Source organism: Lissotriton helveticus, chromosome 3_1 (assembly GCF_964261635.1).
Source record: "Lissotriton helveticus chromosome 3_1, aLisHel1.1, whole genome shotgun sequence".
Lineage (NCBI taxonomy): Eukaryota > Metazoa > Chordata > Amphibia > Caudata > Salamandridae > Lissotriton > Lissotriton helveticus.
Window position 1 is genome coordinate 1,606,779,121 of NC_136061.1, and position 288,358 is coordinate 1,607,067,478.

The window sequence follows — 288,358 nt, forward strand, 5'->3', positions numbered from 1 at the left end:
ATGCCTATGGCAAAAGCACACTGGCTGTTCACCAAATGGCTACCAGTCACATGTTAGGCCACCACAACAAGAATCAATAAGCCAAGAGGAACAATGGGAATACATAAAGGCATATGGCAAAAAAGCACACTGACTGCTGCCATAAAATGGCCAGTTGACCGCCGGCCACATGGTCAGTCACAACAACAAACAGGAGGTCTGGAAAACAATGAACACAAGCAGGTCTATAGACACACACTTTACAAAATGGCCCCTTGCCACACAGGGAGTCAAGGAAAATTCTGGGGCCTATTATTACAATTACAAACACACTCACACACTGGCCACACAAAAGAGGCATGCTAATCAACACATCTCATGAAATTTGCCATCAATCCAATGCCATCTATGCCCTAAACAGACACGACAGAAACAGTTGTTGTTTCATGCATACTTTACATGAAAAGTACGCTGTTCCCCAGGGCAGACAACATATTAAGGAGGTTGGGAGAGGGAAATCCTCCTTGTCGAAACTAGAGTCCTCACATACCCAGCAAGCTAGGTGTCATGCTTCATCATATGGACTTTCTCCTCGTCGGGTAGGCGCTGCAATACCCGACGGGCACACATAAAGGGGCTATTTAGCGGAGATCTTTTGTTCCTTCTGTATGATGCTTGGGTGTGAGGGCCCTAAAAAATAGTGTAGATGTGGTGTGAGTGAGTGACATTAAAAAAGGTTGTATAATCCAAATAAGCTTTTTATTAGGGTGGTTGTTAATCTTCAGACAGAGTGGCCGCTCTCTGGCTCTATGGTCCAGTGGGGATTAGCTCATCTCTTACAGTGTGGTTGACATGTTTCATGCATTGTGGTCAATACTGATCCATTGCATTTCATCAAGTCCTAGTGTTTATACTATCTATCTTGTTTCATGCACCCATGAGTAGTTCTGGGCCTACTGGCTGAGAAAGGCCTATTGGCAGACTACTGGGCTACATACATAGTGAATTAAATAAATATTGCAAATTGATTTCAAAACATGGAGAAACTGTGCAACATGTTTCCTTTATGAAAGAAGAAAAATTACTTACAAAGAAACAACTATGCCCCTACTGAAGCTACAGGCCACCCACCACAATAAATTAAATAAAATCAGTGAAAAGTACAATAAATCTAGGTGCATGGCCCAAATCAAACAGATAACATCAATTTGCCACCTTACTTGTGAAAATCACAAATCCAAAGTCCTCAAATCCAATGATATATCATACAGCAAACACAAAGAGTGATCCTTCCAGCTCCAAATCAAAATGAAAAGTGAGCAGTTGATGGAAAAATCACTGAGAGGAGCCTTCCTGACAGGAAGAGGAAGTTGAAAGAGGAAGTTGGAGACTCTGGGGCACTTCCCTCCTCTTGAAAAAAAAGTTAAAAAAAGAAAAAGGACTGCTTGCACAAAAAAGTATAGCCAAATGTCAATTTGCGGATTTGTTTTACTCCAAATCATCATTTCGAGAAGGTTTTGATGCTGTTCATAGAGAAAACTTTCTCCAGATTGCAGTCACAGTAGATCGTGCTCGTTCTTCACAAAACTCCCACCGCAAGTCTGCTATCGATCTCGAATGATGTGTTGGTGACCATGCGGCTGCCTAGCAAATCTCGTGGCACTCGCAAACGGCTCAGGTAATCTCATCAGCAATCGCAGGCACCTGGTAAGTTGCTCCCGCATGTGCAAAAAATGCATTTCGGGTGAGCGAGCACAAAAAAAACTCCACTCCGTTACGGAGTACAGAGTTTTTAGACAACTCCACGTTCAATACGGAACGCGGTGCTGAAAAAACTCAATAAACTTCTCGAGAGGAGCTGAGTTTTACGCCCAGGGTTAATAATTTCTTTCAAGATTATTTACCTCACAAAAAGAAAATCTTAACTCCTGATTGAAGAAAGACGTAAGGATGAGATCATTCTCCTCAACTGTCTGATTTAAAAAATATCAACAGCTGAAATTCTATTGACTCCAATGTCAATTTGCCCAAAGCAAAATGGCTGCCGTAATCTTGCGAGATCATGGCAGCCAATGCAGCTCTTTACATCACTTCTAGAGTACGCATGAATTACAACTACACGCGACTGCTCCTAGTACCACCTGCAAAGAGTACTTTCTTGTCCCCTTTAAAAGGAAACAATGGTACGCTCCAACTTTCGCGCTGGGTTCATGAACCGCGTGTGCTGCTCAGTTGCCTGCTTTAAAAGGGAAACACCAACATGTGCTGACTCTCATACTGGGCTTTTGAAGCACACAAGCTCTCACAGACACACAGAACTGAGAGAACTGAGCAAAGCCCAAAATAGTGGCATCATTAGTTAATATATCATTCTTAACTACGCTTAAACTAAGCATATAACATCTTAACCCTCACATATTTAAAAAACTCTTTCTTTTAAAATATCTATTACAAATAAAATAATGTGAACGCTTCTGTAAATTAGAAGCTTTTCTACTTAACAAAAACATTATTAAAACCAACAAACCTTAAAATTCTTATATAGTAATGGTAAAGAATACTTATCTCCACAGGAGCAGCACTTAAAAGAGGAGGAATGATATGTGAAGAGGGACTATTTATGGAGTGTCGTATTCTGGTTCTAGATTGTGTTGAATTTTTACATGTTCTTTAAAGGTGCTGCAGGAATGGCAATTAAAAAGTTGTTGCATAATGGTAGACTCTGGTCTTGAAATGAAATCACGTTTACATACTTTCATGGTTTCAGACGTTTTGGATCATAGCCGTAAGTTTCTGCAGCACACGTTTTTTACAAGATTGTTTTCAGTTTTTACAATAACAATGTTAATAATAAATTAACCTTATTTTTTATATATCATACCATACTACTGCAATTTCTAAGTTCTGTAAATTACAGGTGTTACCTTTACCTTTGGTAATGGCATGTACCAACCTCACCAGAATAGAAGGATGAGTCTGGCTTGACAAGATTCAGACTCTGGCTATCTAGGCTTTTATAAGGGAGAGTTGTTCCCAACCCGTCCAACGGTAAATCCCCTGGCCCGGACGTGTTACCGGTCGAATTTTATAAGGCTGGCTCGGACATCCTCATTCCTGAGCTACTGAAGATGTATGCTGCGGCCGCGGATGACTCCTCCCTTCCTCCTACACTCAACGAGGCCAATCTTATCTCAATACTCAAACCAGGCAGAGACGGCACACACATGGGCTCTTATCGCCCCCTGGCCCCCTTGAACACGGATTATAAAATACTCGCCTCTGCCCTGGCCCAGCGACTAGCCCCCTTGGTCCCCATCTTAGTGCACCGAGACCAGAATGGCTTTGTTCCAATGCGCCACACCTCTCATAATATTCGCCGCCTGTTTCGCATACAGGAATACGCCACCCGCCACTGGCCAGGAGCAGGGTGCCTGGTATTGGACCTTGAAAAGACGTTTGATTCTATAGAATAGCCGTATCTGAGGGCAGTAATGGAGAAATACGACCTGGGGGGTGGTTATGGTGACATGGTTGACATGCTGTACCAAGGGCCAACGGTCCGTGTACAGACAGGCAAACAGCTCTCTGACGCTATCCGAGTGCGGAGAGGCACCAGACAGGGCTGCCCCCTCTCACCCCTGCTGTTTTCCTTAGCCATGGAACCACTAGCCACGATTCTCCGGACTCAGGGAGACGAGTGGGGAATCCCGATGGCGGACGGTGTCCATGTGATATCGCTTTACGCGGACAACCTCCTCCTGTATGTCAAGGATTTGACCAATGTCCCGAGATCTCTTACTGACATATTTCGGACATTCGAAGATGTATCGGGATAACGTGTCAACTGGTCCAAGTCAGGAGCCTACTCCTTTAGCCCGGATACGCCTGAAAGCGATATCCATCTTGGCGGCGAGAGGCTGCAGTGGTACTCCACAACGTTCCGATATTTGGGAATTCACATATATCGGAACCCCTTAGATGTACTGGAGGGAAATTTGATGCGGGTGATTGCCTCTATTCGCGTACAGATAGGCTTTTGGAAGACCTTGCCCCTAAACGTGCCCAGCCGAGTAGCGCTGACAAAAATGATAGCCCTACCGCTACTATTATATTACTTTGCCAACATCCCATCCTATGTCCCCACCAGGATGTTCCGCAACCTAGAAACCTTGCTCTGTGGTCTTATCTGGAATACAGGCCGGCCCCGTGTTGCGCTAACAAAGTCATATATGCCCACTGAATCGGGACGCCTAGCGGTCCCCAATATGGAGCTGTACTACTTAGCAGCGCAGCTGCAATGGGTGTCGGGATGGCTAAGTGGCAACAACTTTAGAGACACTGCCACAGACACCACCATCTGGACCCAGACACAGATATGCACCTTGTTTCATCCGCTGACTCTGGCCCCCTACCCCTCCCAACTGCACTTAGCAGTGGCGCGCAGATGCTTCCTACGATGCCTGCGACTCACCCGAACGACGACGCCGTATGGCCCGATACTCCCCCTGCTGGGCACACCTAGAGTGGCCGGGGTGCTGACAGAGACTGTGCTGGAGAGCTGGTCGCGGGCGGGCGTGGAAACCCTGGAAGACCTTTATACGGATGGAGCTCTACTTCCTTTTGCTGACCTTACGACTAACACAGATCTCCCAGCTGGGCAATTCCTATTTCATGCGCCCCTCATACACACACTGACCGCCGCCTGGGGCGACATATCTGAAGAGCCACCAATGCACCACTTCCTACAATACTTACATACTATGGGCAATGGGTCCCACATTGTACACTGGTTGACGCAGGCCCTACTGACCCACACGCAAACCTCCACACTACAGCTGAGGGAGAAATGGGCGGCAGATAGAGAGAGAGACTGGACTGATAAGGAGTGGGCGATGGTGCTAGTTGGACCGGTCAATGTCCCACGCAGTCCCCGATTCAAGATCATACAATTTTATATAGTACACCGAGCTTATCTGACTCCCGATAAAATTAACAAGTATTTCTCAATCGCCGACACCGCCTGTCAGCGCTGCTCCCTAGTTGGAGCGGGCCTCTTGCATATGCTCTGGATATGCCCCGCCATCCAGACATACTGGGATGAGATCACAACACTGCTCACACAATGTACCAACGAAAACGTGCCGCGAACGTGGAAAGCCTGCATCCTAGGACTCTATAAACGCACCAAGCTGAACAAGGTGCCGACCAGATTCTGGGACCTGGGATTGATCACGGCCAAACGTCTCCTGACCAAACGATGGAAGGTCAATACGCCGCCGCATACCCGACATTGGTACACGTCCTTTACCGATTGGGCGTGGGCGGAAAGCACAGTATTGCACCGGGAGGAGATGGCGGGACTCAGATAATTCCCCATTGCGCAGCTCTGGGATGACGTCCTTAAGTCATTTCAGCAGGCAAGTTTGGAACAGGGTATCACCTGAACAGGCCTGCACCTGGACTAACCCATTAACACAGGACGTAGCGGAGCGCCCGAGCGCCAACTGCTCCCTCCCCCCCTTGCCCCCCTTATTTATCTGTGACCAAGCCCATGCCGAACAATTGTACCCTTGAGAGGAAGCTGCGATTCATGCATATGAGGGGAACAACACACGCAGCCCCTGTACGCTACAGATTACTGGCAATTCTTAGCCCGCTTGGCACGGCCAAGTAGTCTCTACCCTTCCCCCTTCTCCCACTCGACAAAAACTGACCCCACGCCTGGAGTGTGGTTGTTGTGACTGCCACGCTCGGGGGACATCACCTGTGCGCTCCTGCGCTGACCCTCCCGCGACCCCATTGCTCTGATGACTTATCTCGATTCCACGTCATCGAACCTAATCTACAGCTGCGACCCTCCTTCCTTTTTTACACGCAGACACCCTCACCCTTCCGTTGCCCTTCTCTTCCAACCTTCCCCTGATACAGTTCACGTTTTTGTTTATACGCTGGTCATGTTTCACGACCAAGGCCTTTTCTCTCTTTATTGGCAAGACACTGTACATGTCGCGCATGTGCTATCGGTGATCATGTTCCTATTACCACTTAAGACTCAATTAGCAACCATATGCCACAAACTTCCATACACCTGCCCTGGAGGATACGACCGGGAAATGCGACGCCCGGAGGCGGACGGACAATTTTATGTAATGGCCATTGCTCCTGACTTCCGCACTAACATCGCCGATATTGGAGGACAACACATATATAGGGACAACAGGTGCACCGACCAGGGCCATGGCGGTCTCTTCCTGACACCGCTGCCCGCCAAGACTGCTCCTTTGACTTGGTGTGCTATACCGCCACCTACCTATTCCCACTTGAGCGCCATCACATGCGACTAACATCTAGCTTTTCTTACCCCTGTTCTCACTGTCAGTTACTGTTATGGTTATTCTCTATCATTACCCAAGAACATGAACTACTGATAGCATGTTTCCGATGCCAGAGAACTGTTGACACACTATGAACACTAACAGCAAAACAAAAAACAGACCTATCACTACATCGTGATATACAATGAATAATGTGTGCAACTTATTTCGCTTTCCTTCTTGTTGTACCACGCCGCCGGACCCCAGGGTTGTTGGCCACATGGCTGTGTTATCACGCCAATATCTCATGTGATTTGCGCTTTACGCTGCCGGCCCCCCGGGGGTTGTAGGCTAAGTGCTGTGTAAACTACATTCTATGCAATAAAGGTCTTTAAACATAAAAAAAATAAATAATAATAAGGGAGAGTTGTTCCATCTCTGTACTATAAAATATCAGGGAAAAAAATGATAAATCCGAATCAATCTCTAGCTGCTCTTAATGGGCCCTCTTTTATTAAGACTTCAAATACAGTCAAGACAGTCTCACATGACTTTCCCTGAGCCAAAACAAGAACGCATATGTCAGTGTGTTATGTTTCTCTTTGCTATTTACTTACTTAATTAAATTCTTGTGGAGATGTATCACATTGGAGAAAGTAAGCATTTCATCAGGGCAGCTAAAGGTTAATATTATTATTATTATAAGGACAGTTGAACTAAACATTTGACAGTATTTTGTTTAAATATAGAACTATCATTTTTACTTAGTCTTTACAGTGCCTCATATTTTCAAGCTGGCTCATCCACCACTTAAGATTCACTTTCAGGTTCATTCAAATGTATATTGATAATAATGTATTGTACTGTAAATATCTGGTTCCAGACTCTTCTACAGACAATGTTGCTAGATATGCCTGTTCAGGTGATCCATATATTTTATTTGGAGTTCTCTTTTACTCTGCTTTTTTACTAACTACTGATTGACATTTACTGTATTCTGAATCTAATTGAATTACTTAATTGTTTGACTTTGTTAATGCCAAGGTACATCATGCTATATGCTTGCATAACTACATCAATACCAGTAAATGCAATGTCAATGTATCCCATAATCTATACCCTGCATAACAATGTCAAAACCAGTCAAAACGATGTTGATGATAAATGTATGCATAATAATGAGAATGTATGTACAGATGAGATCAATAACCACCATGTTATATGTTCATGTAAAAACAAACTCTTATCATTGCTGTCAAATTCAACAAAGATAACCTCCCCATCAACCCCGAGTCAGAGATATTTGGTCAGACAGACCTTACGACCCAATTCCAAGCATACAGATTGATAGGTCACAAATGTGGTTACACTTAGCATGAAGACAAACATGCAAACCAGGAAAACCCTGAGGAGATTAGCCCCAATAAAACACGTTTGGGCAAAGGTGTGTGTTCCCAAAAAAAACACAAATCCAGATGTCACATATAGTTAGGAGCACTCAGCCAATCAGAACACAGCATGCACACCACATGCAGTGATCATATGCTCCCTATGCAGGACATCTGGACACATACTTACTGGCTCACATTAGCTCTCCATGAGGTTGGGAGAAAACTGTGTCGCCCTTATCAAATGGTTGTTTTTATGGTTCATGACTAGGCCCGGATCTACATGCTTTACAAGAATGTGTAATTGTTTTATTGTGCATGAAGAACTGTATATATTCCAAGTCAAAACACTGTACATTGAAACTGTCTTCAGACATGACTCTCTTGATGTTATCCCGGCTACTGCTTTAATGAAACCAACTTGTTCCTGTTTTGCCAAACGCATCTTGTTGTTATGCATGCCCGCGCGCGTCCCACGCTGCGGGAGTGCTGGAGATCCTTAAATGTGGCGCTGGGAGGGTGACGTCACCTCCCGCGCCGAGTGTACTCCAGGCCTGCTGGGAGACCGAGTCCCACCCCAGCGTCACGAGAGAGGCACCCCGGTCCTTCCTCCTGCCGCTGCTGCTGAGTGCTGAGCGCTGAGCCCCAGTGGGGCAAAAACAGGTAAATGTTCTTGAAGGGCAGACCAGCCCTAGAGTTGCGTCCCTCCTTTAACTAAAAAAGAATATCAAGGTGGTGACCCTATATCACACACAGTGCCTATGCTTACCATTCGTGTAATTCTCAGCGGTCAAAGTGAAATAAATAAGACCATCTTTGTAATGCTCCGTGGCCCAAGCAGGAAAGAATAAATAAGTGACCTTACATAACACCCAGGGGCTATGAGTACCATCTGTGTAACACTCAACGGTCCAAGAGAACTAAATGACAAACTACCTTCCCTTTCTCTAGTGGGCTGACTAGAGAAAAAGTGATTTAGGGGCTTGTCCTTGTTTGCCATACACCAGACACTGGAACTAAGGATCAGATGTAGTCTTTTACCCTGTGACGGCGGCTTGCTGATGGAAACCGCCTCACGGATTCAGCAGAACTTTTGATCATTTATGGAATATGCTCATCGGTCTTGTACCAATCTCTCCTGGCTGGCTTGCCAAAATGTTGATCAGATATGAATTTACCTTGGAAAAAAACGGCGGGCCCGTCTGCGCCCGTCAGAGCCCGGAGGAGGGCGGGCTGGGCCAGGTCCTATATACTTGGAATACTTGTCTTTGTAATGGACTTGACCGGATTAGTTGTGGAACCAAGAACAGCGGTCTGAATATTAGAACTGTGGATTAAAACGAGGTAAAAACTCCAGAAACAAGGTACTGTTGGCGGCTCAAATAACTGAGTTCATTTTAGTGACTGGAGAGCCATAGTCATAATTTCATTGTAATTCCTTGTTCATTAAATGAGGTGACCATACGTGTTCCTTCCTTACCCACTCCCTTTTATTTACCTCTTGTATAGAGGGCTATACATGAAGCAGATTAGATTATCAATTGTTATGGGCAGACGCAAGGGTGTGCCTGCCCCGGCTAGTATAGCAAAGGGGAAGCAGGGCATGTCTCTTTCAGTGTCCACGATGGATTAATTTTTGGTAAAGTCTGCCAATGCATTAGATAAAGAAATTGAGCAGATGCATAGGCGCCTTTCGCGGTCCCCTCTGAGACCTGGCTCCGAGTCACCTGTTGTTTCTGTTGACCTCGTCAACCAGGAGCCTCGCTCCCAGCACAATACTATTATACTGGAGGATATTGGTGATGCTTGGATTTCTAATTCATGCCCTACCACTGCTATCCTAGCCCACCCCGTGGTCCCTCTATCTCCCGCAATTATAGTTAGAAAAAATCTGGAGGTGGGAAGGAAACCTCTGGAATACAAAAAATATTACCTCTCGCCCAACCGAAGTGCTACCCACTGTATCTCAGATCAACAGTGAGCTACTGTAACAAAGGGGCGGGACTAAAAGGAAAAACTTAACCCCGGGTGGATTTCCCAAAAAAAAATCCAAAACTGTTTTGCGAGATAACTCCCTAGGTTTAATGGCAGCTCCCCCTGCATTGGACCCCAATTTGTCTCTTAATGAGGCACTAGCTACACTAGAGGCTTCCTTAGCTAACATATTAGATATGAAATTGGCCCCTATCTTCATGAGACTGACCCGTATTGAGGAGGTTTTATTTGCATCTACTTGCAAGCCACCAACCCCGGCTGTACCAGATATAGGGGCCGATTAGGATGGAGGATTTTCCGCCTCCTCCGGGCCGGCGGAAGCCACCGCCGGCCCGGAGGAGGCGGAAAATCCTCTGCGGAGTCACCAAAGACCCACCGCCGCATTACGATGGCTTGTGGGTCTTGGTTTCTGTCCGCTGCTTTTCCGCCGCGGTCGGATTACAACCGCGGCGGAAAAGCTCTCATTTGGCTGGCAGTGTCTATCAGATACCGCCAGCCAAATTAGGATGCATTAGTAAACATGCTTTTCCGCGGCGGTTTTTCCGCCGTGGAAAAGCATGTGTACTTTTGATTTTGGGGGCCCGTTGCGGGCCCCCAGGGTGTAGGCGGGTGGGGGGTGCACATGGGTACCCCCCAGTATTTACATGCACAAAGCGGCAGGCACCGCGCGGTGCCTGCCGCTTTGTGCATGTAAATGTAAAACATGCACTTTTAACATTGCGGCGGGTGCTGCTTGAAGCAGCACCCGCCGCAATGTTAAATATCCAGGATGTGACCGCCAGGGTGGCGGTCACATCCTAATTGCCATGGAGGGACCGCCGCTGCCCATGCGGACGGTCCCTCCTACTGTCCGTCCGCCATCCTAATCGGCCCCTTTGTTAGGGATCCGGGTCAATCTATCAGTGGGGCAACAGTACACCGACTAACCAAAGAAATAAACTAGGTACCTCCCAAAGTACTTCACTCACATCACACCTCCTTACACTCTGGAGCCTCAGCGAGGTTGGAGGGTGGATCTGCTACAGAAGACGCTAGATGTCCTCCCCTTGACTGTAACAGTGTGAGAGGGTTTGATAATGCCACCGTTAATTGTCCCCAATCTAAGTCTAGAAGCCATGAATTTAAACCAACATGGGAAGAAGCACTACCAGTAATAGATCTCTCCACCGAATCTACTCCCTACGTGGTGGTGTTGGGGAATGTTCCATCTCTCCCGCAGGGGGGCAGGGAAGATTATCAGCAACTTAAAAATAAAACCCTTCATTGGCTTTCACTAAATACAGTATTGGGGACTAGAGTGGCTAGAAATATCATTATGGTCCGCAGGGTTAGCTGGATAGGTAAAGGTATCAAAAGAGGAACAGGTGATTTCATAATCATCAATTTCGATGATCCACACTTAGCAGGCAGGATCCTGTTTGGAGATACCCATAGGGATCTGAGCATGCTAGCCTCAAAGATTAGGGCTCTACCTTTAGGTCACTTTTACAGACCCGACCATGTAGGAGCCCGTTCAGGTTCTGATTTAAAATCCACTGACCCACGTGGTACTTGTCATGATCAATCCTTTAGGCACATACATCAGCCGTCACGTGAGGCCCCTCCCCTAGTCCTACCCACTGGCCGCTATGGCCTTAGGTTAAACTTACATAATAGATTTGGCCCGTTATCAGGAATTGAGGGGTGCGATTGACTGGGGGCATCTATGAGCACTGAAGTAATAGAGGGTTCTGTTGCTGTTTCCACCATATTGCAGCCACATAAGTCGGTGATTGAATCTACGGAAAATTTAGGTGCAGACGCGTGTAATGATGTAGGTGAGGACAGCTTAGTTGGTCTACAGCCCCCACAATCCCAAACCCTGGCGATTGACACTAAGGAAGTCTATAGCACTCCTAATAAGAACTTAATATCATGGAATATAGCAGGTTTGGTGAACAAATTTAAAGTCCCGGTGTGGATTAAATTTGTGAGACAATTCCTTGTTATCAATCTCCAGGAAACTTGGTTGATAGACTGTGATCTTTTCTTGGAGGGCTGTCAGGCCTTTTTTGTACCAGCCACACCATCAACTCGGGGCAGACCCATGGGGGGACTAGTAACTTATATCTCTCTGACAGTGGACTGCCAGAGTTAGGTTATTCCATCATTTAGCCCTTGCATACTGCCTATGATACTGCAGCAGGGAGACAAAAGATGGGGTTTAACTAATTTTGATAATGCAGTGCCATCCCCTTCAGATTCTAACAACATTGCTATCTTGGGCAGTTTTATTCATCACTCATATAGTTCCATCCTTCACAATCTTGTGATTGCCGGTGATTTTAATAGTCATCTATGTGGTAACCCCACGTCTATTAGAGTCTCGGAGATGGGGTGTCCCTGTCATAATGGGTTTCATTTTGAACATTCAAGGACGGGAGAGGCTCTAAACAGCTTATCAAATGACTTGGACTTGATGTGCACTATGTCCATCTCTGATCCTAGTTGCAACTTTTCTGTACCTACCTTCAAAGGGAGAGGGAAGGGATCATTTATTGATTTCATCTTGATTTCCTCTTCCCTGCAGTCATCTGTTGGTAACTTCCATATTGCAGATAGTGCGTACAGTGATCATAATCCCATACATGTGCAACTGCAAGGCCCCCTGGCAGTACGGGTTGGAGGCGAGAAGCATTTAGGATTGTTAAGGGCTAGCGATAATAGACGCCGGCTTAAAAGGTCCCAGATTTCTCCAAATACCTTCCATCAGAAGGTTAGAGAAATGTGTAACATTGAGGTGGGACTATGTCTAGATGCTAGCTCCCTACCTAGTGAGGTAATCAAGGCATATGCTTCCAACGTAAACAAAGTGGGAAAACGTTTAAGCACCGCCTGGGGCAGATCAGTGTCATATGGACCAAGATGGTTTGATGCTGCCTGTTCTAAGGCCGTTAAAAAGCTTAGGGAGTCTTTATCTGTAATTCCCGAAACATCTCCCATGTTCGATCATGTAGAAAGGACTATAGGGATTGCCTGACAGAGAGGAAAGGAGAACTCAAGGATGAAGATTGGAAGGCACGGATAGATTCTGTACGTTAAAGAGTAGCTCAAAGTACTGGAGCATCGTTAATGGTCCGCTCGTTGATGAAATTACGACAAGGTCTCTCGACTCCCACATTTCACCTCCATGTTTGGATGCCCTATGGAGCCCCCTCTTAATGCTAGACATATCAGCAATTTTCCTACGGTAATATTTGAAACGGGTAAGGTAATGGAAGGTATTCTTGGCCTAACAAGTAATAAAGCTCCAGGCTCGAACGGCGTTCCCTGGATCTTTTTAAATCAGACCCCTCTTTTTGGGCACCCATCTTGGTTGCTGTGTTTAACGAAGCCGCTAAGCGCGGTGGTCCTGAGTCCTGGTCGACCTCGACCATTGTTCCTGTCTTCAAGAAGGGGGATCGGAGTAGCACCAAGTGCTACAGGCCGATCTCCCTTCTTGATTCAGTGGTTAAGGTTGTGGGACACGTAATTCTGGACAGACTGACAAGCTGGGCGGAGGAGTTTAAAATCTTCTCCGACGTCCAGTATGGTTTTCATCCCGGTAGGTCAACTGTGTCACAGTGCCTCAATCTCTTCTTAATATTAAGTAAATATACTGTTGCCCATTCGGGCACTGTTTACCTTGCCTTAATGGACCTGTCTTCAGCTTTTGACTGTGTCAATAGAGCCAAGCTGTGGCAGTGCAAGGCCTTGTGACCTTCCTAATAGACCTACACAGGTCATCTAGGGCTAATATACGATTCTCCCAGGATCTTAGGGTTACTAGGGATTTAGATATTAAGAGGGGGGTAAGACAAGGGTGCATGATGGCCCCCTTCCTATTCAACTTTTACATCAACGATCCGGATAAGGCTCTGAGTAGCACGGAGGAAGATTTTCCCTATGTAGGGCTTCATGGTCTTCCCGTGCTACGCCACAAGGATGATGCCGTTTTATTGGCAAGAACGGCACTCGGTCTACAGACCCTACTGGATGCTTTCTCCAGTTTTATGTCGGATAGGGATATGGCCATTAACCATACTAAATCCTATGTCATGCAGGTGGGCCAGAGACCAAAAAATGTTTGCCAATTTAAGGTTGGATCTGTCCTTATTCCTCGCACTAGTGCTTTCTCATATTTAGAAGTCATATTGGATGATAAGTTAAATTGGGGACCTCAAATTAGTAAAAATAGGGGAGCCATGGAGGGGGCCAATGCGGCAATTTTTAATTTTTTCTCCAAGATAGGGAGAAGACCAATAGGCGCTATGCTGAAGCTGTATCATGCTAAAAGTGTGGCAACTGCAAGTTATGGGAGCGAAGTCTGGGGCCACAAGGTTAATGCTCTACAGATAGCAGAGAATAAATTTGTAAAGCGTCTGCTTCTGGCCCCTCAAAGCCTCTTGGGTGTTCAGTATCTGTGCGACACCTTAGCAATGCACCCCATACTATTCTGGTTAAAATGCTGGCTGGTCCCGGAGCTATCTCTTACACATAATATAATACGTGAATGTATGTCCCTGGATTAGGCTGCTAGTATTTTGTGGCTCAGTTATATTAGACATAGCCTTGAAGGGACAGGGCTTGCAGAATTATTCCATAAGCCTGAAAAAATTACTAGGATGGATGTGGAGCTTGTCAAGGCCTCTTATCTGGCATTAAAAAAAATTGGATAGGGATGAGCAGGAATTAAAAAAAGGAAGTGTTCGTAGACACATAATGCTCAAAACAACCCCACTAGCAGAGCCATATCTCTTAGGGTCAATGTCCACCCATGAAAAGTTTATTTTAACCCGGTTTAGGACTCACACTTTACATTTTTTGCTAGCAAGACCAAAGGACAGCTATACTAGTCATGGGTTTGTACCCTGCGGCTGCGACGGCCTGTCTCCGCAGGATCTATCTCATTCTATGTTCTTTTGTAATTTGTACTCAGTTCCACAAAAACACTTTCTGGTCCCTATTCTAAAAAAGATGAACTTTAGGCAAGTGCAACCAGCACTTTTATATCTGCAATTACTAAAGGATGATTGTATACCATTTGTGGTGAGGTACCTAAAGTCAATGTTGAAAGCAAGACTATGCATGGTCATTTGATACGGGACCCAATGACATTTTTGGAAATCTTGTAATGTTTATGATGGGATGAGCTATGAATTCTTAGTGCACTGTGCAAGCTGGTCTTGTTCTTTTTAAATTATACTGATAATGGCCTTCAGCTTTTTTTATTGCATTTTATGCATTTATATTCATGCCCGATTTTTCTTGTGTATTGTTACATGCATCTTTTATGGTTATCTTTGTATAGCCGAATAAAGTATATTTTGATTTGATTTGATTTAGTTAAAGGAGTTTTCTCAGAGACTGTCAGTTTCTGTGTCTGAAAGAAGTGAAGAGGTGGGTTTCTTGCAAGGACTGCTGAGCGTTACACAGATAGTACGCATGACCCCTTGGAGTGATATAGGGTGTAACTTGTACATTAGGAAAACATTTGGACCTTGGTGAATAAGGTGTAGCTTCTGTTTGGCCAGGTAGTGCCGATAATTGTCAAGTTGTTCCTTTTTCTCCGCTCATTGCTATTTATCTCCCCAAGCCGATACTGACAGACTATCAGGCTCACTTAGCCCCAGGTACCACACATAGAATCCCCTCTCCTCAGACAGTAGGTGATAGGATAGCGCTAAGATTTTTAGACAAAGGAATAACTTTTTCTGTCAATTTTTCTCTTCTAGTTTCTTTCAAGTTTTTTTTCATTTATGCATTGTTGATGTTGGGTGCTGTTGTATTTTGCAATTGAATTTCAAATGTGAATCTTATGTCCTGTTAGTAAGTTTATGAATTAATGGAACAATAAACGTTTTTTCCTATAAATCTGTATTCCGTATTTGCTGTTTCGCTGTTAAAACTCAACTCGTACTGTTCTGAACTTGCCATTGCACTTTCTTACAAGTTATGAGGATTTCATTGCATTGTCTTTTTCAATTGTTAATTTTTTTTGTTATGCTTTCTGTTTCTCAAAATAGAGGTTATAACTAGCTGAGTGTTGCTGGTATGACCCCTTATACATCGTTTCCCCAGTGTCAGAGTAGAATTTGAAATTATTAAAAACTCAAGAAAGTCAAAAGCATAAACCCCTTAACAAGTCTCCTAATCCATCATGGAGAAACCACTTAACCACATGCAAGCTAGGTTTCCCATACAGGCTCGGAAGCCAGAGAAACACTGACGTGAGTAGCACGCTCATACCAAGGCATACGCATTTCCATGGCCTGGGGTGAGAACATTCAATACCAAAGTAACAGAGCACAAAAGAATTCACACACACACAGACCAGATATGTAGGTCAAAAGAGAGCCAAACGAGAGGCCCTACTAGAATTTTGGGCTATCCTTGAGGTGGCCCCGTCCTGTAAGGCTAGCCTCAAGCCTGCAATTAAGAAGTCTGCACCTCCCCCATCATACACCAGCAGGGAAGTGCTCTCTCTGAAGCCTGCCATCCCAGCCACCCCTGCGCTGGATTACACCAATGCACCTTTCGAGAGGACTGGTGGGCCCCTCATTGGGCAGCAAGTCATCAGACCTTGGGTAAGGACACCACCAGATCAAGCCGCCCCCCAGGAGAAGCCAGCCCCCTCCCAGTCTGATGCCAGGCCCCCTAGAAGTTCGACCCCCCCATCCGTCGGTCACAGTCCATCAAGCCCCAGCAGAATGAGGAGCACATGCTCCTAACCACCCCTTCGAATGCCCAGAGTCAGAGGGTGGTTCATAACAGTTCTGGAGGAGGATACCACTAGTGGAAGGGAAGATAGTTGTCCCAGCTCCCTGAGATCCGACGCTGAGGCAGGAGCCGTAGGATATGCTCCACTAGGGGATGCTTAGGATTTGGAGGAAGAATCTGGGAGTGAGCTTGAGGTCAAAATGCTACCAAGAAGAACAGCGTGCAGACCTTAGCTAAGAAGGTAGCCCAGGTGTGAGTTTGAGGAGAGGTACGAGTTGAGAATAGAGAGTGAAAGAGCTTTTACCTTGGAAGCCCCACAGGTAGGGAGAACAATGCACATTCCCCCAGAGAAAGCCAGAGCTTTGTCCCAGGCTGCACCCTGGAGAAAACTTGGAAGAGAGAACCTAACTGAAATTCACACTCCATATGGTCATCGGCATAGGAGAGGGGCTGACCAAAAATTAAGAAATCAGAATAGCCTAACTGAAACACAACTAAGACAAGGGAGGACTAGAATGGCACCTTTACGCACGCATAAGGACAGCAAGGATGTCTGCTGCTCCCCCCAAACACACCAGCCAGGCAAATTGATCCCCTCAGAAAGTATGCCCAGAGAAGAAGACAAGGCCTTTGCGCCACCAATTTTGCCATCTGCTGTCCTACTGGACCAAAAGAAAGGCCAGTATGATAGACCTTGGCTGAAGGAGGGATCCTTTGAACCAGAGGACATATCCATGACAGAAGACTGCATCCGACATGGAGAGGGAGATGTGTGATGGAACTTCCTCTACATGCAGGAGTGTTTGAGAAGCTAGGACCGCTATGTCAGGGAGAAACAGACAGAACCACTCCATGCCAAAATATGTCCGCTACTACAGAAGGGTGTGTCAGGGACCATCTATGTGCCAGGGGCACAGATGGACAAAGGCGGGCTCAAGAACAATCTGTCCCTATTGACAGCAAGGCAGGAAAGTGGATCTCATGTATTGAGAAAAACACCGCATGAATCAACTTAGCTAAATGTGACATCAAACGTCTGACCTGCAGCCTCACTGGGGAGCAGACCAAACCAGTGTTTTTCCGAGCCTACATCCCTTCAGTCACGCTGATCAACACGGAGCAACGGTGGGCCTCTTTCAATGTGTACAGATGCCAGATATGGATAGCCCTAAGAGATATATTCCCTGACTGCCCAGACATAGGAAGATTGATGGAAGAGAGCATGAAGCCTGGTGAGACCTTGGCTGATTTCCTAAATAGAATGAGGGAACGATAGGGCTAAGAGTCAGGACAGCCCTGGACCAACATGGTCCCTAGGTTAACCATGGGCGGAGAACTCCGCTTCGCCCACGGAGTGTGCGGAGATTTGCCTACTCCGCGTTCTGCGGAGAATGCGGAGTAGGCAAATCTCCACACACTTCGCAGCGCAGTGGAAGGGGTTGGCTCGCCGCCTGCCTCCAGCCCCCTATTAAGATATAAGTTAAAAGTAATTTAAAAAAAGCAAAAACCACTTACCTGTTTACCGCGGTGTCCTCGGGCAGTCCTCCTCTTCCTCGCCATACGATTAGGGGAAGCTGGCTGCCGTTGGGCCTCATAGAGGCCTTCTATTGTCACTAAATGGGTCACATGGCTGGCCTAAGCCACCTATAAATGAGCAGAAAGGAATAGTCCCAGGGCAGCCCCCACAGAACACTCATCCCCTAAACCAAGCCCAAAGCAATGCAAATACATTAAATAATCAGCCCCAAGGAAATCAGGCAACAGCCAACTCACCGCAACAGGGGCTGGGTGGTTGGCTGAGCACATGGCAACCACTGCAGCAGATATGGAGCACAGCCTAGCAAGGACCGGGCCACAGCAGTGGCAGGGATGGGTGACTGGGGTGGCAATGCCCTAGCACAGTCACAGAATATAAACATGTAGTTGGTTCAAAACTACCCCCAACATGATGTATCAGCTTCCAGATACATTTCCTTACCTACATTTTCAGCCACCTTTTAGGGCAGCAGTACTATATTGATGGGAATTCATGCTAGAGTTCGCCATCTAAGGGCCTGAGGGGCTAGGCCTCCCTCCATTGTTGATCGCCATGGTGGGGTTGACTGGCCATGCCCCCGGGTGCATAAAGACTGGCACCCAGGACTAGTAATCCAAAGTCTAGCCTGGAACGAGCTATGTAAGTCTCACCAGCCCAAGGGTTTCCACCAAATGAATGCCCCGTTGCAGTTCCAAAATGAGCCAAATGCTTCAGTTTAGGGAACCAGGTTTCCCACACACCCAGGACAATATTGTCCTTAAAACTCTGAAGCAAGCAACCACATGACACCCAGTCCGAAGGGAAAATTCATAGAATCCATTACCCACATCGGGCTGACCATGGCAAAGCCCAATCGCACAATTGATTCTAGTCGAAAACACAGCGAGCAAGCACAATCCCAGTCACTTCTCTGCTGAGCCATACAGGGGGGAAAGAGTTGGAACACCTCCGCCTTAGCCATGGAACTATGCAAGCGCTACCACAGTTGCCTTAACCAAGCATATGCCTTAACCACTCATATGCGTGGTTAAGGCAGTGCGCAGTCGAGCGGCTGTCTGCAGCTCGGAGGAAGCAGGTAGGCGCCAGGAAGAGAGGACATAGTGAGGTAAGTGGAGCTCGGGCCGGGTTTTTTAGCTTGTATGGGTTGGGGGTCATTTTCAGGGTTGGGGGTCAGGATCGTTTTCAGGGCTGGGGGGTCGGGGTGTTTTCAACGCTGGGGGTCGGGGAAGTTTTCATGACTGGGGGTTCAGGGGTGCTTTCCGGGCCTGGAGGGTCAGGGGTCATTTCCAGGGCTGGAGGGTAAGGGTCATTTTCAGGGCTGGGGGTGTCGGGGTCATTTTTAGGGATGGGGAGGGGTCGGCCGTTTTCAGGGCTAGGGGGTCGAAGGTAGTTTTCAGGGCTGGGGAAGGGTCCGGGTAGTTTTCAGGGCTAGTGGGGGGTTGGGGTCGTTTTTTAGAATTAGGATTAGGGTATGAGGCCTAAGGACAGTGAAAGGGGTTGGGGTACTTTTAGTGACAGTGCAAGGGAGTGAGAGGGGGTCGGGTAGAGAGAGGGAGAGACTTTTAGGCCGCAGGGCAGGAGGAGGAGAATGGGTAGCCAGGGCAGTTTTTGGGCTTAGGGGAGAGCAGGGTAGTTGTCTTAGGGCTGAGGAGGGTTGGGGGTCGGGTGTTTTTTCAAATAGGGATTAGGGTTTTAGGCCAAAGGACAGTGGAAAGGGTTGGGGTAGTTTTAAGGACAGCTCAGGGGGTGGGAGGGGGTAGGGTAATGTATATTAAGGGCTAGGGACAGCATGGGGTGTGCGAGGGGGTCGGGTATTTGGACCTCACAGTGGGGGGGCAGGTTGAAGGTTTGCAGGTTAGGGCAAGGGGAGGGCGTTCACAATAGCCTTGCATACCCCTTTAGCATTCATGCCTTTACCACGAAATTGCGTGGTAAAGGAACACATGGTTAAGATGCATTTGTGGTTCAGGCTGCATGATAGAGGCATGCGTTGTTCAGCCATGCGTGCCTCTATTACACAACCATGCAGAGGCAAAGAACAACTCCCACACTACCTCCGGTATGCTATGTTAGAAGCAGCATCACCCAAAAACCTAGGTAAATGCCAAATGGAACCCACCTAAAGAATACCAAAAGTAACCCAACACACCAACCTTCCAGTATGAAGGCATAACCCAATAACCAAACTCCATTAGGGAGAACCTCATTACACACCATGCGCAGTGACCTGAGGGACATGCATGTGACAATGGAAACATCACCAATACCCATAAAAGCCCAAAAACCTATTTAAGCATCCACTTCCCCTCCTTTGAACACAGCACATGCAGGTCAAAAAGACACCCCAGCACTGATAAATTGACACACACACACACACACACACACACACACACATACACCCATACATTTAACGTAAGCAGCCCACAGAGAAAAGTACTCTCTCTGCAATAGAGAAGATAGGGGGGATCAAAGTACTGACAAAATAATGCTAAAACAACTTAAACTCACCATTCCCTAAAAGATGCAACCATTCCCTTCCAGTACCCCACAAGAGAGTTTCATCCACAGTGAAGCTATAGAATGTATCCCTAAAAAGAAGGTACAGGAATTTTCTGAAAACTGTCTAACAATGTGTTTTTTCCAAGCTAACCTACAACCCACAGCTCTTATTAAACAGGTATGCAATCAAGCTGTAAATGCACCATCGCTATATCGGCCCACCGCCCCTTCAATCGACGCTCCCAAAAGAATTTCAACAAGGCCAATCACTCAAGAACACAGACTGCAAGTTGACTTTATGGGCATTTTTCGATAAAGGACCCTTTTCTGCATTGCACCAACACACACCTGGGCACCCATAAGACAGACATCTCCCCAGAAGACCACCCCAAGACCTACAAATGTTTCCCAAGTTAGCTATTGATGCATTCGTGTACACTCTCTGTTTAGCATGGTGCTCCTATACCCCTCCGGAGCCAGAAATCAACCTAGTTTCATGGAACCTACCTTGACATTCTTGTAACGCTTATATAGGGACCTCTTCCACCTCACTTACACTTATGCTGAACCAAACACTAACATTCCTCTTGCACTACACAGTGCACTTCTACACAACACATGAGATCAGCACATGACCATCATGGGCACTCAAACCATGAAGCGGTCTTGGTACATATGTTCGCTAATACCCCACACTGTATGCACATACAGGCTTTACTTATCCAAAGAGATAGCCCTGAGATAGCACAATGTCTTTTTTCACCCGTACCTATGTAGTATTAGGTACAAGATACAACTCAATAGAGTAGAACCCAATAGAGCAGTAGCAAGCATCATATGGTAGGAGACCAACCCCACAGCAATGTACATTTTTGAACATAGTGACATTAGAACTGAGCTAGACATATAGTGCAGAAGAGGCACTATAGGGGAGGACAGTGTTTTGGCCCTGAGACTTCATAGAAAAGAAGTTCTTGGAGGTAGCTAGACCACCACACCAGTGCAGAAATACATTTGCTCCCGCCTCTATAGGTGATCCGAGGGTGGCCCTTAACATATTTTGGGCCACCTTTTTCAATGACAAATGGACTCCTGATATGGAATTCCAATGCAGGGCCATTCACCTCGACAACACTAGGGGAAATGAGTCCCATGGGAGGGGGGTCAAATGCCAGCACAGACACACCATGCCAGAAAATCTGGAATACTGAGATTAATAGGTACACATGGTTGGAAGAGAAGGGGCAACCCCTAATTGTTCAGAAACGTACACTGTATTCTTTGTGTTTAAGAGGCAAAGGAGTCCTTCTGCTTGGTTCAAATGAGAACTGTGAAGCAATACTGTATATACTGGACCTGCAATGGGGTACCTCCACGTTGATGGATATATACTGACAGTGTAGTGAGCTTGCCTACACCCAGCTCGTCCCCGGATGGAGTGGCAGCTGCACCCTCATGACCATACACACCCCAATCTTGGTCATCCCTGTAGAAGATCTGTCTGAGTTTCTACAGAAGAAAACAGTTTCTACAGAAGAAAACAACTCTGTTGCATCAGGCTTGAAGAAGAAGACCTGCTGAATATTGTGGCTGGGCTCAGTACAAGGACACTCCAAAAGAATTTAGACTGATCTATGAAACTCAAGCATATGAATACTGTTAGACTTGGCATCTTTTGGCATGTTTCGCCTGAGTTTTTGCTTCCTGACCTCCTGGATTTGACTCTGTTTTTGCTGGAGTAGTGTTTTGCGCACATTTCTCACTGCTGATCAGTGGTAAAGTGCAAGTGCTCCGGTAGTAAAATGTGTTATGGATTGGTGTTTCCAAGATTGGCCTATTTGATTTATGTGTCAGTCCCTAGTAAAGGGCACTACGTGTGCCAGGGCCCATAAATCAAATGTTGTTTGGTGGGCTGCAGCACTGGATTGTGCCACCCACGCAAACAGCTCATAAAATGTAACTCTGGCCTGCCATTGCAGAGCCTGTGTACAGTCTGGGACTGCCATGTCGACTTGGCAAGTGCACCCACTTGCCAGTCCCGAAACCTTCCCTTTTCTACATGTTAGCCACCCCTAAGGTCGGCCAAAGGTACCCCTGTGGGCAGGGTGCATTGTTTGTGAAAAGAAATCCCCTGGTGTGTGTGGCATGTCCTGATAGTGAATTACAGCCAATTTCGTTTTTCACTATTGCAAAGCTATCTGTTCCCATAGGCTAGAATGGGCAGTTTGATTATAACATCTTATAATCCTAACTGATCCAGGGAACCTGGTAGAAAAACAAATTTAGTATGCCTGAACTCAGAATCTTAAATACACCTTTTAGTGAAGCTGGTTTTAAAATTCAGTGTTTGAAAATACCACTTTTAGAAAGTAGGTATTTTCTTTCCTAACCATCCAGCCTGCCTCTGCAAGGTTGTGTATTGCATGTCTAGTTTGTGAGTGACAGGGGCTGGGGTGGCTCCAGGAGGCAGGGTGAGTCAGCACTAGGCCAAATAGACCTATTTGCATTGGGAGTGGTGAGAGGAGTAGCACCTGGACCTGAATAGGGCTGTACCTGCCTTCCAAAATGCTGGCTCCACCTCCTGTGGTGCGTCTGTTGACCCTGGCCTACACTGACAAAGGAAGAAGTTGTGCACTGGCAGAATGTACCCTGAACTGGTCTGGACTAGGTACAAACACTCTCTGCCTTCAGAGATCAAAGTATTTGGGGGTATAAATATTGGGGCCCAAACCCCAGAACTTTAGAACTCTTTTGGATTAAGAAGACTTCCAAGAAGAAGAGCTGGAGAAGCTGTAAGGAGGAACTACCACTTTGTTGTGTGCTTTGCTGTGTTGGCCTGCAGTGGCTGCTTCTGTTTTGGGCAGTGAAAGTACTGGACTGGACTTTTTGCAATCTACATTTGTGAGTTTCTCCAAGGGCCTGAGGTAGAGCTTGCCCCCTGTTCAAGAAGTCTCAGGAACAGCAAAGACTTCCAGCTCTTCTGCCCTCAGCACTGGGGACTGTGTGTTTTGTGCTGCAGCAGAAGAAAAAGCAACCCAACACCGTCTACAATGCCGCTGCCGACTTTGTGTCCTGAAGGCACAGCTGCAACGAGGCACCGCGACCCTGGTCTCACCGAAGACACCTACTGACGCTGCCACCGAGCAGCTGCTCGCACCGCGACCTGTGGGCACCGGACTTCGCACTGCCTTGCTTCACGATGACACTGCTATCCCCTGCGAAGACGCTCAAAACCAGAATTGACGCCACTGCTTGCACAGTGGTTTAAGGGCACCGTTCGTAAAGTTACACAATGCAACGCCATCATCCCGCACTGCAGCCTTGGCCTACGTACGCCAGTGCCATCGACTCCAGTTCGTCAGCCGATGACAGCGTTTCAGCAATGATGACAACGCTGTTTGCACTGTGTGTGACCTGTCAGCACCACGATGAGTACCGCATTCACTTTGCACCGTGACCCTGGTCTCCCTGATGACACCATCTGACACACCACAGAGCGCTGCTCGCACCACGACTTGAGGGCACCGCATGCCGCACGGCTGCACTTCGCACCGCAGCACCCGATGCCTACCGATGCCAGTGCTCCTGACTTCAACAAAGAGGAGTTTGACCTGCAACGCGTGTGACTTTGAGGGCCCGACGACACCAAACCGACCTCCGAAACTGATGCCTGCGGATGCCGTGCTTTCGGAAGCTCAACGAGAGGTTACCGACGCCCTGCATTTCTAAAAGGTACTGTTTGCGGGTCTTCCCGACACCGTATCTGGTCCGTGACGCCGCGGTCAGCCAGAACTGTTTGAATACGTTTGCTCATGACGCCATGATAACCCCGGACTGAGCTATTGACATCAAGGAACTGTTTTTCAATGTTATTTTGATAACTGAAGATTTTAAGTACTGTATTTTTATTTTTCGGTCTTGTCTTAAGTATATCAAAATATTGGATATTTTTCCAAACTGGTGTGGTGTCCTTTTGTAGTGATTACACTGTATTACTGCTGGTTATGTGCAAATAATTTACACACTGCCTCTAAGATAAGCCTGACTGCTCATGCCAAGCTACCAAGGGGATGAGCAGGGGTGATTTCAGGAGTGTAACTCCCTTATCCCAACTAGAAATAGAGACCCCCATTTCTAACAAACACCCTTCTTCACCTTGCAAAATAAGGTGAATACCCTCTGGTTACAAATAACCAGGTGGGACATGCTGAAGATGATTGAAAACACTGAGCTTGTCCTAAGCGCTATTAAGGAAAAACTAAGAGCCATCCGCCTCATGGTGATGCACCATCCGTATGTGATGGGCTTGTTAACTGTGATGGAAGGTGGGGTGTGTGCCAATATTGATGCTTTCTGTTGTACATTTATTCCTTGAAATTATCTCACAAACTGAACTCTCGTTGTTGCCATCCAAGCACCGCATTGTCTACAAGCTGACATAAAGAAGGTGAGAGGTGTCCCTAAACAGAACTGGCGTCATAGTATTTTTTGCCTGGCTCCCCCTATGAGTGTCCTAACTGTTCACATCATTGATTCTAGTTATCCTTTTTGTACTACTGATGTGTGGTTTCCTACAAATGGGGATTTCCTGCTGTATGCTGTAAAAACACAGTTCTCAAATTAGTTAGTATGCAAATAGCTAGATAAAGGATAGCAGACACTAAAGAGACACATATAGCCTAAAAAATGTGACTGTCATGAAATATGAGAAAAAGGATGTAGTTGTAAATTCAGCTAGAATGGGGAATGTTAATATCAGTGAATGCTATGTCAAGGCATGCCCTGATCTATGCACGCATAACAACATCAATACCAGTAAATGCAATGTAAAGTTACGCCATAATCTATGCACACATAGCAATGTCAATACCAGTAAAAACAATGTTGATGTAAACTATGACAAAAGTATGCATATTGATGAGAATGTTGATAAATATGACATCAGTGGCCACCATGTTATATGTACACAAAATAAGGAACTCTAATAATTTCTGTTGAATTCACCCGAGATGACATTACCATCAACGCTGAGTCAGAGATACGTGGTCAGACAATTGATAGGTCACAGGTGGGGTTATACTTAGACCGAAAACAAATGTGCAAACAGGGAAAACCCTGATCGATCCCCCTGATAAGCAGTTACACCACAAACAGGTCCAACGAGATCAGCCCCAATAAACCATGTTTGGCCAAAGGGGCACATTCCTAAAACACCACAAAGTCAGATGCACATGTAGTTAGGAATACTTAGACAATCAGAACACAGCATGCACACTACACGCAGTGATCATGCACTCCCCATGCCAGACATCTGGACACATACACATGGCCCACACTCGCTCTCCACGAGCTCAAGAACCACCTATCTACCCCATATCAGATGGTTGCATTTATGGTTCATGACTGGGCCCAGATCTCCATGCTTTACATGAATGTGTGATCGTTTTATTGTAGCTGAAGAACTTCATAGATTACTGGCCAGAACATCTGTACATTGAAACTGTCTTCAGAAACAGCTCTGTTGATGCTCTCCTGGCCTCTGTGTTTAATTAAACCAACCTGCTCCTGTTTTGTCAAAAGCCTCTTGACTTTTCAATTTTTTACTGTAAATTTGTATCGAAGCAACAACTTTAATCTTTCTTGTTGACAGTGCTTTCTTTTTCACCTGAAATGACTAAAAAAGCTTTTCCATTCACAGACGAATTTGAAGTCAGATCAAATTCAGCTGCACCATTCACTTGAACTGCTTTCTTCTTCTGGGGTTCATTATGACTCATATTTTCAACTATAGTCTCCGATTGGATCAGAGATTAATTCTTCGTCCTGCCACTCTTATCTTTGACTTTGACATTGCAATAGGTCTTCAATCTGATCCGCACTTTGAAACTGGAAATCACTACTTGTACCTTCATCAGGATTTTCACTTTCATCAGCATGGACTTCTATGACTTAGTTGTTGTTCCCACCAGTTTCATCAGCTTTACTTTCAAAATGTTCACCAACAGCCTCTGTATACATGCTGCATATTTGAGCTTGACTCTGTGATCAGTGGTTGTTTTTACCACTTCTTCATTCACTCACCTAACTCTCTTTGTGTGAGTGATGTTGCTCCACTATAGGAATCAGCACACTTTACAGCAGTGTTCATCATCAAAAACACTTGGTATGGACCCTTCCAGCGCTCCTCAAGACAACATTTCCACACATATCTTGTGACAGCTATCCAGTCACCAGGGCTCAAATCATAGTACTGTATTTACTGTATTTTTTTCATTGCTTTGGTTGCCAAGTACACCTGGGAAGAAATAGATTTCACAATATCAGCCTGGCCTTTGCAGTAATCTTGAATGATTTAATCACTAATTGAAATAACTGCACCCAAACGAGTATTGCCAATCACATAACTGTGTCCATGGTCACCTCATAGGGTGGTATGTCAGGGTTCCATCTGTTGTTCCAAAGCAAGAGGAAGAGCATCTGGTCACTTCAAACCAGTAGAAGCACATACTTTGGCCAGTTTATTCTTGAAGGTCCCATTCATCCTCTCAACCACTCCAGAATGAAATAATAGCTACAATGGAAGCTCCGATCAATTTGGAGCGCAGTTCACACTAGTTGCAAAATCTCATTCTAAAATTGTACAGCACAATCCGTTTTAGTTGACATTGGAAGATGAAATCACATTATCAATTCTCTCAACTAAAGTTTGGCAACTGCCAGGCTGTCTAATCTCCAGGTGGGATAAACCTTGACCCATTTAAAAAACAAGCAGACAATCACAGGAATGTGTTTCAAGCCATTGTAAACTGGCAGTTCCACAAGATCTGCTTGCAGTCTTGTAAATGGGCACTTTGATTTGTCAATATGATTAATTGCTGTAACTGTCTTCTTTCCCTGATTATTTTTCAGACAGACTAAACACCTTGAACATAAATCATCAGCAACATTTCTAAAATGTGTATTTTCCGGATGTTGTATGAAAGTTCCCCCTCCCCATCCCCCGAATGAGATTGTCCATGTGGAAAGCATACCATGGATTAAAACATAGAATTCAACAAAATATGCTTATATTCAGGGGTAACATATACATCTTGATAATTTTTCTTCTAACCCAACTTTTCCCATTTCTTTTTCTCATCTTCTGTAGCTTCCACGTGAAGGTCTTTAAATTCGCTCAAAGTTTGAATTGAACTTAACAAAAATTAATTTACATTTTCTATAATTTGTATAGAATTTATTCTTGTTTCATCTTAGTTAATTTCTTGAATCACTGTTTTATTTTCGAGTGCACGGTTTCTAGCCACCTCATCATACTTTTTTCCATGGGTTACCTTTTATTTTTCCGTTTTAAGGGCAGCACACTTGACTACTGCAATTTCCTTTGGCAATTGTATTGCTTTTAACAATGGCAAAATGTTGATGTGAGGTATGGGGATATGCACCTGTTGACCAGATCCAGATGACGGAAGACACATTTTTGAGGGGCCTTTTGACCTTGGCATCCCACCTGAAATCATTCACAAAGGATTGGCCATGAATGTCATCACAGATTTGGTCTTCGTCCATTTTTACTATGGTGCTCAGTATGGTAAAAAGAGGAGTTACATTTAAATGGGTTAATTTTACGGGACTGCTTGCTTCAGATACCATGCCTCCATCCAAGCTTATTTTCAGGTCTCGTTGGCATTCTGAAAAATAATCTTGACTGGGTGAAGCAGACCTTCTCACTCAGGGTGGCCACTGTTTTGTTCAGACAGTCGATGTGTAAAATAAACTATGTTCAAGTCGTCACCTTTTGACCTATTTTAGACTGGACATATTTTATCAACTAATGTTTCCAAGGGGGACTGGTACAAACTGTCTAATTTGCTCCTTTGTGTATATATGACAGTGCATCATTCTGTAAAACTACGCAACTAGGGGCTTATTTATAAGGCCCTTGTGATACATTTGCCCCACTGTTGCACCACTTTTTGGGACGCAGCTGCAACATAAAGAATGCGCCAGGTTGTGCCCATCTTGGCAGATGCGTCACCTTGTAAACCCCTGCGCCATATTATACCTGCGTCAGGTATAATGTATGCAGGGTGGGCATTCCAACACCAGAAAGCCTCATAGAAGTGACGCAGTGTAATCTACATGATTTCACTGCGCCACTTCTAGTATGCCTCCTCATCAAAACCTTATGGCAGCTTGGATCAGGCATGATGAGTGACGCAGTACAATAAGAATAGGCCACCCCAATGCATTGCTGGAGTTACATCAGTCTTATGACACAACTCCAGCAATGCGTGGGTTTTGCTCCAACAGATACATCAGGATTTCTGACACATCTGTCAATCCTTGCGGCATGGTGCGCCGTATTGTAAATACAGAACATCCATGGTGGCACAAGGGTTTCTCTCGCAGGTGCAAGGAAACTAGCGCATCGCTTCTTTAACCCAGTGATGCATCAGTTTCTTGTAAATAAGCCTACTAGTACTTATCTGTTCCAGATTCACTACCCTTTGTCATAAATACCTAAGGTTCCTCATGTTCTCCACGGGTTTTAATTAGATTCGATCTGCTTTTTTATATCTGCAACTTTTATCCACATCTCAATTGTGTTTTTATATATTATGTATTCTGCTTGTTGTTTTTTGTGCAAATGTGTAGTCTTCTTGCACACTTATGTTGGCTTAATGGTTGTCTTGACTGATATTCTTCTCTGTTATACAACTTCTGAATATATGCAACTGAGCTATTGACTTTTATTGATATTTTCTGATAATACAGTCTTTTATCAATGAAAAAGTTTTGTACATTTTTGTATCGATATTTGTGTAATATAATTTTAATGTATACTTGCATGATTTTTTGGTCACAAAAATCGAATAATGTTTGATGATGATGTATTGCTTTCAATGAATCATGTATATAGAGACACATCTTGGTGGGAGCTCCAGAAGATGTCATTAACACTCTCTGTGATCACAGTTGACCAAAATCATGGACCACTCCAAAAACATACTGGCTGTCTGTAGAAATCATCATATTTAAATGTTCTGACTGGCAACAAACTCATGTCAATGCAAATAACTCTGCCACTTGTGCTAAAGTTACATTTGGCAGATATGCATAGGCAGCCTTCAGTGCTACTAATTGGTTTCTTAAATCAGAACCATCAACAAACAAAGTCCAATCTGCCATTTCAAGAGGAATCTCTTTAATACCTCGTCTTGGTTTAGTATATAATTCTGCAAGTAGGAATTGGGGGAGACTTTTGGGAGACCATGTGGTTCCTTTACTGATGATGCTTAACACCTACAAGATAGTAATATGGAATATATGAGATATTACAATACAAACTCTACTCCTTATCACAACATCGCAAAGTACATATATGATTTTTTTAATTCTTATTTTTTTTTGTCCTCATTCTCGTTGGATTTAAGCTTTGGGGTTTCTCTTAGTGATTGCCTTACCAGAGAAGGTCTTTTATACCAAAGTATAAAAACCCCATAATCTTCTCCTTCTGTTTCTTCCCTCGCCGACCATGCTGAATTGCAGAACACACGAGAAGAAAAAGACCAAGAAAAGGCATATTCAGTCGACTTTCCGCTTCCATCAATCGTTTCCACTCACTTTCACTCCAACAATTTTAATGCTGGAGTCCAGAATTCATTTCTTCTTCTCAGTACTGCTCTATCTAAATTGATGAAATATTTAACAGATTTTCCCACTCAAAGTACATATACGATTGCTCCAGGAGTCCCATACCACACATGATGAGGGTCTGAAAATTCAGAGGTACTGGTGGGGACAGGTATTATGACTAGCTTGTCCTCCCTGACTAGGGACACCGTGATATGGATATCTGCGGAGTCCCTTTCACGACTGCCCGGACCATCCTAGACCCAAAACGTCAGTTTGTCCTTCTAGAGGGCAGACTGGATGTTCTCACTTTGATCGTCTGTAACATTTACACCGCCTACACATATCAACATTCTTTCCTTGCATCCGTATCCACACTCTTGGCACAATCAGCGACTCTACCGTGGTTGATTGGAGGCGATTACAACTCAGTATTGGATGCAAACCTGGACAGGTCCTACACTTTCCCCCTAGAATTCAGACAACCTCAAATGCTACACCATTGGTCACTTACAGACATGTGAAGGCTACAGAACCCCATCTTACATCAGTATTTTTTTTATTCGTCAGTCTACAACCTGTACATATGTCTTGATAGGGTAGTGTGTTCCCCTGGCCCCTCCCCATCCCTCACACAGATGGAAAACCCAGGGAGGGATATATTAGACCCCAGTCCCTGATCCTAGACATGAAGTGGGGCCTACTTTGCCCATCCAGTCTGACCTGGAAACGCCCCCATCCCTCCTTGAGGACGCACCTATCTGATATGGTCACTAGACTACTTGAATACCTTGAATTAAACAAAAACAATGCCACTATGAGATCCCTGGAATGGGAGTCAATGAAGCAGTGGTTAACGGCCATTGCATCCAAGTCAGGGATGCAATCACAAGTCTCTGGAATAAGAGATCCACCATGTGGAAAATGCCTATATCGACAATTACCTTAAAAAAGTGACCAAACCCAGGAGGCGGAACAACTCCCTGCTCTGCACAAAGAGGAAGTGGTATTACTGGAAAAGCTACACTGCCTCAACTGGGCAGCCTACATAGCTAAGGTCCACTCTGAAGTGGATAAATTGGGCTGCCTCATGGCCTGAATCCTCTCAAAGGACCAATGCAGACATTCCATTCCCATCCTTAGGGACAGTCAGGTTTCACCAGCATACACCCATCATTTGCCTCTCCCACTCACTTTTTCAATACTGTGCTGAACTCTACAGATTCCCGAAGAAATTGACCTGCCAGAACTTCCACCTGATTTCTGTGCAATTATGGCAGAACCCATCACTCTGCAAGAAATAAAAGGGACAATTAAAACCTGTCCAACCCGGTAAGCGACGCCCTCCTGATTGAATATTATACAAAATACTAAGCAACATAATCCCCAAATTTGTCGCAGCACTTCGAAGGAACCCTGGATACTGAAACATTCCCCATTAATGTATGAGGCGGCCCTTGTCCCGGACCTCAAACTGCACATGAACCCTCTCGATCCCACATCATATAGTCCAATAGCGCTATTAAATACAGACTATAAAATACCTTCCAAACAAGACTGACTGTATAGGTTTGTCTCTCACCTAGTCCTTCCAGACAGGAGTGGATTCATAATAACCAAGTCGACCTCCAAAACATACAGAGATTATACAGATGCATGAACGCTGCCCCGGCTGATGTCCATTCTCAGCTGCGTACATTTTTTATCTGAAAAAAGCCTTCGATACACTAACTGGATCATATAAATTTGCAGTTCTCTCTAGGTTCAGATTGGACCCAATTTCATAGAAATGGTCTCTCTTCTCTATCAGAATCTACAAGAAAGGATTAAGCTCAGGGGCTACATTTCACCTCCTCTTCAAGATGCATTGGGGTGGGTCGGACATGGGGAATTTTCCTCCCGGATGGCCTACAGGCCATATCCATATATGCCAATTATGTCCTTCTATACGTCCATGACATCAGGGACAGACTTGATTAAATTGCTCAAACCCTAGAGACATTTGGTAGGGCCTAGGGACTCTTCATCAATAAAGGCAAATCCTGCCTGTTCCACTTATGCCGATACAAACCCCCACTCACCATTTCCTTAGAAGCCGGCCAGGTGAGATGGGAGGATCGTACCTTCTGATACCTCAGTATTAATATTTTCCATGCCATAAACAACCTATGAGACTGCGATCTCACCAAGGCGGTGACCTCATTGTGATCCCAGACGACCTTTGAAGAACACTGCAACTTTCAGTTAAAGGCCAGGTTGCCATCTATAAGATGGTGGTGATCCAGAGACTCCTCTACTATTTTGTTAACCTACCCCTACACCCCACGCACCGCTGCCTTCAAGAACTGGACACTTTGTCGGTGGAACTCATAAGAGCGATTGGCCGCCACTGCACAGCCTTATCACTCTACGACTCTGCTTCACACAGGGTGACCTGGTAGCACCTCATTTTGAAACTTACTATGTAGTGGCCCAACTGCAATGGCTCTCCAGGTGGCTTGCGGGAAAGGGACTAGAGGTGAATGTGACTCATCAATTAACACAGGCCCAGGCTGCGATAAACAGCCTGACCCTCCCAGTACGCGTCCCTAGAGGTTTAGCTTGACTGGTAGATGTGGCTCTTCACTCCCTGACACAACTTCCTATCCTTACAAAATCAAAAAACACATATGCCCCTATTATCTCACTTCTGGGCCTCTCATTTCCACAACCACACCTAGACTCCTGGCTCCTAGCCCCCTGGAAATAAAAGGGGGATAACCAACATCAGAGACTTTTTTGAACACATTTATTTTCAAACCTTCCAGGACCTCCCCCAAAATCATCCAATTCTTAATATACGCTCTCCTCCGACCCATGCTACAGAGTATATGGGCGATAGAAGATGAGGTACAAACTATGCGTGTACTCCATAGTAACTGTGATGGAGTATGCCCACCACCAACATGAAGGTCCACCCACTTGATTTTGATGCAGATGGGCCTTTGGTTTAGCTACAGACGTGATGGCCTGACAGAGTAAGGGCAATCAGAGAAATTGCTACATGTACACCTTCCCAAATTAGGGGCCGATTCTGATGCAGTTAGGAAGGCCTCCTAACGGCATTTGCTCCGTCCGAATCAGATCGGGAACGTGTCTTTCTAACCGAATCAGAAGGTTTCCGACCAACAGAGTATTATGCAAGTTAGGCGTTAGGAATATCCCAATCCGAACCTGACGGCATTCAGAAACCTGTTTGGTCATGCTGATACAACTCTCCACCAAGCAGCGATATGTATTGACGAGAATCGCCGTGATGGCAGTTCCTGCCAATGCTTTATAAATGACTACCAGCTGGACTGTCATTTATACATTTGGTTGGCAGTCCCTTTTCCAGGGGGATGGTGTAATCTACCCTCTCTCCCTGGTGAAACAATGGGTTGTCCGCCATTATATAAATCGACCCCTGAGTCTCACACCAAAATTGTAAGTTTACCTTTGTAAATAAGGCCAGAAGTTCTGAATGCAAACTCATAACAAAAACCGAAATGAAACCACTAACACCATAATTCTCAAGATTTTCATCTCTGCTGTACTTCTATTATTATGTACATTTGGGTAAATGTTCCTTGGCATGATTTAAATGTACTGACCATCCTCTATGTATTGTAATGTGCTGGGATTGGTATGTTATTGTTAGTAACATAGGCAATGATTATCTTTCATTATTTTCATTTTCATGTAGTAAGAACTCCTGGTTGGACTGCATTATTTTGACTTTTTAGGTGTTATCTCTTAGACGTCATGGCCTGGCGCACCCTCATAGTCAGTCACTGGTGTAAGACTGAGGGCAACTATATACCAGGGGTGAGTACTCCCTCCACAGATGGTGCCATGCATTTGCTTACCTTGGCTGCCATGGTCAGGCAGATTGATTGAGTGAGAATTGAGAAAATAGCCACATTTTAAATTAAGGGAAACGTGTGCCTGAGTTTTGTTGCTTTCAATACTTTGATGAATACCCTTTTCCGTCTTCTTTTGTTTACAGCATCTTTATTCATTTGCGGATTTATGACTCATTTTATATAATTAGGTTGCTAACTGTAATAAAATGAGGATTATGTGTTCATTAAATCTACAGTAGATGATTTCAAAACAGCATCTGCAACAAATTGGAACCCTGTTCTTGACGTAAAATTTTAAAGGGCATCAAATAGGGACTACTAATGCCTAACGTAGGCTAGGACAAATGTGCTTTATTCGTTTTTTATGTGTTTTCTATAAAAGGTGTCATTTGGATTATCTTTGTTACTTCAGATAACCTTCCTTTAATATAATGTTATCAGCTTATGTATCGTTTAAATGTCAGACCAAGATAATTAATCTATTCCTGTAAAATGCCTCACACTCTGGGATTTGCGACTGGTTTCTCATGAGAAAAGCAAAAATGCAAGCATTAAAACATAAAAAAATAAAACAGGGTCTGGTTAAGTTACTCGCGCCTAAGGAGGTATAACTATGAGAGATACGCTTTACTCTGAGGCCAGAAATTCACATAGTCTTTGTTTCCTGTATTTCACCCACCACTGACTTTATGAAATCTGTAAGCTACATACATTACATGATGTGCATTTATACTTTGAAGAGTGAACGCTCCACTAATACATCGACAGCCTGCCCATTTGCAGTGTTCGTTAAACATACAAATGAAGGTACTTTATGGCACTGGAAATACCAGGTAAGAAGCTACCTTTAATGCCGCAGAATTTTACTATCACTTCTTAGTTCAACTTGGAATGCAAGGCAGGTCAGTGCAGTCAGGGAATTACTTATAGCCATTAATAACATAGCAATTATGAAGTGGTGATTAGAGTATTCTACACTGTAATGAGGCAGTTAACACTTTATTGATTAGTTATGCATCTTATTACAAGGAGTACAATAGTGGCTCTAGTCATCTGCCAAACCTTAGAAAGATGATGTGCACAGCAGAGTTTACCAATACTTTTTAAATGGCCTGCCTCATTTTGGTGCAGACTATGGTGCCCATAGTCAAGGTTTCCTTTCATTTGTTTAAACAGAGGTAAACATGTCACAATCATTGTAAACATTTCCATTTACAATAAGAGAAGCAACTATATCTGCCCGTCCTATCTACAGCTGCCCTTTTTTATTAATAATTCGAAATTAACAGGGCACGGATGGGTGATCAGTCCTTTTCCTATATCTCAGCCACCACTAAAGCTTGGAATGCCTTGCAGTCAGTGGGGTAATGCAAAATGATGGCGCCCCTCTGCAGAATGTAATGAAGGGGTCCCTGATCCTCCCTTATCTGAAAGACATTCATTGCGCCTGAGCCAAATGGGGCCCCCATTAAAGCCTAGAGGCCCCCTGGTGGGTTGAACCCTGCAAGGCACCACAGGTGCTTTACCCTGCTTGGCTCTCATCCTTAGACTCGACCCCTCCTTGCTGTCATTCCAAAATCTCTTGAAGACTCATTCGTCTTCCCTCAATTAACGTTGTTTCACCTTTGAATTTATTAGCGCCAGGACACCTGGTTACCGGATAACAGTCACTCTTTACAAAACTCATATCAATGGACCAATCAATCATGCATCATCTGCCCACGGTGCACATCAACAAATGTTGCTTTTGACCCATTTTTAATCTTTGTTAGGTTCTGAGGCCTGCCAAACAGCGTTCATCCCAATAATCTTCTTTGTAAAATGGCATTAATTTCTCCTTCACTGCAGTTCACAGAAGCCTGGTCTGATAACTTGGATGACATCATGACTTTCCTTGTCAGGTTCGAAAGGTTTACACATGTCTTTTGATGCTGCGTAGTTTGCCAATTTTCTTCTAACTACATTTTATGGATTTATATTTTGGAGCATCATTAACAATATGCGAAATGCATTTACACGCCTTTTTCCACATATTTAATACAACTGCTTTTAAAACAGATTTCCAATGATGTGTAGAAGTGTATATTTTGATGTGTTTTAGTTAGGCCCCATTACTGCGCAAAACACCATTATCATTAAGAAGGAAGCTGTCTCTGTCACTCCTTCAGTGTTTTCCCCCTTTGTGCACATCCTCTGTCTACAAGTTCTGCAGAGTACAGTTAAGGTGCATTGTATTAGAATATTCTTCACTGTTTTTATTGTTCTGCTCATAGTAAACTTTCCTATCTGGATGTAATTAGCAACATACTATTATGTTTTCCGTTGCTTCAGTGAAGTCTATTCATTCAAATAGTGTGATACCGTAAATGTAACTTGTTTGTTCAAACATCTCTGGATAGTGTTAGCATAGATGGTGCTAAATAATTATTCAAGAAATTGGGATAGAGCTTACATGTTAAGGTACATAGATGTTAACCCCTTCAGTGCTTCGGACGGCCCCTGGCCGTCCCACCTGATGGTGAGCGTTTGCGGAGGACAGCCGGGGGCCATCTGAATCCCACCCACTCGCTAATTCGCCCACACTGCTGGAGAATTGGCGCAGCGCACAAGGGGTTAAGATAATGACGTTTCTTTTTCAATGTGCTCTGATGTGCTGAGTGTTAGACCAGGCGTTTCTTGGCGTGATTACCCCTGACTTCTTGCCTCTACCTTCTCTATTTTTTATGCCGTGATGGATTTTGTTTTGCTGGCTTAGATGCATTGTGCACCTTGCCACTGCTGATCAGTGTCAAAGTGCAAGTGCTCCCTGTATAAAATGTTGTGGTAATTGGTTTTCCATGATTGGCATGTTTGTCGTACTAGTAAAGACCCTAGTAAAGTGCACTATGTGTGCCAGGGCTGGTAATGCAAATGCTACTAGTGGGGCTGCAGCACTAATTATGCCACCCACACAAGTAGCCTAAAAAGAGATCTCAGGCCTGCCACTGCAGTGCCTCTGTGCAGTTTGTTAACTGCCTTGTTGTCTTGACAAATGCACTCACTTGCCAGGCCTTACCCTTCCCTTTTTATACGCATCAGACACCCCTATAGTCGGCCCATGGTACCCCCCTGAGCAGGGTGCAGTGTATGTGAAAGGCAGGACATGTACTGAGGTGTGTACCATGTCCTGACAGTGAAATACTGCCAAATTGGTTTTTCACTGTTGCACGACCATCTTGCCCATAGGACAGAATGGGGGAGGCTGTGTCCCATGTTTTCAGCATATCTTCCCATAGGCATGAGATGGAAAGATGGAGTTTAGTGTGCCTGAACTCAGAATTTTTTAGCACATCTTTTTGGGAAGATGGTTTTTAGGTCTCGTAGAGAGACCTTTTCCGATCCATCCACTTTTTTATGATGAGGATTCTCAATAGTTCACGTGAAATCACGTGACCACAAGCTCCTCCGTGCACGAGCTTGCATTTCCCCACAGGCTTCCCCCTGCCAGCAGCATTTGCCACATCAAAGGCTTCAGCTGCCCCGCCCCCCGCCGTCACTTATTCACGGCCGCAGGCCATCCTAATTGCATTTTTTTCAGCCTGGCTACTTCAAAGGGTTCGGGTTCGGCTGCCCCGCCCACTGCAATGCCGAGAGCTTCTTTTGATGCTCTGTTCAACAGCCGCAGGGATGGGCCTCCTTGTTTTAGCAGCGAGGAGTATTTAAAATTAGATAGCCCATCTGCTTTAATAAACTTTCAGTCACGACTAGCATTCTGTTCTATTAATCATTCCCATACATTTGCTGCCATCTACTGGCCATAGATTCACTGCCGAGCTCTGTGAGACTGTGTGTGAGTGTCATTTAAACAGAATCCTGTCTGCGCAGACTCCGAGTCCTGACCCTAGATGCAGTCTTGCTTTTCAGAAGGGAATTTTGTACATAATTATCTTCCATGCTAGCTGTCATCTAACCCCTAAACCATTCCTCTTTTCTGTTCCGCCTTTCCTCCTTCTCTCTCCTTCTTCCCACTCGCACCGCTTTCTATTCCTGCTCTCCCTTTTCTCACCTTTCTTTGCTTTCCTCTCAGCCTCTCCTCCCAGCCTCCTCCCCGCCCCCCTCCATCTGCTGTTGCCCTGTAATTCCCCCTTCATGTAGGCACGAGGCAGGCTCAATGAGCCCATTTGTGGATGGGGCCGGACTGTGGAGATACAGCGTGGATTACAAATAATTTACATTTTCACATAAACTCGGCTTGTTTGGTAGGTCACCCCTAGGGTGGCAGTCGTAATCCCCTTTATTGCTATATACAAATTACAGCGCACAACCACTTATATGTATAGTAACTGACCCACCAGTCTGCTGCTCCCGGCTGGCCCCAGCATGAACACTCCTCCCCCTCCTGCCTAAACCTGCTCTCCAGGTTGTGCTCTCGCAGTGTGTATTTACACCTCCCCGCCTCCCGCCCATTAACATTTTTCTCAGATTATCTCGTGCTCCTGCTGTTGTTTTTCTTCTTTTCATTCCGCGGGGAATCTGACAGCCATTCATCCTTGACCTGGGCAGACGCAATGCAATTGGATTCAAATGGAATGCGCAATCCTAGATAAAACACACAGGCAGCAGCATTCAGACAAGCAGCCCACTCACTGCTACGCCGGGAGGTGACAACTTGCAGGCAAAGTGGCGCAGTTTGCTCTAGCTGTTGTAAACAAATACATTTTTTCCTCACTAGTTCTAAACTCTCGCCACCCCGGGCCCTAATTCTGCCAAGGTGCTCTCCTCTCCGCCCTCCTTTTTATGGCCCGCACACACAGATGGGGAAAGATTACTATCACTCGGGGTGGAGTCCTAGGCTCGGGGCACGTTCCTCGTTATGCTTTGCCCGCCCTCTTCCTTCCATCATAATGTCCCTACATTTTCTCAAGATGGTACTCATACTAAGGAATCCTGGGCTGTAAGCCGAGAGCCGTGGCACCGTCTACACAGGCACTCGGGGTGCTTTTTTAAATTTTACTTCTATTCCTCCCTTGACAACAAAATGCCTCCATTGACTTTAATCAAATACCCTGCTTTTCAGAACTTTGTCTCTCCTCCCTCCCTGGCTCTGCCCACCTTGGGTTTCCCCTTCAGCCATCAAATGCCGCGAAGCCCAGTAGGCAGGAGCTGGGGAGCAGCGAGGTGCTGTAGATACCTCGGAACAGGAGCTGGTGAGCCTCAAGGCACGGTTCATACCCCTGGGCAGGAGCTGGTAAGCAGTGAGGGGCTGTAGATACCGTGGGGCAGGAGCGGATGAGCAATGAGGGGCTCTCTGCCTCAATTATTGTGCCCCCTACTGTTGTCACCTCTGCCCCACTTGTCTCTGTCCATCCTGTGCTCCGATACTGCTCCCGCTCTGTTTACCCATAGTCTTCTGTCCTTTGTGCTCTCCCTCTCCAGCCACGTTCAGTTCTACCTCTCACTTTTCTGTGCTCTCTGCCCTATCCTAACTTCTGACAGTACTCTCATGCTAACTGCCCTTGTGCTACCTGACCTTTATCCTTTGTGCGCCCTCTGCTACTTGTTTCTAGTGCTATATAAAAAACACACAATACCTGAGGTTTGGACAAAAAGGGCACACACACACACCCTAAGCGGGTCCTAAAAGATTGTCTCTAGACGTCCTGTGGTTAACGATGCTCAGCTGATTACCACAACTGTACTTAGCCTCCAATACTTTCCACAAATCAGTAGAAATCTTTAACGTGTAATATACATTTATGCAATCTTCAATTTAAAGAAATAAACTCCAAAGCGTTTGATATACAGACGAGTGTTCCGATTTCAAAGCTGGCAGTACATCTGCTTTTATCTTTTTAAAAAAAAATGTAAAATATCAGTTAAAAGTCTGTGGGATTCATAAATCAGAAAAAAAATCGCTACAGCCCAGTCATCCAACCCACTACAAACCTTGTGGACTTCTTCTGTTGCAGTTTTTTTAATTGATGTTTCCTGCACATGGTGCACATATTAGTTGATTCACTTTTCCGCCACTCATTGTCGAGTGTTAATCAGGAGGTCAGCACATCAGGGTTTGGGAGAATATCACCCTCACACCCCCTCACCCTCCCAACCCTCTCACCCTCACACACCATCACACCCTCGCCCTCACCCTCACACCCCCTCACACAACCTCACAACCCTCTCACCCTCACCCTCGCTCTAACACACTCACCCTCACTCACCCTCACTCACCCACCCACCCTCACCCACCCACCCTCACTCACCCACCCTCACTCACCCACTCTCACTCACCCTCACTTACCCTCACCAGCATAGCATAACAAAACATAGCATAGCATAACAAAACAAAGCATAGGATAGGAAAACATAGCATAGCATAACAAAGCATAGCATAACAAAACACAACAAAACATACCATAGCATAACAAAACATAGCAAAACATAGCATAACAAAACAAAGCATAGCAAAACAAAACATAGAATAGTATAACAAAGCATAGCATAGCAAAACAAAACATAGCAAAACACAACAAAGCATAGCATAACAAAACATAGCATAACAAAACATAGCATAACAAAACATAGCATAACAAAACATAGCAAAACACAACAAACCATAACATACATATCAAAACATAGCATAGCATAACAAAACACAACAAAGCATAACAAAACAACAAAGCATAGCATAGCATAACAAAACACAACATAGCATAACAAAACAAAGCATAGCATAGCATAACAAAACATAGCATAGCATAACAAAACAAAGCATAGGATAGGAAAACATAGCATAGCATAACAAAGCATAGCATAACAAAACACAACAAAACATACCATAGCATAACAAAACATAGCATAACAAAACAAAGCATAGCAAAACAAAACATAGAATAGTATAACAAAGCATAGCATAGCAAAACAAAACATAGCAAAACACAACAAAGCATAGCATAACAAAACATAGCATAACAAAACATAGCATAACAAAACATAGCATAACAAAACATAGCATAACAAAACATAGCAAAACACAACAAACCATAGCATACATAACAAAACATAGCATAGCATAACAAAACACAACAAAGCATAACAAAACAACAAAGCATAGCATAGCATAACAAAACACAACATAGCATAACAAAACAAAGCTTAGCATAGCATAACAAAACATAGCATAACAAAGCATAGCATAACAAAGCATAGCATAACAAAGCATAGCATAACAAAACATAGCATAACAAAACATAGCATAACAAAACATAGCAAAACACAACAAACCATAGCATACATAACAAAACATAGCATAGCATAACAAAACACAACAAAGCATAACAAAACAAAGCTTAGCATAGCATAACAAAACATAGCATAACAAAGCATAGCATAACAAAGCATAGCATAACAAAGCATAGCATAACAAAACATAGCATAACAAAACAAATCATAGCATAACATAGCAAAACACAACAAACCATAGCATAACAAAACATAGCATAACAAAACATAGCAAAACACAACAAACCATAGCATAACAAAACATAGCATACATAACAAAATATAGCATAGCAAAACATAGCATAGCATAACAAAACACAACATAGCATAGCATAACAAAACACAACACAACATAGCATAACAAAACACAACACAACATAGCATAACAAAACAAAGCTTAGCATAGCATAACAAAACATAGCATAACAAAACATAGCATAGCATAATAAAACACAAAAAAACATAGCAGAGCATAACAAAGCATAGCAGAGCAAAACAGCATAGCATAAAAAAACATAGCATAGCAAAACACAACAAAACATAATATAGCATAACAAAACAAAGCATAACAAAACAAAGCATAGCATAGCATAACAAAACATAGCATAGCATAACAAAACATAGCATAACAAAACATAGCATAACATAACAAAACATAGCATAACAAAATACAACAACACATAGCAAAACAAAACACAACAAAACAGCATAGCTTAACAAAACACAACAAAACATATAATAGCATAGCAAAACACAGCATAGCATACCAAACACAGCAAAACATAGCATAGCATAACAAAACAAAGCATAGCATAATAAAACACAACAAAGCACAGCATAGCATAAAGTAGCATAAAAAATAGCATAACAAAGCATAGCAGAGCAAAACATAGCATAGCATAACAAAACATAGCATAGCATAAAGCATAGCCTAGCAAAACAAAACAAAACATAGCATAGCATACCAAAACACAACAAAACATAGCATAAAAAAACAAAGCATAGGATAGCAAAACTAAACCTAGCATAGCATAACAAAACAAAGCATAGGATAGCAAAACAAAACATAGCATAGCATAACAAAACATAGCATAACATAACAAAACATAGCATAACATAACAAAACATAGCATAACTAAACACAACAAACCAGCATAGCTTAACAAAACAAAACATAGCATGGCTGAACAAAACATAACAAAACATAATAGCATAGCAAAACACAGCATAGCATACCAACACAACAAAACATAGCATAGCATAGCAAAACAAAGCATAGCATAATAAAACACAACAAAACATAGCATAGCATAACAAAGCAGAGCAAAACATAGCATAGCATAACATAGCATAGCATAGCAAAACATAGCATAGCAAAACATAGCATAGCATAACAAAACAGCATAGCATAGCATAACTAAACAAAACATAGGATAGCAAAACAAAACATAGAATAGCATACAGCATCACTCAGCACCACCACAGCATCACTCAGTGGCACCACAACATCACTGAGCTCCACCACAGCATCAATCTGTGCAACCATTCAACAACAACTGGTTCAAATATGTTATCTCAATGTTTCAAGCTTTATTACAAATGTAACAAAAAGATGGTAATATTTGACATATGTTCTTAGATTTTGTCACAATAAAATACACTGAACATAATCTTCCCAAATGTTATTTACAAAAGTTTAAGCTATTGCCATTATAAATTACAATAACTTTTATTTAAGTATTAATTATTAAAAATTAAAAAAAAACATTGTTATTTGTAATATCAATACATGTAAGTCACGGAAATACAACACATATTGCATTACAAATGCTATAGGTTTCACATTTGCGAGAGTTATAACTATTGGCATTGTAAATGACAAAGCTATTAATTTCGCTATTTTCAAAAACAAAACCTAAATAAAAAATGGGTCATTTACAATACAAATAGCTCTAACGTTCCTAATACGAGACCTATTGCATTGCAAATGCTTGTTAAATTCTGTTTTTATAAACCACGCTTTTAGAAGCGGCTGGTTTCTTGTCTTAAGCCATCCTGTGTGCCTCTGCCTGGTTGTGCATTGCCTGTCTGGGTTTGGATGTGACAGGGTCTGGGAAGTGTCCTGACACCAGGGAGGAGTAGGTGAGACAGCAACAGGCTGGCCTGCATTTGATGTGGAAGGACAAGTAGCCCCCGGATGTGAAGAGGGCTGTGTTGCTGCCACCAAAGGATGGCTTCACCTCCTGTGGAGCGCCTGGGAGCCAGATCCTGACTATCAAAGGAAGAGGGTGTGCAGAAAGACACCCAGGTCTGGTTTGGACCGGGATCAGAGCCCCCTGAACACAAAGACTTCAAAGGCATTTAGGGTTATAAATGTAAGAGCTGAAACCCCTGAATGCAAGACTGAAATCCAGACTGCAAAAGGATTGAAATTACTTCGTAATTAAGCAGAACCTCTGCCAAAGAAGAACAGCTGAAGAGACTGAACAGAAGGACTTCCCTTGCTGTGTGTTCTGGGGCTGGCCTGCAGTTTGCTGATTTGACTAAGGAGAGGACAAGGGACGTTGCTGTGTGCTGGGTCCCCTGCTTGAGAGGACTTTGCTGTGTATTGTGTCCTGAAGTAACTTGTCTCCAAGTGACTGAGGAGAGATGGTCCCCTGTTGTGGAAACTCAGGAACATCAAAATTTCAGACTGTGTCTCAGCGACGCTTGGTGCGTGTGCTTTTTGCACGCCTGAGACTGCCGTGTGGTCCGTGGTGCTGTTTACGAGGTGCCCCGGGACCACATTGCCCCCGCAGCATGAAACATCGTCCATGCTGCTTCATTTCTGTTAGTGGCCCGAGCCGTCATCATAACTGAGGCTGTGAGTAAGGATTGCCGCTGGCCCGAGCCGCAACGTGCTAAAGGATTTCTAGAAGCTAAGGAAGCTGCAAGGTGAAAGGGATCGTGATTGTTTTTTCGCCAAGAGGAATCTGCCCAAGATCGTCAACGAAGGAGAAGGCAGCGCCATAACCCGTCCAGTTACAGCGTCGCCTAACAACAGAACTGCAACGTCATCGGGGCCGGCCAGCAGGACATCAGACGAACAGAGAGAGAGAGAGAGTGAGGCAGTGCACCCCCCTGGTAAGGCTTGGACTCTGGTCGGGAGCCACAAGCCTATGTGGCCTGGGGAGGCGCTGAGCCCCTGAGTGATCCATATCTGCCTAGCAGTGCTGGGGCCTCCCTTTTAAGCTTACAACTATTTTCTCTGCTGTTTGTGCCTAGTGGAGCCCGAGCTGAGAGCGCAGATTGGCTTATTGCAATATTCCTTGTATTAAGAACTGCCTGATTCTTGCATTACGAACTGCCTTATTCTTGCATTACGAGCCACATTATTCTTGCATTAAGAACTGCCTGATTCTTGCATTATGAACCGCATTATTCTTGCATTAAGAACTGCCTGGTTCTTGCATTACGAAACGCATTATTCTTGCGTTACGAACTTGATTAGTACATGCATTAAGGACTGTCCTAATACTACATTATGAACTGCATTATGAACGGCATAGCATTGCATAAGGACTGCATTTGATCATCGTGAACAGCTCATTAATACCGCAAGAACCTACAAGTGATTGCTGGCCTAATAACCAGCAAAGTGAAATATTACAAATACACATATGTCGGATTTCTATCGTTTGGTCTCATCGTATTCCTTTTGACAAAGATACTGCTATTTTCATAAAACCAGTGTGGTGTTCATTTGTGGTGTTATCACTGTGGTACTGGGAGTGTGGTTGCAAATACTTTACACATTGCCTTGGAGATAAGCCTGGCTGCTCGTGCCAAGCTACTAGGGGGTGACCAGGGGTTATCTGAGAGTTTGTCCCTCCTTTCCCTGACTAGAAGCAAGGGTCCCCATTTGGATTAAGGTACCTACCTCAGCCAACTAGAGACCCCCACTTCTAACACTGAGGGAATTATACTTTTGCTCACACCATGATGATTCTGCAAAATCTCTTATTTCCTATGTAAAAATTGTGTGTAAAAACAACGGCGGCTGCTCTATCCCACTGTTTGGCTCAGAGCCATCAAATTACCTCGGTCCAAGCAGCACTCTCCCCGGCAGCTCCGCCAGTTGGGTATTTGCCGTCAGCAGCCCTCAGAAGCAGAGTTTGAGCCCCGCTCCCGACTCTGCCACAGGTTTTGTGCACTTGGAGTCTCGTCATTCCTTAGCTCTGTGTGTCACTCAATTTGGTTTTGTGCGTGTTCTCTTTATTTTATTTCACCGGTTCAGCTTCTGCACGCTCTTCTTCAATGCCTTCGCGCTTCTTGCCTCCCGCTCTACTGACGCTCCTGCTCCTCCTCTTAGGCCCTCCCCCTGACCAGCCACTCTCCCGCCTCCTCCTCGAATCCCGCCACCCTCCCCTACATAACGACGACCGCTGCGGGGAGCGCCTGCATTCACCTTGACCTCGGTCCAGGCAACACTCTCCCCGGAAGCTCTGCCAGTTGGGTATTTGCCGCCAGCAGCCCTCAGAAGCAGAGTTCGAGCCCCGCACCCGACTCTGCCACAGGTTTTGTGCACTTGGAGTCTCGTCATTCCTTAGCTCTGTGTGTCACTCAATTTGGTTTTGTGCGAGTTTTCTTGACTTTTATTTCACAGGTTCAGCTTTTGCCCGCTCCTCTTCAGCACCTTAGCGCTTCCCGCCTCCTGCTCTACCGACGCTCCTGCTCTTAGCCCCACCCCCTAACCAGCCACTCTCCTGCCTCCTCCCCGAATCCTGACACCCTCCCCTACATAAGGGCGACCGAAGGCGTACCTAAGGCAAGCCCGTCTGCGCCCGTCCACGACCAGACCGCGACCAGCGCAAGGAACATGATCCACATAAACATGGTAGGTCTCATAAAGGTAAATATTGGGGTGTCTTGACTTTGGGGTACAGTGTTTTACTCTTACAAATCTTGGTAGCAGAGGATGGTTGCACGTTGAAGAGCACGTCCCTTTTTTGATAGAGGATCCTTCTTTCTCTCTTTTGCACAGTCCATAGAGATAGTGGATTTTCTATTGTAGAGTTTCTAGGATCAAGATTTAACCATGAAACCTGTCTTGCAGTGCTGCTCCTGAGTAATCTGGAGTGTATGTATGAACAGGGCGGAATGATTTTGATGACTCAGAGTAATGTGTTTTTAGAGTGTTGGTGAATTTTGAATGTGAGATGGATTGGTATATTCCATGTGAGGCATTTTTTTTTTCAATGTTCATTTTGGGTTCAATTCGTGGTTTGATCACTCTTAGTTGAAGTGTTATTCCTATTTATGATTTTGGGTTATAAAGATTTTAGTTTTATTAAGATTTTGTTTTTTTATTTATTAATTATGATTGGTTATTAGACTTCATCAAAATCCAAGATATCAAGATATTGTAGTTTACGTTTCTGTAGAAGATAGTGCATTTTGCGGTGCGCCTCATACTCACTGACAGGGATTTCTGAATAAGCAAGTTTTCCTTTTTCGAAGAAGAGATTGATTGTCTCATTTAGCTTGGTGTCTTTTACTTCTAAGTTCACTGGAATAACTGAATTAGCTAGGGTAGATTACCACTTGATGGGTGTCTGCCTTGTGTGAACTGACTTGAACCAATAAAGAAACATTGCCACTCCTGTTTCTTTTGTTTGTGAGATCTTTTTTTCTTTGACTTACTAATTTCTTCCTATTTAGGTTGAGCAGACAAGGCTTATTTTGTTATATATAGTGTGAGTCCATTGAGATAAGGGCTTAGAAATTGTTTTCCTCATTCATGGAGAAGCCACAATGCAATTGGCCAGTCAGTCTGGCATCTGCACGGATATTCAGGAGAGGTTACCACAAAGTCACACTGTGATAGGTTGGTTGCTGACAGAGCCATGGTGACAGGGTGACATTAGACAGAGCAGCAGTGTGATTGGTAGTTGTTCACTGGCTTATTTTGAATTATTTTGAATGCTTGTTACATTGTTTTGACTGAAAATATTTGATAATGTGTTGAAAAGCCATTAGGATTCTGTTCTATTTTCTACTGAGGGTTAGACATAACTTGTGGAGGGAACGAATGCATACAAAATAAACTGAATTTGGAGAAATGTTAAGTGGGATGATTGATTTAGACATATATTGACATAGAATGTTGATGAAATTAGGTATTTGATCAAAGAAGCATCAGATCTGTGAATTAAGCACATGATAGGTTGGAACAATTGGCTGATGAATAATAGGCTGACACCAGCAAAATGAAAAATGTGAGAAAGAATTATAAAATGGATTTCACTCATGATGAAACATGGAATTGGGATTCATGATTTTAAGAGATCACATTAAAGATTTATTTGAAGGAACAAGGGAATGGTGTGACTTGAAAAAGTATAGAGAAAGATGGAACAAGGGAACAATAAGTAAAACGAAGGTAAAAGAGATGGGAAGGAATGCGAAGTGATCCGTCAGTCACTCAGAAGTAGGGAAAAGTTTGGAGTTTCCATTGAAAGAAGTACATGGAGGGAATTTAGAGCATGTGCCTTGAAAACGGTCTGATCTTTATCTCTTTACTACAGATTTTTCAAAATTGAGAGAAGAGCCTGAAAAGTGGTACAACAAAGTTCATAGGTTCACTACAATTTTGAAAATTGCTTGATATTGTGTTTCCAAGTGATTTGCGTTCTGAATGTAATGTTACTGTTGCTTGGCTAATTGAATAAACAGCTAGCAGCACCACATAATGCTCCTTTTGATGAGTTAGCTAATGAAAATTGAAAATTTATTGAACATTTCAAAAAGAAGGTATTTGAAAAGGATAATATTTCGGCAAAGATTTTTAGATATTCCCAAGAGCTGAAAGAGTCAGTGCATACTTTTTATGAGAGACATAGAAAATGAAAGTAATGAAAAATAATAATTGCCTATGCTACTAACAATAACGTATAAATCCCAGCACATTACAATACATAGAGGATGGTCAGGACATTTAAATCATGCCAAGCAACATTTACTCAAACGTACATAATAAATAGGCAATATTGTAACACAAATGTGCTTTTAATATATGCACTAGAGCCAAACAAGGAAAGTGCAAACTATGACAAACTCCTTAAATTAATCAAACAAAATAAATGATATTTTGCAGTCCCAAAAAAAGTAATTATTGATTTTGAACAAGCCATGAATTTCAACAATTCTAAAAGTGTACCCACACACCTCAATACAGGGTGTATTACCATTTTAAACTAGTATGCAAGTTGGAACACCTACTTGCTGGTGGGAGCAACATGTCCATTAACACTCCAGTTTTATAAACAAATAATAATTTGCTCCTTCAAAAAATAATAAACCACCTATTTCCAAAAGGAATCAAAGAGTTGGAAGATTCGTTTTAGTCTTTAATGCATTCCCCAAAATGCATCTTCATTATTGACAATCCAAATAATGTTCCCTCATGTGTTTATATTCCAATAAATATAAGGAAAACAGTTTTATAAGAAAATACAAAACCCCACACTCGATACAAAAATACCTCACATAATCTGCAACACACAAGTCACAATTCCTAAAAATTGTTAGAAATACAACATATTTCCTTACAGTGAAAATACTTATGAAATAAAACATAAATAGGCCTACTGCGTGGATATCAAATAACCAATAAATTGGAATATAAATACATGAAGGAACATCCCTCAGGTTGATCATACCGGGGCTCCCATCTCTCATGGGAGCCCCGCGCCGACGCCACACAGCTTCCGGTCCTGCCGCAGCCCCACCCCCATCACAGGCTGACTTGCCTGACTTCTGGTGCAGCCGGGCTGCGGCGGCAATCTGGGGCACAATGAGGGGTAGGCTCCCTCTTTACAAAAAAATAGAAAGCGGGGTGGGTGCCCGCTCCATCCATAAAATCAAAACTCAGGCAAAGTTGCGGGGTGGGCACCAGCGCAGGAAAATATACAAATATGGCCCAAGTTGCGGGGTGGGCACCTGCGCACCACTAAGGCCATCTCGGTGGAATCCCTCGCAAAGGGGGCTGCAGCATCGCTCTGCGCAGTCCTGCTCCTCCTCCGCTGGGCCATCAAGAGGCAGCGCTTCCAGCAGCGCTAAGGGAAGCCAAAGTCCTGGGGCGGGGAACATAGCACACAGTCCCCAAGGTCCCCAATCAAGGACATACAGCAAAAAGGTTCCAGGGCATAGCTGGGCCCAGGGAGGCAGCCCTCCTGACAAGTCCTCCTGGGCCCCAGCAGCACGCCCTGCAGCAATCAGGATCCTAAAAGTGGACCAGAGACATGGGGTCACAGCCCATCCTTTTATAAACCTTTTCTTTTGTCTAAAGGGTGCAGGCAATGGGAGAACCAGCTACAACGGGTTCAGGGGAGCTCCTGAGCACTTTGTTTTACTCAGCTCCTCTCACCCTTTCACTGGACAGGCTGGGGACATCAGACGCACCACAGGGCGTGGAGCCAGCATTGTGGAGGGAAGGCCCAGCCCTATTCAGGTCCCAGGTGCAACTCCTCCCTCCCATCTACATGCAGATCTCTCCATTCACCACCGGGCAGACCCATCCTGGAGCCAAGCACACCAGCCAGCCCCTGTCACTCACAAGCCAGACGGTCAATTCAAATTCACTGCACACAGAAATGCCAACTTCTAAAAGTGGTCCTTCTACACTAGACACATTAAATCTGTGCACACCGTCACGCAGCATTTAATCTCACGAGTTCGCACATACAAAACTCGCCCCTGCACTCCCCACACATCAGGAACTACCATGGACACACATATCCCCATGCATTCCTATGGGAGGGCAAGCCACTGTCAGCACACATACACAGAGAGCGCACACACTTAACACTGGACCACAGTGAAAAAGTGCACAGAGGCCTAAAATCACTAACACCAGGTTACAGAAACAGGCTATGAAAAATGCAAAAAGTTTCGGGGTGAATCTGCCAAAAGGGACAAGTCCAACACAATGTATGCAAAATTGGAAGAAAACCTGAACAAAATTATACATGCATACAAATATATACTTGGTATTTTAGGTACACTTTGAACAGGGATGTGAAAAACATTTATTATTGTCAATGTTTCTGCAAGGCTTGGCAGAAGGGAAGGCTCAGACCGCTGCTGCAGACACAGCAGGAAACCCCACTGCAGGTTTGGCCCATGCACTGTATGTGATATCACAGTGACATAATCTATTACATCACAAGTGAGATCAATGATGTTATCCATTATTATATCATCACTGCATCATTGATTGCAAAAATTGTCTTTTTTATTGTACAAAACCCTATACTTTCATAATCACAGTTAAGCGGTCGGGCATAAGTAGGCTTTCTTTTGGCTGAGGATGGGAATGTGGGGGGGTTGGTGAAATCTGAAGGGATTTGGTGGCTTATGTTGTTGACCATGGATGGTTTCTTCCACCTGTCTGTCTATCCTATGGTTGGTCAATTGACTTTGAGCTTATAGTTGCAGAGTGGGAGGTAGTCTTTTTTTGGGAGGTGCTCGTAGGTTTTAGTTAAGGCTTGAAGGATGTGTGGTCCTTACATGTTTGCGCTGTGTTCCAGCTGTCTGAAGTTTTCACCTTTCCATGTATATTGTTGACTGTTTCTCTCTTTTCGTCTGTTATATTTGTGTGTGTCTCTCTCTCTCTTCTCCCTCTCTTTTTTGTTTGCTTTCTTATTTTCTTTCTAACTCTCTCTATCTCATTCGTTATCTTTCACTCTTTCATCATGCCTCATTCTTCTTTCTGGCTCTCTCTGCCTTCCATGTTTAATCTATCTCTCTGTCTCTCTTCCCCCTTACATTAATGTCCCCTCACTCTCTCTCTCTGTCTCTTTCTCTTTAGCTCTCGATTGCTCCCTTTCTCTGTGTCGTTTTCCCTCCATCATCTTCCCTCCCTCTGTACGCAGTATTAATATTCCATTTTCTTTTTATTTCATTTTTAAAGGTGTGACAATATGTTTGTTTATTTTAAATCAGAACACCATTAACAATATCTGTGTTCATGTTATAAGTGATGTCATCAATTGTGTCATATCTGATGTCACACATAGCACAAGAGCGTGTTGTGAGCCAATAAAAAACTGGCAAACCTAAATAGTAAGTGTGTATATAACAGAGTTAATAATAGTTATGGTTCCGCTGTATCTTTCATTGTAAATATATTTTTGGGGATTGATTATACCTTCTTCACTGTTTGGCAAATCTTCAGAAACATTTTCACACTTGTAATGCTAGCTAAGGCTCCAGAACCGACGTTTTGAGCAGATCTGTGCAGAGGAAACACTGTTAATTGGAGGTTCAAACAAAGCATTTCCAATTTTAGTTACCATAGGACGTTTTGCTTTTTAGCCACCTTAGAGCGGCTCCCATCCTGAAAACCAGTCTGTTCTGTTAAACACATTTACAGTTTTTCAAGAAATGTGATTGGATGATTAATGGCTTGAATTATCTAGTTCTACCATCTTGAAATTGGCACATTCGTAGCCATGGAAAACTATTAACGAAATAAAGGGGAATGATGACTGGGCCTGCGCACTAAAGAGGGCCAGATACATTCACAGAACTGTGGAGAAAGTGAACGAAAAATAGTAAAAAGTGAATTTAGCACACAGTCAATTTGCACACATTCTGAAATTCAACGGCATGCAGCTGCCAATTCGTAATGAAAATGTGTTCCACACTTCCACCAGCCAACCAGGAACCTCCGCTCTGCATCGCTTGTGCTTGCCCACACCCCTGGTATCCATAGAAGTAAGACAGGAGTGAGGCCCGTCTCTTACATGATAGCCAAGTTCTGAAACGGCCTTCTCCAGCACATCAGGTCAGCCATGTCACTTACGGATATCCACAAGAAACTGAAAACCGGGCTCTTCAACTGATCCTTTTTGCAGACCCCTCACCTACTCCCAGGCAACAAGTTTTGCACTCTACAAATCCATGTTACTTTACATTTTCCCAAATACACAAAATTGAAAGAACTCTCAAATTTTGGAATTTGAGTGTTATCATTTTGTTTACAAAAAAAACACAGAGTCATCAGCCCTGTTGGTAGGCACAGGGGCAGCAAGGATGCCCCAGCAAATGACTACCAGGTTTGGGCACAGGTCAAGCCCTGTGTTCAACTCTTTCTGTGGAGTACAGTAATGTTCAGGTAGAGCAAACACTGAAACATTCACATGGGAAAAAAGTAAGAAATTCCCAGAAAAACACTACAAAGTGATGCTATGATTTACTATCAAAACCTAAAAAAACTAAAATTCGCCATCTAAGGTCTTTTAACAAACTATAAGTCGCTCTCCTGCAATGCAAACTACAATTCCCCTAAAAATGGAATGCTCATGACCTGGCCTATGATGTGACAGATGCCATTACTGATAACAGTGATGACATTACTGGTTACATTATATATCACCTTTTAATTTCCATTATTGATTACTTTACTAAGGATACAGTATAATGTATTTGCTAGGATATGTGTACTTTAGAGGAAGGGCATGCTGGAGCGAGAATAGGTTCATCACATTAAGGACACTGCAGCCTCTCCCAACCATCTATGTAAAATGTATACAAAGTTAAATTTGGCAAAATGAAAAGTATAATACACCATCTCCAGCCCCCAGAAACACTTAGGGGCCGATGATGATGAGTTTGACGGTGCAGCGGCGGGACAACCCTGCTGCCGCACCGTCAAACTGGCATGAAAACCACCTGCTGTATAATTACTTTTTAGTTGTTTCGGGCTATTCCTATGGCGTTCCCACGGCGGTGTCTATAAAATAGGCACGGCAATGAGAACGTCAAAAATAGTTCCAGCATGGCATGGACTGAAAAGTCTACGCCATGCTGGAACTTCTGTGAATGCACACAGGGAGGCACATGTGTGACCCCCTGTGTGCATCCACAGGGCGTTAGGCAAAAGGGGGGCTTGTAGGGTTCCCTTTGTTTCCTCTTCACCAGTGTTTTCATGGTGCAGGAACACCTTGAAAACCCTGGCGGAGAGCAAAATCCTAATATGCTTGGCGGGACCATCGCAGTCCCGCCAAATATATGGATGCCTCTGGACAGCTGGGCCACCACCAGTGAATGGTGGTTTTCCGGTGATGTCTGGGGTCCTAAGGCGACACAACCACTTGTGTCATAATGTGGCAGTCGCAAGATCACCACCAACCCCCACTAAGAGTCTGGTGATCTGAGGACCGCCAGACTCATCAACTAAGGGGATCTTACAAAATGGCAGAGGTGTGCTAGTAAATGTGTATAACATAACATATTGGAATGAAAATTATACCTCTTTCATAATATGAAGTCTAGCTAGCTAGTGTTATCAAACTGGCCCCTGGAGATGAGTGTTGCATATATTCTGTTTTCACACTGTGGGGCTGTTGTTAAATGATTTCTGAAAAGAAAAAGCGGTAGCAATAATTGTTGTGTGATTATTTTGTTAGTTTGAATAGCCAACATAAAAAGGAATTAGACATTAAAAGGTCCAAAATATGAAGGGTTTTTAAAAACCCTCTTTCCACTGTTAACAAAACTGTTGATTTGGGGACACTTTGATATAGAAAGGACCTGACTGCAATAAAATAAATGTTTAAAAATGAGAACTATGACATGAGCCTAATACTCTTTGCCTTCACATAGGGCCCGATATAGTGTTTGTCAACAGGGGGAACCTGGATCAAATACGAAGGAGGCAAACCCTTGATCCATCTGCTCAATTCTGATCTCTAGACTTCCATTGATGGTGCCCCATTTCGGTTTGCCAAAGGAAAACGTATTCTGACAAAGTCATGAGACCACCCGTCATATTTAGGGCTGGCAGTGTGATCGAAAAACCTGGCAGAACAAAAATTACCCTCACAACCCTTATATCTTGGGAAAAATGTCCACATTATGGAGGTCATTATTTATTTGTCTTTCAAAAACAAACTCCCATGAGTTTGTTCTTGAAAAGCAAAATGTTTACTGACCGATCATCTAAATTGACTCTTCTCTTGACCTACGTTGTGCCTTCCGATACTGAGATGCTGAGGGTTTGAATGTTCATGAGCCACCTCCATTTTTGCTTGTGGACTTGCCTTGTAATCAGAAAACAGAACACAATTATCTCAGGAATAGTTAAAGGTGATCGATTTCTTATCAAACCACTGTATAAGTTCTACTTGAAAAGGTGTACCAAGAAAAACATTCAAGTTCACAAATGGGTTACATGAAGATTTCTTGGCTTGATTCCGGGAGCTGTTTAGGTCATAACTCTAGACTATTATGGCAACTCAGACTTAGCTACCAATAAAAATGGTCAGTTCTCAAAGAGTCCTTTTAAGGAGATTGACATTTCTGTATTTGTAAAGCATCCATTATTCAGTGCTTCTCAATGAGTCAAGCAAGTCTCTTTCTTGCAAGCGCGCCTCAGTAATCACACAAGTCTCAATGTTGTAACGTGCTTCTCAATAACAAATGTCCTGTTTATGCCAGTCCCTTTGTTAGTGCAGTAACCTGGCTTCGCTAACACTCTTTTTAAACAGGCACCATGGTTATGAGGGTCGTCACGATGTGGTGGAATCAGAGCTAGAGTGTGAGATTCTGAAGTTCAGCAGGGAAGCAGCAGAGATGGGAAAGAAGATCCTTTTCCCACTGTCACATGAACACAAACAACAATGTCCATTCTTATTTTGTTATGGTGAGGCACTAGCACCTAGACACAACACATAAGTGCCGCTGTTGTTTGTGAGCATGTGAGCCTGGTCATATGGGTATGCATAGTAATGTAACATAGATAGAGAGAGAGGAGATCACGGCTGTGTCTGAGCTGTAGAACATCCACCCGTGTATCCTAAGGTACAGGGTGCGCTATTAATCCCAGAGATCTTTGTTGTATAATCATTCCACTTCTGTAGAAAGGGAGGGGGATAGGCTTATCTGTCTTCTAATATGACATGGCTTTTCATACTATATGGTTTACTGACTATGCTGACTGCATTTTCGTTAGGCATTTGTTTTCAAATTCTGGCATAAATACAGCATTCTAGGGCAGGATGATTTAAATAAACATTTCACACTTCCTTTGTGTCTCTGTTATATCTTCTTGTGGATGAATACGAATCTGAGAGTGAAAGGAGTTATCCTGTTACCGAGATCCCTGAGAGGGTTTAGATCATTGTGTCAATTCACTTGACTCTCTGGATGTGGGTAGGAGGGCATGTGTGATGCTATAGCTAAGCGGACTTGGGCTCATGGTTACTGAGGTGTTAGGGTGGGATCACTGACATAATATCGACGTCACAAATATCGAGATACACAAATATCGAGTGAAAAATATCGAGTGACAAAATATCGACTCCCTATCTACAAACAGGTAAGTACCAAAATATCGACTCCAAAATATCGACTTACAAAAATATAGACTGTCAAAATATCGATTTTTTTAAATGTCTTAAAATTAAGTTAAAACTAATATAGTAATAAATATATTTAATATAAACTTAGAAATAATTATTTTAAAAATTTAATTTTAATAAATAATTTCTATAATTATAAAAATTATATCACCAAAAATAATACATATATATATATATATATATATATATTACCTACTGGCGGTCGCCAGTAGGTATATATAGTTAGGATTTTTTCTCTATGGGATTTTTGAAAATTCTATGTCTAATAACTTTGGCGTTTGTGGACGAAATCGGCTGAAATTTTCAGGAAAATGGCACATTGTGTTTCTGAGCAGCCCTTGAAAATTTGGGGGGGGTTCGTCAAGGGGGGGCCGAGAAAAAAGGGGGGTCCCAAAACGTGTTTTTAACATTGAGTTTTCCATAGGGCGGTTGGCCTCACTTTTAGCCCGAACGGCTGAATGGATTTGCACGAAACTTGGCAAAATTGTAGGGACTGGTAGCCCGATGTGCCTTTTGTAGGTCTCAATATATGTGCTCCAGTGGATTTTGAGAAATTAACGTTTAAAAAAAGATATATATCTGTAACAGCGGACCTGGCAGCGTCCCAGGACGCGTACTTTACGCGCAACGGAGGTTTGTGAAGCGAAGCTGATTGGTTCTCCGGCGTCTGTCAACATTCCAAAAAGTCCGTAGCGGCCGCCATCTTGTCTCTCGGTAGGATCGAGAGACAAGAGGAGGTCAAAACAAAGGGGGAAATAACTATAAGGGGGCATAGTAGATCCTCGCTGACCCCCTAGGTTTGATGTGGAGGTTTTAAAAGGGCCCCGCGGGGCAAAAAAAAAAAATAATAATAATAATCGAACGGCTGAATGGATTTGCACGAAACTTGGCAAAATATTAGGGACTGGTAGCCCGATGTGCCTTTGCTAGGTCTCAATATATGTGCTCCAGTGGATTTTGAGAAATTAACGTTCAAAAAAAGATATATATCTGTAACAGCGCTCCGCTTCGCGTAACGGAGGTTTGCGAAGCTGATTGGTCATTCTGTCACTGGGCTATAGTTGGGCTACATCTGGCTGATATTTGGGCTACATTTGTTTTTTTGTGTGTCTGGCGGCCATCTTTGGGCTACATTGGGCTACATTGGGCTTCATTGGGCTACATTGGGCTACATTTGGGCTCCAACATATATATAGGCCAATGTAGCCCAATATATATTTTTCAAAGTTAATTTTCGTAAAAACCACTGGAGCATATATCTTGAGACATAGCAAAGGCACATCGGGCTACCAGTCCCTACAATTTTGCCAAGTTTCGTGGAAATCCATTCAGCCGTTCGAGCTAAAAGTGAGTCCAACCGCCCTATGGAAATGAAGGAAATGAATGGGTAATTTGTAATTAGCAAATAGCTAATCGCAAACTAGGAATGGTAAAGAATCGCTATTTATTCCTTAAAGTTCGCTATTTAGGAAATGCAAAAAACTTTGATGATACATATGGCGGTTCATCTCTAACAAGATAAGAAGCATAGGGATACATTTATGATGACTGGCGCATCACCAGGGATGTGTTAGTCATTCTGTGCCGCTGTTCCGTCACCTATGGTGTGCTGCATTTACAATGCGGCGCATCATGGGGCAAAAACAGCACAGATGTGTGATGTATCTGTGCCGTAAAGGTGGCGCATTGCTGGAGTTGTATCGCAAGTGTGATGAAGCTCCAGCAAGGGTCGGGGGTGCCCCTGTCGCAGGGTTTCTGTTCTCACACAGAACTGTGGACAGAGGATTGGAACCTCGGCGAATTAGGGTGTCCCAAAACTCACGTTAGTAATCAAAAACTCCTTAGCAAGCTAGGTACAGTGTCACATTGGATATAACAAACTCTCAATGTTTAGACAATCCAGAATATGAACTTATAGTACCTCAGGATACGTGGAACTCATGAACAGTCGGTCGTTATATATTTCTTAGAAACCAGAACATGGAGTTAAGAAGAACACATGTGTATTTGAAATGTTTATTTACTAATGCCGTCTTCTCAGGCGTAGTATCTTAGATAATACAAGTACACATATTATCAGTAGCAAAATTACCAGCATAGTTACTAGTACATAAAAAGCGAATGGTGATAGTATGTTAACATGCTGTAAATGAATAAGAGTTAGCAACACTTATAAGCAGCCGCGGGCCGTGGAGGGAGTTACGGTGAGGCAGGGAGGCGGGGAGGGGGAGAAGCAGGGTGGAGAATACAAGTACACATATTATCAGTAGCAAAATTACCAGCATAGTTACTAGTACATAAAAAGCGAATGGTGACAGTATGTTAACATGCTGTAAATGAATAAGAGTTAGCAACACTTATAAGCAGCCGCGGGCCGTGGAGGGAGTTCCGGTGGGGCAGGGAGGGCGGGGAGGGGGAGGGGCAAGGTAGAGAGGGCTCCACCCTGCTTCTCCCCCTCCCCGCCTCCCTGCCTCACCGTAACTCCCTCCACGGCCCGCGGCTGCTTATATCTCACCCTCCCTAATACACATATTATATTATTTGCTAAGAAGGTCTCTTTGTGTTGGTTTAGGGCGTGCCCATACTTTAGTGTCTTAGATTTGAAGGAATCACATCAGCATACACCAGCTCTCTCTTCATGTGAACCGCATCAACTGTTGTGTATGTGTGTTCGGCAAAGCAATATAAAACCCGCCTCATGCCCAGAATTGGCAGAAGTTGCACTTATGTTATGAGTATGAAGTCGTGGAGATCAGACCTCATAACAATTCTGTATCGTGTTGTTCTTGAAACTTTAGCACTCGCTGTACAGATATAGTTTAACAAGCAAAGCAGATAGTAGAGCAATAACATATTATTCTCATGTAAACCACGATGAACTACTAGGTGGAAAGCTAAAGCAACAACTAAGTGTCGTGTGCAGAAGTTGCAAAAAAGGAAAAATGGCGTTTAAACCGGTAATGAGCCCATGCTAACTTAACACGGTGTAAAGATATCCAGGACCTAGATGACACCTCCCCATGATCCGGAAACGAACTGAATAAGATAATAGAAGTGCCATCTCATGAGAGCAGATTGCAAGTTTATATGTGGACGGTCCGCAAGGTAAAGCATTAAAAACTAGGATAATTTAATGCTAAAGAAAAATAAAACAGCCAAGTACTTTATCGAGTCTTAAGCCAATAGGCAAGGTAAATAATAAAAACTTGACAAATAAGTCAATGAATTGTCAATGAAATGCTAGTACTCAGCATATCAAACATGAAAAAGGTCTATGACATAACTGTGTATGCAAAATAAGCTGCAACAGCCTCCAATAGGAAGTCACCGTCTTCATCCGAAAACAGTTCAGCCATCCAATTTAAAAGCGGAAAAGAACATACGTGCTCTCCCAGCACCGGATCCTCTATCACCATCAGAGGACAGCTCGGTGGGTTTTCAAGAAAGCTCTGTTCCAAGAAAGACTGTGCTGCCGCCAGTAAATTCCAGGGACCAAGTAGTCCATGCATCAATGCCACAGCCATAATCCTTTCGCCAGGACAAACCAACTCGTGAGTAATGATAGGAGTCATCAGCTGATTAAAGTCGACGTCAGGAGAAACCGGTCCGCAGAGACACAAATCAATGGCCCAATCGAAATCACAGGTCAGGCAGTGAAATACAGGCTGGACACAGGTGAAGTACGAGAATCGAAAAGATAATCCATATGCCGTGCTTAATATCGCCAACGGCATTGTGCCATAATATTCTAGCATGCGATTGCGGAACAGTGTCAGCAGCTGCAGGGTGGGAGGTTGCATAGGAGGGACATCCATATTTAAAAATGTAAAAAGCACAAGAGCGTCCGCTGGTAATGCAAGTAAAAATGCCAATCCACGAACCAGAGTGGAGAAAATAGAATGAAAGGAAGCAGGGATGACTCCAAAGATTTTCTCAAATGAAGTCACGAGACCACTGGTAACAACTTTAAAAAAGTGCGCCAGGGTCTTTGTGGAGGATGCGTTAAAGATAGTCGGAACCATCTTGCTGAAATTGAAAGGCAAATCTGAATTGAAAAGGGTCTGCACCTCTGTACGGGTGTTCGCTATGTGAAGCACGAAAGTTTCACGGGCCGAACTCAAGGCCACCTCTCTCTGAGACAAAAGAGCTCTTATTCTTGCCATGCCGTTGAAATCTGTCCCAAGGTTGGTATTTGTGGCCAGATTGAAAACTCCCTATGTTCATGTGTGGGAGGAAATAGAACATTTCTGCAGCAAATAACCCGTTCACTTACTGTTACGATAAAAGGAATACTTTTAATTAACTCAGAACAATCTTCATTATTGAGCATCAAATAACTACCATTTTCCAACAACTTGAACGTGGGGATGATAGCAGGAACTGGCGTGCCTTGCAACACGCAAGCCATATTTGGTCGGTGTTTGTTGCATGAACCGTGTAACTGTATGTGCCTACACATTAGTGAATGATCTGGCGTCTCAGTGCATTCCTCTCCATTCAGATAAACTTCTTGATCATCTTTGAAACATCTGTATGTGTATGGAAGCGACCAGACCTCATGAAGAAAAGCACTACCTAAAGGTTCATAACGACCTATTGGTATATATTTCATACAATTTGAAAACTTATATAAAGCAAAAGGCAGCGTTATTAAACCGTGGATAAGGCACGTTGGCAAAAAACCCGCAATCCTCTGCTGATGATGTCACTGAGCATGTCATGAATGATGTAATATGTGACATCATCAGCAGTGGATTACGGGTAATAGTATCTCTAGTTTACTCCCCTATAGCTGTCTTTCTTTTAACATAAGTGTCTGTTTCCTTCCCTTATACTTACTGTTTTTGGTTCGCTTCTGGTTCGCGTACCGGCGAGCGAACTGGGAAGCGAACTAAGAGAAATAGAGGTTGGCACAGTTCCAAATATTGTACCAATTTTTTAATAACGGGGAGGTAGTTCTGAAAAGAACTTTTTTTTTATTGTTTTTGTTGTTTTATATTTTTTTAATTATTTTTCGGAACATTTTTTTACTTTTTTTGAATTTTTCTGAACAGTTTTATATTTTTTTGGGTTTTTCTTGGAGGGGGCAATGAAAACGATTCATTGTAAAGGGCTCAACAGGAGCAACAAAACAAAAAAAGAAGTATTTATTATTTTGGGCGTTTCGTACAAACTTGCATATGATAGTCAATAGCTCTGTTGATCAGAGTGATGCTTTTTTCTCCGTAGGAAATGAATCCATCGCAAAATACGCAGATGTGTTTTACTTCACCAAATTTCATTTGTATATTTGGCACCATCTCCCTGCCCTCTGGTCCCGTTACTTCCGGTACAACAGATCTTCTGGCCATAATAGGGAGATTATCTAGGTCGTTCCGAAACTGTGCAGCACTGTAGTTGTTAGGATGCCACCTAGTCATATGGCGATGCATTGTGTAGTTTCCGAAACTGTATTTTTTCTCGGTTCCTCTGGACAGTCTATCTTGACATATAAGGCAAGTTACGTATCTTGCATTTACTTTTTTCTGACCTTTGGGAATTTTAAAAAATTGCCAAATGAAGTTTTCTTTCCGGTGAGACGTCCTGGGCTGCTCAGGCAAAAACTGCCTCTCTTCGTGCTCGTCGTCCTGTTCCTCTTCTTCTTCTTCTTGTTGAATTATAACTTGAGCAGGTGGTCCACTCTTCCTTGGATGTGGTGGAGGTGGTGGGGAAGCACCAGCTGAAGCTACTAAAGAAGCCATTGCTCAGTGATCACAAAGGGTCTTTCTCTCACAATGATGAAAGTCAGAGTGAGGAAAGAAGGAGGGATTTTCATCATTTGGGAAAAACAAGAGTTCTCAACCAATCAAAAGTGTTCATTTTAGATTATATGACCTAGTCTTACATCATTAGGAAACCAAAAGTGAAATGAACCAATGAAAAGTATTATTACCAAGTCACATGACTTGCTGTGTTTATGTTAAGCGCTTTGCAGGGCCTCCCGGTTTGCTTCCAGAAACCTGCGCTTTGCGACTCGCTTCGCGTACCAGTTCGCTAACGTAGCACGTCATATGACGTATCACGCGACAACGTGAAATGTCATGCGGACGGGAGGCGTCACGATGTTGTTTTCTAACGCGGCACTTGCGGTAAAGAAACGTTTACCGGCTCGCGGTCTATTTCGCGGCATCAAGGTCAGCTAACGGGAAGCTTCCCGATTCGCGAAGCGGGAACGAAGAAAAAAAAATATTTTAAAAAAAAATTATTCATAAACATATAAAATATATTTTTGGATTTAAAGAAGAATACATTTTACAGCTACAGATATTAGCTGTTAAAAAACCAATGAAATTCACAGAAAAAACCATAGGTTATAGACCATATATAGTTAGGAATTAGCATTTACAAAACCTTGAAAATTCACTGAAAAAACCATAGGTTATAGACCATATATAGTTAGGAATTAGCATTTAGAAAACCTTATTTTACTCACACAAAACCATTGAAATTCCATATATAGTTAGTTGCACTAACTATATATCGCGCACCCGCAATCCACTGCTGATGATGTCACATATTACATCATTCATGACATGGTCAGTGACATCACTGATGACATCACTGATGACATCTCAAATGACATCACTGATGACATCACTGATGACATCTCATTTGACATCAATGACCACATCACTGATGATATCATTCATGTGACAATACAATGCATCTCCTCACATTTTAATATAACCTCTGTTTCACCCAGTGTTAAAAAGAGAGTATAATTTTTGAAACCATTGACACACCAATACTAGTTACTACATACGCACTCACTGATTGCTACGTCTACACACACCTTCACTCATTCACCCATACAATCATTCATACATACAATCACTCATCTTTACAACACTATCATATGCACTCATACACCTATACAGACACTCACAGTCTGCCACTCATCCATGGAGTTACTCACACACCTAGTCAGTCCTGTAAAGAATCAATGACACTTCCATTTTCTTGTCTATACAGTTGAACATAGAGCACCTTACATTTTCAAACATATACTAACACATACTTACCTTCTTATACAATCATTGATACAAGTACAGATTGATCTGCACAGAGTCACACACCTCCCAGCTAGCCACACACACACTCAGTCTCCCATACAAATACTTGGGCAATCAATCAATAACCCATATAGTTACTCATATAGCTACTGATCAACACATGCAGCAGTTTACAGAACAACAGACATAATGATGCACAAATTAAGACAGTTTAGTCACTAACCCATGCAGTCAGTGAGACACATTTAATCACTCACTCATACAGTCAGTCATGCACCTACTAAATCCTTCGTCCAGACACTTACACATCCACTCATTCTTCAATATGTAAGACATATTTAAACTTTATAGAAACAAAAAATCACTGGATGTTGTTATCAGTGATGTCATCAGTGATGTCATTTGAGATGTCATCAGTGATGTCACTGACCATGTCATGAATGATGTAATATGTGACATCATCAGCAGTGGATTGCGGGTGCGCGATATATAGTTAGTGCAACTAACTATATATGGAATTTCAATGGTTTTGTGTGAGTAAAATAAGGTTTTCTAAATGCTAATTCCTAACTATATATGGTCTATAACCTATGGTTTTTTCAGTGAATATATATATATATATATATATAAAAACATATTATTAAATAAACATATATAACATTTTTAGCGTAGCATAGAAAATTGTTAAAATTTATTGTAACAACTATAGTGAGTTCAACATTAGCAAAAGTGTTGGATAGCGTAGAGGTAAAATTTACTATTCCCACTCCAGTGGGTGCAACAGTAGGGAAAGCGCTGGATAGCGTAGGGGTTAAAATTACTATTCCCACTCCAGGGATGTATGACGTTACAACGCATATTTTTACAACACCTACCATTACATCAAAACTTTTACAACACAAAAACTTTTACAACTCATACGTTTACAACGCAAGATTTTACAACGCATATACCTTTACAATGCATACCATTACAACGTAAGTATTGGTAAGTATATCATATTTTTTTAAATATAAATTAATTAAAAATATTATAATATAATTTAATTTTATTTAATTGTATTTAATTAATGTAATTTAAATGTAATTTTACTTTATTTTTACAAAGTACCCCTGTACCCCAAAAACCCTAAACTGACCCTGAACCCTAAAAATACCCCTTTACCCAAAAACTGAAAACTGACCCTGAACCCTAAAAATACCCCTTTACCCAAAAACTGAAAACTGACCCTGAACCCTAAAAATACCCCTTTACCCCAGACACTGAAAACTGACCCTGAACCCTAAAAATACCCCTTTACCCAAAAACTGAAAACTGACCATGAACCCTAAATATACCCCTTTACCCCAAAAACTGAAAACTGACCCTGAACCCTAAAAATACCCCTTTACCCAAAAACTGAAAACTGACCCTGAACCCTACAAATACCCCTTTACCCAAAAACTGAAAACTGACCCTGCACCCTAAAAATACCCCTTTACCCCAGAAACTGAAAACTGATCCTGAACCCTAAAAATACCCCTTTACCCAAAAACTGAAAACTGACCCTGAACCCTAAATATACCCCTTTACCCCAAAAACTGAAAACTGACCCTGAACCCTAAAAATACCCCTTTACCCAAAAACTGAAAACTGACCCTGAACCCTAAAAATACCCCTTTACCCAAAAACTGAAAACTGACCCTGAACCCTAAAAATACCCCTTTACCCCAGAAACTGAAAACTGACCCTGAACCCTAAAAATACCCCTTTACCCAAAAACCCAAACATATAACATTTTAAAAATAATTATATACTTAGCAATACTTACGTTGTAATGGTATGCGTTGTAAAGGTATCTGCGTTGTAAAAACATGCTTTGTAAATGTATGCGTTGTAAAAGTTTTTGCGTTGTAAAAGTTTCGTTGTAATGGTAGTGCATAGTAAAAGTTGCGTTGTAAACGTTGCATACCCACTCCAGTGGGTGCAACAGTAGGGAAAGTGTTGTATAGCGTAGGGGTTAAAATTACTATTCCAACTTCAGAGAGTGCAATAATAGGGAAAGTAAATACTTCACAAATAGATATAAATAACATAAATAGTAATACCAATTACAAATAAATAAAATATTTTACTTGTGTATAAAAAATATTAAATATTTATTTATAAATACAAAATAAAATTATTTAATTATAAAAATTGCCTACTCATACTAATTAATTACCTATTAAAAATAAATTAATTTACAATTTCAAAATTAATAAATTTATTTTAATTACCAATTATATTTTAATTAATTACCTATTAAAAATTAATTAACAATTAATTCAAAATAAATACCAATAATTTAAATGACATATTTAATTAATTATAATTAAATTACTTCCCACCCTATTCCCCTATAAACCCACAACCCGCTACAGAAAATAAATTAGTAAAATTAAAATATTTATCAATTAATCAATTATAATTAATTACCAATTATATTTTAATTAATTACCAATTAATAATTAATTAACAATTAATTCTAAATAAATATCAATAAATAAATTAACATATTTAATTAATTATAATTAAATTACTTCCCACCCTATTCCCCTATAAACCCACAACCCGCTACAGAAAATAAATTAGTAAAATTAAAATATTTATCAATTAATCAATTATAATTAATTACCAATTATATTTTTATTAATTACCAATTAATAATTAATTAACAATTAATTCTAAATAAATATCAATAAATAAATTAACATATTTAATTAATTATAATTAAATTACTTCCCACCCTATTCCCCTATAAACCCAGAACCCGCTACAGAAAATAAATTACTAAAATTAAAATATTTATCAATTAATCAATTATAATTAATTACCAATTATATTTTAATTAATTACCAATTAATAAGTAATTAACAATTAATTCTAAATAAATATCAATAAATAAATTAACTTTTTAATTAATTAGAATTAAATTACTTCCCACCCTATTCCCCTATAAACCCACAACCCGCTACAGACTTATATTACACAAAAAAATAAAATGTATTATTAACTTACCTTAAATTCGATATTTGTGTTGGCTATATTATGTCTAGTCGATATTATGTCCATTCTATATTTTTGATTCGATATTATGTCCATTCTATTCGATATTAATTTTCTCTAGTCGATATTTTTGTTGTCTATATTATGTCTAGTCGATATTATGTCCATTCTATATTTTCTACTCGATATTCTGTCCAGTCGAAATAAAAGACTCGATATTATGACTGCACACCGGTAGGGTGACTCAGTCCCTGCCTATTAATGTTCTGTTGTCCCAAGCATAGTTCTGGTTCTGAGCAGAATCACTGCAACAAAGGGGGGACCAGGGCAACTCCTTGGAGAACCAGGCATGTAGAGATTGATTTATCCGGGCTGATGAGCAGAGTGCACCAATGGCACAGGTGCTGTTACTGCCGTCAGTGGTACCATGTAGGAGTTGTATTCATATTGGTTCAGCTAGGAACTGTATATCAGTATTTCATATATGTTGTAAAAGTAATCACAAAGGGCACTTTGCTAGGGTTTGCCACAGTTCACCTAAATCCGTAGTGTCAAAAGTGGATGAATGTGGTGAGAATGATGGAAAGGATTTTGTTCTCATTGTTACAGATGGAAAAGTAACATTTGATCAGCGTTATGTGGATAAGTGCACAGAGCGTGTGGCTCTTCTTGACTCATCAAAGAAGAAACTGCTGTATTGTAAAGAAATGGTGAATGGGGTTGATATTTAGGTCATGGCTGACTCAGGCTCACCTTTTACATTAATAGGACTGGAAACTTTCAAACGATTTCTACCATTAGAACTGAAAGGTTCTCCTGTTAAGATGTTTGCATATGATGAAACAAAAATTCACATATGGGATGTGTTTGATGCTATGCTGGAGCTTGAAGGGAAGTTGGCAACTAGTGCAGTTGATGTTGTGAAGACTCTAATCTCCTGAGGTGGGATGACCAAGGTGATCTAAATATCAACCTTGATCCCAACTTTTGGAGATTAAGTTACAGGTTGAGGGGGATTAAAACCCTACTCAAGCAGCAACCACAATTCCTTTCGGGTGACGTAGCAAGGAAACCCCAAATTAACCTGTGCTTAACTCTGGTAGCTTGGCGCAAAGCTGTCAGGCTTAATTAGAGGCAATGTGTCAATTATTTATGCAGCACAGGAATAAAGTGAAAATACAAACAGGAAATATTCCACACCAATTTAGAAAAATAGAGCAAAATGTAAGAAACTATTTGAGTTCAATACGATAAATATCTAATCAGTAGAACTGGAGATATGCAATTTTAAAGATTTAAGTGAAAATAGTGCCCAGAAACATAAAGCGGCAACTGTGGTTGCCTGGACACACTGGACCGGGACAAAGTCACAAGTGCAGGCCGACCACAATGGAGCACGGATTGGATAAAGGAACCAAGTTAGATCCGCTGAACAAAGTACCCTAAATCCTGGTTTGTGAAGCATTGTAAGATCTCACATCGAGGAAGTGTCATGGAACGCCCGATCCGAGGAAGCTGAGGGGCTATTAGGTGGAGTCCTATGTGTAGTCCCAGTCCTCATGTGGAGTCCCAGGTGCTCGGCCAGAGATACAATTTGAAAACTGCATTGGCTACCTATCGAGTCCCGAATCCAGTTTAAAGCTCTCGTTGTGATCTTTAAAATCCTCAAGACTGGATGCCCAGAACTTCTCCGACCGCTCCTTACCCCTTACGTGCCACAACGCAATCTGCGCTCACTAGGCCAACAACTTCTGACGGTCCCTCTTACAAAGTTGGCTCGCACTGGAGGACGCTCCTTTAGAGTGCTAGGAGCCAAACTTTGGAACAACCTGCCTGTGAGCATTCGCTCCCTGGAAAATCTGTCTGCCTTTCGGAGAGCCGTCAAAACCCACCTATTTCCTCCCCTTTAGGTCCCATTATCCTCCTGTCTCTGTCCCTTGTGGAATTTCTGTGGTTCTTTAGCGCCGGGACGCCCCTTTGCTGAGGCAGCTGTTTGCGCTCTACCAAATTTTAACATAAACATGTTATCTTCAAGGATGACGTCGATGATGGGCTTGCGATATGAAGTTCTGAGTTGAAGATGCACACTCACTGGCAGTTCCGAAGGGACTGGGGTCTATGAAGCGAGGTCAAGTTTCAGGGATGTGTTGCGCTGTGGAGATTCCAAAGTGGAGCTGCGCAGGGATGCATTGTGCTGCATCAGTTCTGCCCACAGGACTGCAGCTGGGCTCGCAGAGCACCTTCACGCCCACTTTCAGGGGTCCGCACTGGGTTGGCAACACTCCCAGCAAGCAGAGTTCAGGTGCTGGGTTCAAGATTCTTTTCTGTCCCTGAGGCTTGATCACGCGGCCAACCAACTAGTCCTTGGAGTCACTCTGGTGGTCCCAAGATCAAAATGGAGGTCTAGTCCTTTTAGTTAGGCTGCAGGGCAAGAGAGAGGCAGTCATTCTTGCAGAGCAGCACAACAGCCCTTCATAAGACTTCCTCAGATCCAGATGTGGACTGGAAAGTTGGATCTGAGTGTCCATTATTTATACCTGGTGGCCATTTTGAAGTACCAGAAGGATCTGGAGGTTTTCTCCCTCAGAGGTGTTTGAAATTTCCTGCATTCCTCACCTGGTCCCAGCATTTCTAGGGTCACAAAAGACTTTTGTCAAAACCCTTTGTGAGCCTTCTGGGCAGAGCTTGTATGATGTGCAAGTATGGTAGGTGACTAGGTGACAGCTCTCCCCTCATCAAGCCAGAGGTGGCCTATTCTGCCAGCTACTATTGCCCTTTGTGTCACTGTTAGGGCACTATACACAAAGACGAACTGCCAGCTATACCTAGTCATGTGGCCCATGATACAGGCTGCAGGCAACACATGATTTGAACAAGATAATGCCAATTTTCTGAATTGTGACTTACAATCCAACATTACCAATAAAGAAGAAATAATAAGACCATAGATATCAAACTCAATGTTCTACCTGCTCCTAATTGAAAGTTATAACTTATTAAATGTAATAAGTTAACCCAATGATATTCTATGGGAGGGGTAGGACTTGCAGTAGTTAAAAAGAAATGTAAAAGTTTTTGACTACCAGGACATGGGAAAGTTAAAAGTACATGTCCAACTTTTTAAATACATAGCACCCTGCCCTAAGTATTTTTTAGGGTCTACGCTTACGGGTGACTCATATGTATTAAAAAAGAAGGTTTGGCTCTGAAAAAAGGTTTCTTTTGCAAGGTCAAAAATGGCACTTTAAAAAGCACACACAGGTTGCAAAGGCAGGCCTGAAGCATGCTCACAGGACTACTTAAGAAGGTGGCAAAATCAGTGCTGCATGCCCACTATTAGCATTTAATTTATTGGCCCTGGTTACATGTAGCACCATTTTACTAGGGATTTATAAGTCAATGTAATGTGTCAATTGGGTGTAAGCCAATTTCACCATGTTGAAAGGAGAGAGCACACTCACTTTAGTACTGGGTAGTAGTGGTAAAGTGCACAGAGTCTTAAATCCAACAAAGACAAGATCAGCAGAAATGAAGGAGTAAGACAAAACATTTGGATGAAGACCACCCTAAGGCTGATCATCTAACACCAATCAACCATCCAGCTGAGGTCATCTCTAGAACAATATTTTGTAACATTGTGAGTGAGTGTTGATTAAAAACCATTGGGTAGACAATGTTTTTCAGAATAATTAGGTGAATTAAAAGGACTGCAACACAGAATCATTCAAAAGAACAAGGTTATTCACCACACGCCATCTTGACCCATCAAGAAACCATTTTATTCAGAATACAGCAGATCAAAAAGACAAAGAGAGAGACCCCAACAACAGTAAAGTACAAAAAGTAGCTCAAAAGCGAGCAAAGTCGGAGCCTCCAATTCCTGATTCACAGAGGAAGAACAGATCTGATTCGGGGACAACTATGGAACTGATATTAGAGAAATTGAACTCACGCCAAGACCTATCAAACTTGACAAAGACAAGCACTGATCTCTTGCAAGTAGAAACACAAGGCCCCCGGAAAGAAATCCAAACTATGTCATCCAGCATGGACACAGCAGAATCTCGAATTAGTAGAGTTGAGGACAGCTTCATACCAAAAGAAGTCTGCTATTACAGCAAAAACATTGTGGTCCTAGAAAAAGAGATTACTGATCTTGAGGATGGAGAGGAAACCTTATTGGAAAATGCAGAGAAATAATCTAAATCGTGTGTGCCCTTTTTGGAAACTGGGTATCACAAGTCTTAAAAATAGACTTACAGAAAGACTTTGAAATCAAGATGGCTCATAGAGTGCTAACCAGAATGCTAGACCAATCAAAATCACCCCGGCCAAAGATCTGCAGACCAGCGATGATTTCTGAGGGTGGGCGGAGTGGCCATATCTTTCCAATTATTTGAAAAATGAATGGCAATTGCAAAAATGAATTACCATCCTATTTACATTATGCTAAAAGCATTCACTGCCTTGACCTGCTCATTCCATTATCCAAAACATACCTCAACCAGTCAGGCATTTTTAAATAGGCACATGCTCTAGTGCGCATTTGCCACTTGGCATTAGTGAATATTAAAGCAGGGTACAAGCTACATGCTGCCAGCACAGTTCCACAATACTTGAGGGTCTACTAGGACGAACCAAAAATGATGCGATAAAGCGTCACATTCTGAAGCAAACCCGGGTATGCACAGTATCATCCTTGTACCCTGGGGCTACTTGTCAATTATCAGCTACCTCCCACCACCCCTCCCTTTCCAAGTCATCACAGGATGACGAGTTGGGAAAGGCAGGGGTTGCAGCATTTGCAAGAGGGCCTGATGACACAGAGTCAAGAGAATCAACAGATGCTTCTGCACCTGGTGTATCTGTGTAGAGCATTCCATTGAGAGGATTTCAGGAGTTGTCAGATTAGCCTCATGGAGAGGAAGCACCGTGGACTGTTGGTGTGCAGTATTTCCAGTGCAATTCAACACCAACATCAAAACTGCTGGTGTAAGTGGTCTTGACTTCTCTTGTTTAAACTTGGCAATCGAGTTTACTTTGCTGTCCTTCCCCTCTCCTTTCTTATTTCTCTTTCCTGTGCCCTATTGTCCTTGCTTTTCCAGTCGCAGAGAATACTTATTAAATTAATTAATCCCAGCATGCGTTCTGTGTCTACAAAGCAAGTTACCCAATTCAATTAAATTAGCCAACTTGCTTTCTAGACATAGAGCTTACCTATTTTCTGAGATGTCATTAATCACGCGCATATTTCTTTTATTTAGAAAGCAAGTTTTCAATTTAATTAGGCAACTTGCTTTCTTGACACAGAGTAAATGTGCTGGATAAGAAGCACCAGCCTAGGATGGTTTACAGTTTGGCAGAATTTAGAATTCTGTCAGCTAACTGTGATCACTGTTCTGTGCATTGTACTGAGAGGCCAAGGACTTGATGACAACTTTTTGATCTACGAATGAGCACTGTGAAAAACGAGCACTGCCTGCATGCAGCCTGAACTCGAGAACTCTCAACAGTGACACATAGTCTAATAAATCAAAGCCAACAGGTTTTTGTACAACTGGTATTCTGAACTCACATATTTGAAAGCGCTTTTAAAAAATGGAGTTTTGGCAAAAGAAAATATTGCTTAAGATCACACAATTTAAGTGGGAAAGCTGTGATATAGCGAGATTTTTTGGGTTTAACTTTGTACAAAGCTATCACTAAATGGATATATATTTGTCTTGCATTACGTTAAAGCTTTCTTTTTAACTTCTTTGTGCACTTTTTATGCAGCGCAAACTAGACCCAAAGTTATTGAGTGCTTTACATTAGCACCAATTACATTACACAAGGTCACATTCCTTTTTCATAGGCACAAGAGAGATAATGTAATTTGTCCAGAATCGCAGGATGGTCAGCAAATGGGGAAAATTAAACCTTGCTCACGAGTTCAAAAGTTGGCAGCTCTGGCCGTAACACCACATCCGGGGTAGAAGGAGGGTGGCAGGCTAAAGCCAGTTTAATAAATGAGGGCTTAATTTACAAGTAGCTTGCGTCAAAGCTTTTGAAGCATTGGTGGCACAGTCAGTACTCCATATTTTCAAAGTGACGTATCTTGGAGGATGAGTCACTTATAGGAGTCCTACGTCAAAAGGAGCCTGCATCGGAACTGCCTGCCTAAGTATTAAAATATGCAAGGCTGGCATTCCATCATAATTTCCACAATAAAACAGACGCATTGTTATTTGCGAGATTTGACCAACGTGATGCATCGCCAGCTTGAGTTTTGCAGAGGTCCGCTAGCTTCAAAAATCCTGTGCCTCTGAAATCCATGCGAAAGAAATGATCCGGCCTGGAAGTCTCGGTTCCCTCTAACTACTGCTAGCAAGAGGTACTGTATTTATACAGAAAAGTATATAGAGTCCCTTTGTCCCTTGTTCTTGTGTTAGCCATTGTTGGGTATGAGGATGAAGTATGTGATGAACCTTGTGCGTAGATATTAGGAAGGTGGTGTATAGCCCCTGCCTGGTTTCCAAGTAGACTTATGAATATACATTCATGCTGTGTCAATCTAAAGATGAAGTCATAAAACACTATTGTTCAGGGAAACCCTCCTTCCGCACCCAGGCCTAGAACTAGGTAAAAAGTTCAGTCCATAAAAGGCATTCAATCCTTAAAAGGCTTGTTACTGTTTAATGTAGGGGAGGTGATTTACGTGGAAGGGTATGATGTTACCTGTGCCTATATTAGGGTAACTATATGAAACATTACAATGTCATGTAGCCCACCACCAACATCTGTGGTTTACCATGGAAATATGCATGTGTAAGTGTAAGGCAAGTCTGCTATGTCACTACCTACCTAGGGAGGACCAACTAGCAAAATATCTGATCCCCAATCAGGTACTTCACATATGTAGTGTGTACACAAAACATATCATTTATGGCAGGGGCATCTCCAAATAGCCAGAATAGAAAGCTACAGGATCAAGATGACAGCCAGGATGTAGAAGTGATAGATGTTTCAGCCCATGTTCAGCATTTGCAATTACATTGAGTAATGGAAGAGACGTAATGGAAGAGACATATATAAACCTTTGTCCACTTGTATGAGTAACCCATATTATGAAAATCAGTACGAAATATGCCTGACAATATTACTACACATACACATGGACTTGAATGTATCTGTAACAGTGAGAAAAAGCATTTACAGTTGTTCTTTCTTTTCACTTTCAGCTAACCAAGGATATCGGGTTCAGCCCTGAGTAATGACCCAATATGGACATTCCAGACTGAGCCAGAGAAGGCCTAAAACCAGGCACTCATCAAGACATGCAACATTGTGGAACATTGTGACATCTCAGGGGAAAAACTACTCTACTTGACCCAAACGGTGTGTAAACGAATCCTGGACTGTGCCTTACTGGATAACAAATGTGTGCTGACCAATGTCCCCTGGTACGGGGACCAAAAACAACAGGACCCGATGGAGAATGAGGATGAGGAGGACGAGGCAGATGGTGGAGACATCCACAATACCGTGGCTGGAAATCATCAATGCGCAGACATAGTACACCATTTCTTTGCTTGAATATCATGTTCTGAGATGAACCATGAATGTAAATGTAAATGTAGGCGTATTTGTAAAGCGCACTGATACTCTGGAGTGTCCTGGTGCTGTACTCATACCGCTAGGGAACCCTTCCTGGTTTTCCCCCGTGAAATGTCCACTCCTGGGCATCCCCAGCACTGTAGGGGGCTGTTGTGGAGACTAAGCAAGCAATTGCCCAGAGTTGCAGCGTGGGACCCATGCTTAGAGTAGGCACCGAGGCGAAAAATCAGGTCCGAGGAATTATGAGCCCAAGATCCACCAAGACCAGCCGAGGCAGGAATTGAACCCTGGTCTCAGGCCAGACCTCTGCATCAGGGTCTACCGCCCTAACCATTGAGCCACCCTTCTCCACAACCAATATGTACTGAAGATCCAACATGACAGTAAATGTTTGAATCCATTACTTTTCTTTGTGTTCATGTCACAAGCCCATGAAACAAAAACTTTTCAACAACACAGATACCGACATCATGGCAACCTTCATACAAACTGTATTTCAATTGGATCCTGTCAATATTTACACAAGTGGCAATATGTTGGACCTGTCAGCCTTAGGGTGGTCTCCCCCCTAAATTTTTTCATTTTTGCCTCCCACTTTGACCGGACATTTTTGTTGGACTTAGGACTCTGGGTGCCATACCGTTGCTAAACAGTGCTAAGCGGTGGATGCTCTCCCCTAAAAACATGGTGACCCTGGCATATCTGCCGCAGGCCCCTGCTACCGCAGTGAGGCCTACACCTCCATAGGTTAACATTGGGAACCACCCCTTATGGGACAACTTCTGACTGGGACCTAATAGGTATGTCATGTTTGGTATAGTTGGAATCGTAACGGGGAACCCTCCCTAGTGATATATGGGGTTTGGCACCACTGCTTTAGAAAGCCCCCTTTTCGAAAGAGAACATTTTCATGCCTGCACTTAGTTTGTGCACTGCAGACTCCCCCCTCCCATCTGCATGCTGATAGCCTTCCTGGGCTGCGATGAGGGAGAGGTGATTCACACATTTACGCATGGATAGACTGGGCCCGGCTGTCCCATAATAGGCTTAACGACCCTGTCTTTCTCACTGTAGACCACCAGGAGTAAGGTCAGGGAAGGCAAGGAGCACCCCAGAACCCCCTAGACCTTTCCAGAAGCTTCTGCCCCCTTCTAGTGACTAGGCACCAGGGTATAAAGGGAGGGTCCTAGCCAAACATTTTTGTTACACTGCTGGACCAAGAGGAAACTCTGCTGGTGTATAGACTTCTGCGCCAGGAGGATTGCCACTTTCTTGAAGTTGACTGCTCCCAGGAACTGCTGCCCCAACTTGCTGAGCTGCCCTACTGCATGCTGATTTTGCCTTGCCAGAGGGGAACTGGAATAACATCTCCAGAGTGTCTCCAGAAGAAGCTTGACTGATCCCCTGGTCCCTGGGATCATAAGGACAATAAAAGACTCCAAGGACTGTTCCTGCAACGCTGTGAACATGGAACTGCCTTGCTTTACAAAGGACCACAACTTACCAAAAGGGCTGGCTCTGAGATCCTGGAAGTGGATGAGAGACCAATTATAATCACCCCCAAAGCCACACCCGCCTGCCCGAGTTAAGGCGTTTCAAAATCGCCCCCGAACTCACCGCTGCTGGCCCAAGCTGAGGGTGTTTAAAAGTCAGCAGTAGCATTTTTGAAGGATGTACAGACTAAGTAGCAGAAGGACCATCTGAGCCAATGCCACACAACCCATTATAGAGAGGGGAAAGCAATTCTCGAAGCTCTTAGAGGACTGTAAACCTGTAAGGATTTCTCATATAGTTAATACGTATTGCACATCGGTTGAATGTGCCACTTGGATTCCAAGGTACCGGAAATGATCACATTCCCATCGTAATTCCTTTGGGGGTAAGTCCTCTACCTCATTACCGACCAATGCAGCAAGCGGAAACATAACTGATTTCTGATTGTTAACCTTCAGTCCCAACACAGCACCAAATCCTGTTAGGATACCCAGAAGAACAGGTAATGCCCTCTATGGGTGGGTTATGTAGAGCAGGGCATAATCTGCTTATAGGGACACAATGTGAACCCGGATGCTCACAACAATGCCCCAGCGTGCCATGTCCATCGCCAGGGTAAATAAAGGTGTATACAGCGGGCAACCCTGCCTCGTGTCACCCTGAATGGGAAAAATTTAAGAAATCACATTGCTGTTTCTGGCCCTTTCAGTCGGCATATTGTATAGGGGACATACCAAGGAGATAAATTCCTGGCCAAGGCCAATTCGAGCCAGCACCTGCCATAGATAGTCCCATCTTAGAGTATTGAAAAGCCTTTTTGATGTCTCGGGCTAAGGAGATAGATCTGATGTATATATCCTCCATGGCATGCAGGACATGAGACAACCTACGTAGGCTTGTGTGTGTACCGCAACATGGCATAAAATAACAATGGTCTGTGTGGACCAGATACATTACTACTTTGCTAAGACAGAGTGCTAATACCTTAGCCAGTATTTTGGTGTTGACGCCCAACATTGACCAAGGCCAATAGGAGCCTGGCATACACGGGGCCTTACTTGGTTTAAGCAGCATCACTATTTGGCCTCCCTCATCGAATGTGGTAGAGAACCCACCTGCCTGGCCTCTCACAGGGTCTCCAGTAGGCGAGGGAGTAGGAGGTCTGCATAGTACTGAAAATGCTCTACTGGCAGATCGTAATCGCTGGTAGATTTGCAGTGAACCATACTGTTCACTGCTTCTTTCCAATCTTCCAAACAGAATGCTCAACAAGACCCTCACATAGGCCTTCAGTGAGAATGGGGAGAGTCAGGTCATCCATGAAACCCTCCAATATGTCTGGGGTTACGTTCACCTCTTCACTGTATACCGACAATAGGGAGGCTAGCATGAGGGTATTACTACCATGTTGTGTAGATACATGGCAACCATCTGCCTGATGGAGCATAAGAATAATTGGAGGGGAGCATTTATTCTTAAAAATCCATGCTAACAAACAACATGATTTGTCCCCCTCCCAGTGGAGCTTTTGGCAGTATTCATGCAGAATCCGGCAGTCCAGCCCATCCCATATTTCTCCCATTCTTCATTGGTCATGAACAGCGTTTCCCTCTGGGCTCCCACATCGGGCTTTACTCCCGGCAAAGTAGTCAGGTTATCATCCACCATTGATAAGTCTCTCTCCAATTGTCTTCTTAGTCCACCCACCCTGGAGCAGCATTACTCCTGAGTCACCACCTTCAGTGCTTCCAATTCTGTCCCTCTGCCTGTAGTAGATCCCCAAGTGTCATCAGATTAAGCCCTTAATATCTTTTAGGGCCTACAGATGCCACAGAGGGACCAACAGGAGATCACCCTGTGGTCCCCACTCCAGAAGCACGGGTGCGTGATCTGAAAGGTATCGTCCCAACAACTGTGTGTGTAGTGTCTCCATGGCCACCGCCCCTGAAAGCGGAAATGGTCCACCTTACTGTACATTGTGTGTGCTGGGGTATAGCAGGTATATTCTCCTTTCTCCGGGTGCATCATGCGCCACGTGTCCGTATAGCCCAGCATGTCCATGACTCCCCGAATTGTCATGTCATGTTATGTTTAGAGGGGATCCATGGGGGATGTCTGTCCAGGGACCTGTCCAAGAAGCAATTAAAGTCGCCAGCCCACACCACCAGGATCCCCACATCGGGCAGCAGATGAGCCTTTGTGTGCAGTGTGTGCAGGTAGAAGGAGCCTGACTTTCAAAAAGTTTCTAAGTCCAAATGTAGAGTTCTTTGCCAAGACCAATTCAGAGCAGCACCCCACTGATGTGAGACCTTCCTCAGCCAGGAATTCACCTGCTTGGAGTTTTCTTGCCTTCAACAGCCTCAAAATTCCTGCCAGAGCCGAGGCTGCCACTGAAGTTCTGCATTTCACCTAGCCACCATTGATGAGTTCCTCTTCTGACCCACCTGGCCCCACGACCCGCTGACAACCAGAAAAATGTCAACGTTAGAAGCTAAGCTTTCCACCGGGACAAAGCAGGTCCCTTTATCCAACCCACTCTCCATCACATTCAGCCTTAAATTTTATCTTTGACCAAGTCTAGCAAGAGTAAATAACCAAGGTTTGGCACTTTGTGTTTTTTGTGCTAGAAATACCTAAAACTTTTAAATATCATAACTCTGGTTCCTTAGATCAGATTTATGTCATTTTGGTGTCTATTTGTTTAATAAAGTTGGATTCTTATTGTGTTGTGTTTTCTGCTTTTTAACTGTTGTGGGACTGTGTAGTAATTCCCTGCAAGGCGGTTTCTTTGAAGGGTGAATTTATTGAAGGAGAGACTACACAGCTGAAGGTCATCACCTGACAAGAGCAACCTGGCAGCACAGTAACAGTTACAGACCAAGACCTTTGAATGATAACATTCTCAGCATGCACCAGACACTGTGACATCATGGCATCAGCAGAGCTGCATCATAGAATACAACATACCTCCCCTTCTCCAACAGAACAAAGAGAATTAATAAACAACTAAAAACAAAATAAAGATATGCACAAAACACAAAACTGATCGTGAGGTGCAAAGATCATTCACAAAAACGTCTGGAAGTAATAATGATTCTGGAACTCCTCCTACGTTCGAGGGGAACAGGAGGAAAACTGTCTTCTTGGCAACTCAACATGAGATTAGATCTTGTTTTGACAACTGTAGACAAGGTCCACCAATTACCTCCTTCCACTTGAACAGCATTGTTACCAATCTTTATAACCTTGATAGGTTCACCATATTAACACTTCCCTTTCTTGGTATGCACAGGAATCTTAATGCGAGCAAAAACACCCGCACTAAGGGAAACAATCTTGGCACCTTTTTTTTTGTCAAACCATACCTTTTGTTTACTTTGAACAGCTTCAGAATTAACTTTGACAGTGTCCATCAGGGAATCTACATTGGACTCAGATTTTAACCATCTGCTCATCCATGCAGGCCTGAAGCATGTATTGGCCCTCCTTCCCCTCAAAAGCTCAAAAGGGAAAACTTCAGAAGATGAATGGGGAGTGGTCCCATAATACCAAAGCATGCTCTCTAATGACTTTACAACAGCATGGTGACCACACACAGCCCACCTAACACACTCACCCACCACCTGATTCGTCCTTTCTACAAGGCTGTTGATCTGTGGGTGGTAGAGGGAGCTCTTCAGATATTTCACACCACTCAGAAATTGAGTTCCATTATCCGAACCCAGAAAATGGGGAAACCCTTCTCTTAGAAAGACTTCATTCAAACATTTGAAGACACTGGTGGAACTGGCTTCTCTGACCAACTTAATCTCAGGCCATTTTGATGCATAATCCATCAAAACTAAAATGTACCTCCTCCCCTGGAATAATACCTCATGTGGCTCCATAATGTGAACACCTACTTTGACCCAGGGACCAGAAGGATACTCGGGTGAAAGAGGGGGAGTTTTAACCTTAAAGTTTTTCTCAGCCGAGCAACAAACATGGCAATTTTCGACCAGGACACTCATTTTAGAATCCATACTTGGCCACCAGACATCTTGATGGACACGCCGTTTGGTGAGCGTGGCACCTAAATGTCCCTCATGAGATTTCTTGATAATGACAGGTCTAACAGAATGGGGCAGGATGAGTGTCACACCTCATGAGAACACCACCCTCTAATGAGGTTTCAGATTCAAACTTCCAATAGGGTTGTAAGAGGGAAGATAACACCCTTTCTCTAGGCCACCCCTCTCTGACAAATCCACACACTTGTTGGAGGAGATCATCTTCCAATAAAGCCGTTCTCCAATCCCCTTCAGACCCAAGAGCAAGACGAGAAATATCCATGGCAGCCACAAAACAATCTTCAGCATCTTCCTCATCCAATTCTTGGAAACTGGACCTTCACAACCATCACTGCTCAGAGGGAAACAAGAAAGAAAACCTGCCGTACCATTCCTCCCGCCAGAAATATGTGAAACATCAAATTGATATTGAAGAAGCTTGCTTGGTAAAATACTTACTGGGACTGGAACCCAATAGGGAAACCAAAGGTTTGTGGTCTGTAACAAAATTTGAAACGCCTTCCCCACACATAAGGGTGATATTTTTCAATGGCCCACAAACAAGCAAGCAATTCCTTCTTGATGACGGAATATTGGACCTCAACACATCTTGATGGACACGCCGTTTGGTGAGCGTGGCACCTAAATGTCCCTCATGAGCTTTCTTGATAATGACAATCTAACAGAATGGGGCAGGATGAGTGTCACACCTCATGAGAACACCACCCTCTAATGAGGTTTCAGATTCAAACTTCCAATAGGGTTGTAAGAGGGAAGATAACACCCTTTCTCTAGGCCACCCCTCTCTGACAAATCCACACACTTGTTGGAGGAGATCATCTTCCAATAAAGCCGTTCTCCAATCCCCTTCAGACCCAAGAGCAAGACGAGAAATATCCATGGCAGCCACAAAACAATCTTCAGCATCTTCCTCATCCAATTCTTGGAAACTGGACCTTCACAACCATCACTGCTCAGAGGGAAACAAGAAAGAAAACCTGCCCTACCATTCCTCCCGCCAGAAATATGTGAAACATCAAATTGATATTGAAGAAGCTTGCTTGGTAAAATACTTACTGGGACTGGAACCCAATAGGGAAACCAAAGGTTTGTGGTCTGTAACAAAATTTGAAACGCATTCCCCACATATAAGGGTGATATTTTTGCAATGGCCCACAAACAAGCAAGCAATTCCTTCTTGATGACGGAATATTGGACCTCAACACATCTCAACATTCTAGATGCAAATGCAACAGTGTTTTCCTTGTCCCCATAACTTTGTGTGACAATAGCACCTAATCCAACCTGGCTAGCATCCACAGCTGTACAACAGGGCAAATCAGGGTCAAATGGAGTGAGGACATCACTGTTCTTAAGAGAGGACCTAACTGCATTGAACACAAGATCACATTCTTCAGACCAATCAAACTTGACCCCCATTTTAAGCATGTTACTAATGGGACGAACAATTGAAGTGCAATTAGGAATAAATCTTGAGTAATATTCGAATAAACCTAGCAGAGATTTGACACCAGTCTTGTCTTTGGGTACAGAAACGTTAGAAATGGCATCAATGAGACCCTGCCTAGGCCTAATCCCTTCATTTGTTAGCAGATGACTGAGATATTCAATCTCTCTACAGAGGAATTTGCATTTTTCAGTATTGAGAGCATCACCATTTAAAAAAAATATTGAATACCTTTCAGAGGATGACGTCGTGCGAGTCGTTGTCTTTGACATGAATCAGCACATCATCTTGGAAGACAAGCACACCTTCAGCCCCTCTCAACAAGTTCTGCATAACTCTCTGGAACACGTACGCAGCGGAAGCAAGCAAAAAAGGCATCCTACGATATCGAAATGTTCCAAGATGGGATAACAAAGGCAGCGAGAGAGCGGGAGTCGGGATGCAGTTCGATCTGATGGTATGCGCTAGCCAGGTCTAGCTTAGAAAACACTTGGGCACCTTTAACACTGGTAAATAGATCAGTGATTCTAGGCAAAGGGTGAGAGTCTACCCAGATCTCTTTGTTGAGAGACATGAGGCCGACACACACCTGCAATTGCCCATCACGTTTGCAGGCCACAAACAGTGGTGACAACCATAGACATGACTCCGTTGGTTTGATGATCTTCTTGTCACACAAACCCTTTAGCTCTTTATTGAGGTCCTCTCTAATGCTAAATGGGACACCTCTGAGTTTGTGCTTGACTGGGGTGGCACCGTCCCTCACAATAATTTTATGGTTGAATCCTGAAATTTTTCCAAGCGTGTTACTAAAAACAGAGGGAAACACGATTTTCCATTTGATACTTTCATCTTCACAGGTAACAAGCATAACTTGTTCCTTGGTGCCTGGCTTGAGTATCATACAAACAAGCCCTGGTGGAACCACCCAAGAATGTTAAGCCCCTTGACAGAAACATACATTTTCCCTCTGATCTTCCTACCTTTAAACATCAAAACATCTTCAATTAAACCTATAAGTTCAATTTTACGTCTCTCATAGGAGACAGGAGAGTGATCTGGAGGTAATAATTATCTGTCACCCCATGTTTCAGTGAACAACTTCTGAGTTATCATAGTAATCCTGGCACCGGAGTCCACCATCATTTGAAGTTTCTTATCACCAACAAGTATTTCAACAATGGGGTCAACACTTAGAGAGGGATTGCCAGTTAGAGGTTCACTCATAACATTGCTAGAAGAACAATCATCAAGAACAACAGAAATTACTTCAGTATCAAAGTCATCATCTGATTTTACAATACAAGCAACACTTTTCTTTTGAAATCTCTTCTTGAGGCAGACTTTAGCATAGTGACCCATCTTTTTGCAAAAGTTGCACATAACGTTGTTGGCGGGACATTTATTACCCTTGGAGTGAGGAGGGCTACCATATCGCAGACAAATGCTGTTGGGAATGGTAACATCACATTTAGATGTGGTTGCATTGTTGGCACTATTCTTAACAAACTTATTTTTAATTTTGCTAAACACTCCGGGCCCGATTCACAGAATTAACTTAAGACAAAATCCTAAACTTACTACTTTTGGTATTCACAGAATGCACTTACTACTTTTGGTATTCACATAATGCACTTACTACTTTTGGTATTCACAGAATGGATTTAAGACTACTAACTTTACGTCCACACTCGGGCCGGAAAGGTCGGCCCGGAGGCGGAGCTTCCGGCCCGGAGGTGGAGCTTCCTGCTCAGAGGTGGGGGATTTAGCCATGGCTAAAATCTCCACCTCTGGGCGGGAAGCTCCGCCTCCGGGCCGGAAGCTCTGCCTCCGGGCCACAAGCTCCGCCTCTGGGCCGCAAGCTCCACCTCAGGGCCGGAATTTCCGGCCCGAGTGCAGACGTAAAGTAAGTAGTCGTAAATCCATTCAGTGAATACCAAAAGTAGTAAGTGCATTCTGTGAATACCAAAAGTAGTAAGTGCATTCTGTGAATACTAAAAGTAGTACGTTTAGGATTTTGTCTTAAGTTAGTTCTGTGAATCGGGCCCTCCAACAGCATTAATATTTTCAATAGGCTTCTCATCAAGTTTCTAAAGAGAAACTTGCGAAATGTCAATGCTTTTTGCAACCTTAATTGTCTCATTAAGAGATGGGTTTCCCATAGCAAGCAGTTTTTTGCCTAATATGTTTATCTCTGCATTGACAGACAAACTGGTCTTTGATGAGTTGTTCTGTAAAGTTTTCAAAAATACATACTGAAGCTAATCTTCTAAGAACAGAGATATAGGCATCAACGTCTTCTTCATCGGTTTGCTTCCTTTTAAAGAATTTATGCCTCAAGACCATTAAACTAGGCTGTTTGTAGAAGCAAATTTTGAGTTTGCACATAGCTGTTTGATATTCATTTAAATCTTCTTTGCCATCGGAAACAAACTGTGGTAGGTGCTTAAAAATTGACCTCCCCTCGAAACCTAAAGAATTTTTTCCTCTCAGCAGAAAATCTTAAAGCTCCAATGGCGCTCAAATAAGTTTAAATCGCATCAAACCAAACATCAGGGAAAAATGAAGGTGAAGAAATGACTTGCATGGCACACCTGTTAGATGAATAGAAATAAATATTGAATAATGTAGACTCAATGTTGATTTGAAAAGGAAGAAGAAAAAAAAACAAGAAAAATTGTGAAAACACTGGGATCCAAGCAGAAAGTGGTTGCACAACAAACAATGAAAACAAGTAGTGTTCGAATCACTTGAATCCACGTGGAGCAGAGTAGAGCAGACAATGTCAAGTGTGTGAACCACTGTGATGCACACGTTGGAAAACTTAGGTGTCAAAACTTTGCAGATCTGCTAAAAGTGTGTGAATCACTGAAACCCGCAACAGGCAGAATAAGTAGGGAGTGGAGATGGGGTGCGAATTACAGAGGTTCGCATAGCTCAAGTAACAATGAAGAGCGAGTGCGGCTGGGATAATAGGGAAAAGGCAGTCATCAAAAAGAATCCATGTAGCAGACACAGCGTTGCCGTGGAAACAAGGTGTACGAGAAACCACATTAAACAATGAGAATGGTGGTCATGACATCACTGGTTGAGCCGGAAGAAGTGACGTGAACGCAGTGAACCACGTCGACGATCACCATGGTAACGTATTGCAGGACATGACGTCAAAGCAAGCAAGTACAGGAGAAAGTTGAGGGACTCAAATGCGCATGCACAAGCTTGTGCGCGTCCTCATGGAGAGCACCCATGTAGAAACAGATGTAGATAGCCGGGAAAGAGATAAAATATTGACATTTGACCCACCGGCAAGTTGATAGTAGTGATACCAGGAACGCGACTCACCCACTTGAGGGCGGCAAACTTTCGATGAAAAAGCGGGACTCAACCACTCGACAGTGGCGACTGCGTGAAACAACAGCATCCAACTTGACTGCCCCGATGTTAGAGACAGAAGCAGAAAAGTCGAAGGAGAGCCGCTGAAAACGAAGTGTAAAGGAGATTCAGGAGGTACGGTTGATAGGAGTCCATAGGAAAAAAGTGTCTTTGCGCAAGTATGGAAGCACGATGACTGGTGGAAATTGTAGTTCTTCAAGGGGTGAGATAGATGACTTGATAAGACGTAGGCAGGTGACGAGTTGAGAGTAGATACCGAGTTGAGCCGGGATGATTGAAATCAGGCTGGAAACTGTGAGGAACTCACACTGAGTTCTGCTGTGTACTCAAATTGTCGCCAGAAATTTGTAGTAAGTCACTCCAAGGCGGTTTCTTTGAAGGGTGAATTTATTGAAGGAAAGACTACACAGCTGAAGGTCGTCACCTGCCAAGAGCACCCTGGCAGCACAGTAAAAGTTACAGAGTAAGACCTTTGAATGGCAACATTCTCAGCATGCACCAGACACTGTGAGATAACGGCATCAGCAGAGCAGCATCATAGAATACAACAGACTGATAAATGCTTCACACACTTTTCCTACTTCAAGCCTTCCTGCGCCGTGCTACAGCTGTAAAGGGTTGAGCTCAGACTTAAATTGGTTGAGACCTTACTGGCCCTAGTAAGGAATAGTGACATTATTACTTGAGGATGAATACTATGAACTTCAAGTAACAAGCCACTTTCTCCAACTGGTCATTTAAGCAAGGTGTTGGATGAGAAAAAATATGTTCTAGATGGGTGTAAGTGTAGGCAAGAGACCCTGAGCAAAGTGAGGTTGGAAGTTAGGTAAAAAAAAAGAAACCTGGACATGTGTAAAAAGGAGAGTCCAACTTTTCAATCCAGTTAGGGTGGTGCAGGTCTCGCCCAAAGCAGTGCGTACAAGTGATGGCAGGCTGTGGAATAAACAAAGAGTGGTTGTGGTTGGGCATGAGAAGGTTAATTTTGTGCACTGTCACTTAAGCATCCTGAGTGTCCCAGCAGGGTGAAACGTGTTCTGGGCCACTTCAAAATCTTCCTGTTACATTACATGTTGAGGTGCCTGTGGTCACCTGACCTTGTACTTTACAAATTCACCTAATTTGCAAGGTAAATTTCCTGTTCCTTTCACCTTGCTTGTCTGGGGGTTCGAAGCTTTTCTCCTACCTGCCAAGTTCAAGGCTTTTCTGTGCCACGGCTGCCTGCCACTTGAAATGTCTCACCTACAAACAGTCAGTCAGTCAGTCAAAATACTTTATTTCGATAATTCAATATCATAAAAAGACGGTGATGCATACTATACAATCAAATACACTTTAAAAACAATTACAATTCATATGTTAAAAATATACCACAAATTTCATAAGAGTTAAAAGAGAAAAACCATTTTACAGTAAAATTTAGCTGCCATATTACATTACAATTAAGAGAACATATATACAATGCAAAGAATTAATCTAAATAAAAATACAATCAGTTACAATTTATCGTTCTCTGGTTCCTAACCCTGACAGCACCCACCAGGTAACTAGCAACATGAAAAATACCATAGGGGTGTTTAGTAGTTGTAGATATAGGAGAGCGGGCTTAACTTGAAAAAACCCTGCCTCCTTAAGGATAGGAACGAGGAACTTCGTCCGTACAGCCGTGTAATGATCACAAAACATCAAAAAATGCATTGTGTCCTGCATCGAAAAGTTATCGCAGGAACACGGTGGGGCCTGTTCAGGACTGCTCCATTCAGAAAAATGACCTAAGGTCAAATGAATCATATTTAAACGAAAACGTGTTAAAAGAAACCTGTGGTAAGAGCGATTAACTAAAACAAGATAAAATTCAGGTCCAGGAGGATTGGCAACAATGAGGTTAGCCCTTACAGTGGGTTTTCTGAGCTCGGCTTTCTCTCTGTTTAAGGACAGTATCTGTAACATAGCCCCCTTTGTTAATGCTATGTCCTTACGAGTTATTTTACCAGGTGAGAAAAAGAGCTCCGGTCTCCCTAGTTTGTAAAACCACTGTTTAACATAAGATAACCACTTAATTTTATTTACATTGTCCAATGAGAGGCAATCTTTAAGAATAGCATGATTCAGGGAGAGTTCATCGTTCAGCCAGGTCTTCAGCCAGGATATTAAGGGGGGCACTCTTATCATATCTGTAATAAAACCTGCCCCTAGCTCAGAGTGAATCGTGTATGATGGGGTAGACTGTGGCACTGATAAGATCGATCTCATAAATTTATTTTCAGTGACTTGTAGACAGTCTATGGTGCTATAGCCCTATAGAGAGCTACCATACGTGGCTACCGTCAGACATTTGGCTTTATAAATGTTCAACAGAGCCACGATGGGCCTGGCCCCCAATTTTTTGCTAAAGCCCATGATTGCTGAGGAGGTTCTAGCAAAGGCAGTGTTTCTGTTTTTAATCTGTGGTCCCCAGTTTCCCTTCTCCTCGAAGGTAATCCCCAAGTACGGGAATGTATGGACTCTACTAAGTTCCTCCTCACAACAGGAAAACGTTTTCAAGTTTTTCTTTCTCAGACCCCTTCCCATAATCATGATATGAGATTTCTTTACATTGATTTTCAGGTCCAGGGAAGTCATGAAAAGGCCAAAAGCATCCAGCAAACGTTGGAGCCCAACCCCGGTCCGTGCCAGGAGGACCGCATCGTCCGCATACAGGAGAACTGGTATGCCCAGTTCCCCTACATGCGGGATGTCAAGCGTGGCCTCCCTAAGCACAGGTTCGAGGGCATTTATGTAAACTGTAAAGAGAAGAGGGGCCATGATACACCCCTGCCTGACCCCCCTTTCTGATTTGAAGTGGCTAGAACAACGCCCCTCTGAGTTCACCCTAACAGAAGCCAGGAGACCCGAATGTAGGTCCCCTAAAAAGTTTACCAAGGCGTGATCAAGACCTAAATCAATTAAAATCTGCCAAAGTTTTGTACGGTTAACAAGGTCGAAGGCCGGGGACAGGTCCATAAACCCCAAGTATAGTGACCCATCCTTGGCCTTGGTATATTTATCGACCAGCAATTGGAGGTTAAGGCACTGATCCAAGGTACCTCTTCTGGATCTGAATCCGTATTGCACATTTGACAATATCCCTTTATCGTCAAGCCACTCCTGAAATTTGTGTAAAATGACACGTCCCAAGATTTTAACGGATGAGTCTATTAAGGAGATCGGCCGGTAAGCGGCTGGGTCTGCTCTTTTGCCCTTCTTAAAGACTGGGACAATAATGGATTCTTTCGACGATGCTGGGATATTATTTTGATTTATTGAGTTAAAAACCTCACATAAAATCTTCGACCACAGTTTTGGGGCATGTTTAAAAATATCGGCAGGGACCCCATCGGGGCCAGGTGCCTTATTAATCAAGGTCTGGTCTATCGCCCTTTCCACTTCTAGGATCTCAAAAGTAACACGGGAACCCTTCTTGCTATGGGTGGTGTCATTATAAGGGTCTTGCTTGGCAGAGTTAGAATATATATTCCCAAAATGTTTAATCCATGCATCATCAGGAATATTGGACTCAAGGACACGATTTTCCTCATTTGAGAAAGTGACTGGTTTACTACTTCCCAGAATTTACTACTATTTTTTAATGTCTCTGGTTCAAGTAGCTTTAACCAGGCCTTTTCCTTTAACTCGTTCTTCCTATTTTTCATGGTGTTTTTATAACGTACTCTTAACATGGCTATCTGAGCACGATCTTTTGGGCTGGTTTTCAGGGCCTTAAGTAATCAGCATGTGCCCTTGAGCATAGGTGATCAAACCATCTCTTTACATGATGTTTGGGGGGCCCCTTTGCACCAGTTAAACTTTGGTTGATCTGTTTACAGATGTTATCAAACGCCACAACTACTTGGGTACCTAATGCCCCTGTGTCTAAGCATATAGCTACTACATCCTCCGCCCTAGCCAAAACATCCTGTACAACAGTTTCAGGATTAATATTCGACCATTTTAACCTACGACCTTGGTCTCTAGGAATCACATTTTGGCCACCAGTATGTAGCACTGATTTCATGGTTAAAAAGTCCCTGGACAGTACCTCTACAAGGACTGGGTTGTGGTCACTAAAAACACTTTCCCTAAAACATAACAAGACAAAAAAATAAAATTAATAATTGTGCCATCACCAAGTCCTTTAAAAGTAGGGACCTTATTTTCACCCTCCCCGCATCCAGATTCATACAGATTCCACTCCGCCAAGAAGTCCTCAAGTGCCGCCCCTCTTTTTGAATGTTCAAAATGCGTAACTGTAGAACAGGGAGGTCCCTCTTCTACTGAGTTGGCACAGGGCTGATTACAGGGATGAATGTTAAAATCACCTAGGAGAATTATCTCAAAGCAATTTACCTTAGTTCTGTAAACTGACAAAAATTATCGAGGTAGTCCAGATTATGTCTGGTACTTTTGTTCTCATTTGCGTTGTAAAAATTAATAAACAGAATATTAGAAGAATCGGGGGAGTTCAATTCAACAATTAGACAATTTTGACAACCTGACTCAAGCTGGGTTAAGACACCTTTTAGATCAAGTTTAAACAAACTTAGTAGTCCACCTTTGTATCTACCTGCCACACTTCTTGTGGCGGGAATAAAAAAAATGTCTATAGCCATCCAAAGAAAAGCTGTTCAGTGTATCCCAGGTCTCCTGAAATGCCTAAATGTCAAAAGCTTTCAGAAAATCAATCCATAATTCATTTTCACCTTTACCCCTAATCCCGGAAATGTTCCAGGTCATGATTCTGCAAGATTGGGGGTCAAATCTTGAATTATTTACCAGTCAATCATTTTCCTCCAGAGATGCCAAAGGCGCAAACGGATTACACAGTGGAAGAATTTGTTCAGATTGAAGATTTGGCCTACACAAACTATAACAATAAGAATCCGATGGTAGGGAATTTTGATAACCAGGATGGGTGCAAAACGCAGTACTCTGCATGGATGGAGATGATAATGGTTTTTGTTGAGCTGCGTGGAATTTAGAAATGTTACTAAGGTGATTGTAGAAAAACCCAAGGGGGCGTGCACATACAAAATCATCTGTGATTGGTAAAGAAGCAGCCCTCAGCAGGACAGTAGCTACATGCTGTGGGTGCTTGAAGTTTACAATGATGCAATCCCCCCTCATCGTTTTTCTTGAATTACCTATCCAGCTCACTCTGCGTGTCGATATGATGTCATTACAAAATGTAAGAGGGAAACCACAATATTTACTCGGCCATGCAACTACTTTGTGATTCAAAGAATCAATCGTTTCTCCCCTTGCATCATTTGACCCCGAATCTACCCCGGGAACATTGGTTAACACTACTATATACGGGGCGCAATCTGGCGGGAGATTGACCAGGGGTCTTTGCTTGCCTACCCTCAGACCCGAATTGTTCCCAGCAACAGTAGGTTGCGAGTTAGCCCTCAAAATAGGTGGTGAAACAGTTTGATGGCTAGGGGGCTGAGCAGTTGTTACAGGTGTTACAACTGGCATGATGTGTGTTGACTTGTGTCCCCCACTACCGAAACTTGTAGCCCCCTCATATACCGCAGTGCCCGTATTAGTGTTTCTAGGTGTTTTAGATGAGGACAAATGTGCAGATAGGAGAACTCCCAACCTAGAAACCTACTTCGAGACCTGGTCCATTTTGTCCACAACCCCCTTACTGGGAACAGCAGGACCCTTAGTTTCTTTAGTGTTAACATTTAGTTTTTGAGGGTTTTGTGAGGCGGCCAGATGGGACGCTAGAAGAGTACCCAGTCTGGATACTTCTTTTGTGACCTGTTCGACTCTGTCTACCAATGGTTTAAACATAGACTCCATTTTCAGCACAAACATATCCATCAGGGAGTCAATTTGATCTCTATTAATTTTAGTCGTATCCCCCTCGTTTGGAATGTCATGAAGGGCTCCTACTTCGTCATCCAGTATGATGGCTGTCTTCTTACCTCTCTTGTGCCCTCCCCGATTATTTTGTGACCCTCTACAGGCTCTCACTCTCCCTTTTCTTCGTACCTGCGAGTGTACTGGAGATGGATCCGGGGACGATGTTGGTAAAGGTTGGGTTGTAGAAGGCAATGAATGATCTAATATCGCCACGGTTGGTACTGAGATGGCAGATGTGTCTATGTCCGCTGCTATTTGTGTACATTGAGTACCCCCTGGAACAAGATCACAAAACTCTGGTAGTAATGATCCATTCGTTGGTGACGCAGGCGGGCTAATTCGGCTTAGAGACATACGGCGTGCTGTATTGATTTTACTCACAACTTTTACCATATAATTATCTATCGGCCCTGGTAGTGTTGGCGTTTTGGAAGAACGCAATTTAGCCATATCAGACCGGCTCATTTAGCAGCCTGTCGAGGTCACCCAACAAAGACACTCACGGTTCTCAGAAGTCCTAAGGAAAAGACCCAAGGCCGCAAGGCTCCCTGGGAGCTGTAGTCTGCAGCCGCGAGGTGGTACGATGCGGTAGCGGCGAGACCACAGCGTTTGGGCCCCAGGAGCGAGCGTCTGTCCAGCAGGTAGGGTGTCCTGTCACTGGTGTTGCCCAATAGCCCCCGCTCCACCGAGGGAGCGTCCTGTTTAAGTAGCGCTTACGGGCGCGCTGTGGCAGGAAGCAGGAAGTGGCCGCAAGGCTCCCTGGGAGCTGTAGTCTCCAGCCGTGAGGTGGTACGATGCGGCAGCGGCGAGACCACAGCGTTTGGGCCCCAGGAGCGAGCGTCTGTCTAGCAGGTAGGGTGTCCTGTCACTCGTGTTGCCCAATAGCCCCCCTACAAACAGCTTTTACTGTTTGGTGACATCTTATGTTGTCACACAAATCACAGTGGTATTATGAATCTATGAAGAACAACATACTGTATCATAATGTGGAGTAACACCAGTGGCACGTTTATGGTCCATTGAAATTGTGTGTTTTAATCAGTGCACCTTATGGCCATGACAAACATGTCCTCCAATGTGCTGCCATGTTAACTGGAACTTATTGATCACTTTATAAAGATGTACAGAGAAGCATGTTTCCTGGGAGGCATGGCTAACTGATTTATTGTCAAACTCTACAATTGTTCACAGACTGCAACTTGTTTTATAGGAAAAAACGGCAGCTGAAATGACGGAGACATTTGCCTTGCACATCACGGATTAAATTGGATTTAGTTTTGTCCTCGACTAAGTATATGATATTGAATGGCTTCTGAGAATCCAGAGGAATCCAGAGGAACAGTAAGGCTTAAACATTGTGCCTTTTGTAAATTGAAACGTATGAAATAATTGGAAGTGAAAAGGTGAAGTACTGCCCTCCATAGAATGTTTTTGTCCTTTACGAAGCACTACGTTTGCGACAGAGATGGACATCTCTCAGTGATGCCCAGCAAAGACAGTTAAATAGCATTAGTCATAGGCATCTCTACAAGAGCTGCTTGACAATGTCACCCTTGCAGTGTATTTTCAGCTTGTCCTACAATTGGGGTCCTACAATTGGGGTAGATAAAGGTTTAAGTTGTGACAGTAGAGGAAATTTGGATAAAGAAGTGCAAAGTTTCCCAGCATCACCAGAAGCATGTGTTCTTTCACTTCGCCCACCGTGACATTCACTTCAGTCAGACCTCTCTAGCCCAACATGGATGTGACATCCTGCTGTATGCAACTGCATTTACTCAAAGTCTCCTGACTGGAAAGTAATCGTCATCTCTCATAATCTATTTTTTTTTTTTTTTTAGTTCAAGAAAGTTTATTAATCATAATAAAAGGTAATAATACAAAATACAATAAGATAAGTATGAAGAAAGAGACATGAGAGGGGAGGGATGAAGGGGGGAAGGCATAAAGGAAGATCAGTATGCAATAGGAGGATGGAGAATAAACAATGAACTCATTCTATGTATTAAGAAAAGTAATATGAAGGGTACAATCATTAAAAATAAACAGCAAATGCAAATAAGGTTATGCAGGTAAATATGTTAACATAAGAAGTGGAATGAAAAGGGGGAATCAAGGGGGTTTGGAAACCTCTTGCTGGGCAGGTCGAGGACGAAATGAATGGGTTGTACAATTATCTAAATACATCGTAACAGGAAGCCACAAATCTGCACGTTTAGCTGTCATCTGGGCAGGAAATACAAAAGCAGTATCAAGCCTGTGATTGTGACACACATTATACCACCATGCTTGGAAAGTAATAGGTGAGGAAGACTTCCAATTAATAGTAATTTGTTGAAACGCAACTGCTAATAATAAATCAACAATACGAACAGTAGAATCAATAGCATCCCAGCAAAGTGAAAGACTTCCCAAGAAGACATGGGTGGGGGAAAAAGGAATACAGGTGTGAAAAATAACATTAATTTGTGCCCAAACCTGTAACCAAAAAGTATGTACATTTTTGCAAAGAAATAACATATGGAATAAGTTAGCATTGGGTAAAGAGCAAGACCAACAGAAGTCTGGAGTGAAAGGAAATTGTTTATGAAGAGTAGTAGGTGTGTGAAGTAGTCTGATGTAAATGAAAAATATAGATTGCGTCAAGGACGCCGCTCTAGAAGTTTTACGGATTTTTATCCAAATCTTGCCCCATAGAGATATCGGCCATGATGTAGAAAAATCATTCTCCCATTGTTCCTCCACCTTGGATTTGGGTCTGGGGAGTGAGTGCGTATGGAGGTGCTTGTAAATAGCAGAAGCTTTAGGAGTAGCTTGTAGAATAGAGTGAAGATGAAAGGTAGGGTTAGGTGGAGTAGGGGAAGAGGACGCCTGCAAGAGCTTCGTATAAACCTCCATAACCGTTGCTTTGAGAAGAGGATATTTGGGAGCAAACAAGGAAGGTAAATCAAAAGTGGAAATTAGGGCAGAAAAAGGCAAAAATACGGAATGAGAGAAAAGCTGCGATATCCAGAGTAAACCCTTGGACCTCCACGATTTCCAGTAAAAGGGTTTACCTCGAATTAGAAGAGATTTATTGTGCCAAATAGGGGATGAGAGAAAATCAGCAACAGTCGCAGGGGGAGGAGGATTAGAAGATAGGAGTAGTTTAACAGTGTGTCTATGAATGAGAGTAGGAATCAGGGAGGGCTTACGAGAAAAAGAGAGATATTCAGCAAAAGAGAAAGGGGAAAGAAAGAGACGCTCAATCTTGGTCCATAAAGGGCAAGGGGAATCAGGGACCTGTAGCCAAAAGGAAGCTTGACGTAACAGAAAGGCTTTATGATATGCTGAAAAATCTGTGCTGAGGAAATTTAGCGGGGCAGGCTGGGCAGGGCAGGGGGGAGGAGTGATGCCACTCTGACTGTTTGCCAGGCCCTCTTGGGCTGGTCAAACAGTCATGCGCCCTTTGCATAGGAAAATACCCAGGCTCGCATTCCCTGTCTGAGCGCTGAACCTCAGCACTCAGACCAATGCTCGCACAGAAGGCAGGAAGATGATGGAGAGGACGGAGGAGAGCAGGCGGTCAGCCAGCTGGCTGGCCAGCAGGTAAGTAAGTGATAATTTTTTGCGGTCTTTTAAACTCCCTCTCCCCCTTCTCCCCACCTCCCCGCCCCACTGCTGCTTCACGGGAGAGGCCACCACTGGCATTGTGCCCACACAAAAATCTCAGACATACTTTGAAACTTTCCCTACTTTGCATGTGTGCTGTACAGTGCAGCACATATCTGAAGTTTGAAACGTTTGGAGAGACAACAAAAATTCTCCATCTTTGCAATTGCTTCAAATAGGTGTATTTTTTGGGTGGAAAACATTGTCTAAAAATGTCTGTATTGTATCAAAAAACATGGGTGGTAGTGTGGAGAACCACCATGTACCACCCATGGGTGCTCCCTGAACCCATGTAAAATAAAGCAGTGCATACCGCTACTTGGTGAATTGTTAAATAACTCTGCGGTGCAAATAAAGTTTTGCACTGGAAAGTAAATAATGAATCAAAACTTTGCACCAGGTAGATCCTCTTTTGGTGACTTTGCATAGACGGAAGGACTGATACATTTGGCCCCTAGGGTCTGATTAGAAGACAGAGTGTTAATAGCAATCACTGTGAAAACATTATTTTACACATGGATCACATTTATGAATTGTTCAGTAACTATTACACTTTTACAGTTCGTATTGGAAAAGCCACCCACAATATTTCAGGATTGAAATGCTCAGAAAATGGGGCAAAAATTATACAGGTTTTCCTGCAACAAATATTACACCATTACCTCCTCGTCCGTCTTCCTCGCCACAGTAATTACCCATGAGCCTCCAGCTCCCACAGAAACTCCAAGCTAACTTCAACATTCTAGTCTCCCTCTCCCGCCTCCAAGATGGCCCCCCGTGGCCATAAAGGGATACAGAACTATCCAATCGACCTGTTTTTTAGTTTCTGCAGTACTCCGAGTGCTGTTTGTTTTTCAGGTGAGTGGAGCCGGGGTGTTGCTAGAGCTGCCCCGTTTCTCCTCTTTTGATATGATATTAGGGGGGGAAGTTCGTTTGTTTTGTTTACTTGTGTCTTTTCTCCCTTCCTCTATCATGACGCTCCGTGTCCTGCTCGTAGCGGGTTTGGAGTGTTTTTTGGGTGTGGGGTCGTTGCGTGACTCCCTCTGTGGATATGCACTACGGGGTCCTGCTGAGCGGGATCTTATCGGTGTTTGCCTTTTTCACCGGCCACGCGTCCTGCTTGAGCGGATGTTGCGCGGCCGGGTGCTTTGCCGGTTCTTGCGTTTGGCAGTGAGGGACTCTCCCTCTGTGGGGGGGTGTCTTTTTCGCTCACGCACTAACCTCATGGCGCTTCTTCTGTTCTGGTTGACACAGCTAGCCAGGGCGCTCTGGTTCCTGGCGTGCATTTCTCTGTGTGCGCGCGGGACTTCCTCCGGGTATTGTGTGCTTGGGAGGCGGGCCGGTGGCTGTCGATTGGTTTTCTTAGGCGGCTTGCCGCCACATTTAATGGTGTTTTTTGCCGGGATTTCGTGTCAGTGATTTCAGTGTGGCCTGGCTATCATGGAGACTGGTGTTGTGGATGAGACTGTTCCTGATGCAGGGGAAGGCTCTTCCTGTACTGGGGTGACCATTCCTTCATTGGCCATGTTGCAGACGATGATTAATTCTGCTGTGGCGGCCGCTTTGCAGGATAAGGGGGCTGTTCCTCCTGTAAAAAGGGCTAAGGCTGATCATGTTCCTGTTGATTCCGATACCGAGGAAGATGTTGATCAGATGGGGCGTTTTGTGCAAGGGGCCGACCTTAAGGATGTTCTGCATCACATTCGCACCAACCTTTTGTTTCCTGAGGATGTTGAGGATTTGGATGTGGATTTTTTTGCGCAATATCAGCGCCAGGAGCCTGAGTCTTTGCCCCTTCATTCCTCTGTTTTAAAGGTTTTGGAGTCAGAGTGGAAGGATGTGGACAAGGGTGCTTTTCCACGTTTTTTGAATAAACGTTACCCTTTGAAGGACTTTGCTGATAAGTTTCCTTCGTCTGTCAAGGTGGATTCTTTGATGGCCAGTATGTCCTCTCATGGTGCTGTGGTGTCTGAGGATTCCTCTCCTGCAGACCCAGTGGATAGGAAGGTTGATGGTGCTGTTAAACGCACTTTAGCGGCTGCTAATTTTTCCATCCTTCTTATACCATTCAATATTTACTTAGGGATTTTCAATCCTTGTCTGACTTATTGGACCAGGGTGAGGATGTTTCTTCCACACTGGCTTTGATAGAGCAACAGGTTTGTCTGCTGTCTGATGTTTCTTTTGACTCCTTGGGTGCTGCAGCTTCGGCGGCGGGGTCTTCTGTCGCTGCTAGGAGACAGTTGTGGCTCTGGTCTTGGAAGGCTGATGCGGCCCAAAAGAATCTTTTGATGAAGATCCCGTTTTCTGGTGTGCGGTTGTTTGGTGCTCCATTGGATGACATGGTGAGGAAGACGGCTGAGGACCGTAAACTGCTGGCACCTGATCGGGCTGGTCGTTTCCGTAATTTTGGGTCGCAGAGGGCTTTTGGTCCTTCTCGAAGAGGCCGTGCACATCAGCCCTTTCTTGGGAGGGGGCATGGCCGGGGTGCTCCTTCCTTTGACAAGTCACGGTTCTCCGGTTCTTCTTCCTCCTCCACCCCTGCTCCGAAGTCATGACTGTATCGCTCCTGGTGTGGGTCCGGTTGGGGGTCGCCTCCATTGCTTCTTGGACTCTTGGCGCAGGACTGTATCGGATCAGTGGGTGCTTCAGGTGGTTTCGGAAGGTTTGCGTCTTGGGTTTACCCAGACTCCCCCAGACTGTTTCAGGTCCACTCCTTGTCCCAGAGACCCTCCGAAAAGGGTGGCGCTTTTGGAAGGCATCGAATCCCTTGTTGTCAAGAAGGCTGTGATTCCAGTGCCCGATGATCAGTTGGGGTTGGGCGTTTACTCCGTTCTCTTCCTAGTGTCCAAACGCACAGGGGATCTCAGACCTGTGATGGATTTGAAGCGGGTGAATACTTTGGTTCCTCACCAGCCGTTCAAGATGGTTTCCCTCCAGGTGATACTTTCTCTGATCTCTCAAGGGGATTTTCTGGCCTCCATAGACTTGAAGGATGCTTATCTGCATGTGCCTGTTCACCCGGATTCTCAGAAGTTTCTACGTTTCTGCATACTGGGTCGTCAATATCAGTTCCAGGTATTGCCTTTTGGCCTCTGCTCTTCGCCCAGAATTTTTACTAAGGTTCTGGCTCCTCTTATTGGACATTTGCATGGGGAGGGCATTAGTGTTTTTCCTTATCTGGACGATATTTTAATTTCTGCTTCTTCTCTTTCGAAGGCGGAGTTGCATGTCCGGAGGGTGTGCCATGTCCTGGAGCATCACGGGTTCCTGGTGAATGTGCCGAAGTCCTCCCTGGATCCGGCGCAGGACTAGACTTTCATTGGGGCCCTGTTCAGGACTCAGTTGGGGATGGTCTTCCTGCCCCCTGCTCGGATTCTGTCCCTGATGTCTGCTGTGCGGTCCCTGTTATTGGGGCCTTCTCATCCTGTGAGCCTGTGGTTGCGGGTTCAGGGGCTGATGTCTGCGTCCTTGTTGACCGTTCCATGGGTTCGCCTTCACATGTATCCCTTGGTGTCCCACATTTTGTTGCATTGGGACCCCTGTTCCCTAGATATGGGTGTTTTGATCCCTGTGTCCCCGGAGGCTTGGGTGGTCCTGGAGTGGTGGTTGGACGAGGGTCATCTGTCCAAGGGCCGCCCGTTTCTGGTTTTTCCCTCCCGGGTTCTCACTACCGATGCCAGCCTGCTGGGGTGGGGTGCTACTCTGGGGGATTCGACGACTCAGGGGGTTTGGCCTCAGTAGGTGTTGTCTTTTTCTTCCAACTACAAGGAGCTGAAGGCCGTCCTGTTGGGTCTGTTGGCTTTTTCGGATCTTCTTCGGGGTCACCATGTGCAGGTCCGGACGGACAATCAGGTGGTGATGTCCTACGTCAACAATCAAGGGGGTGCAGGGTTCGTTTCCTCAGTTGCCTCGGCCGACGGATTTGTTGTTGGGCAGAGGTGAACCTGGCGTCCCTGTCTGCAATTTACCTGCCTGGTTGGGAGAACACTGTGGCGGATTGTCTGAGCCGTGTGTTTCCATCCATGGGGTCTTTGTCCCTGATGCCCTTGATGTTCCAGAAGTTGCGGAGGATGTTTGGGTCTCCGATGGTAGACCTCTTTGCTTCCAGGGCCAATGCCAAGATCCGCTGCTTTTGCACGATTATGCCTTGCCAGGATGCTTGGAGGGTGGACGCTCTGTCGTTCCTTTGGCCGAGGGGCCTGTTGTATGCTTTTCCTCCTGTTCCCCTGATTCCAGCGGTCTTGCAGAAGATCAAGAGGGAGGGGTCCTTTGTCCTTCTGATCGTTCCGGGGTGGTGCCATCGCCCTTGGTATCCCCTCTTGTTGGAATTGGCTGTGACCCCGGGGTTGGCCTTGCCTTTCGTACCTTTTCCTTTGATGGGTCCTCTACTTCCTCTGCCTGTGTTTCGGTCCCTGGGTCTTGAGAGGGTTTCGCTGATGCGTGAGGGTTGTTCTTTGGCTGTTGCTGGGGTCATTCAGCAGTCCCGGCGGCCTTCTACACTTAAGTCCTACGCTAAGCATTGGGATAATTTTGCTGCTTGATGTGTGGGTCGCGGGCTGTCGATGGCTTCTTTGGATCTGGCTTGCATTCTGGATTTTTTGAATGATGGGTTTGAGTTGGGCTTAGCCATTTCCACTCTCCGGGCTCAGTGGGCTTTTCATGTCCTCCCTTTGGTTTCGGTTTCCCCTTCGGTGGCACGGCTTTTTAAGTCTCTGTCTTTCCACCGTCCACGTCCTATCCTGTGTCCTCCTCCTTGGGGTCTTCCTTTGGTGTCGCGTTCCTTGCAGGTGGCTCCTTTCGAGCCTTTGGAATCGGTGGACTTGAAGTTTTTGACGCTCAAGGTCGTGTTTCTTGTGGCTATTGTTTCTGCCCGGCGCATTGGGGAGTTGGGTGCTTTCCTGAGGTCTGCTCCGTTTTTGGTTATTTTGCCAGATCGGGTGGTCTTGCGCCCTCATCCTACGTTTGTACCTAAGGTGGAGTCTTATTTTCACCAGTCTGCGGAGGTGGTTCTTCCGGTTCTTTGCCCGGATCCTTCCTTGATTGTCTTTTGCACCTCTTGGATGTTCGTCGTGCCTTATTGATTTATTTGTCACGCACTTCTTCCTTTTGTAAGGTGGACAATTTATTTGTCAATTTTGGTTTGTCCCATCAGGGCCTGAAGCCCTCCCTCTCCACGGTCAGTCGTTGGATCAAGGAGGCCATTCTGTTGGTGTATGGTTCTGTTTCCGAGGTTCCCTCTCTTCCTGTTCAGGGTCGGTCCGCCAGGTCTGTTGCTGTGTCGTGGGCTGCTTTCAAGGGGGTCTCCATGGAGGATGTTTGAAGGGCTGCCACCTGGTCATCCCCTCATACCTTCATGTCCCATTACTGCCTTCAGGTTGGGGGTGGAGGTTCTGTTTCCTTTGCCTCTTCTGTCCTTACTGCTGGTTTGCCTTGAGGTTTTTCCTTTGTTTGTTATACCTCTTGTGATTAAACTGTTTTTCACTGCATTTCGTGTGGTGGTCTGTTTCCTTGCATGAAGCTGATTTGCTTTGGTATCGGCTCATGGGTAATTACTGTGGCGAGGAAGACGGACGAGGAGGTAATGCCCCGGTTACTTACCGGTAATCTTAATTACTCCGAGTCCTTGTCTTCCTCGCCACGGTATAGTTTCCCTTCCCTCCCGGCCCTGGTGGTGGCTTCATGTCTGCGGCTTGGTGTTTCAGGTCGATTGGATAGTTCTGTATCCCTTTATGGGATTGGCTGTAGCCACTGGGGGCCATCTTGGAGGAGGGAGAGGGAGACTAGAATGTTGAAGTTAGCTTGGAGTTTCTGTGGGAGCTGGAGGCTCATGGGTAATTACTGTGGCGAGGAAGACAAGGACTCGGAGTAATGAAGATTACCGGTAAGTAACCGGGGCATTACCTACATGTGAAGTCACTTTCCCATGGCAAAAACTCGTAATAGCATATAATTATCACAACAGTTAAAAAGATCGCACCTAAGGGGACCAGACAGTTGCATAATTATACATATAGTCATAACTTGTTGTTTTTATTATTCCTGTTATCGACTATACTGGAATTGCAAGGTCAAGGGAACAGTGTGAATCTTGTGTATTCCACTCAGTAGCGGCTGGTCTCACGGCAGATTGGCGGACGTGGGGGACAGACGGGCGACAAAATAAAGAAAAAGAACATAACTTACCTGCTCCTCGCCGATCGCCGTTCTGCCACTCTACTCCGTCCTGCTGTGTGCATGCTGAGACTCCCATACTCTCCATTGCCAATCCCAGTGCTACTCTCATGCTGGCAAGCATGAGAGAAGCACTGTGATTGGTCTGCGTAGGCTTGTTTTCCACTCCAAAGGGGACCGGTAGCCAGCTCCCTGTGTTCTCCCCACCTGGCAATGAAGCTCCGGTTGGGGAGAAGCCAATGCCTAAGATGGCCGGCCAAACCATTATGCGCAATGACAGCAGTGTTGCCCACCAATCCCCTTCCGTGCCTGGTATGGCATGGCCTCACCCTCAAAGATCCATATACGTCCAGAGGAAAAATAAAATGATAATAATACTGCTTTATTATCATTTTATTTCTCCTTTCCCTCAGCTGGCCAGCAGAGGGCGATGGGGGTCAACGCTCCTATGCCATAGCGGCCACTCAGAGATTTACTCTACTCTCCCAGTAATTTCCCATTTCTAAAGTGGCCTTCAGGGTCCCACTAATAATGCCTGACAATTTCCCCTATCCCACGAAGTTACAAAGGCCAAGGTATTCGTTGCTCTGGAGAGGTGAATCATTAAGCCAAATTCAATGCAGCCAGTAATCAAACCCTTTAATTTAGGCACCTAATAGCTCTAATAAGAAAAGAATACGAAGAACAAAATGGCTTTAAAGTCTACAGAGTCAACGTTATCACCTTTAATCCTGCAGGCACGTAATCTCACCTTTAATAAGAAAATCAGTATCTGCATAGTTATTTTTTAAACTGCATTATACACTTTCAGCACTGTAGCCAGCTCCACCGTTTCATTATTATCTTATTTTAATAAAAAAATATCTAACTGTCAGGTGAAGTCAAGTAATACTATTTTGGGAAAAATCCAGTAAATCAACCAGAGGAAAGAGAAATGAATTTATTGCACAAAGGTTCCGTAGTTAATATGTTATGCAGTCAAGCCACCCCATTAAGATAAAAAAAGATGACCATTACTTATACATTGTTCAAACTGGGTTCATAAAAGACAACGAAAAGAAGCACATCTCAGTTCCTCATTTAGATTCACAGACATACAGATGTGGGTGTTGTTATGCACTATTAGGCACAGTGATCAGTTGGCCTTGACCTGGAGTTCTCCATTAACTGGCATTACCAACTTTAATGATGCCGGTGCCAGGGAAGGTGAAGTACAGATTGAGAATATAAGTATCTCTCATCTGCACTTGCTCATGTGGTATTGCTTTTAAGACTAAATAGAGATAAGTGCACTTTACGCGGGGAAACGAGATTCATGATTCATTTCTAACTTTAGTGACATATTGGAGACCCACGTCCTCTCTGAAGGACGCACACCTCCTCTTTCTCTTTTGACCTTTTTCAAGTACTCTATTTCGTGCACCTCCATTCTTGAATTTTATTTATTCATTTAGCATTTTGGTCAATGAAAAAATACACTTTGTCTGTTCAAACATTAGAAGAAAACATATAAGACAATATAATACAATATATTTTGGCTGTTTGAACATGTTATTCTTTTCTTACCCTGTTATTACTGGATTCTGTAATTAATAACACCTAGGAGCCTCAGAAACAATAACGTTTATCAAACTAGGTTGAGCATAATTCACAAGGATAAATATCAGAGTGGAGAAGTAGGCACGTGTAATAAAATGGCTCCTAAGTGATAACTTTGCTTGGTTTTAATTTACAAATGACAAACCTAAAAATATGCCTATTAGTAAGCACAAGTGTTTCAACCCATTAAGTTCAAATCCTAGCTGTAATTTTGTTTACCACTCAATTGTGGAGAAATCCAGACTCTGAATGTCATAGAGTAAGGATGAAGCCAACACCTGAATACAACCACACACACAGACAAGAATTATAATTTTAAAGACATATATCCAGGCCAGTCCCTGGGTGCTACAGTGTATCTCTTGTGCTGGGAGACGTGGAGCTTGAGGCCTTTAACAGTACTATGATGCATGCCACCCCTTACTGAGAAGGAGACAGACACTGTGGTAAACTTTACATTGGACCAATTTAGGGAATTACACGGTCTGAGCCCTCATACTCTTTGTGAAGCAGAAAAGCAGACCATATGACAGGATGTCAACAGCAGGTTCAATGAATTGGAGTGGATATACACATGGTCAGGAGCCTCAGAAATGTGGAAGGATGAAAGGAAGCAGTGAAGGATAGGTTTGTGAAGATAAAGTTTTCAGTATCTGGTGGCAGGCTTGGATCTCAGCTCACCTCTGTGCATTGGCCCGGTGCATACTCACCAATTACATTCATGATGATTTAAATGTCCGGCATGCTCCGGGAAACTCCATTAGCAGACCATGTAGGAACAGTCTGCTCCCTTCTACCAAATACCCCATGGTAATGCCATAATGGAAGATATACTGCCAATTAAATAGATGCCAGTGCAAGTTTCTTAAGATGCAAATCGAGAATCACAATTGTTGAAATGTCTATGTCTGTGCATGCATATGTGCAATTAGCATCAGCAAATTGCAAATGTGCAGCGGAGCCACAAACAAGACTAGTTCACGATGACATTTCTATCTTTCAGCCAGGTATGGGAACTACAATGTATGTTCCAAATGCAAAGCAGGGAATATTGAAATTGTCCATTGCAACCACTGTCAATACTTCAGTGTGGCATGTCTGTCCACTATCAACATACACATCATTGTTACAACCCAGTGACGTACTTATTAATTATGAGGGAGTTGGTTCTGATTCATTCAAGCTTATTGGATTTTTGGATTTTGGACAACTTTACTTTTGGTCCTCTCCTGTGAGTCAGTTTTACCATCTGAGTCTAACTTGCAAGCTCTGGTAAAATGGCTTTGAGTGCTGACCGTCAATGTGTTATTTTAAAATAAGTTCTGCTTCTGAGCAATGGTGGTAAGAGTCTCCATGATGGTTAAAGGAGAGCTTGTGTGTGCAAGCGTGTGTGGGCTGAGCAAACTAGCCATCATCATCATCATCAAATCACTTTATTCGATTAATTAAAAACATAAAAGTACACATGTAAATAACATTCAATAAATACAATATAAAACTGTAGAATAGTCACAGAGAGTCCATATGATGGTTGCTAACATATTTCATGTATATACAGAGGCAGAGGGCTACAATAAAATTCATGGTTCACTTATACTCCGACCTCTTAGTTTCTTACATCTTATGGCTGCAACAAGATAACTAGCAATGTTAAAAATGTTCCATGTATTGTTTAGCAATTGCAAATACATTAAGTTTAACTTGATGGAGCCCAAACCTCTTAAAAGTGGGATAATAAACCTTTTCCTGATCGTAGAATAATGTTTGCAAAAGAACATAAAATGCATAGAATCTTGGATTGAACGATTATCACAGTTACAAAATGCTGCTGATGGAGCGAGTTTCAGAAATATATTTTGTTTCGACTCGCAAAGTTAAACTTCCATGATAAAACAATCATATTAATCAGCATGAAGTGAAATGTATTAACCAACCTAGTCTAAAATGCATACACGACACAAGAGATTAATATATGTGCTCAATGTTGCAACTGCAAGTACGTGAAAAATAATGAACTAACCTTGTCTATTGTCTTTGTCAGTATTAAATGCGGCTGTTTAAATAATGGCATGTGCTTATTTTGTGTGCTTATGTTATGTCTTTTTGTCTTTATGTGGTATAAGTTCGTGGAGAAATCTGTAATCTGTATGTGAAAAGCTGCTTCATGTGCTTACAGCTAGTTAACATAAATTAATGGGATATTAATTAGCAGAGGGGGTGGGTAACAGAAGGGTTTCCATTGCTCTAATTAATTGATGTCTTGTGTTTCTTTGAATACTAGTTCTCCATGAAAGAGGCCTGAGGCCTAATGTTTTAAAAGATGGTCTTGTCGAGTCTTGTCCAGAGAAAGCAAGAGAGCTCTGCGTGGAAAGTTTTATCACGTTGAGAACATTTGCAAGCACAATTGAAAATTGTATTATACGTGTTCATGGAAGGACTAAATCCAAGGACAGGACCCGGCCAAGTCTGCCAAGTTAAGGAAGTCACAGCCTGCGAATGCAAAAATATTTCGATCTGAGGAAGCTGCGTGACTTGAGAATAAGGGACAATGGACTCTAAGAAAAAGTTTGATTTAGGCTTCAGGAAAGAGGATGACACCATATGGGCTGACGTTTGTCAACCAATCCGAACTCTGGACGGTCAAGAAAAAGAATACTTTTAGTGAGATTAGCTAGTTTGAAAGGTATAAAAACATAGTCCCAAAACGGGAGGGGGCTGCTTGCTGCTTGTTTCCCGAATCCTGAAGGGCGAGACGTGCTGATGGACATTTGGCGCACGTAAGGATAGTAGGCCTTAATGACTTTAACGTTTAGATGAAGTGAGTTTCAGATAGGGAAACATAACTTAGGGGTTAGGAAACTTGTTTATTTTACTTTAATTCATGCTAAATGATGATGCTTTGAAATGACAAACTAATGTTCCTTTCCTCAATAAAATGCTGTTTTACTGCTAATAAAATAAAGATTCATACATTAAAATGCTATTTCCTTGAATAATAAAGCTAATAAATTAGATTTTTTAATTTCAAGCTGGTCTTGTTTATTCATGATTTAGTTACCATTAGTTGATCCATTTACCTTAGTGACTTAATTAAAATGCATTATGTTAGAAATCCATGGTAAAAATGATAAACTGCAGTTGTATATAAAAGTGTAAATAGTTTTATGAATAGTTCTGATTAATTAGGTCACATGATTCAGCTGCCCAAAATTTGTCTCGGTAGTTGATGGGCCTTGTGAGAGATTTATGATTAATGGTGAGTATCATGGTGTTGGGTAGTGTTGTTGAGACAGATTTTCTATAGGGGCGCTGCATCAATTCCTTGGTAGCAGAGTTACGGTTACTATGGTAACGGACATGCTACATGGTAATTACATAGGATCGATGTTTAACATATGTTGAGTTTGTTCAGTTGTTATATGTAGTCGCAAGGTTTTTTCCAGCAGTGTGAAAATTCCTGGTTTTGTACCGGTACAAGAGTAGTGTAACAGGTGAAGTTGCACAGTGCATTTGTTCTGTTTCAAAATAGTGGTATTGACATATATCACTAGTGTTGTGGACGTACAGAACAGGTTTAGGGACCATAGGTGTGCTAGGTTAAATGTATAGTGAGGATAGTTTATGAAATTGTAACTTTTAAGTATAGGGACTAGGAACCTGTTTTAAAACTCACTGTGAAAAGAGTAGTAGAATGTATCCAAGCTTGAGTGAAGGGTAAGGAAGCGTTGTCTATCTTACTGGCAAGTGTAGGTTTTCTATGTTTGGTTAAAGACCTACCAAGATTCATGTATGCATGGTTAGGTTTTCTTCCGTTTGAATGTGCGTGAATGATTTTGTAATTACGTTCGAGTTAAAACTTTGAATTGACACTATATGTGAATTTAGAGGGAAACGCGTTCGTCATTACCTGCTAGAAGGGTAGAGTAGTATTACTTTATCAACAAATCTAAATATTCTGTGAGAATAGCGTCGTCTATTCCACGCAAAGAATACTTGAATGATTGTAAAAACTGTCACTTTATTTTAGCCAAACAGACAAATGGTTTGTTTTTCTGTAGTTATTAACTGAATTTCATTGAAAAGTTTGTTTAAAATGGCGCTGTGAAAATATTTTGTGAAGGAGGAGTGCGCTCTAGGAGCGAGAGACAGCGAAGCTGCAGCGGCTGTGTACGTCACTGGGTCCACGCTGTGATTGGCTAACATACGTCACAGCTAGCGTACTGATTGGTTCACGTTACCAAGTCGAGCTGACAGCTGATTGGCTCATTCCGAAAACAGCAATTCTATTGGTTGAGCAAGGTGGTGACGTAACTTAACCTGATTGGCTTGTTGGTGAGTTACGCGCACGGATTGGCTGGTTTAGCGGAACCACAAGAAAACATTTACGATCATTTAGAATTAAGCGGATTTGATTAAAAACATGGGTTATTTCTACAAGAAAGAGGAAAAGAAGCTTAGATGGCTTCAGAGATTGAAAGATTTAATTAAACCTGACAGGAAAATAGAAACGCGAGTTGGAAAGTTACTTCATAAAGTACAAAACACCTGCAGCCTATATGGAAGGTGAATATGGTTATCATACCTGCCTTTGGTTTGATAATTGGATGGATTATACCAAAGATGATGGTGTTTTAGCATGGCCGGAAGATGGATCATTTAATATGAAGGTTTTGAAAAACTTGAGAGAAAAAATGATGGCTCTTGTGCCAAAGCCTAGACTTACTCAATTTGAAGCTTTAGTTGAATGGGAGGATGAGATGTTTGAACTTGCACGAGAAAATATTGGCATAACCAGAGGTCCAAAATTAGACATTAAGAGGGAAACTCATGAAGATAGAATGCGTCGTTGGAGACAGGCAGACATGTGTAATGGTATGTACCCAGTGAGAGAGATGGTTACTGAAATTCCAGGTCAAAAGAATACCAAAAAGATAAATAATATTGTTGAAGAAAGTGATTTAGAAGATCCAGTTTTAGAAGAGATTTATAATACAAAACTGAAAAAGCCTCCTCCTTATCAACTAGCTTGTACATGGTCTTCCCCGATAATTCCTCCAAGAACAAGAATTTCCCCAACTGCACCTCCTAGAGAAATTATTAATGAAGCATCACCTAGATTATATACAAATAATGCAAAAACACCTGAAAGAGTAGAAACTAGGACAAACTATAGTATTTCTGGTGAAAACAGAAATTATGATGAAACCCCAGCTCACAGAATCCCAAGAAATGTAAGGGGTATAGAAGGTTGTGGGGAAATGCCAAATACCTCAGAATATCTTCGAGCAAAAGAAGAATTAATACAGCAGTTAACTAAAGGCATGGAAGCAGTAACGGTACCAGTAACAATTGGTTCTGTTCAACCAGTATTTGATCAAAGAGAAATTAGACACTCAGCTTTGACTATTCCATTAAATGCAGAAATTCAGAAGGTAGCTGAAAATTTGTATTCAGAATTATCAGAGATACACCGAGAAAAAACAATGGCCGAATAACTTTTAATGAAGGATCATCATGTAAAACTCCATTTGGTGCAGAATCTGATACTGAGACTCCAGAAAGAAGCATAAATAAAATAGATTTAACGCATACCCCAAAGACTCGGGAAAATAAATTACTTGATGTTGCAAAACTAAAAGCAGATTTAGAGGAATTAATTATTGGCACAATTGGACCTGACAATTTAAAGCATTATCAGGATGAAGAATTATTGTTGTTTTGTAAAAGTATACAATGGAAAACTAAAAATAGGTATAATCAGTTAGAAGAATTGGCTCTTGAATTGGAAATTGATTTGAGCAGGCAGAAGAATTTGGGAAAGCATTACAGAATAGATTTTACCGAAAAGGATATTGAAAACATGAATTCTAATGGAAGAATAGTGCAGATTAAGGATTTGATTGTGTACTTAAAGAGATTAGGGGACTTAAGTAAATGGAGAGTTAAATAGACAAAGAAAAGAGAGGAAGTGAGGAGAGAAAGAGGTGAAATGGCAAATCAGTTCCCGATGAGAGAAATAGCAGGAGGTGAGTATGTACATGTCCCTTGGACAAGACAGGACATTTTGTTGTTCACAAATGATTTTCCTCGGCTGAGAGAAAAGCCTGTGGAATGGTATCGACAGGTGGATAGATTTATCAAAGTCTCAAAAGTTCTGTGGATTGATCTTGATGGATTCTTTGACATTGTTGTCCCATCGGATCTTTGGACAGAATGTAAGGTTTCTGTGGGTTGGCCCAAGGAAGAACCTGAACGAAATAGAGTAACAGGTGCTCCATCATCAGATGTTATGGAACTGTATGATAAAGTAATTTATTGGTTGAAAAACAAGATTCCCCCGAAAGAAGTTGATTGGGTTAAAATAGACAGAACAAACCAAGAGCCAAAAGAATCAGTACATTCATTTTATGAAAGGTCACTGTTGGTTTTTAAACAGTACAGTGGCTATGAAAAAATAAGTGAAGCCACTTTATTTACAGGTTTGTTTATGGTTTAAGACCTGAAATTGGTGATATGATTAGAAATGGAATTGTTGTTTGGCAATCACTTTCAGTTGATGACATTCTGAGAAGAGAAAAATATTGTAGTGACGAGATAGATGCCAGGCAGAAAAAGCTAAAGGAGAAAGCTATGTGGGCACAGGTAAAGGTAGCTGAACAGCAAATAGCAACCCTCGATAATAAAAATGTTAATCAGAATCAAGGTAAATTTAAGGGTAATTATAACAAACCGAAATTTAATGTAAATATTGAAGAGCTTAAACAAAAACTCCCATGCTTTAATTGCGGCGAAATTGGACACTGGAAGCGCGAATGTAAAAATCCGCCCAGAAATTTTAAAAATGCATCATTGAATCCACAGATGCAGAATGAGATAAATCTGCAGCAACAGCTACAGCGACAGCTACAGCAACAGCGACAGGTAGTAAATCAGCAGAGTCAGATTCCACAACCGCCACTTCCAAATTGTGTGAATGTGCAGAGATACAATACAGAGACAGGATTTTGTGGTGGTGATCAGGTAAACAGACCGCAAAGAGTGAATGTGCCAAATATTTCTCAACAATATTGGTTGAATGAAAATGGAGGTAGTGATTCTGAAGATTACTTATGACGGTGCCTGAGAGAGGAGGAAGAGTGTGTGCTTGGAGCCACTCTTGAGGTAGATCAGTCTGGTCCATTTGTAAGTGGGAAAGTGAATGATGTAGAAATCACTTTTCTAGTGGACACAGGTGCTACCCGTTCTACTGTTAGATCAGTGGAAATAGAAAACCTGCCTCTCTTTGGGGACACCATCCAAGTAGTTGGCGTAGCTAATCAACAAATTAAAACAGATTTAACAGAACCAGTTAAGGTTGAAATTGGGAAATTTAAAGACAAACATAGATTTGTAGTTTGTAACAGCAGTCCTGTAAACCTGTTAGGGAGGGATATTTTGTGTAAAATGAACTGCAAACTATATTGCTCACCGGATGGTATAGAGCTTCAAACACTTGAAGAAGATGGGTTGTACAAATTAACTATGTTAATGGTTGAAGCAGAGAAAAATAAATTATTTCCTGCATTTGAAAAAGATAATCTGCCTGAAGAATTAAAAGAAACAGTCAATGCTAAAATTTGGGATTTGACAGGAAGTGAAATGGGCTTAATGAAAAATGTTGATCCAGTAAAAATCACAGTAAAACAAGGAGTGGATTTTCCAAACATTCCTCAATATAAAATGAAAGCAGAAACTATTGAAGGTGTCATACCTGTAATTGACAAATTCATAAAACAGGGTGGTCTAAAAGAAATTGAGAGTAGTCCATGTAATTCACCGATTATGGGAATTAAAAAGCCGAACAGAACTTTCAGGATTGTTCAAGATCTGAGAAAGGTTAATCAAATTGTTGTTCCATGTTGCCCAGTTGTTCCAAACCCTGCGGTGATTTTATATCAGATTCCACATGATGCAGAATGGTATACAGTCATAGATCTTTGCAATGCGTTCTTTACTGTTCCATTGCATCCAGATAGCCAGCAAATTTTTGCGTTCAGGTTCCAGGATCGCATTCTAGCATGGTGTCGTATCCCTCAAGGGTATACAGAAAGTCCATCTATTTTTAATCAGTTGCTAAAGAAATCCTTGGAGAATCTAGATTTACCTCGTAAGTCAACATTGGTGCAGTACATAGATGACTTGCTAGTGGCTGAAAAAACACGAGATAACTGAGTAACAGATACAATTACTTTGTTGAATCATTTGGCAGATGAGGGACATAAAGTGTCCCCTGCAAAATTACAGTTTTGCAAACAAGAAGTAAAATACCTTGGTCACAGAATTGCAAAAGGAATCAGGCAGGTAACAATTGAGAGAATTAAAATGATTCAGGGAATGCAACCTCCAAAACCACAAATACAGGTCAGAATGTTTCTAGGAATGGTTGGTTATTGTCGCCAATGGATTAGTGGATTTTCAGTAATTGCGAAACCACTACAGAGACTGACAAAAGCAGACATAAAAGACCCGATTATTCTAACAGAAACTGAGTTAGAAGCTATTGAGCAGTTAGAAAAGAGTTTGTGTGAAGCACCTGCATTAGAAATGCCAGATTATGAGAAAGAATTTGAACTGTATTGCAGTGAAAGAGAAGGTTGTGCATTGTCAGTTCTAATTCAAAGACATGGCAAACTGAGAAAGCCAATTGCTTATTTCTCAGCAGTTCTTGATCCTGTTGCAAAAGCATTACCTGTCTGCTTAAAAGCAGTAGCTGCAACCAGTGTAAGCCTTGAGCAGAGCGAAGGAATCATAATGGGATTTCCTGTAAAAGTCTATGTACCCCATTCCGTTGAAATTCTTCTTACCAGAAGCAAAACACAGCATTTGACAAGTAACAGGTTAACAAAATATGAGAAAACTATTCTGGGATCAGATAATGTCTCGACAGCAAGGTGTGTAAATTTAAATCCTTCCACATTGTTGCCTGATGGTACTGTAACAGAAATCAGGAATGAGAATGACATTGATCATGAATGCTTGGATGTTTTAGAATACTGTACCAAACCTAGGCAGGACATTAAAGATGTTCCATTGCCAGAGTCAGATTTTATTTACTTTGTTGATGGATCATGCTTGAGAACGAATGAAGGTGTTCTGAGAGCAGCATAATCTGTCTGCACAGTTGCAGATGTAGTTGAAGCTTCTTGTCTCAAAGGAATTCGTTCAGCTCAAGTAGCAGAATTGATTGCTTTGATTCGTGCTTGTGAAAGAGCAAAAGGAATAAGAATTATCATAGTGACTGATAGTCAGTATGGATATGGCGTAGTTCATGACTATGGCCAACTCTGGTCTCAAAGAGGTTATTTAACTTCTGCGGGATCACCAATAAGAAATGCAAAATTGATCAAAAGATTGATCGATGGCATCCAGCTACCAGAGAAAATTGCTGTCGTGAAGTGTACAGCACATAAAAAGGGTAATGATTACATTACCAAAGGAAATGCTTGTGCAGATGAGATTGCTAAGCATTGTGCAATAAATAATTATTCAATCAATCGGGAAAAAGACAATGAACATGTTTTGAATTCACTCATGCTAACATCTGTAGTTGAGACATGGCAAGGAGTTAAGGATTTACAAGATGAGGCAGATGATGAGGAGAAAAACTCATGGTTAAGAGCAGGTAGTAGACAGCGAGAGGAAGATGAGATCTGGGTTTATAAAGACGACAGACCAGTTATGCCAAATAGCATGATTGCTGACATGACTAGAATGTATCATGGTCCAGGACACATAGGGAGAGATTCTATGATCAGGTTATTTAGGCAGACATGGTTTTACCCAAAATTCAGAATAATTGCAGAATCTTTTTGTCAGAGATGCTTAGTCTGTCAACAAATGAACCCAAACAGAAAAACAGTTGTGAGTATGGGAACCATAGGACAGGAGGGTGGTCCTTTCACCAGGTTGCAAATGGATTTCATTGACATGCCACCCCATAACAAGTTGAGGTATGTGCTTGTGATAGTCTGTTTATTTTCAAGATGGGTGGAAGCGTTCCCAACATGTCACAATGATTCAGTTACTGTTACAAAATTGCTTTTAAGGGAGATCATACCGAGGTACGGATTTCCAGTGACTGTTGAAACTTATCGTGGAACACATTTTGAAAACAGATTGTTACAAATGATTTGTGAAGCATTAAATACAGAACAAAAGCTGCATTGTGCCTACAGACCAGAAGCATCAGGTGTTGTTAAGCAAGTGAATGGCACAATTAAGAATAGGATAGGAAAAATGTGTCTAGCTACAGGAGTAAAATGGACAGATGCACTTCCACTTGTTTTAATGTCTTTGAGAACTACTCCAGATAAAAAGACAGGACTGAGCCCTCATGATATTGTCATGGGAAGAGTCATGAGACAAGTATTTATACCAGTTGGAAAGATAATGAGTATAAATGATAGCGTCATTTTGGAATATTGCAAGAACCTTTCTGATGTCGTGACTTCTGTGTTCCATCAGGTGGGAACAGATATAATTGCAAGAGACAAAGAAAAAGCTCATGATCTGTTATCAGGAGATTGGGTGAGGACAACAATTCACAGAAGAAGAAACTGCCTAGTACCCAGGTGGCAAAAGGCCAGACAGGTGATTCTTGTCACAACAAATACAGTAAAGTGCAAAGGATTAAAAAGGTGGATTCACGCTAGTCACACCATTCATGTGCCAACACCTGAAAATCCTGACAAAGGTAACACTACAACTGATTCAGATTCCGAAGAAGAACCTGAAAGAAATCCAGATCCTGAAGATCGACAGGAAAGACGACATCTGGAAGATTCAAATGCGAATGAGGCATTGGATAAAGATACTGAAGAGATTGTGATACTAGACTCTGAAGATGATGAAGTCGTCTTAGAAAAAGAAGCAGAAAAAGAGTCTGAACAAGAAGAAAATCAAAATCAGGACGGTATTGAAAAGCAGATTGGAAACTTTGGAAGAAGGAATGAAAATTCTGAAACTGGGAAGTTGAAGGTAATTGAAGAAGAAGAAGAAGACGAATTACCAAGTACCAGCTATAAGGATAGAGTTCCTAACAGAGTGAAGCTGCCGAGTAAAGAAGTACCTGAGTCCAGAATTCAAATTTCTGACAGTGAAACTGAAGACAGTGATGAAGAATCTCAAATAAGAAATTTCAGAAAGAGAGCTTGGAGAGCAGAGTGTAACACATCTGAACCCAAAAAGAAATTAACAAGAAAAGGTGATAACTGGCCTAATGAAAATGAGGACCTAAAATTCAAATTGCTGAACAGATCAAAAGAGCAGGTGAATGAAGTCTCTAGTCGGAAAAGTGACTCTGTTAAGAAAAATCAAGCAGGAAAGAAAATAGAAGTGATTAATAATAGAGCAAAAAGAATTGTAAAGCCAAACCAAAAGTACAAGTCCCCTGAGTGGACTTACATTATCATCCCACCTGTGGTGGAGGTGAATAGTAGCAGTCAGGAAGAAAATTGTTTTTGGCATAAGGCTGAAGAAATTGTGTTAGGTGACATAAGGTCAAAGAAATTGTGTTAGCTGGGAAAACTCATTGATGTAAGACGCAAGGTTGAAGAAAAGCTGTTAGAAAGTAGGGTTTTCTTTAAAAAAAAAAATCAAAAATAGGGGGGTGTTAGAAATATTTAATTTAGAAATATTTAGAAATGTTTGATTTTTGTTTTCTTTGAAAGGCTTAATTTCTGAGTTAAAGATGCCTTTTGTTAATAATAAGTCGAGATGTTTTATCATCAAGAGATGTTGTAAAATGTCTTTAATCTGTGTGGTTTTATTAATCCTGGTCTGGTTAGTTTTAGCTGTCATTTTCCCTTTTGGAATCGACAAGGAGACGTACAAAATTAATATGACAAGCAAAGCTACTGTTAAACAAGAAAAACATAGTGCAGCAAGTAAAACTAACAGAGTTATTGATCATAAACCAGAGATCCACCAAGATAGATCTGCTGGTGATTTTTCTAGTAACACTTTTTCAAGGCTTCTAGCTGAGTATGTTAAGGTTATGGAAGTCAAAGACTGTGTTATCTGTGTGAAATTGCCTGCTTCTGTTTCGGAGGGAGTGATATACAATATGCTTCCTCCTACTTATGGCATAACCTGCAGTGTGATAGCTAATTTATTTTATCAAACTGGTTGTTTTGAATATTACTATTCGAATCATGACGAAATCTTTGCAAACTTGAAAGTTGAGAAAAGCTTAAATAAGCATAAGCAAGCTAAACAGATGAGGGAATTTTTTATTGTGACTAATGAATTCACCTACGAGTATGCTTTTAGAAACAATTTAACTTGTACGTTGAGAACTGAAGAAAAGTCCTTCTTGAATTTAGTTGAAGAGAGAAGAGCAATTTATAAGAGAAATGAAATGCTTAAGCAATCTAAATCAAAGTTTTGGCAAATAGAGGACGAAAAGTTAAATGGCAAACGTTGCTATTCACATATAAACCTGTTAGTGGTAATTTTGCATTAGAAGAGATAATACGCTGTTTGATAATTACTTTGTGGGTGCCAGTCAATGTGAAGATACATATCAAATCTTGGGGGGTTGGGGATTCAAAGGTGGCAAGGATCCAATTTTCCCATGAATTTATTTTGTGTGTGGAGACAAAGCCTATTACAACCTCCCAGACCATTGGTATGGGACTTGCTTTGTTGGTTTAGTCTTTCCAAAAAATTTTCATGTTGACAGAAATGCAGAGGGTTCATTTGAGATTAATAGTCATTTGAGCAGATTTAAAAGTGAAAGTTTCTCAGAAATTTTGGGAGACATTTTTGAAGCAGTAATACCTTTAGTGGGTATAACCCTAAATGCAGTTAAAATCAGAAAATTGTCCACAATTGTTGACAGGTTGTCAACTGATACAGCTAGTGGTTTTCAATTAGTGGATACTGAGCCTATTGCTATAAGGTCAATGGTAATGCAGAATCGTCTTGCCCTTGATATTCTGCTAGCAAAAGAGGGAGGAGTTTGTGGCATTTTACATGTCCAGCACTGCTGCACCTATATCCCTGATAAGAGTCAGAGTATTGAGATGTATATCAAAAACATTTCAGAGATACATTCAGAAATTGTACCCTTAGAAGATGAGGATTTTTCAGAACGTTTGAGGAAAAGATTTGCAGCAATCAAAACCTGGTTTCAAAAGATTGGTAGTTCAATCTTGGGCAAAATACTGACACCTTTATTAGTTATAGTCTATGTAATACTTTTGTTGAAGATCAGTTGCATGTTACACAAGAGAAAGAAGTATTTAAAGGAAAAGAAAAGGATCTATAAACTTAGAAAGGAACAGGAGAGAGAGATTGAGATGGAAGAGTTTCGTAGGACTCAATATGAGAGTTGTAGACAAACAGCTGAGTCAAGTCTTTAGAAATACTAATACAGTGTAAATCAAAACATGTTTGTGGAATAAAATTTTGCTAAATTTTTGGGTGTAGTTTGGTGATTTTTAAATCACCAGATGAGGGAATTGATGGATCGAGTTTCAGAAATATATTTTGTTTCGACTCGCAAAGTTAAACTTCCATAATAAAATAATCATATTAATCAGCATGAAGTGAAATGTATTAACCAACCTAGTTTAAAATGCATACACGACACAAGGGATTAATATATGTGCTCAATGTTGCAACTGCAAGTACGTGAAAAATAATGAACTAACTTTGTCTATTGTCTTTGTCAGTATTAAATGCGGCTGTTTAAATAATGGCATGTGCTTATTTTGTGTGCTTATGTTATGTCTTTTTGTCTTTATGTGGTATGAGTTCGTGGAGAAATCTGTAATCTGTATGTGAAAAGCTGCTTCATGTGCTTACAGCTAGTTAACATAAATTAATGGGATATTAATTAGCAAAGGGGGTGGGTAACAGAAGGGTTTCCATTACTCTAATTAATTGGTGTCTTGTGTTTCTTTGAATACTAGTTCTCCATGAAAGAGGCCTGAGGCCTGAGGCCTAACGTTTTAAAAGATGGTGTTGCCGAGTCTTGTCCAGAGAAAGCAAGAGAGCTCTGCGTGGAAAGTTTTATCACGTTGAGAACATTTGCAAGCACAATTAAAAATTGTATTATACGTGTTCATGGAAGGACTAAATCCAAGGACAGGAACCGGCAAAGTCTGCCAAATTAAGGAAGTCACAGCCTGCGAATGCAAAAATGTTTCGATCTGAGGAAGCTGCGTGACTTGAGAATGAGGGACAATGGACTCTAAGAAAAAGTTTGATTTAGGCTTCAGGAAAGAGGATGACACCATATGGGCTGACATTTGTCAACCAATCCGAACTCTGGACGGTCAAGAAAAAGAATACTTTTAGTGAGATTAGCTAGTTAGAAAGATATAAAAACGTAGCCCCAAAACGGGAGGGGGCTGCTTGCTGCTTGTTTCCCGAATCCTGAAGGGCGAGACGTGCTGACGGACATTTGGCGCACGTACGGATAGTAGGCCTTAATGACTTTAACTTTTAGATGAAGTGAGTTTCAGATAGGGAAATAGAACTTAGGGGTTAGGAAACTTGTTTATTTACTTTAATTCATGCTAAATGATGATGCTTTGAAATGACAAACTAATGTGCCTTTCCTCAATAAAATGCTGTTTTACTGCTAATAAAATAAAGATTCATACATTAAAATGCTCTTTCCTTGAATAATAAAGCTGATAAATTAGATTTTGAAATTTCAAGCTGGTCTTGTTTATTCATGATCTAGTTACCATTAGTTGATCCATTTACCTTAGTGACTTAATTAAAATGCATTATGTTAGAAATCCATGGTAAAAATGATAAACTGCAGTTGTATATATAAGTGTAAATAGTTTTATGAATAGTTCTGATTAATTAGGTCACATGATTCAGCTGCCCAAAATTTGTCTCGGTAGTTTATGGGCCTTGTGAGAGATTTATGATTAATGGTGAGTATCATGGTGTTGGGTAGTGTTATTAAGACAGATTTCCTCTAGGGGCGCTGCATCACTGCCTTTTCAGGTACAGACCATCCCTGATATGTTCCCAATAAAAGATGTATCTGATTGAACCGAAATTTAGTTAGCAGCCAGCAATGGTAAGGCTTTGTTACCAATTTTAAATACCGTTCAATAGAAGGGGAGGTAACTAATAGGAAGTGCGATCTCACCGTGGGCTTTAATAGTTCCTCTGACTCCCGCTCCTGGAGCCTTAGGGACAAGAAATTCTTTTTGACCCACGGTATGTCACCTTTAACAATGTTTTCAGGGAATTCATAAATTTCTGGATGCCCTAGTTTCACGAACATTCCTTTAACATATGAGAGCCACTGTATTTCGTCTCCCCGATCTAAACTAATACAATCTTTTGAAATACGTCGATTTAGTGTTAGCTCTGGATTAAGCCAAGTTTTCATCCAACAAATAAGGGTGGCCAAACCAATCAGATCACCAACAAACCCCATCCCCAGCTCCTGGTGCACAGCAAATGTTGGGGTAGACTGAGGGATAGATAGAAGACACCGAAACAGTTTGTTTTCGGCCCTTTGCACATCGTCCATCGGGATATATCCCCAGATCGCAGCACCATAAAGTGTCAGTGCAAGATATTTAGCTTTATAAATCGCCAAGATTGCCTCAAATGGTCTTCCCCAGAGGTGCTGTGTCAAATTTAACAAGGCTGATCCTGCTCGCACCAGGGCATTCTTTTTTGCTAACCTCTGGGGTATCCATGTACAACAATGATCAAACAGGACCCCCAGATATGTGAAAGCTCCCACTCCTAGGACCTCAACATTCTACAATAAAATGTTTTTGCTTTACTCCTTCGGGGGCCCATAGCCATAACATGAGACTTCGCGGAATTAACCACCAAGTCCAGCGAGGCCATGAATTCCTCGAAGGAGTTCACCAACCTCTGTAGTCCTATCGGGGTGCGTGCTAGTAGGACAGCATCATCCGCGTATAGGAGAACTGGGATGGTACTGCCTCCTATACACGGGACGTCCAGGGTAGCAGTTTCCAGGGTTTTGTCTAGTACATTAATATATAATGTAAAAAGAAGAGGGGCCAGGATGCACCCTTGCCTAACCCCTCTCCCTGATTTAAAGTGCCTAGTGCAAATACCATCTTGGGTCATCCTAACAGTTGTGTTTAAATCCCAATGAAGATCTGCCATAAAACAAACCAAACTGGGGACGATTCCCATGTCCAATAAAATTGTCCACAGCTTCGATCTATTAACTAGATCGAAGGCTGTGGACAAGTCCATAAAACCCAGATAAACAGCCCCCCTACTGGCCACTGTGTATTTATTAATTAATAAGTACAGGTTGAGACACTGATCCACGGTGCTTCTGCCCGGCCTAAATCCATATCGGGATTCTATTAGGATACTTTTTTGTGTGACCCACTCAGACACTTTAGACAAAATAACTTTTCCTAGAATTTTAACAGAGGAGTCTATAAGGGAAATGGGCCTGTAACATCACGGTGCCCCTCTCTGTCCTTTTTTGAAAATCGGGATAATGGTTGAAAGGGCCCATGAGGCAGGGAAACCATGAGTAACAGTAGAGTTAAAAACCTACGTTAAAATTGCAGCCCAAAATTTAACATTTCCCTTATATAAATCTGCAAGGACACCGTCTAGGCGGCAGTGTTAATTTTTGCTTTTTCCACATCCGCCTCTATGAACAGTAAGTTAAATATGGGTGGGATACCAGCAGGTGGGATAAAGCTATCAAATATTTCATTACTTGCATAAATTAGTTCAAAATGTCTCACCCAATCTTCCTCCAAGATGTTCGTTTCAAGATTTTCGTTGTCCTCACCTGTTAGCAGCAGATTGTTAACGGTGGCCCAAAACTTGGAGCTATCCTTTAAGACTGCATCAGACATAAGACTGTCCCAGGCCTCTGATTTAATTTCATTTTTGCGCGTTTGTATACATGATTTGTATTCCTTTCTACAATTAGCTATCAGGATTTTATCTCTGGGTAAAACCTTCAATGATTCCATTAAAATACGATGAGCCCTAAAACATTTAGTGTCGAACCATCTTTTCACATTTTTCCTTGTAGGTCTAGCAGGGGCAGTTAGATCAATAGCGACTGGCTTACAAATTGCTTCAAAAGCTTCGATGCTCTCCCCTGTCGGGGTGGCACCATCTGTACATTTCCTAAACTCAACGCTCATCGTTTCATAGAGGGTGTCTAAGAACTGATCTGGTACTATTTTCGCCCTTTTCAACCTTCGCCCTTGGTCGCTAGTAGTCACACTTATTTGGGGTTTGGTGCTATTTAGATTAACAGAACGGGAAAATCCTGCGTTCAACACCAGATTGACTGGGTTATGGTCGCTAAATGGAGAACTGACTGCGTTGTAAAAAATTACGTGACCCATCAGGGCAGGAGCTAAAATTATGTAGTCAATGGTTGACTCCCTTTCCCTGGATTTGAAAGTTGCTACCCTCTCGCGTCTATCAAAGAAAGATGGCTTGTAAAGATCGACACATGATAAAAGATCCCCAAAAGCCACTCCCCTCTGAGTATGTTCAAAATGTGGGGGTGACGCAAAGGAAGGGCTATAACCTTCATTGAGTTGACAATTAAAATTACAAAGGTGAATATTAAAATCTCCCAAAAGGATAATATCGATTAAAGTGGTTTGTTGAGCTTTATAGCTTACAATAAACTGTTCTAAAAAACACAAGTGTTCATTACAATAATCACTCTCCCCTGAGTTATAGAAATTTATTAACAAGGTTTTCCCGTCAGTCTCAGAGGAGATCTCAACTATTAAACAATTGGGGGAAACAGAGTCTATAGTCTTAACTACCCCTTTCAGACTAACTGAAAGGAGTAACAACAGTCCTCCCCTGGCTCTCCCTGAAGCAGATGGACGTGCGGGTTGGAAATAAGATGTAAAGCCATCCAACCAAAAATTATTTTTCAGGTCCCATGTCTCTGGGAATGCTATCACATCATTGGCTTTAATAAAACTAAGCCAAGATAGGTCCTCCCGTTTTGACCTTAACCCAGCAATATTCCAACTTAGTAACCTAAAGTTAGAATCAACAGTTGTAATAGGGTCAGGTTCATGTGGTTGTTGTAGTGTGGTTATAGCGGATGACCCTAGTCAATCAATCTCATTCAGGCGTGATAGTGGAGAGAACCTGTTTGCTAAAATAAGGCTATCCTCAGTCCTTATATCCTGGGTGTTATAATGATTGTTTAAGGTGGTAACTCCTGACTTGTTCCCTGTTATTAAAGGGGCCCTTTTAAAGGTACTACAAGGCTGCCATCCTTGTCCTGCTTTAGAATACTGTGGGCAGGGTGTTGGTTTTTTTGTACGAGATCCTGGGATGGGGTCAAAAAATCCCAGGGGGACTGCTCTGATGTTACCATCTTCATTCATCATGTCCGACCCATCCCATAACATCCGTGGTGCAATGAGAGGATTGTTGAAATTAACAATAACACAGTCCCCTTTTATTCTCTTTGCCGATCTCCCAAGCCACCCAGCACGCCTTGCCATAATAATATTCTGTGGGATTTTACTGCAACCTGAGCAATTAGAATCACACCAGTTCTTTGTATTGGCCATAAGGGCCTTGGGGGTTTCCTTCTCTCCCATTTTTAAGGGTGGTACCCCGACTAGTACAATCACCAACGGTGCAGCTTCAGGTGGGAGGTTGATGTTTGGTTGAGGTAAAATTTCACCTCCGGACAGATCTCCAGTTTCTAGACCCCTTTGCCTATTAGGGGCCAGGATATTTGGGGTCTCAGGGTAATTTAGTGAGCTGAGATGTAAATCCCTACCCTCGTTAGTATTTCGCTGGCCTCTATGTATATCAGTGTTAAGAAGTGGGGGTTTAACCAAATGGGGAACTTCTGTCAATAGCCTATAATCTTGTACTACATTATCTTTTCTGCATACCACTAGGGATTTAGCTAATTGATTAGGCATTGGTACTTGTCTAACAGTACACTCGTGTTGACTTAAAAACATGTTAATACACTCACACTTCCCTAACAAATCAGAAACACACGAGTTCATAGTATCAATAATATCCTTAGCAATATTGGATAGCGCCTGCTCAGTCTAGTAGAAAATAATTCTTCTATCATGTCCTGAACATTATGCTCTGTTATATTAGATGACTTTAACTCAACATTAGATGCAGTTTTTTTAATGTCCTTAACCTGCTTCTGTTTATACAATTTCTTTGGTACAGAGCTAGGTTTGTTGAATAACCCTTTAACATTTGGGGACAATCTTAGCTGTTGACTTGTGGATTGGGGTGCGTTATCCTCTTGTCGAACACCACTTTCTGGCTGTGCCACTTTAGGGCGATTGATAATCATATTAGGTTCCAAGGGAATGTGAGTTTTCTGACCAACAAAATCCTGGACAAGGCCACACTCTGAGTTTGGTGCCAGTCCCAATTCTCTCTCAGCGGATTCAATTATTGAGGATAAAACCCCCACAGCTGATGTAAGGTAGGAAATAATGGAAGCCGACTTCCTAGGGACTTTCGCCTCACCTCCCCCTTGCTCCTGGGAAGTGTGTAATTTCCGCTTACCCATGATTCAGGACCCGGTGATTAAGGGGGTGGCCCGACCCGGCCTCCTCTGGCCCCTGATGGCCACAGATGGCCCGCCCTTTGCCCGGGCTTAGCCCGGCGTCACCCGCGTGCGTCCCACGGGACGGGAGGCGTTCCGGTGTTAAATAGAGCCTCCGGGCGCAGCCAGTGATGTCCCGGGTGCGCCGCCGGTCCCTGGGGCACCTGGGAACTGTAGTCTTTGCCTCTGTCCGGCCGTTGCCTTCACGGCGCTGTGCAGGTGAATAGATGGCCAGCAAAGCCGTTGCCCTCACGGCGAAAGTGTCAAGTGCTTTGGAAGAGTCTCTAACTTAGCCCTGTATCTGCACGCCAGTAGCCTGTAGTGGATGAGAACTTGGGTACATTGGCTTTTACGTGTGAAGGTCTTATCATTTAATTGGGCATCGAAAAATAAATATCCACATTTCTTTTTTACAATAGTGTGAGACTGTAGTGCATTACTGTGAACCTGCAATACTTCACTATATGCCGGGGGTGCTTAATAGTAGTCACACAGTAGATGGAGGCCGCACCAAAATTTTAAATTCACATTGCCTCCTTCTGGAGAAACCCTGAGCATCTATTTCTATGTGATTACTAAGGTTCTGAGTGCAAATATAACATTATTTTGGGCTTCTTTGCACTGCATCAAATTAATTGGGGTTTGCTGTATTTTTGTTAGGCAGCTCTAAATGAAATTTGAGCTTTGACCTACTCTGCTGGGCTAAGTTAATTACTCTGCTGTCCAGCTGGTAGATCAAAACAACGGGTCCGTTTACTTGGGATCAGCCTACTCTCAGGACTGTTAGGGCTTGTTTATGAGTTTCAGCGGTATTGGGTGGGTAGTACTCCACAGCTACGGCCCCACATTGCCGAGACTCGCTGTCGCCCGCCCGCCAGATTACAAGTTATTTGTAGTCTAGTAGGCTGGTGGCATGGCATTCCCATGGCGTGGCTTCTTTCAAGGGCCACGCTACCTTTGAAAAAGTCACCGTAAGGGTAACGCCTCATAAGGTTCCTGCATGGCATAAACTTGAAAATCCATGTCATGCAGGAACTTTTGTGCATGCACACAGGGGCACATGTTATGTCCCCCTGTGTGCATGCACAAACGGAGGAGGCACCTTTGTTTCCTGTCCGCCAGGGTGGACATGGAGTAGGAACCCCCAAGTAACCGCTGATGGAGAGGAAACTCATAATATGCATGAGCAGACCGCAGCAGTCCCACGAAGCATATTGTGCCCTCTGACCGCTGTGCCACCTCCAGGGAGCGTTGGTTTCCTGATGGCATTGGTGGATTCAGGGCAGTTTGACCACCCAACTCTTAATGGGGCAGTCGAACTGCTGATGCAGCAGTTGCTGGACCGCCACTGCCATGCGACGACAAGTCTGGCAGTCCTCGGACTGCCAGACTCTTAATCAGGTCCTACGATGGTGTTGGAAAAATCTGGGCTATTTAACTCATATTTACTTACCTGCAGCAAAATTATAGCGCATGAGTGTGAGGACAACTTGAACAACTAGAACGAAGACATCTATTGTTCTCAGCAATTGAACTTTTTGTACTATTGTTTTGTGAAGACATTTGGAAGAAAGTGGGAAGGTTTGAGCCCCACTTCCATACTTTGGCTTTGATTTTAGTCCTGGCAGGGGGCCTGTTATTCTGCCTGGTGGTGGAGTTAGTTGCTCCATTTCCATGGCAGAGCGACCACACACCAATTTGTAAATGAGTGCAAAACTGGTGGTCATTTAGGAAGCTTTGGCAGAATCCGCCGTCCTGGGGGTTCCTGTCAATACATTTTCCTGTTTATTACAGGGCTCTGCCAGTGGGATGAAGACCTGCACCAAACAGGTTCCTTTTTTATCTTCAAAAAGAAAATCCCAAAACTGGATTTTCTTTTTAAAATAAAAAATACAATGCCCCCCTTGCCTTTGGAGTCCTCTCGTATGGCGAGTGGTGCATTTAGCAGTATTCACTGGGTTTTCCTGGCTGTTACAAGGGGATGTAAAAACTGGCCTGAATTGACCTGTGATTTCATAGGTGGGCGGAATGACAGGTCGGTTTCCATTGGTCCTCACGCTGCAAGACCATGGAGTGAGATGGAGTAGTCTCCGCCATGATTAATTCTAAAATTCGCCCACGTATACATTTGTCAGGAAGATTTTATTATTAGTGGTAAGAATAATCCATTGCTGTTGTGAAGGAGTATGCTTACATTTCTTACCATCAAGAATCAAATCAAGCCTATAGTTTCTAGGAAAGGAGTGATAATACAATGCCTACAAATCAGAAACCAGTGTGAAGTGGTTCCTTTTCATACTTCCTCTTCTTTCTTCAGTGTAGACAAGTCATATTTTTGCAGTGCTCAAGAAGGACTAATGAGCAACCCTTTGCAAAATAGGACACTTAGAATTTGTAATGGTAAACCTGCCTCCTTATCTTCCACGCTTCAGTGTCTTGAGCTACACGCTCCAGCTCATGAATGGAGGCAATACACTGTATGGAGAGGCTGAATCAACACCTCCATCCTGTGCCGTGTCAAAACTAGAGGTAATCCAGAATGGATCCCACTGCTACACTATCCACTCACTCATAAACAACAAGGAGTCCTGTTAACAGGCAACGTACCTGCAATAGAAATCTCATAAGCCAAGTGGCAAAATCAGCACAGGATCTGGGTGCGGCACACAAGCAAGACTTTAGATGATCTGGTCAGTAGGTTTCACACTCTTTCTTGAAACAGAGATAAAGGCAGTCCAACTACTATGGATTTAAAAACGCCTTACCAACAGCTTGAATTTGCCATTTTGAAGGAATGATGCAGTATTTTTCAATTAGGCAGAGACACCCACCTCTACAACTCTCCACCTCAACTTTTAGCCCCCTGCACAAAGTAAGAACTCCTAGAAGAATGGGGAACTGCCAAAGAACAAGGACCGGCTAGCTTGTGCTGTAGCGTTTACTGGGCCCCAAGTCTCCTACTTACTTTTGCAAACAAAGGATGTAATCATCTCCACTCATTTGGTCCTCCGATGGACCTTGCTGTGTGCTGCGAGGGGTTGGATATAAAAGGTGTCAACATTCAATGAGGACCAGTAATTGAATGACTGAACAACAATATTGAAATTAAGCTCATGGAAATTACGCTTAAGACAATGCTAAGAAGGTAAAGGATTAATACTGTAGGCCCAAATCTGAAGAAATGTAGGCACGCCAAAATCATACACACTAAGAGTTCAGATAAAGCACTACAAAATAGTAGCATTAGCACTCGGTGTCCTGTTACTTCTTTAATTCGATGCCCTTTAGTCATCCAGTAAAAATTAATTTTGGAATGCTCATTCGCTCTAAGTGAGAAAATCAGGATAAGCAAGTCAATTTAGCTAATATTTAGTTTATCAGATCTAGAGAGAATTAAGTGCATAATCAGAAATAAGACAATTAACAAAGAACAAATCAGTACTTAAACCTCAGAAGTTCAAGATGGGAGGTGAGATTGCCAGCTCCAGTAGTCTTGGACGGAACGGACCACTAATCACATGTAGGCCATTCGCTGATTAAGAAAGGAAACCAGGTGAGTCCGCATCAACGTTCTACAAATCTCTTTCATCAGGTCGTAAATAGCCTGCATGCAGAACTGCAGACGTCTTTCACCATCACCAGCTGCAAAAATGCACAAGAGGCTCCAAGAGCAGCAAAACTGTACCAAAGCAAAGATGAAGCTCTCCTAAATCTTTATCATCAGGCAATATTATATTCTTAGCATTTCCCTGGATGACACCACCTGGTGTCACCTCATCTGATCAGACCACTCAGTTGATTGGTCAGATCATATTGGAATGTGGATCTGGAGACACAAGATGCAGAGGAAATAGGTGGAATTATTATGCAGTCCTTAAGTCATCCGGCATAGGAACGGTTAAACAATAGAGCTAGTGTCCGGCGAAAAGTTAGAAAGGGCAATTTCTGTTATACAATACATTAGAACTCAAGACGGAAGAAAGAACTTGTTACATGCCGATTGCTACATCAAGTGATTCTCTCACGTTCAGTAGGCTTAACGTAGCAGAAAACTCCATGATACAGTTTAGCCAACGTTAACTTAGACTGATATAACGCAGTGACATATAGAATTATAAGCATTACATTTATATGGAATTATGAAGAAATTGAGTTTCTTTTCTAATTTCTGATGCACTTAGGGACATTAGTATGAGCAAAATTAAGTCAAATAGAAATAGGGTACTACTACATTTAAAAGTACTAACATGTAAATGCACTTAAAAATATATTCAATATTTTTCGTTTCAAGCAGTTATTATTTGCTCATGAACGGAGAACATTTTCCGAGAGTTTCGTGAATGGATCTTTTAGGACATGTGTGTCATATTTGGTGCCCACGTTATTACTTACAAAGCTTACACTTATAAAAGCTCTATCAAAATCATAATTAATTATACAATTCCATGCATCTCATTAATTATTCCTCACTTCTATATGAACTGTAAACCGATTATAAGTAACTTCAATAACGTGAGAATTTCGTATTGTATATGTTTTCTAATACATGTTAAATAAAATTATTTTTCTTCAGTAAATCACAACCTATGTTATATATATGTAAAATACCATCTAACCTACTGCTTTTCTGCATGCTTTTATGATGCAGTTACTAAAATTCGATTCATTTCATCATATTTTCTATAACGTGTATTTGACGCGCGTTTATCTATTTTTCTCTCAAAAAGTTCCATGTCCAGTTTTTGCTCGTCTTTAAAATGTAAATGCAATTTCCACTCTGTCACCTGCTGATATAGACCTGCCTTTAGAGTAACTCTGTTGGACTCTGATCTCCAGTGCCAGAGGAACTGGCCTCTCAGGAGCACACTGTGAGTAGGAAAGCCCAAGGGCATACAATGGATATAAATGTTTCTTTTTGATAATCATTTAGCTGACTGCTCCCAAATGGACTGTGTCTCACCCAAGGACCAATGCTGAATAGGGAATGCACACCCTGTCCTCTTGTGGGAGCAGGTAAAATAGCTCTGTGGGTTTAGCATCTGCTGCTGGCTATAGCAAATGTCCTGCAGGACAGAGTTGAATCAACATAAAGAGGTATCTCTGAATTTAGTAACACTAAAATCAGTCTGTAAATAATGCGAAACATTCAGTCTGTTTTTTATACAGTGAAACTGACTGGTAATATAACTGTAATTTTGGCGGGTGTGAAAGGTCCACACTTCTCCGTACATATTTCCTTCTTCCATTGTACATCATCCTTTAGTTTATATTTATACTATGGTTGCCAAAAAATAACCTAAGGTACATTTTGTGGGAGGAAAACACAAAAACGCTTTTTTAGGTCTCGGCCTGTGTAGGCTGCGCTTGCGCAGTCTCGCTGGCGAGATTTTATGTCTTCTAGTACGGAGGTAAACAAGCCAGCTCTTCTCCATTGGCTGGCTTCCTAAATGGCGGCCAGCCATTGGAGAAAAGCTTTGTCAGTCAATTTAAGCCCCGTCCGTTTCGGAATGAGGTGCGTGTTTTTTGCTGTCCTTTCTTTCCGTGACATCTTCAGTCACTCAACAAAAAACACGCCCCCCAGTCTGAAAAGGACGGGGCTTATAGACTCCTGCTGCTGGAAGCGCAGTAATTTGTTGCTAGATCACAAGACTTGGTAAGAGTTTGCATTGTATGAATTGCCGATGCTGGATGTTTACGTGTGTAACTTTGGCCTAGCTGCAGAGAGCAGCATTAATCTCCCAGTGCATGCAGAGGATTCCTTCCCAAATAAATATCGGCCACGATGATGTCTGATGGGGGAGTTTGAGAGCAGCAGATGTTTTATCAGCTGGCAGCAGCAGGTGCGCTCGCCGCGAGCGGAGAGGGGAGGCCCTGGCATGACGAGGCCGTCTGAGTGGAGAGGGGAGGCCCTGGCGCTTCCTGTGACGAGGCTGTCTGAGGCTGGCGGCACACTGCACATCAAAAGGTGTCCGCCCGCTAACACTGCACGACCCTCCGAGGCGCAGCTGAGCAGCGTGCACTTCCACCCAACGGCGGCCGTGCTGCTGGCCTGGACCGCAGTATTGGGCTCTTCCAGGTGGATGGAGGCGCCGGCCTCCTGATCCAGAGCTTGCACTTGGAGGGATTTCCCGTGCACCGGGCGCGGTTCACCCCCGACGGGCAGCAAGTGCTGGCCACCGGCGAGTGCAGCCGCAGCCTGTACTTGTACGACATGATGGGTGGTGGGCTGTGCTCCCTCCAGCCCCACGGCCTGTCTGAGCGCTTTGCGGGCCTTCGAGATCTCCCCAGACGGAACCCTGCTTTTGCTGCACGGGGTCTCCGGCTACCTGCACCTACAGTCCATGCGCACCAAGGAACTCCTAGGCAGCGTGTAAGTGAAGAGCTGCAGGTGCTGTATTCACCACTGACAGTGCCTATATCTACAGCAGCGATGACGAGGGTGGCATGTATGTGTAGGATGTGGGCAGCCGGCACTGCCTCCACCGCTTCAACGATGAGGGGTGCCTGTGATCCACCTGCCTGGCAGCCTCGCTGGATGGCCGGTACTTGGCTTGTGGCTCCAGCTCTGGCGTGGTCAACGTCTACTCCCAGGAGGACTGTATGCGGGAGGCCCAGCCCCGACCTATCAAAGCCCTCCTGAACTTCACCACCTGTGCCTCCGCCCTGGCCTTCAACCCCACCAGCGAGATGTTAGCCATGGCATCCAGTGCAGCAGATGAGACTGTGCGACTAGTGCATGTGCCCACTTTCAGCGTCTTCTCAAATTTCCCTCTGGCCAAGAGGAAAAACATCCACCTTGGTCAGTGCCTGGACTTCTCCCCTGGCAGTGGCTACTTCTCCATCGCCAACAACAAGGGCAGTGCCCTGCTGTATCGTCTGAAGCACTACACTAGCTTTTGATGCTTCAAGACAGTCCTTCACCAGCACGACCCAGAACTTTACGTTTGACCATGGCTCCTATTACAAAATCCACTTGTCCCTTTGGTGCTCCCACCCGCCTGTGCTGCGGGAGTTCAGATTTAACTGAACCTAGTTATTGCCCGTCTCTGCCCTCATGTTTACATTTTCCATGGCTTGCGGTGCTCAAGACCCCAACCCCGGAAGGATGAGGGCTGGCAGTTGGCCCCGTGGGATCCTGAAGTGTGACCTGCGGTGACCACAGATGTCAGCAGCGAGCGTCTCTTTCAAGTTGCACTGCTGCAGAGTTTGGATTTATTTGTTCGGTGAGAGCTAGTTCTTTTCATTTAGTCTGTTTTCTGTAACACTTGTAATGCTTACTCTTTTGTTGAGCGTTTTGTCACTTCATCACTCAACTTGTACGTTATTTTACTACTGTTTTTCTTGCCAAATTTACATTTGTTTATTATTTTTCATCCAGTTTTTATGTTTTCTGCCATTTAGTCTGTTATTTCATTCCTCTGCTGCTGGCTAATTTGACTATTTTTCTCCCAATTTTTACGCAGTATTTTTCTACTTGAGTATTTTGGTGTGTGGGGGCTCTGTGTGTGTGGGGGGGCTCTGTGTGTGGTGGGGCTCTGTGTGTGTGGGGGGGCTCTGAGTGTGTGGGGGGCTCTGTGTGTGGCCCTGTGTGTGGCTCTGTGTGTAGCTCTGTGTGTGTATAGCTCTGTGTGTGTGTAGCTCTGTGTGTGCGGGCCTCTGTGTGTGTGCAGGGCTCTGTGTGTGTGCAGGGCTCTGTGTGTGTGCGGGGCTCTGTGTGTGTGCGGGGCTCTGTGTGTGTGCGGGGCTCTGTGTGTGGTTCTGTGTGTGTGTGTGCATGTGCAAATGCAATAGGTCTCACATTTGCGAGAGATTGAGCTATTACTCCTTACTACTCTCTAATGCTTACCTATTGCCATTGTAAATGACAATACCATATATTTATCGGTTAAAAAAAACAATAAATGAAAAAAATGACATTTGCAATGCCAATAGCTCTAACTAACAAAGACAAGACAATTGCATTGTAAATGCTTGTTGTTTTTGCATTGAGGATTTTGAAAGTAGTGAGAGCTAGAAGGGTCCTAGACATGAGAGCTTAAAGGCTTTAAAAATGAACTTATCTTGCCTAAAAAGAGTCACAAAGAAAATGGAGGGATAGTAATAGCCTGGTGTTATTTTAAAAAATGGTAGGTTTTCCTGGTGCTTTTTGGTCAAACAACCGTGCTAGGTGCAAATATCTGTTCATTTGGGCTGAGATCGTGACCTATTGTGCCATTGTGTAGTTGTGCAAGAAGTGCCAATATGTGCTCCCTTCAGTTTTGTAAGGGAGGGAAACTTGGTCTTCAACACTTGTGAAGTCTCAGGGTGCAGGTGGTACAATATGCTAGCAAACACTATTCCCATATGCCCCCATGGAGTAGGGATATGCAGGCTCTGTGGTGTCAGTCATATTGTAATTGTGAACACAGGGTCTTCCACTGACTTTGGAACTTAAGTGTGAAACACTCTGCAGGAGAGCTGAGGACAGCAATCTAGTTAATCTGTTTTTGTGATTTCAGCTATACGTGTATCTCAATCTATATTGCACTTTCTATAGCTATTCTCTCACTTTCTCTCTTACTCCAGCACTACATATCTAGTTTTACATATGTGTCAGTCTGTGTTCTTCTCTGTCTCCTTCTGCCCCACTTCTTCGCCCGTCACTGCCGCTAACATGTTTGTCTCTCTCAATGCCCCTCTGGCTATTCATAAATCCTAGTGTATTTTGCTCACCATCTCTTCAAGCACCTGCAGGCACAGGTGTGCATTCTGGTCATACATTAAAAATGCCCTGACTTCAATCACAACTTTCCTCTTTATTCATAGATATTTCTAGCTTGAACAACTTTCTCCCAAATTCAAAACATGAACCTTCAAGTGTACAATCCAAGTGTACGTTATACCACTAATAAATTATTGGTGAAGGATGTCACATTTTAATTCTTCGATGGGAGGAATAGTGCCTAGCACTTTTGACTGATTTGTATGTGCATACATATAGCTGCTAAGTGACTTCATCTCATCTGGAACACCTTCTGCCGTTCCTAGCTTTTCTTTACTCATTTTGGACTTATACCTTTGTTTTTACTTTTCCAAGTTTGAATCTAAAAATCCCTATTTGCATAGCACTTTTGCTTGATGCTTGTGGAACGTCTGTTCTATGTATGAATAAAATGCAGATATGTTTGCTCTTCCCGTTTTGCATGAGGGAAACTTGTCTGTCTAACACTTATTGAGGCATATTTATGTAATTTTCACTCAGCTCAGGTCACCACCTTGCTTCGCTGCACTGCATGAAAGGGAAAGGACAGGAATATGCCGTATTTAACATAATGTGATGAATTCCTGTCCTTACCTTAAACTGGCACCCTGCTGGCTACAGAATGCAGCACACAGAGATAGAGGAGAAACAAAGAGAAATTAGGCCTCCCCTAAGGGGGCATAGCAATTTGAAGCATTTCCAGGTTTACTAGTTTTGGTAAACCTGTGAATGTGCCAAAATCCATGGTGGATGTGTGAGAACAATACATTTTATGGGAGGAGGGGCACACCTTTTTTAGTTAAGATTTATCTGCCTTCTATTCCTTTATAACAAAGCGTGCTGCCTAGGCGTACACAATGTCCCTATTCTGTTAAAACAAACTCTGAACAAAATCAAGTGAAACCACTTGGCCTCAGCGCACTGTTGCTTATCCACCCATGGAATGCCTCCCTTGGGCAGGGTAACGCAGCACAGCGATTTGCCCTGCAGTGCGTTACTCTGGATGTATTAAGCCATGCAGGTCCACTGAAGGTGGCCTTGCATGGCTTGATAAATCTGACTTAGGTTTTACGTCACCCTGGTGCTCCTTTTGGGTGGCGCAAGGGTGACTCAAAACCTAAATAAATCTGCCCTTCAGTTTCTTTTCTGTGCATGTGATAGAGCGCGCGAGGCCACCGACCAACAGTTTTCGCCGTTTCCGGCTTCAGGGCCCATATACTTTTCAAATCACCATATACATCGATCAGGTGACTTCACGAGCTCTATCAGGTTGGTGTGTGTGTGTTCCCTGCTACCAATTTTCGGTGCACCCGACTTACCATCCACCGATGTGGGTGCCTAATGACCACAATGAATCAGGGAGCTAGCTGTAAAAAGAAAGGCAGCAAAATACAAACCAAACCAATAACATTCAAATACTGTTTAAATGACCACGGACAACTGGAAGTTTTTAAAATGTTTATCTAAAGTTCAATATTTTCTTGCATGAGGTACAATAAAACAAGGCAATCAATAACCAAGATAACGTAAATCACATAGGCAGAAAGAAATAATGACAGAATAATCATCAAGGTACTAATAAAATGTAGCGAGAAAATACTATGTAAGTCAGTATTATCTAGACAGGGATAGACTAAGTGTGTGTTACTGTAGAAGAGCTTATAATGAATAACACGCTTCACTTAAGGTGAAGGGGCCTTTGAACAATCTAGGCAACGAAGTTCTAGACCATATCAGAAAATGACACACTGCTATGCAAATTATAATTTCTAACAATTGAGAAGGCATAGGAATAACTTTGCAAAATTATAAATGACTTTCAATAATTGCGGAAAGGCATGGAAAATATAACATATGCAATGTTGAACTTTATTTAAGCAAAGTTAGAAATTCAGAAGGTGCAAGAATTTCAAGAGGTTCAGAGTAATATTTACCTAGAAAAGGTGTGGAAACCAAACCCTGGCCACGGGTCAGTTAAGGACAGGAAACCCTCAAGGAAGGATACCCCTCAAAGGACAGCAGGTGCAGAATGGACACCCAGGACAGGACAGGATACCCTCGGAATAGGAATCAGGACAGGACCCTCAGGACAGGACAGCAAACCCTCAGGACAGGACCCTCTTCAGGACAGGACCGGAACCCACAGTTCGGAAGCAACGCCTGCGCTCCACCCGCTCTGCAGCTATCGATCAGGACCCCGATTGGGTCAGCGAACTCCCAGTTAAGTGCTTGCCAGCACTTTAAGGTTCAGTAGAACCTTAGTCTATGGTCAAATTCGGACAGAGTGCTCCGCAGCGCTCTGTATCTTCAGTCACCTATTGAGTGCGTTGGGTCAGTGACAGGTCAGCTAAACCAGACAAGTCGGACGGTTCACTAGGTGAACCCAGGGTAGATATACAGTTTGGGGACAGTGTACCACCCCCCAATGTTGCAAAGTGTCAGAATCCCTCAATTTCGATTGGTCCTAAGGTAGGGTTTGGGTAACACACCAATCACAATACGCGAATTGAAGCCTTCATTAACATATTTGGGTACCGCCTAGCAGATTTGGGGTTCCCATGAGCTAACAGTAGCGCAATATTACAATGTATCACATAAGGAGCCACATTCGCTGTTCTCGCAGGGCAGAGGTGACTTTCTCAGGAGCATCTCGCCCATCACTGCCAGCTGGCTATGTTCCATCAGCCAAGGTCCCTCGTGCTGCCGAATGTCGCACAGGCGCAGAAGGGACCTCCAATATGGCTCTCCTCTCACTCAGACCCCCATTTACCGCGGTACATGAAAAGTAAGCGAAAACAAATTAATACATAATAATGTCATTAGGAAAACACATCACAGGGTTTATACTTTTTAACTCATCATCAAGGAATAAACTTATGCATTTAAATGTTAGCTACATTGAGACGGACACAAGAGCAGTGGCACGAGCAGTACCACATGATAAGCACAGCTATGAATTACGCATGAGCATAACTTTCCCTCCACTTCTGCAGACGCGTCAGGACACGTGAGTGTGGCTGACGCATGCGCAGTAACTAAAATACAAGCGACGGCCAATTTAAAAGGACACGGATTAATTTCATTAGCAATACACATAGGCAAGCTTCAAGAACTTTGTTTTAAACAAAATAAGTGTTAGTAAAACATACTTTGTTACCTTATTACACATAAATGAGGTTCTTGATTTTGGCAAGCCGCAAAATATGCGAAGCTTTGCTTCATCAATCCCCTCTTTGATGATATTTACTATCATCACAAATTATAATGGAACCAGATGCCAACTTTCTTTCACACTTTATAAAGTTCTATTTCTTCCAGCAACCGTTCTAATTTTTCTCTTTCAGTTTTAGTAGGGTGAGAAGTCTTCACCTTTTTGTATATCTGATCATTCACTTCCTCTAGTTCAATCTCATCCACACTTCATTTCACTCCTCTTGCATTTACCTCGTGCTTTCTGGTGCGCTTGCGGCATTTACAGCATAAGAAAATGGAAAGTATAATAAGACCTATAATACCAATTGGCATCAGAATTTTGAATAATAAGCTTTTACCTATGCTAGCAAGCCAATGACCTACATTTGAGAGACCATCTACCAGTCTCTTCCAGGCACTATCAACCTCGAGTGGTTTGAGTTCCTTTGCCAAATTAGTAATGTTTTTCACATATCTTTTGATCTGTACACTTTTGTCCGGAATATAAGTGCAACAATGTTGCGCCTTCAACATCCGGCAGACTCCGCCCTCTTTCGCTAATAAGGTGTCAAGAGCAAGTCGATTTTGTAAAACCATTGATCTGATCGCAACCATTTCGGTATTGACCAGCAGAAATCCATGAGCTGTTTCAGTAGACAGCACATCTACTATAGTAGACAATTTGCAAATTCTGTGAGTGTTCAGAACCACTCCCACTCCAGGTATCAGTGCACTGAAAATACTACCCATAATTTCACCTATACTCTCTCTTTTACTACGCACTAAGCCGTTAGTATCTTCATTGCTTCCAGCTTTTCCATTCACATGGTATATTTTCGGGAAAACAATGCCAAAGTAGCAGCTCCCATACCAGTGATCCGGCAATTTGAAATAAGCCTTGTCCCCACAAATATAATAAATTCCAGGAAACACAGGCTCTGACCCATTTTTGAAACCCCAACCTCCAATTACCTTGTAATTATGTTCGCATTCACTGGAACCAATGAAAACATTATTATAATAGCTAGTCTTCTCGCGGTGAAGACATAGCTTGCCTTTCTTTTCAAAATCCAGCAACAGAGCAGGACCCGCTCCACCAGATGAGGTGCCTTCCATGTTTTCTGCCCACTTTGGCTTTTTCTGACTTTCGTCATTAGCCTTCTTCTGAATTTTAATTCTCCTTTTCTCTGCCATGTTCAGGAACATCTTTTCCTGCTCACGCAAAGAACAAGTCAAGTTATCTCTGTGTGCGTCTGCTATGTCAATGTTCCCTATAGTCAGAAAGTAGTCTCCCATATATCTTATGGTGTCAGTTTTGGTATGTACAGGATTCAAGTTCCCACGTATAGGAAGTTCAGAAAAGATCACGTCATTGTTAGAGTAATAATACTGTAACGGTCCCCTTTTGTAAAATAAACTAGCTAAAATGCTACAGGAAATTCCATATGTCAATGGCAGATGATGGTATGTCACGCCTTCAGCCACCGAAGTAGGTAGCTTCATGCAGACATAGCAATCTTCAATTTCCATAGTCTCTACATAGTGTATTAACAAGTTTGCGAAAACATTCAAATGTGTCCTGTTTTTCATTCCATGATAATGTAGTCCTTTCTCATCTGATGCTTCTAAGTCTCGTTTAGTTTGTCTCAATGCTCTCTCATGTCTTTCTACACTCTGTGTTGTCAGCTCCTCATTGTCAGTATTTACAACTTCAGTAGGGACAATGTTAGTATCTTTACTTACAGCAAAGGGAATGAAAATTGTTAATCCTATCCAGATAACTATCAGTACTACTACACTACATATACACACCTTGCAACACGTCTTAAAACGGCTGCAACTAGGACTACCATTCACTGTTGAATCAGACATTTTAGCTCAGTAGGAGTGTTCTCACCCCTCCTTTTTACTTTTTTACACAACTAGCTTACTTTGTGCAAATTCACGGTGGTTCGTCTTCCTCTTCAGCTGAGTACTCTGGGACAGGTTCTCCTTCGCTCACGTCAGTTATATCAAGATCTTCAAGTTCTTCCAAAACCAGTGTCCATTCAGGAGACTTGTACTTTTTGTTTTGTCTTTTTATTCGCTCACTCCTTCTTTTGGAAGAGTCTTCTTCTTGCTCTGCTATTCGAGCACTTCTTCTTGCTTCTGCACGTTTTTCTTCCACTGTCTTTATCCTTAGTCTCAGTCTTTTTACAAACCTAGGCTCAAGGTTGTTTCTTTTCTTTAGTCTCTTAGTCGGTACTTGGACTTCACTTTCTTTTCTTCTTCTCTTGTTCTCTTTATCTTGTGGTAATTCTTCTCCACTTTCTTCTCCTACTTCCCTTATCTGACTAGTTCCAGGGCTAGCATCAAATTCTTCTGCCTGGTTGCTAATCTGGCCTTGTTCAGGAATATTTTGTTTTTGGCTTTCGATCGTCTCTGTTTCTGTTTCTGCTTCCTGAACCCGTTCTTTTAACCCTATCTGATCCTGTTCAAGCACTTCGATCTCTTGATTTTCTTCTGCTCGAACTATTACTCTATGTCTAGTCTGTCCCTTATCCACATCAGGAGTTAGTGGAGGAGTATCAAACACTTGCTCTGTATCCTGCACTTGTTCAGTATCGGGTACTTGTTCAGTCTTATTCACTTGATCTGCATCAATCACGTGCTCTGTCCCTGTCTGACCTTCTCCTTCCTCAGTTTTCATTTGAATCTCAAGTGGCTGAGGTTCTTCGCCTGTGCCTTGCTTTTCCTGACTAGTCCACTCTCTACCTTCACTAAGTCGTTCTCTTGTTCTGATAGGATCTTCGGTCAGATCAATCATCGGTATCCATTCTTCTGGCCATATGCTTGGCAGCTCGTCTTCAGCTACTCCTGGCTCAGTTTCCTGGACCTCTTCAGCAGGCTGGTTTCTTGGCAGTTCGCAGTCAACTACTCCTGGGCCAACGTCTGCTGTTCCTGCAACCTGACTGGTGCTGGGCTGCTCGTTGTCAGTTGCTACTGGTCTGGCTTCTTCAGGGTCCTCTGCTGGTTGCCCTGGTTCTTCAAATCCTTTGTCTGGCAATACCTTCTGGGTGTGTCCGGCGTGGATCCACTGGGGAACACCTGCGACTTTCACTGCAGTGGTTGTCACCAGGATTACTTGGCGTTTCTTTCCCCACCTTGGTGCCAGACAGCTTGATCGAGTGTGCTTCTTTATTTTGACCCAGTCTCCTGGAACCAAGCTGTGGAGAGGAGTCGTTGGATTGAGGATGCCGTCGTCTCCAATCTGGCGAGAGATAGAACGCACTTGGTCACCCAATCTTCTGCAGTATTCAAGCACCAAATCATCAGTAATACTCAACAGTTTGCTTCCTGGCACCCATGCTTGTCTCATCACTCTTCCCATAATGATTTCATGGGGACTTAGGCCTGTCTTGCGGTCTGGAACACTTCTCAGTCCCATCAGGACCAGGGGCAGGGCCTTCACCCAGGTCATGCCAGTAGCATCTGTCAGCTTTGCTAGTCTGTTTTTGATAGTTCCATTTACTTGTTCCACTATTCCAGAAGCCTCTGGGTGGTATGCACAATGGAGTTTCTGCCTTATTCCAAAGGCCTTACAAAGTTCAGCCAGTATGTCATTCTGGAAATGTCCACCCTTATCTGATTCAATAATGCATGGTATTCCAAACCTAGGTATCAGTTCTTTTAGTAAACACTTCGCTACTGTCAGTGCGTCACTTTGAGGAGTAGGGTAAGCTTCTACCCATTTTGAAAATACGCAAACAATGACAAGGACATATCGTTTCCCTTCACAACGGGGCATGGTGATGAAATCAACCTGTATCTTTATAAAGGGACCCCCTGATCTCCCAATCTTGCTCAGTTCAACCATTGTCCTTTTGCCTGGGTTCATCTGTTGACATGACAGGCACCTCTGGCAGAGGGACTCTGCTACCTTCCTGAACTTTTTATTGTACCAAGTCTGTTGAAATACCAGAATCATGGCATCCCTACCAATGTGTGATCCTTCATGTATTAATCTTGCCATTGTGCCAAGCAAGTGTCGGGGTAACACAGGCATACCAGTTGGGCCCAAAATCACACCATCCACACGTCTCGGTCTACACCCATCCTCCTTCCATTTCTCTCTTTCTTGCCAAGGAGCCGACTCCTGCCACTCTCTCACCTCATCCCATGTAGGCACTTCCTCAAACACCTGAAGCTGGCAGCTGGTTCCTGGCCCCCCTCGTTTTGGATTTACAATATACCGATCTTTGGCACACCATTGAGCCACTCGATCAGCATAATCGTTTCCCATTGATATCCTGTCCATGCTCCTTTGATGAGCAGTACATTTTACCACTGCCAGTTCTTTGGGCAACTGAATGGCCTCTAAAAGGTAATGAACAACTTTTGCATTCCGAATGGGAGTACCTGAGGAAGTCATGAATTCCCTCTGCAGCCATAATTGGCCAAAGTCATGCACAACGCCATAACAGTACTGACTGTCAGTATACACTGTTATGCGTAAGTCCTTCCCAATTTTGCAAGCCATTATCATGGCTATCAATTCGGCTACTTGTGCAGACTTGATGTTATATAGGTAACCTGCTTGTTCAATTTTTGTGAAAGACACTACTGCATAAGCAGCACTCAAGCCTCCTAATTCATGTCTTAGACAGGAACCATCTACAAATAGTTCTTTATCATGCTCAGGCAATGGCACTTCTTTTATGTCTGGGCGTGGCTTGGTACTGAACTCTGTCAGATCAATACAATCATGTTCATCATCATCCCCACCTTCCATTTCCAAGGGGTCGGGGAGTAAGGTGGCAGGGTTCAGAATACCGCACCTAACAATGCTCACATTTGCTGCACCCACAAGAATCCTCTCGTATTTAGTCAGCCGACTAGGGGTGAGATACTGTGTTTTAGTTCTGGTCAATAGAATTACCACTCCATGTGAAACATACACGGTCACAGGATGTCCCATGACAATGGACTCACTCTGTTCCAAACTTGCACAGGTAGCAGCTACTGCTTTCAGACAGCCTGGTAACCCAGCAGCTACTGGGTCCAGTGTGGCAGAGAAATAGGCCACAGGCCTTCTGGTCGTGCCATGTTCTTGAGTCAGGACAGACAATGCGCAATTATCGCGAGTGTCACAGAAAAGGGCAAACTCTTTGGAATAATCTGGCATTCCCAACGCAGGGGCTGTACACAGACAGTTTTTCAATCTTGTGAAAGCCATTAGACTTTCATCGTCCCACTGTACAACATCTGGCATTCCTCTCGTGGTCATTTTTATCAAGGGCCTGGCTAAGGCTGCAAATCCCAGAATCCACTGCCTGCAGTACCCTAATACTCCCAGGAACATTCTGACATCTTTTTGAGTACGGGGCAACTGCATCTTTTGAATTATTCTCACTCTTTCTGAAGTGACTTTTCTGACACCCTTTTCTATCTGGTGTCCTAGATATTTCACTGATTTTGCACAGAACTGTAGTTTGTCAGGGGCCACTTTATGCCCTTTCTCACACAGATGATTTAGGAGGGCAATGGTGTCAACTACACAGTCTCTGTGACTTTTAGACGCCAGTAGAAGGTCGTCTATGTACTGCACTAACACAGAGTTCCCAGGTAAGATCAAAGTCTCTAGACATTTCTTCAAGATCTGATTAAAGATAGAGGGGCTCTCTGTATACCCCTGAGGGACCCGGTTCCAACAATACACGTGACCCTCGAAAGCAAATGAGAAAAGAAATTTGCTGTCGGGGTGCAGGGGTATCGAAAAGAATGCATGACACAAATCAATCACAGTGAACCATTCAGCATCCCAAGGAATCTGGTACAATATCACTGCAGGGTTTGGGACAATAGGGCAGCAAGGAACTACAATTTTGTTAACCTTTCTCAGGTCCTGCACTACCCTATACTTGCCACTAGGCTTTTTGATGCCCATAATCGGTGAGTTGCATGGGCTGCTCATCACTTCCTGTATGATGTTTCCTTCCAATAATTTTTGTATTTCCAGAGTGACACCTGCTTTCACCTCAGCATTCATTCGGTAGGGCCTAGTGTTAGGATATACTGCATTGTCCTTGATGGCTATTTGTATGGGGTCCACATCTTTCATCACCCCCACATCCTTTCCAGTGAAATCCCACACCTCTGGTTTTACGGCTTCCTGTAGTTCTTGGGGCAAGTCCTGCAGGGTCAATCTTTTAATTTCTGAGTCAGGTCTAAGCAACAATAATTTATAAATGCCGTCTTCATCTGGGGTCTGTATTTCAACACCTTTTGGTGTGTAAAAGATGGTACAGTTCATTTTGCACAGCAAATCACGTCCCAGTAAATTTACTGGACTGGTGTCACAGACGACAAATCTATGCATCTGTTTAAAATTTCCAATTGAAATCTCCATTGGTTCGGTAACAGGAGTACTAATCAATTGATTAGATACACCTACTACTTGGATATTTTCTCCCGAGAGGGGTAGGTTTGGAACGTCCACTGTTCTTACAGTAGAACGGGTAGCGCCAGTGTCCAACAGAAAGGTGACATCATTTCCGTCAACCTTTCCTTCAATATATGGTCCAGACTGGTCTACCGGCAAGGAAGCGCCAAGTACGCACTCCTCGTCCTCCCCTCTCAGGCCCCGTCAGTCCTGATCATTACAAAGGAAGGTATCATTCAGCAGATACTGCGAAGTTGCTGTATTTCTGTTCTCCCCGCTTTCCCAAACCTCTATCTCTTCGTTTTCTGCCTGTCTTCCCCTGTATACCTGCTTGGGTGCTCGAGGCACCTGAACTGTTTTTACCTGGGGTTGAGTCTTTCTTGGTCTTTCTTTCTGCGTCTGTGGAATTAAATCAGGAGTTTTCTCATTAACATCGACTAATTGGGGACACTCGTTTCGCCAGTGTCCAATTTCGCCGCACTGATGGCAGGGAAATTTTTTCATAGCCTCTTCCCTGCTAAATTTGGGCCGGGGCTTTCCTCCACCCCCTCCCCCAGGACTTTTGTTCTCAGCATTTTTAACCATGTTACTCAATTGTTTTTCCTGTTGTTCTGCGAGCTTCACCTGAGCCCACATAACCTTCTCTTTAAGGGCCTTTTTCTTTTCTGCCATCTCGTCCTCGCAGTACTTAGCGTACCGCAGGACCTCATCCATTTTCTTAGTATGCCAACAGATTTTATTGTCTTTTATCCACTGACAAATTTCAGGTCTTAAACCATTTACAAACCTGTAAATAAAGTGCGTCATATCCTTCAGGTCGATGTTGTCAATACCACTGTATGTTTTAAATACCTGCAATAACCTCTCATAGAAGGAGTGCACTGTCTCGTCCCTTTCCTGTGTTGTTCTATCTATTTTTGTCCAATCAGTTTCCTTAGCGGGCACCTTTTCTTTCAAGTGCTGAATTACCTGCTCATATTTTCGCATGACTTCCTTTGATGGCTCCCCTGTTTCCTTGTTTCTGGGATACTCTTCACTGGGCCAATCTATGTTTATTTTACACTGGGTCCATAAATCTACTGGAACCACAATGTCGAAAAACCCATCCAGGTCTTTCCACAGACATTTCTGTACCTTCACGAACCTCTCCACTTGCCGGTACCAGTCAACTGGTTTCTCTCGTAATTTTGGAAAATCGTTCGTGAAGGACACAATATCCTGCCTAGACCAGGGGACATGCACATATTTACCTCCTGGAACTTCGCGCATGGGGCATAACTGCTCAGGTTTTTCTACCTCTCTTAGAGCAAATTCGGGAGTCACTTGTCGGGAGCGAACTTCTTCCCTCTTTTTCGCCCACCTGCTTCTCCATTTTTCCACATCTCCCCATTTCTGCAGTACCCCCATTAATTCTTTAATCTGCAACTTCTTCCCTGCCACATTCAGGTGTTCTATGTCTTTGTCTGAGAAGTCTGCTCTGTACGGTTTCTGTAAGGGCTTGGATTTTGAGATATCTACCCCCATACTAACTGCTGTTTCGGTCAGTTTTTCATGGAGCACTCTGGTGTTCCTTGTAAAGCTTTTACATATGAACGACAATTCTTCCTCAGAGTAGGTATTCAATCGATCCAACCCCACATTTCCTGCCATTAATTCTTCTATTTCAACCCTCAGCTTGTAGAGGTCTAAAGGCTTTGTTTGCGGAGTCTGCTTCTCTAATTCACGACTCCAACTCTCAATTTCATCCGGAGTTACCAGAGAGACATTCCTAGTACCTGTTGCTGTTTCTAATTTAATTTCTTTTGTATTAAAAGGGTTATACCTCTGCTGTGTTCCCTTTCCAGTCTGTTTGTTTGGCAATTCCAAAAACGCAACTTCAGACTCGCACTCACTGGACTGATCATCTATAATGATCGGTTCCTGTCTCGGGGTTGCCATGACTGGGGTCATAACTGGAGTAATCGGATTTCCCTTACCATTTCCGTATAACGGGACCACCGGTCCAATAGTTACTGGAATACTCAATGCCTCAGGACTGGTATTTATCTGAGAAATTTTCTGAATTATTTCTGTTCTTTGTCTAGCTAGAGCCTCTTGCTCCTTTTCCACTAGTACCCTTCTTAGAGTTGTGTCATGTAATATCTGGGGGGTCAATGGAGGAGTAAAACTCGGGGCAGTAGGATGCGTTTCACTTGGTCCTCCCCCATAATTTGGTTTCGGGAATAAAGTTCCAGTATTAAAGGACCTGCGCTCTTCCCCATATGGAGGTTGAACAAACGGCAGTCCCGAATTCGAGGGTTTCTCTTCGCTTTCATACAAGGGTCTGGGGAAAAAAGTTTTCGTACGTGGATATTTTTCTTCCTGACTTGCGGGCACTTTGGGATATATATCCCTTGTTTCCACCAGTTCGGGTTTCTCAGGATAGGGTAATACTTGACCACCCCCTCCCAGTCCCAGGGACCTGTCTTCTTCCTTTAGGAAGTGGCGTCGGGGAACATCTCCTACACTGGAAGGTCGGGTTCCCTCATTGTAAGGTGGCGGACTTCTGGTACAGATGTCATCTATTAGTTCATCATCTGAATCCCCCAGGGCTCCCCAATGCTTACATTTTTCAGTACTTTTCTCACCCGTTCCAATGTTATGACATGCCGGCATCATGGGAAACAGACCTTCAACAATCATGCTCTGTCTCCATTGTTTCATCCTTTTATCCCTGGACTCTTGTTTCTGCCTGGGGTACCACTTGGTCAAACCCTTGTCCATTCGGGGTCTTTCTCTTTCAAAAGCCTCAATCTCCCATTCCTCTAATGCCTCATACTGCGTTAGTCTCGGTCTGGGATGCAGTTCATTCATTCGGGTTCTTAAATTAAATAAGATCCTACCATTGAAAGTACCATCTAACGGAAAAGCCAATACTCCGTCATCTTTTGTGTACTTCACCCAGTTCTCCAACCACACACAGGTATTGTACCCTCGGTCAAACATCATGAATGAGGCGGGAGTATTGGGTGCTGGGACAAGAACACCTTCCCTAGATTTAATCGGTTTGTCCGTTTTAAAATAATTTTTCACCTTACTTACAAGGGACATTTTTCTCTTGGTTCCGTACATAATATCGTATCTATTAGTCTTCCACTGATCCCTTTCAAACCCTAGGTGCCTTGGATCAGGTCGAGTTCCTGTAGTCTGCGAGTGCCACATACGACTTCTGCGCTAAACTTTGTTTACAAACTACCTCCAATCAGAACGTGCTTCAGAAATTCGTGCAACCAATGGGTGCGCGACACAAAATAAGCTCCGCCAATGGGTGCGCGGCCCCTTCGTGAGACAGTTCCCACGCTCCGGCGCTCACCCCTCCTTTACAATTTCAGCTCCGTTACCCGCCCGCTGCTTCTACCAATCCCAGCGCGGCACAGAGTGACGTCAGAGGTGCTTCGCGACTGACTCCCTCCCTTCACAAGGTAACGGAAACTTTCTTTCTTTTAAAGTGCTCAGTGCTTGGTTATTTTACAACAAATACACATTCGCCACAGTGCTCAAGTGTCTAGACAGAAAAAGAATTCTTTTACAGCAAGTAAACTACTTCCATTTACTTTTCACTCGCTGCGGGCAGATCTCTTCCGCCTACCCTTCACTCTAGCATCGGTGAACCTGTTATTCCCCTAAACTCATCCACTTCTTTCCGGGATATATTCCAAGTTTAAGGTTTCTCAGCGGACCCCTCTGCTTTCACGCTAGCTCCGAGGAACCTGCTACTTTTCCGATGTGACCCTTACTAGGTTACGCCACTATGGGAATTTTGCCAATGAACCCCGTTACTGTCATTTATTCACACATGTATTCAGAAAACCCTAGTTAGTGCTTCCCGGTTATCCTAACCTGCACCTAACTTTCCTCGAACCTGTGACCTCAGGACAATGGATTCTATTCACCACTTGCCCTTTCAATTCCCCGGGGAGTTCGGACAACACTTAACTAAACGATTGACAATTGCATGGATTAGTACATATAATAATATAAGAACAAGAATAATGACAATACAAAAATTCATGAATTTCAGCAGCGTATTCACAAGAGAGTGATCAGTTCCCTCAGAACAGCCGCTCTTATAGCAGCATTAATATAATAGCAGCTTCCGACTTAACTAGTCCAACTAATCCCTGCCTTACTCTCAACTAGTCCCTAACCATCCTCTAGCTACCAGAAAACTGATAGAGCGCGCGAGGCCACCGACCAACAGTTTTCGCCGTTTCCGGCTTCAGGGCCCATATACTTTTCAAATCACCATATACATCGATCAGGTGACTTCACGAGCTCTATCAGGTTGGTGTGTGTGTGTTCCCTGCTACCAATTTTCGGTGCACCCGACTTACCATCCACCGATGTGGGTGCCTAATGACCACAATGAATCAGGGAGCTAGCTGTAAAAAGAAAGGCAGCAAAATACAAACCAAACCAATAACATTCAAATACTGTTTAAATGACCACGGACAACTGGAAGTTTTTAAAATGTTTATCTAAAGTTCAATATTTTCTTGCATGAGGTACAATAAAACAAGGCAATCAATAACCAAGATAACGTAAATCACATAGGCAGAAAGAAATAATGACAGAATAATCATCAAGGTACTAATAAAATGTAGCGAGAAAATACTATGTAAGTCAGTATTATCTAGACAGGGATAGACTAAGTGTGTGTTACTGTAGAAGAGCTTATAATGAATAACACGCTTCACTTAAGGTGAAGGGGCCTTTGAACAATCTAGGCAACGAAGTTCTAGACCATATCAGAAAATGACACACTGCTATGCAAATTATAATTTCTAACAATTGAGAAGGCATAGGAATAACTTTGCAAAATTATAAATGACTTTCAATAATTGCGGAAAGGCATGGAAAATATAACATATGCAATGTTGAACTTTATTTAAGCAAAGTTAGAAATTCAGAAGGTGCAAGAATTTCAAGAGGTTCAGAGTAATATTTACCTAGAAAAGGTGTGGAAACCAAACCCTGGCCACGGGTCAGTTAAGGACAGGAAACCCTCAAGGAAGGATACCCCTCAAAGGACAGCAGGTGCAGAATGGACACCCAGGACAGGACAGGATACCCTCGGAATAGGAATCAGGACAGGACCCTCAGGACAGGACAGCAAACCCTCAGGACAGGACCCTCTTCAGGACAGGACCGGAACCCACAGTTCGGAAGCAACGCCTGCGCTCCACCCGCTCTGCAGCTATCGATCAGGACCCCGATTGGGTCAGCGAACTCCCAGTTAAGTGCTTGCCAGCACTTTAAGGTTCAGTAGAACCTTAGTCTATGGTCAAATTCGGACAGAGTGCTCCGCAGCGCTCTGTATCTTCAGTCACCTATTGAGTGCGTTGGGTCAGTGACAGGTCAGCTAAACCAGACAAGTCGGACGGTTCACTAGGTGAACCCAGGGTAGATATACAGTTTGGGGACAGTGTACCACCCCCCAATGTTGCAAAGTGTCAGAATCCCTCAATTTCGATTGGTCCTAAGGTAGGGTTTGGGTAACACACCAATCACAATACGCGAATTGAAGCCTTCATTAACATATTTGGGTACCGCCTAGCAGATTTGGGGTTCCCATGAGCTAACAGTAGCGCAATATTACAATGTATCACATAAGGAGCCACATTCGCTGTTCTCGCAGGGCAGAGGTGACTTTCTCAGGAGCATCTCGCCCATCACTGCCAGCTGGCTATGTTCCATCAGCCAAGGTCCCTCGTGCTGCCGAATGTCGCACAGGCGCAGAAGGGACCTCCAATATGGCTCTCCTCTCACTCAGACCCCCATTTACCGCGGTACATGAAAAGTAAGCGAAAACAAATTAATACATAATAATGTCATTAGGAAAACACATCACAGGGTTTATACTTTTTAACTCATCATCAAGGAATAAACTTATGCATTTAAATGTTAGCTACATTGAGACGGACACAAGAGCAGTGGCACGAGCAGTACCACATGATAAGCACAGCTATGAATTACGCATGCGCATAACTTTCCCTCCACTTCTGCAGACGCGTCAGGACACGTGAGTGTGGCTGACGCATGCGCAGTAACTAAAATACAAGCGACGGCCAATTTAAAAGGACACGGATTAATTTCATTAGCAATACACATAGGCAAGCTTCAAGAACTTTGTTTTAAACAAAATAAGTGTTAGTAAAACATACTTTGTTACCTTATTACACATAAATGAGGTTCTTGATTTTGGCAAGCCGCAAAATATGCGAAGCTTTGCTTCATCACATGCATTAAGCTTGCAAGACTTTTACCACTAAAGTACCTGTGGATGACTATGCTTTCAAATCCGGTTGAAATTTTTGAAGTGAATGCTGCGTTTCTTCCTCAATGGTGGTTTGAACTTTCAGCAAGAAAGAAAGTGGGTGATAGGATAGGATGCAACAGAAATATTGGGAAAAACACAGGAAATGCCATAAGAGGAAGAAACAAGAAGAAAGGAAAGGCAAGGGAAAAGCAAACCCATAAAGGAAAAGGAGCTGGCAAAGAAAAAGAAGGAGTGAACTAGAACAATAAATGATGTGAGAAGTAGAAAGGACAGCGAAACTAACTACAAGAAACATAAAATAAATTGGAATAATTACATGAACTAGAGGCCAAGAGAAAGAGGTATATTTGAACAGCAATCTAGACAGAGGCGGCTCCTCCGCTATGTGGGAGGAGCATCTCCACCCCAAACATAGCAGGAAAGGAAAAAAAACACAATAATAAACACTCATTTTATTTTTCCTTTCCTGCCGAGTCTTGGTAGTAGGGCCTGGGGGTGACAGGCACTAAGGGGAGTGATCGGTGCACTGCCTTCTTTGCGCATGACGGTTTGGCCGGCAGTCTCAGGCCAGCCAAATCATCATGCGTAGTGAAATCTCTCTGTTAGAATAATCACTGCCACACTGGATGATGAATAAGAGCAGTTTTATTCACGTCTTGGTCTCTGCGCTGCCAGCCTCACACAACGTTCTAACACGAACGCCCCACCAACATTCCATGGGTCAGTTTAACAACGGGCTGGGGAAAGGGGTGAGTGGGACATACCATAACTATAGTGAATTAACTGAAGGATACACATCTCCCTCTGTAAGGAAACTTAATAAAAGATGCAGAACAAGACCTCCGAGGGAGGCACAGTATACTAAAACAGATCTATTTTACATAGTCCTTTTGCCAACATGGTGGCTGACGCACGCTAGTTTCTCTGGCTGCTTAAACATCCGGGAAAACATCATCTTGGTTCTCCTTACTACCAGCCGTTGGAACACACACATCGGGGCAGCAACTTACATTGTCTATGCTCCACGTGCTTTCATCTTCCAGAACCACCGAGTTATTGTTCACACGCTGTATTCTCGCTGGTTTGGAGAAGGAGGATACTTTTGCATGTCCTGTAACAGGTCTTTTGATCACTACCCACTGTTCAACATAGAACTTCCTGCTAGTGGTGCCCCACTTCTGGTCTTATTTGGTTTTGTAATCAGCTTGATGTATTTCCACCTTTTCTCTCACAGAATCTCTATCCACCCACACCGGAACACCTCCATTTAACCAGTTTGGGTTGAGCCTAGATCCTGGATTCCTCCCTTTAAGGGATACAAAAGGAGATACTCCTGTCACAACATTAGGGGAAGAATGATAAGACCATAATGTCTGCCTTATTGCTTCCTCTACAGGTTGATGCATTGTAACAGCCATTTGAATAGAGTTCTTCAACATTCTATTTGCCCTTTCTACCATTCCATTTGCTTTTGGACAGTAAAAAGGAGTTCTTATATGTGAAATGGCCAACTCAGATAAGAATTCCTTCATTATATCTGACGTAAACTGAACCCCGTTATCTGTCACCAGGGTGCTCGGTATTCCTTCAATAGCAAACACATCCTGAAAAAACTCAATCAAAACCTGTGTAGTTATTGAAGGCACAAATTTGGTACTGATCCAATGAGAGTGGTAATCAATGATTACAAACATAAACTTCTGGATGGTGTTAATTAGGTTCAAAGGGCCTATAATATCAATTCCCAGCTTGTCCCAAGGTTTAGTCGGTACCCCCACAGGAATGAGTGGTGCTTTGTGTATTACTTTGGATTTGTCACACCTACCACATGCTTCACAGTCCTTTACAGTGATTTCCACCAACCCATCCATCTAGGGGAACCAATAATGTTGTCTGATCTTACTCTTGGTCATGCTTCTTCCTGGATGACCTTCGTGTGCTAATGATATAATCCTGCCCTTCATGTTACTGGGAGGAATGACTTTATTTCCTCTGCACACCTGATCATTCATGTTGGACAACTCATTTCTTACTGCCCAATATGGTTTGAGGTTTTCTGTCAACTCATTGTTATGCTCAGGCCACCCTTCTTCAATTAACCTCCTCAACTCCCTTAACACCTGATCATCTTGAGCTTCTTTCTCCCAATCCTCCTTACTAATGGCCGGGTGTTCCACTGCAAGAATAACCTCTTCTGGTGGACTGCACCAGTTGTCCTCTCCATGTACCGGCACATCTTGACATGCAGTCTGCTATAGTGTTTTTTTCCCCGGCCACATAACACATGGTGAAATTGTAACCTTGCAACGCTAACACCCATTTTGAAATGCGTGGAGTGGCCCTCTCAATGTTCTTTGTAGAGAATAATGGAATTAGTGGCTTGTGGTCGGTCCTCAAGGTAAAGGGAATCCCCACAGAAATAATTTTAAATGATTTATTGCCTAATAGCACGCTAAGGCTTCCCTTTTAATGGTAGAGTAATTTGACTCCGGGTCTTTCAACGCCCTAGAAGCAAAAGCAATTATTCTCTCACCCCCACCAATCATTTGTGTGAGGGATACCCCCAAGCCTTTACGGCTTGCGTCAGTAGTCAGTGTAGTTTTTTCATCGGGATCAAACATGCCTAAGGTAGGTGCCTTGGCAATGGCTGACTTTACATATTTGAATTCCTTTTGGTACTCAGAACTCCACACAAAGGTGCTACCCTTCTTCAAAAGTTCCCTCATAGAGCATGTGTGACTTGAAATTTTTTTCAATGAATTTGGTCATATACTCCACCAAACCTAGGAAGGATCTAAGCTCATCCTTATTAGAGGGGGCAGGAGCTAATATCACTGCATCCACGAGGTTAGTTTTTGGCTTAATTCCCTCTCCTGAAATGGTGTGCCCTAGGTAAGTCACCGACCTCACTCCTATCTTGCACTTGTCCTTTTGGATGGTAAAGCCTGCCTTACTCAACTTGCTCAAAACTTCTCTCAGGTTCATGTTATGCTCGCTTTCTGAGTCTCCATATATCAGTATATCGTCCTGGAAGCACAATACTTTTCCAAGACCATCTAAGATATGCTGCATAATGCGTTGGAATACAGCAGCCGCAGATGCCAACCCAAATGGCATCCGGTTGTATTGATATGCCCCAAAAGGCGTAATAAAGGAAGTCAGGCTTTTAGACTCCGGATGAAGGGCAACCTGGTGGTATGCTGCAGAGAGGTCTAAAACACTGAGGTATTTTGCACCTTTTAACATGCTGAGCATCTCATTTCTTATTGGGAGAGGATGCCTCTCTACCCAGATGTTAGCGTTGAGGTCCCTGAGATCCACACATAAACGAATCCCTTTGCCACCCCCTTTAGAAGCTACCACAATGGGGGCGAGCCACTCTGAGTTCTCGATTTTTTCAATTACCCCAATGGATTCCAACTTCTCCAGTTCCTTTTTTAGAGAATCTCTCACCACTAACGGTACAGATCTAGCTTTATGCACAGTGGGCATGCAATGCTTCTTCAATTTTATCTTATGGAGGAAACCCTTCAGCAGACCTAACTCATTAGAAAATACCTCGGAGAACTCATCACACACTTCTGTACCTATGCTTGGTTGCTCCACCAAGTACACTGGCTCAGAGGCATTGGGATCTAACTTGATGCCAAGGTCTTTCTGATGTTTCCACCCCAGTAAGCACGATCCCTTCTTGGTTAAATACACTTTACCCACAGTGACTCTATCCTTGAATTTGATGTGCATAGTAACCATTCCGACCAGGGGTATGGTGTCACGGTTGTATCCTCCTGGGTTGATGTCTGGAGGTAGTAGCGCATACTTTTTGTCAACAGACTTTGCCTTGAATGTGGTTTTATTTATGAGTGTATAAGGTGAACAAGAATCAGCATATACATTATAAGGTACATTGTCAAGCCAAATCTCGCACTCAGGGTAATTACAATCAGAGCTCTCAAGGAGTTCATTAACCTGGAATAGGATGTCACCTCTAGGTACTTCCTCATCAAAAATTACATGAGCCACATCCTTCTTCATTTCATGACACACTTTTGTAAAATGCCCCCGTTTGTTACACTTCCTACATATAACACCCCTTGCTGGACACTTCACATTATTTGCAAGATGGTTAGGACTGCCACAACGGAAACATTTTAACTTTTGGGTTTCAGCCCTTTGAACAGAACTCCCCATTGGTATATTTTTGCTTTTATCATGCTTTGTTGATACTTTCAGTATTTCTTCTTCACACACTTGCTTTACTTCAACAGCATCCTTCATCTCACTCATGCAGAAGGCTGTGTGCTCAATGCTCTTAGCTATATCCACAGCCTGTTTCAAATCTGGGGCATCTGCTAACAATTTTTCTTGTATCTTTTTATCAGATGTACATCTAACAAGTTGGTCTCTGATCAGAGAATCAGTAAGGTTTCCAAAATCACTGGTGGAAGATAGGCCTCTAAGTACTGCTATATAATTCCCCACTCTCTCATACTTCCCTTGAGACCTGGAGAAGAATTTGTGTCGCTCCAACACCACATTAATTTTCTTCCCAAACTGTGCATCTAATTTTATCAACGCAACTTGATATACATCAGGTGGAGCATCACCATCCACACCTCCACTACTGCTATCGCTAACAACATCACGTAAGTTGTCATATATCTCTCTAGCATGTTTCCCTAAATTATGTAGCAATATGTGTAGCTTTTTCACAGATGAGAACCTATTGCCCCCAATAGCTATTAAATAGTGGAGGATTGTGGCTCACTGATTAGAGCGGCAGACCCTGATGCAGAGGTCTGGCCCGGGACCAGGGTTTAATTCCCGACGCGGCAGGGTCCGGAGCCAAAAAAGGCCACGGACTCGATAATTCTCGCCTCGGTGCCTATTCTAATCATGGGGTCCCACGCTGCAACTCTGGGCAATAGTTGCTTAATCTCCACTACGGCGGCCCACCCGCTGCGGGATGCCTGGCTTTCACCCTGGGGATACCCAGTAGGGGTTATCTCACAGGGAAAAGCCAGGACGGGTTCCCAAGGCAAGCGCCTTGATGCCTTCGGGTGATACGTGCGCTATATAAGTCGCAATACATACATACATACATATTTCACCAAAAGCCGTGATTACATCGGACTCAGATTCTCCGACTTCTCCGGCTGGATACCTCGTCTCACAGCCGCTACTCGTTAGTGTCTCACAGATGACACTCCTCAAAACGAGACGGAAAGCGCAACGCGGACCTGTTTAAATATGTGCATAGTGTTCTCACACTTCTTCTATAAATCTATGCGTGGTTCGCGTTTAATATAGCGCTGTCAACTTCAGAATGACTCACGGCTTTTCTTCTCAAATGGTGTCACGGCTTGTCGGCAGCACTGTAGAAACGGGGGAAGACCAGGACCTGCCCCCCGCGCAGCCCCGTCGCCAAATTGTTAGAATAATCACTGCCACACTGGATGATGAATAAGAGCAGTTTTATTCACGTCTTGGTCTCTGCGCTGCCAGCCTCACACAACGTTCTAACACGAATGCCCCACCAACATTCCATGGGTCAGTTTAACAACGGGCTGGGGAAAGGGGTGAGTGGGACATACCATAACTACAGTGAATTAACTGAAGGATATTACAACACTCTCTCCAACCCAGCTGAGTTGCTGGGTTGGAGGGAGCAGGCACAGGCTCTCAGTGTGTCTGCGAACACAAATCAAGAGTGCTCATGCCAATCCTGAAGTTGATGTCATGCACTGAGGGAAGTTTCAGGATTGGCAGCAGTTCAGTCTGGGATCCTGTGCTTAGAGAAGAGGAGCAGAAGAGCGCAACATGGCCGGCTGCAGGTACTTTTTTTTTTATTGTGTCCACCCTGACCCCTACACTCCCTTCCCCACCGAACCCCCTGACCGCCCCCCTTCCACTTGTCCACTATACCGGCCACTACTGAATCAGGAATATTTGTGCTCCATGCAAATGTATTGGAAATACACTGGCACCCACAGAACACACCCTTTCATAATAATTCCATCTTCAAGAGATAATACTGATTGTATGCTATTATTCCAGTGAGAATGTTTAGATAAATAGTCCCGTATTCACTGACTAATTTAATGATCTGACGTGAGGAGTTTGAATACCGGCAAGGCAGTCTCAGCCTTCCTGCATTCTAAGGTTGGTAAATTGAGGCCCATACATTAGATAACAATACAAACAGTTATTTACAAGTCTTAGAAATGGTAGAAGCACCATATGAAATGCAATTTATTACAGAACTATGTTATCAAATTCAGACGTTATTTTATTTTACAACGTGCATTTAAATGACCTAATAACTTGCAAATAGACAGTATTGGGCACGTTTCAGGCACTGCTTTTCACGCTGCAGAAATATTTCTCTTTGGTGTATCAGGTGAATTGTCAGCTCAATTTTCTAAAAGGCACTTCCAAGCGGTGCTGATGCAAGTAAATAACATTTCTCACAGACCCTAAAGTACTGCAATGTTCCATAAATTCCACTTCAGCATACTTTGAAATATGATTGCTAGTTCATTTATTTTGAAAAACATATTCCGAAAAGCACAGTTTGGTACAATGTTTTCCTAACAAAAATGAAGATGGAGCAACCTCTTCCTCTACATCACCTGGAAAGAATTTGACTTGCCATTTATTGCAGTATGCATGTAGGGCAGATTTACAACCCCCTTGCTCTGCCAATACGTCACTTTTTGTGACGCAATGGCAGTGTATTTCTCTACCCCATATTTACAAGGACAGGAAAAGCCACCCTGCCGTGGCTTTTCCCGTCCTTGTAAATACTGCCCCTTTACACGTTGCACTTTGCGTGAAACAGGCGTTCCATGGGTGTTGCTGTTGGTGTTCCCACCCAACACCCATGGAACCGGACAAATTTCCAGATTTACGAGGAATCATAAGCCTAGAAATGCAAAAGTATGCTACGCCACCCTAGGGGTGGCATAAGGAGGCGCAACAAGGAGAAATGTTTTAATTTTGCCTCGTTTTTTTCCTCTTTCAATGCGTTCTGCTTTCTACAGCATGCATTGAAAGAGGAAAATGCCTGTAGTGAATGTTTTCATGTAGAAAGGTGCCCCTTCCTGCACAAAAACAATCTCTCCATGACGCAGGCATCCTTGCACCGGGGCGCAAGGGTACCTGCGCCGGTGCATGGCAGCTCTTTGTGCGCCAGTGCAGAGGAGAGCACAAGAATGCAACATATCATTGTAAATATGTTGCATTCCTGTGCTCTGAAAGTGCTGCAGCGTGGCTCAGCCAAATGGCTTGCGCTGCTGTGCTGCAGCACTTTCTTGTAAATCTGCCCACTGTATTTATGCCCCAACTGTAAATTGAATCACATCTTGGCATTTCCAATTTGGTAGATAAAGTAAACAAGGTAATGTGAGTTTCAATGACTTGCTTTAGATCACCCAATTTAATGACTGGGATCGCATGAATTCAAAGTGAGGTGTCCTGATCATTTTACCTGTAGTGAATCAAAATAGAAGTATGCAGTTCCTAGAGGGAAAGGGGAAGGTCAAAGAACGAAGGGAAAGGGGGGGGACCCAGGTGGGAGACGGATCAGAAGGGGGAGAGCTCCAATAAAGAGCAAGGGCCCTCACACACCCTAAAGGTGTCATGATTCATCATAGGGCAGCTCCTAGTTGGGCCGGCGCTGCAATGCCCAATGGACCCCTCAGGGGGGCTCTTTGCCGGAGGTGGGGTGGGAAATAGTGAGTATAGTGCGTGTAGTGCGTGTGAGTGAGAATAAAAATAGCTATCAGTGCTCCAGGGAACCTTTCTTAACTGCCAACATCAGCAGTCAAAATGGTGGTCGCTAAATAGACAGACACAGGGAGAGTATCTTTTAAGGGGTGGTTCAACTGGATAATGTACTTGAGAGGCTGATAGCATTGCACTCCAGAACTCACCCTGGAAGCACGCGACCAGAGGTATGTGGTCCAGGCTGGATGAGTTCTTGGGACACTATGAGCCCCCATGATTAACAGATGCACAGAGTGACTGACATACCAGAAAAGCCTTATCCACATGCGTAGACAGGTAGGTGTACAAAATACCACCGTGCCCGATCTCTTTTTCATTTCCTATACACACTTTTTCCTTTCACTCTTTTCACACATCTCTACTCCTATAGTAGGACAGTACTCAGGGGGACATCCGATCATGTAACCATACCAAGCATCTCATGCAGTTTCAACCAGTTGGCGGTGTTACCCCGGGAACTGAAAGCAATGTTTAAATGTATATGAGAAAATGCTTAATAAAAATGTTTTGAAACAGCTAAATACTTGTAATGACGAGTAAAAGTGGATTTAAAAGGTCGACATGTTTCACGCCTAAATTACTCCAACTGGATGTGTGGCGTTTCTTCAGGACCGGGGGCTTGGGACAAACAAAAAAAACTTAATTTACTCTGTAGTGTGGGTAACGGTCATAGGAGTATCCTAAATAGTACTGTCCCAATAGAATGGATTGGACTCAAATCAGAAGAAAGGGGAAATGGATCTTGTTGCTAAGTTCCTCCTTCTAGCAAACCTCTGGGGGCGAAAACTGAAGCTTCAGCCAGGATGTCAGCAGGGGTTCACAGCAGTGATGGACGCAAGTACCATCAAATGGATGCTCTCTGGTGTGGCCCTACCCATAAGCTGGGATCCTGGGGCAATCCAAATCAGTCAGTGTTTCTTTGCCATTGGAACATGGGTGAAACACAGCAGGTGGACTTTAATCTAATAAAAAAGTGAAATGCTGAACTGTAGAGGAAATAGTTTCAAATTAAAGGGTAAAGTAGTGATGGCGACAATCCATACTAATATAATAAAGAGAGAGCCCAAACCTTTGAGGCGAGTAATCTCAGGAACCACAGCACCAATCACAACACCCAACACAGCGTTGGAAAGGGCAATTGCAGCAGAAGGACATAGGCTATGCAGACGCCCACCATATACATTTAAAAGGTAAAGTAACCGTGCCATCAAAGTAGTCCCTTGTGGGCATGTCTGCGTTGTGCTGTGGGCGTGTGCTGAGGCGTGACAAACGGTGGGGGCGTGTGGTACGATCCGCCCTTCATGCTATGTCTCATATTGTGTGCTAATTCCACCCTGCTCTCTTTAAATACCCCTGTACCCCATAATCATAACCCACCCTTACTCCTTAAAATACCTCAACACCCTTAAACACTAACCCATCTTAACCCTATAAATATACCCTGTACCCCAAAACCCAAACCTATCCCTAAACCCTAAAAATATCCTTGCACCCCAAAACCCAAACCTAGCCCTTAACCCTATAAATACCCCTGTATCTCAAAACTCAAACCTACCCCAGAACCCTAAAAATACCCCTGTACCCCAAAACCCAAACCTAGCCCTGAACCCTTAAAATACCCCTGTACCCCAAAACCCAAACCTACCCCTGAACCCTAAAAATACCCCTGTACCCCTAAACCCAAACCTAGCCCTGAACCCTAAAAATAACCCTGTACCCCAAAACCCAAACCTACCCCTGAACCCTAAAATACCCCTGTACCCCAAAACCCAAACCTAGCCCTGAACCCTAAAAATACCCCTGTACCCCAAAACCCAGACCTTGCCCTGAACCCTTAAAATACCCCTGTACTCCAAAACTCAAACCTACCCCATAACCCTAAAAATACCCCTATACCCCAAAACTCAAACCTAGCCTTGAACCTTAAAAATACCCCTGTACCCCAAAACCCATTCCTATCCCTAAAACCTAAAACTACCTCTCAACTGGATAATATACTTGAGAGGCGCTGATAGCATTGCACTCCAGAACTCCCCCTGGAAGCCCACGACCAGAGGTATGTGGTCCACGCTGGATGAGCTCTTGGGACACTATGAGCCCCCATGATTGACAGATGCACAGAGTGACTGACATACCAGAAAAGCCTTATCCACATGCGTAGACAGGTAGGTGTACAAAATACCACCGTGCCCGATCTCTTTTTCATTTCCAATACACACTTTTTCCTTTCACTCTTTTCACACATCTCTACTCCTATAGTAGGACAGTACTCAGGGGGACATCCGATCATGTAACCATACCAAGCATCTCATGCAGTTTCAACCAGTTGGCGGTGTTACCCCGGGAACTGAAAGCCATGTTTAAATGTATATGAGAAAATTCTTAATAAATTTTTTTTGAAACAGCTAAATACTTGTAATGACGAGTAAAAGTGGATTTAAAAGGTCGACATGTTTCACGCCTAAATTACTCCAACTGGATGTGTGGCGTTTCTTCAGGACCGGGGGCTTGGGACATAAAAAAAAACTTAATCTACTCTGTAGTGTGGGTAACGGTCATAGGAGTATCCTAAATAGTACTGTCCCAATAGAATGGATTGGACTCAATTCAGAAGAAAGGGGAAATGGATCTTGTTGCTAAGTTCCTCCTTCTAGCAAACCTCTGGGGGCGAAAACTGAAGCTTCAGCCAGGATGTCAGCAGGGGTTCACAGCAGTGATGGACGCAAGTACCATCAAATGGATGCTCTCTGGTGTGGCCCTACCCACAAGCCGGGATCCTGGGGCAATCCAAATCAGTCAGTGTTTCTTTGGCATTGGAACATGGGTGAAACACAGCAGGTGGACTTTAATCTAATAAAAAAGTGAAATGCTGAACTGTAGAGGAAATAGTTTCAAATTAAAGGGTAAAGTAGTGATGGCGACAATCCATACTAATATAATAAAGAGAGAGCCCAAACATTTGAGGCGAGTAATCTCAGGAACCACAGCACCAATCACAACACCCAACACAGCGTTGGAAAGGGCAATTGCAGCAGAAGGACATAGGCTATGCAGACGCCCACCATATACATTTAAAAGGTAAAGTAACCGTGCCAGCAAAGTAGTCCCTTGTGGGCATGTCTGCGTTGTGCTGTGGGCGTGTGCTGAGGCGTGACAAACGGTGGGGGCGTGTGGTACGATCCGCCCTTTATGCTATGTCTCATATTGTGTGCTAATTCCACCCTGCTCCCTTTAAATACCCCTGTACCCCATAATCATAACCCACCCTTACTCCTTAAAATACCTCAACACCCTTAAACACTAACCCATCTTAACCCTATAAATATACCCTGTACCCCAAAACCCAAACCTATCCCTAAACCCTAAAAATATCCTTGCACCCCAAAACCCAAACCTAGCCCTTAACCCTATAAATACCCCTGTATCTCAAAACTCAAACCTACCCCAGAACCCTAAAAATACCCCTGTACCCCAAAACCCAAACCTAGCCCTGAACCCTAAAAATACCACTGTACCCCAAAACCCAAACCTACCCCATAACCCTAAAATACCCCTGTACCCCAAAACCCAAACCTAGCCCTGAACCCTTAAAATACCCCTGTACCCCAAAACCCAAACCTACCCCTGAACCCTAAAAATACCCCTGTACCCCTAAACCCAAACCTAGCCCTGAACCCTAAAAATAACCCTGTACCCCAAAACCCAAACCTACCCCATAACCCTAAAATACCCCTGTACCCCAAAACCCAAACCTAGCCCTGAACCCTTAAAATACCCCGGTACCCCAAAACTCAAACCTACCCCATAACCTTAAAAATACCCCTATACCCCAAAACTCAAACCTTGCCTTGAACCTTAAAAATACCCCTGTACCCCAAAACCCATTCCTATCCCTAAAACCTAAAACTACCTCTGTACCCCATAACCCAAAACTATATCTGAAACCTTAAAATACCCAAACACCCCAAAACATATACCTCAGTACCCCAAAACATATACCCCTATACCCATACTTACCTTATCCAAACAGTAAAAAACACATGCTTTTACCATTCATGCATTTACAACAAATTTCGTTGTAAATGTATACGTGGTAAAAGCATATGAAATGTAATGCCATGCGTTATAATGGCATTGCGGAGTCATGGTACTTTCGTAATGAAAGTATACGGAGTGATGGTATGCGGAAAGAAAGTTGCGGAATAATGGGTGTTTACCCTCGCCCGGTAAGTACATTGGTGGCACGGCGGCCCACATCTCCAGCAACATACTCATATTTTTTCACCACCCATTTGAAAAATGCACAGGTCTCCCTCATTGATGGCCAGCGCCGACATACACTTTTAGACACACCTCCCGCCACAAGTTCTAGAATTGCGAACTTTAGAGCTGGGGAGCTATGTTCGAATCTCGGCATCAGCTCAACATCCTGTGATTCCAGGCAAATCGCTTTGTCTCCCCGTGCCTACCACAAATGAATGTGTTCTTCTGTAATGTAAATTGTGCTCATGCCATGTTGTCGAGTTCGCGCTATATAATATTGCAACGAAAAATAAAGTAGGGAAACTCGAGTTCACACACTACTGAACGCGCAATCTTAAGTGCATCAGCAGTGCACTGTGAATCGGAGCGTTTCACAGGCCTGTCACAGATAAGAAATGCTATCTAAACGAAATCCTACAAAACAATATACTACTGGCCGGCAGCAATTCATACCCGGACAACGTCGGGACGGTCTGCTAGTTTAGTCTATATTTCTTTTCGGTATATCCTTTTCAAAGTAACCCTACAAGACCCTTTTCCTAAGGGTTGAATTGATGCCAATTTTTTGAAGCCAAGTACAAACACAACCTCCCAACTCCCATTTTGCAAATCAGTTTTTTGGATTGCCTAACATCACCAAAACAGCAAGGCTTGTTCACATTTTTAAAGCTAATTGTATCACATAAAAGCCTGATGCTGGGATTGCATGGTGATGAACGTGAACACGTAGGCTGTAGGGTAATTGTATATGGGTGGCTATACCTTGCAGGAGGAAACCCCCTAAGGTTTCGTTATGCTATTTAAGGAGGAAACACATGAGAAATCTGGTTTAGAATTCTTACAGGATTTTATCAGTTATGAACTAGTACATAATCTATGTGACATAATGCAAGAAAAAACTCACATTGTAAAAACAATATTAGTGAAAAAGCTAAATGATGATATTTGAATGTGCGTCCTAAATAGAGTCTGCTACTAATCATTAGCAACAACAAATCTGCCAATTTAGGAGATGGAATACAACATTTTCATACCTGATTCAATAAGAAAATACATCCTTAGTCAGCCCAGCCTTCTATTGTAGCAAGCTGTGTTGGCCGAATATTCTTTAAGTGATGATCCTTCCTAGAGCAGCAGAAGAACGTCCTTTCTCCCATGAGACAGAACATTTAATTGCACATATAGGGGTTCATGAAGCTGACATATCATGGAAAGAATATGATGAGAAATCATACACCCCTACATGCCTGTATGTGTGCAAAGCTACTCCAAAAAAAAAAACATACCACATTAGATTTATATATATGAAAGTAAGGCACATTGTCAATTTTGGACCCGGCCCTTTTTGGCAGGTTCACCCCGAAACTTTTTGCTTTTGCCTAGCCTGTTTCTGTAACCTGGTGTTGGTGATTTTAGGTCTCTGCGCACTTTTCACTGTGGTCCAGTGTAAAGTTGTGCGCTCTCTGTGTGTGTAGTGAGAGTAACCTGCCCTCACATAGGAATGCATGGGGAATATGTGTGACCATGGTAGTTCCTGATGTGTGGGGAGTGCAGGGTCGAGTTTGGTGTGTGCAAACTCGTGAGATTGAATGCTGCGCGATGATGTGAATGTGTCTAGTGTGGAAGTGCCACTTCTAGACATGGGTGTGCGTGTGTAGTGAGTGTGCTGGCACGTGATTGGCTGGAGCTGGCTGGTGAGCCTGGCTCCAAGAGTCTGGATGGGTCTGCCCCGGTGGTGAGTGGAGAGATTAGCATGCTGATGTGAGCGAGGGGTGCACCTGGGACCTGAATAGGGGCTGGGCTTTCCCCACACAATGCTGGCTCCGCCCCCTGTGGTGCGACTGATGACCCTAGCCTGACTAGTGAATGGGAGGGGTGGCTGAGCACATCAAGAGTGCTCCCAAACCAGCTGCGCCTGGTTTTCCCCCCACCCTGCAGACATAGACAAAGGATTGTGCTGTATACAGCACAAGGGTGCTGTGACACGCTGAAGATGTTCTTGTCTTGCTACTTGAATCCTGCCAGGGGCGTGCTGCTGCTGTGGCCCAGGGGAAGGCTTGCCTCCCTGGGCCCTGCCCAGCCCCTGGATGCCTGATTGATGTCCCTAAACCTTTGGGGGCCGGACCTTTGTCCTTGACTTTTGTGTCTCTAGCGCTGGGGAGCGCTTTATTTCTACTTGGACCTTGTTGGTCCTCTAGCGCTGGGAGCGCTTTATTTCCACTTGGACCTTGTTGGTCCTCTAGCGCTGGGAGCGCTTTATTTTCCGATAGCGCTTAGGAGTGCTGTGTGCCAAGAATTCACCGCCGGGGATCACCAACGAGACGCTGTGCCCGCCTCCCAGCTCGGGGCCGCGCTGCCATTGGCGGCCCTCCGAGGCAGGAAGCCAGGCATCTTTTGCCAGGACGGGGGCGGGGCCTGCAATCTGGCAGGAAGTCCCGCCCACCGCCGCCGGCCCGAGAAAGAAGCAGCTGGCGGAGGAATGGCCGCCCGGGGCCCCGTGAGCTGGGAGGGAGCCCCGGAGGAGAAGTTGACCTGGAGCCTTGCGGCTCCACTCTGAAGGCCTGGGTGCCACAAGAAGAGATGGTGCAGGTGCGGGGGGGCGGGCGGCACATTGACGGTGCCTGCCCCTCCGCGCTGGAATTGAGGAGTCACCACAGCCCCGAGAGAAGCACAGCCACCGGTCCAGGGAGTGAGGAGAGATCACCACAGGTGGAGCGGAGTCCCCAGAGAACAGCCCGGTGAGTAGAGAAGGGCTGGGGGGCTCAGTATGGGCTGATGTTAGTAGTGCCTGCTAAAGGCACAGTGCCTGGACGTATTTAGAGTGGCCTCAGCTTACAGCAGGCCGCTCCAACGTTGGGGGCGATATCTTAGGCTTTATGGGCCTCAATATTTCCCAAGCCGGGGCATAGTTATTTCTTGAGCCCCTGAAGGCTCCTACAAGGGGCACATTTTACTTGAGAGCCCATGAGAGGCTCCGGGGTCATTAGCATATTCCAAGTCCCCTGAGTGGGACTCCAACGAAGGCCCAGCAGTTGTGTTTCGAGCCTCGAGGGCTCAGTTGGGACAGAGTGATGTCCGGAGTCCACGCGCTCCGCAACATGTAGAGATGCCTTCAGGGCGGCCCCGGATGGCAGTGGGTCGCCCCAACATGTTAATGGTGATTTTCAGATCCAGAGGGCTCCAATGTGTGCGCTAGTTGTCCTTAGAGCCAGAGGGCTTCAACGTTGGGCGCAATGTCCGTAAGGGCTAATGAGAGCCCAGGCCACAGTTTTGCTGATTTCCCAGCTGCCCAGCCTTTAGTGGGCAGCTGCACTGTTTAGGCGCAATTTGAGAGAGAGAGTCCTTGGGAGGGACAGAGATGGCACAGAGGTGCCAGGACTTCTACAGCTGCGCAGCACTTAGTGCCAGCTGCAACGTTTAGGCCCTGTTACTGTTCCGAGCTGCCCAGCAATTAGTGGGCAGCTGCAACGTTTAGGTTTGCGCCGGTGGCGCACCCCTGACTGGCGCTGCATTGGCAGCGCGCCCTGACATTCTAGGCACAGGGCATTTGAGCCCCTTCTTGGGATAGCCAGTTGGCCAGGGGGCTGGTATGTGGGTAGGTCTCAAGGCCCTAATGTGATTTTTGCGCAATGTGATTTTACTATGTTTATGATGGTAATTGCCTATTGTGATTTTTGCGCAATGTGAGTTTACAATGTTTATGATGGTAATTGCCTAATGTGTTTTATGGGCTAGAGTGATGTGGTGCTAGGAAATGTAATGCACTTAGTATGTTTTACGCACCCTGTATTGATACCTCTAGAGATGGTTTTACCTATGGAGGTTTATGTTAGTGAGATTATGTTTCACTGTGAGTTACGCCCCTAAATGTGATTTATTCTTAGGAGGCAGAGTCTAATGTGTTTAGACTAGGGAGATATTGCCTACTGTAGTTCTACTGGTTAGGCCTAAATGTGATTGTTGCGTAATGTGCCTTGCCTTTATGCCTGTGGTATACTTCTAAATGTGCTCATGCTTAAAAGTTTGCTTTGCCTAGTATGTTATACTAGTGAGTGTGTGTCTCTGCGTGATCTAGGCCTATGGTTATTAGTAATGCGTAGTGTGTACCTACCTTTACCAGTGGTTACTGGTGATGTTATACAATTGTCAGTTTGTGTTACAACTGTTCTAAGTACTAGTTCTAACAAGTGCTTGTTCCTGACAGTGGCCCATGTGGCCCTGTCCTGGTGTAAATAATCCCTTGTGAATATTGCCCGTGCCAGTTGGCACAATGTATATTGTGTGATTACTATCTGATGTGTTTTGACAATACAAAAGTTATTTTTATATAACCTTGTGTGGAGTTCCTTTTGTGGTGTGCCTATGATGTTGTTGTTGTTGTGTGCGTGTGCAAATGCTTTACACATTGCCTCCGGGATAAGCCTGTCTGCGCGTGCCAAGCTACCAAGGGGGTGAGCAGGGGCTATCTTGGCGTGTGACTTCCTTGCCCTGACTAGAATGGTGGTTTCTGCCTAGCTTTAGCGTAAGCCTTAGCCAACCAGAAATCCCAGTTCTAACAGTCACCATATAAAATGATAATTATATTTATTATGTATGGGCAAAACAGCAATATCAGAGGAAGGTTAAAGTCACAGGTTAATAACCCTAGACAATATGACCTCACAAACTGCAATGTTGTGTTCACACACAACACCACCAAAATCATTTTAGGCACTAATACAGAATACTGATGATACAATGGACAAGCTAAGCAACAAGACATAACTCTACTTCATGTTGGGAGCAAGGTACATAACAGGTACCAAATTAAAAAACAAGGCAGTTATGAAGCAGGGTTACATTAGTCAGACATCAATAGCTCCTTGTCAGAAAATGAAGGCGAGGCATTAGACAGGCTGGAAATATAAAAATGAATACCGCATTCTGCCCCTTACTAAAATGTCAGTGTTATCTTCTGTACCTGCCTTCTTTGGTTGAAACCTACCAGAGAACGCAGCTGTGAGGTTAGAAAAGACCTCTTGGAGACATTTTAAAAGCCTCCCTGGGAATGGATTCTGCCCATTGCTTACCATTGGCTTTGTGAATTGTAACTCTCATTTGCTTGTTTTCTATTTGCTGGCTTTATTTGAATTAGACAAGAAATATATGGCAGATTTGCACAGCTAAAATGTACATATGGTAAACCAGTTAACGGTTATTGCGTGCTCCCAGGATGACGCCGATTGGCCTAGTCAGCGTGTGGATGAAAGACTAATACGAAGCCCCCCCCCACTGGAAGGAGACTCCCGGTGCACAGCTTGAAATGGACAATAATGTCTTGAGTGTAAACTCGTTTTAAATCCAAAATGTAATTGCCAACAAAAGTATAAAGTTATCCATTGAATGATTTATTCCATGAATCAAAGCTTTTTGCTCATAAATCAAAAGTTATTTCCAATGCCTGAATTCGACATCATTCAAAAAATAATTTTGTAGACATAACTCCCAGCATGATTCCCAATGCATTTCGGGCTATGATAACGCCCTTCTTCAGGGGATTGCTCTAAAAACATAAAGGAAGGCAAAATAATGTCACTATGATGTAAATGCAAAAAGTACCCTTCACCACAGCTTAACGTGTGCAACAAATCGTGCTGAATATCAAGTAAAAAAACACCCTCGTTATACGAAAGAAATATCAGACAAAGTCCATAGACGTGCGTGCGTGTAAAGAGACTCAGAAATAATGAAGGTCAAACCAGCGTGCTCATGCAAACAGCTAAAACGTGTGTCCAACCAAATATACACCACTGATAGAGAAGGTGAAGAAACAATTAAACCTGCGCGCAGCTTACACATGCAAAGCAGTTAGCAACTCATAAATCAAGTTAATAAATCCAAACTAGTGTCATTATTAGCGTCCTCGTGAACGAGGTACTTACATGCCACGAAGTGTGCGTGCCGGCTCTCAGTGTTCTAAGCAGGCAGCCTCGATAAGCGGGGCCGCCAACGCGTTTTTAAAAGCATGCAGCATCAAACAGGATCTCCGTGTGGGTGTAAAAAGAAAGGTAGGGCCCAAGGCCAACCACAATGAAAAAGAATAAGTGAGCGCCATCTTAGAGTGGTAAAAAACGACCACTGAAACAAAAATCCCCAATATGAATATAGAAATAAACGTTCATTGTGTGAAATGTATAAACAAGCACGTTACACGATATGTTATACAATAAGGGTGATCAATATGCAATTAGTGACACATCAAGAAAACAAGATATGGGCATTTAAATATAGCACAAAAATTCCATTCGGTCATTCAGACCGTGTGGCTGCATCGTCGCCATGTAGCGGATCCAGAAGTTTTCTCTCTTGAGCAAGGTGTTTTTATTGTTGTGTGTGATTTTAACTTGCTCCAAAACCAGAAATTTTAACTGAGATACTGTGTGTTTGTGTTCGACAAAATGGGCTGCAACTGACGACTTGATGTTTCCTGTCCTGATGTTACTCTTGTGTTCCAACAGTCGAACTTTGACCTTTCTTTCAGTATGTCCCACATAGCTTTTGCCACAGGGACATTTCAGCATGTAGATCACGTTGGTCGAATTGCATGTAGCATTCACTCGCAATTTAATCGGATGACCCCGCATGGGGTGATTGGTGACGTTGCCCTGTATGCAATTGTTGCAATTGCTGCAATTGTAACATGGTCGCAAACCCTTGTATGTTGTCTGATGTTCTTGTTCCTTCGGTTTGGACAGAATCTCTTTGAGATTACGTCCCCTCGTGTACGCAAACAGAGGTGGATTAGCAAAAGTTCCGTGAAAATCAGGCTCCAAACTCAACAATGACCAATGGTTAATGATGATTTTCTTGAACAAGCCACTCAAAATGGAATATTTAGACACCACTACCATTCGTGTGTTTTCCACTTTAGGTTGGACCTGTAACAGGTCTTCTCGTTTCATGTTGTTGCAAGATATAACAGCTTTATCTAATATCTCCTGTGGATAACCACGAGCACGAAACCTGTTAATCATGTTTGCCATCTCTTGTTGACACTCATCCTGTGAAGATACTATACAGGAGATATTAGATAAAGCTGTTATATCTTGCAACAACATGAAACGAGAAGACCTGTTACAGGTCCAACCTAAAGTGGAAAACACACGAATGGTAGAGGTGTCTAAATATTCCATTTTGAGTGGCTTGTTCAAGAAAATCATCATTAACCATTGGTCATTGTTGAGTTTGGAGCCTGATTTTCACGGAACTTTTGCTAATCCACCTCTGTTTGCGTACACGAGGGGACGTAATCTCAAAGAGATTCTGTCCAAACCGAAGGAACAAGAACATCAGACAACATACAAGGGTTTGCGACCATGTTACAATTGCAGCAATTGCAACAATTGCATACAGGGCAACGTCACCAATCACCCCATGCGGGGTCATCCGATTAAATTGCGAGTGAATGCTACATGCAATTCGACCAACGTGATCTACATGCTGAAATGTCCCTGTGGCAAAAGCTATGTGGGACATACTGAAAGAAAGGTCAAAGTTCGACTGTTGGAACACAAGAGTAACATCAGGACAGGAAACATCAAGTCGTCAGTTGCAGCCCATTTTGTCGAACACAAACACACAGTATCTCAGTTAAAATTTCTGGTTTTGGAGCAAGTTAAAATCACACACAACAATAAAAACACCTTGCTCAAGAGAGAAAACTTCTGGATCCGCTACATGGCGACGATGCAGCCACACGGTCTGAATGACCGAATGGAATTTTTGTGCTATATTTAAATGCCCATATCTTGTTTTCTTGATGTGTCACTAATTGCATATTGATCACCCTTATTGTATAACATATCGTGTAACGTGCTTGTTTATACATTTCACACAATGAACGTTTATTTCTATATTCATATTGGGGATTTTTGTTTCAGTGGTCGTTTTTTACCACTCTAAGATGGCGCTCACTTATTCTTTTTCATTGTGGTTGGCCTTGGGTCCTACCTTTCTTTTTACACCCACACGGAGATCCTGTTTGATGCTGCATGCTTTTAAAAACGCGTTGGCGGCCCCGCTTATCGAGGCTGCCTGCTTAGAACACTGAGAGCCGGCACGCGCACTTCGTGGCATGTAAGTACCTCGTTCACGAGGACGCTAATAATGACACTAGTTTGGATTTATTAACTTGATTTATGAGTTGCTAACTGCTTTGCATGTGTAAGCTGCGCGCAGGTTTAATTGTTTCTTCACCTTCTCTATCAGTGGTGTATATTTGGTTGGACACACGTTTTAGCTGTTTGCATGAGCACGCTGGTTTGACCTTCATTATTTCTGAGTCTCTTTACACGCACGCACGTCTATGGACTTTGTCTGATATTTCTTTCGTATAACGAGGGTGTTTTTTTACTTGATATTCAGCACGATTTGTTGCACACGTTAAGCTGTGGTGAAGGGTACTTTTTGCATTTACATCATAGTGACATTATTTTGCCTTCCTTTATGTTTTTAGAGCAATCCCCTGAAGAAGGGCGTTATCATAGCCCGAAATGCATTGGGAATCATGCTGGGAGTTATGTCTACAAAATTATTTTTTGAATGATGTCGAATTCAGGCATTGGAAATAACTTTTGATTTATGAGCAAAAAGCTTTGATTCATGGAATAAATCATTCAATGGATAACTTTATACTTTTGTTGGCAATTACATTTTGGATTTAAAACGAGTTTACACTCAAGACATTATTGTCCATTTCAAGCTGTGCACCGGGAGTCTCCTTCCAGTGGGGGGGGAGCTTCGTATTAGTCTTTATTTGAATTAGGCCACCCAACATGTCTTTGCTCCTCCAGTAGAGCATAGCTTGTTTACCACCTGTCTGACTAGCTCCTTATATTCTTTCACAAGTGCTCGCTTTCCGGGAACTCCTCCACTAGACTAAATGGGTTTTCAGTTAGCTCCCTTGTATGCAAGTTCAGGAAGCAGTAAATGTGCAGTATTTCTTTAGAAGGGTTTCCCATCTCCTATCTTTCTGCTTGACTTATTCTACTAATCCTTGCCAGTGCCAGTTATCAATCTTGCATGCCTGTGAGTAACACTGTTTTGTATTAGAGTTTGTAAATGTTGGCCAGTGCTCTTTACCCATAGCATAGCTTAAACAATCCTCTTCCTCAATTTCTTGCACATTCCATGTTGGAAATCAGAAGTGAGTGAGCAAGAAACAGGCCGTTACATTTAGTTTTTATCTAGTCACATGAGCAGTGCATTCAAAGACAGAGGTCAAATGTTAGGCTTTGACTTCTTGAGAGCTTGGTGGTTTGTTTTCTTTCTTTGACTGCAAAGTAAAAGCATTTATGTGGCAATCATGCCAGGTATGTGGCCAGGTGTGTGAATGTAAAAAAAGATGTAGGATGTTATTTATTTTAGCACATCACAACATGTAAATGCCTGTAAATAAACTGTGCAAATATTTCAGAAAATATCAGAATGATAAAGCACAAATGAAGCAAATGTATTTGTAATTCTAAAGGGTGGTGGAAAAAATATTTTAACAGGATGAAAACAAATCAATACACTAAGTTATGCTGATTTCCACACATTATCATTTGTTCACTGTAAGGTTTTATCAGTAAACTATGTCTGTGCAAATGTAAAGGGTTTAAAAAATTGAAAATGCGTTTGCTATAATTGCAGTGCGTTACCATTCTGTGCATACTCCACTCTACACATTCCACTCAATAGCACTCTATGACACTCAACTCCACTCTATGTCACTCACACATCTCCACTTTATGCCACTCTACTCCACTCTGTGCCACTCCACACCCTTCCACTCTATGACACTCTACTCCACTCTACTCCATTCCAGTCTACAACCCTCTACTACACTCTATGTCACTCTACGCCACTCCCCTGTATGATGCTCCAGTCTATGCCACTCCACTCTACAACACTCTACTCCTCGCTATGCTACTCACCTCTACGCCACTTCACTCCATTTTATGACACTCTACGCCACTCCACTCCACTTTGATCCACTTTATGTCATTCCACTCTAAGCACTCTACACTATGACACTCCACTTTACACACTGCACTCCTCGCTACATCATTCTACTCAACTCAATGCCACTATACTCTATGCCACTAACTTTTAGCTATGCGGAACAGCAGCCATGCTAATTGTACAACATGGTTAAAACACTTTGCAAGCCAATAACTCTAGCATAGTTGAGAGCTATTGGCATTGCTGATGCTTGTTTCTTGGCTGACCCAGAGACTCTCTCGGCCGGAGAAACTGTAACATCCATTTCTGTCTCAATTCCAGTGTGAAAGCCAAATTAATTCTACTTATTCTTTCAATGCAGACATAAAGCAAACAGCAGTAACTGCGATAACAAATAAATAGATTAAAATGTCACACCTTTACAGTAATGTGTTAATTAGTACTGGGGCACACATTTCCACCACATGTACGGTTTATGTGATCAGGCCTGAGGCTTAGAGTGTGAAAATCATGCCTAGGAGGCTCAGTGTTGAAAAGTGTGTGTAAATCACCACTGGATTTTGCAGGCCTAATGGACTGCACATTCTAGAGCAAAGTGACATAGTGTTTTTAACACATGCTCATTAGAGAGAGCTGTCCCCCGAGTTCCATATTTTATTATAATAGGATTCATAAAACAGTGTTGAGTATTAATGATGAGTGTATAGCACACAAGCTGCAGTTAATATGAAATGCCATTTCTTTTGATATTCCAGAGATGACTCTCTAAATGGTTTATAGCTTTCCATTGCACTCTCCAGTCAGAACCAGCTTATGAAGATGTGTTATCAGTTGCGTAAAAGTGGGTGAACCTATTTTAGGTGAATGTGTCCACTTCAAGGACTCCTGGTTGAATGTTCTTGGTGTTTGATGGATTGGACAAGAGAGCTGTACTGAGTCACTTATCCACCTTCTAGAGCAGTACCATGCCAATAGCCTGGCAAAAGCACATGTGTGTAAGACAATCGGACAATCGGTGTCGACAAGAGCTGGTGGCCGCCTTACTATCAACAGTATGGCATATATGGTCTGTGTTGATTGTATGTTAAGTTTCCTGAAAATGTTCTTTTGCATGGTAGTGCATGACGTGTCCAAGTTGAGAGTGCCAGTGGTCTAAAAGATCCCTGCTACCGCTCATGTATAAAATGTCCTGTTAGGAGTTTGTGGGTGTTGGCTAGCCAAGATGGTACTGTGAAAGCAGCAGTAAAGCTGACTGACCAACCAATAAAAAGGGGAAGCAGCAGCAAAGGTAATAATTATAATAATAATAATATTAACAACGATAATAACAATAATAATTCCCAAATAGTGCTGCATTCTACGATTGCGTCATTTGAATGACCTGTTAATAATGTGTGTTACTAATATCCAGTTTATTAGTTCTCAATTTTGTTCTTGGTCTTTCTGTAGCGTTTTGATAAATGTTTTTAAACCTTGTCCCTCCACTCCTCATAGCTATTGTATTAGGTTAGAGTTGATGTGGCATAAATCTAACTTTTTGGGAAGCGTTTTGGATCACATTCTTTTCTTTTCACAAGAAGTAAAATATACTGCACATTCAACCAATTGAGGTTGTATTTTCTTTATCATGCTTGATGATCAATTTCAGTAACTATTGCTGATGTTATTGAATTTGCTCATTGTGTTCTAAAATTAACTGTGTTATACATACAGGGCGAGATAGGCCTTTGATTCCACTGAAGCAAAAAGTTCAAATGATGGACAGAATGCAGAGCAAATCAAACATTCACCCCCAGTCACAGATCTGGGTTTAATCCATCGTTCTTTTGATCACCATGGCACCCCAGGTTAGACACAGCTATATGCAAATCAGTCTTGACCCTGTTCTGCATAGGATCAGTCCAATCTAAACTGTCAGGCCAGGTTCTCCCTGGACAGGAAACAAGCATCCTGGGACCTGTTTTGGGGTTCGACCCCTCAGCAAGGCTAGCTTGAATCCATTGGCAGAGCGAGCAGAGGACCCACGTCTATCTGCCAGGATGCTGGTCCTTCTGCTCTATTATGTGCCATATTTCCTTCCCCAAGTGGAAGAGCCTTCACTGGCTCTTCCACTTGAAACCATTGACTGACAGCCTGTTTGATATTGGGCCATCTGTAAATGCATGTCAGATCATCTACCCTATTTAGTACCAACGTTGTGACATTTTCTACTATTCAGGACTGCCCGATACAAGCTGGCGTTCCCAAACAGGGAAAAATAAAATTTTCATCCACACACTGAGAACTCCCAGACCATCAAGGCTATTAATTCTTCATTTTTCAAAAAAACACCCCTGCTTTGTGAGTTTATTTTTTAAATACAAAAACGTTGATTAGTGCCCCCCCCTTAAACAATGTGGTCACTCACCACAGTGGTGGCTTCTCTGAAGTCACAGAGAGCTATACCAGACATGCAGAGGCTTCTATAGAGTGTTGGGATTTATTCGCCTGGATGGCAGATGTCATGAACTCCAGCACTCTAGCACTATGGTGTGCCTGTCACCAAAAACTAAATAAAGCCCTCAGTTGTCACTCTTCTGGTTGTTTAAAGTTGCATAGTAATTATATCTACTTATTGCAGGTTTGAGTGATGGCACAGGGTGTTTGCGCTCAGAGTGATTGTTTGCGAAAGTAACAACCAACCAAACCTGTTAGTTACAGTTCACAGTTAAGGAAACATTTGACCCTGTTGGAAGCCCTTTAAACCTGGGGTCTAGTCTATAAAAGGAAATGTTTTCTTAATTATCGTCATGTCCAGAAAGGACATCATAGGTCCAGTTTGCAAAAGAAGGATGGTGGGCTACCACTAAACAAAAAACATGGTTTAACACCAAAACATTGACATTTAAATATCGTTCTTTGGATCTATTGTGTCTATAATATCGACTACCAGAATATTGTGAAGGTAAGCATATGCAGATAAGAGTAGGTTCACTATTCACACAAGATTCATATGTTTAGTCAGACCTTCGTCTTTAAACAATTTCATCATAAAAACAAGTCACAAAAAGACTCCATAAATACTAAAATACTCAAAAACAGCATAAAACAGGCACATAATCAATTTATAAGAAGAAATGGCATGTTTCATAGCCAGTACCTCCCTCACACTTCCTTAACGGATTTTATATATCTATTGTTAACGCCATATCTACATACCTTGTACATGTATATATTGTCAAGGTACAATGATGTGAGGTTAATAACAGTAAATGTATAGCCATCAATGTATATTTTCTTACACAAAGTTGATGTTTTTGACACAATATTTTGCTTGCAGATCTTGGCTGAACCCCACACACAGTAAAATGTGGACAGGATAGGTGTTTTTGGAAGAATATGATGTTATCTTCAGAGTCCCAGAGGAACTCTGACAATGCACTCATCACACCGAGCTGAGCTCTCAGTGGCATAACAATAGACCCCATGGTGCAAAGGGGCCAGAGCTCCAGGGGGCGCCCTTCGGGACTGTGCTCGGGCCCCTGGCCTGAGAGATCCTTACTGTGTCCGGAGCCTGGGGGCCTCCTCTATGTAATTTGCAGGGGGGGGGGGGTACCTCACTGTTCGTTAGTCCACTAGAGCGCTCAGCTCCACTGTGGCCCACAGATTCTTATCTACCTGCTTGTCGACCCCAGGGCCAGGTACAAATTAGATGAGAGAAACCTAATGGGCGGTTTGGCCAGTTGGACTCACTGGTCAGAGAAGTGTTTGTCGCTTAATTCCTCGTTACTACAGATTTTTCAGTATTAAGACCCAGATCTCAAATTTAAAAAGGTACTTCATGCCATTTTGCTCTCTTGATTAAAGAAAAATATAATTTAGCAAATATCAAAGCAAATTTTGCATTAATTAATTTTATTGTTTTGTAAAATAGTGATTGAAGACAGAATGACACTTGTTAGTGCTCATGATGGCTAGGCGGTAGTTCTTCATGAATTGTGGTCCCCTTTCTTGATGATACAGCATCTTAAGTTGAGGAGGGTCAGAGCATGTAGGAGGCAAATCAGAACTGATCTTCGACAGGGTAAAAACGCACACAGCTGGCTCCTCTTTGTGGGTAGTGTATGTTGTACTGATGATTTGATAGATTATTACAAAGGCTTCGTTCAAGAAACTTGCTTTCCCCGGATTGCAAGTTTAGAGAGAGATTCCTCTACAACAGGGTTCTCCAACCTTTTCTATATTGAGTGCTACTTATGTTAAATAAAACTCATTGAGAGCTGCTAATGTGATTAGTGGTGTAATACTGTCCACATCAGACAAGATTACTTTAATGACCACCTTAAGCAAGGTTACTACCTGCTATCATTTCAGTAATTCAGGCATGGCTCTCAACAGTAATGTAACACAGGCTTTGTCCATATGGCCTGCCTCTACATGGGTAATACATAACAGCCATAACTGCAATGCATCTGATACCAAGGTAATAACATTTGTAAAACATCTCCCCAGTGCCGCATGATTTATCACTCAAATAGAAGCTTTACATCTATTTTGCAAATTCAGCCATTTTTCTTTAAAATATAAGCTTATGCATTCTGAAAATAAACACATTTTCATCTTGAATACATAATCCCAATGTTGGTATATGTATATTAATTCAATATTAATTCAACCAAGCAAAAGCTTTTAATTTAACAGGCTACCAGGATAGCTACACACTGGTAGCTGGAGAGCTACCAGTAGCTTACAAGCTACTTGTTAGAGAAGCCTGCTCTACAATCTACAGTTCTCCCACATTATGGATTGGCAGGGCAGCAAGTTAAGTTACTGCATTACGATGCATGAAGGGGAGAGAGCAGAACATCACCATATCTACAAATAAGTGGCTCAGTTCTGCTCTCTCCCTGTGCTGGAGCCCTCCTAGCAAGAGTCCCCTCCTGTACAAAAACTAGGTTTTAAGGCAGTGTGCTGTATCATGTAGCATACAGGGAAAGAGGCAAATTTAATGGAAATACAAATATTTCTCTATGTTGCGCCTGCCTCAGGGCAGCACAGGATTTCGGTGCAAATCCCTGTCTACAACACTCTAGGGCCTATTTATGAGAATGTTACTCGGTGCAGTGCAGCAAGTCAACTTGCTGCGCTGTGTGACAGGGAGAGGGCATGATTGTGCTGTATTTTTAAGGGAATATGGTGCATTTCTGCCTTTTCCCCTTGCACTGGCGCCCTTTTGGCAACCTAGCATCAACCCAAGCATCCATAGTGCAAGGGTGCCAGCATTGAACACAGGGATTATATTTGTACGGGAAGGTACATCTTCCTGCATGAAAACTAGGTTTAAGGCAGTGTCCTCTTTGTTTGTGTGCTGTATAATGTAGCATACAAGGAAAGAGAAGAAAATTATGGAAATAAATATATTTCTCTATGTTGCGCCTGCCTCAGGGCAGCACAGGATTTTGTTGCAAATCCCTGTCTACAACACTCTAGGGCTTATTTACAAGAATGTCACTCGGTGCAGTTCCGCAAGTCACCTTGCTGAGCTGTGTGACAGGGAGAGGGCATGATTGTGCTGTATTTTTATGGGAATATGGTTCATTCCTGCCTTTTCCCCTTGCACTGGCACCCTTTTGGCAGCCTAGCACCAACCCAAGCATCCCTAGTGCAAGAGTGCCAGCACTGAACACAGGATTATTATTGTGCAGGAAGGGAGACATTCCTGCATAAAACAAACCTGAGAGGCATATTCCTCTTTCTATGTCCAGCGCACATGCAAAGAGGAAGTAACAAGGAGAAATAAAGATATTTCTCCTCGTTATGCCTCGTCTGAGAAGCTGTATCCTTTTTGCGCATTCCCAGTTCTATCAGTTCTGGTAAATCTGGGAATGCGTCGAAACAAATGGGAGTTGCATGGAAACACCCATGCAACGCACATGGAACACCTTCCCAGGGCATAGTAAGGCACAGCAGCGATTTCTGCTGCGTTGATTTATTCCAGATTTATGGAGACACTCAGGGCGACACAAAAGATCCTTACGTGGCTTCATAAATGACCTGTAAGGTTTGTGTTGCTCTTGCAGCACATTGCGTGGTGAAAGAACGCCGCTAACCAGATAGAGATTTGAACCAGATAGAGAACTAGATAGAGATTTGCATCAAAACCCGTGGGTGGTTGCATGGGAATGTCCATATGCCACCTATGGAATACCCCCTAGATGCAAAGTAATGCATACCAGAAATGTGCTGCCTTGTTTTACTTTTGGTTACAAACCAACGCCAATCATGATTTGCACGGATGCAAATATCATCCTAGACTTTGCGATGGCTCTGCTTTAAAAAAGTAACGCAAACTAGACACAATTCTTTTAAATTTTGGGCCTTTGTGTCTATCAGTTAAATCTAGCTCTTGTAATTCTGGATTGACTGAGCAAATTTGCACAACTCTGCTTCTTTCAATTGTGATTCGGTGTGCACTTCAGGAGCTGAGTCCCACATGAAACTTGAAATGGTGAAAGAAATGTTAACTTTATTTTCCATAGTACTGTATGCCAATGTAGTTCTTTGATGCCAGATATGACATGGGAAGATTCATTAATTTTAAAACAGAGGTCTTCTGTCTTTATTTCACAGTCTTAGAGTTTCAATATCTCTTTTGTCGACAGGTGTAAATGACAATACCCTGATTGATAAGACCAGTACTCTTGTCAGTTCAATGCAGCCGCAGCAGTAGGAGGCTCCTTCTCATCAATATGATGCTTTTGACTACCTCTTGAGAATGACGAACAAAGAATAAACATGAATTGAATGAAAATCTGAGATTTGTTGCTTTTGACAGGAGTCAGCATGCTATCAAGTTCCTCCGGCCAGATGAAGGGAAAGCTATCACAAGAGGAATCGCCGACACTGCTGGTTCATGTTTCTGATCTTTTTAGACAGGCACCAGCCAACCTAGTGAATATAGTGCAGAAAAGAAGTGATATAATCATTGAGCCCCTTGGGACTTCCTACATGGATCTGAAGTTGATGCCTCGGTGTGCATTTATATGTTTATTCTTCCTAGGAGCTCAAAGACTCTTTATGAATCCTTGGCCATCACACAGAAGTATCACCCACATGTCTGGCCAATATTTCACTATTCCCAAGCGCGTAAGGCTGCACCATATTTACAAGAATGTGGTGCAGCCTTGTTATTTCTCCCTGTGATGGCGCTAAGTTTAGCAACTTAGTGCCAAATTTAGGCACCTTTGGGTGTTTGCGTGCAGGGAAGGATTGATTATGTGTAGGAAGGTGTCCCTTCCTGGACATAAACAATCCTAAAAAGCCATTCTGTCACTGTCATGTGTGCTGCTAGAAGCAGCACACATGAATGTCACAAAATGGCATTGTTATTTAAAGGATTGCTTATGTACAGGAAGGGGCACCTTCCTGTACAAAATGAACGGGTGTTACGGAGGAGCGCCCACCGCAACACCCACTGCCCACCCCTTACACACTAAGCATGGCGTGAAAGGGGGTCTTATTTACAAGGCAGTGTTAAGCTACGTTAAGTGGCTTAACGCTGCCTTGTAAATAAGGCGTTGCCCCTATCGCCACGACAACGTCGATGTAAGTGATGTCGTGGTGGCGATAGGGGCTTGTACATATTTCCCAATTTGCTCTTGGATTGCAGGATCCAGTGATGGAAACATGATAGGGACAGCACTAGAGAACACTGTAACATGTAATAGCATGTCTTTAAATTACTTAACAAATAGAGGAACAGAGTGATATATTGATTTGACCATAATCATCCATTATCTAGCATTACAGGGAAACACTGTTTATGTTCGACACTTTATGCAGATGTTATATTTGCCGAACAACGAGCAGCCTCACCTCAGACAGAGATCTACACTGCAGCACAGATTTACAACTCTTTCACGCAATACAGAGCAGTCGTCCAATTTCTTGTACTGAGTTCCGAAAGGGGGCATATCACTATGATGTACCTGCTGCTGCTGTCATTCCCTGTGATGATGCTCAAAAAAGGCTCAGTGTGCAACACTCAGCTTTGTACCATGGTGCAAAGGTGAGTGTCTGCTCTCTATTGTAAAATGTGTATTGGAAGCACACCCTTCAAATACAATTGATATGCCTAGACAAACCCAAAAGATTCCCATACATTTGATGTGTTCTGTGCACTGTAGCACACAAACAGTTAATTGTTTTGTGAGAAATGAGCACATTTCCCCTTGTTTTGCCTGCTTTGAGTAGGTGGTAGTTTTTGAGTAAAACCTTCTCTCGGTATATAAATGGATGAGTTATTTTGTCAAAACCTATGCGTGTTTGCACCAGTAACACCTCCTTGATAAAACACACAGCAAAGTGGCTTTTACTCTGAGAAATGGTTGCCTTTTACCACAAAATACTTTTGGCTTTGTATATTAATTAGTGTGCTCCGCTTTGAATCTCATAGTATCAGAATCTACCGGGACAAAGGGCCTGCATGTGTTTTACATGCTATTAAATGTTTACTTATTTCTCGCCTCAGTGTGGTTGTGGACCAGCCACGCCTCATAGCCTCTTTATGGCCCAAAAATAACTTGATCCTATTGGGAAGGAACCTCTCGTTACAGCAGCAATAACTCCCAGTCAAAGAAAGCTGTACTGGGAGAATGCAATCTCCTCTGTGCAGCTGCATCAGATACAGAAGGTGATGTCTGAGTTGACAGTCAGCTTCATGTTAAGCCAGTGGTAATCATAGTAAGCAGGCACTTTGTGTTAGCTAGTGGGGCTGCCATCTCCAAATGCTATGGCAACAGAGAGATATGGGCTGCCAGGCTGTCTATCTAAACACAAAATAATCACTGTGAGTCTCAGTTCTTTCAGCTGGAATCCTATCTAGGACAGATCCCGATCTCTCTCAAAGTCAAAGAAAATTGAGCTGTCCCAGCTTTGATATTAGATGCCTTTTACCAATAAAATGTACACCGATGCATTGCTGCAATCTGTAGAATTGTTCTGTTTTAACCCAACTTTTGGCATAGCTCTCTGTTTCTAACATCCAAAACTACTGACGGACATTCTTTTATTCCTATCAGCCCCCCATAGAGTGTCAGTGTCCCATGCCTATACCTAGTCAACCTTAGGCTATGGGAACAGTATACATTATCAAGCCTCTTTCATTGCTATCATCACATCCCGTTGGTGCTGAACATCACAAATGCTATATTTCTCATTCTCAAGGTTTGGTCCATATATCTCCTACTTAAGCAACCATTGACTGGCTCCCAGTAAATAATATCACGGCCCAGATTTATTAAAGCTTTGTACTTGGATTGCTTTACTTTTGTAAAGCAAACCCGACGCAAAGTGTTATTCTGGGATTCACTATTCAACGCAAACCAGTATTTCCATAGGAAAGTTCCCCAAAATAGTGCAAAGCTGTGCCCTGCCCTGCTGTGCATTAGTTGCATCAAGGGGCTGTTCAATTGGGAAACATCCTTTACAACGCAACTTTTACACCACAGTACCATTACGAAGCAACTTTTACAACGCAAGTCATTACAACGCATTGCGCTGGAGGGCATTCTAGGATAGGGAATAGTTTAATTACTATCCAACACCTTCCCTACTATCCACGGGGACTGGAGTTGGAATAGTAAATTAAACTATTCACTATCCAGCGCCCCCCAACGCAAGTCGTTGTTACGACTTGCGTTGTAAAAGTTGCGTCGTAATGGCATGCGTTGTAAAAGCATGCGTTGTAACGACATACATCCTGTTCAATTGGCACAGTGAGGGGTCTCCCATTCAACCACCCATGGATTTTCACACAAATGCTCTTATTTCTCCTCTTTCTAGCCGCTTTACATGCATGCCAACTAGTACAGCACACATACAAAGCTGGAAAAGTGTTAAAAGCTGGTTTAGTAATGAAAGGGTCACCTTCCAGTACAAGTGATTCCTTACAGAACGCACACACCCTTGCACTATGACACAATGGTGTGTGCATCGGCACATAGTGTGCTAAAGTGAGCCAGTGGAGAGAGAGAGGAAAACATCTCATATCTTGCTGTGCTGCGTTGCATGATATTTTTGTATATCTGCACCCACATGTTTTAGTCTATGTGCATCATATACACATAGCCTCGTTTTTGTTGCAGGTTCTTTCTACTCTCTATGGCTCCCAAATTAAATATGTATCCCATAAACCCGAGAACCATGTGCTTTCAGTAATGATTGATCCACTTATTGAAATTGCCTCTGGTAATATGTAACTCTTGACAAATAGCTTTCCTACTTAAGCAATGGCCATTTATACATTTATGGACACATTTACCATACATTCATGCAATGCAGGGCAGTAAGCAAAGTTGAGTGCTCTGCCTACTGAGATATGATGTTCTTCCTTTTCCTGTGCTGGTGCAATTGAGGCACTTGAGGCTATCTATTACCAATTCAGGCACCCTTGCATCATAGGGCAAGGATGCCTGCATTGTGGGCAAGATTGAATTGTGCTTGCAGCACACAAAAAAATTCTAATAAGCAATTTCCTCTTTCTATGCGTGATGCAAAATTAAACCATGGTCAAGGTGGCTTACGATTTTGTGCAATACCAGGTTTACAGCAAATCTGGGATTGGTTCGAATTGCATGGGTGGAAGCACAGGAATGCTAATGCTCCTCCCATAGAACGCATTCCACTACAAAATGTAATGCAATGCAGCACAAGCTGCTCTGTTGCATTACATTTCTTTGCAAAGTCAAGCAAGTTGGCACAAATCACCCCTTGCGTGCCTTTGCAAATCTTACTACAGTCTTTCTATGTCCTGCCTTGCGTGACGCAAGGCCAACGCAAATGCTTAGTAAATCTGGGCCATAAAATATTTTCAGACACAAGTTAAGGCTCTGAAAAAAACTGCCTAAGGTTGGAATGATCATCAATACCAATACTGATTACTCACACTCTATGTTCTCACGAACTATTAAAATCAACATTTATTTTTGGTGTCACATTCAATTCCACTTCCCATTCCGAGTAAAATTCAGGGTAAAAGAAGATTTTGGAAGTAATTATTTTTCCAGTTCATCATAAAGGTTTATTTCAGATAAAAATGCATTAACTAAAACGTCCCAACTATAACAATAATAAAAATATATCACATACACTCAATACTATATGCATTCAAGTAACAGATCAAACTACAATTCAGCAGCTCAATTTGAATACTATCTTACGACATCAACATTGGGTTTCTGCATGCACAAACCAATATTTAAAAAACACTGCAAAGACAATAAAAACAGATTTATCTAATTCAAACACCCTAAAAGTAATTAAATACAACCTGAAACTCAAGTTCTTACACACTGCCCGAAGACATTTCTGGTTGGCACCTTGGTAGACCGGGCAAAACAGCAAGATGTGAGCTTCTGATTCTGTTATTTCCAAATGTATTTCATGATTTCTGACTGCACGGAAGTACGAGAGGATTAGGATACAGAAAAAGTAGCAGTCTCGAACTTGGGGACACAGCAGCTATAGATTCTTGTAAAAAGCTTTTTTCATTACGGTTACCTATTGAGTTGACATATAAACTGTGCACTGAGCAGTATATCCTAAAGAGCCACACAAGCATCTTTTGTTTCACCTCCAACTTGAAGGTCCAAAATCATCAACAGACTCTAATGCATCTCTTCGATGTCCTGGCAATGGTTATTGTTCTTCACCTGTCTCTCCGACCTTCTCCGTTTCCCAGGGTTAGAAGAATAAAAAAAAATCCTTTCCACTGCTGGCAGAAATTCATCCTATTCTGCCAAACTGGCTAAAATTGCCATTAACCTGTTTCAGGTCTGTTCCTCTAGCACTGATCCAAAACAATATTCAGAGGAGGCTTCTCCGCTAAGGCAGAGGATAGTTGACCCACTGCTAAAAAAGCAGAGCAAAGTAAAAATAAAATGATAATAACAGAAGGTTATTATAATTTAATTTTAGTCTGCCTTTAAGGTCCATGTTAGAGTGGGGTGGGGCGTGGCGGGGCTGTGTGATGCCAGCAAAGGGAGGAGTGGTGGCTGCATCATAAGTACGCATGACGGTTTGGCTTGCCGTCTCGGGCCAGCCAAACCGTCTCCCGCACTGTGAATATTCCCCACAGGCTGTATTGTACTGCCTGGGTGAAGAACATTCCCATCCTCCCAGTCCCTCACGGACCCACAGTGCTCAGACCAATCAGAACCCTGAAGTAAGGCAGCATCGTGATTGGCTGGGAGAGACTGGGAGCCTGGGTGCTTCTGTTCCAGAGAAGAGGACAGAGGAGAGGTGGTTGCGACATACACAGGTAAGTCAACTTCCTGCACCAAAACAATCCTAAGAGGAATTTTCCTCTAGCACCCATGGAAAGAGGAAAAAACGAGGAGAAATAAACACCTCGGAAGGCGTACAGATTTGGCGTTTCCCAAGGTTTGCATGACTTTGTAAATCTGGGTCAAAATCACATTCCATAGGTGCTGCATGGGAAAACCCACTGCATTACCAATGGAACATCTCCTAGGCGCAGAATAAGATGATGCAGTTATTTGTGCTGCCTCGCCTTACTAATGATTTTTGAGGTCACTGAAAGCTATGCAGGGTAGCTTTCGGTGGCTTCATAAATTGAAATGAGGGCCCTGCACCACACATGTACCACTTTACGTAGTGCAAAAGAGATGCAGGGCTCTCAGAAATAAGCACCTCAATTTTTATCTGGCGTAAAGAGAGCTTGCATACGCTCACTGCCAATTGGCAGGTCACAGCACAGGAGTTTCTGCTGTAGCACTGGGAAACAAAGAAGACTATAACAATATTATGGAAGTATTTATTTATGTAGTACAAACCTTATCGCCTGGTTAGCATGGCACTTTTGCTCAACCCAAGAACAATGAAGTACAAAGCACTAAAATATTGAGAATCTGAAGTACACAATTATCAGTCATGTAGTGAGGGCTGGGCCTTGTTACTCACATTGCTATGTTAGCAAAGGCTTATTAGAAGTTTAAAAAACATTTTACATTTTGGCTGCTTTTGCACACGACACTGCATATAACTGTTGTTGTAAGTTAGGCTGCGTGAAATGCTTCACATGAGAATGGCTTGTTTTCAGCATCCCCAGACTTACATCGTGACTCTAGTCTGCACACTGAGTTCTAAAGCCTCCAAGGTTATCATAACAAGCTAGCTGTTGTTCGGGCTGATCGGCTCATGTTTTAGCCATAACATATATGCAGCTACAGCCAACGTGATTCTGGCACCTTTAATAATGCACTGTACGCATGATTGCACACACTTGGAAGAATCCTGTTTTTCCAGAGAGACAGAGAGCTTTTGTGGATCCTGATGTGTTGTATTCCTGCTGATTCTAGAGGTATGAGGTCCCCCGCACAAGCCTAGGAAAGCTTCTATATTTTATAAAATATAGTTCCTACCTAGGGAGGGTGATTTACTAGGCACTATAGTACCTGTTTTCACCATCATTGTAATATGATTTCTCCTTTTGGTGTTTTATGGAATTGTAACAATGCTGATCTTATTATTTCTAATCATATGTCTGCTTATGTTAGCAAAGATCCTGCATCTTAGAGCACAGCGTTAAAATAAATATTTTAACCTTTCCCGTGTCTCTTTTTACTCCTGTTGTGGACTGGTATGAAAGTATAACGAAAGAGTGTTCTTGCTTCCCACCATTCCTGAGTATAACCTAAGTCGCATGTTCTGGGTTGTCTAATCATTGGTTCCTTTGCTATAGGATGAAGAGCTAATGTGACACTGATGTAAGCTGGTTAGGGTTTCTAGCCACTAAGGTGAGTTTTTTGGTACACCACAATTCACTGAGGTCCTGGGTCTCTGTGCACAGTTATGTGTAGGAGCAGAATCCCTGCGACATGGCGCCCATGTGGGGCGGATGAACTGTGACTTAAAGCAATCCTTGACAGCTAGGATATTAGGTACAGGCCACAACTGGCTAGCCCACCTCAATAGCGTTCAGCGTGCACTATATAATCTCCCTAGAAGGTCTCTGGGTGGGCGGACCCCATATGAAATGCTCTTTGGTATCAAAATGTTTGTTCCGGACCTTGAGGGTCTAGACCTGGCGGTGTCTGCCGCTCCCTTTGACGTAGATGACCATTGTGCTATTTTCCAGAATCTACAAAAGACAAGAGATAGTCTTGCAAAGGAACATTTGCCCTCCACATCTGATGCTGCTTTGCAGATTCCGGTAGTTGGCTGCCTACCTCGAGTTGGTGAACTGGTCCGAGAGAAGGCCGAGAACAAGAAGGAGTTTGGCCCCTCATATCATGCTCCAGTTCCTGTGCTTGGCATGCAGGGTATAAGAACAGTCATTTTACCTCCTCTTCCTGGTCGAGAAGAAAACAGGTACATCTCCATTGACAATGTCAAACTACAAAGAGTGGCTGATACTTCTTAGTATGACACCTGTGGTTTCTTGTCCAGCTATGCTGGGAAACTCTGTTTTGGTTCTGACACCTGCTGCCGGACCTGATGCTGCCATCAAGATTACTACAGTTAAAAATCCTCTATTGAATCCACTGGCTGCTGAGCCTCTTGATGATACTGAGTATATGTATCCCACAGACGTATCTATGCCTGATTTAGAGACATGTGTGGCTAATCAATCACATGTTTCATTTGACACTGACTCTACCACATCAAAGTCCCCTTCAAAAGTTTCGATTTTTGCTGTTTGGTTTAAAAACATTTTTTAATTCCCCCATGAACTTACATTTGGCTGGTGCTTTTTTCAGTTTTTTTATTCATGTCCAATGGATTTGTGGTGTATTTTTTACATTTTGTGAATGGACACTATGTTAAAGAAAGAACGACAATTAGATTAATTAATGGAACTTTGCCCCCCCACTGCTCATCACACAGAATGAAGAGGGAGCAGACTTTTGTGAATATCACTGCTTGGCCTGTCTTAGATGGGATTGTATGGGATGCTGTTAAATTTCAAATACACGGACCCACCGAGGTTATTAATGTCCCTAATGTACTTTGTGTTTCAATGGGGGATGTAGTTAAACAAAATATAAGCTTAGATGATTGGGACGTCCAAGCTGTAGAGGCTCTGTTTTTTATTTGAAATATTATACTGCCTTTGATGCTGAAGATTTGTATTTAGACCCTGCGAATTATGGTAATTTGTTGCTATCAACACTATGGCAATCACTTTCTGCACAAAGCAAACACGTTTAGAAATGTGGTTAATTATACACAGTGGGAACATTGTCCAGCTCCTGTTGAAGGCAGCTCCAAAACCCTTTTGAAAAAGTTTTCCTACTTTACTGATTTTATTCAATCCAGCCCTGATGCATTTTATTTTAAGATGACTGAGAAGTCCTCTTCCAAGGTTAGACTTACCCACACTAAATTATTATATTCGAAGTCCTTTATCGACCAATTGGCAATAGGAGGCTATGAGCTGTGGAAAGATACCATTGATCTTAAATCTGTTTGGGGTTCTAAGCATTGGCAAGTAAAAGGCACTGAGGCTTTGCATCGTGCATGTCTCATCCCGTACCATATGTTGTTTCTGAACTCGACTATTTCACAAACTACCTTCTTTGGATTGGCTACATCTGAATAATTCAAGGCACCCTCTTTTCCTGATTTGGGAAATTACCCCAATTGGAACAATCAAACCAGTAGGTCCCTTGGTGACTTACAGACTCTGCTACTAAATTCTTCTTTTAACATTTTCAGTTTGGATCCCCAAGGTTGGCTTTTATGGCACAAAAGTGCAGATTCATGCCAGCATCATTTTCTGGGTTTGACCCCTGGCTATACACAGGTTAGAGCTGATCCCCATTTTCAAAGTGACCATTCTATCACTACATATTCTGTAGGCAAGCTATGTCAGAACTGGCTCAAACACTCCACTTTAGCGTCAGTTAAGCTGCATCTGTCCAAATTGTCTAATGATGTTGATTTGAATGACTTTGTGAAAGGTCCTGCAGCAGGCAGATCCAAAAGATGGATTTATGAATTATATAACGAAGTTTGGAAACTGTCCCAAATTGAAGCTGCTTCCAGGTTAAGAGCTATTGATCCAGCTAATTTAGAAAAAGTGCTTGCAGTTATAGATAATAGCATTAACATACTTTATTCCTGAATTTAAACATTAGATAATATTGTTTCGTCTGTTGTTGATATTGTGCAGATGGAGTCTCAGTATTGTACCATGGACAAAATCAAATGTGTTCTATTATGCCGTTTGCATGCACTTTACAAACGTTGAAGGCTGGGAAAGTGCCTTGGGACAATATGAACACTTCTTCGCTATTTTTACCATTTAATCTTACTGTTAAATAACAATTTATCTCAATAAAAGATGCTACGTTTTCACTTTTGCATATTGAAAAGTTAGAACCTTTACCATTTTCTGTGGCCGAGACAAATTCTGAAATTTGGCTTATTCATGAGTTAATAAGGCTGCCTTTCCCGCTGTTCACCTATAGGTGTCTGAGGGAGGGAAAAGATGTTTACTTGAAAGGTGAAGATTGCACTTTCACACCCGATCACTCATTGGTCTGTAGAAATATACAATTGCATGGTTCTTGCAACCAGGAAGCACCAAATTTAGCCTGCATTTTAAAAGGTACACCAGCCCCGGCTATTACACTGACTTTCACATTGTTAGCAAACGGTAGGTATTTATTATTAAATAATGAGGATTTCTGTGGTATGCTGACAGGAATTCTGTACATAGTGACTGTTTCCCATCATGTAGTCTGTTGTAAAAATTTACTGTTTCCTCCTCTGCATAGGAAGATCGATATATCCATCTGGCCTTCCATTCCGAACTTAAAAGCAGAGTTCAACAAGATGAGTCGAATAAGGGCTCTTTGGTCTCAAAAAGAAGTCGCCCTTACATCTGCGCGTGAAACATTCGTCCTTCATGTGGCTAATACTAGTACTGAGGTACATTCCTTACTCAATACATATCTCCCCCTCCATTTTGGAGCGTTGATTTACACTATATTAAATGCCTCCTCGACCACAGACGTGGCACATTTTTTTAAAGTAGTAAGTTCTAGCCTTGTGACTTCATTCCAAACTATATTTGGTGTGATACCGGCATTTTTCATTCTATTTTCTCCAGCGTCTTTGGCGTTTTCCCGTTAATTCTCGCTTTGGCTGCCGTGTACTGCTGTTAATTTGCTTACTTCAAAATGGTTGCACATTCTGTGCCCCACGATGGCCAGCACCAGCTGCTCCAACTTTGTAACCGAATGCTTGAATACTATGGATCGCTACCTCTGGCTACTCTGAGTGTGGCGTATGGTTCATCTTTCCGGTTTTCGTACTTTAAATTCGTGCAGCCAGTTTTCCACTGCCTGGATTGCAATTTTGAATGGGCTCTGGATTTGTGTCTCTGCAATACGTTGTCTCCTAACCCGGATTATGATCTACTAATGTGCCCCTTAGTTGCTCATGAATTAGACTGTTCTGGAGTCGGGATTATGGCCTGCGCAGCGCTCATGGGGTCCTAGGCAATTGGAATATCTAGACTGCAGCCCATGACTTTCTGGCACGCAGTTATCTCGAAGATCACCCAAGTTGTCCTCTGATGGTGCTAGAGGCTCCGGCTGTTGAAGAACATGTGTGTTCTTTTCCATTGTTAAATTGAATGGCTGAAATGTTCACTGACGATAACAACGACTTCCTGTTGGAAGCTGTTGCAACGTACTGTGCCTACACGCTATTGGATTGAAGTTACATTTTTTTTCTGCTTCATAGACAGGGAATGGACTGATGACATTTTTTTTCCCTTCATTTCTTTTCTCACTCTACAAGTTACATGTATTTTGACACAATACACCCCTACTGGGTTTTGAAAAAATGTTTCATGGTCACTAATTCGGATTCTACTCCCAATTATCCAGTTTGGCGTAATTTTGAACTTTGTTCTGTCTCATTCGAACTTGAACTCTGTGTTCTACAAATTGCCCCCGCTATTGTGCATTCTCCGATCAAGGAAGGGTTTAGTAAGGGTTGGGCCTTGTTACTCACATTGCTATGTTAGCAAAGGCTTATTAGAAGTTTAAGCACCATTTTACCTTTTTGCTGCTTTTCAACACGACACTACATATAACTGTTGTTGTAAGTTAGGCTGCGTGAAATGCTTCACATTAGAATGGCTTGTTTTGAGGATCGCCAGACTTACATCGTGACTCTAGTTTGCACACTGAGTTCTAAAGCCTCCAAGGTTATCATAACAAGGTAGCTTGTGTTCGGGCGGATCGGCTCCCGTTTTAGCCATAACATATATGCAGCTGCAGCCAACGTGATTCTGGCACCTTTAATAATGCACTGTGAGCATGATTGCACACACTTGGAAGAATCCCGTTTTTCCAGAGAGACAGAGAGCTTTTGCAGATCCTGATGTGATCTATTCCTGCTGATTCTAGAGGTATGGGGTTCCCCGCACAAGCCTAAGAGAGCTTCTATATTTTGTAAAACATAGTCCCTACACACGGAAGGTGATTTACTAAGCACTATAGTACCTGTTTCACCATCATTGTAATATGATTTCTCCTTTTGTGTGTTATGGAATTGTAACAATGCTGATCATATTATTTCTAATCATATGTCTGCTTATGTTAGTAAAGATACTGTATCTTAGAGCAAGACGTTAAAATAAATATTTTAACCTTTCTCGTGTCTCTTTTTACTCCTGTTGTGGACTGGTATGAGAGTATAACAAAAGAGTGTTCTTGCTTCCCACCATTCCTGAGTATAACCTAAGTCGCATGTTCTGGGTTGTCCAATCATTGGTTCCTTTGCTATAGGACGAAGAGTTAATGTGACACTGATGCTAGCTGGTTAGGGTTTCTAGGCACTAAGGTGAGTTTTTTGGTACACCACAATTCACTGAGGTACTGGGTCTCTGTGCACAGTTCTGTATAGGAGCAAAATCCCTGTGACTCTCTGGCTATATTGACTTCAGTAGGACATGTTTGTGTGGGAGGCAGACTTTGAAAATAAAATATGTCTAATACTTACCTGACCATGCACAACCAAACCCCGTTTCTTTTGTCCCGTCAAAGTACTTTCTCTTTTGGCACTTCTTAAATGAAGACATTGTGGCGCATGAACTTATCTTAAGGCTGCCTGTTAGGAACACCAAAATGCGTTTTCATCTTTACCAGGAAAATGTGCTGAAAATGATATGACATTGCGAGCATTTGCCAGTTTCACCAGATAACTCATTACATTTTCTGACCGTGGAGAACATTTTCCCATGTGTAAGAGTATACTGCTACCAGAAAAGTATTAATAATATAATAAATAAGCCTGCCAATGAGATAAGTTCCGCATTTTAAGTCTTCTGATCTTGCTTGCTATTTTGCTCAAATAATGAGGTGTTTCATCTTCAAAAGCAACGATTCCTCAAATTTAAAAAAAACTTCAGATTCTTCTCATTCTAAATGAAATTAATTAGGAGACTACTTAATGGAAAGCAGAGCCAAGGCTGTTCTTTGCTTAGCACATGATAATGATAATTTATTGTATAATGCAATTTATAAAAGCTTTTTTAAGTAAACTCTATTACAAATAAACGAGCAGTGATATTGATGCAATAATAGAGAAATACGCCAAGTCTTGAAGAAAGTGTTCTGCTTGGAAAACTAGCACGTGAAATATTGTAAAGGAGAAACACCCCTAGCTCTAACAATCCTGGCTGTGTCTTTAGAGCAGTAGTAGCATTGTAGTATATTTTTCCATTAAACCTATAATAAGACAAAAATGAAACGCCCTCTATTGTCTAGTTGTGTTCTATTGAAATTTGTAGAGAATCCATAATTTTAGACTTCCCGGACATTTCGTTATAATAATTAATGATATATGGTAATTTAGTTTAATTGTTTTACTTTGGTAACCAGGGTCACAACTCCCATAATCCATTGAGTTGTTAACTGGAACAAGGCGTCCTCTATCTTTTGGGGGGTGCTGGAAACACTAGATTGAAATTTGTTCATATCTGAAAAGGCTGATGTTAAACCTAAATCACAAAAAACTGATACACATATTTAGAAATAGAAAACTGGTTCAGTAGACTTATAAAAACGCATATGAACGTGAACACATTTTTGCTGCCTCAAGGAAAATATTTTGAAGATGCACACCAGATTTGGAGACCAGATATGGAGTCCATTTTGGATGGCAGAATGGATTGTTGTTTTTCGAAGCAACTGCATACATTTCAATCAATCAATCATATCATTTGTAAAGCGCACTACTCACCCGTGAGGGTCTCAAGGCGCTGGGGTAGGGAATGCTGCTATTGCTCGAAAAGCCAGGTCTTGAGGACTTTTCTGAAGGTCAGCAGGTCTTGGGTCTGCCGTAGGTGGATGTGGAGGGTGTTCCAGGTCTTGGCGACGAGGTGGGAGAACGATCTGCCCCCAGAGGTCGCTCTTCGGAAGCAGGGGACTGTGGCGAGGTCGGCGGAGCGGTGCTGGTGGGAGGGGGTGTAGAAGCTGAGTTTTCTGTTTTGGTACGTTGGTCCAGTGTTGTGGAGTGCCTTGTGTGCATGGGTGAGGAGCTTGAAGGTTATCCTGTTGTTGACCGGGAGCCAGTACAGGTCTCTCAGGTGGGGTGTGATGTGGCTGCAGCAAGGGATGACAAGGATCAGGCGTGCAGAGGCGTTCTGGATAGGTTGGAGCTGTCTCAGGAGTTTGGCCGAGGCTCCTGCGTAGAGGGCGTTTCTGTAGTCCAACCTGCTGCTGATGAGGGCCTGGGTGACCGTTCTTCTTGTTTCAGTAGAGAACCACTTGTAGATCCTGCGGAGCATGCAGAGGGTTTTGAAGCAGGAGGAGGAGATGGCATTGACCTGTTTAGTCATGGAGAGGGAAGAGTTGAGGATGACCCCTAGGTTGCGTGCATGGTCGGTGAGTGTTGGGGTGGTTCCCAGTGTGGTCGGCCACCAGGAGTCTACCCAGGCCGAAGGGGTGGTTCGAGGATGAGGACCTCCGTCTTGTCCGAGTTCCGCTTCAGTCGGCTGTTCCTCATCCATTCAGCGACACCCTTTATTCCTCATCAGCTCTACTGGATCTTCTGGGCCTGACTCAGCTGACACAGTGGGTCTCTAAGCCCACTCACTTAAGGGGCCACCTGATTGATCTGGTGTGTTCCAACTTTGAATTACATGTTAAAGAACCTTTGCCGGTGACCTGGTCAGATCATGCCTTGATCATTTTTTCTTGGGACTTAGAAAAATTCTCCCGCCGGCCATCCCTGCCATCGGGACCTGTTGCCCGTAAGATTAATATTCCTGGGCTAATAGAGGCCCTGAACCACTCGCTGGTAGCTCCCGCGGCTGATTTGGAGGGCACGTTTGACCAGTTTAACATCTGGGTCAGCCGGGCGGTTGAATCTACATGCAAACCTCTGCCCAGCATGGTTCACCGATCGTCGCCCTCTCAGCCCTGGTATTCCATTGGGCTAAAGGACTTGAAACTGAGCTGTATGAAGCTGGAACGCCAATGGAGGGTGGCGTACTGCCCTTTAGCTAAATCTGAATTGCGCTCGACTCAGAGAATCTATTATACTGCTGTTAGAAAAGCCAAAAGCGAGTATTATGCAGCTAGAATTATGAAAGCCAACAACAACAGCAAAGAGATCTTTACCATTGTACAAAGCTTTATGTTGCCTCGAGCAGAACATAAGCCCATCCCTGCCTCTCTGGGGTGGTGCGAGGAGCTTTCAACATTCTTCATTAACAAAATCCAACTAATTGAGGAAAGCCTGGCCTTGTCAGATACTCCCCAGCGCTCTCCCCTAGTGCCTATTGTTTGTTCTCCTCCCAACCTGTTATTCTCTCAGTTTGCCTTGGTGGAGTTGCCAGATATTCTTACCATTCTCAAATCACTCAAATCGGGCTCTCCCTCGGATCCTTGCCCGGCCAGAGTTCTGGCCGGGATGGCAGATGCTGTAGGCACGGAAGTTACGTCCATCGTTAATTGGTCGCTGCAGTCGGCGATGGTGCCTAGACATTGGAAATAGACTAAGCTTCTTCCGCTTTTAAAAAACAACATCAGCGGATCCTTCAACTCCTGCCAATTATCGGCCCATATCCCTATTACCAGCACTGGCCAAAGTCTGTGAGAAGGTGGCTTTTCGCCAACTGGAAGCATTTGTGGAAACCTTGGGGGTCCTGCATCCGGCACAGTCAGGCTTCAGATCATGCTACAGCACAGTGGAGATAACGAAGGCTATCAGGGAATGCCTGGATGGGGGCGGCAGAGCAGCTCTGATTTTTTTGGACCTCTCTGCCGCCTTCGACACGGTACCTCAACAGCTTCTGCTCTCTCGTTTATCGGCCATTGGCCTCTCTGGTGCTGTGTGGGCCTGGCTGGAATCTTTTTTGAACACCGGTTCCCAGCAGGACTGGATGCCTCCCTTCTCATCCTCTGCCAGGGAGATCCTGACTGGAGTTCCTTAAGGCTCGACCCTGAGTCCATTGCTTTTTAACATCTATTTGACTCCACTGATCTCCCTGGCTGAAGAGCTGGGTGCCAAAATTATGGCCTACGTCGACGACACCCAGCTTTTGTTTACCTGGAATGGCCCTGATCTATGTACGGATATGGCTCAAAGATGCCTAGCCACCGTGTTTACATGGCTTGCACAGGCCAAACTTAAGTGCAACGAGGGCAAATCAGAAATCATACTTTACGGTCAATTTCCCCCTTTCTTCACAGAAACCTTGTGGCCCTCTGATTTCTTCCGCCCACTCTCTGAGGGTGGTCTGGCTAAGAACCTGGGTATCTGGTTTGGGGAAGATCTCAGGTTCACGGATCACATCAAGAGACTTACTGGCGTGTGCTTTCGAACTTTTACATTTTTAAGCAGATTTTTCCCCAAGGAAATGGTGGCTCGGGCGCTTATCCTATCCCGCCTGGATTATGCCAATGCGCTCTTCCTTGGCATCCCTGGATATCTGGTTAATAAACTGCAAATAATTAAAAAAGCGGCGGCCAGACTTTTACTCAGCATCTCTAAGAGATCAAGTATTCGATCACAAATGCGTGATCTTCACTGGCTGCCCGTGGTCCAGCGGGTGCAGTTCAAGGCTCTTATTTTAGCGCACAGAGCTTTACATGATTCAGGTCCCTCTTATATCAGGAAAAGGGTGGCCTTCTATACACCTTGACAAGCTTTAAGATCTGCTTCTCTTCGACTGATGGCCATCCCCCACTTTTGTCGCTCCAGGATGGGTGGCCAGTCTCTCTCAGTCAAAGTAGCCATTCTTTGGAATACCCTTCCTGTTGTGTTGCGTCACACTCAGGATTTCCAATGCTTTAAGAAGCTCCTCAAAACTCACCTTGTCAAGCAAGCCTATTAATTCTCTATCTAGCCATATGTCTGAGACCATATCGCGCCAGGATACTCAAGAGGAATTGTGCGCGTTATAAATTTCATATAACATAACATAACATAACATGAAGGTTGGTTTCGGCGGTGTGGGGGTCCTTGGTAAAGGAGAGGATCAGCTGGGTGTCATCGGCGTAGGAGATGATGTTGAGGTCGTGCCGACGGGCAACGTGGGCGGGCGGTGCCATGTAGATGTTAAACAGTGTTGGGCTGAGGGATGAGCCCTGGGGTACGCTGCAGATGATCTCGGTGGCTTTGAAGCAGAAGGGGGGAAGGCGGACGCTCTGTGTTCTGCCGTAGAGAAAGGAGGTGGTCCAGTCAAGGGCCTTCTCTTGGATCACATCGTTGCGGAGGCATGTTCGTAGTGTGTGGTGGCAGACCGTGTCGAAGGCGGCTGACAGGTCCATGAGGGCCGCCATTTCTCCATTGTCCCGCACCTACTTGATGTCATTGGTGGCGGCGATGAGGGCAGTCTCGGTGCTGTGGTTGCTGTGGAACCCGGACTGGGAAGGGTCCAGGATGTTGTTCTCCTTGAGGTAGCGGGTCAGTTGTTCATTGACTCTCTTCTCGATGACCTTTGCCGGGAATGGGAGCAGGGAGATGGGCTCGAAGTTCTTGAGGTCCTTGGGGACCGCTTGGGTTTCTTGAGTAAGGCGTTGATCTCGGTGTGCTTCCAGCGATCCGGGAAGGTTGCTGTCTCGAAGGAGAATTTTCAATTCATAGTAGCTGCCCTGTCCAATATCTGTGGGAAGCAACAGCATCCTGTTACCTCTTTTCTAAATAATTTAATTATTTACCTTTCCTTTGATCCATAACACTGTAAAAATATTGACTAACATTCAAAAATTGTCAATATATGAAGCACTTAAATATTATAACCTTGTACCATGGGCGTGAACCCTGTATTATGGGTTAGTGCATGTTTGTCCAGTTATGCTCCTCAAATCCTGTGGAGCACATTCTCTTACCTCTAATTGCATTATGGTTCCAGAGTTAGACTGACCCAAGAGTAGTAATCATCAAGTTGAAAGATACTTAACATTGGTCAGTGAAATGAAAGGTCTTTAGGTTTCTGAAGGACAGGTGCTTGAAATCAATGAAGGGATGTGTTGCTGATGGTATAAAAAGGGATATGATGCCTTCGGTCTCTAAAATGCTGACACACTTACTCCTCAACTTATGGATACTTCTATACTCCCAGGTTATCTTGAAGATTTGTTGTTTTCTGGGATTTGTGAACATATACTTTGGTATGTGAACATTGTGCTGTAAAATGCACCATGTGATTCATTTTTTTAAAATATTTTCCTTTAGGAATCTTTATCTCTCCAATGCCCTTGGAGGAAGTCAGTCTTGCCTGCTTAAATCTCTCTGTGTTAGATTATTTTCTACCCACGTCTTTGAAAGTTCACCAATCACCACAGGTTGTTCGTGATACAGCATGCTCTTGTGTGCTGATTCAATGGTTTAAATGTATCATTGGTTAAAAGAACTTTGAATACAATTCTTTTAGGTCAAAAATCTGTAACTTTCATTCAAAATAGAAGCCTCTGGTTGACTGGCATTCAAATGACCCATTCACTAGAACCTCAGCAAATGCGCCACTGGCATGTATTGGTTCAAAACACACATGGAGGTCAGCTAGGGATATCTAGCCGTAACACCTCCTATTAACTCCATGCTCATGCAGGAGAGTGGATTACCGTACCGGGGGACTTCACATCCCGGCACTCTTTGCGGCCCATGAGCCGACAAAGAGCCTGTTGTTCTGCACCCGGAGGCGCACAAAAAAGCCCTAGGGCCTCCGGAGAGTGGATTACCATACCACGGGACTTCACATCAAGGCACTCTTCACGGCCAGTGAGCCACCAACGCGCATGTTGTTCTGTGCCTGGAGGTGCACAAAATGCAAAAAGCCTGAGGGTCTCTCGCAGCACGGTACGCACGCAGGCATGAATGGAACCTTAAATAAAAAAATGTAAAGAAATCTTGTAGGAGGAGTCCTGGGGGAACTAATGGAGCCTAGTACTATTAGGCACAGCACTAAGTACTGGAGTATCATCAACAGCCCAATCCTGGGAGTAGAGACTGCTAGTGCTCTTGATGCGCACATTATAGAAGATGACGGTGTAAGCCATTATGAGGGTATGTTTGGGGGTACCACAACCCAGATCTCAGTGACTACGGGACTAAATGAAAGGTCCTTTCTAACAGTCTCCGAGGAAGAGGTGAGGCAGGGAATAGCGGACATGATGCGAAACAAGGCCACCGGTCTGGACGACATTCTGCCCGACCTTTACATGTCCAAAATGGAGTTCTGGGCCCAGTGCTTACCGCTGCTATTAATGCGGCTGTCAGGGCTGGTTACCCAACCTCATGGGCCACCTCCACTGGTGTTCTCGTTTTTAAAAATGGGAATAGAGAGAGCACACACTGTTATAGGGCCATTTCTCTGTTGGACTATCCACCTGGGCTGTCAGATACTCAATACGAGTTTCATTCTGGTTCTTCAATTATAGAGCAATGTCTGAACCTCTTCCTGATAGTAAACAAGTACATGGTCACCCACTCTGGTACTGTTTTCTAGGCCTTCATGGACCTCTCTTCTGCATTCGATTGCGTGAATAGAAGCAGGCTGTTGCAGACCCCGCTGTCCTTGGGGGCGGACAAGGAAATAGTCCTTTTCCTAGGGGATCTTCATCTAGATACCATGGCAGCTGTGCGTTACTCTGGAAGCATGAAGGCCTCACCCTTGTTCCCTATCAGGAGATGGGGTAGACAGGGTTGTATCCTGGCCCCATTTCTATTTAATGTATACATCAAAGGTCTAGAGAAACACCAGGGCAGATTGTCCACAGGCAAGACGGCATGGTCTTCCTGTCCTGCTGTATGCAGACAACCGTGTCCTGATGGCCAGGATGAAACAGGGTCTACACATTTTAATTAACTCCTTTGTTCAGTTTATGGGGGAGCAGGACCTCATGGTTAAGAACTCTAAATCTTTTATCATGTAAATAGAGGCCTGCCCGAGTAGGCCATACACCTTTATGGTAGGGTCAACTACAGTCCCAAGAACGAGGGTTTTCTCTTACCTATTGGACGAGAAAGTGAAGTGGGGGCTCCAACTCACTTGCAAGAGAAATGCTCTGTCCAGAGAGATCGCAGCCGTATTTCATTTCCCAACTAGACTGCAGAAAAGATTTGTGGGAGCCCTATTTAACCTATATAGCGCCAAGTGTCTCTCCAAGGTGTTATATTGCAGTGGAATCTGGGGATATACTAACACAGAGAACCTTCAAATTGTAGAAAATAAGTTTTTGAGATGGCTCCTATTGGTTCCTCAGGGCACCCCCTTGTTCACAATACATAAGGAGCTTGGCATAACTGACATAACTGACATGATAGCGATACGCCCTGTCTCATTATGGTTATAAATGTGGGCAGGTAAGGGGACAACATTAAACAAACTCACCTTAAACGATTTTCTGGCCCTTGATCACGCTGCACAAATATCATGGTTGAAGTATATTGAAGACTCCTTAACGGGCGTGGGGAGATGTGATCTTTTCACTAAACCGGACCGGATAACCAAGAGTGATCTGAACCCCATAAAGGTGAGCTTCATGGATCAGAGGGTTATGGCAAGGGAAGAGAGGGTGCTCCTAACGCCTAGTATACTCCGTTTCATCATGTTAAAAACTACCAAGACGGCGGAGCCTTACCTACTGGGATTCATGAATTCGCATGATAGATTGCTGCTCACGAGGTTCCGATTTAACATTTCCCATCTCCTTCTTGCTCATCCTAGGGGCTGTATCAAGGGTCAAATCTTGCTGTCTTGTTGCTGTGATAATCAATGGCTGTGTGGTCAATCTACATAGGAAATGGCACATTTTAATATGTTTTGTGGTTTTTTATGAACCCCCTAGAAAATCTTTTATAATTCCAATTTTGAAAAGAGCTCATTTTACGCAAGTATGATCAGCTTTTATTTATCTACAAATGTTGACAGGCAGCACTGTGTTCTATGTACTTGAATTTTCAAAATCTGCTATCAGACTTAGATCCAGTTGTGACTAACTAGCCTGTTCCCCCTAATTGTACCCCTTGCAAAGTCCATGGTGTCTTGTTTTTACTGATGTATTATTTATGTAATATGTAGCTAGTGGTCTGCTTGCATTTCCATTAGCACCAGCTATTTTAAGCCACCGGCTGCACCAGGTGTGGCCTGTTTTTATTTTCACCAGATTTATTATTGGATTTGTTATTTATTGTGTGCTTTTATGGTATTAACACTTGAAAGTGAATAAGGATTATTGAAGAACTCCATGCCCTTTGCCACCACTAGGAGTTCCTTGCTACATCTCGACTTAGGGATCTAGAAGGCATTGGAATAAACAGAAATTAGATAGAGCTCTTGGAGCATTGTTTCTTCTGATTGTTTATAATATCTTCTCTTACTCAAGGCACTCATCAGCAAACAGGTGGATATTGTGGGGCAGACAGTAAAACAAGAGGTCAGACCAGTGATGTCATTAGGAGACAAAGGGTATGTAATGTCAACTCCTCTACAGCTGGCCTAGTGAATTGGCTTCTATGAAAAAGGGTAAAAGTATTTCACTCAAATTGTCTTTGAATGTGTGGACTCAATAGACTTGGGCCAATGAAATACAGTTGAAACATACAAAAAAGCCATTTGTTCCTCAAGAGCATGCTGTTTTTATCATTACATTTGAGGAATTTATCTGAGCATCTGAAAGAGGGCATCCAATGATGCTCTTGTTAAGGAGATGGTTTTTAATCAATGCTTGAAACTAACAAAGGTTTCTAGAACTGCAGAATTCACATTTTGCATTATCAATATTCAATATTGTGGAATGTAGGATTCATTGGCCAAACCAGTGAAAGTGAGAGCAGATTGAGGAAGGCCAAATTGAAAGTTTTCTATAAAATGTAATATAGGTCTACTTGCTTTGAGTGCTACCCACCGCAGTTCCTCTGGGAGAGGCGCCACTAAAATACCAGGGGCACGTGGCACCAAAGAATAGTATGACTCAGTAGCAGAATATAGTGAAAAAAACTAAACAACAGAGCTGGCAAGGAAGAATAGTTATAATGATTTGTGGCATGGGGTATACAAGGAGAGGCTAATCAAGAGGAGGCTGTCATGCCTGATGTAGAGGGGAGTTCGCATGATGGCACATTGTTCAGATTTTGTAGTGAATCCCAAAGATTCTCATCGGAAAAATTGTCATAATGGAGTTCCTCAAGATATTCCAGAAAAGCATAACCAAATCTTCTTGAATATGTTGATATATTGCTTGAGTTGTGAAGTAAATAATTAATGCCGTTCTTTTGGTAAAGGAGGTCTGAAATACAGTGTAACATGGTAGTAAATTGAATCAAGAGAAAATATTAGAAGGATTGTGGGAAGATTCAGAGGCATTGATTAGCTTGTTTAAGTCAATAAAAAATGACACTTTGAAAAAAGAAAGTTTTCGAAAGTGCTGCTTTATGAGACGAGGGTTCCCATTATAGGCAGACTTGCAAGGCATCTGTAATACCCCATGAACCTGCTAATATGGTGAGTGCCCTGGGAGGTTGTTTCCAAATAGATTGGAGGTGAAAGACCGCTTGATTTGAAGGGGTGGTTGCCGTCAGGGTCCCCTGGCACCCGTTTGTGGTTACCAATACTCATTATTCCATGTCAGATTTTGACCGAGAGCAAGAGAGGGAATAAAACACAATGGCAAAGTAGGAGGAAGAGAAATAAAGACATACTCAACCAATGGTCAGAGCTTGAACCTGCAAAGGGTGGCATAACATAGCAGGGAGTGTCTGGTGGTGGATTAAAGAGGCATGAGGTGGATTCAAGACTGCACAGCCTTAGTACTCAGTGTGCCAACATACAATAGTGCAGGCCATTGACTTCTGACCAAACCTTTGGGCACTGGTGCATATTCTTTTAAAAACGTAAGCACTGTAGAAGTGCTCCCCTATGAATATATAAAATAAATATATCTTTCCTGGATGAGGGGATGAGATGAAGAGAAAAAATTAGGCTGAGACTGCTGAACTGAGGTGGGAATGCAGAACATTTATTTGTATAATTCAGTAAGACCCGTACAGGTAAATTAGGTTTTCTGTTAAAAGATCTATTGTTGATCACATGACCAACCACATTAAACCAATCCCACTAGCCTACAGACAGGGAATCCACTAAGGTATAAAAACAGTGCTTTATGAGAAAATTGAACTGTTTTAAATGTATATATACGTGTTAGTGTCACCAAAATAGCGGCTGCTGCCGAAACGCGTATAATTTTAAAGCATCTACAGTGGTCTGTGTTCAATTCTGCTCTGGTATACACATGTTAAGTAATTGATCGAGAGTGGCTATATATGTATACATATATGTATATGTGTGTTTGTGTGTGTATGCATACATATACACACACATATATATAACAGCCAAGAGATCCCAGAGTTTTGAGGCTCAAGTGCAGCGGTCTGAGTTGGGCTCCGGCAGCCCTAAGCACCAAGCAATTAGTGTTCACCGTCAAGAAGGATTAGGCAGATACTCCTGTATGCGACAATAAGGTCTAATATGTGGCTTCTCCAAAGCATTTGGGCTGTAGCCTTGGTCAAGGGTCAAACATGAAGCAGAAAACAAAATGTATACATAGTTAATATTAACAGTGAAAACAGACTGATTGTATTAAAAGTCCCACAAAAAGCCCTTAAGAGCGGCTGTCCACTTAGAGCATATCAGTCACCATATAAACGACAATGCATCCAACAAATTGATGAAATGAAATTGACATTGGCACCTCCTATTTGTTCAAACAAGTATTATAAGGTGTGTCTGTCTGTCTCAAAATGCGAGATGTTTACACAACAAAATGAAATCATGTGACATGATATGTGGTAAAGCGGGCAGTCTGCACAATGTGTTTAAACGTCAGACACATATTGCAAAAAGTCTTAGAGTCGACCACAACATGTAAAGTCACATGCATACATATGATAGTACTAATGCATATAACCAGTGCTTGTAGGAGTATATATCAAAACCCTTCTCAATGGCATGTGTGCAATCCCCAACCACACCTACCTGGTGCGGATTGTTGGACCCCGGGAAACCTGCAATGAGGTTGTTGCCCATCATATGTCACAAGACTTCATAGGTAATACCCAGAGCATCTGGTTGTCAATATGATCAAGTACTTGTGTAAAAGCACTAAAATTGTGGTTTAAGACACTACAAATGACATTTTGCACGTGCATTCAGTGTCCGCAAAGTAAGGTGAAAATCTAATAAAAATCCTAATATAATAGTAATATAATGCTCAAAAGGCACCCACCAATGCGCAGATGAGGTGTTTAGGAAGCATATCCTATGATAGGGAGTAAGTGCAATAACCAAGTACAAATACATTGAATGGGGAGAGATATCAACACTCAACACAAGCAAAACTCAATACCTGCATACTATTCATAATCCAGCCCAAATGGGCATGAGTACCAGTGACAGTGGTTCTGGGTGGCATTAAAACAAAATATTGAGGGGAAAAATATTGGGGCAGATTTGCAAGAAGGTACCGCAGCGTGGCACTGCAATCCCTTTGGCTGCACCACGCTGTAGCACTTTCAGAGCTCAGGAATGCAACATATATAATGAAATGTCACATTCCTGTGCTCTCCTCTGCCCTTGTGTACAAACAGCTGCCATGCACCAGCACAGGCACCCTTGCACCATGGTGCAAGGATGCCTGCATCATGGGGAGATTGTTTTTGTGCAGGAAGGGACACCTTCAGTCACAAAAACAATCACTACAGGCGTTTTCCTCTTTCAATGCGTGCTGCATTATGGTACTCATTGAAAGAGGAAAAAACCTAGGAGAAATTAAAACATTTCTCATCGTTGAGCTTCACTATTGGCGCATTTCCAGGTTTACGAATCCTCGTAAATCTGGAAATGTGTCTGGTTCCATGGGTTTTGCGTGGGAACACCCACAGCAGCACCCATGCAGGGGCTTGTAAATCTGCCACATTTAAATATCATGATGCACAAAAATATTGTGCAAAATATTGTTGACAAGAATATTGAGATCATTGTTAATAATATTCTTTTTTCAATCACTTTAATGTATTTTGGTATAAATTTTAATTTTATATGTTTTAAATTGCTTGTATAATTATTGCTAATGTTTTTAAAATAGTTTATACGTTTTTAGTTGTTTTTAAAGTTAATTTAATGTAATCATTTATTTGTAGTTTTTGTAGCAGAAAGCCCACTGGCAACAGGGATTGTTTTTTTGTAAAAGGGAATAGGGTCTGCTCACAAAATGCAAGACCATGCCTCTACCCAAAATAAATTGCAACATAAGTCATTCTGCCCCTCCAGGGGGCAGTAGCCCTCAATCGGCCCCCTGGTGGCAGAAAGCTCTCTAGGCACCTGGGATTTTTATCTTTAATATGTAGGAGTGGTGCTGCACAAAATGGACATGCCACTATCCCCACACCCCCAAACACAAATGGGACAGTCTTTCTGCCCCCAGGGGCAGATGGTTGTTATTACCCCAGATCTGCCCTCCCAGGGGGGCAGAAATCCCACTAGACACCAGGGACTATTTTTACTTTGTGTATGGGTGGGGGGAGCCCAGAATGGGCCTGCTGATACCCCCATCCCATCCCCACAAAATGGGCACAGTCTTTCTGTTCTGGGGGCAGATCGTGGTTAATACACCCAATCTGTCCCACAACCCGGGTGGGGACAGAAAGCCCACCAGGGATATGTTTATGGGCATGTCAGGGATCGGTCTCATAGTCAAGGGTTGCTCCCCTTTTTTCACACATTTTATCTGTTTCTGCCCCCCGGGGGGCTGATCAATGATATTTTTAGGTTGATCTGCAGAAAGCCACTAGATTCCAGTGAAAGTTTCAGTGTGTGTGAACTGGAGTTGGCTGCTGTGTTTGTACTGGCATTTTGCTGGTATAGTGTGTGGACTAGCACTTGGTGGTGGTGTGTGTAGACTGACGCTTGCCTGGTGGTGTACTTGGACTGGCACTTGGCTGTCAGTGTATGCGGACTGGCACTTGACTGGCAGTGTGGCTTGCGTGGAGTGAATCCCCCAGCATTTCCTTACCCAGAATCCTATGCACACATTTTGATAAGCCCCATTTTCATCGCATCTGTGTGGGAAAGTACATGGATCACCACATCTGCACAAATTTCCTATTACCCAGTGTTCCACTTTCTCTCGTAAAAAAAAAAAAACTTTGCTTACGGGTGTACCCAAAGCAGAGTCAGCCTGAAAATGTATTTTTAACCCCTTGAATGCTGGGGCTATTCCCCATCTGTGCTGGGGGGGCAGGGGGCGCGCACAGCCCCCCCATGCTCATTACGAGCATTACGAGCTCAGCTCGTCATGAGCCACGGTGCTCCGGTGCTCATGACGAGCTGAGCTCACTGGGGTTTAGCCCAAAGGGTTTTCATGGTATTAAATTCCAGAATGTTTTCTGATTCTATTACCCACGATTGCTGCTCCCTGTTGCTGCCACTGATCTCTAGTTCGATGTCATCAATCACCACAAATGTAAGTAATTTTTCTTCTGTAAATGTTTGTCAGCAAAGTGTTGTGCCACTGGATGGTGTTTGTTGTTGTTGCAAATTGCCCGCTTTTGCTCTAATACACGTTTCCTGGCCTATTGTATAGTGCTCCCAATATACATTTTGCCACAGGTGCACTTCAAACCATAAACACAATTTTCAGTGTTGTACATAAATCTTTTTCTGATAATGTGATTCCTGGAAGTATTGGGGATACAAACCCAGGAGCAATCAGAGCTGTTACTGCACGCCTTGCATTTCATGCAGCGAAAAAACAACTTTTCCCCTGTTTAAAGTTGTCTGTAGTGTGCTGTGTGACCTGGTTGTGGCTAAGACCTTAAGGAGCAACATTTCCAGAAGGTAAATTTGGGGGAGTAAAGTGCAAGAGTTTTTCTAATATCTCATTAGTTTTAAATATATGCTAATGTTTGTTGAAAATACCATGTATGTTGAATGCTTTGTTGGAGAAGGTAGTAATGAATCTCACACTTTCTGTCCCTTCTTCTTTTGGTATGTCACTTGGGTATAAGAGTTGTGTTCTGGGGAACAAGTCTACTCTAGCATTAGCATGAGTGCTACACTTTTGGCTGTGGCCACTTTCCTAAATCTGTGTCTCACTATCTCTCTCTCTTCAGCAGAAGCTTCAATGGTGCTGCAATTCCATTTTGCTCTCAAAAGTTTCCCATAAGAGATGCTGTAGATCAAGCTAAATGGGTGGGCACTAGTTACTATTAAAATACTATTGCCTGCAGTCTCTTTGCAGAAAAGTCTTCTCTCTAGTTTGTCTCCCTTTACAGAAATGTCCACATCCAAAAACGTTATTTTGGATTTGCCGATGTGTCCTACGATTTAGAGATTGTACTCGTTCTCATTAAGATTAGAGATAAATTAATTGGCAGTTCTCACGTCACCTTTCCAGGTGACAAAAATGTCATCTATGAGTCTGGTCCAGAACACCAATCGCTCACCAAAGCTACTTGTTTTGGTGCACTACTATTCCTCCACCCAGACCATGAACAAGTTCACTTAGTTGGGAGCAAAGCAGGTTCCCATAGACAGGTCCTGTGCCGGTCTGTACAGTTGGTTATCAAAAAGATTGTTTGTCAGACATTAGTGTACCATGCCTGATATCTTTTCAGAGTGTAACAGGAGGGAGGTGGATTTATCTCTCATGAAATGTCTGCATGCTTAGATTCCTAGATCATGTCTGATGCTTGAGTACACGCTGCTGACATCAAGGGTCACTAATGTGTAATCCTCCTCCTAGTGAATGTTGTCAATGTACACTGGCAGTGCAGTTTCAAGTGGTCTAAGGTAATGGTCGATGTATCTCAATGTATTCTCGAGCAGTAAACTGATAGAAGAAACAATCTGCCTCCCTGGTGGTTTAAGTGGGTTTTTATGTAGTTTGGGCAGGAGATACAGAATCGGGATCCTTGAATGTGTGCATTTGAGGAAGAGATATTCTTCCCATTCTAGGAGTTCTCTTTACCTCTAGTTGGACAACATTTCTCCATACCTCTTATTGGATGTGCCTACATCTGCTTTGCTAGATAAATTAAAAAAAGCAGGTTTTAGAGTTGCATTTTGCCTTCAGCTAGAGAGTCCACTTTGAAAAGAACCACCACATTACTCACCCTTGACAGACTGGCAGATCACAATGGAGGAATATGATTTTAGACTCTCTAATGCAGAAAACTGATAATAGGTCAGGTTGCTCTTACCTCTACAGGAAGATCTATACCTGATTCTTTGCAGCACTATAGTGACCCCTCCCTCAAACACCTCTACCACTTCACAATCAATAATGGGCACAAAAGTAGACTTAGATTTAAAATTGCTAGAACAGCTTAACCCCACATCTATGTCAGGATTGAGGAAATTTAAAAAGGGATCATCATGGTTAATTTGGTCATCAAACATCCACAATGTGTGCAGTGTTCCAACATCCTCAATACACAAATCACCCACAGTAAGTGGATTAATAGAGTTTTGAAATCTAGTAGGTTGAGTCTAAATCCATTTCTCCAGTCTAAGCTTACATGTAAAACACAATAAATCTGTTATAGCTTGTACATAGTTGACATTGGTAGATGGACAGAAGGAGAGACCAAGAGAGAGTAGCTCAGTCTCTTCTTCGGATAATGAACGAACATATAAATGTACCACTTTCATGATGTTGGGTTTGTGAATGTTGAATCCAAGAAAAGAAGACAAAGTGCCTATGGGAATGGTATCAAAGGGCAGACAGGTCCCAGGATGCTTGTTTGCAGTCTAGGGAGGACCTGGCTTGGCAGTTTGTGCTGGATCGTTCCAATGCAGAACAGGGTCAAGATTGATTTGCATATGCCTCGGTCTGAACTGGTATGGTGAAGTGAGCAGAAGAATGATGATGGATTTAACCCAGATCTAGTAGTGACTAGGGTTGAGTGTTGGCAGGGTATTCCCACAAGTGGGTCCCTTGCTCACTTTGCCACTGGATTCATGCTAGCCTGGCTGATGAGGGGTGTTACCCCAAAACCGGCCCCAGGATGCTTGCTTTTGGTCTAGGGAGGACTTGTCTTGGCAGTTAGTGCTGGACTGTTCCCATGAGGAACAGGGTCAAGACTGATTTGCATATGGCTGGGTCTGAACTGGGGTGAACTGGTGTAGTGAGTAGAAGTATGGTGATGTATTTAACCTAATTCTAATAGTGACCTCGGATGAGTGTCTGAAATGTGTCAGTGCCCCATCCATGATCCTATTGTGTTACTAAAGGGCAGACAGCCCACGTCATGAATGTAGTAAATTTATATGTAAATGTATCAGAAATTGTGGGTACTAGAATCTAACTGCATTCTGGAATTCAATACCACAACACCCATTGGGCCTAACTCTAGTGAGAAGATGTCTGTGCATTTAGGTTGATGTTGATGTCATACCTTTGACTTATGTTTCCTTCCTTCTGATTGTTTGAATGCAGTTTAATGTTCAACTGATTTTAATCACACTTTTTCAAGTTCTTGTTTTCACCCAGGTGTACACACTGATTGAAGCTGAGAGCAGCTAGCTGAGCACATAGTTCTTCAGTTTTTAAGCAGCACCTCACCTTTGACTACCTGCGCAAAACTGTAAAAACACTGTAGCCTGCATGGTCAGGACTGTCATTTATGATTCGGAGTTAGTTTGTATGGGTAGCCCAGAACCACTCTCACTTGAACTGATGCCCACTTGGAGCGGATTATAAATAGGATGCTTGCGCAATAGGCAAGTACTGAAATGATATGCCTCCCCATTGCATGTATTTGTACTTGGTTATTGCGCGGATCCCCTATCATAGGGTGTGTATCTTAAACACCTAATTCACGCATTGGTGAGTGGCTTTTGATTATTATGTTATAATTTTTATTAGAATTTCTCTTTATTTTGGGGACACTGAGCACACTTGCAAAATTTCTTTTTAGTGTCTTAAACCACACTTTGAGTGCCATTACACAAGGGCTCAATCATATTTATAGCCTAATGTTCTGGGATTAACTATGATTTTTCTTGACATATGATGTCCAAGAACCTCATCACAAGTTTCTTGGGGTCCAACAATCCACACCAGGTGGGCCTGGTCAGCGATTGGACAAATGCCATTGAGAATGGCTTTGATACGCACCCCTACAAGCACTGGTTATATGTATGAGTACTATCATATGTATGCAAGTGACTTTACTTGTGGTCGATTATACGACTTTTTGCAATATGTATCTTAATTTCAAACATGTTGTTCAAACTGCATGCTTCACCGCATATAATGTCAAATGATTTCATCTCACATTTTGAGACAGACAGACCAGCCTCTTGCACATCCTTATAATAATTGTTTGAACTCACATAAATAGGAGGTGCCAAAGTCAATTTTATTTCACTAAGTTATCGGTTGCATTCTCTTATATATGATGACTGGTATGTTCTAAGATGGCGATGGAGGAGAAGTTTGGCTTAATGGTTAGAGCGGCAGACCCTAATGCAGAGGTCTAGCCCGGGACCAGGGTTCAATTCCCGCCTCGGCGGGTCTTCGGTTCAATTTCCTCGGACATGATAATTCTCGCCTCGGTGCCTATTCTAATCATGGGTCCCATTCTGCAACTCTGGGCAATAGCTTGGTTAATCTCCACAACGGCCCCAACAACGCTAGGATGCCTGGCTTCACCTTGGGGGTGCCCAGGAGTGGGCACTTCACAGGGAAAAGCCAGGAAGGGTTCCACAGTGGTATGCGTACAAGCGCCGAGATACCCTCATGGGTGATTCGTGTTCTATACAAGTACTACTACATTTACATTTACATTTACATTTACTCTAAGGTTTTTTTTTGTCGGACCTGTTTCACAATCATTCTGTTCTCAGTGTTTATTTTAACTATATGTAAATGTTGTTTTCTGCTTCACATTAGAACCATGACCAAGGCTACAGCAAAAACGTGTTGGGGAAGCAACATATTAAACATTATTATCACATACAGGAGTGCCTGCATAATCCTTCTTGATGGTAAGGGTTAATTAATTTTACATATATATATATATCATCATCAAGATAAGCTTTATTCGACAATACATGTCATAAAAGCATTAAGCATAAAATATTGATAAGAAAAATAAGACAGTTGATTAAAAATATTATTTAAAAAAATTATCTTGAATAAAAACCTTAAAATAGAGGGCATGAGCAGGGAAGTTATTGGTTAATGACAAAAGCATTAAAATTAATAAATGCGCCACCGCTCAATAATAAAAACTGATTACACGGCCACAGATGGCATGACTCTGTATTTAATTATTTAGAGTCTTTAATTGAGATCTTATGGACCACATCCATCTCAAAAACTTTGCTACTGGAATTGCATAACGGAGTGATGGGTCAGTGCCCAGGATTCTCAGGGTAAGAGCACATGAACTGGTGCCCATGTTCTTGCATGTCTGCATAATTTCCGAGGACCAACATAAGAGGGGCAGACAAACAATACATGCGGGTAGGCTTCTTCTGAATCATTGCGATTAGGGCATTTGTTATCCCCTGATGCTGTCCATTTTACATGAAATAATTTTAGTGGTAAACAGCTCACTCTAAATTGAAAGTACAATTTACGATCCAGGGGCTTCGAAATTGCATTCCAATAATACTTAAGGCTCACCCAGAGTTTGAATTGTACAAAAACTTCCCTTCAACGTTGTGCAACCACTTCTTCTATTGACATCCCGTTCCATCAGTTCCCAATATCCTTCCTTGATTATATCTCTTGATGGGAACTGTGAACTAGATGGATTTTTCCACAGATGTGACAAGCCCATGGTAACAAAGAGACTTCTGGTGTCACACAGCCAGTTAATTTTATGAAAATGATCAGCCTTGATGACATCCCTAAGCCCTTCTGCAAAGGTAGCCAGTTCCGGTGTGCAAAAAGGTAGCTCTTGGTCCATAAAGAACTCTTTTTGTTAAATGTTGTAAATCCGTTTGGTAGTTCCTGAGAAATGTCAAGATTTATCAGATATACAACTTTGGCCACAGTGGATTTGTGAACCCACCGCTCACGTGCCTGAGATCTGATTGGCTATCAACACTTAAAACCAGGAATGCTGGCAGCCATCTCGTGACTCGGTTGAACCAAGTCACTAAAAAAAATACACACAAAAACAGAAATGGGGGCAGAGTGGAAACACCTTGACCCCTTAGGCATGTTTAGGGGGTCCCACAGGGACCCCCAGGGCCAAAAAAAACATTTTAAAAAAGAAGATTTGGAGGGATTCACTGTGGCTCCGCGAATCAGGCTGAATTTTGTTTTTAAATAAGTTATTTTAGATGTAATCAGTGATGTCACTGATCATGTCATGAGTGATGTAATATGTAAGGTTATAAGCAGTGCACTGCCGGGCGCAAGTTTCAGTTAACTCAGGTAACTATAACGGCTGAATTTCTCTCGTTTTGTGTGAGTAAATTCTGACCCTAAATATAACTTCCCTGTAACCTTTGGATTATATAAATATAACCTATATGATAGTTTTAGCTAGGACCATGTTTTCATGGGAAAAGCGTTTGTGACTTGCCTACATGTTAGTCGCTGCTTGATGACTCTTAATGAAATTTTGCCCAAAAAGTGTCATTAGATGGTTTTTTTACAGGGAAATTTTCAGGGTGATCCGTCAAGCAGATGCTGAGAAAAATGGGGGGTCAAAGAAAGTGTTTTTCCAGTGTTAATTTCCACACAAAATTGTTAGCACAACTACAGCTTGAACTGCTGGGAGGAATTACACCAAACTTGGCACAAAGCTAGCTAGCTCTTGGTCCAGAAACAATGCTTTTTGGTATTTGGTATAAAAACGTTTGGTAGTTTTGGAGAAATTTTAAAAAACACAGCCCCCTCCAAGCAAAAGCAAACCTAACTCCGCTTTCTGCAAACCGTAGCTGTCAAACAGCTCCAGCTTGCAGAAAGCACAGTTTTAATCTGTTTCCCTGCATGCATATTTCGTGCAGGGAAACAGATGAAAAATTGCTCTGACAGACAGGGAACTGCCTTTCAGCAGCTCACTGTCTGTCAGAGCAATACCGGTGCCGGCAGGAAGCAGGGAGCCAGCTGAGACCATGGGGCCTTGAGGCTATCCCTGCCGGTCCTAGTGCACACTGGGTGCCCCAGGTAACATGGATCAGGTTCCCAGGACTGGAATTGGCCGGAGGAGAGAGGCCGCTGGACCCCCATCTACATAGTATATATATAAAAAAAATTATCCAAGTTTGTTTTCTCTGAAGTTCCACTCTGTATAGTTATCTGTTAAAGAAGCTTGAGCAACAATCACATTGGCAGAAACACAAAGACACTGGAGAATTTCCCTTGGCATTCTTTATACAGTCGTTTAGGAAATGTACTACACATTTAACCTACGGGGTAGCACTTACTAATTTGTCTGTAGAAAGTACTTCAGTTGGGTGGCCTTATTCTTGGATAAAAATGCAGGGCAGGATTCATTCTAACATGATGCTCATTTCACAGAAATTAAACCTCAACACGTTACAGTTAGTAAATAAAATTTAAAAAATCCTTTGAAATGCACTTGAAAAAACAAAAGCTAAAGGACATAATAGTTAGGAAATAAAAATTTTAAAAACCTTAGAAAATCACTGACAAAACCAAAGGTCAAAGGTAAATAGTTAAGAAATATAATTAAACACCTTAGAAATTCACTGAAGAATCAAAGGTTACTGGGATGTTATAGTTAGGCTGACATTTCATTCCTACAAAACCAAAGAAATTCAGCAGTTATAGTTACCCGAGCTAACTATAACTTATGCCCCCACAATACACTGCTTATGACCTAACATATGACATCACTGATGACATCACTGGTAGGAAGTAACAAAACATGCAACAAGTGTAGAGTTATCTGCAACAAATTATATATCCATGTTAGCTTCCCACATGTGTAGAATTGAAGGGTTGTAGTCATTGATCAGTTGTGATGGTTGTGTTCTTCTCAGATTGGAAGTGTTTTTCCATGATTTGTCAGTAACTGCAAGTCTTTCAAATGATATGAAATTGTTGAATTGTTCTAGGGAATCCAAAGCGATATTTTGAGCAATATGTAAATTTGTTGTGCTATTTTCTTAAGCAGTACTTATCGCATTTATGTGATTGATAGAGTAAAATTTGCTCAAATAGTTTTTTGTTTCGCTCTTTTTTTGTTATGTCACAAGTGACATAACATTCAATAAAGTATAGAATGGATTTGTTTGGCGTGGTACACCTCTTGCTTAATAATCTTTTTGCTAAAAGAAATCAAGTAGTTAAAATATCAGCAAACATTGACAGGATCCAAAAAAACATAATTCAAATTGTGTTTTTGCTGGTAATGTCTGTAATATTAGCATTTGCTTTGAGAAGAAATTGATACAACTTGTCTCATCACTACTCAGCACAGTTTAAAATAATAAACCAAGTAGGTCGACCTTAACTCCTGCGCATACATTTAAATTCTCTGTGTCTACGAAACCAATATTCATTTGTCCCTCGTTGACATATCATAATGTTGATCAAGTTATATTATGAAATTTCCTCTTTCTTGTGCACATTTTCAAATGAATCCTGTGCTGTCATGTTAGTAAATACTAATGTGGGTTTGGGGTGCACTCTTAGAATATTAGGTGTAAATCCTTATTCAACAATTCTACAGTGGATGTTTCCTTTGTTCCCTTTAGATTATCGTTTGTGATAGTGATAACGGGATAAGATTATTTGAGTGTTTTGTTACTTCACTCATGGTGAGTCACATCATATGGTGTTCTAACACATGGATTCATTTATATGTCTTGCAGTAAAACGCATTGACAAAGGTTTTAAAGGTATGATCGCCTCAGTGTTTGTGTTAAGGGTTCAATTTAAGTCTCTGACATGAGAGTGTTACTTGACATTTTCAACTTGTTTTCACTTGCAGTTATATCAAGTCCTGTGATTTGGCCCCCAATGGTAAGCCTAGATACGTTTAGGTCTTTCTGGCACTGTTAATATTGCTGCGTCACATAGCAGTAATGGACGCATATTAGCTTACTGTCATTGTACTACTTTGGTTTTTTCAGAAAAGGTGGTCTTAAAACTTTAGGAACGCCACACTAGAGTCAATAAGGTAGGCAAATACCAAGCGCATTTTATTTACACACAAATGGGATTTGTTATCACCATGGACATTAACATTTCATTAGAATATATTTCATTTACAGATCAGCCCCTAAGGAAGGACCATTTGGTTCCGAAATGCACTGGGCAACGTCAATAGAATTGTTGCAATGATTTTCATTTAATGCATTATGTATAATGTACAATAGCGAGATTTGTATAGGATATGAGTTGATTTATTCAATTGTTATGTACACAATTCAGATAACTGTCTGATTTTGTTTAACCTAAATGAAGCAAATATAACAGTGTGAAAATTAACATTGTGATGATCATAATTATTGTGAATAGGTGTTAACACACCAGGTGAACAGTGCGCGACTCTCACAAGCTATCCAGTTTGTGATTAGTGTTTTGTTATATTAGTAAAGCCAGTTCCAGTTTGCATAATGTGCAAAAGTATATAAAGTGACTGAAAGTTCACTTTCATATAGTAGTGTGGAAATATATGGAATATCTAGCCGAAGGTATGGAACCTCTGAATAGAATCTTGTATTTCAGTTCTCAGAGGCAGAAATTTGGACTGGATGATCACCATATCATCCACCCTTTCCTGTGGAGAATACATGTGGATAATGTCTTGCTTCGCCCATTATGTCTCTGTAGTGGGTGTATACTATAAGGTTCACATATTTCTTCAGTCTTTTCCTTATTATTCAGTTCAAATTGACTGTTTTTTTTTTTTTTCAAATTGATAAGTACGTAGATGAGATGAAGGGGCATAGCAACAACAACACACGAAAATTATCGCTAAACACGGTTTGTACGTTTGTCATTATCGCCGTCTATCGCCGGATCACATCTCCGTGTTTGCGGCGTATTTGCAATGCATTGCTAACAGGTGATGGGAAATCCGGTGATAGACGGGGAGAATGAGTATAAGCGTGCGAAATCCTACGATAAGGGAACTGAGCTAATGAAAATGTAGATAATAGGGAGATGTGGACTTAACCTTGCGATCCACTTCCCATTATACAGATATCTAAGTCAAAAATAAATCATACGTTAGATACCAGCAATAACCACGGTTATTATCGCTTCGTTTGTCAGGGGGCCAGCTTGCAATTCTGCGATGTCTGGTTAGTGAGTTTTTCCCTGTTTTTTTCTGGGAAGCAACGCATCTCATTAGCAATGCGGGCCAAGGCGTTAATGTAACGGCTGCTAACATGCGCTAATGCATGTTAGAGGTGCCTAGATAATAATGAGTTAAAATATTCGCTGCTTTTCCAGCGCTATGTGCCGGAAAAGCAGAGGTATGTCTCTTGTTGATATGCCCCATGGTGTTTTACAAATCATAATATCCGTTCAGGTTTTGTTTACTGTTAAATGATGTGTGGAGAGCATTTTGATATGATGGAATGTGATGTCACACGTGATTTCTGAGACAACCTAACAAAGTCTGTGTAGGTCAGTGTTGTTCCAAAATGGGCACACGTCTAAGGTTTGTGGTAGTATATATATATATTTTTTTAAGTAGAAATGACCTTTCATTAGACATTCATATGCATTTATTTTTCACTCAAGCAAATTGTCAGTAAATATGATGAACATAATTTTTTTGTGGCAGTTTATCAATATTTTACCCTACGAAAGGAAGTGTTTGAAGCTGTTTTTGAGGACACAAGTTTAATGAAGCATTGCAGTTATATTTCTAATCCTTTCTCTTCTTGTAAAAGTGCATATTTTGTCGAAGAGGCAGAAGCTATGTGTTGGAATTGGTATGTGTTAATTGTGGACTCCATGGCAATTGCTTCTCACTAACCTTTTTACTAGGGTTGAAGTGAGTCGAAAAAGTAAATATATTTGTAGTAGTCTGTCACAATATCACTAAGCCGAAGGCTTTGAAGAAAGCAAGTCCACGAGAGAATAGGGTCTTACGTAGTGATTTATTCAAACTAGGAAATCGGGTTTAAAGAAACAGTCGTTAAAGTCCACACCCCGTCTGTCAGTGTCACCGACCCCGTGACATAGTCTTACCAGAAGTCTTGTTTTTCTGTAGGTATCCTTCTGGTTGTTCCATTATTTTCTTTGTCCTATCTGTATTGTACAGTTTCCATTTGTTCTCCTGCAGCAATTGATTTGTAAGTATTGTGTTCATTGTTAGCAAATATGTTTTAGAAAATATATAAAGAAGTATAGCTTACAGTGCCTATTGTACTAATGCAACATGTATCTCTGTTATTTTATTTCCCTGAATTTTATTTTCAAGCAAAATAATATACCAGTTTTTGCGAAAAAATATGTAGATGGAGGTATTGAGGCATAATTTCCAAATTCTCTGTAATATCTTTGAAAAAGAAATTGAGCTGTATTGATTGCCACCAGTCACCAGAGTAGGAATGCTAGTTGTTGTTATTTAGTAGTATCGGTGCTCGAATGTGATTTTACCTTGAAAAAAAGAGGAGAGGCGCTTGGCAAAACAGGAACAGTTGGGTTAATTAAACACAGTGACTGGGAAAACAGGCAACAGAGTCAGGGTGTGAAGACTGTCTCAATGCACATTGGTTTCGGCCGCCTTTTTATACATTACAAGAAGTGTCATAAAGCAATTTTTACATTCCTTTGGAGACAGAAATCTGGGCCTAGTCAAGGAGCCATAAATCTGGTCATCTAATCAGAAACGCAGGAGGATCTGGACCTTGCATGGACACAATGTGGGGCCAGTGTGTGACTGTCCAGATGTCCGGCATGGGATGCTCATGATCACTTCATGTAGTGTGCGTGCTGTGTTCTGATTGGCTGAGTGTTCCTTACCTTAGTGTGGCATTTTGACTTTATGATGTTTTGGGAACTTGCGCTCCTCTGGCCAAATGTGTCATATATAGGGCAATCTACTAAGACAATTGTGGTGTCACTTCCTATCTGTGGAGTCGATCTGTGTTTTCCTGTTTGCTCATTGGTCTAAGGGCTGTATGTCACCCCACCTGTGATCTGTCAATCAGTTGCTTCAGGCCTAGATCTCAGGGCCTGCCTGACCACGTATTTCTGACTCAGGGTTTATGGGTAGGTCTTATCGGGTGAATTTGATAACAGCGATGTAATTTTGTTCTTATATGGACATCTATCATGGCATACAACTTCATCAATTGCCCCACACTTCATGACAGTCACATTATGTGAGGTTTGGAGTGTTTCTGTTGTGTCCATTACTACCTCTCTAGTTACTTGTATTCTACCTCATTTGAGGACTGCGCTTTTGCAGCAGCAAGCACCCACTTGTATGAAACCACACAAAAACAGCACAAAAATTGCAATCGGGAGCAATGATGTGCGCATTCTCGTAACCCATGAGGGAAGCCAGGAAAACAAATTGATACACCAATCCTGCTCAGAGGCCCCTCCCTCTTTCCTCTTGTCAGCTTGTAGACAATGCAATGCTTGGATGGCAAGAGTTGCCATCTCATTGTCTATGTCGTTTCCAGGGATAAAAGTACAGGCGAATGCACCGATCTTGACACACACTCCACTCTCCATTGTGGTGATCCAGTACCACACATACCTATGTTGTATCACCAGGAGGCGGATGGCTCTTAGTTCTTCCTAGACAGCATTAGACTGAGCTCAGTATTGTTGATCATTTTCAGCAATTCCCACCTGGTTAATTGAGTGTGTTCGCCTTTCTTTGCAGGGTAAAGAAGGGCATGGACCCTCCAGCTTTCACTTGAGTGTCAGAAAACAGTCTGAGTTCTTCTGGAATGGACTTGTACTGAGCCCAGCCAAAATAATCAGCAGTTCTTTTCCCTCGAGCCTGATGCAATAGAGCTGTTTTCTTCTGTAGTGGATGTTTGAACAACTCAGGTCTTCTCCAGGGATGACCAGCGTTGGGGTGGGTATGGTTACCTAGAGGCCCCATAATCCAGGGATGTGCTGAGCGTAGGCAAACTCCCCACATTGCCAGTAGATATCCATCAGCACGGAAGTACCACATTGCATGTCTGATACATGCAATATTGCACCACAATTTTAATTTTTCCCACGCGGGATCATTCCTTTGCCTCTGAAACACAAGGAATACAGTGTTAATTTCCATACAATTAGGCGATGACCCTTCTCTTCTAGCCATGTGTACCTATATTTCTCAGTGTTCCAGATTTCCAGACATGGGGCATCTGTGGCAGCATTCAACCCTTCCCATCTTGACTAATTTCCCATTGTATCATCAAGGTGGATTTCCCTGCACTGGAACTCCGTGCCTGGGGTCCCTCTGTTATTAAAGAAGACTACCCCAGACATGCTAAGGCCACCCTGGGACCACGTACAGAGGCAATGGTTTTGCTACCTCCAAGAACCTCTTTTTTAGAAAATCTCAGGGCCAAAGAGTGTCCTCCACCTAGGTGTTCCTCCTGCGCATTCTGTACAGTTCAGTTTAAATATCACTAGGTTCAGTGAGAAGGTACAGTGCAGTGGGGTTGGCTTTATACTAGGTGATATTTACTTCTACTCTATGGGGTTCTTCTATACTAGATTGGATATTGGCCCTTATTCTACATAGGTACAGGTGGATGTGACATTTTGCTTTTCCAGGAGCTATCGCTTGGGATAAGAAAAGTCTGTCAGTGCCTACAGCATGGGGTATCAGTGAGCAAATATTGCACAACCTAACTAATGTCTGGCACCCAAGTCAGTCATGTGCTCATACCATGTGTTGTGTAAGAGTGCACTGTGTAGTGCTTGTGGAATACTAGTGTTCAGTTCAATGTAAGTGAGGTCCCTATGTAAGCGCTGTAGAAATGTCGAGGTAGACTTGTAATATCTTTTACTTTCTTGTTTTTCTACCTTCACACGGAGCCACCTTTAGGATTCAACAAGCATTGCCAAATAAAAAAAAAATAATTTCAACTTATTTACTTTCTACTACGGTGACACACCAATTAAGCAGTGAGTTTTACAACAAATAAAACTAATTCTGTGTTTATCTACCTTCACGCGATGCCATCTTCAAAATTCAACGAACATTGGTAAATAAAAAAAAAAAATCAACCACGTGTTTATCATTTACTTCCTTCTACGGTGATAAACACACGTTCAGTTTATGTTTTTTTTATTTTTTATTTTCAACGGTGATAAACACACCTTCATTATGTGTTTATTATTCTACATCGGTGATAAACACACCTTCATCTTGTGTTATTCTTCTACAACGGTGATAAACACACCTTCATTTTGTGTTTATTATTTTATCAACAGTATTCATGTTGTATCTACAGTAACAACGTTTCATTCTTAGCGAAATCTCATCTTTCAGGTCTTTAAACATGCAAAATGTCACCTCACCGCCTTTCTTCTTGTCCAACCCTGAAGAACCTTCAATTTGATGGTCGAAGTGGAAGAAAGTTTTCCTAAATTATGGAAGAGTTTGTGGGGTCTCATTGAGTGCGGAAAGGAAATCTGCCCTCCTCTTGCACTGCTTAGGTTCAGAGGGACAGGATGTGTTCGAACATTTACCTGAACTCAATGATGAAGAATCTAATGGTTTAAATGAATTTGAGAGTTGCCTTAAGAAGCTAGATAAGCACTACCTTCCTAAAGTGAGTACTGTCTTAGAGAGATACCATATGCAACTTCCACAAGAGTCTGTTGAAGTATATGTCACCCATCTACGTAAACTAGCATCGACATGTAAATTTGATAACACACTTGAAGAACGCATTCATGATCAATTTATGTTGGGTTGCAATATTGAAAAGGTGAAGGATGAGTTACGGCAAACAGATGATCCTAGATTAGATGACATTGTCTCTATTGCCAAGTGCTTGGAACACTCTTTTGCTTGTGTTGAAGTGATTAAAAAAGAGTCTACTGCTAGCTCTAGTAATGAAAAAGTACAAAGCGTGACCAAACAAAGTGTTCAAAAACCTAAAGATACTACAAAAGTGAATTCTAAAAAAGGTTCTAATTTTAAATGCTATTGTTGTGACACTGTTGGCCATCTGGCAAAGGATAAATCATGTCCTGCTCTGTCTACTAAGTGTAAAACTTGTGGCAGGATTGGTCATTTAGCAAAAGTGTGCAGAACAAAAGTTTATATAAAGAATAAACGAGTGAAATTTTTTTTATACAGAATACTTCAGGTTCAGAATCCGATGAACTGCACTGTGGTGAAGTCCTGGTTCAAACAGTTGAAAACTCAACCAGTGTATCAAAGAATCCAATTGATATTGTTAAGGTGAATGGTTGTACTGTCAAAATGCTTTTTGACTCCGGTGCAAAAATCACTCTGGTTCCAAAAGCCTTCTATGATTCCAAATTGATCGGGAAGATTAAAGTTTTCAAGACTGATATTAGGCCCTTGGCTTATGGCGGACAACCTATTATACTATTTGGTTATTTTTTGGGAGAAATTGAGTATAAAGGGAAGATTACTGCTGGGAAAATATACATTTCCTGCAGAGGCGATTGTATCATTAGCTGGATCCACCAAGCCGACCTGGGTGTGATGCTGGTCCCTGGTGCTGACCCATGCATTGTTATGAGAGACTCTTTTACCTCCACAGCTAATCAGATTGAGAATAATTATATGCACAAATTTGAGGGTACAGAGCAGTAAGTCAATGGTACTCAAGTACAAGACTTTCGCTCTGAATTTGAAGAAGTCTTTAGAGAGAATTTAGGATGTCTCTCTGACTACACTCATAAGATCATTCTCAGGGTGAACGCAATTCCAGTCTCATGTAAAGTACGAAGTGTATCCCTGTCATTGAGAGAGTCTATGAGAAGTGAGTTGGAGAAACTCAAAAAAGAGGGTAACATAGTGGAAACCAAGGCAAGCGATTGGTTTGCTCCGGTCGTTTTGGCTCGTAAAGCTTCTGGCGAGATTTGGTTATGTGTTGACCTTCGGAACCTAAATTGTGCAGTTTTTGCAGACAAGTATCCCCTCCCAAATATCTCTGCGATGTTGACTCAATTAGAAGGGGCTGAAGTATTCTCTACCTTAGACCTGAGGGCAGCATACCACTAAATCAAGATAGATAGTGACTCTATGGATTTGATAGCTTTCATTACACCTTTCAGGACTTATACATTTACACGCCTCCCTTTTGGTCTCAACTCAGCTGCATCGGTCTTTCAACGAGCCATAGATAGTGTCTTACAGGGGTTGACAGGTGTTAAGATATATCAGGATGAAGTTCTTATACATGGCTTGTTACAAAAAGAACATGATGAAAGACTCAGAGCTGTTTTGTCCAGATTTAAATCTTGTGGTTTGACACTTCTTGAGAACAAGTGTAAGTTTAATCTTTCTGAATTGGATTATTTGGGACTCAAATTAACTAAAGGAGGTAAAAGACCTAGAGATCATTTGGTCAAAACTATTGAAAATCTTGCTGAACCCCAGAATAGAGATGAATTAGTTACCTTCCTTGGGATGGCAGAGTATTACAATAAATGTGTTCCTCAGTTTGCTTCACGCACACAAACCTTAAGATCGCTCTTAAAAAAGGGAACGGAATTTGTGTGGTCTCCCAATTGTATAGCTGAATTTGGTGACAATATTAAAGCTCTTGGCAGTGCACCTTCACTTCACAGTTTTGACTCTTCTGCCAAGTCGATCTTGCTTACGGATGCTAGGGACTGGGGTTGGTATTAAAACAAATAAGAGGTGGTAAAGAAGTGACCATAATGTTCCTTTCTAGAGCACTTGTGGGAACTGAAGCTCAATACTTAGTCATAGAAAAGGAGACTTTATGCAATTTCTGGGCCATTAGGAAATTAAGAAAATTCCTGTAGGGAAACTCTTTTATTGTTCGCTCAGACTATAAACCATTGAAAATGAAGTAGGACACACCAGTAGATAGTTGATGGATGAAATATTTATTCTTCAAGTATTTCAGGATATAAAAAACGTCCTATCTGCACAGCATTAAAGGAGTAACTGCCCCAAAGAACATACTCAAAACACTACTTAGAATTTCAGAACACTAGCATTTCATTCTAGAACAGTATGAAGAAGGCAGTCTTAAACAACAACAAGAAAGAAATAACTAAGCATAAATGAAAACAAGTAAAACGTATTACACACCTTTCCTCTTTACACAATTACTTAAAAACAAAATCATGAAGAGACATTGGAATTTTCTTAACACGACAACTCCTCTGCAACATTGTTTTTTAAAAATGTGTTTCATTGTGAACATTAGGTATAACGGAGACATTGTTTTTTAAAACGGAAATTCTACTTAAATTCCATATGCGACCATCACTTAGCTTGACAGCATTTTGGAAGCATTTTTTAACAAGAAAAGGAGAAGAATATTTCGATAAATCACCAAATTTCTGGGGAAAGCGAACTTTCACTCTGTCACTGACCTGTACACAAGTGTGTGAAACAGCATGCTTATTGTCAAAGCAATCTTTCCTCTTTACACTTTTTGACTTCTGTGAATTATACTGATCATCAGAAACACTAGTTCCCGAAACAATCTCAGAATTGGAAACAAGACGTTTGTCTCTCATCCATGACTGAAAAAGTTGAGTATTGGGACTGTGTCCTCTAACAGTTCAAAAGGAAGCTTATTAGGGGTGGAGTGAGGAGTGAGGTGAAAGATTCTTACACGTTCAGCAATTTCTAATTTCCAGTCTTTTCCCTGAGCTTTTGTCAACTGTACTCTTTGAGTACTCGATTAAACCTCTCTACCATCCTGATAATTTCGGGATGATAGAGGGAACATCACTTGTGTTTAATGCCATTTATTGTTAAATACTTTTCCATTGCAGTTACTACTTTAATGCTGTGTCGATAGGACGTTTTGTACATCCTGAAATACTTGAAGAATAAATATTTCATCCATCAACTATCTACTGGTGTGTCCTACTTCATTACAAGGCTCCACTTGATTAGGAAGATTTATCACCACAGATGGATCCAGCCACACCCATGCTAAACAGATGGTGTAAAAAGATGCAATGATGCGTAACTTTTCTAACACTGCAGGTCTTGGGATTGTCGTGTAGGTCCTGTAAACATATATAGGATTTGCGCGGACAACATATACTGTAGGATTGGTGTCAGACTGATTCTATACACCCCTACCTGGTATGTTAGCCTGTATATAAGCCAGCACACAGTGCCACTAGAAACCCCTCTCACCAGTGTCATTATAGTGTAAAATAGGTGTGCTGAAACAACCATTAGACAGTAACAGATATAAATGATTATAAGTACTAACAGAGTAAAAGGATGGTAGATTTCTACCATTGTGCTAAAACAATGAATACAGGCAGGTATATAAAATACATGACTGTAGTAAATGCGTACTCCTACGATGCAACCCTAATTAAATGTACCTAAGCGTACCTAGCATGTAGGTGGGTGTAAAGCCAAGAATCGTTCTAGGATAAAGTCAACCCCATTACCTGAAGTGAGAGACTGTGGGACCCTGTCTTGTTCTCGAGATGGATACCCCGCAAGGGATTCAGACCACTACGAGCTGGAGTGTCTGGGTGCAGGAGCCCGAGCGTCTTGCGTCAGTGTGTCGTCATGGAAGTACTTTTCTCCTCTGACTACCTCAGCTAGATATGGTGTATATATACCTAAATGGGTACCCCTTGGGGAAATACCTCGCTGTGTCATATCGGACTAGGATGATGGAAGAAATGACCCTTATACATAGTTATTATGCAGGAGATGGTAGGTTTGCTGTTCTGCTGTGATTCAAAGAATCCTCATGCATAATAAATGAGGCTTAAGCTTTTCGGAAAAAAACCCATGTTATCTTTGGACATCGTAACTAGATAAAAGGTCAGTACTAATAATTAATATGTAGTGTAACGGTAGGGGAGAATATAGGTGAAAGGTTATGTGACTACCTGAGCCTATATTGGGGTACCTATATGGAACATAACACCCACTCCTCCTCCGACTGGATGACATACAAAAAATTGTACACATTGCTAAACGTGATACGCAACTATTAAGAAGTCAAATAAAAATAGTACATAAAATCGTAAAGTTTCTGAAAAATACTAAAAAGGAAAAATAGTACATATGATAGAAGTCTGTACTAAATAAGTTCATTTATATAATCCGAACAATGAGAAACTGAAAGTTATGCAATTGTTAGAAAAAAGTGTCTTCTTTAAAATTCCAAATTTAGTTGTTTTTGAAAAAGGCCTAATTTTCCCAGCACACAATGAACCAAATGTTTATATGTCCTGGCTGTGAGACGCAACATCACTGTTGCTTGAATTCGCAGATGACGGTCCCTGCAACACCTAGTAGATCAGGTCAATCGAGGACAGACGTTCCTCCGTATTCACCACAGCCTTTGCTGGGGAGGTACTAATGTCATCCGAGGCCTGACTATTTGTTGAGGAGCCGATATCCGTTGTGAGAGAAGCTGAAGCATCCTGTGGTCACTCTAAGAATGCAGACATCAACATTGGAATACACTGAGTACACTACAGAACATGGGCTGTTATCGGGTCCAGTAAAGCATCAAGGTCCAGTGGCACAATTATTGGAAGTGTTAGACGGAGACGGAGGCATCAGAGGACAGGCAGAATACAGTCAATCCAGACTAATCTAAATGACAAGAACCAAAATTAGCAAAATTCTCGAAGACGAGGTGTGCCCAGATGGATTACCATGAGATCACGGTATCGGTGCTCCAAGAGCTTTCTTTCCGTCTCCTCAGTGACTTACATGTCCATTACATAGCAGAAACATTACAATCAGGATACCTGCTATTAGAAACAGGATCAGCGGAAACCCTCCAAAAATGCCTCTGAATACGGAGTGTATAAAGTTGGAATCAAATCCGAGGATTGTCTGAAAGGTGCTTAATAATCCAGGTGGGCAATACCCACAGTATCAGACATGTTGAAGATACGCTGTACCATTTCTGTGAAATGGAAAGGGCAGCTTCTTCATACAAGTGCTTGTATCACAGTCGAGGACCTTGCAACCTGACGATCATAAGTTTCTCGGGCCGAGGTTAAGGGCATGGTTTGCTGTAAAAGCATGGCTTTCATTTGGCTCAGAGTATGAAACTGTATAAAGGAAACATTCAACGAAGGCCATAACGGCACCTTCCTGACTGTATGAGTTGGTGGAAACAATACTCCCAGAAAGCAAGTAACCCTGTAGTTTACAGTGACAAGATATGCGATGCCCAGGAGCATCCCACAACAACCTTGATCATTCAGCATCATGTAACTCTCATTTCAAAGCAACTTGACCACCGGATTAATCATGGCAGCAGGGGAACCTTTCAAATGGCAGGATAAGTTAGCAATGGAACCATTACAGGCCCTATGAAGCATGATATCCTGACATATGAGAGATCCATTTAAGGAATTCTCGCAGTTGGTACAGCTATTAAATACTTTCATGTCCCCATTCCTGCATACAAAACTGTACGGCAATTCCCAAGATTCCTTGATGAGTTAACTACCCATCGCTTCATATCTGCCCACCTGCTGTTGTTCTAGGCAATATTGAAACTGGAAAGTTGCGACTGGTAGTGTTATATGGCCATGGATTAACCATTCTGTGATGGTGACTGTGCCACAGTAAAAAGTAACTTGCTTAATTTTTCAATACGCAGCATTGTATATTTTGCTCCCCTTTGTGCCATTGTTATCTGCTTTTCAGTTAGATTGTATGCAGAAAATAGGGGCATACTGTTGATAAATCGCCAAGGCACATAACCAGCGCGCAATGATTGCAGCGTCCAGCTTAATAACATAATAGAACGTAGTCTTGTTCTAATATATTAATAGCAGAAGATATAATGTTGCCCAGTGAATAAATCCTGGATGTTAATGTAGTCATACCATTGTCAACTAAAGCTAACGCCTTTTCTAGGATAATTTTATCTATTTCATAGTCTTGCCGCAGCTTCTTGTTGAGAGATTTTCCAGATTTCAGTATAGAAAGCATAATAGAAATGTTTCTAATGTGGTTTTCTGGGACCTATTGAAAAATCCCCTGAATTCACGTAATCTGTGAGTACGGATAAGTGCTGTTTCACCTGGGACAGTGTCAAGCTTTTTAGCCAATCGAGGCAAAACTTCCCAACCCTGTATGATGTCACTACCCCGGATGTTCTCTGTGGACATATCTTGGGTCTGGCCTATGGATACTAAATCCTAAGGCTGTACCCCTGAATCTTGATTGACATCTGTTTGCGTCAGTGAGCCAAACTAACTATCCTTTCCAATTGGGGTCTGATGTACTGTACTGCATGATGTCATCTGTTGTATCCTGTCCACGTGATGTGACATTGATCTGTGAAGGTGTGGTAATCTGAGGTGTGCTCAAATCCTTGTTCTTGGCTAGTCCAAGACAGGAAGTCTATTGCACTGTTTCATTCAGAAATATTATTTGTTGCGGAATGAGGCATGCTCTGAATAGTGCTTCTGTTCCCTGAACTGCCATTCTTTTGAACCTCAGACCAATTTTGTGTCTATAGTGTCCTTCCATAAGTCGCAACTCTGTTCAGACAGTTGGGCAATAAAGGATGCAGAATAAATCTGGCTGGTGTTATTCAACATATTTTTCTGTGCAGATGTAGGTGCAACCTTATAGTAATATGAGGTGGGTTAGAAGTATTAAACCCTGAAAAATACAAAACATTCTGTGCAACCTTTTGGTGGTGTTGGGCAATGTTCCCATTGGTGGTATGTGAAGAGATTAAGTGGGATACTTGATATGTGTAAAAAGTGATGACCATAATGGCGGTAACAGTACATGCTATCAAAGTCAGATGTGTCCTCTAACATTTCATTGTTTGAAAATGCAGCAGATTTTCCCAAATCAGACAACATATTATTTACAGTTTCCATGTCCCAATCATCTGAAAATGTACTGGAGGTAATAATATTATTTAGAGATATTTTTAATAAATGTAGTATTTTCAAACGTTCAGTGGGGCCAAATACATCATAGTCAACCTTGTCCCAAACTATACCATCAGGAATTGGAACAGCTGTAATGTTCTCGGAAAACAAGTCTCTTTGTTCACGATGAGATGAAATATGAGTTTCAGGACCAGTTCACATCCGATACTGCCGAGCGTTCTGGGAGATATTTTCCATTTATAAGTAAGCAAAAGACAGATACTAGGCCAATCCAGAACAGAAAAACCAATATTCCAGTTATGATCCAGAGCTGAAGCCAAGGTGATATTAATTAAGTCTTTTTTAGAAAAGTTTAGAATTTACAAATTTGTTGCTTACGGGAAACTGGAGCTGGCATTGTCTCAGGTTCACTGGGATCAAGAGAGAAGTTATCAAAATCGATGATGTAGCCAGATGCAGTTCATTGAATCTTTGGTATTTCAGCAGGTTGTGTTGAACCTGCAGGTGTCTCTTGTTGAGGCCAAATTGAAATTTGTCTTTCATTTGTAGTTTGAAGTTCTGTTTCCAGAGGAACGAGTTCCATTTCATTTTTGGAAATTCCATCATTTCGAATTGGTGACTCTTCGAATGTTATGAGGCTCTCTGTCTAAACTTCCTTTATGGTAGCAAGAGGAGAGCATCAGCTACCCAGGAGCCCATGGGGCCTACTATTTAGTATCGGCCATATAGTGTGGTTTGATCAGATCAATGGAGACAAATCTCTTTTCTTTTTTGCCGGCAAGAGGCGGTAGAAGTACTGTTTCTTGTTCCTTCGACAGCTAGGACATTCTGCAGGATGGCCCAAATTATTTTTTGTCCTTGATCTTTTCTCTGACCAGATCCCTGACTTTAGGAATCTAGACAGTTCTTACTGTGAGTAATTTCTGATTTAACTTCCCCAGCGGTGGTGCGCTTTACTTGCACGTTGCTTAGTAGTGCTCTGGATTTGTTTAGATCCGGTAAAACAGCCAAACGTTTATTAATGTCAAATGGTTTTTCATCCACTTTTATTAATGTCAAATGGTTTTTCATCCACTACTGTGTTTTTATAATCGAGATCAGGTACCCACATTCTCGTCCCAAATACGACCTCATAAGGAGTGACTGCCCTAGAGGACTTCTTGGCAAAATATTAAGGGCACGCTGTACCCCATACATGTGAATAACTCAACTACCGCTCGAACCTAATACTTTTGCTGTTAAAGATTGCTTTAAGTCCTGTTTTTTCCTCTCCACAACCAAATTTCCCTCTGGATGGTTCGGAGAGGAGTACAGCAATGCTACACCCAAACCTTCCATGTAAGCCCTAGAGCTAAACATGGGGCCACGGTCAGAGTGCATTGTGCTCACTGCATATTTCACAATAAAGACCTGCAAATCTTTTATAACAGGTTGAGCGTTAGCCGAGTGCTGAGGCCATACCCATAGGAATCTGGAGCATGAATCCACTGCCACCATGATATACTTGTAAACCCCTTCCGATTGTAGGGGGCAGTAGTGGTCCAAATAAACAGAAGCAAGTGGTCTTTCTAATATTATTAATGGTGTCTGCGCTGGACGTGCTACAGTGGAACCCTTCAACTGGTGGCAGATGTCGCAATTCTTTGTCTGTTTTATCAAACCAGGTCACCAATAGCGTTGTTTCAGTAAAGAAACTATTGCGGTAATCCCTGCGTGTGCAGAACCTAGACCCTCATGTGCAGCTAGTATTAAGCCTAATCTGCGACCATGTTTGGTATTACTCTATCACCCACTCCTGGAATCTGAGCATACAGAATGTTTTTTGCATCTAACTTGCAGGATTACTTGAGTGGAAAGCCTTTCAGTAGGGCTGGGCTGTTTTTGCGTGAAGCAATAACAGCTACCTTTATCTATCTGTTTATTCTCATCTTTGAATGAGTGATTGCAGTTACGGCAGCAGCACGTACTGTCTCCTTCGCAGCTTCATAAGCCAATGAATTCCCTTCCACGTGAATGCCATCACGTTGATGACTCAGCATGTGTATCACGTGAGCTCTTGGTAGTTCGTTTTTCAACTCAGCTACCTGTTCCCAAAATATTTTATGCTTAATTGTGCCACCTTTTGAGTCTTTAATTCTGACCCCAGTAAAAGAGATATTTGTTGCATGACTGTACACAATAAAAAGAATTGCACACTAGAAGTGTGGGGAATTCCCAATCCATATTTATTAGTGCCAGTAATAGGGCTTTTAATTCTGCCAGCTGAGCCGTGCATATGCAAAAGAAACAATTGCAAAAGCTGAGCCGTGCAGTCTCCTAGAGCCTGTGTCTTCGTATTGCTGGAATGGAAATTAACATCCTGCATACGACCTTTTATAATCATACAAGAAGCACTGTATTGCTGTTTACTTCCTATGGCCGGCTGAGCAGATCCGTGAGTGTAAATAATGTATTCATACTGATCTAGAGGCATTATTTTATTTGGGAGAGGATATTCTTGTTCATATTGCAGGAATGCTTGTGTTTTTAGCCTTGGGTTATATCTGGATTCAACATCTGTGGCAGTGAGAAAATTAGCCCATTGTGTCCATCTTGGATGTAAGGCTTTAGCATTAGGAACGCTCGCTTTTGTAGCAGCCTCTAAGGCTGGTACCGGAGTTACTACTATTATTTCTTTCCCCTGAGCCAGTGCTCTTTCTCTCACTACAGCAGTCTGACCTGCTGTCAGGATTTTCTCTGTAGAAGCAAAGCGCATTTCAGCATTTGTGTACAAATGTGATTTATAAGGTATGGATACTGTTTCCCCTTCATTGAAGGTTTGGTAAGTATACCCAGATTGACACGCTATAACGCGGATCACCAGGTTACGGACATTTATGGGTATCTACAAGTGTTTGACGCTATCATGTCAGCTTGTAGGGAACAAAGGATATCTGTGTGTTCCTGTGTCCAATGCCTAACTGAGAAATCAGGTCCGATCAAGTCGTAGAAAGGTTTTACTCTTTCTGCATGATCTAAAATGTATGTTCTGCAAAAACTAAAAAATCAGAATATGAATTGTAAGTTCTTCAAATGTTTAGGAGGTTGGAGCAGTGCACACTTTTCTAAAAAGTTAGCTGCCAGGCGTTTTCCTTCACTTGATAACTCCCATCCTATAAATAGGACATTGAGATGGGCTATTTTCAAATTATTAAAGTTTAATTTGTAGCCCTCAGAGGCAAACCCCAAAAATATGGTGCTCATTCTGGTCAAGTGATTCTGTAAATCATCATCCATCAGATAAATATCATCAAATAGGACAATGCCTCTTCATCCAAATTCTGAAGTAATTATGTTACCCTAGCGGTAAACAACTCTGGGCTATTCATCTTCCCTTGAGGGAGTCGGCAAAATTGACGCTGTGAACCAAGCGCTAGGAATGCTGTTAAATACCTGCTTTCAGACGCTATATTTTGGCAGAACAATCTATTTGAGATATCTAATGTTGTTTTGTATTTTTCCACACAATGTTATTCATTAATGCGGCACTGTGTGCATTCTGTACTGCAAATGTTTTAGTGCATGTGTTCAGATGCCTATAGTCTAAAACTAGACGGCATGAATTATCGGGTTTCATTACGGGTAACAAAGGATTGTTCATTGGAGAGGTGCAAGTTTCTATTATACCATGGTATTCAAGTTGATCTAAGATCTCCCTGACCTGTTTTTTCACTTCTTGTTTTATTGGGTACTGTCTCTGTGGAGTTGTAGTAGTTTTTATTGGGATTACATGGTGTGGTAACTCAGCATCCCACCCAACATGGTTGCGATATAGGGCTGAAGCAAAGGCTACCGCCCACTCTTGTGAATATGTGTGTTTTAAGCACATTGGAAGATGATTGGAAAAGGCTGGTAAAATTACCGTTTGTCCCTTTGGGCAATCCATAAAAATATGCAGGTGGCAAATCTTTTTCAGCTAAAAGGATGTCATAATCATAAGTCAAGTTCTCCCGAAAGAGACCTTTAACTTTTCTGGGTTTTTTCCCCCTCCATTTGGAGTGTTATCTCATGTAACCTCCGTGGGTCACTTACCCTCTTATCAGGTGTTCCCACTGTGAAATGATCATTCAACTCCGCTATCATCAGAAATTCCATCAGGGTCTGGTGAGCTATTGTTACTTCTGCTGTGCTATCTAGCATCATCAGGGCCCATTCCCCGTTCAGTAGTTGAGACCTCAGAATTCTGGGCAGGCCTAAATTTAAGATCTGCTACTTTCTTCTTTTTAAATTGAGGTTTTGATTTTGGCTTGTCTTATTTTATAGAAGTGTAGTCTGAAGCGTGTTGCATGTCTCTGGAATTCGTATGCTCTTCTTATCTGTGTTCTGACCATCCTTCTCTCTCTGAAAGGAACGAGAGGAATGTGTATCAGTATCCTGATACCTGTCAGGTTTTTTAATGTTATCTCTATTCCTAAGGTTGTACCTCCTTTTGGAAGGCTCCTGTTGAGGAGATCCACTCCTAGATAGAGATATACTTTCTCTAAACTTTTAGTTTTTGTTGTTATATCCCATTTATTCTTGGAAGAATCAGGGACTTGCTTTGTTATATCCTTTTTAGGACCACCCGAGAGTTGAGGTTTTGTTGCTCTAGCTCCCAAACTATCTCTACCAAATTAAGCATAGGTGTCTGGGATAATTTAAGATAATTCACATTCCTATTGTAAAGGAGTGAAATCCCTCAGCCGTGGGCAAATTGCCACTACTACTGCCTCCCCTTTTATATTTGCTAATATTATAGCTAATACCTGGGCACAATGACCTAATAATTTCATCCCTAAGTTCAGAGCGGGTTCTGCTCCGCACTCAGTTTGTTTGTGTCTTAATACATCTGGTATTACTGCTAATGAAGGGATACCATGCAGTCTGGTATACAAGGCAGTGAAAACTGTACCCCGAGTGGTAAAATTCTTTGTCTGGGGAGCTATCCTCACGTTTAGTGGGCATTTTACCCATAACTGCCTATAGCGTTTGTGGGGTAATTTTAGTTGTAGAACCCTGAATTGACTTGTTGGTATAGCTTGTGTTGGCTGAAGTGTGAGTGTTCTCAACATGAACTGTGTCAGGTTTCTGTAATTTTTTATAATGTCTTTATGAAGTGGACGCAGGTCTGCTACTGGCATTGAATCAATGTCTGGATGCGGTGTATAAGCCACTAAGACTGGCCAAGCGGCTCCATCTCTTCCGAGTGGACCAAGTCCTACTTTGTCTTCTGTATGGGGAGGGCGCCTTTAAACCAGTTTATGTGCTCCTGGTAGGTGAGCGGAATTTCAATGTCTTCATACGGACAGTATTCATTTGGTGTTTCATCTTCAGTGTAAGAATGAAATGTATTTGATTGAGCATCTGCTTGAGGGAATTTAACCCATGAATATAATGCCTCTGTTCTATAGGATGTGTGTGCCTCAATCATGAAAGTGACTGTCCCACCCCTAGCTGTAACTCCGTAGTCTGTTAGCTTTTGAGTAAGGGCATTACTAACATTTTCTGAAATGTTAATTTCCCCTTCTATTCCTTCATCCCTGACTGCAGCAGGCTGTGCGCAACCAGCGGTGTTTTCGTCAGCCATTTGTTGACAAATGTTTTCTCAAGGAAGAGTTTCAAGGAAACTGAGAGAAGGTTTTATGCACAATAGGAACCATTTGTCTTTCAAGCTTGATAAACCTACAGCAAATAAGTTCACTTCCTACTCCATATGTCAATGGGGAAATGTGAGTAGGGGTCTCTGAGAAAATTATGACTGAACTACTCAGATTTTACTGTTGAATAAGTACCATACCAACGTTGGTGGCATCATGTCATGTAGTTTCTATAAACCTCTATAGGATCTGCGTGTTTAGACAACATACACTGTAGCATTGGTGTCAGACTGATTCTTTACACCCCTACCGGGTATGTTAGCCTGTATACCAGGTAGCTCACAGTGCCACTAGAAATGCCTCTTACCAAGGAGGGAATAGTTCTTGGCAACTATCAAATGTGACAACTCTGTCCCATAAGGGATCGTGGAAACTGTGTACTACTTTTCGCTCAGTCACTCATGCTCACTTTGTCTCAGAGAGATACAAAGAATAAATGGTGGGGACGTTTTTCAAAAAGCATGTATTGAACCAGAGTCATTCTAGTGTAAAATTGGTGTGCTGAAACAACCAGTATACAGTAACCGTTATAAATGATTATAAGTACTAACAGAGTAAAATGATGGCATATTTCTACCATCGTGCTAAAACAATGAGTACAAAATACATGTTAGTAGTAAATGCATACTCCTACGATGCAACTCTAACTAGATGTACCTAAGTGTACCTAGCAGGTATGTGGTTATAAAGCTAAGAATCCTTCTAGGATAAAGTCAACCCCATTACCTGAAGTGAGAGACTGTGGGACCCCGTCTTGGTCTCGAGATGTACACCCCGCAAGGAATGTCAGATCACTGCAAACTGGAGAGTCTGTGTGCAGTAGCCTCAGTGTCTCGCGTCAGTGTGACAGCATGCATGTCCTTTTCTCCTACGACTACCTCAGCAAGATATGGTGAATATATACCCAAATTGGTCCCACCTGGGGATATACCTTGCTCTATCATGTTGGACTAGGATGACGGAAGGAATGACCCTCATGCATAGTTATTATGCAGGAGATGGTAGGTCTGCTGTCCTGCTGTGATTCACAGAATCCTCATGCATAATGAATGAGGCTTAAGCTTTTTGGAAAAAAACCCATGTCATCTTTGGACATCGTAACTAGGTAAAAGGTCAATACTAAGAATTGTTATGTAGTGTAATGGTAGGGGACAATATAGGTGAAAGGTTAGCCTATATTGGGGGTAGCTATATGGAACATAACTGGATGGTGTCTGGAAGGGTTGTCTGTAGCTTGCTTTTGCTTGGCAGTGGGTAAAGAGCCTGCTTGTAAAAAATATCTGTATAAAATAGAGGTATAGTTCATGGATGATTTCACGGGTAAGGTTTCAGCCGTACGTCGGAGAGGTGGATCCAGGCCTCTCTTCCTCTTACCTTGAGGGCGATAGATGTTGGGAATATTACTCAGTAGGGCCCTTCAAACTTGGCTTGCTTCCATTTAATCACAAGGTTGCAGATGTAGACTTCCAGCCTAGGCAGAGGTGTTTGGTACGGTAGCTGGGCTGTGGTGCACTTCTAGCTCTGGCAGTGGGCCTGCATAGATAGGAACTTGGTGTTTTTTTGTTAATTCAGAAAGATACACATACAATTTGCCCCCTAGTGCCTAAGAGCTTTTGTCAGTGCTCAATGTGGTCAATGTTTTTTGGGATGGGTGCTCCCATCAGTCTGCCCATTACAATCAGGTGTGCTCATGCTCATTGCTAGGTGTGCTCCTTAGCGTGAACAAGGCTAGAGGTAGACAGTGGAGGCAATTTTTGCTAGGGCTGGTACAAATTTTGCTAATCTTGTTGTCCAGCAGGACGTTGAGTATCTCAACAATGCTGTTGCTTTGGGGATGATAAACTGAGGCTAGTTTGTGTGAAATACCTAGAAGGGCGCAGATGTGGTCAAACATAGAGTTGACAAAGTGCCTGCTGTTGTCTGATCGAATGACATCCGGTATCCCCCACCTTGTTATCACTTCCCTGATGAGGAACATGGCCAACGCCTCAGCATCAAAATGCATGCAGGAGCCGGCCTTGATCCACCTGGAATATGGGCAGACCAATACTATCAGGTATTGGTAATTAGTGGATCAGTCGATCATATCGATGAAGTCTCTATTTAGTGCCTTGATCGGCCCTGTTTGTCGGGGAATGGCCGATGACACCAACCTTCAGTGTGGGCTTGGGTGACTTTAGCTTGTAGACTGTCCACTTGTTCAGGTTCATGGTCACGGTTTCAGATAGATTGGGGAGGAACCAGTTGCTTTGGAGTTGAGCTATTGGGTTATATTTTGCCATGTGTGTGGGTAAGTGTAGTTGGGGTAAAGTTATGTTGACTAGGCTTTGGGGCATGACGGGTTTCCACCTGTGTACATGTTGGTATATAAGGTTGTGTGCGGTTTGTGGACAACTCCAGGCTATGCATTGCCTCTTTTCATCAGGCAATTCTGTTTTCTGCACTTCCTTCAAATACAGTCCTGCTTTTTCGGTATTGTGTCTGTCGCGTGATGGTTTGGTCCCTATAGTTTGCTGTAAGGGGAGTATGTGTGCTTCTCTGATCTTCCCGTAGGATGCCTTTTTCACAATTTTGTTGGCGAATGCGTTTCCCCAAGATATGAAAGCCCTGCCCCTGGTATGAGTGCCACATTTTCACACAGTCATGTGCCTAGGTAAAGTTAGTGTGTCTATCAACAACTCTAGGAGGTTTGCAACAGGGGTGCTATCTTATTTTAAAAGCCCTCATCTTCCCCATCTGCCTATGCTTGAGTGCACTGTGGTAGTGACATACACAGAGTAGGTGTAGATGGTTACCGTCTTCCCTGAGCTTTGTGTGCGGGCTTCAGTTTATACTCCGCTAGCACTCAAGCCACCCCCTCTATGACCCCATACACAATCCACCCCAGCCACCAAGTCCCACCCCCCTCAGTGACTCCTGCTGTAGCAGGTCATGCCAGCACTGCTAACACTCAAGCCTCCTCTCACACGACTCCCAGTTCAGTCCACCCATACCCTCCAACACCCCCCCACAGACATCCATTCCTTGCACTCCAGAGCCTCCAAAATAATTCAGAACCTCCACTCCTCCATCCTCGATCTTACAAACCTCCTCCACCTCGCCAAACTCTCCTTCGCTAAGCTCAAGCCTCAGCCTGCCCCCTTTCTAATCCCAGAGCTCCCCAAACGCCAATTTCCGACATCCTCAAGGCATCTACGCCCTCACAAGCACACTAGTTGCCTGTCTGAGGAGGAAACCTTTGACCTTGCCCTCACCTATAACCTCTCCCTCACCACAACTAATCCACTAGATCTCACTGAAAAGGAGATCCAGGACATCCTTCTGGACCGTAACACACCCCCTACTTCTCCTTGTCTACCTGACGTGAGTGACGTGAGTGCCGCACACCCCATCCGCACGGTAGCTATCAGCCCACACAGATTAGCCCCCCCCCCAGTAATAGAAGAATGCTCAGAAGCAACCTTACTCCAGTGCCCCTGGCCGTCCTGACACCCGACCCCCACCACCACCCCTTCCCCCGTTATGACCGGTCTCTTACTCAACTGCCGTTCTGCAGTGAAGCAGGCGGCCGATGTCGCCGCACTCATACTGAACAACAACACCGACATAGCCATTCTAACAGAATCATGGCTTAACGAATCTTCATCCCCATGCCTCGACCTCTTCATCCCCCCAACTTCAACATTGCCAGGCTCGACAGAACAACAACAAAAAAGGAGGCGGAATTGCCTGCATCTATCGCTCTAACCTCCTTGTCACTGAGCTGTTAACGGATGCCACTGACTCCTGCCAATATCTAGCCCTCTCAGTTTATAGTAGGACCATCCACCTACACATCTTTTATCATCCCCCAGGCACAAATGAACCTTTCACGGACTACCTCATGGAAGTTATTACAGCTAAGAACTCCCCAAACACCAAGGACATTTTCCTCGGCGACTTCAACCTGCACTGGAATGACCTTAAGGATCCCCATGTCAACGCCATTAAAGACCTATTGGCCGATCTAGCCCTGACCCATGCTTGCCCTCTCCCAACCCACTCGAAAGAAGCAACCCTAGACTGGATCATCTCCAAGGAAACCACCGTCAAGCTCACCTCGATAGAGCCCTGCGACTGGTCGGACCACCATGCATTCGCCTTTCTGTTACCTAGCACACGAAAGACATGGTCACCACAACAGGTACTCCCAAAACGCTGGGTCAGAGACACCAAAAACCTTGACATCAACAAACTTGAGATCGGCTGCAAAACCAACCTACCCCGGCCACCCCACATCACCTCGGTCAATGACCTCAATGATCACTACTCTGCTACAATGTCAAACATCTTGGATGACCTAGCCCCTCTTAAACTAAAAAGAACTCAAGTCAGAGATAGAAACCCATGGTTCACTGGCTCCCTCAATGATGAGAGAAGATCCCTCCGGCAATATGAAAGAATCTGGAGACAGCACCCCTCGACAGATCACCTAAACCATCTTCGACAGGCCAGAAATATCTATAACAAAAACATCGTCAAATCAAAAAAAGAATTCTTCAGAGCGGAACTAGGAAATGCCCAGAACAGACCTCGCAAACTCTTTGAGATGATCAAACTCCAGTTGAACAAACTGTCCAAAACATCGAAAGAAAACCCCAAGTATCTCATCTCCTCTGAGGTTTTCTCTTCATTCTTCGCAAACAAAATCAAAACCTTAGATACTGAACTCAAGGCCGCCTCCTTTTCCCCCGCCGAACTTTGACCCCCTGCCTCTTCCCTCTCTGCCGCCATGGTCCTTACCGAAGAATTTAGCACACTGGTCCGAATTTGCACCCTATGATGAAGTCACTGTCGCGAAAATCCTTGCCTACCTGAACCCCAACAACCACTTCAATGACCCGCTCCCTTCAAACTGTCTCGCGACCGTTTCCAAATCCATCATTCCCAGCTGGACTGCAATCATCAATGCCTCCCTTTGACAGGGATCAATACCGACCTCGCTGAAAACAGGCCAAGTCCTACCCATTCTGAAAAAGCCGTCGCTGGACCCAGCCTCCCCAGACAACTTTAGACCAATTTCCAACATTCCGCTCCTGGCAAAAGTGCTGGAAAAGTGTGTACAAATACAGCTAAGTCACCACATTAACAACTTCTATCTACTCGATGACTGCCAATCAGGCTTCCGACCGGGGCACAGCACCGAAACCACCATGCTCCACATCGTTGATGACGCTCTTCAAGCCCTTGACCAAGACAAAACCTGTCTCCTGATCCTCCTTTATCAGTCAGTCAGTCAGACAAAATACTTTATTGCGATAACTTAATATCATATAAAGGCAATGGCAAAACACAAATATATACAGAAAATACATACATTAAAAACAGTTAAAATACAATAAGATAAAAAATCATACATCATATTACAATTCATGACGATGTAATGATACAAAGTGCAAAGTGCTAAAATGCTAAAAAAAATGCTAAGAAAAAACCCCAGCAAGACAAACATTACTAACACCACTTGTCCCTGTTACAAAGCCTTATATAATTACAAATCCTAATATAATTACAAAGTGCCTGTTTGGAGTACACAATCTGTACTACTAGGGGAGATAACCACATTTTTTTATCTAATATTCCTACTCCTAATAGCTCTCACCAAGAAACTAGCTACATGAAACATGATCTTGGGAGTCTGTAGAAGCTGTAAATAAATAAGAGCAGGTTTAACTTGGATAAATCCTGCTTCCCTGAGAATAGGCACAAGAAACTTTCTCCTGGCATCAATGTAATGACTACAAAACATCACAAAGTGCATAGTATTTTGTTCGGAGAAATGATCGCAAGAACATGGTGGCGCCTTATCTGGGGTACTCCATACAGGATAAAAACCAAGATTAAAATGTATTAAATTAAAACGAAAACGAGTTAAAATAAACCTGTGGTGGGGATAAGTCACCGTATTCAAATAATTTTCTGGGCCATCAGGTATAGACAATATTAGGCAGGCCCTGACACTGGGTTTTTTCAGCTCACATTCTTCCCTCTCCAGAGATAAAAACCCTTTCATTGCGAGTTTTGTGGACTCTATATCTTTAGATGTTATAGAATCTATTGCAGAATAAAGCTCCGGGCTCCCCATCCTTGAAAAAGTTTCCTTGATGTATGTCAACCACCTAATGTTGTTAACTTTGTCCAAACACAAACAGTCTCTCATAATAATATGGTTTAAAGGGATTTCTTTGTTGAGCCACAACCTCAGCCAAGCTACTAAAGGTGCTATTTTTATCAGGTCTGTGATGTAGCCTTCCCCTAATTCCATATGAACAGTGTAAGACGGGGTTGACTGTGGAACACCAAGGACAGATCTAAAAAATTTGTTTTCCATCGTCTGTAAGGGATCCAATCCCCTATATCCCCATATTGAACCACCACATGATGCCGCTGAGATGCATTTGGCCTTATAGATTTTCAATATGGCTGCGATTGGCCTGGCCCCCAGTTTCTTAGAGAACCCCTGAAGGGCTGCAGATGTTCTAGCTAACGAAGTTACTCTACTCTTAACACGGGGTCCCCAGTTTCCCTTCTCATCAAAGGTAATCCCTAAATAGGGAAAGGAGGTTACACGAGCAAGCTTTTCCTGTCCGCAGAGAAAAGTTTTGTGATAGTTTTTTCTAACTGCCCTGCCCATAAGCATAATTTGAGATTTTTTCGCGTTTATTTTTAAATCAAGAGAGCCCATGAAGGATTCAAAGGCGTCCAGGTGGCGTTGGAGCCCCACCCCGGTACGCGCAAGAAGGACCGCATCATCCGCGTAAAGGAGAACGGGGATCCCCTGATCTCCTGCACGCGGAATATCGGGGGTCACGCCCCTGAGAGCAGGCTCCAAGGCATTCACATATAATGTGAACAACAGGGGAGCCAAAATGCACCCCTGTCTAACCCCTTTTTCAGAAGCGAAAACGTCGGTACACCTTCCACTTGAGGAAACTCTAATTTTTGCAGTAAGGCCAGAGTGCAGGTCAGCCAATAGATTGACTATTGTCCTATCCAAGCCCATTTCCAGTAGTTTTGACCAAAGCTTTGATCTGTTAACCAGATCAAAGGCAGAGGAGAGGTCCATGAAACCAAGGTACATGGACCCCTCCTTAGCCTTGGTATATTTATCAATCAGCAAGTGGAGATTAAGACATTGGTCCTGGGTACTTCTTTTAGGTCTAAAACCATATTGCACATTTGTCAAAATACTGTTCTCATTAGCCCACTCATTCAGTTTTACTAATATAACTCTTCCTAAGATCTTGACTGATGAGTCAATCAATGAGATTGGTCTATAACAGGCAGGGTCCTGCCTGTTTCCCTTTTTGAACACAGGGATAATTATAGATGTTTTCCATGACTCAGGAATATTATCATGGTTTAATGCATTAAAGACCCTGCAAAGTAGTCTCGACCAAAAATTAGGGAAGCATTTAAAGGCGTCTGCAGGAACACCATCGGGTCCAGGCGCCTTTTTCTTCAAGGTACAATCTATGGCATGTAAACCTTCCGTTACTTCAAAGTGCAATTGTTTCCCGATGACATTAGTGTCAACCTCCTGGGCCCCAGGATCTCCACTGGTATGATCAGAATAGATGTCACTAAAGTGTTTAATCCAACCTTCATCAAGAATATTAGTTTCAAGGGGGGAATTTTCCTCCCCCGTAAATAAAGGTTGGTTGACAATCTTCCATAATTCTCCACTGTTTTTCAATATTGCTGGGTCTAAGAGCTGTGTCCAGGCTTCATCTTTGATCTGTTTTTTCCTGTCTGCTATGGCCTTTTTATACTGGGCTCTACAGGTGGAGATAACTTCACGATCTTTCGGAACAGCTTTTAAAGCATTTAGCAGTGCAGAATGTGCTTTTGAACATCTGTGATCAAACCATCTTTTGATAGGCATTAACTTAGGTTTAGAATCAACAGATAACCTGCTATTAATCTTGCTACATATACTACCAAATGCAAATATCACTTCCCTGTCTTCAGACTCGCTAGATAGGCACACACCAACCTCGGTCTCAGCCTCAAAGAGTACCTCTTGTACGAAGGATTCCGGGGTTATACTATCCCATTTCAGTCTGCGTCCCTGATCTTTAACTTTTAGTACTTGTTTATTGATACAAGGGCCATATTTTCGCCCTATATGATCAGAAGTTACTAGATCCAAGGAGACAGGGTTGTGATCACTGAAGACGGAAACCACAGTTTTATACATTAAAACGTTAGCTAAAAAACATACTGAAATAAATATATAATCAATAATAGAGCCATTGTCTGTTCCCTTAAATGTAGGGGCCCTATCCCCCCCCCTCCCCACAGCCAGACTCATATAAGTTCCATCTTGCTAAAAAATTCTCTAAACAATCCCCCTGTTTGTTATGTTCAAGATGGATGGGCGAACAATTTGGAGGGGATTCTGCATCATCGCAAACACACATTAGTGAACACGGGTGTATATTAAAATCACCCAAGAAAATAATTTCAAAAGAATTAACATTTTCACTATAGACTGACAAAAAAAGGTCCAATCTATCTAGACTATATAAAGTACAGTCAGATGCATTGGAATTATAAAAATTTATTAAATAGAATGTTGGGAAATTCTACTGAAGAAAGTTCAACAATTAAACATTGCTCGGTTCCCGAATCACATTTCTTTAGGCTACCTTTAATATCTAATTTAAAGAGGCTTAACAATCCTCCCTTGGCTCTTCCTGCAGTGCTAGACACTGCAGGTGTGCAGAAATGGCTATAGCCATCTAAAGAAAAGCTGTTATTTGTATCCCATGTCTCCTGCAATGCAATAATGTCGAACTTGTCAATAAAATCTGTCCATGCCACATTGCCTACTTTAGCCTTGATTCCTGCAATATTCCAAGTAAGTATACTAAATACTGGTACATAGTTCTCTTCATAGCTTATATGTTCAGGCAAAACTCAATCATTTTGATCCAGAAAGGATAGAGGAGCATATCGGTTGGACAACAAAAGAGGTTGTGCAAAAGGATTTTGGTGCACTGAAGGAGTTGGGTTGTTTACGATATTTTGACGTTGATCTTGACCCCATCTGTTGTTTATATCCCAGTTATTATCCCACCCAAAAGCTGGAGTCCTAGGGTAGGTGACCTTCTGTTGTTCTCCATAACATTTTTTTAAAGTTAGTGGGACAAAAGTACCCTGCCTGCGTTGGGGCGGGAATAAATTAGCGAGGATGTTTGGCAAAACGCCTGTATGTGAAAAACGTACTGCTACACAATCCCCTTTAAATTTTTTGGGACGGTTTCCTAGCCAGGAGACCCTTTTTGCATTCTTAATCTCCTGAGCCAGTTGCTGCCCCCCCCCCTGGGGCTAGCCTCATATTATTTGTAATCCATTGCAATGCCTTATTAGATATGGAGTTGGAGGATTCTACTATACCAGCATCTAAGGGGGGAACATTGGCTAGTACTAGGACAACAGGTGAAGCTTCAACTATAAATTGTAAAGGGTCCGTAATCTGGGGTTGTACTGGGGAAATTTCAACTGTTAAAGGACCGTCCCCATTACCAGCTATTTCATTAGCTTTTAGAACCGGTAACTGCATTGGGGGATTATTATGCGATAATTCATCTGTGCCTTCACCCTCAGGATCAACATGCTCTCCAGAATTATTGCCCATGTTAACAACCAGCTTAGTGACATTTTCAACACCCTCCACTAGCTTATTCTGCTGGCCACCTAGCTTTTTAACCTCAGTTTGTAATTTGTCTATTTTAGCAATTAGAGGTTTAACAATAGCTTTAATTTTGCTTTCAATTAGCTCAGCAATTTTGACAAACAAGTCATCATCAACGTTAAGTTTTGCTCTTCCCTCTCCATTTTCCTTTAAGTTGACCTTTGGAGTATTTGCCCTCTTCCTCCTTGTCCCCGACCTTAGCCCTCCCCGTTTTGGCTGGATTTTTGTCCTTTCTGACCTAGGGGCCTGATCAGATATAGACTGATCTTCATCTGAAGGACTAGCCTGTATCTCCTGTTCAAAGTCACTGTCTATATTGTTCACGGGGTCCACAATAAATACCTCAGGGCCTGGCACAGTATTTTTGGTGAAGTTGGTTTCCTGATTAGTAGAAAGGATGGAACGAGCTTCAAGATCAGTCTCCAGGGATATAATATCATCAGTGGGGGGAAATATGGTAGAGCTCAAACATCGTAGATCAGGTGATTGACTCAACCCCAAAGATTCTCTCCTCTGTATATTTCTTTTTTGCACAGTTTGGACCAAGTAGTTTTCCATAGTATTTGCTATAGGAACAGCACCTCTTTTCGGCATCCTGCCACTAATACCAGAAGACTATCTCCTCAATCTTGGTGGTAAATATAAATTAAGTACAACAATATCTTACTTGGAAAGTAGGTTATGCCTCAAGCATCCAACAGAGTTTCTAGCCCTGTCCCTGTCGCTTCCTGCCGATGAGGGCCGTAGAGGGCCCGCCCTTTGCCCGGGCTTAGCCCCGGGCGTCCCGCGTTGCGGGGGTATCTGCTGCTTTATGGCACCTTCCGGCGGTTTCCTGCCGCGTCAATTGCGCGCCACCGCGAGGCCTGCCGGGTAATGTGGTCCCCGGAGCGGCGGCGCGAGACTTGGTGACTGGATGACTCTCGGCGGTGGCAGCTTGCTATCCTGGCTCTCTCCGTTAACTCCTGGCAGTGGCGGCGTGGTCAGTATGTCTCCCCCGCTCTGCCGGGGTATCTGCTGCTTTATGGCGCCTTCTGGCGCTTTCCTGCCGTGTCAATTGCGCGCCGCCGCGAGGCCTGCCGGGTAATGTGGTCCCCGGAGCGGCGGTGCGAGACTTGGTGACTGGATGACTCTCGGCGGTGGCGGCTTGCTATCCTGGCTCTCTCCGTTAACTCCTGGCAGTGGCGGCGTGGTCAGTATGTCTCCCCCGCTCTGCCGGGGTATCTGCTGCTTTATGGCGCCTTCTGGCGCTTTCCTGCCGCGTCAATTGCGCGCCGCCGCGAGGCCTGCCGGGTAATGTGGTCCCCGGAGCGGCGGCGCGAGACTTGGTGACTGGATGACTCTCGGCGGTGGCGGCTTGCTATCCTGGCTCTCTCCGTTAACTCCTGGCAGTGGCGGCGTGGACAGTATATCTCTCCTCCTTTATCTATCATCGGCCTTCGACACGGTCAACCATGAGATGCTACTCGAACGCCTCAATCTCAGGATGGGTTTAGATGGCACAGTCCTCGACTGGTTTAGTTCTTACCTCCAAAACCGATCCCAGAGATTCCTAGTCAATGGCGAACTGTCCGCTCCCTTCGTGGTCACAGTGGGAGTCCCTCAGGGTTCGACATTGTCCCCCACCCTTTTCTATCTCTATCTGGAGCCTCTTGCCGAAGTCCTGCGCACTGCAAATATCTCCTTCCATATGTACGCTGATGACACTCAGATCTACATAAAAATCTCATCTCTTGCAGAGATCCTCACCCTGAATGAGGCCCTAAAACTGACCGTCAGTTGGCTCTCCTCCAATCAACTTAAACTCAATGCTAAGAAAACTGAGTTCCTTCTAATCTCCCCGCCCAAGAACAACCCTGATATCCAGACTTGGATCAAAGCCATCAAAGCCTTGAACTGCTCCCCGACCATTGTGAATTCAGCCAAATCGCTGGGAATTACCTTAGACTATAATCTAAACATGCGAGACCACATCAACACAATGGCGAAATCGGCCAGATTCCACCTGAGCTACCTATGGAAATTGAAACCCTTTCTAGACGCTCCGGACCTAAAACTCGCAGTCCAATCATTAGTCATCTCTTGACTGGAATATGGTTGCTCCACCCTCTCTGGCTTACCCAAGATCTCGCGGGCACCCTTAAAAGCCTGCCTCAACGCAGCCGCCAGACTACTTACAGGTTCAAAAAAATTCGATCACATCACTCCTCACCTGAAAGCGTTAAACTGGCTCCCCTTTGAGGCTAGGATTCACCTCAAGCTGGCATGCATCACGCACAAAGCCCTTCACTCGAACTCCCCCGCGTATCTTGCACAGAAGCTGGTGTTATCCGGAGGAAACAGAAACTCGAGCTCGACCAAGACCCTCCTACTCCGGCCTGCACGCTTTAGGAAAATAAAAACCTACAATCCAGCTTTCACCGGGACTGCACCAAGAATATGGAACTCCCTCTCTCCCGACATCAGAAAAATAACTTCCTTTGCACACTTCAAAAAAGAGGCCAAGGCCTTTCTCATGGGTAAATTCCTTGACTAAACTCGATCCCGCAGCCACCTGAGAGACTATTGCCTTGTCCTGCGTCCTTGTACATTTCTCCTTTGTTTATTGTATTATTTCTGTTCCTGCTGTTATAGCTTATTCTATTCCTCAATGTACAGTACTTGTATGCTACCCCGTCCCACCTACGACCTCCTGTTTCTGTAACTTCTTCGACGTACTGATTTTCCTTTTTTTGCCTGTTTTTGTTTTTTATGTCCTGCCGTAACCTTGTATTACTCTATTGAATCTGTAAAGCGCTCTGATACCCTCACGGTTCAAGTTCGCACTCTATAAAACTTTAAAATAAATAAATAATAAAATACTGTCAGCTCTGCCGCCTGTGCTGAGAAGTGAGGGAGAAGAATTCACTGCATGGTGATGTGCAGCATCCGTGAGGCCGCCTGGCTATGAGCTGTCCACAATGCTGCCCCAGTCTGTATTTTAAAACTGTTTGTTAGTCTATTGTGGAGGATCCATCGATGAATAATGTTTCACTATCTGGGATGGGATATTCCTCTGCCTGGCTGATCCTCTCGGGTGTGGGTTGTGCAGTCGTGGGTCTCATCTCCCTCCTTGACCTCGTGTGCTCAAAAGGTGGATGAATTTACCAAATGGCACTGTCCTGTTTTTAGAGATGCCTAGAGAGCATCAGTTAAAACAAGGAAAAGAGACTGGGGGCTCGTATAGGTCCAGCATGCAAGCCCCTAGAACATATGAATTCAAAAGAGTATGCAGTTCTTTAAGGGAGAAGTAGAAGACGAGGATTAGTATAACTATATGTCCAAAGGTAAGAGTGGGAGTCTCCCACTTTTGGAATTATGGCCCTCACATACCCGGCAGGCTGTCATGCTTTATCATAGGGCTTGCTCCTCATCAGGGCAGTGCTGCATTGCCTGATGAGCACCCTATGAGGAGCTCTTGGCTGGGAGGTCTTCTGTTCCTAAGCCGTAAGGTGAGGTGTGAGTGTAGGGCCATGAAGAGTAGATTAGTGTAAAGGTGTGTGGGTAGTTTAGGAAAAATTATAAAGGAGACTAAGTAGCACTCATAATTAGTTTTAATCGGTGAGTCTACTTGTCCTGGCTAAAACCTGAGTTAGCACACCACTGCTATAATGTTCAGTGGTTGCTAGAAATGCGGGTCAACATGGTTCTCGCTTATAGGACTATAAAGAATGTGACTATCTACACAGTGATTGGCGTCCTAATTAGTATAAGGGGTGAACCAATCACTATAATAACCTTTTGGGACAATCCCAGGGGTTGAGCATGTCAATGTCCCATCCTCTGAGAAATCAATGGCCTCTACCTAGAAGATTAGTAGTGTATGAGGGATGATATAATAGTTGCCCCTTCACATGGCTGCCTCCCTCGTCTACCTTTTGGGGTTTTGTGAAGGTAACCCTCAGGGCCATGCCAGAGAACCCCTGCGTGTCCAAGGAATCTTTGGATGGGAATATAATCCCTTCTTTAAGACAGGACTTTGTTGCCTCTGTGTCGATCAGGAAACTGTAGGGTGTGGTATTCATCAATATCGTCACAGTGGGCTCCTCGTGGGATCATTAGGTCACCAATAGCATGGGACACCGGAATTCTGGGGTTACTATTTTGCCCGCATGAGCACAGGGCTGACCCACGTTGGCCCTGCTGCTTAACGGAGTCTCTGATGATAGGAGAGGATGTGACTTGGTCCTGGCCTCGGGTAATCTCTGCACCACTTCCTCAAACCCTGTTGCTCCTGGCAAGATTCTTCCTGAACTTCTGCGGTAGCACCTTTGTTGTTGCCGTCGCCTTCTCTGCCAACGCAGCTACAGCTATTCTGAGCAGGATCGCCTGCTCCTTGTTCAGCGATACTGTAGAGACATCCAGGTCATGAGCTTACCTCTTTCTTCTTACTCTTGTTTCCCTTCTCTTCAAGAATTGTTTTCTCTCCAACCTTACGAGGCATTGCTACATGTAGGGGAAATCCCAGTTGGGATTTCCTTCCCCATATCTGATTCAGTCCTCTGCCGTGGCCATGCCCTCTGGCTCAAACAACCCCCCCCCCCCCCTTAGGCCAGGACCATTCAAATTGATTGCCCTCCTTAGTCCAATCTGTTAGTAGGCCACAAAATAGGAAGGCAAAGTCTTCCCCATTGACTCTCACTATTATTTCTCATGGGGTCAGTCAGTAATTGCCATGTGCTCGGGACAGGCATTGACTACCCTTGTCGCTAGGTCTCAGCGGACTGGGATTTCTTTCCCTACCCCACTAAGAGTGTCGCTGTACGGGATTGTTACAAGTCCCCCAGTCACCTGAGGTTGTCTTACTGGATGGGTTGGGGTACCTGTTTCCTGTCCCCCTGGGGCTTGATGTTTTGAATGTGACAGATGGGGGATCGAGTTTGAGGAAACCTTAGTGCCAAACAAGGGTGAGGATGGAGTATCTTGGGTTAGCTGGTTGGTCAAACTCCCAGTCCTAGATCTAGTGGCTTGCCTTTCGGTGGGTGGCCCTTCGCCCCCTCAATTGATAGGTTGGTGTAAGCTGGTGCAGGAATGGCTGGGTCAGCCAGCATCAGAGAAAGCACCTCTCTGCCAGCATATGGTGTGGGTGGTGTCACCTTGAAGATAGCACCCAATTCTAACAATTCCTCTCTTCTAGCCTTCTTATGCCTTATATTCTTGTTCTGAATGTGTGTCTTTGTTTGTCCTGTTATGTTGGTGTTGAAAGTTCCCCCCTCTGGCCAGATGAAAACATGTATCTTAGTGTATGCGTGCCATTCACGTCAACATTTATCTAGCTTTTTAGTCTGCGTGGGGATCCTAGTTTGCATGTGACTCCATGATGGGTCGGGAACTTTGGGGCATATTAATAAGGGCCGGGGATAATTATCACTTGCCCCACATAGCGATAGAAATATTATCGCCAGCTATCGCTGAAAATTATCGCCATGATAACGCTATATATACAATGCATAGCGCTATGGCGATGATATTTCAGCGAAAGCGGTGTTTACCATGGAACATCACTGGTTTTCCAGCGATGTTCCAAGGAAAACAGCAATAACATTGCTGATAAGACCCTGTCGTATCACCATAATCCACCTACCATTATTAGTATGCCTTAGTCTGGAATTTAACAGACGTTAAATTCCAGCCTTAAGGCTGAGGTAGCGTGATTTTTTTTATCGCTGCACATCCTTGTTAATATCGCTATTTTCATGTGTTTTTTTCACAGCCACGCCTTCTTTGCATTTCATTAGTGATACGAGGCGAGGCTGTGAAAAAACGGGCTCTACATAAAAGAAACACGCGCTAGCGTGTCCTTGATGATATTGCAATATAATTATTGCCGCTTATCACCCGAAAACGGACGCTAAAGCAGCGATAACTATATCGCCTGCCCTTGCTAATATGACCCTTTCGAAGGGACTAGAACATGTATTAACTTCTTATGGCTTTCTAGATAATCCTACATTGTACTCTGAAAATATGTACAAGGGATTATTCCAGCACAACAACCTGTGAGAAAATGCAATGGTTAATTCAAAAGATTATGAATAGTTTTTTAGCAGAGATATAGCAAAATGTGAACAAATGAAGACCTTTTCATACGCACATAGAATCGTTAGCTGGACATAACATTCAACATAGAACAGAGTTGCAATAATTTTTCAGCACCAAAACATCAAAAAAAACGACATCAATTGAAAAACCACAAGAAAAAATCACAAGGAAAAAAAATGAATGACCTTGTCCAAATAAACCTTAGCCCACTCTGAAGTGCATGCTGCTCAATGACAAGGGGAGATTCTACATGTTACCTGAAACTAAGTGAGCCTGACAGTCTGTCAATATTGGCTCGGGGACAAAGATAGCAACAACTTACACAGACAAGAAGGAGCAACGTGACAACTACAGGCCATCCTTGGCCAAGCACAGTGCACCTTACTCTCCAAGCTTTAATATTTTCCATAACGTCCGAATTACACTCTTTGGCACACCCAGGGGTCATGCATACCGGCTTTATCACACCAAGTTGTCCAAGCGAATAACACCTCTCACTTCTTTCATAAGCTACCAGTGTTAAGAAACTGATAGCACTAAGAAAACACCTTAAGGCTAAAAGGATCGAAATATATTATGGGTGGGTGAACAATTCTGCTCAGCTGGTGGAGTTAGCAGAATTTCCCACTCCGTGCTGTTCCGAAAACCTCCTGGAGGTGACGTGGAGGGGAGATTTTTCTCTCGAGTGGCTCGCCAATGTTAAATTAGTGAGTGCTTGTGAGAAAAAAATGTCAGTGCGAACAGCACAACTTAAAAGACTTTGCCACTGGCGGAACTCCCCGGAGTGCAGCAGTGTTTTTCCAGCACTTCACGGAGTACAGTGGGGTAAAACTCCATGAACTCCACCCAGGCCTACTGTATATCACACGCAGAGCCTATGTGTGCGATCTGTGTCTCACCCAATGTTCCAAGTCTTCCCTGTTTAACACCTTAAGACAAGCGAACCCTCTGTGTCACACCCAGCAGTCCAAGCGACTAAACAACACTCACCTTTCCTAGCATCCTGACTATCAGAGAAAAGCGACCTTCATGGGATCACCTCCGTGGCTGCCTTCCAACTACTTGAGTAAGGCACATAAAATCAGAAATATGTCAGATTAGTAGCAGGGCACTCGGGTTAGCTTTTACACTACTTCCTAGTTTGCCATAAGCCAAATGCTGGTACTAAGGGTCAGATGTAGTCTCTTACCCACTGATAGGGGCTCCAGGATGGACCTCCGCCCCGTGGATTCAGCAGAACTTCCAGTTAATTGTGGCATCTGCTCACCCTTCTTGCTGCACAGATGTGAATCTGTATGGGCAGAGTCCTTTTCCTTTGGCTACTGTCAGACTCAAAGAGCCAATCTCTCCTGTCTTGCATGCCACAATGTTGCTTGGATATCAATTTACCTAGAAAAAAATGAAAGACAAAAGGAGTTTGGCGAAACAGGAAAAGATGGTTTAATTAAATGCAGTAGCTGGGAGAAGAGGCAACAGTCAGGGTCTGAAGACTGTCTCAATGCACATTGGTTTTGGCTGTTTTTTCTACATTACAAGAAGAGTCATAAAGCAGCTTATACATTCCTTTGGAGACCGAAATCTGGGCCTAGTCAAGGGGCCATTAATCTAGTAATGTGATCAGAAGTGCAGGTGGGTCTTCACCTTGCATGGACACAATGTGGGGCCAGTGTGTACGGGTCCGGATGTCTGGCATGGGGAGCGCATGATCACTACATGTAGTGTGCATGCTGTGTTCTGAGTGGCTGAGTGTTTCTAACTTAGTGTGGCATCTAACTTTATGGTGTTTAGGAACACGCCCCCCTGGGGCCAAACATGTTTTATTGGGGCCAATCTCCTAAAACCATTGTGATATTACTGCCTATTGGTGGAATCGATCTGGGTTTTCCAGTTTGCGCATTTGTCTAAGGGTTGCGAGTCACCTCATCTGTGATCTGTCAAAGTTGCATCAGGCCTAGGTTGCAGGGCATACCTCATCATGTATTTCTGACTCGGGTTGATGGGGAGGTCATATTGGGTGGATTCACCAACAGCGATGCAAGATCGTTGTTATTCATACTTATATCATGGCGTACATCCACATCGTATTTATCAATCTTAACAGCATTGGGCTGTGTTCATAGCCCATTTTGAGGTATAAACCAATGACATATTGCTTTACTTCTCCATTCTATTTGTTATCAAGTTTTCTAGTTGTTTTCATGTAACCAGAAATATGTGTTAAATGGTATTAGGCTGAATGCATATCCCACTGTGTATTAATAAACAACCACATAATGATTTACTTGTTCATCGTATTTCCTATCTAATTGTGTATCGGTTTTCAATCTAATGTGACCTGTATGGCTGTTTCTTATGCCTTTTTAATACTTATGAAACCTCGCTGCAGCACACTATTTTATTTTACTACATCAATTTTGTTTTTGTTAGTACTGTGCCACATTTGTAGACCAAACTGAATATAAGCCAATCATTGTCCTCCTTTCAAAATTGCCAGTGTTAAGTAGTTTCCTACGGGCCAATCATCTAACTATGTATATATTTGTTTTTTTTTTGCTCATTCTTGTAAGCCAGTCAAGTGCAAGATGGTTTGTGTTTGGCATGTTATGCACAGTTTCATTTTATGGACCAGAGACCATGACAAGCAGATTTTTGAGCTAATTTAGGTTCGAAAGGAATAGACATTACAATGATTGGGGAAACTGTTTCAGATGGAATCGGTTACTCCTTTCACTTTCTCTGTGAATGCCTGTGACCATCCACAATTTATGATCATCCACTGTGGTGGCAACGATATAGGCCACTTAACTGAAGTTAGAATAGAAATTGACATGAAGGAGACATTTTCAGACTTAATGGTTAAGCTTCCAACACACACATTTTGTCTTCTCTAATATTTGTAAGAGACCAAAGTGGAGGTGGTCTCGTTTAAATGCTGCTAAGTTTGAAATGATTTGAAGCCATGTCAACAAGACTGTGTCAGTATTTCTCATAGATCATGGAATGTCTTCAAGTTTTTCATATTCTAATGCAGCACTGTATCATCCAGGTGGTGTCAATTTTACAACCTATGGAAATCATCTTTTCCTTTTAAACATCAAAACATGGCTTTTCCAACACATCTAAATATGTTTAGATTTGAAAACGAACAAACCCTCTTTAGAGAGCCTCCCTACAATATGTGTAGTTTAATTTTTTCAGATATAAGTTTTCTATTTTATTTCTTAAAGCTTCTCTGTACTTCCTAGACTCTTTTATTATAGTACTGCAGTACTCCATATTTTTTATTTCTAAGTATACATTTATGAAACTAACTTTCCCTATCCCTGCTGAGTTGTCTACACTGACTGAGTCCTTCATCTATACTACATCATCTCTAATCGCCTATATTTCATACTGAAAGACACAACAGAGGAAAAGTGTGCTGTAATCACCACTGCCTTTTCATTTTAGAATTAGCCAATCATATTGTGTTTTGCCATCTCCATTCACCGTGGTATTCCGGAGTGGTACCACAGAAGTACTGTGGCCCAATATATCACTACGGTTTTGTGCCATATAACTACTGAATCATTTCACTAGAAATAACAAAATGAATCGACTACACACCATAATCAAATTCCTACCAATTGAAGGAAGAGAATAGAAAAACATTGTTTATTTATTTAAATCAATGTTGTTAAATAAAAAAACAAAAGTAATTGTGGCATGGGGAGTAAAGGATAGGGAGAGTTCCTGCCCATTTGAACAAGCATAAGCAAAGACAGTGGGTCTCGCCTTTGGTACTTATTTCGTTTAGCAATGCATTTTGGTGATGCTACATAGCATCGGTAGACATCGGTAAACAGCTAAACGCTTTTTGAGAATGATGTGCAGCATCATCAAAAAAATGGTGCAATGAAGAGGCTGCTATTGGCAGTCACATCATTCTTTAGGAGTGTGCACTCATTATGATGTATGCACACATATACAGAATAATGCATGCACCATTTTTTTTATTGACCAATCTGAGATGGTGGATTCCCCTTAGACTGGAAAATAAAAACAAATCACTGCGTGAAAGCGATGTTGTTGCAAGGACCACTCAGCCGCACATGGCAGCTGTCAAGCCCTCCAAAACAAAATGGAAAACACAGGCACTCTCGTTGAGTGCTTAACAAAACAGAAACATTTTCTCTAAAAATTAGCAGTGAAAATATACAATTCAGCCAATCAAAAGGAGGATAAAGACGCTATGATCCAGGGAAGGTGCAAACACAAAAAGAGGAAGGATAACAATAGAATAAAAAGCAAGCAAATGAGACTGACAACAAAGCCAACCAAAGAAAACAGTGGGCTCTAAACCCACTATAAATCATAGGTATATTTCGAAAAGAGCCTTTTAAAACTAGACAGCTGTTGCTCTAGTCAGTAAGAGATTAAACATAAGGGGAAACACAAATCTCCCTTCCTAATTCCCCCCAAAAAGCTTTATATTTGCAACTTGGGCGATAAAAAACATTGGGTGATATTCTCAAGAACGTGTGATAACCATCGCAAAATTAACTTAACGCAAATTTCATCATCGCAGTCTATCGCGGGAAAATAACGCTGAGTTAACAAAGTATTCACAACATGGAGGCATCATGCGATAGGCCCCTGACAACGCGTCAAATGTCCGCGATAAAGTCAATGCAAAAATGCAAAACATGAAAGCAAAAAAAGTTGCGATAAGGTCAATCGCGATACGTTAAGCAGCGAAAGCCAGTGGCAGGCCTGCAAATCCCATGCGTCTAGCGGGAAAATGGACTATAAAATCAACAAAAAGAACACACCAAAAACAATCCAAAGTGCGTAGCAACATGGATGCACCCAGACCACCTGCAGACTCCAACGCAAACCCCACAGGACCAACAGACCACTAGCGCGGAACAACGGGGTCGGGGAAGGCCAAAGAGAAGAGGGAGAGGAAGATATGGTGCAGTCCGCAGGCAAACCAGATCAGCGTCACGGCCGTGACAGGACACTACCATCAACTGACCCACAATTGGACTACCGTGAATGCAGTTGGAGTGTCGAGCTGGTTAATGGAGGAGGCCATAAAGAGCTGGCATGTGGTGAAAACCAAACCAAGGACAAACCCGCTGCCAACACGAAGGCAGCAACGGCGACAGGAGGTGGGAGTCCTGCACCACAGGAGGAGCTGGAGGAAACCGAGGCCACAGTCATCAGTGTGGAGAAGGTGTAAGCAGCTGGGAGTCCGGACACAGCTCGAGAGGACCTGACACAACATCATCAGGGCGAGTAATGATCAGGGACTGGGGGGACGGGGGAGATGGGCACAATGGCACACATGCACAATGATGTGTAGCACACTGCACACCCACAATGACTTGGGACCATGTCCCTGATCCCTGTGGCACACTGCAGCACACACCCATAGTAATCACAGCACATCCACATTGACGACAATGTGGTACAATGTGAAAAACCAACACAGAGGACACAACTGGCTCTGTACATGCGCAGAAACAGGCCAATAACATCTAACAGAGCAGGAAACTGTGAGATGGGTATGTACGCGTACAATCTCACATCCGTCATGCTGTCCAAATATCCACTGTCCACCATCAAAATCGAACACTTCCCAGTCACAATGTACATTGCCATACAGTCTGCATTTAAACAAGAACACTGCACTAACAGACATGTCAACATAATGTCAACATGCATCTCCCCTTCACATTGCAGATGGACAAAGAACACCTCCAGCAGAACAGACCAGACAACCCATCAGTGATTCCGGAGTGGACCACCACACCTTCGACATTGACGCCCCACATCAGCTCATGGACATCCCAGGCAAACCACCACCAGGGCAGCCAAGCTACATGGAGGAGAACCCATCCCCTGCACAGACCACACAGCAAGAAGCACCCGAAAGCATGGCTGGCTCACAACACCGAGCCACACATGCCATTCCAATGCCAGGTGTCAGAATGCCAAAAGGAGGTAGCTGAACAGGTGCGGATGCGGTCCGAACCCATGGAAGACAAACTATATCACATACGTGGGTGTCTAATACCCTTCAGGGACAACCTACACCCCACAAAGGAGACCCACACTGCTACAGAGACACATGCATATGCACATTTCCAGTACAGAACCACAGCCAGAGGCACCCATTTATCATTCAAACACCCACGTTGGCTCTGCATACGACGGCCCAGTCCACTCCTCTTACGTATTGAGTTGAGTGGTTGATAACAAAGCTACATGTCCAAGCTCTAACCCGCTGCCTGCGGTGACCTGGCTGCGTCCGCTGCACACAGCACAATGTAATGTCATAGGGCCCAGGGCCCTCATGCATACAACATGACCACAGGGACACACACAGATAGTATGTGGAACTGGCTACGGGCATGTGTGCCCAGCCCCTTTATTGACAGGTCCACATGTACAGTGAATCCTGTGCAGGATGTGTGTGGGGTGAGTGTAATCTAGCCCGCATGGAGTGGTTGGTGCTGGCAGCAACTTGAACAATGAACACCAATAAAATGGAAAGGGAAAACACCAGCATAACAGAGACAACTGCGGAGCAACATGGAGGTAGCCGGAGCAAGTGCAGAGGTCACCCAATATGCAAACCGAAGTGTCCGTGAGTTGCAGGCACTAGAGCTGAGCATGCTCATGTGTAAAAATTGTCTAGGATTGTGTCCCTTCATGATATACCTGATGCAGCTGCAGTGGGGTGTGTTACACCTGCATCATATTTCTCATTATTGTCCCAGGTCTCCCACACTGCCTGAGGTGACATTGCTGCACAACCTCTCCACAGCACAAAACTTAATCAGTAACGGTCCATGGGTTGAGGAGCACTGAGTCAGTGGCACCTGGAGTGCTGAGCAGGGTATCAGGCAGATGATGGCATCCGTTAGTCTGCCAGTATGACAGTTTCGACTCTGGCAGATGGCGGTTGGAGGTGGTCCTGGCAATGGTGGAGTGTGCCTTCTGCGGTGAATCGACTCAATTTGATGTTTTAGCCCTGTTGGACCGCAGTTGAGGCCGGAGGAAGCGGACAGCGCAGGGCCACACACACATGGCGTTAACGACCCGAAGGCCATCGTCTCAGAGGCCATCCAATATTGAATCAGACAGGGTCCCTGACTTGAGCTGCACAGAGTTAGTGGCCCCGGATGCACAGTGGCCGGCACAGGCACACTGCCAAGGGAAGGTGACTTGCGGTCCACTGATGTAGGGCCATGCGGACTGAGCGGGTCCTGGACAATGTCCAAGGGGAATGTGGCAGAGGGTTGCGGGGGGCATTGGAAGGTGTCCTCCAGGGCATGATGCAGAGGGCAGTAGCAGTCCGGAAGCAGCAAATGAAGCAGTGGAATGCTAGAGCCTCATTTCCACCACCAATTCGGTATCAGCTACGTGAGGATGAAGACTACCCCCTAGTACATTGACTCAGACGCCAACAAAGTTCAACCTGAAAGTGTCCATGAATGTCGGGAACAGACTTAGTGGCACGGGGGCTGAGAGGGGATGCAGTCTGCGATGATGCCGGTACAATGATATGAACTCGGCCATTGCTAAATCAAGACTCAGTTCCAAATGTGTGACCTACTCGACTGCAGTGTTGGCCGGAGGCATCGTTCAGCAGGGGCCCACAGCCACGTGTTGTTGGCTTGCGATGCACAGAGTTAGTGACACAAGGGCAGTTGTCGGTAGTGTTCGATCACCTCTGTAACGAAGATTCTTTTTTTCTCCTGACTGAAACACGTAATCCTCCTACACCTCTCCTTGCGTGCACTGATATGTACTCTGCCATTGAAAAATATAGACTCAGTTCCAATTGTGTGACCTACTCGAGCGCAGCGTAGGCTGAGGGCAGTAGTCCGCGTGAACACATGTGGTTATAATGCTGTGCACAGACTTGGAAGCACCACATCGAAGGGAGTATAGTGATATGAACTCAGCCATAATGAATGTTCTCTGACATGGTGTAATCAAGACTCTGTTCCAAATGTGTGGCCTACTAGTCCACTGTGTATGCCGGTGGAGTTTGTCAACGAGAAAGGAGTACTGTGGGCCTGTGTTGTGGAGGCTGTGATGGTCTGAGGAGGCTGCCACGGTCCCGGGCCCCTGGCTTGGAGCTTGCACCGGCATGTGATGGCCCACCTTCGATACACGCCAGTGTCGGCAGGTGGGCATTGAGGCCTGGGTGCGCAGGGGTGGGCAAGGCCGGTTCGGGGACCAGCGTTCCGGGGTGCAGCAGACACACAGGATCACAGGCAACCCTGCTCACGGTTACAGCATCCGCCATATGGCGGGTTGAGAGGCGCTGGCCTGGCAGACACGTTGGGCATTCTGGAAGAGGACCACGCCCAGAGTTACATGCCTTTTATGCACACCCCCTAGGCTGGCCTGGCGTACGCTGGGCCAGCCCTCTCCGCTCATGCTTACGGGGAAGACATAACAAGCTACATTTCCGCGATCTTCCTCACTGGCTGGGGTCACATGGATGCGTCCACTGTCCACTACACTCCAAACACTGGCGAACTGTGTCACCATGGATATGTGTGTGGTCTGCATAATGCAGTCTGTTCAGCACATCCACACCACACTTGGCATTGTGTACAGTTTTATTCATCAGTCACTTGCCTCCTTCGCACATGCCTGGTCCCCACCTATTCACTCATTCTGCTATTGTGTGGCTGAGATGCCACGCCGTTGATGGCTAATGTACATGGCTGGTCCAGGTTCCCACAGTAAGTTGTGTTGTTGTGCCTTGTGGGTGGGCATGTTGTTTGGCATGTTGTATGTGAGCTTGTGACGTGTGCATTCACAGTGTTGTGAGTTGCATGATTGTGGAGTTGAGGTGTGTGGTGTGTTTATTTGGTATATGCCAACGAGCACTGCATTTCCGTGGGTGCCATCCTGGTAGCTCTGGTTGATGATGGACTGTAGGAAGAAGTAGGGATCATGCACACTGCCTGTGTGGTTGGCGACGACGTCGGTGGAGATTCACCGGTGGTCCGCTTTTGCCTGGACATTGATGGAATACGTGTGCTTTCTGTTGCCGTTATTGTGAGCAGTATTGCCAGGAGGCACATGAAGGACATGTTTGCAGTCAATTGCCCCATAACACGTGCGGGAAGCCAGCTGTGGCATAGACGCCTTGCTTGGTTTCCGGCTGTACCTGCGCAGTGTGGGGGAAGTGTTCGCTCAGCACAGGTGTGGTCCCCCAGGCATGGAAGCATGCCCTGATCTTGCCGCTTCTGAAGAAGCCTGGTCTGGATCCTTTGCTGCATGCCAACTATAGGCCTATCTCCCTTCTCCCGGCCTTGGCTAAGGTCGTGGAGAAGCATGTCCACGCCTCTCTTTCCAATTTTTTGGAAATTAATAACATCTTACAAGACACTCAGTCAGGCTTCCGTGCTAATTTTAGCACGGTGACGGCATTACTTGAAGTCACAGATGCCATCAGAGAGGTGCTGGACGCGGGAGGTAAGGCCTTGCTGGTTATGCTGGACTTGTCGGCGGCCTTTGACACCGTTCCCCACAGCGCACTGCTGTGCAGACTTAAGGAGATCAGGCTGGGGGGAGCGGTGTTCAATTGGTTTAAGTCCTTCCTTGCTGGTCGCCGACAAACGGTCTGGGCCCCTCCGTTCTCCGCCGAGATGATGCCATTGGAGGTCGGGGTGCCGCAGGGCTCTGTGTTGAGCCCTACTTTGTTTAACATCTACATGGCACCCCTGGCAGCTCTGGCGGAGTCCCAAGGTGCCCAGATCGTGTCCTATGCTGATGACACCCAGCTTCTTTTTACTTGCCCGAAGGGTGCTGATTTTGACGGTGTGCAGATCAGTGGCTGCTTAGGAGCGGTTTTCCAATGGTTTGAGCAGCACAGCCTGAAATGCAATTACAATAAGTTGGAGCAGCTATTTATTGGCTGCCCATCAGACCCTAGGTGGCAGTCTTGGTGGCCACCAGATATGTTCCCTCCCTTGGCTGTGTCCTCCAGGGCTAAGAACCTGGGTGTTCTGATTGATGATGGATTGACACTGAAACCCCAGGTCATGGGCCTTGTGGGCAAGTGTTTTGGCATCATCAAAATGCTCAGGAAATTCTTCCCGATGTTGTCTCTATGTCACCGGAAAGTGACGGTCCAGGCTTTGATAGGCTCCCGCCTGGATTATTCTGATGTGCTCTATCTGGGCCTGCCGAATTTTCTCATTTCGCGTCTGCAAGTTGTACAGAATGCCGCTGCTAGAGCCATTTTTGGCTTCCATCGCAGAACAAGCGCGACGGCACTGTTACAAAAACTTCATTGGCTCCCCATTAAAAAGCGCGCAGTGTTTAAGGTTCTCACGCTAGCCTTCAAGGTGCTCCATGGCATCGGAGCCAAATATATCAGAAACAGGCTGGCTTTTTATATGCCTTCACGCACTTTGAGGTCAGCTTCTCTGGCCTTGGCAACTGTTCCTCTTGTCCGACCGGCCCGACTGGGCGGGCGTTCCTTTCGCTATTTAGCTCCCAAATTGTGGAACTCCCTGCCTGTCCCCCTGAGACAGAATACCAGCCTTTTGAAATTTAGGAAAGAGCTAAAGACATGGCTCTTTGTACAATAGTCCTCGGCCTGGTCTGCCCGCCCCTAAGAACCTGTTCTCAATCTGATGAAGCGCCGGGACATTCCTTTGGAGTAGCTGAGCGCTATATTAAGACAAACTTTAACATAACATAACATAACAAGTATAGATAGTGGGTTACCAAGCTGATCATGTCATCCATGACCGTTGTGAGGGACTTGGATTGGGCTGGCTGTGTGACTAATCCCACTGAGGCGGTTGTTGGTTGAAGGGTACCAGAGGCCAACACGTGGAGCACGGCCAGCAGCTTTGTCTGAGGTAGGATGTTGGTTGTCTGCTGTGTTGGTCACGTTAGCCTGAGGACAATGGTGGTCAGGATGTAGAGGATGGATGTCCCTTTGGCCTGTAATGGGCAATGACATTCTCTGGTGTTGGGGCTGTGAGGTTGGTGCATTTTCTGAGGGTCGCTGTCTTTGTCTGCACTGCCTCAGTGTTGGTCCGGGGTTGGTAAGGGGGGGGGGTTCTGGGCAGGGGTGGCGGTGCGTGTTGTGGCCCTGTTGGGGCTCCGAGCTGTATGATCGTTGGCCCCATGGCATCTGTTGTTTTTCTGGTGTGGCTCTGGCCTTGTCTCTTTTTTATGGTGCCGTCCGACTTTACACCAGGTCAGAGCAGGTGTTAATTTCCTGCTGCTAACGCGCCTTATCCCATTTTTGGGAATCCTATTGCCAATCTGTCTGGTCGGTGTGGATGTTGCGGAGTGGTGTTGTCGCAGCTTTTGGCATGGGAACGCCTACTCTGCATCTCATTAGCGATAGTTGCGGGGGTCATTTGTGGTGATGTTTTTTGTTGCTGTTATCGCAGGTATACTGGTGATATGGGCTGTTAGCACCAGCTTGTGAATGGGGCGATACATTTATAGCCACTATGGCTGCGATAAAGTGCCGATAAATCAGCGATACCTCCTTGAGAATATGCCCCATTGATGTAAGACTTAATGCTGTCTTCACACTTTATATTGCAGCATAGATTTCCTGCTAATAAAAGGGAAAAGGGTAAATTATACGGCCTTCACATAGACTGCTTCAGTGCTGTGGCAAGTTTGCACTGAAATTTGATAGCCTGTGTTCCATTGAAGCCCATGCAGTTTTGTGCTGGATTTTGCACTGCCTGGTAGGCATAAGCTTGCATTTTGCAGTGGTTTGTCAAGGCGAAGTGCTGAAATAACTATGGATATATTTTCCCACATCATGAAAGCGTTTTTTAACATGTTTTTTTTATAACAGAGCTCAAGGCAAAGACATTTAGGAAATGGCGTTTTGCGTTTTCTGAATTTAATCTTTTAAATCACATGAGAAAATTAGAGGATGATGGGAGTTGTAGTGTTTGGGTTAGGCATGGACGGCTCAGGTGTGAATAGTTAAGTGGTAAAATGATGGTGGGTACAGAGAAAAGGGGCGGGAAGGTTGATTTAAAAGGAAAGGAGGGGTTAGTGGATAACGTAGAATCCGCTGGGAAGATGGAAACACGAGGATGACTACTGTTGAGCAGGTACGCGCAAAGGGGTTCATTGAAGGAAACAAGGTGTATAAACAGTTGAAGAGTGTTCGTAAGTTTGTAAGAGGGGGAGGGACACAGGATACGGTAGAGAGAAGGCGGGTAGAGAGGGGGGATGAGACTTGTACTGAGCCATATAGGAATGTTAGTTTATGTGTCATTTAGATCTTTCAAGCTTTGTAATATTTGAGCAAATATGTGAAGGGGAAGTATTTATAAGGATGTTTTTGTTGTTATTTACAGTTACCCCTGACGAAGGACCCGTGGGGGTCTGAAATGCATTGGCCTGGAATAAACTGCTAGTGACGAAAAAGATGAATGCTGTTTTCTGCATGTATTCTTGAACCTGAGAAACTACGTAAAATTGGCCTTTACCTTGCATGCCTTTTTGAAGGACATTAAGAGTATAAAAATGAGTAAATGAATACAGAGTACAAAAAACAGAAGTAACTTAACAAAGGAGTAAAAGAATTGTTGAATTAAAGATAACTGGATGCAAATGCATATAAAAAAAAAGCTGTCGCCACTGTCTTTGGGGCAAAGAGAAGCCCCAAAACAATGTTGTTCAGTTCAAGCACGTGCTGTTTGGGCTTGGCACGCTAAAAGTGAGCACGCCACATGTTGAAGCTGCTGGATGATTTGAGTAAAAAACACTGGTGTAATGAAAAACGGAGTGCTACCCAGATATTTTTTAATGTAAGTAACGTAGCCCTGTTGGATAGGCACCCACGATGAATGAGGACATAAGAACTTTCTTCAAAAACGGGACGTTCTTCATGCAAAGATGGATATCTTGGTTCATGTAACAAGTTTATTTTTACGGAAGTCACAGAAGACTGAAATAACTATGGATATATTTTCCCACATCATGAATGCGTTTTTTAACATGTTTTTTTTATAACGGAGCTCAAAGCAAAGACATTTAGGAAATGACGTTTTGTGTTTTCTGAATATGATCGTTTAAATCACACGAGAAATTTAGAGGATGATGGGAGTTGTAGTGCTTGGGTTAGGCATGGACGGCTCAGGCGTGAATTGTTAAGTGGTAAAATTATGGCGGGTACAGAGAAAAGAGGCAGGAACGTTGAGTTAAAAGGAAAGGAGGGGTTAGTGGATAACGTAGAATCCGCTGGGAAGTTGGAAACACGGGGATGACTACTGTTGAGCAGGTACGCGCAAAGGGGTTAATGGAAGGAAACAAGGTGTATAAACAGTTGAAGAGTGTTCGTAAGTTTGTAAGAGAGTGAGGGACACAGGATACGGTAGAGAGAAGGCAGATAGAGAGGGGGGATGAGACTTCTACTGAGCCATCTAGGAATGTTAGTTTATGTGTCATTGAGATCTTTGAAGCTTTGTAATATTTGAGCATATATGTGGAGGTGGCATGTTTCAGGACGCGTAGGAGCCGTAGCCGCAGAACCGAAGAAGAACAACATCGCGATCAAACAAGACAAAGAACTACAGTTCCGGGATGTCGGAACCGGAAGGGACTACAGGTCACGTGAGGCAATGCGCTACGCATGCGCACCATGTGCAGCAGTATATAAACAATGGCGGCACCCGCGGAACCCGTTGAATATTGAAGTGATGGACCGGAGGGCTACGGAATCGCGGCAAGGTAAGGGACATCGACCCTTTTCGAGTGTACGCCTCGGAGCCCCGAGCGGGTATGTCCAGAGCTAGTTGTGCGGCCGCTTTGCAAACCATCCCCGAGCGTGCACGCTAGCCGGAGTCCAATTGTTTGTGGACGGACATCGTCCCCTTGCCTTATTTACAGACCCGAAGTGAGTGCTCGGCTGTCCCCGTGAGTCTCCACGTCCGGCAGCGCTCAGTTAATTGTGGCTGTTCATACTCAGGGGAGCAAGTGACGATAACTACTCTCCCTGTGATTATTGACAATTAACCAAAGTAGACGTTGGGAGAGAGACTCCACTGCCTTTGACACCCTTACCTTAAGAGGCCTCTGGTGTTGCTCACCCAGGCTAACTGTACCCCTTGTTGGTGAGTGTCGGGACCGGCACTCGTGCAGGGGACGGTTAAGACGGCTGGCTAGACCGTCTGTGGATAGGCGAAGGCTCGAGTGGCATTGTCGGCCACTACTTAGCACTGTGCCCTCCGTTGGGGAGTGTCGGGACTGGCACTCATGCGGAGGACGGTCAGAAAGCCTAAAGGACATCTAGGGTGGTGTTAACCCTTGTTTTTCTGATTGGATTGTAAAGTACCAATTCCATGAAGTACATGATATACTCATAAAGTCCTGGTCCACATACCTTGAGTTTCGGTTGCCTTATTCCTGTGTTTTTGGGTCAAGGTCTGGAGTTAGGTTCACACACCCAATCCCGAGGGCAGTCAGGGATTACATAATATTCGACCGTATACATCATAATCAGCCTCCCGGTTGGGTTGTTGAACATGGCCGACATGGACGATGTGTTAGCCGCCCTCCATGCAGTGCAGAACGAACTAGCGGCCTCAAGGTTGGAAACCGCGGACATACGGGCCAGGTTGGAACACCTCCAGAGGAACCCGTTTGATGCTGGTACGCCTATGGTGGCTCAGCCGGCTGCGGTGGTGGGGGAGTTGCCGGTGTCTATACCGCTTGCTACACCCGAACGTTACAGCGGAGATCCAAGCACAGTGCAAGTATTCCTAACGCAAGTAGCCCTGCATTTCTCATGCAAGCCCAGGCCATTTCCCACGAATCAGGCGAGAGTCGCCTTTCTGATTTCAAATTTGGCCGGAAACGCAGCCCAGTGGGCAGTACCACTAGTGAGCAGAGACGACCCTCTTATACATGATTGGACACTTTCGAGGAGGAATTCATAAAAGTGTTTGATAAGAGAGCTGATTCTTATACGGCTGATAGAGAGCTGCTAGAATTGCGCCAAGGTAACAACCGGCTGGTGCAATACATGAACTTGTTCCGACGGCTGGTGTCAGAAACCAAGTGGCCTATGGCAAAAAGGGCAGCGCTCTTCCATCAAGGCCTAAGCGAAGAACTAAAGGACGTGATAACCCAAATCGACCCCCAACCGGCCACGTGTGAGGATCTCATCAGCCTGGTCCTTCGCCTTGACCATAGACTGGGAGACCCACAATGGGATCATAAGAAAAAGGATAAAACCCTACCAGTCCATGCGCCATCTGGGGCCATGGAAACACCCCCTTCAGATCCTATGGATGTAGGGGCAATACGGGCCAGCTTAACATCCACGGAAAAGGAAGCACGCCGCAAACAGGGCCTATGCCTTTATTGTGGCAAGAAAGGCCACTTTGTGAGGGAGTGTCCGGCCAAGCCAAAGACTGGTCGCTTCAAGAGCCCCAGGATGACAACCGCAACCATTGACAACCCTGCGGAAAACTGATGGACTCCAGGAAAAGAGAAGGGGATTCTAGGAGTCGTTGTTTAATCCCTTCCGTACAGTTGTTAGTGAGTGTCGGGACCGGCACTCGTGCAGGGGATGGTTAAGACGGCTGGCTAGACCGTCTGTGGATAGGCGAAGGCTCGAGTGGCATTGTCGGCCACTACTTAGCACTGTGCCCGCCGTTGGGAAGTGTCCGGACTGGCACTCATGCGGAGGACGGTCAGAAAGCCTAAAGGACATCTAGGGTGGTGTTAACCCTTGTTGTTCTGATTGGATTGTAAAGTACCAATTCCATGAAGTACATGATATACTCATAAAGTCCTAGTCCACATACCCTGAGTTTCGGTTGCCTTATTCCTGTGTTTTTGGGTCAAGGTCTGGAGTTAGGTTAACACACCCAATCCCGAGGGCAGTCAGGGATTACATAATATTCGACCGTATACATCATAATCAGCCTCCCGGTTGGGTTGTTGAACATGGCCGACATGGACGATGTGTTAGCCGCCCTCCATGCAGTGCAGAACGAACTAGCGGCCTCAAAGTTGGAAACCGCGGACATACGGGCCAGGTTGGAACACCTCCAGAGGAACCCGTTTGATGCTGGTACGCCAGTGGTGGCTCAGCCGGCTGCGGTGGTGGTGGAGTTGCCGGTGTCTATACCGCTTGCTACACCCGAACGTTACAGCGGAGATCCAATCACAGTGCAAGTATTCCTAACACAAGTAGCCCTACATTTCTCATGCAAGCCCAGGTCATTTCCCACGAATCAGGCGAGAGACGCCTTTCTGATTTCAAATTTGGCCGGAAACGCAGCCCAGTGGGCAGTACCACTAGTGAGCAGAGATGACCCTCTTATACATGATTGGACACTTTCCAGGAGGAATTCATAAAAGTGTTTGATAAGAGAGCTGATTCTTATACGGCTGATAGAGAGCTGCTAAAATTGCGCCAAGGTAACAACGGGCTGGTGCAATACATGAACTTGTTCCGACGGCTGGTGTCGGAAACCAAGTGGCCTACGTCAAAAAGGGCAGCGCTCTTCCATCAAGGCCTATGCGAAGAACTAAAGGACGTGATAGCCCAAATCGACCCCCAACCGGCCATGTGTGAGGATCTCATCAGCCTGGTCCTTCGCCTAGACCATAGACTGGGAGAACGACGAGGGGATCATAAAAAAAAGGATAAAACCCTACCAGTCCACGGGCCTTCTGGGGCCGTGGAAACACCCCCTACAGCACGTTCAGAGCCTATGGATGTAGGGGCAATACGGGCCAGCTTAACATCCATGGAAAAGGAAGCACGCCGCAAACAGGGCCTATGCCTTTATTGTGGCAAGAAAGGCCACTTTGTGAGGGAGTGTCCGGCCAAGCCAAAGACTGGTCGCTTCAAGAGCCCCAGGATGACAACCGCAACCGTTGACAACCCTGCGGAAAACTGATGGACTCCAGGAAAAGAGAAGGGGATTCTAGGAGTCGTTGTTTAATCTCTTCCGTACAGTTGAAATTTGTTCATAACCATCCACCTTCATGTCAGGGAGGAGTGGTTTCCAGTAGACGCCATGGTAGACTCAGGTGCCACGGGTCTCTTCATGGATGTGGAGAAGGCCAAAGACTTATCCATTGAGCTTACATCCAAGGACGTGGCAGAGGATGTCTTTGCGGTGGATGGGCGACGTCTTGCCTCAGGGCCCATCAGTCAACGCACAGGGAACGTCCGAGTGAGATACGGAAAGGAACATTCGGAGGACATCGATTTCAACATCACCCAAGCACCCCAATACGGAGTGATACTGGGGTTACCTTGGCTCCAGAAACACAACCCCTCGATCGACTGGGCCTCTCTCGAAGTAAGCATGACGTCTGGTTACTGTGCCCGCAATTTCGGGGTGACAGTTTTTCATCAAGAGGTGGAGTGCAAGGTACCGCATGCCATTGCCACTGCGGCGGAGAAAAGCGTTGAACTCCCCGACGTCTATCAGGAGTACGCTGATGTATTCGATGACACGCAAGCTGAAGAGCTACCACCGCATCGGATCTACGATTGCCAGATAGACTTGGTCCCTGGGGAAAGCGTATCGAGAGGAAGGCTATACACATTGTCAGAACCGGAGAACCTGCATTTGCGCGCATACCTAGACAACATGCTACGCCTTGGATTCATACGCCCATCGAAATCCCCGGCCGGTTCTCCCCTGTTCTTCATCCCCAAAGCCAATGGGGAACTCCGCGCCTGTGTGGACTTCTGGGCCCTCAACGCCATAACAGTAAAAAACTGTTATCCATTGCCCCTTATAAACGTCATGTTGGAGCAAGTGAAAACGGCTATGGTGTACACCAAACTCGACTTGAAAGGGGCCTACCACCTAGTGCGTATGAGAACAGGGGACGTATGGAAGACGGCGTTTAAGACACGATTTGGGCTGTACGAATACATGGTGATGCCGTACGGCCTTTGTAACACCCCTGCAGCGTTTCAGTTCTTTCTGAATGATGTACTTCGAGAACTACTGGACGTTTACGTTGTAGTTTACATCGACGATATCTTGGTGTACTCCAACCACGAAACAGAACACGTACAGCATGTTTCTAGGGTTCTGCAGATACTACGGGAACACCTGTTGTTCTGTAAACTCAGCAAGTGTGACTTCCATGTCACGACCGTGGAATTCCTGGGAGTGATGTTGAGCCTTGACGGCCAGACGATGGCTGACCGAAAGGTAAAGGCCATAAAAGAATGGCAATAGCCTCGGAACGTCAAGGAGGTGCAAAGCTTCATTGGCTTTGCCAACTTTTATAGACGATTTATAGATGGACTTTCGGGACTGGTAGCCCCTATCACGCACTTATTGAGGAAATTGCAAACCTTTGTTTGGACCCCTGAGGCGGAGGTAGCCTTTTCTGCCCTGAAGAAGGCATTCAGATCGGCACCGGTGTTGGCTCACCCGAATACGGACCTTTCGTTTATAGTAGAGGCAGATGCATCGGATGTGGCCCTCGGAGCCATCCTGTCACAGCGACACCCAAGTACCGGTGTGCTCCACCCTGTGGCCTTCATGCCAGGAAGCTGAACGAGGCTGAGTGCAACTACCATATTGCCGAGAAGGAGCTTCTGGCTATCAAGGACGCATTCTTGGAGTGGAGACATCTACTAATGGGGCTAATCATGTTTTTTCCGTTTTCACGGACCACAGAAACCTCCAAATCATGACAGCAGCCAGGCACCTCTCTCCTAGGCAGATGAGGTGGATGCTCTTCTTCTCGGTATTCAATTTCGTCATCACCTATAGACCCGGGGCAGAGAACCGCAAGGCTGATGCTCTTTCCCGCCAGTCATCTGAACCAACGAAACTCCCGACGCCAGTTACCTCCATCATCCAACCCGAAAAGGAAATAGGGGCGATACAACCCAACAACTTCCTGAAGGGGGTTCAGAAGGGGGGGTGTACGCACGGGTGGATGATCTGGCTGCATCACCACCCGGAGTGGCAGATGAAGGATGGTATTCCTATGAACGGGAGTCGCATGCTGCTGCCTAACCCACAACTAAGGAAACAGGCGTTCCGATGGTGCCATGAATCGCCAAGTGCGGGTCATCTAGGGGCGGAGAAAACTGGGGAGTACATCCTGAGAAACTTCTGGTGGCCTAGCCTACGCCCGGACGTGGCGGGATGGGTCGCTTCCTGCGAGGTATGCGCCTCCATGAAACCCAATCATCGCAAACCCCAAGGGATGCTGCAACCCCTTCCAATGCCCTCAAGGCCATGGCCATGGGAGAACATATCCTTGGATTTCATAGTGGGACTGCTGGTGGATCAGGGGATGACCGCTATTCTGGTAGTGGTCGATTACCTTACCAAGATGAGACACTTCATAGCCTGTAAAGGGGTGCCATCGGCAGGGAGGCTGGCCTGTATGCTGTTGAAAGACGTGGTGCGTATCCATGGATTACCCGGTGTGATAGTATCGGACAGGGTATCGCAGTTCACGGTGAGGTTCTGGAAGACCTGGTGCTCCTCCCTACACATCAAGTCTGCTCAGTCAACCAGCTACCACCCGCAGACGGACGGCCAAACGGAGAGGCTCAACCAAACCCTCAAGCAGTACCTACGATGCTTCATCAACCAGGGTAATGAGGAATGGGTGGAACACCTATGGCTTGCTGAAATAGCATACAATAACGCCACGCACAGTTCCACGAAGGTGTCCCCGTTCTACGGCAACTACGGGCACCATCCCAGGGAATCAAGGCTTGCCAGAAACGACCAGAAGAACCGCCCAACTGAAAGAACTGGTTGTGCGTACCCAAAAGTGTTTGGCAGAGGCCATGGCCAGGTACAAGGCACAGGCGGATCGACACAGAAGACCAGGACCTTTGTACAAGGTGGGTGATTACGTATGGGTTTCATCCCGAAACATGCACTTCAGGAAACATAGTCTGTTTCATTCTAAATACATAGGCCCGTTCCGTATTGAGAGATGCACCAGCCCGGTGAACATGAAGCTTTCCTTGCCCTCTACAATGCGGATTCATCCGGTGTTCTACGTTTCTCTACTGAAACCATCGGTCTCCGAGAAGCCCCCTGCTCCCTTGGTGGTTCGGGTGAAGGAGGACCGTATATACGAAGTGGAGGGTATCCGTGATTCGAAATGGAGAAGAGTCAAACTATGGTATTTGGTGGCCTGGAAGGGGTACGGCCCCGAGGAGCAATCATGGGAGCCCGTAGCGGGCATAACGGCATCTAGGCTGGTTGCGGCTTTCCACAAGAAGTATCCTGCGAAGCCGGGCCCGTCGGTGGGACCTGTGTGAGGTGGGATGTGTTGTCATGTTTTAGGACGCGTAGGAGCCGGAGCCGCAGAACGGAAGAAGAACAACATCGCGATCAAACAAGACAAAGAACTACAGTTCCGGGATGTCGGAACCGGAAGGGACTACAGGTCCCTTGAGGCAATGCGCGACGCATGCGCACCATATGCAGCAGTATATAAACAATGGCGGCAACCGCGGAACCCGTCGAATATTGAAGTGACGGACCGGAGGGCTACGGAATCGCCGCAAGGTAAGGGACGTCGACCCTTTTCGAGAGTATGCCTCGGAGCCCCGAGCGGGTACGTACAGAGCTAGTTGTGCGGCCGCTTTGCAAACCATCCCCGAGCGTGCACGCTAGCTGGAGTCCAATTGTTTGTGGACGGACATCCTCCCCTTGCCTTATTTACAGACCCGAAGTGAGTGCTCGGCTGTCCCCGTGAGTCTCCACGTCCGGCAGCGCTCAGTTAATTGTGGCTGTTCATACTCAGGGGAGCAAGTGACGATAACTACTCACCCTGTGATTATTGACAATTAACTAAAGTAGACGTTGGGAGAGAGACTCCACTGCCTTTGACACCCTTACCTTAAGAGGCCTCTGGTGTTGCTCACCCAGGCTAACTGTACCCCTTGTTGGTGAGTGTCGGGACCGGCACTCGTGCAGGGGACGGTTAAGACGGCTGGCTAGACCGTCTGTGGATAGGCGAAGGCTTGAGTGGCATTGTCGGCCACTACTTAGCACTGTGCCCTCTGTTGGGGAGTGTCGGGACTGGCACTCATGCGGAGGACGGTCAGAAAGCCTAAAGGACATCTAGGGTGGTGTTAACACTTGTTGTTCTGATTGGATTGTAAAGTACCAATTCCATGAAGTACATGATATACTCATAAAGTCCTAGTCCACATACCTTGAGTTTCGGTTGCCTTATTCCTGTGTTTTTGGGTCAAGGTCTGGAGTTAGGTTCACACACCCAATCCCGAGGGCAGTCAGGGATTACAGGAGGGGAAGTATTTATAAGGATGTTTTTGTTGTTATTTACAGTTACCCCTGACGAAGGACCCGTGGGGGTCAAAAATGCATTGGGCTGGAATAAATTGCTAGTGACGATCAAGATGAATGACATTTTCTGCATGTATTCTTGAACATGAGAAACTACGAAAAATTGGCATTTACCTTGCATGACTTTTTGAAGGACATAAAGAGTATAAAAATGAGTAAATGAAAACAGAGTACAAAAAACAGAAGTAACTTAAAAGAGGTAGGAAAAGAATTGTTGAATTAAAGATAACTGGATGCACACGCATAATAAAAAAGAGGCAGTCGCCACTGTCTTTGGGGCAAAGAGAAGCCCCAAAACAACGTTGTTCCATTCTGGAAGAGGACCACGCCCAGAGTTACTTGCCTTTTATGCACACCACTAGGCTGGCCTGGCGTACGCTGGGCCAGCCCTCTCCGCTCATGCTTAAGGGGGAGACATAACAAGCTACATTTCCGCGATCTTCCTCACTGGCTGGGGTCACATGGTTGCGTCCACTGTCCAATACACTCCAAACTCTGGCGGACTGTGTCGCCATGGATATGTGTGTGGTCTGCATAATGCAGTCTGTTCAGCAGATCCACGCCACACTTGGCATAGTGTACATTTTTATTCATCAGTCACTTGCCTCCTTCGCACATGCCTGGTCCCCACCTCTTCACTCATTCTGCTATTGTGTGGCTGAGATGCCATGCCGTTGATGGCTAATGTACATGGCTGGCCCAGGTTCCCACAGTAAGTTGTGTTGTTGTGTCTGGTGGGTGGGCATGTTGTTTGGCATGTTGTATGTGAGCTTGTGGCGTGTGCATTCACAGTGTTGTGAGTTGCATGATGGTGGAGTTGAGGTGTGTGGTGTGTTTATTTGGTATATGCCAACGAGCACTGCATTTCTGTGGGTGCCATCCTGGTAGCGCTGGTTGATGATGGACTGTAGGAAGAAGTAGGGATCATGCACACTGCCTGGGTGGTTGGCGACGACGTCGGTGGAGATTCACCTTTGTCCGCTTTTGCCTGGACATTGATGGAATACGTGTGCTTTCTGTTGCCGTTATTGTGAGCAGTATTGCGAGGAGGCACATGAAGGACATGTTTGCAGTCAATTGCCCCATAACACGTGCGGGAAGCCAGCTGTGGCATAGATGCCTTGCTTGGTCTCCGGCTGTTCCTGCGCAGTGTGGGGGAAGTATAGATAGTGGGCTACCAAGCTGATCATGTCATCCATGACCGCTGTGAGGGACTTGGATTGGGCTGGCTGTGTGACACCTCCGACTGAGGCGGTTGTTGGTTGAAGGGTACCAGAGGCCAACACGTGGAGCACGACCAGCAGCTTTGTCTGAGGTAGGATGTTGGTTGTCTGCTGTGTTGGTCACGTTAGCCTGAGGACAATGGTGGTCAGGATGTAGAGGATGGATGTCCCTTTGGCCTGTAATGGGCAATGACATTCTCTGGTGTTGGGTCTGTGAGGTTGGTGCATTTTCTGAGGGTTGCTGTCTTTGTCTGCACTGCCTCAGTGTTGGTCCGGGGTTGGTAAGGGGGGGGGTTCTGGGCAGGGGTGGCGGTGCGTGTTGTGGCCCTGTTGGGGCTCAGAGCTGTATGATCGTTGGCCCCATGGCATCTGTTGTTTTTCTGGTGTGGCTCTGGCCTTGTCTCTTTTTTATGGTGCCGTCCGACTTTACACCAGGTCAGAGCAGGTGTTAATTTCCTGCTGCTAACGCGCCTTATCCCATTTTTGGGAATCCTATTGCCAATCTGTCTGGTCGGTGTGGATGTTGCGGAGTGGTGTTGTCGCAGCTTTTGGCATGGGAACGCCTACTCTGCATCTCATTAGCGATAGTTGCGGGGGGTCATCTGTGGCAATGTTTTTTGTTGCTGCTATTGCAGGTATACTGGTGATATGGGCTGTTAGCACCAGCTTGTGAATGGGGCGATATATTTATAACCACTTTGGCTGCGATAAAGTGCCGATAACTCGGCGATACCTCCTCGAGAATATGCCCCATTGATGTAAGACTTAACGCCGTCTTCACACTTTATATTGCAGCATAGATTTCTTGCTAATAAAAGGGAAAAGGATAAATTATAAGGCCTTCACATAGACTGCTTCAATGCTGTGGCAAGTTTGCACTGAAATGTGATAGCCTGTGTTCCATTGAAGCCCATGCAGTTTTGTGCTGGATTTTGCACTGCCTGGTAGGCGTAAGCTTACATTTTGCAGTGGTTTGTCAAGGCGAGGTGCTCAGTTCCTCACTATATAAATGCCTTTTAAGTAAAATAAATATGTTTTCATTTTCAAAACTCTAATTCATATGCAGGTTCGGGAATCAAATTCTTTGTTCTTTCTCTCAATATTTATTAAAAAATAACGACGCGGGAAGGTAGAATCTCTTCTCTAAGTAAGCTCCTTAACAAGAAAAAAACTGTTTAACTCAGAATTACAAATGTTTTCAACATTACGTCCCTCTATCACAATGTGTCGCTTTATCAACGTAACCCTTCACTAAATGAAAGAAATCTCGTACATGACAATCTTAGTTCCTTGCTCATCATAATTAGGTTCACATCTGTGTTTTGATACCAGCCATCTGCCTTCGCTTTTAAAATCATGCGGCCTGTGAGTAATGCGCCGCACTCGGCTCGATTCAGTGCTTCAAAAGGCTTGCTTTCAAAGCTCTGCTGGCTTCTCAGAAGACTGCCGAAGTTACAAGGGTGCTGTCATCATCGGCGAGCGCAACTTGAGAGGTGAAATACACCAGAGAGCTCAGGCGGATATTTTACATTTTGATGGGGTTATCATAATAACCACGGAGTATCTAAAATTCTGGACAAAAGAGAAATATTTCTATTAAGAGAAAGTATTTCTGTGGCAACAGAAGCAGAAATATCGCCGCAGATAATGAGTTCACGGAATTTGAATTAGGGAGATTGTAGTCTTGTTGGAAGATCTTTGCATGTTATAGTGCAGGGGGCCTTAATGGCGCTGATTTCATATTTGGAAGGGCAAGGCAAATATTACAGATGTGTTATCCTGCTTTCGTGTTCATGCGTAAACCATAGCTATCTAAGCCATATTTGGGCTTATGATTGGTGGTCCATAGTATGTGCACGAATGTGTTTGCTTCATACATGCTTAGCATTTATACCATGGCGTATGGACTGCACATTTGACAAGGATAGCATATCCCTTTTTTGTGTTTTCATTATCAATGTACATGAATATGAATTTCTCTGATATGTCTCTTTTACATCTCTTCTTTTTTATGGGAATAGTGACTTTGCCAGGTCTTCAGTGGCGGCCGTCGCCTATCTTGAGTGGTAGGGCAGCCACGGAGGAGAGCAAGGGTTTGCGGAGTGGGTTAAAATTATAAAGGAACAAGGAAAGACCTACCTGCCGCTCCACTCTGTTGACGGCTGCCTTGCTGCTCCTCTCGTCACCATCGGGCCAGGCGGGGATGAGCCCTCCCCAATCCAGATCCACGCAGTAGCGTAGATGTGTTGTTCTCGAGCCTCGCAGTCAGGTGCCACATTGTTGTCGAACCTCTTACGATGAGGGCGCTGCGTCATTGTACAGCATCACAGTCGGGCCTCCCATTATTGTCAAGCCTTGAAGCTGCGCTGCGTCAGCGTCGAAGGGCTCTGTGTTGGTTCTGGTCTGCATACAGTTTTCACTGCATCGATTTTTGTAGACAAACAGCTGCAGAATACACTTTCAAGGCCCAGTGCTGGATTGGCACCTCTTGGCAGGGAAGGCCTCACAGTTGGTGGAGTCCAGCAGCGGAAGCAGAGTTGAAGGAAGCCCTTGATGGCCCTTCAAAACAGGAGGCAAGAAAGCAAACCCTTGGAGTCACTTAAGTTCCTGGAAGATGTAGAGATGCAGGCTCAGTCCTTCTCACTCCCAGGCAAAAAGCAGTAGGCCAACACAGCAAAGCAGGTCAGCAGAGTGGCAGTCCTTCCTGGCAGCACAGAAGTCCTTCTTCCTGGCTGAATGTCCTAAGATCCAGAAGTGTACTGAATTGTTGCTGTCAGGGTCCAGTACTTCTATCCAGTTGTGCCTTTGACGTGGAGGAGACGTTAAGAGGGTTTTTGAATTATACAAGGTCCCTGCCTTTCCTACTAAGGTTTAATCAGCTCTTTGTGTGGGGACAGGACCTCACCTATTCAGATGTAGGTGTCAGTCCCTCGCTTCCTCCCTCCCCAGGGAGAGCCTTCAGAATGCTGATGAGTGCTCAGACACGCTTACCTTCCTGCGTTTGTGGCCATCTAGAAGGAATGCACAAAGCCCAGCTGTCACCCAACCCAGATTTGTACTCAGAGATAGGCAAAGTCACAGAATGGTTAAAATAAGAAAAAGGTAACTTTCTAAAAGTGCCATTTTCAGACTGGCAATTTATAATCCAACTTTACCATGAGTTGGGATTTTAAATTGTGAGCCCAGAGACACCAAAAGGTCTATTTTTTCCAAATTGAAAATTACACTTAAAAGATGATTTAAGGCAATTCCAATGTTAACCTATGGAAGAGATAGACCTTCCAGGAGGGAAACACAAATTTAAGAGTATTTCACTACCTGGACATGCAAGACTTAAAAGTACATTTCCTACATGTTAAATACACTGCAACTAGTCCTCAGAGCTGTCCGGGGCCTACCTTAGGGGTGACTTATATGTAATAAAAAGGAAGGTTTGACCCTTGCAAGCAGGGTACCTTGCCTGGTCAAAATGTCAGCTGACAACTGCACCCACAGGCTCTGCAGTGGCAGGCCTGAGGCATGTCTGAAGGGCTACTGTAGTGGGTAGCACAATGAGTGCTATAGGCCCACAAGTAGCAATTAATTTACAGGCCCTGTGCACATGGAGTGCACTTTACTAGGGCCTTTTAAGTAAATTTAATATGCAAATTGGAGATAGGCCAATGTTACCATATCTAGAGTACAGAGTATATGCACTTTAGAACTGGTTAATAATGTTAATGTGTGGCGAATCCTAAAGACAGCAAAAATTAAGTCTACAAAACAAGAGGTCAAAAGGCAAAAAGTCTGGGGAAACTACACCAAGGATACCAGATCTAACAGAAATCTTTTAGCATCATGTACCATACAGCTGTATTGCTCTTTGGTTGATTTGCCATTTTAGGCAGTTCACAGATTGAGCAGTTTTTTTGCCTCTCCCCAATTTTTCCCCAGCCTGATTCTAAGTACTTATACCTTACAATGTGCTAAATATGTTAGTCTCAGGCGAGACATCAAAACTGCCTACTCTCGTTGATTCCGTAACCCAGCAGGCCTTGACAGTCCTTATATTTCACATGATGTTGTGACAGAAAGTTACTTGTTATGGTATGTTAATAGGTTTTCTAAAGTGCTTGAATACCCGGAGGTGGTTTGGTGCTGGCTTTAAGGCAGAGAGAAGAGGAAAGGAGAAGAACCAGGAAGATACAGGGGCATATTATCAAGGGATTTATCTCCGCTTTTTTGGCTTTAAAAGCCAAGAAAGCGGAGATAAAATTATCTCCCTATCAGCAACAGGGTGCTAACATGCAAATTTGCATGTTAGCACCCTTTTTCTCTACGCTTCCCCTTGCATCTCTAATGAGATGCAAAGGGGCCGTTCCAGAGAAAAATAATAGGAGAAAAGTTGTCAAGCGACATTTCTCCTATTATCAAGGATTTCGCTAACCCTGTTAGTGATTAAAAAAGCAGCGCTAACCGCGGTTAGCACTGCTTTTTTTACACCTGGTATTTTCCTGACTTAGTCTATTACGAGGCTACCCCGTGGTGGGGTAGGGCACCTCCGGGCACCGCACAAATGACTGCAATAGTCTAATTCACTTCACTGTTGTTTAATAACTTTTAGTACATCAAAAGTTCATCACATGTTCAGCAATCCATTGACTTCATGGCTTTTGCTATGATTTTCACAATAAACAATTCTCGGGTTATTGCATCCACTACAAGTGAATAATGATTCTTATGTGTCCCAATGCATTTCGGGCTCTATTGTGGCCCTTCGTCAGGGGATACTCTACGAAAAGAAAAAAGGAGGATAACTATCAGCCGTAAGTCTGAGTACGCCAATGTTCATAAAAAGTGCCAAAAGTGACTACCCATGAGTGCTAATGTAGTCAATTACGTGCGTCAACCCGGCTGGTGTTTACCAAGTGAAAACTTGCTGGTGACTGGAAATATAACATCTGTGTACTTTGTGTGATTTGTTAACGTGAAGGATCTGCCATGTGGAAAAATGTGTGCTCTATGTGTTTAATAACGTGAACAAACTGCCGAGTGAAACAAACGGGTGCACACTAATCATGAACTACGTGATTGTGAAAGTGCTGGTGACGTACGGGCCTCGGGTGAAATTAAATTAAAACCATGAGCCGGCTAGATACATAAGGTCAAGCCCAAACAAACTCACATGAACTTGAGGGTTAACCGCTGAGATCTGAAATACATTAAGTAACGCGCCTCCGGTTAGAGTCCGGTTTTACATATACATACACGGTCGTGACTAAGGTGTCCTCAGATGAGGTACTTACTCTAGAATTGATGATGCTAGGAGCTCGGTGTACCGTGGTCTCTTTGTGTTGTTGGCGTGCAACGTCTCTGTTAGTGTTTGAATAGAATGTGCTGGTCATAAACATAAACAACGGTTTACGTCCCAAAAGGCGGGCGCCATCTTGGAGTGATGTGGTGGGATACCCATGCTGTACAAATGTGGAAGTTTAACTAGTGTATATCGGTATCTCAAACTAAATGGTGCAATCCTTAGTGTTATAATTAACCCCCTGGTGGGAACCAACTAGAATTATCAAACAAAACGAGGTTATCAAACATAGTCATCAACAATCACATATACATAAACATTAGCACGTGAACGGATATCAGCTAGTTGTCATAACTCATAAGTAACAAAGGAATTCCATTCTATCATTCAACCCATGCGGCTGCATTGTCGCCAGATAGCGAATCCAAACTTCTCTCGCTTAAGTACTGTGTTCTTATTCTGTCTTGTGGTTTGAACTTGCTCCAAAATCAGGAATTTCAATTGGGCTACTGTATGGTTTTTATCCATGAAGTGTGCTGCCACTGTAGATCTCGCATTCTTAGTGCGAATGTTACTTTTATGTTCTAAAATACGTGTTCGTATTTTCCTCTCTGTGTGGCCGATGTAGCTCAGGCCACAAGGGCACTTCAGCATGTAAATAATGTTTGTAGAATTGCATTTGGCATTAACCTTAAGTTTCACTTTGTGTCCTTTCATCGGATGGTTGGTAAAGTTCCCTGGAATGATGTTATTGCAATTACTGCAGTTTTTTAAGTAAGTAAGTAAGTAAGTAAGTAAATTCTTTATTGTTTGATTATTTAAAATCTTACAATGTTTCCAATACAAAAACATAGTTTTTAAAATGCAGTAAAAGAACAATTATATTCTAAAACGTTTTCTATAAAAAAATTATTTTAAAAGCAATTTTTTCTGAGTCATTCTCCCAGTTTGGTAGATGCTATCTTTAGGAACTTTACAAAGGCGGCGTTCATGACAAAATCATTTGAATGAAGACAGTTTTTTAATGCCTGTCTACATGTCCTTATTCCACGCGTATTAAAGTGAGGTTTCAGTAATGCGCATCTTTCATTACGTAGTCCAGGGCAGATACATAGAAGGTGGATAATATTCTCTTCTCCACCGTTACATAGTCTACACCATGTGTTGCTATTGGTCTTTTTCCATGGCGGGACATGACTGAGGCCTGGTAGTATTCCGAATCTTGCTCTTATGAGACATTGTTTGCTTTTTTCAGACCAGGGTGTCTCCAGATATTCTTGTACTTTCTTTTTTTCGTGTCCATTTATCACTGACCATGAATGCTTTCTTTTTGCCAAAGTATCTTTGTCCTTTACTAGTGATAGGTGATTTGCTGTTCGGTTTACTATTTTTTTAAATAATCCATTGCTTATCATATTTATCCAGATCGGCATTAGTGCAAACTCTTCTATTGCCTCATTCAGATATTTCCATGCAACTGATTTCGTGTTCATATTTATTTCTTGCCAAAGTAATTGAGATAGATGATTATCATGGTCATTTTTAATCCTATACCAAGTTTTAATAAATTGGCCTTTTCTTGCAAAATCTTGATTGTTTAAACCAAACTCCAGTCTAATTTGTGCCGGTGAAGCGTTATTTGGGAGATAAAAAAGAGATCTATACGTTTTGGAAAGAACCTTGTTTATCTTTTCCGCATCCATCCCCATTAATGCTTCGCTACCATATGTTAAAGTTGGGAGCAATTTGGCCCCTATAATTTTCAAGAGCGGTTGATAGGTCAGATTTCCGAGCGATTTCTGTGCTATCTTAAATGCTGCAGTAAGTGAATTAGCTTTTCTTTGTATATCCTGTTTTTGTGGTTGAAAATTTCCTTTTTGGTCAAAGAGTACACCCAAGTACTTGTATACTTCTATTTGTTCCAGTTGGGTGTTTTCCATATACCATTTCTTTTTTTGCCTCAGTTTTATGTTCCTAGTGACCACCATGATTTTTGTTTTGGTTTCATTTATTATCATTCCATTTTCTTGAGCATACAAAGCTATTCTGTTAATTAAACGTTGAAGACCGATTTTAGTGTGACTTAAAAGGATGGCATCATCTGCATACATTAAGTTAGAGATATGTTTGTCCCCTAGCTTCGGAGGATGTGCGTTAAGCTCATCCAGGTTGCCTGATAGATCTCCAAGGAATAGATTAAAGAGGAGAGGGGCCAACACACATCCCTGCTTTAGCCCATCTATTGCTGGAATCTCCTTTGTTAGTGATCGGCCATCCCCCATTCTTACTCTTACCCAAGTTTTATTATGCAGTAGTTGAATCAGTTTCAATAGATCATTTGGAATGTTTTTTTCAGAAAGCTTTTTCCACAATAAGTTCCTTTGCACACAATCAAAAGCAGATTTAAAATCTACAAAACATAGATACAGGGGCTGTTTTAGTCTGAGTGACTTTTCAATTATTAGTGTTAGTGCCATGATGTTGGTCATTGTTCCAAGCCCCTTAATAAAACCAGTTTGATTGAATGGCAAAATCTTATTTTCTGATGCCCATTCATTTAATTTAATCAGTAAGATTCCAGCAAACAATTTAGCATCCGTATCTTGTAGGGTGATAAGTCTATAGTTCTCTGCAAGGGCCCAATTACCTTTCTTGAATATGGGGGAGATTAAAGATCCTCGCCAGGACTCCGGGATGTTACCTGTCTCTATGACTTCTTTAAATACCATTTCCAAGTAAATCGACCAAAAGTCAGGGTTTTCTTTAAAGAGGGCAAACGGTATCCCATTGGGGCCGGGTGCCCCATCTTTCTGCTTCCTTATTAGTTTTACTAGTTGTTCTTTTGAGATAAAAATTTGTTCTTGCATTTCGTCTGTGTCTTTTTTTGTGCTATGCTGTTTGTTTGTAATGATTTTTATAGCTCCGTTAGTGTTTAAGTGCTTTCCAAGATAGGCAACCCATTCTTGCTCAGTTAGAGTTGATGAAACTTCCAGTTTGTTTGGCCGTACTAATTTATTTATTATTTTCCAAAATTCTCTTGCATTTGCTTGTTTGCTTGCATGAAATAGTTTGGACCACATTTCCTGTTTAGCTTGGTATTTCTCATTCCATATTAGCTTTTTCAGTTGTAGGTTTAAAGCTTTAAGATTGTTCGACATTTCATCATTAGTTGCTGTATTACTAATTTGTCTCCTTATTCTGTTCCGGGCTCTTTTTAACTTGGTTATTGTGTAAGGGAGATTCATATATGAGTCCTCTCTTTCTTCTTTCCTTTTTTCCGTTCTTTTGTTGGGGTTAACCCAGATTTGTGGTTTTACTAGTTTCTTGGTGAATTCCTCCCACTGCTCAACTGCTGTTTCCGTCGTATTTTCAGAAAAGCAGCTCTTTATAATATTCTCAACTTTTTCATTCATACTATGCTTATTCAGATTGGTCCAAATTAGTTTTTTATAATTTATTGTTCCGATGAACCCCGGCATAGTATGATATGGTTGGTAAATATTGTTTCTAATGTTAGTAGTTATTAACTGCTGGCAGTGGTCACTATCTCCAACTTTAACCACCCTATAGGAATTTATGTTTTGAAATATATTCAGTGAGACCATTGTATAATCAATCCTAGTGCTCGCATTGTGTGCAACATACGTAAATGCTGGAGGTGTATCCTCTTTAAATCGGCCATTAAGGACACGTAAGCCCAACGCTTCTATATCCTTAATGAATGTTGTACCAGTTTGATTTCGTGCCTGGTTTCCCATGATGCCTTGGCGATCCTGGTGTGGAATTGACCATTGTAGATCTTGTGCTTGTGCTATATCATCCCTTAGGAACGGTGTTAGTAAGTTAAGGTTAGGAACGGTGTTAGTAAGTTAAGGTTGAGGAACGGTGTTAGTAAGTTAAGGTTTACTGCAGTTAAAACAGGGCACTAATCCCTTGTAAATCAAATTGTCTTTGGGTCTCGTGAGGATTTCTTTCAAATTCCGCCCTCTGGTATAGGCGAAGATCGGTTGTTGTACAAAAATGTTATTAAAATCTGGTTCTGTGCTGAGAAGAGGCCAGTGCTTCAAAATGATTTTCCGAAATTGATTGCTGGTAGTGGTGTATTTAGATACCACTACCATTCTGATGTTCTCTGTTTTGGTTTTGGTTAATAACAGATCTTCTCGCTTTGCCTTTTTACTTCTGGAGTAAGCCTTGTCTAGTACTTCCTGGGGGTATCCTTGAGCACTGAATTTTTGTAGCATCTGTTTTTGTTGTTCTAAACTTTCTGTAGTTGAGGATACTATTCGTTTAACTCTCAGAAGTTGGGAGTAGGGTAGGTTGTGTTTGAGACCAGGACGGTGAAAGCTTTCAAAGTGCAATATGGAATTGCGATCTGTGGGTTTCCTAAAAAGGTTTGTTAGGATCTTGTTCCCTTCTTTGCTCACTTCTATATCCAAAAAGTGAATTGTGTTCTCATCCAGGTTCCATGTGAACTGTTTACGGTTGTTTATTTGATTCCAGTTTTCTAGAAAGTTAAGTAGGTTTGTCTGGTTGCTTGTCCAAAGTATAAAAATGTCATCAATAAACCTAAGGTATAACTTGCCATGAGTCTTCCAAACGTTACTGCTCAAAATGTGAGTTTCTTCAAATACCTTCATGAAAATGTTAGCATACGATGGTGCGGCACAATTGCCCATGGAAGTACCGCATAGTTGATGATACCAGTTGTTGTCGACTGTAAAGTAGCTATGGAATAGTGTGAACACTAACAGTTCCATTTGAAACACTTGTAGATCATGATCAAGTATGGATGTTGTAAGGACTTTCTCCACCGCTTCGATACCAAGGTCATGGGGTATGGAAGTGTACAATGTGCGTACATCTACAGTACAAAATAACAATGGTTGTTCTCCCAAGTGGTTGATACAGTTGTTAAGTTTTACCATAAAATCTGTAGAATCTCGGATGTATGATTCTGCTTCTAGCACATAAGGTTGGAGATACTTATCCAAAAATCTGCCAGTTGTCTCATGTATACTGCCTTTGGTCAACACTATCGGTCGGAAGGGCGGTTTGGTTAAATGTTTGTGTATTTTTGGTACCATGTACATGGTAGGTGGTCTGGGGTTGTTCGGTGTCAGATATCTCCTGACTTTATCATCAATGGTTCCGTTGTCAAGCGCTCGTCGAATTATGTGGTTCAGGATACCAGTATATTCATTGGTGGGATCCATCAGAAGAGGAGCGTAGATGTTGGGATCAGAAGTGTGTTCATTGATTTGTTCATGGTAGTATTTGGCATCCATTATTACTAACGCACCTCCCTTGTCAGCTGTTTGGCAGAAAATGGATGTGTTATTAGCCAATCTTTGCAAGATATTCATTTCTTTTTTAGTGAGGTTGCTTCTTTTGATCCTCGGTTGGAAAGGAAGTGAGGTGATTTCATGTTTGACCTGATTTTCAAATATGTCTATGATCTTGTGGCTCAATGGAGCCATGAATGTACTATGTGGTCGTAGACCTCTCAACATGTCTTTGTTTGTTTGCGATGTCGTCACAATGTTTTGAAAGTAGTGTCGTAAACGCAGGTTGCGTATCAATTTAAAGGCACTAACTTCTAGTTCCAATGTATTTGTACGTGTTGAAGGTACGAATTATTGGCCTTTCTGCAAAGTGTGTATTTCCTCTGGTGTGAGTTGATATGTTGAGATATTTATGACAAGATTGTTCTGGTTATTTATTTCTTGCGCAGGCCTTTTTTCTTCTCTGGTTCTGCTGGTGTTTTTTCTACTTCTGTGACTTTTTCCACCTCTGCGGATTTTGCCCCGCCTGTATCGTGTTGTTGTCCCTTGCCTTGTTCTAAAAAATTAACCGCAGTGTTTGATGGACCTGCTGTTTGTTGCTGTTCTGGACGGTTGGTTCTTTGTTTAGCTTGTGTTCTCGTGTCTCCTTCCGACGAGGAAGTTTCATATTCAGAATAAGGATTATAAGTGCGGTTTGGGCATCTACGGGCATATACATCAGCCCACGTGTACACCTCCCCAAGCTTGTAGTCTATGGTGTCACGTTTAAATTTTCGAATTTTGCGTTCTTGTGTCTCCCTTGTATGTTTGTCTAATTGAGCATTGACGTCTTCCAACATCTTTGTCAATTCGCTGGCTTCCATGGCATTGGCCAATTCTGCATTGATATTCTTAATGTCGGTAGCAAGTTCCTCTAGTGTTTTCGGGGGTTCCTCTATGATGAGGAGAATTAAGTCTAGCGAGCATTTGTTGAGGATGGCGTACCACCTCTCAACAAATCGCGTGTTGTTCTTACATAGTAATGGTTTCAAAGCGACCCTTAGGCCTCGGGGGATCCGCTGGGCTCGATGGTACCGCACGAGGGTGCTGGCATGGAGCTTCTGGTTGGATTCCTTTTTCAATAGGTAGAGTAACTGTTTGATATTGCTTTCAATGGTACGTGTGTTAGTTGTATGAACGATTTCTTCTTGAATCATGCTGTAGATCTTGTTGGCATCATCTGTTGTAAAAGCGAAAGTATCCGCTTTGAGGTCTGTCATATTGGAAATGGTATCGTAATTCATCTTGTTTTGTGGCGTGCTCAGTCCCTGGGACAGAAGAAAGTGGACTGACAAAGAAAGTAATTTGGGCTGGCACTGCCTATTGTTTATGAGTTGTGCTCAAAATAATGGTCTGTGGCGTGCTGAGGAGGAATCGCTGTCTTTTCCTGACTTAGCCATGATATCCTATGGAAGGTGGATATCCTGGCTACATTTGTGAGCCCCTATCATCAAGCTAACGACAAACTTCGAGAGATTATCGTTGGTTTTCCAGCGATAATCTCTCATTTGGCAGTTAGCGCGAGGATTTTTATCACTTCTGAGATAAACCTTGTTAATAGCAAGTTATCTCTGCGATAATTTCTGGCGATGCTTAGCGTTAAAAAATTAGTTGCTAAGCATTGTTAGCGATAAATATCGCTCATCGTTGGTAATATGCCCCACAGTGTGTTGGGTGCACCCTTGATGTGCAGCAGCTGAGCATTCAAAATCTTTGTGGCTCCCAGGAAAAACTCTTACCTCTTCAGGTGGTTTGCTTGAACCTGGGGACAATGGCAAATTTGGCAATGACTGAGCATAGGGTCCTGCTTTAGGGTATATGAATTGAAACTGTGTTGTAAGAAGTCGTGGCCAAGTCCATGAAGTGCTTTATACACTAAACAGAGTGCTTTGAAAATATTCCTCCATCTAATGGGTAGTAAGTGCAAGTTTCTAATGGCATTTGACACAGAGTGAAATTGTGAGATCTTTAGAGGAAGTCTGGCTGTTGCTTTTTGCAGCGTTTGCAATTTATTTATAATGAATGGCGAGCAGTAAGGAGTAGGCCATTGCAGTAATCTAGATTGTCATTATCAGTGATGTAAAACGAGATTTCTGTAGGTGTGCTGGAATGAAAAGTAGTATCTTTTTTAATGTTCTGGGTGAGATAATGGCGGAAGAAGACACCACATTCACATGGGCTGCATAGCTTCATTTTTAGCCTTGATCAGGGCTGTCTCCATGCTACAGCCGCTGCGGGAGCCAAATTGAGTGGAGTCCAAAAGATTGCTGGATTGAATATGCTCAGCTAGCTTGGTGTTCATGATTTTTGCTACAACCTTTACTGGCAGAGGTAGGCAGGAATTTCGGTGGTAGCTGATTGGATCCTTGGGATCCAGAGTTGCTTTTTAAGCAGTGGACGTAAGTAGGCTTTCTTCCAGAAGGAAGGGAACAGACCGGCCTTGAATGTGAGATGAAAGATGGCTATAAGCTGAGAAGCGATAGTCTCTGCAATTAGCTTAGCCAGTTTTGGAGGGCAAGGATCTTGAGGAGAGCCTTCCATTCATATTTTAAGCTGACACCCAACATGGCACGCTAGATTGTGTTAGTGAAAGCCCTGAGAGAGATGGCATCATTTGCCATCTGTGCTTTGTGCATCAACGGCTTGGAAACCAAAGGAGCACAAGAGAAAAATCCAATACTGCAGATCAAACTATCTGGATTCACAGCTAAGAAAAGAAATCACTTGATGTTTGACAGGATGAAACTGCTAAGTAGTAGTAGCTATTCTCTCCCTAACGCAGGCTTAAAGGCATCTCCGATTGAAATGATTTGAAATCAATACCTTTGATGGTTTCGGGAGATCACCTGCCGCCCCTAGGAGCATTTCCTCCCTTTAGTACATGAAAGGCCCTTGACAGGAATTTCAATCAATAGCGTTTAATCAGCAGAGAAAAAAACAGGACTGAACAGACAATCTTGCAGTAAGTGTGAGCAAATCCTCGCTGGTGAGTATCTATGTTTATAAGAACGATCCCATTTTTAACCCCGTTAGCCACATTTAAGTGAGAGAAAAGTAATCAAATGTCAATTAAATTAAAATCATCGTCATTAAAAAATAATTATAAAGACAGGAATTTTGCGAGTTGTTGAAATTTTTCCCTAGAACGATCAGAAAGTGATGCCTGTCCTTTTACATAATTTGAGAGAACGATGTTTTTCATGAATTGATCAATTAAATTCACAATAATAAAATGCCCAAAAATAAAAATCACTCTCACTTAGCAGTGAGTTATGCATTTAGTGTCATGGATTTTTGCTGAAAAGTTTATCTGGACTGAAGCAGCAGATATGTTTGATTATCTTCGTACGGCGAATTACAGCCCTTTATCTATTTCCATGGAACTGCGCTTCCCAGGTCTCTTTCAATTGTATGTTTGGAGTTTTATACCACACTGAATTGGCCATGTCTTTAAATGTCTGCAGGTTTGACCGATCGAAATTGACCTGTGGAAAATTGGGTTTGTGCAGAGATCAGAATTTACAAAGTGAACTGAGTTTGTCCCAGATTTGTAATAAGGACCTATGGTGTGTAAATATTATAAATGTGTGCTTATCAGGTTACTAAACATTTCTACTGTAACTGTTGATTTTGTGCAGCCAAATTCATTGCATTGCATTACAGAAATACCTGGAAGCTAGTGGCAAGTAATCACAGTAAATTAAGGTAAAATCTTGTTGAGCGCATTTGCACAATAAGGAGCATATTTACAAATAAATGGTGAAGCATTGTGTTGAGCAAAAACTCCTAATCCCACGCTCCACCATTCTGAAAACGCGGGATTGACCGTATTTACAATGGTACAGCTCATCCCTGCATTTTCCTTAGAGCTGGAGCTAAACTCAGCTGTCTAGCGCCAAGCAGGCAGCCTTGCACCGTAGAACATGCATTGCGTTGTGGGAAACATTGTTTATGTGCTAGAAGGTCTCCCTTCCTGCACATAAACAATCCATAATGGTGATTTGTTACTTCTATGTGCGTTGTAATTTTTTTACTTTTGACTAATAACATGTTAAATAGATCCTACAAATGACAACTGTACAATGCATGTAGGTGAACCCGCTATGTCATCCAATCTCTTCAAACATTACTATTCATTTTTTACATTATCTATAGCCCATGTATTCCTATATGCTTGATCTCTCGACTCAATTAAAATATTGTTGATTTAGAACCTTCTTAAAATCCTGTTGGTACAATTCTCAGTGACAAATTCATCATATAAGGTGAGCTCTTTGAGTCTGCCTGTGATCCAATTGCTCTAATTGTATAAGTACACGCATTACGTAACTCATATACCGTGAGAATATTTATTTACCTCACATTATCATGATTTCTGACGCAATATGTTATTTCAAATCCTGACTGTATCGTTGGTATTTGTAGGATCTGTCCTTATACCTCATTCTTTACTCCGATCTCATCTCTCCTTATGTTATTGTGCTTTTTTCTATCGACATCTATTTTTGTTGACAAACGCTGCCAATGTATAAATGGCCTTCCCAACTTCCTCTCTCCCTAGACACATATGTTCACTTTTCTTTCTTGACAAAAAGTCATTTGACCCAGATGACATTATATTACATCAACACTTTTCACTTCATTTTCCCCATCTCTGTTCGACTAACTGTGACAAGACACTTTTGATTTATTTTCTTCATAGATGGCTTTTCGCACCATCCTGATGTGAACACACTGACCAGGGGAGACAACCTCCACACATACACTTAAATAATATGGACCCAGAACTTCAAAATGACCAAATCCCAAAACAGAAACCAGTATTCTAGACCGCATTTTCACGAGAACGCCTCATGGCTGATTGCAATTTTCTGTTACATTTTTAGCAGCGGCGGCCGTTTCAATGGAGCAGAGGAGCAACGCCCCCCAGCAAATAAAACAATAATAAAACAGGTTTTAAACCCGTTTTATTTTAATCCCCTCTACCCGCCCCCAGGACTCTGACAAGTCTTGGGGGCGGGACAAGGGGGATGACTGCTGGTGGGGAAGTGGTGGGCACTCACTTCACTGCGCATGTTTGGCCGGCCGTCTCAGGCTGGCCAAACACCTCATGCACAGTGAAGCTCTCTCCAGTCCCATCTGTGTTGCTGAGGCTGGAGAGAGCAGACACAGACTCCCAGTCTGCCTGAGAGCGCAAGTTGCAGGTGCTCAGGCCAATCCTGAAGCTGCTTTCCTGCAATGTCAGGATTGGCCCCAGTGCATTCTAGGAGCCTGTGCCCAGGAACAGCGTGATGTGGCGGGAGACAGCAGCGGTGGTGTGAAGGTAAGTTATACTCTTTATTTATTTATTTATTTTTTTAGCCGCCTCACCTCTTTGGCAGGGGACAGACTGCTACTGATTTTTAGACCCTAACATGACTAGCAGTGATAGTATCCTTACAGGGCACCACTTGAATAATGACCCTTCTTGCCTCTGGTCCTCACAGATTGACCACAGACCCAGCCATCACTCCTGTACTCTGTCCTTTTCCTTTTACCAGGAGACGCTGTTCCAGTGTAACAAATAAGCAAAGTAGACACTCGCCTAATAACTGTTAATGTTTACTAATATGTAATGAAATTGGTTTATCAAAATTGTTTGTTGTTAGATTAAAAAAGCTTTTGGAGATAATTTGCGTGGGCACAGAAATTTCGACTGCCTAGGGGCATCCATAGGGTCTAATCCGGCACTGCAGTGACCTCCCCGACTTAGCAGTGGATCCCTCTGATCGCTCATGACCAAATTCCAGTGCATCTACTGAATTTGTATTCATTTTCTGCATAACCCAGACCTTACCCTACAACTTCCTAACTAGGACTATGATACAAAAGCCCCTCGATCAGTTTTATATTTCTCCTTTACTCTTCCTTACTATTCACCTGTCTCACATGTGCACATTTTTCTCACTTGTATAAATCTTTTTTAATTAGAAGATAACTGAGAAAAAAGCATCAGTTAAAGTACCAATCCCTGAATTGCCAGTGGCTCATTTTAATGTGGGACTTGGGAATTTGGAATAACCCATGCCACGCCAGGGGTGCTCCATAGGTCTGTTATCCCTAACTTTTCCAGGGTTGCCTTCACATATTTTATTCATGGTAAACTACTATAACCACCATAGGAAATAATTTCCCTCAGACCTTGCCGGTAGGATTCAAACTCTCAAATCACCAGAATCCTTTACACTGTGAAGCAAAGGGCACAGTCCTACGCTGTCAGTTAGTGATCTTGGCCCAAAGTCCAACCTCAGGGGGAGCAATGGAGTACTTTTGGGGTTGCCGACCAGCTGTAGCATAAATCTATTTTCCACCACAGCTAGCAACGTCGCACTCTATTGATTCAACAGCTCATGAAGAGCTGTGTCTGAAGCCTGATGTCTATATATCTGCAGAGCTGTCTGTATAGGGCATAACTGAGAGCCCAGTGGCATCTTAATAGTTCCACCCATACCTTGTTCCATCTTTAACCTGAGCTGCATAATGTGATCTAGACATCCCATATGTTCCGTTAATGTCATGCTTGAATGTATGACGTTACAACGCATGCTTTTACCACGCATGCAATTACAACGCAGGTTTTACTACGCATACCATTACAACGCATTACACTTGGGGGTGCTGGATAGTGAATAGTTTAATTTACTATTCCAACTCCAGCCCCCGTGGACACTAGGGAAGGTGTTGGATAGTAAATTAAACGTATTCCCTATCCTAGAGCGCCCCCCAGTGTATTGCGTTGTAATGGTATGCGTAGTAAAACCTGCGTTGTAACAGCACTGTGTGGTAAAAGATGCGTTGTAAAGGATGTTTACCGTCATGCTTTAGTGCACAAAGGTACGCATAAGTGGGACCACTAAAAGCATTGGATGAACCCTATTGAGTGGGATTCAGTACAATATACTTAGTTTTGCTCACATTAATCTCTTTGCCCTCCATCTTACAAAAGCACTCAAATTGTTTCAACAATTTTTGGGGTCACATAGGGGAATTGGAATAAAGAAGGGTGTCATCGGCAAACTTAAGTGCAGGAACCCTCATGCTTGCTAATCTGGGTGCATCATTATCACATTCTTCTTGAAAATGAACAAGCCTGTTAATATATAAAGTGAAGAACATTAGGGCAAGTACGCTCTCCTGCCTGATTCCTCTAGTAACACGATGGGGTTCAGTCAGCTCGCCTGCATTACCACACCTTATCTGCGCATAATTTCTGATGTGTAGTCGCAGTATGATGCCAGTCAGATAACTGGACATGCCCATCTCAGGAAGTACCCAGCAGAGGGCCGTTCTGAGTACAAAAGCAAAAGCTGAGCGCAGGTCTACAAAAACAACGTATAGTTGACCCCCACCCAGAGTGGCGGTTTTCCAGAAGAACATCTGTAATCGGAATACTTCTTGACCGACAGTGCTGGTCCACTCTGTGAATCCACCCTGAAAATGGCTTAGGAGAAATCTAGGTCTGCAGTCTGCACAAGATTACTCAGCAGAATAACTTTTGAGAGCAATCTATTAGACTTATAGGTCTGTAATTTTCAGGTAAGTCGCACGAATCCTTTTTTGAAGATGGGGATGATTTCTACTCCTGCCCACGTCAGCAAGATGATAGTACCTTTCATCATGGCCATAAATATTATTGAGAAATATGCATTCCAAATACCTATCCCACTCAAAAAGAAGTCAAAAGGAATGTAGTCTAACCCAGGGGTTTTATTTGGAGCAATTTCCCTGATAGCCAGGCTTATTTCCTGAGAAAGAACCACCTGGGTACCAGGCTCTTCCAGACATAATACAGGCCTTGGCAGGATAGTCTTGGAGACCCCTCCCCTATATTTTCATGAGAACGTTGTGATTCCTCAGAGCCCAGTGTATTACCTGGGGGGCCTGATTATCATCCTTCTGCATATATAAATTAGAAAAACGTTTTCACCCAGTCAATTGCAACAATGCTGTTTTCTATTGAGCAGAATTCTACCTGACTACAAGACGACACTAGATTCCAAAAGGAACAACGATCCTTTGATCTAGGAGCATCTAAGTTGCACTCCAGATTACTCGCTCCCAATCTCTTTTGGCAACAGATAACACTTTTTTGTAGGACTGCCTGGAAGCCTGTACCAAGGGTCTGTCTTGCTTCTTGTTCACTAGAACTAATTTAGTTTTTGTATCTCTACTTGACTTATTATACCAAGATAAGGGGAGCTTCCTCTCCACTGTTCAACTGGTTTCAATGTAGAAATAGTTCCTCAGATTTTGGGACATCTGGTTATGTAGCCACCAGGGGCTCACTCACGTCCCCTAAAAAATTCAGGAAAACAGGTCCCTCCATGCCATCAGCACTGCATTTTCCCTTTGCCTGTTACTCGTGAGTCTCAGCCTACTATCAATAGCTCACCTTGGGTGCAAGATGCTTCTCTAGTGGGCAGACTCAGCTTGAGAATCAGGGCTTTGTGATCACTATCAGAATGGGGAAGCAGCATCATATTGATTAGATGTGGCCATATTTTAGCATTCAGCATTATACAATAGATTAGATTAAAATGATTTAGCCTATTGAATGTATGTGTACCTGACTTATAGGAGCAAGAGCTGGCGTTACAGACACGTAACCCCTGATTTATTGTGATGGCATTAATTTGGAGAGCTACAGGAGACCATTTCTTAATAGGGCATCTCTAATTCCTGAATTAGCCAGGTTGCATCCTACTATGCCATAAGCTGTGGTTATCAATGCACAGGGGATCGAATTGGCAATTAAAGTCTCCCACCCCCCACTAATTTTCATTCGGTAGCTGGGAGTGTTAGCTCAAATGGTCTATAACGATAGATTTAATCTTATTTCCAGAGGGTCTACTATAAATGTTGTATATAACAGGTTACCTCGGGAGAAACAACTAGACTGAGGCACAATATGTCTGGAGAATCCACCTTGACCTCTCTTGACCTCTCTTAACAGGCTCAGCATGTTAATTTTTACCCAGGTCTGCCTATCGCTGAAGTTACTGCTGTGTTATAGAAATTTACAAATCCTGCGTGGTATAGTGGCTGCAAAGACCATGGGGCATATTACCAACGTTAAGCGATATTTATCGCTAACGATGCTTAGCAAAGAATTTTTTAACGCTAAGCATCGTCAGAAATTATCGCAGATAAACCTTGCTATTATCAAGGTTTATCGCAAATGCGATAAAAAACGTCCGCAATGCATGAATATCGCTGAAAAGTCAGCGATATTCATGCATTACCGAGCTAATGCTCTTAGCCATGTTATCCACCTCCCATTGGATAACATGGCTAAGAACTGCTCAGGGCAGGTGTTAGTTTTTGGAGATATTCGCGCTTAGCGCGAATATATCCAAAAGTTGGTTATAGGAGATAGCGATGTTAGCGACTGTTTCCAGTCGCTAACATCTTGGCACGCCCACTTTGCATGTCATTAGTGATAAATATCACTGACATGCAAAGTGGGGCCCAAGATGGCCCTATCTCCTACTAGCTGTCGCTAACTGGTGTTAGCGACAGCTAGGTAATAGGGAGATAATTTTATCTCCGCTTTCTTGGCTTTTAAAGCCAAAAAAGCGGAGATAAACCCCCTTGATAATATGCCCCCATGTCTCTTGCACCTCTCTGGGCTGGGTGTTTTAGATGCCAAACCTGCTACATCCCAAGAAATACGATTGATGTATTAAGGTGTTTTTAAGACTGCCCTATTCTCTTCATCACTTAAAGTTAGAGGATCAGGGCAGGTAGGAGCAATTATTTCAGGTATATGTGGTAGCCTTAGATGTTTGTGAATAGTTCCTTGCTCTGATTAGCCCCCCTGGGAATTAGGAGTGGTGCTCAGGATATCCCCTCTGTGATATTAGGAGTGTTAATAGCGTGTGTTAGGCAATGCACCCTGTTTGAAAGTCAATCTACATCCGCTAATGATTCTTAGTAATTCATGTGAATTGGAATTGAGGGGATTTCAGCATAGTTCGTCTCCGCTGGGCATACGAAAACTGGAGTCTTATGAAACCTCTGTGGCTGTTGGTGTGATAGGTGAAGCAGCTTGCATGTAAAAGGAACCCAGTTGCAGTGGCTAAATCAGTCTCCTTGTTGGTACACTATTGCCTTTGTGCCGGAAAAGCACTTTTTGGGCAATGGAGGGAAATCTAGAATTGATAATAACACAATCTCCAAGGAGAGCTCCTCATATGTCTTGCTCTGACTTGCACGTAAGTGCAAGACTCTAGTTAAAATTGCTAAATATGGGCAGGATCAATCAATCAATCAATCAGGGAATTGTAAGCCCGCTACACACCTGTGAAGGGGGGGTGCAGATCTGTTTAGCCGCTGCGCAAGCCTGCTCAATGTTTTGTTAAAGAGCTCCTCATATGTCTTGCTCTGACTTGCACGTAAGAGCAAGACTCTAGATAAAATTGCTAAATATGGACAGGATCAATCAATCAATCAATCAGGGAATTGTAAGCCCGCTACTCATCCGTGAAGGGGGGGGGGGCGCAGATCTGTTTAGCCGAAGAGCTGGGTCTTAAGGGTCTTCCTGAAGGTGTTCAGGGTGGGGGTGCATCTGATGTCTGCGGTAGCTGGTTCCAGGTCTTGGCTGCAATGTGAGAGAAGGATCTTCCACCTGCTCTGGCTCTGTGGATGCGTGGGGTTTCTGCCAGTGCAGGTTGGAAGATCGGAGGTTTCTTTTTGGTACGTGGAAGTTAATTTTGTCATTTAGGTATTTGGGTCCGTTGTTGTGTAGGCATTTGTAGGCGTGAGTGAGGATTTTAAAAGTGGCTCTTTTCTCCACGGGGAGCCAGTGGAGACTTTGTAGGTGTTGACTGATGTGTTTGTGTCAGGGGATGCCAAGGACGTGTCTGGCAGCAGTATTCTGTATTGTCTGGAGTTTGCGGAGTAGGGACTTGTTGATGCCGGCATAGAGTGCGTTTCCCTATTCCAGTCTGCTGGTGATAAGTGCATGGGTGACTGTCTTCCTTGACTCATTGGGGATCCACTTGAAGGTCTTGCAGAGGATGTAGAGGGTGTTGATGGAGCTGGAGGTGACGGCGTTGACCTGTCGGTTCATGGTTAGTGATGAGTCAAGTACGAAGCCAAATTTCTTGGCGTGGTCTGAGGGGGTAGGTGGGCTTCCGAGGGTGGTTGGCCACCAGGTGCTGTCCCATGAAGAAAGGGTAGTACAGAGAATGAAGACTTCTGTCTTCTCGGTGCAGAGGGAAGGTTTACTGTTGAAACATTTGATTTCCCCGTAGGACCAATAGACCCAGTATTAACAAGAGAGTACTTTGCCCCTGATATGTTCCATTCTTTGCTATAAAGCGTGTTTCCTGATATGCTTTTTAGTTTTACATGTCCTGGCAGTGAAACACTCCTAAAATTGTTTTTCACTATTGTGAATCCTCCTCTTCCATAGGATAACATTAAGTTACCTTATCACATTTAATATGTGATACATTTTGTGTGGAAGCAGGTAGGAATGTTATGTTTGATGCATGATGAATTGTAAATTATAACCCTTTGTAATTGCAAAGTCAGATTTTAACGGCCACATGCATCATTGTTGCCGTTTGCGATTTCTTAATTGCAAAAATTAAGGAATCACAATTAAGAAATCGCAAACGGCTATGCATTAAGAATTCGCAATTTTTTTTGCGATTCCTTAAATTTCCCTAATTGCGATTCACAATTTGCGAATCGCAATTAAGGAATCCCTTCCCAATGATTCCTATGGGCCTAGAGGCCCATAGGAATCAATGGGAAGTCATTCTCAATTTGCGATTATCAATTTGCG

The 288,358-nt window shown here is 43.3% G+C and overlaps 1 pseudogene; it reads left to right on the forward strand.

The window, feature by feature from the left end:
• The first annotated feature begins 126,524 nt into the window (after positions 1-126,524).
• LOC144824283 (U3 small nucleolar RNA-associated protein 18 homolog pseudogene) lies at positions 126,525-127,548 on the forward strand (annotated as a pseudogene).
• The last annotated feature ends 160,810 nt before the right edge of the window (positions 127,549-288,358 follow it).